Source organism: Schistocerca cancellata, chromosome 5 (genome assembly GCF_023864275.1).
Source record: "Schistocerca cancellata isolate TAMUIC-IGC-003103 chromosome 5, iqSchCanc2.1, whole genome shotgun sequence".
NCBI classification, from domain to species: Eukaryota; Metazoa; Arthropoda; class Insecta; order Orthoptera; family Acrididae; genus Schistocerca; species Schistocerca cancellata.
Window position 1 is genome coordinate 769,499,184 of NC_064630.1, and position 288,358 is coordinate 769,787,541.

At 44.1% G+C, this 288,358-nt stretch overlaps 1 non-coding gene across 1 annotated transcript; it reads left to right on the forward strand.

Annotated features, from left to right (window-relative positions):
• The first annotated feature begins 20,767 nt into the window (after positions 1 to 20,767).
• On the forward strand, positions 20,768 to 20,842 carry Trnas-cga (transfer RNA serine (anticodon CGA)). The gene has a single exon. It is a non-coding gene; the product is annotated as a tRNA-Ser (tRNA).
• Positions 20,843 to 288,358: the final 267,516 nt, after the last annotated feature.

Here is a 288,358-nt window from a genome sequence, read left to right on the forward strand (position 1 = left end):
TTTGGATATAGGGAGATGAAGATAATGCTTGATAAATTAAACAGCACTGGTTATCTGAGAAATAATATTTATTACATTTAGCAAATAAATAAGAAAGTTTTAAGTAAAATGAAACATGAATGTTGAGGAAGAATAATGGAGAAATATTGTGATTCAAGATTTAAAAAATGTACAGATACAATGATGTTGCTATTCTTGAGAAAAATTCAAATGGGTTGAGAAACATGTTTTAAAAATAAAGTAAGTTTATAAGATTACAAAGATTGCATGTTTAAAATTATGGAACAATATAGAACTATCAACCTTTTACGAAGTGGTAAACAGAAAGTTTATTCAGAGGATATTTATAAAAAAAAAGTTAAGTATTGATGATGATGTAAATGTGTTTTGGATAATAAAATGAGTAGATTACTGTATGGACATTGTCAAATTAAGTAATTAATGAAAATATTTTTGTATTTATTTGTATTTTTAATGATTTGTCCGTTAGTTAAAATCATCTTGAGAGATAAAGCTTTGCACAAGTGATCAGGTAACAGCACTGAACGGACATATTAGTGAATTACATCAAAACACCGAATATCACTTGCAGACAGTTATATTGCAGTCGCATATAAATATAAGCAGCCAAATTCCTTTGCTCAAGACATTTATGCATGTCTGACGGATTATTATGGTCACTTCAGTATCATATTTATCCACAGACTTTTAATTACACTGCCCTCCCCTTTATTGGAAGAACATAATAAGTGTACGAGCACATGCTGTGACGCAGGAATGTCGATGTATCGAACTTTTCGTCATTCCTTGAACCATGCATAGATAGCCAAAGTGATTCCACTCACGTACAACAGGAAGTCCACATTCGAGTTCTGGTTTGGCTCAAACATTCTTTGTCATCATTCGCTTATACATGTGATTGTTATTTGTATTTGCAGCTGCGATTACATTTGATGTATGTAATATCTTTGACTATATGTGCAATAATAATTAAGTTGTGAAATTTAAAATTTTTCCGGCAGACTGAATATTCAAAAGGATTTCGGGCTTGCAGCCGGTCGTCGTTAGCTTCCATCCACGATATTTCGACTGGACAACTGCCAGCCATCCTCAGGTGAGCCATCGAAGACTGACGAAGACGCCCTCCGTTCTGTAATATACAGCGTGCAAGCGAGTATAACGCGCATGCGTCAAAATCATATGGAGAGACGAACCACACTGCCCGGCAGCTGCGCCCCCGCTGGTGAAACTGCAGAACTCAGCTGTCTTCGGCGTTGTCAATTGCCGCGGCCATTGGAGTACTCTGATGTCTTCGTCTGGAGCAGATCTTAGATATGATGGGGTTCCACGCGTTATCTAGCTGGTAGCCATTGTCACGGTTGATAAGATTGTATGTCATGCGAATTTCCACTGATTCTTTTAAGACGGAGTCCCAAAAGGATGTTGCTGTAGCCAAAATTATTGTCTTCTCATACTCCATTGAGTGTCCAGTGGAAATGCAGTGCTCAGCAATTGCAGAATTGCTAGGTTGCAAAAGGCGAGTACAGCGCTGATGTTTAGTGCAACGTTCTTCTACTGTTCACAATGTTTGTCCTATATATGACATGCCACACTGACAGGGTATTTTATAAATTCCCGCCATCCGCAATACCAGATCGTCTTGCACTGATCCCAGCAGGTTGGTAATCTTCGATGGTGGATGGAAAATTACTTTCACTTCGAAACTGTGGAGGATTCTTGCAATTTTGTAGGAGATGTTGCCAACAAAGGGAAGAAAAGCTAAAGATTTAGTAGACGTGCTCTCTTCTTACTCCACTCTCTGTTTCTTTGGCTTAATTGCAAGTGCCTTGATAATTTGCCAGGTAGAATATCCATTCTCTTTGAAAACCCTCTTCAGATGGGCAAGCCCTTCAGGCAAACTATCTGCATCTGAAACGACATGAGCTCTGTGTACAAGTGTTTTAAGCACACTCATTGTTTGCGATGGGTGATGGCAGCTGGACGAATTTAAATACAAATCAGTGCGTGTGGGCTTTCGATAAACCAAATGCCCCAGAGAGCCATCACTCTTCCGTCTAAATAGCACCTCCAAGAAAGGGAGGCAACAATTTTTCCCTAATTCCATGGTAAACCAAATGTTCTCATAAATGTAGTTGAGGTGATCTAAAAACTCCATTAATTTTTCTTCTCCATGAGGCCACACTACGAAAGTGTCATCCACGTACCTCCAAAAAACCGTTGGTTTGAGGGCTGCTGATTTTAGTGCACTCTCCTCAAAATCCTCCATAAAACGGTTGGCCACCAAGGGAGACAAGGAGCTACCCATGGCGACGCCGTCAATCAGTTCAAAATATTCTTGGTTGAACATTAAATATGTTGAGGAGAAAGCGTGGCGAAACAATACCTGAAACGTATTGCCAATCAGTGCCAATGAGTCTGCAAGAGGTACCTTTGTAAAAAGAGACACCACATCAAAACTAATTAAAAGATCAGAAGCACTTAGGCCGAGAACCCCCAGTCTGTTGATAAAATCGGCCGAGTTACGTATGTGATGTAGACATTTGCAAACAAATGGCCTTAGCAAGGATGCAAGATGTACTCGCCTTTTGCAACCTAGCACGTCTGCAGTTGCTGAGCACTGCGTTTCCACTGGACACTCAATGGAGTATGACAATACAACAATTTTGGCCACAGCAACATCGTTTTGGGACTAAGTCATAAAATAATCAGTGGAAATTCGGATGACAAACATTCTTATCAACCGTGACAATGGCTACCAGCTAGGTAATGCGTGGAACCCTGTCATCTCTAAGATCTGCTCCAGACGAAGACGTCAGAGTACTCAGATGGCCGCGGCAGTTGACAACGCCGAAGACAGCTGAGTTATGCAGTTCCACCAGCGAGGGCGCTGCTGGCGGGCGGTGTGGTTCGTCCCTCCATATGATTTTGATGCATGCGCGCAATACTCACATGCACGCTATACGGAACTGAGGGCTCACCTGAGGATGGCTGGCAGTTGTCCAGTCGAAATATCGTGGATGGAAGCTAACGACGACTGGCTGCAAGCCCGAAATCTTTTTGAATAATAATTAAGCTGTAAGAATTACACATAGTACTTTGTGGGTTAATATACAAATAGTGTTGCTGAAACCAGGGATCCTGTGACATGGTGTAATGGGACAAAGAAGTGCAAGACAAAAAACGATATCTGCCTGTTTCACATCAACATGCATATCTGAAGAAGCATTGCATCATAATTCTTAACAAAACAGGCATCACAATAACGTAAAGATGAATAACAACCAATTTATTTATTTCCAATCTTCAACAATTTTCATTAACTTTTTACAAAAGAAAAAAAGAGGGGTAATTTATTTTTATTTCCATATCAGCTATAAATTTCTAGGTTCATAGGTGAATAAAAGGTCTGCATCAGAACATGTGTGATGTAGCTGATCAATAACTGCAGTTCGATGAAAGACTACATACTTAACAACAGATATGAAGTGTCGCTAGCCAGTAAAAGTGTAACAAGATTTGAAGTTGCGAAGAAAAATTGTGTCTTGCAACTGCTATTTAGCGTTGAGATGGTTTGCTGAACAATTTATGAGGAGAAATTCTTGAGTTTACCACCTGAAGAAGATGCCCACACATCACCAGGGTGGGCCATTCGCACTGTCTTATGTCTCTTGTACATACTTATTACCTGAAACTAAACAATGACACAAGTCATTTTATGCAATCATGTAACTTATCCTTAGAAAGTTTTACTTTTTAATGATTTTCATAACGTATTCAATGTTTCTCATTACTTATTGTTTCCAGACATTACATACTCTAAACAGATGTGATGTATTCACTGCATTGTATTGGAGCAGCACTACTGTTGGAATAAACAATATCAGTTAAACGTTATTGTGTTTATAAACTGCACCGATGTTTCAGAACAGTAGAAACTTCACTGAGCTGCAACACAATAGACCAGAAATGTGGTGACATTAATAATTCATCCAGTGTGTGAGTAATATAGTATTACAGTGCTCTAAATGAGTATGGGATAAGGGTGTCATGAGGACATTTTTGATATCAAATTAATTAAATTTATTAATTCATCACCCCCACCCACTCCTTCCCCCACCTCCAGATGACACCATGTATGTTCCCAGCTGGTACGTCCGTCCCCATCCTCCCCAACCCCCTCCCTCCACCACCTACCATATTGGTGGGAATTTCGAATTTTGGTGGTGATTCTGAATTTTCCACGGTAAATCGAGTGTTTGCTGTAAAATTCGATTGTCAATTCAGAGAAAATCGCTGACAGAAATTGTTTATAGATGGTAGAAATAAAATAAATTCAGGGAATGGGAAACTGAGAAATTATACTCTGCAGAGGACATAATTTGCATTTGGTAGTATAGGGATACTTTTACTTATGTTCTGATCACATCATATACTGAGGTGGCTTCACTACGTGCTGTGCATGGTGCTCATAACGGTTCTGTCAGGCGATTTGTGTCTCTTGCATATTGGTGTGTGGTTGAATGACGACTCATGTGTGAGGTCCAGCATCTACATCTACATCTACATCTACATCTACATCCATACTCCGCAAGCCACCTGACGGTGTGTGGCGGAGGGTACCTTGAGTACCTCTATTGGTTCTCCCTTCTATTCCAGTCTCGTATTGTTCGTGGAAAGAAGGATTGTCGGTATGCCTCTGTGTGGGCTCTAATCTCTCTGATTTTATCCTCATGGTCTCTTCGCGAGATATACGTAGGAGGGAGCAATATACTGCTTGACTCTTCGGTGAAGGTATGTTCTCGATACTTTAACAAAAGCCCGTACTGAGCTACTGAGCGTCTCTCCTGCAGAGTCTTCCACTGGAGTTTATCTATCATCTCCGTAACGCTTTCGCGATTACTAAATGATCCTGTAACGAAGCGCGCTGCTCTCCGTTGGATCTTCTCTATATCTTCTATCAATCCTATCTGGTACGGATCCCACACTGCTGAGCAGTATTCAAGCAGTGGGCGAACAAGCGTACTGTAACCTACTTCCTTTGTTTTCGGATTGCATTTCCTTAGGATTCCTCCAATGAATCTCAGTCTGGCATCTGCTTTACCGACGATCAACATTATATGATCATTCCATTTTAAATCACTCCTAATGCGTACTCCCAGATAATTTATGGTATTAACTGCTTCCAGTTGCTGACCTGCTATTTTGTAGCTAAATGATAAAGGATCTATCTTTCTGTGTATTCGCAGCACATTACACTTGTCTACATTGAGATTCAATTGCCATTCCCTGCACCATGCGTCAATTCGCTGCAGATCCTCCTGCATTTCAGTACAATTTTCCATTGTTACAACCTCTCGATACACCACAGCATTATCTGCAAAAAGCCTCAGTGAACTTCCGATGTCATCCACCAGGTCATTTATGTATAATGTGAAAAGCAACGGTCCTATGACACTTCCCTGCGGCACAACTGAAATCACTCTTACTTCGGAAGACTTCTCTCCATTGAGAATGACATGCTGCGTCCTGTTATCTAGGAACTCCTCAATCCAATCACACAATTGGTCTGATAGTTTATATGCTCTTACTTTGTTCATTAAACGACTGTGGGGAACTGTATCGAACGCCTTGCGGAAGTCAAGAAACACGGCATCTACCTGTGAACCCGTGTCTATGGCCCTCTGAGTCTCGTGGACGAATATCGCGAGCTGGGTTTCACATGTCCGTCTTTTTCGAAACCCATGCTGATTCCTACAGAGTAGATTTCTAGTCTCCAGAAAAGTCATTATACTCGAACACAATACGTGTTCCAAAATTCCACAACTGATCGACGTTAGAGATATAGGTCTATAGTTCTGCACATCTGTTCGACGTCCCTTCTTGAAAACGGGGGTGACCTGTGCCCTTTTCCAATCCTTTGGAACACTACGCTCTTCTAGAGACCTACGGCACACCGCTACAAGAAGGGGGGCAAGTTCCTTCACGTACTCTGTGTAAAATCGAACTGGTATCCCATCAGGTCCAGAGGCCTTTCCTCTTTTGAGCGATGTTAATTGTTTCTCTATCCCTCTGTCGTCTATTTCGATACCTACCATTTTGTCATCTGTGCGACAATCTAGAGGAGGAACTACAGTGCAGTCTTCCTCTGTGAAACAACTTTGGAAAAAGACATTTAGTATTTCGGCCTTTAGTCTGTCATCCTCTGTTTCAGTACCATTTTGGTCACAGAGTGTCTGGACATTTTGTTTTGATCCACCTACCGCTTTGACATAAGACCAAAATTTCTTAGGATTTTCTGCCAAGTCAGTACATAGAACTTTACTTTCTAATTCACTGAACGCCTCTTGCATAGCCCTCCTCACACTACATTTCGCTTCGCGTAATTTTTGTTTGTCTGCAAGGCTTTGGCTATGTTTATGTTTGCTGTGAACTTCCCTTTGCTTCCGCAGCAGTTTTCTGCATGTGCCACTTGGTGCGGTATCTGGTGGCCCACAGCAGATTCATCAGAGCAGCCCCCAGGCCAGAACTCAGCTGCCTCGCACAACATTACTGGACCACAGTCACTGGGCCTGCCCCCTTCCCACCTGCACTAGACAACCTCCTCCCAGTCTACTATTGCTTAGTGTCACATGGGGGGAAGGTTTCCAGATATTCATTGGCTGGCCAGCTGTCAAAGAAAATCGGCATACGATTGTAATGTGAGCCACCATTCCCAAATCATGTGGTGGTGGGCGTCTACCACGAACAATTGAGTTGGTTTTGAATGTTAGCATCTCCCTGCCACAGCTGTGCCCTAACAGACAACGACATGCACTTCGAGCTACGCAGTTGATGTCAGAAGTGCCAGGCTATCTGTTTGTCCCAAATGAATAACGGGTGTTCATCTAAGGATAGCACCTGCATCCAATTTTCCAGCCACATGCAGTCACCTGCCAGCAAAAAAAAAGGATGTTTTCGAAAATTCCCTCTACCTGTTTGTTCCAGAGTTTTTTTCTGCCTGACAGCAGCGTTCTGTTTCTCAGCCACCTACACGAAGCCTGCTTCAGCCTGCTTGAAGAAAAAGGAGGCAAGTTATAACTTGCTGGTATGGCATTATGAATTCCTATTAGTCCTTTGCAAAATAGATGGTGGGTTATGAAGGTATATAAAGACCAACCCCCTTTGCAAACGATCATCAGTCTTTGACAATGCCAAGTTGTGTCTGTGTCATTCTCAGAATTTGAAGTGGTCAGTCAGTAGCGATGCCAGTGGCAATAGTAGTAGGAAATGGCCAAACTTGGATCTACTGCCAAATAAGTGTTTATAAAAAAAATTATGAGTTCAAATTGTGACAATTATCAAATTTCGTAACAATTCAAATTTTTCGAGTTCAGGAAGCTGAAAGTCGACAGCAGCAGCAAGCTAAAGAGTTTATGCTACCGTCTTGTAAGTACATCTTAAAATATCTGTGTGGGATAGTTTAAATTTTCAGAAAACTTCTCTTAAAGTATTGAAATTGTAACAAGTGCTTCTAACATTTCTACTGTTGTTCTTGCACTAGAGCAGCAGGTGTATGGCGAAAGTCAACAGAAGCAGCAAGCCAAAGAGGCATGCTACAATCATGTAAATACGTCTCTAAATGCTGTGTGATGGTTTATATGTTCAGAAAACAGCTCTCGATGTATTCAAATCGTAAGAAGTGTTTATAAAATTTTCATCTCAATGTTGCGACATTAGAGCGGCAGCTGACCGACCTTGAGCAGCTGCTGGAGGCTGAAATGCAGCAAGAACATAAGTACATTTGTAATATATTGCTGTTAGAATTTTTTAGTGTATACAGTTGTGTGAGACATATATTCATCATTGTTGTAGCTATGGAGCAAGAGGAGAATGAAAATGTAGCAGGGGCATGCATTGAGAACGATGACCAGCACTTCCATCTGCTATGAAATTTTTTTCCGCCTGTTATGTATAATCGCTATCTCGTTGTAGGCAAATTCAGTACCAATTGCTTTTTGTTGTTCCTTATAATCAGTATCTTGTTGTAGGCGACTTCTGTGAGATGGATTAATGGCTTCACAACAATAATTCCATCGAGGGTGAAGTACCAGAGTGGGTGCGTGAGATGACAGTTGCTGAGGATACTGAAAGGCAATGCTATTCGCCCTTTTGGGTGAGGAGGAGGAAATACTTGATTGGGTGGGAGAGCTAGCAGAAAGATCGACTGAACTGCTCAGTCCGGCGACCTAAAGTGTAAAAGATGATTATAATGTAACCGTCATCGTTACAGCATATAATTATTATCACTGTTTTGGAATGTTGATGTATTTAATTACTGTTATTTTTTTACAGCATATACTATAAAGAGTCTTGAGTATTGTACTTAATTTTTTCCGTTATTCATATGTTACAGAGGTGCCACCAACACTGCCATGACAACAGCTCACTCTGGCATGGGCACCTAGAGTGTGGTTTTGGGGCTAGGCATCAAACACGCAACTGAGAGGTGTGCTCCCCCGTACAAAGCACCACTTATAGCTGCGTGAGATACAGTGGAAGGAGCTGCAGCTGCTGAGGTGCCAGCCCCTGAACCGTCACATACCCTCTGGCGTCCACATGTGGTTCATTCGGTTGCAACTATCTTCCACCCCCCGGCTGGTGGTGATCGCAAAGGCTCCAGCAAATAGCAGCCTCAATGAGTGCCCAGTCCACAACCTGGGTGTACTGCACTTTATGTCACAGCCACCACCTCCTCCTGCTCTGTCTCTGGTTGTTCACCCTCGCCAGCAGCAGGGTATGTGCCTCAGCACATACACCTCATCCCAGAAGGCGCCTCCTCCACATCACCGTCATCCATTGGGTGGGCGCAATCGTTTCCTAGTTGTTGAGTTAACGATCATGAACCTGTGCTATTAGTAGTGCTCTCTCATATCCTGATAGTGAAGGACACCAGATTAGCGACATCATGACCCCACCAGAATACATTGTTGCTAGGGGCTTTGAGGGGCGTGACTTGTTCACTAGGATTTAGAAATCAGTCTGGGGTTATCACAACCAAGTGAGCTTTCTAGAAGCGTGTCTCCTGATCTTGGAGGTACAGATCCTCAAAGCCCTAGATGAGCCAAGATTAAATCCATTAAATGTAATGCAATACTATGCTGTGAGTTGACTCACCTTCCCAAATAGCTGGGTGCAGCTGAGGAGAAAAGCTGCACTACATCTTGAGTGATAATGGCGTTCTGTCTCGGAGTACATCAATTGCCGAGTGGTATCCTGAATCCACCTTGGGTGCTATACTGGCCCAGTTTTCCGAGATGGACGAAGAAGGTCAGCTAAAGCACTCAGACAAATACCACGCCTCGATATCCTTATTCATGTCTAAGTGGAGGATCTAGTTATATGGAACACGCTGAGGTTATTAAGAACAAGCGGGCTTATATTAACACTCATAATGTATGGGATAATGCTTGTTTTGCATAGTCAATCCAAGGTTACGAGAGAAATTACAATGTACATCCATAGTGTATAGATAAATACTGCAAGTGCAAAAATACGATCCCCAGGGCATATATCTTCGACAGTATAGAGTTCACCATATAGATTCCGGACATACCAAAATGTGAGGCACAAAGTCCTGGAATTACAATGTACATCCAGAGTGTATAGATAAATACTGCAAGTGCAAAAATACGATCCCCAGGGCATATATCTTCGACAGTATAGAGTTCACCATATAGATTCCGGACATACCAAAATGTGAGGCACAAAGTCCTGGAATGTCAGTTCACGTCTATGGCGTGAAGAATCAGAAAAGTAATCCAGATGAACAGGACAAGCATACTGTAGTTTTTCGAAATATGCGGGTGAGTGTGGTCTTTATGTAAACATGCTGCTCTTCTGTGAAAATGATAATCAGTATTACATATGGATCAAAGATATGTTCCACCTCCTTTACAGTCAATTGTCGAAAAAGAACGTAAAAAACACATTTGTTTCAGGTGTCTAAATACCCTTTCAGAAGGATCATATTTAATAAGACATCTGAAGGATTGTGAATCCAGGGAACCAGTACATGTTGTTATGCCTACAGAACAAAACAAGTTCATTAAATTCAAGAATGCTCACCACCAGGAATGATGTCCGTTTGTTGTATACAGTGACTTCGAATGTCTCCTTGCCCCTATCGCCTGCTGTGAAGGGAACCCCATAGCCTTACACACCACATTCCCGCAAGAAACATATACTATATGTGGCCATCTTGCACGCTTTTTGGTTGCTCACTGAGCTTGAAAAAATGTCGCAGGATCTCGAAAGGATGTACAGTACCAACGTCCACATGATTGAATTGGAAGAGGATAAAAAAATATACAATGATGCAGTTAACTGTCATATTTGTCAGTTGCTGTTAGACACAAAAGCTGAACTCCCTATAGAGGTCATTGTCATCTTACAGTGAAGCTCACATTGCATGCAATTTGAAGTATAAGTTACCACGACACATACCCGTATTCTTACATAATTTAAGCAGGTATGATGGCTGCCTGAATTCTATAATTAAGTTTGCATTATCACTCACCAGCTGCTTTGGGATTCTGAAATATATCTTACTCATATAAAATACATCAACTCTCATATGGCGACCAAAAGGGAAATATCGTAGAATTTGATCATTGTTTTCCACAGAAACATAGTCAAATATGAACATTGTGCTTTGCTTTTCCTATTGAGGGATATCACTGCTGTCACTGAACGTCGTATATGTCACACCATCTACACCCTGCAATACCTTTTGTAATAGTCGATATTTGTGTTGAAATGTGTTTTTGAATATACACTTACATGGTCAAAACAGATTCCATCCAGATGTGTTAGCAGTGGCATAATAACGCTTGTCTTGCCCCAGTTGAATTGACCTACAACTATTGCACGTATGTTGTTGAGAAAGAGTACGCCATTCTTCTTCCACTCCTTTTTGCATGCTGTCACAGCTCCAGCCACTTACAACGAAGTCTGGATGCTTCACCTATCCTGCCATGACACCTACTACTATTGTATGGTTACAGTAAAAATACTGGTAGCAGTAGTTACGGCACATGCAATATGATGAGAGGTATCAAACAAAACACTTACATGGTTATACAAATATTTATTCAGTAATAATACATGGGTTGCACTACATCAACAAGTTCTTTCTTTGTCTTAACACCAGCACAGATACAGAAAATAGTCTTCTTCTAAGCACAGACTTCGTCATGTATTTCTCTCAAACTTATTGGCAGTATGCTAGTTTCCGTTGGCACCATATTGTCCCAATGTTCAAAGTCATCTACATGCACATTGGTCATATGAAGATTCTCTGCAATGTCCCTATACACAGCTTCAACACAAGCTTCAGTCTTTCCAACACAATGGATGGTACCATCTCTAGATCGAAAAAGTTTTGAACTGTGGAGTGCTGTAGATAAATGGATGTGTTACCTGATTTCACATGGACTGTCAAGTCATTTTACACTGTTGTAATGGATAGAGTTACAGCCGCACAGTAAATGTCCAGAGGAGGACGACTCGGATGATACTCAGTGGTCAACTGCTGCTTGATGTAGGCTTTTGCACAACACAGCTCCTCCCACTCCGCAGTTTACAAACTGCGCTTCAACACTTTTAGCTGCGTTCTCAATCTCTATCACAAAATGCCGGTCTCTGTCTGTGGATGCTTCTATACCAACATGTAAAAGCTGAGAGCCACTAGCAGTTAAACTGTGTGTTTCAGTGAACAGTAGTGGTGCACAGGGTGTAACTGGAATCTACTCATCCTCTATATCCTCGCTTTGTACATGCAGTATCACTGAAATATTCTGCAGGGCACGTATAATGGGATGTAGTACCAACTTGCGTCATACTGATTAGGACCCCCAACGTACTTCAGTGAATCAGAGTCTGGCTGGGTGTCTTCAACCAACAATAACAGCCCATTGTCCTGTCCCAACAAGCTGACCAGGTGTGTGACACGATCCCAGGGTGCTGCCGCTGTTGAGGGTCCCAACGAGCTGTGACATGTTGCTGCTGCAGACTCCGACAGGGTGAAGGGCGTCACATCCACTGATGACCAAAAACGAAAACCTGTTACAGGGGATAATAACAGCACAATGATTTCACCTTCCTTACACAATAGTAAACACAGACATTAAGCAAGCAATACTTACTCTACTGCGGCTTCTTCTTTTTCTGATGCTGCAGCAGCTGGGCAGTGCTGGACGATCTCGGCTGGCGCTTCATGTTGACTGTAACCGAGGCTGCGAAGCTGCTGGTCCTGCCTCGTGTCCCTAACGCAATAAGATGCTGCGTTCCTATTGGCCACAGCGAATTTCAAGGTCCTCTGCTAGCATAATTATTTTGGTGGGTGCAGTTGGGCTGCCTGTACAGAAGAACCAGAGTTTAGGGCTCAGAAAGGGCACCACCCTTTGAATTTCCAGTGAATTCCTGGGTAGGGAGAGGGGTGGGACGTCAGCACAGCCTTGGGACATAAAAATTCCCACAATTTTTGAAATTCCAGACAAAACTGGAAATTCCCGCCAACAGGGTAAGTGGGGGAGGGGGAATGGGAGGGGTGATGTAGTGGATGGAGACCCACTTTCCGGTTGGGGAAAACACATGATGTCATTTGGTGGTGGGAGTAGGGTAATTAATTGATCAATTTAATTAATTTGTATATGAATTTGATATAAATAATGTTCCTATGACGCACTTATGCCACTAGTTATGATGGTCTGCTGGGCAGTAGCTCGATTCATTGCCAGCAGGGGATGCAATGTGGAAGATATCTTTAGTTTTCACGATGCTAGATGCAGAGCCTGATCAGCAGCAGACGCTGTATCAGTGGCTGCCTCCGTGTAGAACATTTGGAGATGAATAGTGCCTATTATGATAACAATACACGTGACTCATCCCAAGACTCGACAACAGAAAGTGATGTTAGGCGAAGATAAAATTGTATGAGGCTGCCAAAAACGGAAAGCAGTTAACAAAAGAAACATGTAGATTCAATACGACAAAAGTCGGTTCCTATTCAGTATCTCAAATGTCCGTTACTGCTTAGTCATATAATAGTTGAAAAATAGCGACACGTGTGGTTGGTTAGCAGTACCAAATTCCAACAAGACACGTGTTATGAGAATATAAAAGATGGCAAGAGAACTAAACAAGAACCGAAAGGAATTGCGAGATGATCTCCATTCACATTGCTTTTAGAAATGTGTAGCATTTACTCAGGGTGATCACGGTAGTACTGATCAAAACTAGAAAAAAGTCTGATAAATATCCAGAAACAATCATGAGATATGAACTATCGCATGATTGCCAGCTGTGAGCTGATAACTACAGAAGGTTCCTTTTGTGCATAAACATTCAGTCAGCTCTTGATTAGCAACTTGCTTTAAATGTTCAGTAATGTAAAACTGTGCACTTCACGAAACGAAAAATCGTAATAGCCAATGAGTCACTGTTAGAATCGCCCAACTCACACAAATGCTGGAATGTAACACTTTCTAGGGATGTGAAATGGGATGTGGGTAAAGCAATTGGTAGGCTTTGGTTCATTGGTAGAATACTGGGGTAGTGCAGTCGGTCTGCAAAGGGGATTGCTTACAAATCACTCGTGCGACTGGCTCTAGAATATTGCTCAGTTGTGTTGGACCCATACCAAATAGGACTAACAGAGAATATTGAACGTATACAGTGAAGGACAGCCGAAATTGTCAAAGGTTACTTTGGTCCATGGGAAAGTGTCACAGAGATACTGAAGGAACTGAACTGGCAAACTCTTGAAGATATACATAAACTATCCCGAAAAAGTCTGTTAATCAAGTTTCAAGATACGGCTTTAAGCGATGACTCTAGAAATATACTACAATCCCCTACGCATCGCTCACATAGGGATCGAGAGCTTAAGATTAGAATAATTATTGCGCGCTTTGAGACATTCACTCATTCTTCCCGTGCTCTATAAGTGAATGGAATGGGAATAAACCCTAATAACTGGTACAGTGGGATGTACCCACTGCCATGCATGTCATGGTGCTTTGCAGAGAATAGATGTAAATATAGACGTAGATGCAGATGTGTCTACCGCTCATTCTTTCATGTCCTTTTGCAGGCCATCTCAAAGAATCACAACTTGTGAGAAAACAACTGGATGTCTGCCATTTTCCAAGTGGAGTAAAGGCACTCTGTACCACCGTTCCCGTTGTTCGCCGAGAAGGAATCACCATTCTTGTTCTGATGCTAGCACAACCTCAATACGTTACGTACGGTTTGACTGGGAGACGTGGGAGACAATTTCGCTGCATCGAACAACAAAACTGCAGCCAGGACTCTAAGTACAAACACAACCAATAGTGATGAACAAAGAACATCAACAAGGAGATAGCCCACTTCACTCAATATTAACCATTCTGGACACAAAAAAATTGGTCTGTGCACTATACATAATGGCAGGTAATGTTTTCCTCATGCATCCTACAAATCCAAACCCTTCCAACGATTTGCCACAGTGTATAGGTGATTCATCGTTTCAAATCACTCATTTCCAATCATCAATTGTCCCTTTACACCACTTTAAGCGTCGCTTAGCACTGACCACTAAAACGCGGGCTTATGAGAACTGTATCCACTATTATTTTTAACTGCCTACACACTGTCATTGTGTTAGCTGGACTGCTGCTTGCACCCTGGAACTCAAGAGTGATTCCTTGCATGATTTCTTGCGATTTTTGCAACCACCCTGCGACATGCTCGACGTGTTCCGTCCATCAGTACATCAGGTCTGTCTGGTTTTGTTTTAGCTGTGGTTGTCTCCATGTTTTCGCTTCACAGTCCCAACAGTCTATTTGGTCACCTTTAGAAGGGTTCAACTGTCTGTGATGGATTTGTTACTCAGTTCACACCTAATGACCAGTCGCCTGACCCAGTCTGCTGTTACTGCTTCTCTACTGACTACACACTATACCCCGCTTTCTTCTGTACTTACGGGTCCGCGTCTTATGATATCTGGTGGTCAGTTCCGTATTACCTAGCAGTGTAGACACACTTTTGATTTGATAGTGCTTCAGGAGTCACCCACTCTCAGGGTGGAAACTGCTGGTGCAATGTCTGTATGCACAGCTCTAACACAAGACAGCCATCTGTTCAGTCTTTCCAACACAATGTGTAGCACCATCTGTAGAACGAACAAGTTTGTAATGGTGGAGTGCTGTAGAAAACTGGAGGTGTCACCTGATTGCACATTGAGTATGTCATTCTTCTTCCAGTTTGCATGCCGTGACAGCTCCAGTCGCTTACAACAAAATCTTGATGCTTCACCCGCCCTGTCATGATACCAACTACGTCAGGTACTGGCGTGCATTGGGTTTTATGGAAAATAATGAACACTATGCCCTGCCATGATACCGACTATGTCAGGCTATGCCAGGTACCGGCGTGCAGTGGGATTTAGTTCAAAGACATAATTAATTCTGACATGTTTGTCAGGATAAGGGCCGAGTAACATGTGAGGGGTCGCCAGACGAAATAAAACAGGATTCAATATTACTTCATTTATTTCTCTGAATATATCTTGTCGCCGTATCTCAGGGGGCAGCTGGGGGTTTAGTAAGTTGGCGAGGGATCTGTTGAACCCAGTGGCTGGCTCAGGCTGCCGCATCTCGCTGCATCAGCCCTGTGATCTGGCCTGTGACTTCTAGCAAGTTGGTTGCTACCTGTGATGTGGAAGGCGCGCCCAACTGGAAGCTCTACTCGGCGTTGATCACAGCGCATGTGTACTGTAACTCAAAAGCCGTTCCGAGAATTCTCTTGTCCCTCCCAGGTAACGGACCACGTTGTCGTATCTAGTGGATCACTAAGGCAGATGCTGTGAGGTCGTGTTGAATGCTGATCCTGGCCCGTCAGTTCTGACCCAAGCAATGCTGGAGTTTAGAACAGTTTGTGCCCCTGGATACAACTGTGTTGGTAGACCCCTGAACTATCTGCGAGTTGCGTCTTTTACTGGCGGCTAGACTTGTATCGTTCATGGCTATGGATCAGCCGTCATCCAGTAAGGTGGCAATAGTATGACGGGAACTGGAACAGTCCCATACACGAGATGTTACAATACAATAATTAGACAATCGATTGCAAACAACATGAATGTTATCGATCCTCTGGCTGTAGCCCAGTTTGGTGGAGTCTGTACGGCACTGAGGAGAGGCTCTACTTTTTGAAGTCATTCGTCATATCCAAATCAGTACTGCTATTTACCTGTCGTCAGCGGTCTTCAGTTCTGTTGCATTTCCTTAACTTATTCCTTTCAGTGTCTTATCTGCTTTGTCAAGCCTCTGATGGGTGATGCTGCATCCTCCTTAGAGCCTCTTACATTATGTTACGAGAGTAACGGACCCAGGTCGGTCTGCACACTTGCCTGCTGAGCTCTTTCGCCCTCACTCACACAGAAGTGTTGATGTCGCACGCTGGTCACTGACTGATCGTGTTGCAATGTTTACGCCTAGCTGCTGGCCTGTGTTGATACTTCCATGTGCTTGGGCATTGCAGCTCTGTCCGGGCTTAGAAAATTTCATTCTCCCGTGTCCTTGCTTTCTTGAGGCATAAAAGTGTGAACCAGATCTTTGCAACGAACAGTTGAATTCCGCTATGTTTTAATAATTTCTTTGAAATTCCACATTTACTCTTCAAAGACGAATTGGCTTAGAACATACGACTACTTCGCAGCTCCCGTTTTCATAAATATGACTGTAGCTACTACATGTGTTATTTCAGATTGCTTAAAGCTGATAATCTTTTGCCAAATAATAAGTCATTCGTGACTCTCGTCAACCAACGGGACATACACTGAAGAGCCAAAGAAACCTGTATACCTGCCTAATATCCTGTAGGGCCCCGCGAGCACGCAGAAGTGCCACAACGTAATGTGGCATGAACTCGACAAATGTCTGAAGAAGTGCTGGAGAGAACTGACACCATGAATCCTGCAGGGCTGCCCATAAATCAGTAAGAGTACGAGGGGTGGAGATCTCTTCTGAACAGTACGTTGCAAGGCATCCCAGATATGCTCAATAATGTTCATGTCTGAGGAGTTCGATGGCCAGCGGAAGTGTTTAAACTCGGAAGAGAGTACCTGGAGCCACACTGTAGCAATTTTGGACGTGCAGAGTGTTGCACTGTCCTGCTGGAATTTCCCAAGCCCGTCGGAATACACCATGAGACGATTGGATGCAGGTGATCAGGTAGGATGCTTGCATACTTCTCACCTGTCAGAGTCGTATCTCGAAGTACCAGGGGTCCCATATCACTCCAACTGCACACGCCCCATACCATTACAGAGCCTCCACCAGCTTGAGTAGTCCCCTGCTCACATGCAGGGTCCATGGGTTCATAAGGTTGTCTCCATAACCATACACGTCCATCCGATAGATACAATTTGAAACGAGACTGGCCCGACCAGACAACATATTTCCGATCATCAACAGTCCAATGTCGTTGTTGAAGGGCCCAGGCAAGGCTTAAAGCTTTGTGTGGTGCAGTCATCAAGGGTACACGAGTATGCCTTCGGCTCTGAAGGCCCATGTCGATGACGTTCCGTTGAATGGTTCGCACGCTGACATTTGTTGATGGTCCAGCACTGAAATCTGGATCAATATGCGGAAGTATTGCACTTCTGTCACGTTGTACGATTCTGTTCAGTCTTTGCTCGTCCCGTTCTTGCAGGATCTTTTTCGGGCTGCAGTGATGTCAGAGATTTTATGTTTTACCGGATTCCTAATATTCACGGTGCACTCATGAAATGGTCGTACGGCAAAATCCCCCTTCATCGGTACCTCGGAGTTGATGTGCCCCATAGCTCGAGCGCTGACTGTAACACCACGTTCAGACTCACTTAAATGTTGATAACATGCCATTTAGCAACAGTAACAGATCTAACAACTGCGTCAGACACTTGCCTTACATCGGCGTTGCCGACCGCAGCGCCGTATTCTGCATGTTTACATATATCCTTGTCTTTGATTATGCATGCCTGCATCAGATTGTGTCCGCCCCCGGTAGCTGACTGGTCAGCGCGACAGAATGGCAATCCTAAGGGCTAGGGTTCGATTCCCGGCTGGGTCGGAGATTTTCTCCGCTCAGGGACTGGGTGTTGTGTTGTCCTAATCATCATCATTTCATCCCCATCGACGCGCAAGTCGCCGAAGTGGTGTCAAATCGAACGAGCTGCACCCGGCGAACTGTCTACCCGACGAAAGGCCCTAGTCACACAACATTTACATTCCAGAATGAGATTTCCACTCTGCAGCGGAGTGTGCGCTGATATGAAACTTCCTGGCAGATTAAAACTGTGTGCCCGACCGAGACTCGAACTCGGGACCTTTGCCTTTCGCGGGCAAGTGCTCTACCAACTGAGCTACCGAAGCACGACTCACGCCCGGCACTCACAGCTTTACTTCTGCCAGTACCTCGTCTCCTACCTTCCAAACTTTACAGAAGCTCTCCTGCGAACCTTGCAGAACTAGCACTTCTGAAAGAAAGGATATTGCGGAGACATGGCTTAGCCACAGCCTGGGGGATGTTTCCAGAATGAGATTTCCACTCTGCAGCGGAGTGTGCGCTGATATGAAACTTCCTGGCAGATTAAAACTGTGTGCCCGACCGAGACTCGAACTCGGGACCTTTGCCTTTCGCGGGCAAGTGCTCTACCAACTGAGCTACCGAAGCACGACTCACGCCCGGCACTCACAGCTTTACTTCTGCCAGTACCTAGTCTCCTACCTTCCAAACTTTACAGAAGCTCTCCTGCGAACCTTGCAGAACTAGCACTTCTGAAAGAAAGGATATTGCGGAGATATGGCTTAGCCACAGCCTGGGGGATGTTTCCAGAATGAGATTTCCACTCTGCAGCGGAGTGTGCGCTGATATGAAACTTCCTGGCAGATTAAAACTGTGTGCCCGACCGAGACTCGAACTCGGGACCTTTGCCTTTCGCGGGCAAGTGCTCTACCAACTGAGCTACCCAAGCACGACTCACGCCCCGTCCTCACAGTTTTACTTCTGCCAATACCTCGTCTCCTACCTTCCAAACTTTACAGAAGCTCTCCTGCGAACCTTGCAGAACTAGCACTTCTGAAAGAAAGGATATTGCGGAGACATGGCTTAGCCACAGCCTGGGGGATGTTTCCAGAATGAGATTTCCACTCTGCAGCGGAGTGTGCGCTGATATGAAACTTCCTGGCAGATTAAAACTGTGTGCCCGACCGAGACTCGAACTCGGGACCTTTGCATTTCGCGGGCAAGTGCTCTACCAACTGAGCTACCGAAGCACGACTCACGCCCGGCACTCACAGCTTTACTTCTGCCAGTACCTCGTCTCCTACCTTCCAAACTTTACAGAAGCTCTCCTGCGAACCTTGCAGAACTAGCACTTCTGAAAGAAAGGATATTGCGGAGATATGGCTTAGCCACAGTTTGGAAGGTAGGAGACGAGGTATTGGCAGAAGTAAAACTGTGAGGACGGGGCGTGAGTCGTGCTTGGGTAGCTCAGTTGGTAGAGCACTTGCCCGCGAAAGGCAAAGGTCCCGAGTTCGAGTCTCGGTCGGGCACACAGTTTTAATCTGCCAGGAAGTTTCATATCAGCGCACACTCCGCTGCAGAGTGGAAATCTCATTCTGGAAACATCCCCCAGGCTGTGGCTAAGCCATGTCTCCGCAATATCCTTTCTTTCAGAAGTGCTAGTTCTGCAAGGTTCGCAGGAGAGCTTCTGTAAAGTTTGGAAGGTAGGAGACGAGGTACTGGCAGAAGTAAAGCTGTGAGTGCCGGGCGTGAGTCGTGCTTCGGTAGCTCAGTTGGTAGAGCACTTGCCCGCGAAAGGCAAAGGTCCCGAGTTCGAGTCTCGGTCGGGCACACAGTTTTAATCTGCCAGGAAGTTTCATATCAGCGCACACTCCGCTGCAGAGTGGAAATCTCATTCTGGAAACATCCCCCAGGCTGTGGCTAAGCCATATCTCCGCAATATCCTTTCTTTCAGAAGTGCTAGTTCTACAAGGTTCGCAGGAGAGCTTCTGTAAAGTTTGGAAGGTAGGAGACTAGGTACTGGCAGAAGTAAAGCTGTGAGTGCCGGGCGTGAGTCGTGCTTCGGTAGCTCAGTTGGTAGAGCACTTGCCCGCGAAAGGCAAAGGTCCCGAGTTCGAGTCTCGGTCGGGCACACAGTTTTAATCTGCCAGGAAGTTTCATATCAGCGCACACTCCGCTGCAGAGTGGAAATCTCATTCTGGAAACATCCCCCAGGCTGTGGCTAAGCCATGTCTCCGCAATATCCTTTCTTTCAGAAGTGCTAGTTCTGCAAGGTTCGCAGGAGAGCTTCTGTAAAGTTTGGAAGGTAGGAGACGAGGTACTGGCAGAAGTAAAGCTGTGAGTGCCGGGCGTGAGTCGTGCTTCGGTAGCTCAGTTGGTAGAGCACTTGCCCGCGAAAGGCAAAGGTCCCGAGTTCGAGTCTCGGTCGGGCACACAGTTTTAATCTGCCAGGAAGTTTCATATCAGCGCACACTCCGCTGCAGAGTGGAAATCTCATTCTGGAAACATCCCCCAGGCTGTGGCAAAGCCATGTCTCCGCAATATCCTTTCTTTCAGAAGTGCTAGTTCTGCAAGGTTCGCAGGAGAGCTTCTGTAAAGTTTGGAAGGTAGGAGACTAGGTACTGGCAGAAGTAAAGCTGTGAGTGCCGGGCGTGAGTCGTGCTTCGGTAGCTCAGTTGGTAGAGCACTTGCCCGCGAAAGGCAAAGGTCCCGAGTTCGAGTCTCGGTCGGGCATACAGTTTTAGTCTGCCAGGAAGTTTCATATCAGCGCACACTCCGCTGCAGAGTGGAAATCTCATTCTGGAAACATCCCCCAGGCTGTGGCTAAGCCATGTCTCCGCAATATCCTTTCTTTCAGAAGTGCTAGTTCTGCAAGGTTCGCAGGAGAGCTTCTGTAAAGTTTGGAAGGTAGGAGACGAGGTACTGGCAGAAGTAAAGCTGTGAGTGCCGGGCGTGAGTCGTGCTTCGGTAGCTCAGTTGGTAGAGCACTTGCCCGCGAAATGCAAAGGTCCCGAGTTCGAGTCTCGGTCGGGCACACAGTTTTAATCTGCCAGGAAGTTTCATATCAGCGCACACTCCGCTGCAGAGTGGAAATCTCATTCTGGAAACATCCCCCAGGCTGTGGCTAAGCCATGTCTCCGCAATATCCTTTCTTTCAGAAGTGCTAGTTCTGCAAGGTTCGCAGGAGAGCTCCTGTAAAGTTTGGAAGGTAGGAGACTAGGTACTGGCAGAAGTAAAGCTGTGAGTGCCGGGCGTGAGTCGTGCTTCGGTAGCTCAGTTGGTAGAGCACTTGCCCGCGAAAGGCAAAGGTCCCGAGTTCGAGTCTCGGTCGGGCACACAGTTTTAATCTGCCAGGAAGTTTCATATCAGCGCACACTCCGCTGCAGAGTGGAAATCTCATTCTGGAAACATCCCCCAGGCTGTGGCTAAGCCATGTCTCCGCAATATCCTTTCTTTCAGAAGTGCTAGTTCTGCAAGGTTCGCAGGAGAGCTTCTGTAAAGTTTGGAAGGTAGGAGACGAGGTACTGGCAGAAGTAAAGCTGTGAGTGCCGGGCGTGAGTCGTGCTTCGGTAGCTCAGTTGGTAGAGCACTTGCCCGCGAAAGGCAAAGGTCCCGAGTTCGAGTCTCGGTCGGGCACACAGTTTTAATCTGCCAGGAAGTTTCATATCAGCGCACACTCCGCTGCAGAGTGGAAATCTCATTCTGGAAACATCCCCCAGGCTGTGGCAAAGCCATGTCTCCGCAATATCCTTTCTTTCAGAAGTGCTAGTTCTGCAAGGTTCGCAGGAGAGCTTCTGTAAAGTTTGGAAGGTAGGAGACTAGGTACTGGCAGAAGTAAAGCTGTGAGTGCCGGGCGTGAGTCGTGCTTCGGTAGCTCAGTTGGTAGAGCACTTGCCCGCGAAAGGCAAAGGTCCCGAGTTCGAGTCTCGGTCGGGCACACAGTTTTAGTCTGCCAGGAAGTTTCATATCAGCGCACACTCCGCTGCAGAGTGGAAATCTCATTCTGGAAACATCCCCCAGGCTGTGGCTAAGCCATGTCTCCGCAATATCCTTTCTTTCAGAAGTGCTAGTTCTGCAAGGTTCGCAGGAGAGCTTCTGTAAAGTTTGGAAGGTAGGAGACGAGGTACTGGCAGAAGTAAAGCTGTGAGTGCCGGGCGTGAGTCGTGCTTCGGTAGCTCAGTTGGTAGAGCACTTGCCCGCGAAATGCAAAGGTCCCGAGTTCGAGTCTCGGTCGGGCACACAGTTTTAATCTGCCAGGAAGTTTCATATCAGCGCACACTCCGCTGCAGAGTGGAAATCTCATTCTGGAAACATCCCCCAGGCTGTGGCTAAGCCATGTCTCCGCAATATCCTTTCTTTCAGAAGTGCTAGTTCTGCAAGGTTCGCAGGAGAGCTTCTGTAAAGTTTGGAAGGTAGGAGACTAGGTACTGGCAGAAGTAAAGCTGTGAGTGCCGGGCGTGAGTCGTGCTTCGGTAGCTCAGTTGGTAGAGCACTTGCCCGCGAAAGGCAAAGGTCCCGAGTTCGAGTCTCGGTCGGGCACACAGTTTTAATCTGCCAGGAAGTTTCATATCAGCGCACACTCCGCTGCAGAGTGGAAATCTCATTCTGGAAACATCCCCCAGGCTGTGGCTAAGCCATGTCTCCGCAATATCCTTTCTTTCAGAAGTGCTAGTTCTGCAAGGTTCGCAGGAGAGCTTCTGTAAAGTTTGGAAGGTAGGAGACTAGGTACTGGCAGAAGTAAAGCTGTGAGTGCCGGGCGTGAGTCGTGCTTCGGTAGCTCAGTTGGTAGAGCACTTGCCCGCGAAAGGCAAAGGTCCCGAGTTCGAGTCTCGGTCGGGCACACAGTTTTAATCTGCCAGGAAGTTTCATATCAGCGCACACTCCGCTGCAGAGTGGAAATCTCATTCTGGAAACATCCCCCAGGCTGTGGCAAAGCCATGTCTCCGCAATATCCTTTCTTTCAGAAGTGCTAGTTCTGCAAGGTTCGCAGGAGAGCTTCTGTAAAGTTTGGAAGGTAGGAGACGAGGTACTGGCAGAAGTAAAGCTGTGAGTGCCGGGCGTGAGTCGTGCTTCGGTAGCTCAGTTGGTAGAGCACTTGCCCGCGAAAGGCAAAGGTCCCGAGTTCGAGTCTCGGTCGGGCACACAGTTTTAATCTGCCAGGAAGTTTCATATCAGCGCACACTCCGCTGCAGAGTGGAAATCTCATTCTGGAAACATCCCCCAGGCTGTGGCTAAGCCATGTCTCCGCAATATCCTTTCTTTCAGAAGTGCTAGTTCTGCAAGGTTCGCAGGAGAGCTTCTGTAAAGTTTGGAAGGTAGGAGACTAGGTACTGGCAGAAGTAAAGCTGTGAGTGCCGGGCGTGAGTCGTGCTTCGGTAGCTCAGTTGGTAGAGCACTTGCCCGCGAAAGGCAAAGGTCCCGAGTTCGAGTCTCGGTCGGGCACACAGTTTTAATCTGCCAGGAAGTTTCATATCAGCGCACACTCCGCTGCAGAGTGGAAATCTCATTCTGGAAACATCCCCCAGGCTGTGGCTAAGCCATGTCTCCGCAATATCCTTTCTTTCAGAAGTGCTAGTTCTGCAAGGTTCGCAGGAGAGCTTCTGTAAAGTTTGGAAGGTAGGAGACGAGGTACTGGCAGAAGTAAAGCTGTGAGTGCCGGGCGTGAGTCGTGCTTCGGTAGCTCAGTTGGTAGAGCACTTGCCCGCGAAAGGCAAAGGTCCCGAGTTCGAGTCTCGGTCGGGCACACAGTTTTAATCTGCCAGGAAGTTTCATATCAGCGCACACTCCGCTGCAGAGTGGAAATCTCATTCTGGAAACATCCCCCAGGCTGTGGCTAAGCCATGTCTCCGCAATATCCTTTCTTTCAGAAGTGCTAGTTCTGCAAGGTTCGCAGGAGAGCTTCTGTAAAGTTTGGAAGGTAGGAGACGAGGTACTGGCAGAAGTAAAGCTGTGAGTGCCGGGCGTGAGTCGTGCTTCGGTAGCTCAGTTGGTAGAGCACTTGCCCGCGAAAGGCAAAGGTCCCGAGTTCGAGTCTCGGTCGGGCACACAGTTTTAATCTGCCAGGAAGTTTTAACATTTACATTACTTATTTACCAGATTCTTTGGCACTTCAGTGTAGTTGTGTGTTACGTGACATCGTTTACTCAGCAACTCATGCGTCTGTAGTCTCTAGATTTGCTAACCTTCAAACATCGACTGTACACAGATAATGAGCTGTACAGATAAATTTCCATTATGAGTGGTAGATCAGGCAGACTGAACACATTTCTTCCGTCTCAGCTTCGTAGGGCTTCGGTAGTGTTAAGCGAGATCCTGTTCCCAGCAAAGCCACGATCTACTACGGATTCCTTGCCATGATCGGCAGATGAGACAAATTACATAACGCATTTCTACGGAGATGTAAGCTAGATAACGATTACTGACCGATCTGCATCAATTCCCAGAGCTAGCTAAAACATTAAATAAATTTAATAAGGGTCTTCAATCTCAATTTGATTTGCGAGGCAGAGTTTAAATTGACATTGCTTCTATATCGCTAGCAATTATCTTGTAGTAAGGCAACTATTTTGAGAAAAATTTCAGTTAATAGCAGACGATTACTTAACCAGCACCAGTACAGCGTCTCCAACTATGTTCTAGCAACAAACGCCGACAACCTTCTCACTAAACAAATTAAAAGAACGGTCTGAATTCAAAAAGGAGAGGGTTACACACGTTTCACTGGAACAAACTGATCGTGTTAACTGATTCTTCCTTCGCTTCTTGGAAGAAAAACTTCATAATTATAAGAGAAAAGCACGAGAATGTGGATGTCCTATTAATACTGTGAAACAAATGGAGCTTATTGTCTTTGCTGATGGCCCTCACCAATTCCACCTCGCCCACTGAAAACTTCCTATAGCTAACGAATGGTTGCACTCTCTGCAAACGAGTACATCTACTCGCAAAAAACTGTAAAGTTGGATTGGAAAACAGGCAAATGACCGAGCTGAATTCCTCGGCCACAGAAAAGCGCCTGCAATCTCTTCCAAGGCTTCCTGCACAGGAAGAACTACTTTATTGAGTATTGAGAGTCATTCACTTCCAACTTCAGTCAGGTCATGATAAGATTTCAAAGTGGTCCATATATTGACAACTACCTGTAAATGTTCAGGTGTGTGAAACTGTGCACTTCACAGAACGAAATAACGTAATATCCTATGACATCAGTATGTCGCAGTTGCAATCGGTCAACTCATACTAATACCTGGGTGCAAGAATTTGTTGAGATATAAAAAGAAACGATCACATAGTCACAGATAAAGCAGGTTCGTTGATAGATTACAGGGCAGATGCAAACAGTTTACACTGGAGACCGCATACAATAGACTAGTCTGAACCGACATAGATCACTGTCAATGTGTTTGGGACTTGTAACAAATACGACTTAACACAGGATATTGAATAGATACATTCAAGGACAGCACGAATAGTCGCACGTTTGTTTGACCCTGAGAGAATGTCACAATAAAGCTGAAAGAAGTGGAATGGCAGACTTCAGATAAAGACAGGAGTAAACTATCCCATCAAAATAAATTTATAAATTTTCTAGAACCAACTTTTAAATGATGAATCTAGAAATATAAAGGGTGATTATAATTAAAGTTAAACTTTCAAACCGCTATATAAATAACACAACTCGTCATAATGACGTCAAATTTCAAACGGAATATTATCGGAGAAGGGAGGAAACGTATGGCAGAAGAGAAATAAATAGTAAAAAAAATATAGCAAAAGATGGCGCTGTAAGCATCACAATTTAATAGTGGTCGACTACGAATGACAAATGAATCATACAACAATGCCTAAGGCGTAGGCTTGGAGTTAAACTGTGCTACTCAGTGTGCATGAGTGTAAAGCTGTGATACTGTTAGTTATGTAAGCCCATCCACCACGGCAAGGTCATATCACATCGGATGGGAAAAATCGATTTTTAATTGTTCTTAGGCCAAAAGCCGCATAAAAAGCATCACTCATATTAGCTTTTAACTGTCCTGAGGCCAAAAACCGCATAAGAAGCATCACTCATATCAGTTTTAATTGTCCTGAGGTCAAAAATCGCAAAAAAGGCATCAGTCACATCATTTTTAATTGTCCTAAGGACAAAAACAGCATAAAAGGCATGAATCAAAATCAAATCGGATTATTAATTTCCGAGTGACTGGCGCAACACATGTTCAATATACTGTCCATCGTTTTCCGCAACAAGTTAAAATCGAGAGACAGCATGTTCCACAGCTGATCGAAGTGTTTACGGGGTCACGTTCAGAATGTGTTGCAGAATGCGTGCCTTGCACACCACCACTCGTCTCCTCCTGCATTACTGTGGCCACTGCTTCCACTGACGTCGGATCAATTCCTTTCCTCCATGTACCACGTTGCACACCAAAAGAACCCGTCTTTTCGAATTTCCGAATCATTTTCTCCAGACAAACGGAAGTAATCGGACCAACGCCTGTTTTCGAACCCGTTAGTGTCCGGGACGTCTGCAGAGTGACGTGTGCAATACAGATTTACAAGCAGAGCACGCTCCTGCATTGATACAGTCATGGCAAACGTCGCAGACGCGAAAGGAGGAAAAGCCGTGTACCCGTAGTGTTTATACCAACCTCAATAGGTCGTGCGCACGACAGGTGTTTTCATTTACGTATTCTGGCACATACAGTGCCATCTCTTGACCAATTTTCACACTATTTCTTTTCTTCTGCCGTACGTTTTCACCCTTCTGCGAAAATATTCCGTTGCAATTTGAGGTCATTCTGACCAGTGGTGTTATTTCTACAGCGCTTTGAAAGTTTAACTGTAATTATGATCAATCTATATTAAAACCTCCAAGATATCACTCCAGTAGGGATAACGAGGACAGTATTAGATTAATTACGGTGCGCACAGAAGCATTTGAGCAATTATTCTTCCTGTGCTCCATACATGCCTTGAACAGAAAAAAACTGTTAGAAACGTACAACTGGTACAGTTGTATGTTCCCACAACCATGCACTTCATGGTTGTTTGCAGAAAACAGGTATAAATGCAGAAGTAAAACTTGATGCACTCAATGACCTCGGAACTCGACTTCTGACCCCCTCGCCTCGCGACTCCTTCCCTTCACCCCTAACAGCTGCCGAGTACCTACAGCCATGCACTTCATGGTGGTATGCAGAATATAGGTGTGGATTCATAAGTGAAACTTGATGCACTCACTGACCTTAGAACTCGACCTCTGCCCCACTTGCCCCGCGACTCCTTCCTTTCACCACTAACGACTGCCCATCACTCCCCGGCCACTCCTACAGTCAACATGTCATTTACACTGCTAAACACCACATTCATCACAAAGCTTGTCTCAAATACAGAAAAAAGGGCTGCAAATCGCTCTATGAAATTGTTTTATATTGAGGCCATTTCCTGTTCCCACTACCAGCATTTCTCTGCAAAGACCTGCTTCCTTGCAGATTTTTGTACGTTTCTTCCCAATGGAAGCTGGTAAACACCTACAAGTCACAAGTCCATAAGCAAGCCTCGCAGGTTTTGACCACAACCCTGAGCCGTGGCGCTCGTTACTGGCGCGCCAGTCTCTTGGATGTCCATTATCGATCCTTCAATGTTTCTTATCTTTGCTTGCCTTCTTGTTTTCCGCATTCGCGGGGCGAGTGGCAGTTGACGTTTGCTCGGGCGACCTGCTGAGACGCCGCGAGGTACGAGGTGAGAAGCAACCACGTACACTCCTGGAAATGGAAAAAAGAACACATTGACACCGGTGTGTCAGACCCACCATACTTGCTCCGGACACTGCGAGAGGGCTGTACAAGCAATGATCACACGCACGGCACAGCGGACACACCAGGAACCGCGGTATTGGCCGTCGAATGGCGCTAGCTGCGCAGCATTTGTGCACCGCCGCCGTCAGTGTCAGCCAGTTTGCCGTGGCATACGGAGCTCCATCGCAGTCTTTAACACTGGTAGCATGCCGCGACAGCGTGGACGTGAACCGTATGTGCAGTTGACGGACTTTGAGCGAGGGCGTATAGTGGGCATGCCGGAGGCCGGGTGGACGTACCGCCGAATTGCTCAACACGTGGGGCGTGAGGTCTCCACAGTACATCGATGTTGTCGGCAGTGGTCGGCGGAAGGTGCACGTGCCCGTCGACCTGGGACCGGACCGCAGCGACTCACGGATGCACGCCAAGACCGTAGGATCCTACGCAGTGCCGTAGGGGACCGCACCGCCACTTCCCAGCAAATTAGGGACACTGTTGCTCCTGGGGTATCGGCGAGGACCATTCGCAACCGTCTCCATGAAGCTGGCCTACGGTCCCGCACACCGTTAGGCCGTCTTCCGCTCACGCCCCAACATCGTGCAGCCCGCCTCCAGTGGTGTCGCGACAGGCGTGAATGGAGGGACGAATGGAGACGTGTCGTCTTCAGCGATGAGAATCGCTTCTGCCTTGGTGCCAATGATGGTCGTATGCGTGTTTGGCGCCGTGCAGGTGAGCGCCACAATCAGGACTGCATACGACCGAGGCACACAGGGCCAACACCCGGCATCATGGTGTGGGGAGCGATCTCCTACACTGGCCGTACACCACTGGTGATCGTCGAGGGGACACTGAATAGTGCACGGTACATCCAAACCGTCATCGAACCCATCGTTCTACCATTCCTAGACCGGCAAGGGAACCTGCTGTTCTAACAGGACAATGCACGTCCGCATGTATCCCGTGCTACCCAACGTGCTCTAGAAGGTGTAAGTCAACTACCCTGGCCAGCAGGATCTCCGGATCTGTCCCCCATTGAGCATGTTTGGGACTGGATGAAGCGTCGTCTCACGCGGTCTGCACGTCCAGCACGAACGCTGGTCCAACTGAGGCGCCAGGTGGAAATGGCATGGCAAGCCGTTCCACAGGATTACATCCAGCATCTCTACTATCGTCTCCATGGGAGAATAGCAGCCTGCATTGCTGCGAAAGGTGGATATACACTGTACTAGTGCCGACATTGTGCATGCTCTGTTGCCTGTGTCTATGAGCCTGTGGTTCTGTCAGTGTGATCATGTGATGTATCTGACCCCAGGAATGTGTCAATAAAGTTTCCCCTTCCTGGGACAATGAATTCACGGTGTTCTTATTTCAATTTCCAGGAGTGTATATGTGGAGTTGGTTGTACGCGGTCTGCCGGTTCAGGATGGAGGATATGTGCTGGCTCCCTGCCTGTATGTTCTCCTGATTTTGCTCACCGTGCCTTGCGACCGCCTAGCTTGGGTTGCTGCCTGGTGTATCCTACACGAGCCATACCGAACGTCCAGCAGAAGTTAAGCAGTCTTGTGTTTCTTTTAAAGAAAAGGAGCAAATGTATAAGACTTTTTGTGACCAATTTTGGTGGCCTCTTAAGTGTGGCCTTAGCGTTTACACTGCCTTTGGGGAGAGCTAATTCTTTTAAATTTAAATAGTTGGGGTTCACTGTCGTTTATAATCTTTTGAGGGTTTTATTTGAATTTTCTCTTTGGGGTTCCTTCCTTGTGCTTAGTTAAATGTTTACATATATGGCTCCTGGTTAAAACTCGGGGAAGGTGTTTGATGTTGTGGTGTCACCGCCAGACACCACACTTTCTAGGTGGTAGCTTTAAATCGGCCGCGGTCCATTAGTGCATGTCGGACCCGCGTGTCGCCACTGTCAGTGATCGCAGACCGAGCGCCACCACACGGCAGGTCTTGAGAGACGTACTAGCACTCGCCCTAGTTGTACGGACGACTTTGCTAGCGACTACACTGACGAAGTCTTTCTCTCATTTGCCGAGAGACAGTTAGAATAGCCTTCAGCTAAGTCCATGGCCACGACCTAGCAAGGCGCCATTAGCATTACATTGCATGTATCTAGAGAGAGTCTCACTTGTATCATCAAGAATGCTGTATACAAATGATGGATTAAAGTTAAGTATTCCAGAAGCTACGTACTTTTCTTTATAGCATTCATTACGTATCCTGTTTCAGACCTAACGCCAGCCGGCGTGTGTAAACGCGTGCCTTTCGGTTACCCGTCACTGTGGACTGGTTTGTCTTGTCAGTCCACAACAGATGTTACTGCCGCCTCCGGCATTCGTCTTTTCAATTAAGTGTTGTCATCCCTTCGAGCGACCTGGTGTCACTCCTCGGTAATTAATGCTGGTTTATGTGTACTTAATTTTGGTATAGCACTAAGGCAACCTCATTGTGTACCACCTTGTGCCCCGGTCTAGTACCTTAATTTTCAGTGGCACGAGTTAGCTCCACTAACGGTTTTACTGATGTGCTTCCTTCAAAATCTTGTCTCGTATAAGTTTGCCCCATGTGTGTCTGGGAACACAGAGATGAGCTTTAGTGTGACTTCAGTGCTAGTCAGTTAATGGAAACCGAGCGAGGTGGCGCAGTGGTTAGACACTGGACTCGCGTTCGTGAGGACGACGGTTCAATCCCGCGTCCGGCCATCCTGATTTAGGTTTTCCGTGATTTCCCTAAATCACTCCAGGCAAATGCCGGGATGGTTCCTCTGAAAGGGCACGGCCGACTTCCTTCCCCATCCTTCCCTAATCCGATGAGACCGATGACCTTGCTGTCTGGTCTCCTTCCCCAAAAACAACACAGTTAATGGAATCTTTATTTTGGCATGGCTTCCACTGAAGCGTTTGAGTGGTGCGTAGTGTGTTTGATTTGTTATTCATTTAATTACTGTAAGTTTGTTTATTTAATGGGGAGCAAGACATTGAAGGATTGTTGGTATTAACTCCCCTAGTTGCTGGGTGTTGCTAATTCGTTCCAAATAGCCTACTACTTATTCAGTGGCAAGGCTGTTGATTAGTTGGTTACTGTGAGTACAAATTCACGCTATTTATTTGTTGCCGGAACTTAAAGTGCCTGTGTCGTGATTCAATCACTAGCTACGTGTTTGAGCTAAATTGATATAAACCTTACATTGCCTCCTTAAAATTTGTTGCCAGCAGAAACCCTTTGGAGAACTAAGTTTTGTCACTGCTTATGTTAACCTTTACTAGGAGCAATATTTCATGTAGTTAAATTTTGTCTTAAAATGTGTATTTCTCTGATGTAATAAACGAGTGATAAAAGAAAAAAGCAAAGGGGCCTAGTCCTTCCTATTGCGTTCGGTTTGTAACACGTATCAAACCCATTTCGAAAGATTACGGGACCAACGACTCCAGGCTGGACAAAAGACCTGTCCTGCAGACACCCCAAACTGACACTAGAGACCACAATAGCGAGCAGGATGAGAACACAGGTGAGTCAAGGAAATGTTACATCACAACATCTCGGTATTTCAAAACCGTTTTTAATCGGTTGGAGCCGTTGGAAATGGGGTATATTATAAAGTGCAGACTAGTGTAGGGGTGACGAGCAGCCCACCTGGTGGCAGGAAGGTGAGCAGCACGGTGCAGTAGGTGGTCACGGCGGAGACGACAGCGGCGACGAGGCGCAGGTCCATGGCGAGCGCTCGCAGCAACAGCGCTGTGGGACGCCTGGCGGCCACCTGCCGAACTAGCAGCCGCAACTCGCGAATCACCGCAGCGTGTCCTGACCGGGAGGCCTGGAGCAGCAGCTGGCAACTCAGTCGAGTAGAACGCCGCGCCTCTGCGCTGGCCAGGTGGGCCGGAACCAACAGCACGGACAGCATGCCCACGTTGTACGCCAGCCCGTACCACTCCTCCCACAAGTCGTGCCTCCTGCCCAAGAAATTCTCGTTTCTAAAGATCAAGTACAGCTCCGTGACAAGCATTAGTGTCAGCGTGACTAGATAGGCAACCAGAAAGTTTTCATGGGCTGAAGTCACTAGGAGAGACAGTTCACAAAGCTTATCGTGTGCTCTCCTTAGGGATCGAATGTGGGATAACACGTGGCTAACACCTGCAACATTAATTTGAAGCATCCCATCTACTGCATATCTAACAGTGTGAGGTGTTCGTCTGTTTAACGTATCTTGTATTTCATTTCTCATGTGAAGCAGACATGTGTTGAAATTCGAAATTCTGTTCTTTATGATCAGCTGCATGTATGAAAATCTGAACATCGTCAGTCCCACTGTTGAAAAAATATTTAGACAAAAGAAATAACATAATATCATATCTGAACTAGCATTCCCATTGAATAACATAATCAAAATCCGTAAATATGGGCTAAGTAATAAAAACAATATAATTTTTATGATCTTCCTTACCCTTCCATCCACTGGCCTGCCATACTTCATAACTATCATGTCACATGAAACTACCAGTTTAAGCATATCTTTATATCTCCGTCTGTTCAACAACTGATCAGAAACCATAGAGATTACACATAAGGCAGATACATCCAAGGCTAGTGAAAAATGAACGACATTTATTGGGGATAGTTGTCCTGTAAGACGGAGAAAGAAATATGGGTATGCACAGGCAGAAATTAGCTGATGGATGCAGACAACGGCAGAGATGACCACACCACACTTTGTTGTCTTCTGGAATGCGGTCGTCGTATCCACTGTGAATGGCATTAGTCCAAACATTCTGCATGCCACAAGGAACGGTTTGCTAGTCACCAGAAGATCCCTCATGTTTTCTTGTATTGGAAAAGACATCCCAGTAGATGACACCATCTGAAAAAAGTAATGCTCTGCTCAAAATATATCAGATGCTGTCTACACCACTACATCCCCAACGTGTTATAAGTAAAAACCAAAATTATTATAACTGTCTCAACGCTAGTGAAAAACACTTAATTTTCTGAAAGGAACTTTTACATATGTTTGTGTTATACTTCAAGGGAAATCTCTCCCAGTAGATGTACGTAACGTATAAGACACATTTGGGTCTTTTACGTTAGTTACCCAAGTCGTCAGCATGCACAAAATAGTGTACTTTCTGAAAACTTTTCAGTAGTTTCATTGTGTTGACTTTAGTTTTCAAATATTACCGGATAAGAAACTAGCTCACAACCAAAGTAGGAGATGATGGACCCCAGCATAAGTCACTACACCATAGACTAAGGCACAGGATTGCTTTTAAAATAAATAGTGAGAACGAACATTTTAAGCTCCTCAACGCACAAAATTCCACTAGAAAGTTATAGACTTGTGTTAATAAGCAACCGAGGTCACAGAATTTTACTTTTTGCTCAGTAGTGTAAGTTTGTTTCCTATATAGTATTACATACACTAACTACCTAGACAATAGAATAAATGTCTAGTGCAAGCGTTGCAGAGTCTTACGGAAAAGATTCGACGACTTTCCTTCACCTCGGCTGCCAGTTCGTTGGTAGGTCATTGTCCTTGCAGCAATGCCATTTCCGCAACACAAAACGAGTCAATGTTGTCATCTGCTCCATCTCTTTAATACCTACGCCTAGTCATCTACACACGATTCCGCAGCTTTGTGACCAAGCCACTATCTTTTCCAGAAATACACAAATTTTGCACCCACCGTAAATTAATCCTTCTTGCTTACGCCACGTAAGGAAATCCAAGTCACTGTAAATGTCACGTACTATATAAAAAAGTGAAACACCGTTACTCACACATAGTATTACGTTGCTCTTTAGAAAAACACTTCTTCCGTCTTTTCTAATGTACGTAGTTCAATTTTACATTCTCGCATTTTTGCGTCATATTTAGTTCTAACGAAAGTGCTGTTGTTTGCGTGGTTATTTCGTTCCTATTTCATCCTCATAGTCTTTCTTATATGTGCCCGTGAACCCTTCACCGTCATTTTCGGTTCTCTTTTGAAGGATGTGTTGCTGGTCATTCTTTCTAACATCTCACTTGTTCCCCCAAAGACAGTTCCCACATTGTTTTGTTCATGTAACACAATTCACACACAGATTAGGCAATACTGATGCTTATATTGTATAGTGTGTGTTTATGTGTGTATTAAACCGGAGCCGGCCGGTGATGCCGTGCGGTTCTAGGCGCTTCAGTTTGGAACCGGGTGACCGCTACGGTCGCAGGTTCGAATCCTGCCTCGGGGATGGATGTGTGTGATGTCCTTAGGATAGTTAGGTTTAAGTAGTTCTAAGTTCTAGGGGACTGATGACCACAGATGTTAAGTCCCATAGTGCTCATATCCATTTGAACCATTTTGAATTGAACCGGAGACCTAGAAACGACGGAGAAGTTTCGTCCCGCCGCAGCCCTCAGTGGTACACAACCCCACAACCGGCCACAGCAGTCCACCCACCTCACTGCCGCCCCACACCGCACCCATGGTTATTGTGCGGTTCGGCCCCCAGTGGCTTCCCCCCCCCCCCCCCCCCCGGGAACGTCTCATACCAGACGAGTGTAACACCAAATGTTCGCGTGTTAGAGTAATGATGGTGTACGCATACGTGGAGACAGAGTTTGGGCAGCAACCGCCGACATAGCGTAACTGACGTGGATAAGGGGAACCAGCCCACATTCGCCGAGGTAGATGAAAAACCGCCTCAAAAACCGTCCACAGGCTGGCCGGCACACCAGACCTCGACACTAATGCGCCAGGGGGATTCGTGCCGGGGACTGGCACACCTTCCCGCTTGGGAAGCAGCGCGTTAGACCGTGTAGCTAGCCGGTTGCAGCGAGGTTGTCTACGGTACTTCTTTTGCCTCTTTGTTTAAACACTCGTGAAGCTACATCAGATTATTCTTTGTGGGACTGTGTCCATAATTCTGTTCCACCACGAAACTCACAAACTCTTTAGTGAATACATGCGTGGTGAGCATTGCGGCCGGCCAGAGTGGCCGAGCGGTTAAAGGCGCTACAGTCTGGAACCGCACGACCGCTAGGGTCGCAGGTTCGAATCCTGCCTCGGGCATGGATGTGTGTGATGTCCTTGGGTTAGTTAGGTTTAAGTAGTTCTAAGTTCTAGGGGACTTATGACCACAGCAGTTGAGTCCCATAGTGCTCAGAGCCATTTGAACCATTTTGAGCATTGCGCCCCAAGCTGTTCTAATACTATTCCTTGCATGTGCTGCAATTTTACTCTTGGGCTGTATCTTCCCTCAGACTGATGTCTTCCTGAGAACGTTGTTCGCTTGTGGACATATATTATGGGGGTCTAGCCTGCTGAAGTGGCCGAGCGGTTCTAGGCGCTTCAGTCTGGAACCACGGGACTACTACGGTCGCAGGTTCGAATCCTGCCTGGGGCATGGATGTGTGTGATGTCCTTAGGTTAGTTAGGTTTAAGTAGTTCTAAGTTCTAGGGGACTGATGACCTCAGATGTCCCATAGTTCTCAGAGCCATTTGAACCATTTTTGAACAGTCAGTTACGTAGGGAAAGCACTGGCATTCCGGCGAAAAGCAAATAACTTTCCTCAGCTGTTAAGTCCCATAGTGCTTAGAGCCATTTGAACCATTTGTTATGGGGTCTTCCACTTTGTTCATTTTACACCACAACTATGTTCGGTCAGCACACTTGCATTTGATCTCCAACTCTACAAGTTTTTACGAAACTGCGAGCTGTCGCCGAAGGTTACCCAATATACAGAGTGGTAGCCAAACCAAATAGGAAATAGACAGGTAACCATATAGTGGTAGCCCCCCTGACCACACAGGGATTCCACTATTAAAGATCGAGCATGCAGATGACTAGGTGCCTTTCCGTTTGGGGAGGCATCTGGACTATGGGCAGTGAACATCAAGTCTGGCTGCCTTTTGCTCTGGATGAGTGGCCTCCAAGGTCAGAAGACCTTGTACAGAGTAGGCGACATCATGGCGGGTATACAGGGTCACGACAACACCTCAGTTATCAGTCAGTAGCTGCGAGACTCCAGCAGTCTCTTCAGATAGACTGTAATTCTGTGCAGATCATTATGGTACTAGGAACTCTAACTCGTTGTCCATGGCATGGGAGGAAAGCAAAACCTGGCGTGTTTTCTCTATAGTACCCCCCCCCCCTCCTTTCGTCATTCCTGCAGCACCACCTTTGGGAATTACACCCCACACCTGACCAGGGAAGCGGTATCCTCCTCCAGCGTCTCACGCTGACAGAGCTACCTTACGGGAACCCTCTCCTCGGAAACCTACAGACTGGCGACCCTACAGCAGTCAGAGACTGAAGGTGTCACCGCGTGTGGGTCACAGTTGATACCTACTCCTCTTCTGCTGTTCATGCACCCACAGTGGATAAGTCGACACAAGATACTTGACGGACAAAATGAGCGAAAGAGAGAAAGAAGAAATTTCTGGAGAAGTGGCTTTGGACGTACCATGTCATCCCATGACGTCGAACTGTGAACTGGTGTTCGTTGACGCCCCTCTGCCAGCTGGTAACAGACGGTGATCCTGGAACATGATGTCGTCTTGTTCCCTTTAGCGGGACGCCCTTAACATGATAATTCAATGGAATTATAATGGATATTACAGTCACCATGAAATGTGTCTATTACTCAGCATTTCCATTTTCTCTCAGTACATTTTGTCTTTTAACTGCGGAGCTACTTGACTGAGAAGTAGCGGCTTCGGTTTCCTAAACTCACGTACGGACTGGAGAGTGGTGTGCTGACCACGTGGTCCTCCACGTCCGCTTCCAGTGACGCATGTGGGCTGAGGATGATACGGCGGCCGACTGGTAGCGTTGGGCCTTCATGCCCTGTTCGGGCGGAATTTAGTTTTAGTTTTTATGAGGGAGTGAGTCAAATGAAAACCTTAATTTTTTTTTAATATTATTTATTGTGCAGAGGTGGTACAGGGTTCTATCACTTTTCAACATAATTTATTTATTTATGCATTTATTTTACCTGGCAAGATTAGGGCCTTCAGGCCCTCTCTTACACCTAACCAGGCATACTCAGATTCAACAAATTTCAGTTTCTACAGAACATTAAGGACATATAACATGTTATGCAGTATTAATGTTACAGAAAAAAATTAGAGATTATAAAAGTAGTACAATGATAATTATAACAATCAAAAAATAATTATAATAATCAATAATAATAATAATAGTAATGACTATGTATAGGAACGTAAACATATTTTTTCTTTTATGAATGTCAGTCCTATTGCTGGTTGGGAATTTTCTCGTTATATTCTTGCAGCTTGTGAGTTATTCTCATCAAGCAGAGACATAAGACGATAGAATGGGGTGAAAGAGATATAGAAGAGGTAGATAGGTAATAGGAAGAGAAATAGAATGGTAAAATTCGAAGCTATGATGGAGAGGAGAAAGAAAAAGATGAGAGGGGCACGACAATGGTGGCTATACCGTCCCTAATATGTAAGTCTTGAGTTCCCTCTTGAATGTTAGGTGGTTCTGGATAAGACGCAGATCACAGGGGAGCGCGTTCCATCGTCGTATGGCTGAGATGGAGAATGACACAGAGAAAGATTTTGTGTTATGTAAAGGTACAGCCAAGATGCTAGACGTATCCGATCTGGTATTGCGGTTGTGGAATGATGATAGGTGTTTAATGTGAGAAGATAAGTAAGTATTGGGGGCACCAGTGGCTAAGAAATCGATGAAGTAAGCACATCGTGTGGAGATCGCGTGCCTTATGTGGGCGTATCCAACCTAGCTGGGAGTATGAAGGACTGATATGATCGTACAACCGTATATTGCATACGTATCTAACGCAAGCATTCATCACTAGCTCGAGGCATCTCGAGTTTTCACTATTTGTGCCGTGTTGAACTACATCACAGTAGTAAAGATTAGGCAAGACTAGTGTTTGGACTAATTTTTGTTTAACATGGGTTGGAAATATTTTTCTAAATTTTTGAATTGCATGTAGGGAGGAGAGCGATTTCCGGCAAGCTGTGACTGTTCTTCCCAATTTAGGTGTTCATCCAAGATTATTCCAAGGTCTTTTACTGTTTTTTGGTATGGTAGTTGGGTACCATTGAGGAGTATTTGAGGGACTGTTTCGCGAAAGTACCGACTGATTAACTTTGGATGAGATATAAGTATGACCTGGGATTTCTTGGGGTTTAGTTTCAGACCTAGGTTCTGTGCCCATCGAGAAACAGAGCAAAGATCTGCTTTCATACTCCCCCACGCTCAATGCAAGTCTTCCAGCGCTTACAAACTGCATAAATTCCTTTAGAAAAAAAATTCTTTTGGTAGTCCGCAAAACCACTCATGCACCGCGTGGCGTACCTCTTCATCAGAACAGAACTTCTTTCCTCCCACTGCGTGTTTGAGTGGTCCAAACATATGGAAATCACTTGGGGCAAGGTCTGGTGAGTATGGTGGATAAGGAAAACACTCAAAATGCTGGCCTGTGATTGTTGCAACTGTTGTACAGGCAGTGTGAGGCCTTGAATTGTCATGTTGCAAAAGGACACCTGCTGACAGCAATCCACGTCGGTTGGATTTGATTGTAGGCTGCAGATGATTTTTTAGGAGATCTGTGTATGATGCACTGGTGACAGTGGTCCCTCTAGGCATGTAATGCTCCACAATGACGCCTTTTTCGTCCCAAAAGAGAGTCAGCATAACCTTCCCTGCTGATGGTTCTGTTCGAAACTTCTTTGGTTTTGTTGAAGAGGAATGGCGCCATTACTTGCTCGCTCTCTTCGTTTCCGGTTGGTGGAACCCAGGTTTCGTCCCCAGTAGCGATTCTTGCAAGGAAGCCATCAGCTTCTCGTTCAAAGCGCCGAAGAAGTTCTTCACAAGCATCAACACGTCGTTCTCTCATTTCAGGAGTCAGCTGCCGTGGCACCCATCTTGCAGACACTTTATCAAACTGGAGCACATCAAGCACAATGTGGCTTGCTGTCCAATGACTAATCTGTAAACATGCTGCAGTGTCATTCAGTGTCACTCGGCTGTTTTCCTTCACTATGGCTTCAACTGCTGCAATATTCTGTGGAGTCACAACTCGTTGTGTCTGACCTAGACGAGGAGCATCTTCCACCATTGGCGAACTTCTTACTCCATTCGTAGACTTGCTGCTGTGACAAACTTGCATTACCGTACTGACCTCCATTCGTAGATGAATTTCAATAGGTTTCATACCTTCAATACGCAAAAACCAAATAACAAAACGCTGTTCTTCCCTGGTGCAAGTCGTAAGTGGGGCGGCCATCGGTATACTGATACTGCGACGGTATGTGTGCATCTGCACTATGCTGCCACCTACAGGCCATTCTGCACGCTGTCTGTAGCACGCTTACCAACGTACAGGATAAGGGCGCAAAATTTCCATTTGTTATTACAAATTTAAGGTTTTCATTTGACTCACCCTCGTATTTTGCCTTCTTGTGTATCACGACTGTTATATTTGCTAAAACCCTTTCGTAGTCTCTTTGCTTGATCATTAAAAATGACTAAAGTCTTTAACGAGCCGTTTTGCTCTCGACTATTGGTATTCGTTCCCGTTCATATGGTCCTTCCATTTGAAAGCAGTTCACTGTTACTCTTGGTTACTTGTGGCCTAGGGTCGCGAATGTTTAAGGTAGAAAGGCACTTTGTACTAAGTTGTCAATGTTGAGACGGAAGCAGCTTTTGTCTGGCCGAGATCTACGCAATTGAGCAGGCATTGTAACAGACAAGGATCGGCTGACACCAACTCAATTAATATACTGTGATGAAGATTAGTTTTACGTGATAGGATTAGTTTTGGAACGCTTGCTAGTATTACTCCATGCGTAGGTATCTGATTGTGTGTTTTCTCACGGTTCTGTAGGTGCTCAGAAGTTGTTACTACGAACTATGTGGAAGTTGCTTATTGCATCTCTTATTGCCTTACATCTTTCCGTGTTAGAATAAATTAAATGATGTTAGCGTCTGCTGAAGTCTATGATTAAATTTTTAAGGAATCGGAATCACGCATTTCGACACTTCTGCTTTGGTTCGTAAAGCTGACTCTTGGAATTGTAGGCTGGACTATCCCTACGGAGCTGTAAAGCTATTCTCTTGTCACTAAAGTTGATACAGTGTTTCTCTTCATTTGTCAGAACCGTATCACTCGTTTTATATGATCTGTTTGAAAGTACCGTACCGGTAGGCAGCCGTCCTATTGTCGTTCTAAAGTTCACTACAGGAGTCACAGTCAATCTGAAGAATTGCCATTCAGCTACAGAGCTGGAAATCAGAATTATAAATAATAATCAGTGCAATTTCTCTGCATGCTAATTAGGTTTCAAGTGGTGATGGATAAAAGGTTGGTCATCATATGCTGGGCTGGTGGCTGCCACTATGGTACATCATATTGTATGACCTGACCTGTGTGATATAATGAATGAAGCAAATTAGGTTCGCAGTTGAAGTCTCATATAAATTGATACGTTTTCTGCATGCTGAATTTATGTATACACAAGAGAGGAGGCTGCCCCATTGTACAGCGGACACAGTAAGTGGAAAGCAAACACATGTTACAAGTGTTTATTGCATTCATTATACAATTTATTTCAACAATTAACTTCGTTCTGTCCTGGAATCTGCTTTGCCCTCCAAGAAACACACTTCACTGACGAACATTTGAAAGCTATCCATTCGAAAACATCTTTCAAACAATTTCTATTGATGCGAGTTATAGTCGCTTTTGATGTGCAGAGACGCATTACGCGTGGGTGTCGTCTGCAACGAAGGTCACGGCCTCTGGCTGCGCAGTGAATGTGCTTCTACAGGCTACAATCAGCAGGAGTCTCAGTCTGGCGGATCCGGTCTCGTTACAGCGGAGTCGTGAGCAACGTGCCCATGTAGACTGCAGGGTAATGTATTCTGACATGGGTTTCCGGCAGTGGCGTCCGGTCATCATGTGCTAACGTGCTACAGCACACAGTAAATATTGTTGTTGTTGTGGTCTTCAGTCCTGAGACTGGTTTGATGCAGCTCTCCATGCTACTCTATCCTGTGTAAGATTCTTCATCTCCCAGTATCTACTGCAACCTACATCCTTCTGAATCTGCTTAGTGTATTCATCTCTTGGTCTCCCTCTACGATTTTTACCCTCCACACTGCCCTCCAATGCTAAATTTGTGATCCCTCGATGCCTCAAAACATGTCCTACCAACCGATCCCTTCTTCTAGTCAAGTTGTGCCACAAACTTCTCTTCTCTCCAATCCTATTCAATACCTCCTCATTAGTTACGTGATCTACCCACCTTATCTTCAGCATTCTTCTGTAGCACCACATTTCGAAAGCTTCTATTCTCTTCTTGTCCAAACTAGTTATCGTCCATGTTTCACTTCCATACATGGCTACACTCCATACAAATACTTTCAGAAACGACTTCCTGACACTTAAATCTATACTCGATGTTAACAAATTCCTCTTCTTGAGAAACGCTTTCCTTGCCATTGCCAGTCTACATTTTATATCCTCTCTACTTCGACCATCATCGGTTATTTTACTCCCTAAATAGCAAAACTCCTTTACTACTTTAAGTATCTCATTTCCTAATCTAATTCCCTCAGCATCACCCGACTTAATTTGACTACATTCCATTATCCTCGTTTTGCTTTTGTTGATGTTCATCTTATATCCTCCTTTCAAGACACTGTCCATTCCGTTCAACTGCTCTTCCAAGTCCTTTGCTGTCTCTGACAGAATTACAATGTCATCGGCGAACCTCAAAGTTTTTACTTCTTCTCCATGAATTTTAATACCTACTCCGAATTTTTCTTTTGTTTCCTTTACTGCTTGCTCAATATACAGATTGAATAACATCGGGGAGAGGCTACAACCCTGTCTTACTCCTTTCCCAACCACTGCTTCCCTTTGATGCCCCTCGACTCTTATAACTGCCACCTGGTTTCTGTACAAACTGTAAATAGCCTTTCGCTCCCTGTATTTTACCCCTGCCACCTTCAGAATTTGAAAGAGAGTATTCCAGTTAACATTGTCAAAAGCTTTCTCTAAGTCTACAAATGCTAGAAACGTAGGTTTGCCTTTTCTTAATCTTTCTTCTAAGATAAGTCGTAAGGTCAGTATTGCCTCACGTGTTCCAACATTTCTACGGAATCCAAACTGATCTTCCCCGAGGTCGGCTTCTACCAGTTTTTCCATTCGTCTGTAAAGAATTTTCGTTAGTATTTTGCAGCTGTGACTTATTAAACTGATAGTTCGGTAATTTTCACATCTGTCAACACCTGCTTTCTTTGGGATTGGAATTATTATATTCTTCTTGAAGTCTGAGGGTATTTCGCCTGTCTCATACATCGTGCTCACTAGATGGTAGAGTTTTGTCATGACTGGCTCTCCCGAGGCCATCAGTAGTTCAAATGGAATGTTGTCTACTCCCGGGGCCTTGTTTCGACTCAGGTCTTTCAGTGCTCTGTCAAACTCTTCACGCAGTATCTTATCTCCCATTTCGTCTTCATCTACATCCTCTTCCATTTCCATAATATTGTCCTCAAGTACATCGCCCTTGTATAAACCCTCTATATACTCCTTCCACCTTTCTGCCTTCCCTTCTTTGTAAATACAGTAAACATCGCACTAAAAGTACACCATTTCGTTTCGAATGCGAGACAGAAATAGCGCTAAAATTACACCATTTCTCCTAGAATGTGAGCCAGATAAAAATGGTCATTTTTGTTCGAATGCATGCTGGTATGCAAATGAAACGGACGAAACACTGTTTTGTAACGCTCTCCCTGCGCTAGCTGGAAACCAGCGTCGAGTGCTGGATGAAATTTGGATGTACTACGATCAACTCAGAGAAGCTTCGCGATTGTCTGTCTTCTACTGCGAGTGCTCTGATCTGACATCACGCCTACCGCTACTACGAGTGTTACGTTGTCTGAAGCAGCAGGTCACTATTTTTCTTTCAAACTGCATGTAGAACATTCTGTGAGCATAGAGTATGAAGAATTTTTAAAGCCTTGTAGTCATGACTCAAGCATGGGCATGTGATCTAAGGCACAGACTAGTATCTTGTGGAACTGGGTTCATTCCCACTGATAGCAACATTTATCAATTTATTTTATTCTTCACAATGTTAAACTATCAATTACACAGATTAAAAATAACAGTCCAATTTATACATGTAAAAATGATGTATTCGATTTAGCTACTCTTACTACCCTTTTAAGTCAAATAACAATAAACTATATAGTGGTGAAACAAGCAAGTATTGAAGGAAAGTTGGTATTAAACTGTTTTCTGTAGATAATCTGCTAAAGAGGCCATTTAGCAGTGGATATTTGGATGAGAAAATAAGATTTAAAGAGTTATGTAGCTGTTCTTCAAATACAAATCTACTAAACGGGGGATCATTGAATGAGACTCACCGATTTGGCTTACGTAACAGTAAAACTTTCAAAATACTTGCGAAACATTTTGATCAGGTTCTTAAAGAGGCAAATCATAAGTTCGAATACTCAAACACCCATGATAATCTAGAGGTTTTTACCCCCAACTATCAAAGTAATCTAAGAAGTCGTTAAAGTAATTAAAACCTTTTAAAGGTAGTGGAGAAGAACAGAACCTTTGAAATGGTTTCTACCATACGGTAGAGCGCTATATATATGTGGTAGAACGCTAGAAGCGCAACTGCACTCATGGTGGAATCGTAAAAACGGCACTTTACCAGTCCTTCATACTCTACACTTGCACATTATGCTACATACAATTTCAAAGAAAAATACTAACCCCCTGAATTCAGTAACCTGTGGCAAACGATTGACTTCAGATTAAATACGTGTTCAGAATATAAACTGCCCTTCCTAAAACCACCTTGATATTCACCTAAATTATTCTTCAGAATTGTTTCAACACTGTTTAACACAACCTTGGAAAACTTGTCACAAGCAATTGCTTGCAAATAAATTCATTCGTTGTTGTTAACTTCTCGTTTATTGCCTTTCTTATGTAGTGGATGTATCATAGCAACCTTCCTGTACAAATTTATCGTACAAACTATGGATGGTCTTCTTGCAAGGGACCCATCGTGTGTAAAACTGTTGTCGAAAACGCCTCTGAGTCACAACAAGGCTTTTCGTTTCATGAAAAAGTAACACAATTGCCGATCGTTGCTGTGTCGTCCGTCTTCCATTGTCATCCACTGCTGCTTACTAGTCTCCTAGCGGCAGTTTTTCTTTTTTTTTTGTCATCAGTCTACTGACTGGTTTGATGCGGCCCGCCTCTACAGTTTTTGCCCTCTACAGCTCCCTCTAGTACCATGGAAGTAATTCTCTCATGTCTTAGCAGATGTCCTATCATCCTGTCCCTTCTCCTTATCAGTGTTTTCCACATATTCCTTTCCTCTCCGATTCTGTGTAGAACCTCCTCATTCCTTACCTTATCAGTCTACCTAATTTTCAACATTCGTCGATAGCACCACATCTCAAATGCTTCGATTCTCTTCTGTTCCGGTTTTCCCACAGTCCATGTTTCACTACCATACAATGCTGTACTCCAGACGTACATCCTCAGAAATTTCTTCCTCAAATTAAGGCCGGTATTTGATATTAGTAGACTTCTCTTGGCCAGAAATGCCTTTTTTGCCATAGCGAGTCTGCTTTTGATGTCCTCCTTGCTCCGTCCGTCATTGGTTATTTTACTGCCTAAGTAGCAGAATTCCTTAACTTCGTTGACTTCGTGACCATCAATCCTGATGTTAAGTTTCTCGCTGTTCTCATTTCTACTACTTCTCATTACCTTCGTCTTTCTCCGATTTACTCTCAAACCATACTGTGTACTCATTAGACTGTTCATTCAATTCAGCAGATCCTTTAATTCTTCTTCACTTTCGCTCAGGATAGCAATGTCATCAGCGAATCGTATCATTGATATCCTTTCACCTTGTATTTTAATTCCACTCCTGAACCTTTCTTTTATTTCCATCATTGCTTCCTCGATGTACAGACTGAAGAGTAGGGGCGAAAGGCTACAGCCTTGTCTTACACCCTTCTTAATACGAGCACTTAGTTCTTGATCGTCCACTCTTATTATTCCCTCTTGGTTGTTGTACATATTGTATATGACCCGTCTCTCCCTATAGCTTACCCCTACTTTTTTCAGAATCTCGAACAGCTTGCACCATTTTATATTGTCGAACGCTTTTTCCAGGTCGACAAATCCTGTGAAAGTGTCTTGATTTTTCTTTAGCCTTGCTTCCATTACTAGCCGTAACGTCAGAATTGCCTCTCTCGTCCCTTTACTTTTCCTAAAGCCAAACTGATCGTCACCTAGCGCATTATACGTCATTTCGCAACTCATTTGTTTTTGCAAGCTCTGCTGGTACTGCTGTAGAGATCTAATGAGCGTCGTAAGTTGTGAAAGAAACATTTGGTAACACATTTCGGGCACCACCATATATATATATATATATATATATATATATATATATATATATATATATATATATATCCAAAACTACACATCGGGTAAAAATAATGGGTAAGACCAGCTGTAAGCTCAAAGGGGGACATCAAATGATGCTACACGTGATCTCCAGCCCCCACCCACTTGGGAGGAGCGGGGGGTAACTTCTAAATCTTAAATGGAAACCCCAGTTTTTATTGCAGATTCTGATTCTCAATAAAAAAAGTAATAAAGTTTTATCTGAAACATCTTTTTAAACCATTGACAGATGACGCTGAAATAGAGAAAAACGTAAAATTGGGGAAGAACTCTGCTTTATTCACAATTATCCGAGAAACAAGCATCAAATCGATAAAAAAATGTACACCAATTCTTTCGTTATGCCAAATTAAGCTATTTTTGCACAAAATGTACTGTATCCTACTTTTAACGTTACCCAGGAACAACGACATGGACGTAGTAGAATGATGTTCTCCTGATGCGCTTCATTAGTTAAGTCCTCTTGCCTCTCATATGTTGCGGTGCTTCATTAGTGTGAGTCCCCTCGCCTCTCACAATTTGGGGTGCTTAATTAACGAAATTAGCCTCGAAGAAATTGTTCAAAATTATCCCCATTTGCTTCAATGCATAAAGTTAATCGTCTGCGAAATTTGTTCACAGTTTTGAACAGCACATCCCGTGGTAAGGCTGCACACACTCTTTGAATGCATTGCTCCATATCGTTTCTGATTGTGGGCTGTCTTTCGTACACAATATTTTTTAATAACACCACCAGAAAAAAATCGGGAGATGTTAGGTCTGGTGAACGTGGAGGCCATTGAATTGGTCCACCGTGTCCTATCCATCGACCAGGGTACCGTAAATTTAAAACGTTCCGCACATTTTTGGCATAATGGGGAGCTGCTGCATCCTGTTGGAACCACATTCGTTGCCTAGTTTCTAAATCAACATCAGCCGTGCAGAATTAGCCGAGCGGTCTAAGGCGCTATAGTCATGGACTGTGCAGCTGGTCCTGGCGGGCATGGGTGTGTGTGTTTGTCCTTAGGATAATTTAGGTTCAGTAGTGTGTAAGCTTAGGGACTGATGACCTTAGCAGTTAAGTCCCATAAGATTTCACACACGTTTGAACATTTAAATCAACATATTCCATTAGCTCCAACAAATCATCGTGGAGAAGTTGTAAATAAGATTCCGCAGTAAAAGTTTGGTCAGAAAAATACGGTCCTATCAAGTAAACGTTTAAAATTCCACACCAGACCATTAACGACCGTTTGTGTTGATTGTCAACGGGTCTGTGCCAGCGTGGATTGACTGGGAACCAATAACGACAATCATGACGATTTAATTCGCCATTGTTTTTGAATGTGACTTCATTGGTGAACATATCGTATCTAAAAGAATCATTGACACCTCTTATTATTTCCAAGGCCCACTGCCAGAAATGCACTCATATTTGCATATCTTTCGGCGTTAATGTCTGTGCCAGTGTGATATGATACGCATGATATTTATGTACCTTCAAAATCATCAAAACAGTTGATTTCGGTATGCCAGTTTGTCTCCGAATTGCACGACTACTAATTTCGGGATCCAGCTCAACACAGGCGAGAACGATAAGGATTCGAGGGACATTTTCTTTGTATTCGCGATGACGAGGTGGACAGTGCATGTATCCATTTCGAGCTCATTGAGTGCAATTTCGGATAATGTTTTCGCTTGGATGTCGTCTGTTTGGAAACGATCCGCATACAATTGCGCAACTGCAGCGTAATTGCTATGGCATTCACCTAAAATTAACATCATATCAACAATCTCTGTAGGAGTATAGTGAGCCATATTTCGTTAAAGAATAATTTACTTTCGTCAGTTGATGTTTACGGTTCACAATCTGAAACTTAAGTGACATCTGATAGCATTGCACCGACCTTTATACTGAGCCATAGTTCGCAGTTTGGCCATGGTAGCGCCACAGTCGGATGAGTAATGCAATTGTGAAGAGTTCCCTAAAGAGATTTTAATACCAAGCTTAATTTGGCGTAATGAAGGGATTGGTGCACATTTTGTATCGATTTGATGCGTCCTTCTCAGATCATTCTAAATAAATTGGAGTTCTTCCCCAATTTTACGTTTTTCTCGATTTCAGCGCCATCTGTCAATGGTTTAAAAAGTTGTTTCAGACAAAACTTGATTACTTTTTTATGGAGAATACGAATCTGCAATAAAAAAATGGCGGTTTACATTTGAGATTTAAAAGTAGCCCCACACTCCACTCAAGGGGGCAGGGGCTGGGGGTCACGTATAGTATCATTTGATGACCCCTTTGAGCTTACGAACTTGTCTTACCTACTATTTTAACCCAATGTATATTTTTCGAAATAATCTTATCTGAATCTTCAGATGGACCACTCTGTATATATATATAATTACGCTCTCCAAATGTGAAGGTGGCTGGATACAATCGAGTACAGTGTTACACTACACACCACGGTCAATGCATTTGGGCTGGGTGTTGGCAGCTGTGCTACATTTACAAGCAATTTTAGAACACAGAACGACAGATTGTGTCATGATCGCGTGGATAGAAGTGACTTAAAAATCGACAGAATTGTGGAAAATAAATATATATTGAGGGAAAATACGCTGAAATGTGGGGAAATTGAGGAAGTACATGCGTGTCTTCCGCTTGGCGCAGAACAATTTGTACATTGATGTAAGTATGTGACAGCAAAATGAGTCCGGGAAAACGTGTACACACAAGCGAACTAAAGCAGGGAAACAGTCACTTTTTCTTCCATTGAGGCGGCATTCAATTGTACGTCTGTTGAGGTTACAGTGATACACACGAGTTGACTTCTGTATTTGACACTTTTCAGGAAGACAGAGAACCATCTGCTTCTAAACTTACTTGCATTTGCGTTAAAGGATAACAGCGAATGGACAGGGTGGTCGATTGGGATGGAGCTGTAACGAGGTACGATTTAATGGCAGACTGATGATGCATTCTAGAGAGGGATGGATATGTTGGCGCAGGCCATTTGACCATTTTTTTCCACTGATCTGTCAGGATGCATCAGTCGCATGACATACCGGCGTTCGAGTCGTATACAACCACTTGTCCTGTGTGGGTCTTAGAGCACTTTCTACTTGCAATCGTTAACAGTTAACCTCTCGGTCATCAGAGGGCTTCCATCTCATGTGTGATGAACCGTGACACATTCCTCTGAACGAACGAAGATTTATGCTAGGTACTCCATTCCCTGTCGCATGTTAAGTGTACAATCGATACTTCAGTTTCATAACTAAGTTAGCGATAGGTGTTTGTGAGACGCTGCAATACTCGTGTATACATCTGCTTGACAGATTTCCTGTTTACAGAGTTAGTGGCGGCAAGACGTGTAATTTCACATGTCGGACACCACTGCTATGCTTTTATCTGTTTCCTTGTAAGATGTAATCTCAGTTACTAACGATCATTTTATATAGAACTGATGTGGGCATAGTATAATTTCTGAACCGTGGTCGGATGTGGACAGTGGACAGTACACATCTCTGGAAAGCTATATTGCCCATGTATCACACAGAGCCAGTGTTTTACAGTTTGTTACCATAGTTTGTCGTAGACAAACCTGCAAAAAGGATACATGTCATGCGATGGAAATATATTTCTTACATTGGAATATTAACAGCGCTGACTTAGGTCGGAAACTCAAGCAATCTATCGTTATAGCCTGTCTTAAGTGCAGAGCGTTGTAGCCTTAGGAGTGCGGGTGTTTATGTTCTCTCTTACCAATACCTCCCAAGTACTGACCCTGGACTCTAGAACCATACTTTAGGGTCGATAACGTAGTTGATTTACGTAAAATGCTTCGAACTCCAGTCGGATGGAGCTCCATCATGCATAAAAATCACCCATTTCTTGTTCTTCTTAACCGTGTGCTATTTCATCACAACACTTTCAAATCTGTTACTATACATTGATAAGGGGTGCTAACCTCCTTGACATGGGTGCATCTAGGGAACTCTTGTGCACTTGGATGGGTGAGGACTCCCTACTCTCCATTCATTCATGAGACATGGACTGTAGCGTTCTATTTCTGGTCAGCTGCAGATTAAATGGGTAACAGTGCTGCAGGGTGGACAGGTCAAGGACAGTGTGGGGAGGCATTTCAGTCTCTAATTTTATTCTAAGACTGCGAGAATGCTCTATGACTCCCATCCACATAGAGATAGATCGTAAATTATGCACTATGCTCGAGGTGATAGAAATATGTAGAGCGCTGTCCGGTCTATTTTGATGATTTATGTGTTCGAGAATTAACAATGAATGGACGTATTGCACAGTCATCTATCTACATCTGCAATGATACTCACAAAGTAGAGAAGGGGCGGTTTAGCTATGACACTGAAATTGGGGAAACATGCTGTCCTATCATTGGCCGGTGATGAAATTACTGTAAAATTGCTAAAATTGCTCCCGCTATCAACTGCGATGCTTATTATTACAGTACATCGGCGGTGCCTTTTCCATCCCATCTATCCTCTGACAGGCTGTTTGTTACAACACAATGATTGACTGACAACGCTTGTTTGAGTTGGAGAGAGAGTTTTGTGGATGGGTGACACCTTCTGGTGATTGTTAGCACCAAAACAGTGATCACGTACATGAGCGCAATATGAGGAATGAGTCGAAATGGAACGCAGAGCCATCAGTTATTCCATCACTGTGACAGACGAGTTTAAATGTAGAAGTATCCCAATTGACCTATCTTCCCACCAAAATTCAAACTTCACGCCAGGGGGGCTTGGCAGGGGGCGTAGCACTTTCCCGCCAAAAGCCGCCATCTTGAATGACGTCAATCACGTCACAGTGCAATGTCTTGAATAACTGTTCTTTGGGGCGATATTCTTGTTGTCTGCAAGAAGTCGTGGATCAGAACGTCTTAATGTCAATTTGGAACCCGACACAGACCTCAAAGTTGTGGCATCAATATAAAATGTTTGGCAGTGTACAAAGCTTTTTAAAAAATAATGTTTCAAACAAGGAGACAGGGAGACAGGGGGGCGTCTCTTGCGACTTACAGTGTAGTCCACGGGATACGATCATTCTCCTAGAGTACTGGTGATGGAACTTTAAACTGGTCTGTGCAGTTGATCAATACCTGTATATTTAATAGGATCGTCACATGTGCTCGATACGTGCATGCATGCAGTATTTGGTTTCGATATATGGGAGGAGAGAGATGCATTAAAAATTTTATTTTGTTCTCTATTGGATGAAGTTAGTAGAGTTTTTATAGTTCAAAATTTTTCTCTGGTGGATGGAATAGAATAACGATGATAGAATGTTAGGGTGATAGACATGAATGGATCCTGAAGGTCGTGGATTTGTAGTACCTGCTTGTAGTTTGGAGAAGCACCGCAATGCAGTAGCAAAATCCATGCCCTTCCCCCAGCTTCTGTAATGTCTTTTATACTACCTCGTATTGCAGGCTTCGTTTCTGTCGAATAGTCCAAACACGGTTCTGTCACAGTAACTCAGCTTTCCCTGTTTCTATACAGGTTGCCGAAGGTGGTAGATGTATCTTTCTCTGACTTCTACTCAGTTCCAACTTACATTGGAACAATCACATGGGCAAAGCTGTAGGGACGGTAGTACAGAGTCTGAGGGGTAGTTGCACGATACATAGGGGCTACCTAAACCCACGTTGGAATTTTACTATAGCAGATAGGTTCGAGAAAGGTGGCTCGTTTCGAGATGTGTGAGTGCCAGAAGTATGATATGGCATCGAGACAATGCGTTACAAATGGAGAAATATCTAGTGGCAGTGGCGTGAGTGGGTTGCACATATCTGTTTCATACCACGCTCCTTAGTCCAATAACTTTCAAAATTGGATAATTTTATTATGAGGGTGTAACATTGGCGACGTGCAGCCGCACTGATGGTGTGAAAATACACACTCTGACGATCACCGTCTGTATTGAGTGTCATGGTATTTGTCTGCAAAAGCCACGTCATTTGTAGGTAATGCCATACGTGAATTTATAAAGCTGGTATAGCTTTTAACATCTGTTTCATACCACGCTCCTTAGTCCAATAACTTTCAAAATTGGATAATTTTATTATGAGGGTGTAACATTGGCGACGTGCAGCCGCACTGATGGTGTGAAAATACACACTCTGACGATCACCCTCTGTATTGAGTGTCATGGTATTTGTCTGCAAAAGCCACGTCATTTGTAGGTAATGCCATACGTGAATTTATAAAGCTGGTATAGCTTTTAACATGGATACTTGTGTGCAGCTGTAGAACGGAGGCCGCCTGTAACAGTAACATGCAGTATTTGCTGGGATCGCGTTTTTTCAAAATCTGGCGGTTTGTAAGCCGATCACCATCTTGGTATTTGCCTGGAAAACCCACGTGATTCGTAGGTAACGCCATACGTGGATTTATAAAGCAAGTATATCTTTTAACATGGATACTTGTGAACACCTGTAGAACCAAGACCGCTCGTGACAGTTCAAACTGTAGTTGTTGCAACTGGGTTTCTTAACATATGAGACGATTACGGCTCTCTTTCTAAGACACAGCGGTATCACTCACAAGAAAAAATTATGAGACATTACCACCCATGGTGACTTTCTCTCAGTATTAATTTGTGTCATAGGTAATCAGTTATTGACGAAGTATTATTCTTAGTAGTAGGGGGTGTGTGATATGTTTGCCTTCAGCATCAGGCTTATAAAGTATGTGTTTGTGTTCCGAAATGTGCAAAGGAAATGATTGTGTCCATTTACAAGGAAGGTATGGATTTGATGCCGAGCACTGTGATAGCGCAGGGAAGAGTATGTCAAGTCACATGAATGGTACTGACATTTCTATTTCCAGATCCACAGCCATCAACAGGGTGTATTTCCAATGCTTTGGTCATTGTTGAATGTAGTTCAACTGAGACTGCGATCATAGTTGTAAGTACAGGGATAAAATATATATGTGACCAATTTTTTAGGATGATTGATTAACCTGTGCATGCTGGGCCTGCAGCGCCGGTAACCTGTGTGTGTGTGGGGGGGGGGGGGGGGTGATTCACATTTCCCATTAATGGGAGCAGCTTTCAAACTGGAGAGGCCCATTCGAGTGTAGGAATTTAGATTAATTAACTTTGTCATTCTCTAGATAGCTTTCATGGTAGTGTGTAAAATTGAGAAGATTGAAAATGGAGTTGTGTTTGCCTTGGACCGTTATTCCCACCCATGTAAATTGTTCAGTTGACTATTTCTGCACATTTCACACGTTTATTTAACTGAAGGAACATCGATAGTGTTGTATGCATCTAGCATGTGGAAGACACGTTTGCTGGTTCTCTTGACATGAGAAACACCTTATTTGACTTTGTAAATTATAGGGATGATTTGGAATCTTTTAGATCACGGGTATCGGCATTCGTGAGTGGAAATATCAGTTTCCTCTATTTGTTTCAAGTAAAGATTCTCACAGATGGGATAAGTACTAAAGTTTTGGGTTTATAGAGAAATAACTTCCAGTCTACATCTTCTGAATTAATTTTCACGAGCGATCGGTAGGTTATTGCTGGGTGCTTGATATCTAAAGGTACTGCAAAAATACTAATATATTATGGAAAACGATGCAGAAATACATATTTTTTTGTAATCCTAGTCTGGAGATGTGTGTAGAAAAGTGAGCAGGCAAGCAGGTCTGGACCAGAAACAGTAATGCGTTTGTGTTGAGGGGAAGTGAGCCCGAATTTGTAGAACAGTTATGAGAGTGACTTCGGCCTGCTGAGGGCTCTCTGGTCACCACTGGGAGTGGATAGCCACTGACCAGGCATGGATATATCTAGTGCCACAACTATAATTGGTAATTGATGGTAAGGTCTTATGGGACCAAACAGTATAGGTCATCAGTCCCTAAGCCTACACACTACTTAATCTAACTTAAACTGATTTACACTATAGACAACACATACACCCATGCCAGAGGGACGACTTGAACCTCCAAGGGGGCCAGCTGCACAGACCATGCAAGCCGCCTTAGACCACACAGCTATTCCGTGTGGCTGGCAAGTATATCTACTGTGCTGTCTGTCATCGCAGTATATGTATGAGTGATGTAAAAGGGATGATATTGTATGGCGCAGGAATTGTATGTTTACTACATTGACATGGTAAATGGTGGTATATTGCTGGGTTGGAGATCGGTTTTGTGCTCTAATATTCAAACTCCTGTCCGCAGTGGGAGAGCTGTGTAATTGATAAAGCGTCTTTCCATATTTGACGATATGTAGGGGCACTTTCCAGGGTTTAATTGTCGACGCAATATGGCGATATATGTGAAATAGCTTTTTTCCCACTCAAAGTCTCATCTGCAGAAAGAAAGAAAAGGGGGATGGTGCTTTGATACTGGCGACATCAGTAATTGGGCAGATAAATTCGGTAAGAGCCAATCATAATGCTCAATTCATTCACAAGACATCCTTTATGCTGGGATATAGGAGTCTATGTACATAGCGGTGGGAATGTTTGTGTGCATTGAAAGCAGGAAGGGTAACACATAATGGATGGGGTATCACGTTAGGACCGCTAGGAAGACTGCATTCGATGTTATTCATCGCTATTACCATAACAGATTCTGTTAGAGAAGGAATTTCCGTGGATACAAGCTGAGACATCACCAAAACACCTACAAAAGCGCACGTTAAGTATTTCTGGGACACTAAGCAATTTCATAGAGTTTGACTTGGTTATTATTTCAGGTAGCCATGTGGCTTCAGTATAACATTGAAAACGTTGCTAGATGTATTTGCGATGGTATGTAGCTACGTGCAACAATGCTTCAGCCATACGTCATGCATGGTCCATTAGGGAGAAAGCAGCTTGTGCTATCCTGGATCAGATTTCTGCAGTGTCGCTTGGTAATTAGCTCTTCGCCAGACTTCAGGTAGAGGGAGGGTTCACAGAAGCAGCAGCGAACACACGCACTGCCCAGAGGCATCTTAGGTATGGGACTGGTGTGAGTGCACCTTGGAGTTCTGTTACGTCAGTATAACACTGGCTTTATACCCGAAAATAGGCCCAACTTTCACCTGCAGCAGTGTGAGAGTGATGAGTCATGCTGGCTTGCGTCCAGCGGTGGCTTGTGGCGACATCTTCGCTCCGGTCCGGTTGCATCAGCAACGGTGCCTAGGTGAATATGTTTTTCCAGAGGAATTTCTCAGGTACCAAGTATGAAATGGATGTCGCCAGCTCATGCATGTGGGACTCAAACAGGCACCTGTGTGTGGTTTGACAGTTGATGGCCATGTCACTTCGCAGGGCTGTCAGTAGCCTCATATGCAGTCTAGTGGACATGGGGGCGGATGGCAGTGTCTGCATACATTGTTTACATGTATTTCGCATTAATTTGTGAGCGGGTCTGTGGGCTGTGCTATGCATTATTTGAACAGTTTATGAGTTTATTTTGCGTCTGCACATCTGTGTACTGTGTTATTCAAGAGTAGTTTGCATGTCTGTACTGAAGTTATTTCGGCAAATTAGGAGTTTTTTGTGTGTCTGCAGAGTGTTATTTAGGAGTAGTTTACTGACCTGTGGTCTATGTGGCATGACCCCAAGGATGTCAGAGCATGTCTTTTGTATCAGTTTGATAAATATACTCCATCCCTAAATAAATGGTCCCAAAATAAATAATGTACACTCCTTCCTTACTCTCTCCACAGGCCATGTGCAGGCTGAGCCATTTTTGTACCATTTCCCCCTCCAGACAGCCATCTTGGATTACATCACAAGTGGGATGACAGCACCCTCTGGTGGCAGTACTGTGTACTAGGTCCATACCTCATGGTGACCACACTGCAAAATAAAGACTTATGTCCAACACAGACAGAGTCCTTTTCTTGAATTATGTCACAGAATGGATGACAGCACCCTTTGGGGGTGGTACTGTGTCCTAGGTCAGTTTGGCTGTGGACCTTGTAGTGAACACACTGGATGATGGTAGTGCCTCATATTGTTTAAATAAAGACTAGTGCGTGATTTCGACACTTGACAATTAGCATGCATGTTTGCAGTCTTTTAGATGAATTATTATTTTAATGACTTACAAGTTGTTTGGTGCACTTGACGTACACGTATTGCATTATTTACACGTGGTTTGCCAATCTGTAGGCTGTGTGGCATATCGGAGCATGTGTTCTGTATCACTAAGATAAATATACTATCTCTCAAAATATACCCCTAAATAAAGTGTCCCAAAATAAATAAAGGACACTTCTTCCTCTCTGCAGCAGCCCAGTGCAGGCAGGGTCCTTTCCCCACCAATCCCTAAGGTGGTCGGATGACGTAGGATAGTGGAGATAGCCCAAATGCCCTTTCTTTCCCGTCATTTTCTTGGGCTAGTAGAGATAGCCCCAGTGACCTTTCTTTACAGCCAAAATTCAAATTTCCCACCAACCTCTAGGATGAGCTGGCGATTGGGTGACTTAGGTAGGTAGAGGTAGCCCATGTGACCTTTCTTTCCCACCATTTTCTTAGGTTAGTAGAGATAGCCCAATTGAACTATCTTCCTGCCAAAATTCCAACTTGCAGTTCCTAGGAAGAGGTGGCAGTCGGATGACTTAGGTTAGTGGAGGTAGCCCAAGTGACCTATCTTCACGTGATTTTCTTAGGTTAGTAGAGATAACCATGGTGTGATGGTTTATGATGCTGGAATATGAACTTCCCGCCATTTTTCTGGGGGAGGGGAGGGGAAAGGGGGTTAGGTTAGTGGAGGTAGCCAATTGACCTGTCTTCCTGCCAAAATTCAAACTTCCCACCAAAATACGCCATCTTGGATAATGGTACTTTGGACCAGAAAACGCTTTGCCCCAATACTAGCTAGTCCCCGGGCTCGAACATTATCGAGACCTTGTGGGCGGTATTGGTGTGCAGACTCCAGTGCAGATTTCCATCTCCCTCGCACTACAGGACTTAGAAGAGGTTCTGATCGAAGAGTGGCATAACATTCCACTAGAAACTATACAACTATTATATGGCAGTATTCGAAGAAGATTGCAGCTGTGGTACAGGCAATAAACGAGTATATAAGTGTTCACATTATTTTGCCTACTCCCTGTGTACGCTGTAGTTTCCATGATCTTCATGGCTGAAACATGTAAATCTACTGATTGAACATCAAATTTCAAATAAGAATCATTCTAAAAATTTTATTGAGGTGATTATAAATTATTAAATTAATATAGAAAGATAATTCTGAGTCACTACAAGGAAGAATGCGGGGTGTCGCAGAGTTCACAAAGAAATATGTGATGATTCTATGCCTTATTTACCCAGACAGAAGGCAGAGAAGTTTCCATAGCCAAACTGTTTCTTGAAGTTCACACGTTTGCTCTTAAAAGACGCAGAGGAAGCATCTGAAGACGAATTACCAAGCAAACAGGCCAAAATGGGTTGAGATCCGGTAAACGAACACGCCACACAGCTGGACCTCCACGTCGGATTCATCGCCCACTGAAGATACGATTGAGATGAGTCCGGACGTTAACGGCGAAATGGCCTGGAGCACCACCATGTAGCAGCCACATGACCCTCGAATCATCAGAGGCACTTCCTCCAGTAGGGGAGGCAAAGTCACTTGCAAGAAACGCCCATAGTTCCGGCCAGTTCGGCGAGAGTGGAAGAAAGACTGGTCCCAAAGTACGGTCGCCAATTATCCTTGCCCACACATTACGGCTGCACCGATGCTGATGATTCGCTTTCACCATAGCATGGGGGTTCTGCACACTATCCCACAGATGACTGTTATGTTGGTTGTAGGCTTCCAATCCATCAAGAGGTTTGTCAGTACCTCTCAAAACAGCAATTGTTAACCATGAATTGCCACTAACTACTGTTGTAGTACAAGAAAATGGCTGTGTGTGTCGCCTTATAGGCGCATGACCTTGAAGCGGACTTAGCCGCTGAGTGAGGCAGCCGCGTGAGTGTGCGAGAGAGAGCGCAACATGGGCCCTAGTATTACTAGGCCCGTGTTGCTGGAAAATCAAACTTGAGATAACGCAACCGGAAGTGATAAGGCGCGCTGGCGCTGTGCGCGTGAGTGGGGGCAGGAAGTTCGCATCCTGTTCTGAGGCAACAGCATGTTCATTCGACTCGAGGCAGCCGCACGGAGCACACAGCCATGCCGTACCGCCGTAGAAGATATGGAAGGAGGAGCAGAATGCCAGTTACAAGACAGTGGATACATTTTCAATAACACCAAATGAGACTGGGCAACAGGAGTTGCTACAAGGACCTATTACTTTTGTTGCGCTCTCTCTCGCACACTCGCGCGGCTGCCTCACTCAGCGGCTAAGTCCGCTTCAAGGTCATGCGCCTATAAGGCGACACACACAGCCATGTTTACATGTTATACATGGCTGTGTGTGTCGCCTTATAGGCGCATGACCTTGAAGCGGACTTAGCCGCTGAGTGAGGCAGCCGCGCGTGTGTGCGAGAGAGAGCGCAACACGGGCCCTAGTATTAGTGAGGCAACCTACAGTTGTCCATATTTGTATGATGGATGACATAAATCACGGAATCGTGGTTGCTTTGTGAAGAAACCAGTGACAAAACTGCTCCCGGTGTGGAAAGTCTGTCGCTAGTAAGCTCTTCATACGCTGTAAGTGATAAGGGTATTGACAATTCCGTGCGGTCTAATGCACTGCAGTCATGGACTCTGCGGCTGATCCCGGCGGAGGTTCGAGTCCTCCCTCGGGCATGGTTATGTGCGTTTGTCCTTAGGATAATTTAGGTTAAGTAGTGTGTAAGCTTAGGGACTGATGACCTTAGCAGTTAAGTCCCACAAGATTTCACACACATTTGATCATTATTGACAATTGTCATGGAGAACATTCCACACGCTCGTCTGGCTTACCCTGTACCAGCGGGCCAACTGCCTGGTGCTGACACGGTGGTCGCCTCCGGCCGTGCTAATTACATTTTCCTCCAAGTCTGGTGTCCGAACATTTCCAGTACGTCTTTCATGATTACCTGCAATGACCCTTTGTCAGACAAACGGCGAAACATTGTTGCAAACATTGAATGCTGTGGTTGTTGTCAGCGGGGATAGGTGTCCTGATACAACCTTGCTACCCGTCGCCCATTTCTACTTGCCTTTCCGTAAGTAAACACTATGTCGGCAAGCCCTCGATTAGAATACGGAATCTTTGTGTACAACGCTGTATCGATCTGCTACAAGGTGAGTCAGCAAGAGAAGTGAATCGGATGCGGCGTTACCAGTGACTGTGGAGGAGAGTCCGCTTGAGCATTGCAGTGCCGCCCTCTAGGAGGAAACCATGCATACCGTAACTGTAGCTCCATAGTACAGCGGGTATTAGACCGCACACTCGGTAACAAAGTATGCTTTAATTAATGGTTCCTAGCACAGAAACCATGCATTTCCGGACATCAGTACATTACACTTTTTTTTCTATCCCCTTATTGATCAATACATAGAGTTTGCACACGATGGGAAAAAAAAGCACCCTGTATTTTGATTGGGTTACTATAACCTAAACGCCGGCCGGAGTGGGCGTGCGGTTCTAGGCGTTACAGTCTGGAACCGAGCGACCGCTACGGTCGCAGGTTCGAATCCTGCCTCGGGCATGGATGTGTGTGATGTCCTTAGGTTAGTTAGGTTTAATTAGTTCTAAGTTCTAGGCGACTGATGACTTCAGAAGTTAAGCCGCATAGTGCTCCGAGCCATTTTTTATTTTTTTTTATTTTTTATTTTTTTTTTTTTTTTTGTAACCTAAACACATGAACTAAGAGAAGCGGGAAACAATCGTGGAGCTCCTCTGCAGTAGCTGTTGGAGTCAATATGCTTTTATGCCTTACGCGTGCTACAGACTGAAAAGTTTTTCGCTAGATACAGCCGGCACTCTTCTGTTTTCTTTATTTTCCATCAACCAGTTGTTTCACTGTGAACTCTGTGAGTAGCTAACACTTTCTCTTCTTTTGACCATTATACAGTTAAATAAAACTCTCAAGAACGATTTCATGACGTCAGGTCAATTGGGTTGTGAATCTCCACTAAAGAGTTACACCAAGCTGTGTATGGGGTAGAGTTTCTATGCAGTGCGTCACAGTTCGCGATGTTTGCTGATATCTTTATTCTTATTGGTTTTATGCAAGAGAATCCTCTAGGCTATCAAATATTCGTTTGAGAGTTATCAAGGAGTAATTGCTAGAACAGATTGGTAAGTTAAGCGGTATTCTACTTGTGGCTGTGTATGACTCAATCCTTCTGCTTGTATCATACGGAATAGGTTCTGAGCTGAACTGATTGTCGTGTTATATGTCTCTTGAAAGTCACCAAGACAGTGTTGTGCTGACCGAGAATCAGAAGTGATTGCAAACATGTCCGAAGCACTTGAATCTTGTGGGGGATTATCTCTTATTGGCAGTATGTTGCCCACTGCCGTAATTTGGAAAATAATGCAGAGCTCATTCTCCTGAGGGGCCTAATTACGGCAAGCCCGCAAGTGAAATTATGGGTAGACTAAAACCGTCTTGGATAAAACCAGGATCGATAGGTTTTCTTCATGCCAAGCAGTCAGAGTTTGCGTTTCCAGTACGTCCTCATCCTCGAGAACTACGGGATGGCTAGGGACTTTCGTTTTAATTGTTTGTCAATCAGCAACGTTCAAATGGTTGAAATGGCTCTGAGCAGTATGGAACTTAACATCTGAGGTCATCAGTCCCTTGGAACTTAGAACTACCTAAGCCTAACACACATCGATGCCCGAGGCAGGATTCGAACCTGTGACCGTAACGGTCGCACGGTTCCAGACTGAAGCGCCTAGAACCGCTCGGTCACTATGGCTGGCGTATCAGCAACGTCGGAAAAGATTTATATGGATTATATTACAACTTTGAGGACGACCTTTAGGCCTAAACTGATTCGAAAACAAACGTAAAATCTTGTTAATACCCATAAATAAATATGCTTATGGGTTTCATTTCATCTATGTTCATTATGGGCACCCACCGAACGTTCGTCTTATCTGTCTGGAGCTACTAAGGTGACAGAAACTTGTAGGACAAGTTATTGTCGACAGTTTGTTTCCCTTCACGTAATTCAACGAATTCTTTCTGATGTAAGTGCCATTTCATTCCGATTTTTCAGGAATGTCTAACATGTCTGAACTGCGATTTCTCAAGATTTATTACTGTGTAGTTCACTACGATAACAGGAATGTAAAACCGAATGTATCAGTCATGAAGAGATTGAAGCGTTGTGAAAAAATTAAAATTTTTAAGTAATTCAAAAATGCATTAATAAGGTCCACATTATAATGAATTGCTACATCGTAAAGGAAAATTAATTAACATGACCTTTGACTTTGACACGGATAAGGCAGGTACTGCGTTTAAACCCTTTTGATTTTCTGCCTAGATGCATAGATTTTAAAATTTTCAACTGCCTAATATAAAAGTCTGTGAAAATTTTTTTCCTATAGATGAATATGGTTTCTTCGTGGCTGCTGTTAGGAGAGAACGGGCTAGGTACAGGATGAGTTGACGGTCTGATGTTTCCGTTTCTCCGGTTCCCAGAGGACGCTAGGCAAAGTCGGAGAAAACTGCTACAAATAGCGATGAAAACTCAGTCTCTCGTGGCAGCTACTCACAGTCGCCGTAAGATTTTCAGGACAAACTTTCAGAGTAAGAAGGTTGAACAACAGTGGCAGTATGATATCTTCTGACTAACAAACTGGTCGCTTATGGAACGTCTTTAACACACAAACTGACGGCGAAATATTTCGTGTCGTTCGGACCGTGATAGTAGCAGATTCGACCAGTACTGTTATTTGCGAAGGAATCACTATGCACTGAATTGCTAAACACACTGATCGTTTTATGAAGGTCCGGGGATCCAACATCAAATAAAAGTTCGTAGAGGACATTTACCTTCTTTTCCGCAAAATAAACTTTTTATTCTTGACAATTGAGATCATACAAAAAACAAAACACGATCATAGAGTAGGGGGAGATATAAACATTCACAAAAGTATCATTGTTTCTTTGAAAAGAGCATGTACGAGGTGCATTCAAGTTCTAAGGCCTACGATTTTTTTTCTCCGGACTGGAAAGAGATAGAAACATGCGCATTGTTTTAAAATGAGGCCGCGATCATTGTCAATACGTCCCAGAGATGGCAGCACCGTACGGCAGATGGGATTTTACCGCCAGCGGCGAGAATGAGAACTGTTTTAAATACTTAAAATGGCGACGTTTTCCTTACTTGAACAGCGTGCAGTCATTCGTTTTCTGAATTTGCGTGGTGTGAAACCAATTGAAATTCATCGACGGTTGAAGGAGACATGTGGTGATGGAGTTATGGATGTGTCGAAAGTGCGTTCGTGGGTGCGCCAGTTTAATGAAGGCAGAACATCGTGTGACAACAAACCGAAACAACCTCGGGCTCGCACATGCCAGTCTGACAACACGATCGAGTAAGTGGAGAGAATTGTTTTGGGGGATCTTCGAATGACTGTTGAACAGATCGCCTCCAGAGTTGGCATTTCTGTGGGTTCTGTGCACACAATCCTGCACGACGACCTGAAAATGCGAAAAGTGTCATCCAGGTGGGTGCCACGAGTGCTGACGGACGACCAAATGGCTGTCCGTGTGGCATGTTGCCAAGCAATGTTGACCCCCAACGACAGCATGAATAGAAATTTCTTTTCGTCGGTTGTGACAATGGATGAGACGTTGATGCCATTTTTCAATCCAGAAACAAAGCGCCAGTCAGCTCAACGAAAGCACAGATTCACCGCCACCAAAAAAATTTCGGGTAACCGCCAGTGCTGAAAAAATGATAGTGCCCATTTTCTGGGACAGCGAGGGCGTAATCCTTACCCATTGCGTTCCAAAGGGCCAGGTGCATCCTACGAAAATGTTTTGAAGAACAAATTCCTTCCTGCACTGCAACAAAAACGTCCGGGAAGGACTGCGTGTGTGCTGTTTCACCAAGACAACGCACCCGCACATCGAGCTAACGTTACGCAACAGTTTCTTCGTGATAACAACTTTGAAGTGATTCCTCATGCTCCCTACTCACCTGACCTGGCTCCTAGTGACTTTTGGCTTTTTCCAACAATGCAAGACACTCTCCGTGGCCGCACATTCACCAGCCGTGCTGCTATTGCCTCAGCGATTTTCCAGTGGTCAAAACAGACTCCTAAAGAAGCCTTCGCCGCTGCCATGGAATCATGGCGTCAGCGTTGTGAAAAATGTGTACGTCTGCAGGGCGATTACGTCGAGAAGTAACGCTAGTTTCATCGATTTCGGGTGAGTAGTTAATTAGAAAAAAAATCGGAGGCCTTAGAACTTGAATGCACCTCGTACATCATCATACCTCTCAGACTTTTTCCGCAAGCTCTGTTTCTGCTGCTCTGATGGCAATGGAGTGCGTAGCAAATTTGTCGTCCGTGCTAATAAACAAGTTATATATTTTCTAGAGAGAAGCATGTTATCATGTTAGCATGTACTTCCTGCAGCTCTGATACCAACAGTAAAACACGATAAAGGGAGATATGTATTCTCCTGTGTAAGCGAAATATATTCGAAACTTCTAAATGTTCTAATATACTGAGTATCACTGAAATAACGCTAGGTAATCTTACCGTGGTTCGAAGTCCTTTATGGAGTAGATGTCCTAATCTTCCCCAGAGAGCTTCTTTCCCGCCTGTGCCCTTATACCACCAGTAATCGTGCTGAAACTCACTTCAGGTGATGTTAACGATAACTGATGCGCGTTGCACTCAACTGAGGAACTTCCATTAGCTAATAACTTTTTTTATCCACCCGCTTGTAATCGATAAACCTTCTGCGTCCCTTCTCCACAACATAAATGCTTGAATTATCACAGTTTAGTGAGCACCCACTTAACTCAGGTGCACAATATTCACTGTATAAACACTAATTAGATGAATGAACCACTTTCAAGACGAGCATCGTCTCTTAGATGTTATATAATGTAGTTTCTTCGACCGTATGTTGGTCTCAAATGCGTTCAGAGTAATCGATCTGTAAGAAATAAAAATACACACGCAGTGGCTTGAATCACATCATTTCCCGAAGACGAAATGGGTGCTCTTGTTTCTTTATTTGCTAATATACTGCCTCCACGGAGGAATAATTTGCACTTCACAGAAAAATAATCAGTGGCTGGGAACCATGAGTGTGTAGCCACGTAACACAGTCGCGACACGAAATTCTCTAGCGTCACCAATCTCAGGAAGGTAAATAAGACTACGTTAGCTGTATGTCTTGTGCTGATTCGCACCATCTCAGTCTGGTTGAGGGAATACATTTAGCATGTTGTAACTTTCAGAAAGACGATATTGGAGAGCAGGAAACCTTATAATTATTACCCACACACCCACACCCACCCACACACACACACACACACACACACACACACACACACACACACACGTTTATACAAGGTGTGTCACGTAAGATGAAACACCCCAATTATTTCGTGAATGGTTACACATATAGAAATGCGGTTTGCGGCATATGTTAGAGCGTCAAGGGGCACGTATGGTTTTGGTTGGTTAATGTTTTTAGAGCTGGAATCAGCTGAGATAATGAAGTAAGTACGTTTCTTAAAATGGAACCGTATACTTTTTTTTATAACACCATCCGACAGCTCTTGAGAAGACAGTTACAGTGATATATCTTTTGATAATGTTGACGTTGAAATCCATCAACAACAAAAATCGAGAAATTTAAGAGCACGGTGTCCGGGAAACGGCATTTGCGTCGCGACCACTGCCAAACAGGCGTCTCGAACCACGCTGCTTAGTTATAGGCCTGCGCTACGTGAATAAAGCTTTATTGCCCCTTGAACCAACTTACGACCTAGATGCAGGTTCACCTAACAATGTTGTACACGAAAATACGACATAGACTAGAATCTGGCGTATCACAAAAGACTTTGGAAAATTATTTCACATTTGATGAATCCTCCCAGATCCACGTGAGCTGAAACAGAGAATTCAACTACTCGTTCTTCAAAAATAGGGAGGTGTTATACGCTGCAAAAACAGCTACTCTATTAAGTATCTAAATGGAAGAAGGAAGATTTAACGTCTCTTTTTATTGCACGTGGCTGTGCGCTTCTTACAAGGGAAACTCCCCATCAGCCGGCTTCTGTGTCCGAGCGGTTCTAGGCGCTTCAGTCCGGAACCGCGCTGTTGCTACGGTCGCAGGTTCGAATCCTGCCTCGGGCATGGATGTGTGTCATGTCGTTAGGTTTACGTAGTTCTAAGTTCTAGGCGACTGATGACCTCAGATGTTCAGTCCGATAGTGGTCAGAGCCATCTGAACCATTTGAAACTCCCCATCGCACCCTCTCAGATTTAGTGGTAAGATGGCCTAATGGATAGGCCGTCAAAAACTGAACACAGATCGAGTATGAAAAGTGGAAAAAAGCAAAATAGAAACAGTGAACGTTCCCCAACCCCCCACAACATTACGAACTGTCCATCCGGTCATAGAAATGTTTGTTCTCTTCCTTGTAGCCTTGGCAGTTGTGATAGAATACCTTGGCTGTAAGGTATGAGTCATGTGGTAATACACGTTACAGTCGCCAAGTAAACGTGATAAACAGTGAGAGCAGGGGAGATACCAAACAGACGTCTCACAGAAATAACTAAACGAGTGCGAACTATGTTACGACAAAGTAATTCAATAGTCAAGACTTCCAAAACGGAAAGCATCTTCAGAAAGGTTAAAACATATGTTTTGACAGAGCACAGACAAACTGTGTGATTGTGAAACTGTTGCGTTCATTTCTTGCAGCTTGTGTGACAGACTAATATGTTTTCATCATTTCCTTGGGAGTGATCACATTCACAGGCATACGAACATCTAAACCGGACAAGGAAGTATGCCTCACTGACTTATCAGGCGTACAAATTAAGTGCGTCGGTAAGTGATTCGTTCAAAATGGTTCAAATGGCTCTGAGCACTATGGGACTCAACTGCTGTGGTCATAAGTCCCCTAGAACTTAGAACTACTTAAACCTAACTAACCTAAGGACAGCACACAACACCCAGCCATCACGAGGCAGAGAAAAGCCCTGACCCCGCCGGGAATCGAACCCGGGAACCCGGTCGTGGGAAGCGAGAACGCTACCGCACGACCACGAGATGCGGGCAAGTGATTCGTATCATATGTTACACGTACTGTCACTAATGCCGTGCAAGACACACCAGACGTATTTTATGGTGGAAAATTCGGTTGACTTGCCGCCTTGTCATCAAACGTTTGCGGTTCCCATTTAAAAGGCACCTCCTTAAGGCTTGTAGTTATGAGGGAAAAAAAAGGAAGGAGGCAACCGCCACGTTTGAACACGACTCGCCCACCTGGGAGTCCAAAACTGAAACCACGACGCCATGTCATTTCCCTGCTCCTCAATATTGGAGTTCTTGTTCTTGGACCTTGAAACGTCCCCTTAGAAAAATTATGAATGACTGTGCTGCTAACTTCTACGTTATTTGATTTTCAAACAGCTGAGCAAAACTCAACGTACTGAAACAGTTTTTTCTTTACTTATTCTGATCATCACTAAACTGACACACAATATTTTTTTAGCGCAACGCAATATAACTTTCAATAATCCCAACAAAATAATGGCCCTGACTAACAATAGCCTATACCTTTCATGAATCACAAAAATCTTCGTTACTCGAACTACTGCAATACAGCGAGCGCCAATACTGCAAGCTACATAAAAGATTCTATCTACTGAAGGCACTAACTACTGATAGGTATAGTTAGAAAACGAATGATTTTGATAGAGAACAAACAGTGTATTTACCTTAATAGCGTTCAAAAGTCATCAATACAGGGTGTTACAAAAAGGTACGGCCAAACTTTCAGGAAACATTCCTCACACACAAAGAAAGAAAATATGTTATGTGGACATGTGTCCGGAAACGCTTACTTCCCATGTTAGAGCTCATTTTATTACTTCTCTTCAAATCACATTAGTCACGGAATGGGAACTCACAGCAACAGAACGTACCAGCGTGACTTCAAACACTTTGTTACAGGAAATGTTCAAAATGTCCTCCGTTAGCGAGGATACATGCATCCACCCTCCGTCGCATGGAATCCCTGATGCGCTAATGCTGCCCTGGAGAATGGCGTATTGTATCACAGCCGTCCACAATACGAGCACGAAGAGTCTCTACATTTGGTACCGGGGTTGCGTAGACAAGAGCTTTCAAATGCCCCCATAAATGAAAGTCAAAGGGGTTGAGGTCAGGAGAGCGTGGAGGCCATGGAATTGGTCCGCCTCTACCAATCCATCGGTCACTTCGACTGAAATGTGCAGGAGCTCCATCGTGCATGAACCACATGTTGTGTCGTACTTGTAAAGGCACATGTTCTAGCAGCACAGGTAGAGTATCCCGTATGAAAAAATGATAACGTGCTCCACTGAGCGTAGGTGGAAGAACATGGGGCTCAATCAAGACATCACCAACAATGCCTGCCAAAACGTTCACAGAAAATCTGTGTTGATGACGTGATTGCACAATTGCGTGCGGATTCTCGTCAGCCAGCACATGTTGATTGTGAAAATTTACAATTTGATCACGTTGGAATGAAGCCTCATCCGTGAAGAGAACACTTGCACTGAAATGAGGATGACACATTGTTGGATGAACCATTCCCAGAAGTGTACCCGTGGAGGCCAATCAGCAGCTGATAGAGCCTGTACACTCTGTACATGGTGCGGAAACAACTGGTTCTCCCGTAGCACTCTCCATACAGTGACGTGATCAACGTTACCTTGTACAGCAGCAACTTCTCTGACGCTGACATTAGGGTTATCGTCAATTGCACGAAGAACCGCCTCGTCCATTGCAGGTGGCCTCGTCGTTCTAGGTTTTCCCCAGTCGCGAGTCATAGGCTGGAATGTTCCTTGCTCCCTAAGACGCCGATCAATTGCTCCGAACGTCTTCCTGTCGGGACACCTTCGTTCTGGAAATCCGTCTCGATACAAACGTACCGCGCCACGGCTATTGCCCCGTGCTAATCCATACATCAAATGGGCATCTGCCATCTCCGCATTTGTAAACATTGCACTGACCGCAAAACCACGTTCGTGATGAACACTAACCGCCGGCCGAAGTGGCCGTGCGGTTAAAGGCGCTGCAGTCTGGAACCGCAAGACCGCTACGGTCGCAGGTTCGAATCCTGCCTCGGGCATGGATGTTTGTGATGTCCTTAGGTTAGTTAGGTTTAACTAGTTCTAAGTTCTAGGGGACTAATGACCTCAGCAGTTGAGTCCCATAGTGCTCAGAGCCATTTGAACCATTTTGAACACTAACCTGTTGATGCTACGTACTCATGTGCTTGATGCTAGTACTGTAGAGCAACGAGTCACATGTCAACAGAAGCACCGGAGTCAACATTACCTTCCTTCAATTGGGCCAACTGGCGGTGAATCGAGGAAGTACAGTACATACTGACGAAACTTAAATGAGCTCTAACATGGAAATTAAGCGTTTCCGGACACATGTCCACATAATATATTTTCTTTATTTGTGTGTGAGGAATATTTCCTGAAAGTTTGGCCCTACATTTTTGTAACACCCTGCATATATATATCGCTATTATGGGTAACGTGACCACCACGTATGTTACAACAAATGTTGTACACCGAAAAATAATTATCCATGTTAACGAAAAGTTGTTTCTTGGTGAACGTAAGCGCGTAATGACAGTGCTACCAGCGACGTGCAATACACACTGTAGACATATCTGATACTGTATTCCCATTTCGTACACATGTAAATGAAATAAATAATTTACGAACAATGGTTTGGTAACCACCCATATCTCATAATATAAATATTGTCGTCGATGAAAATAGCTTTATCCTTTATTTAAGCATGCGTTCTAACTACTGACCATTAATTAAAAGTCACAACGATGAACAGATGTAATTACAGTGGACGACATGGTAGAGCATGCTCTGGCGATTCGACGGCACATATCGTCTGGCGTAGTCGGGGCTTCGTCATAGATTTCATGTTTGAATGCTTCCCCAAGAAAAAAGTCAAGAGGAGTCAAGTCGAGGGACCTCGCACGCCATTTGATAACATAATGTCGTCCTATCCATCGTCCAGCAAAGTTCTCATTCAGTCTTTGCTTGCAACATGGTCAACCATCGTGTTGCACCCACATACACTGTCGAATAACCCGTGGTACCTCTTGCAGAAGAACCGGCAGACTGTTCATCAGAAAATGTGCGTATGAGTGTCAATTTAGAACGCCTGAGATGGAGTAAGGTCCCACAGTGTAATTTCCTATGATGCCGCACCACACGTTTACGCTCCACTGCCGTTGGTGATGCAACTGACGAGGTCAGTGTGGATTTTTGGCTGGCCAGTAGTGTGAGTTATGCAAATTTACATTAGCGTGGTTAGTAAACATTGCTTCAGCGGTAAAGAGCACACGTTGGTAAAACATAGGGTCATCTCTCAGTGGCTGAAAAGCAAACCGTCAAAATTCTGTACGACAATCGAAATCACGGTCGTCGAGTGCCCGAAGTAGTGACAGATGATAGTGATGGAAAATCTGTCGATGCAGGATGCGAATGACTCTCGTCTGGCTGATTCCACATTCCTTGGAAATATGTCTCCTACCAATGTGCGGATTCACTAACGACGTAGCCAGAACGGCTTCTTCATGTTCTCTCTCAGTTGCAGTCTTCTTTCTTGTCTTTTTAACCTTCAAGCAGCCTGTCCGCACTAGCGTCTTCATAATTCGTGCAACTGCCTGGCGCATCGGACACAGGCGATGCGGATAGGTAGCCCTATACCGCTGTACTGCTTTTACGGCTTAGTACACTCCTGGAAATGGAAAAAAGAACACATTGACACCGGTGTGTCAGACCCACCATACTTGCTCCGGACACTGCGAGAGGGCTGTACAAGCAATGATCACACGCACGGCACAGCGGACACACCAGGAACCGCGGTGTTGGCCGTCGAATGGCGCTAGCTGCGCAGCATTTGTGCACCGCCGCCGTCAGTGTCAGCCAGTTTGTCGTGGCATACGGAGCCCCATCGCAGTCTTTAACACTGCTAGCATGCCGCGACAGCGTGGACGTGAACCGTATGTGCAGTTGACGGACTTTGAGCGAGGGCGTATAGTGGGTATGCGGGAGGCCGGGTGGACGTACCGCCGAATTGCTCAACACGTGGGGCGTGAGGTCTCCACAGTACATCGATGTTGTCGCCAGTGGTCGGCGGAAGGTGCACGTGCCCGTCGACCTGGGACCGGACCGCAGCGACGCACGGATGCACGCCAAGACCGTAGGATCCTACGCAGTGCCGTAGGGGACCGCACCGCCACCTCCCAGCAAATTAGGGACACTGTTGCTCCTGGGGTATCGGCGAGGACCATTCGCAACCGTCTCCATGAAGCTGGGCTACGGTCCCGCACACCGTTAGGCCGTCTTCCGCTCACGCCCCAACATCGTGCAGCCCGCCTCCAGTGGTGTCGCGACAGGCGTGAATGGAGGGACGAATGGAGACGTGTCGTCTTCAGCGATGAGAGTCGCTTCTGCCTTGGTGCCAATGATGGTCGTATGCGTGTTTGGCGCCGTGCAGGTGAGCGCCACAATCAGGACTGCATACGACCGAGGCACACAGGGCCAACACTCGGCATCATGGTGTGGGGAGCGATCTCCTACACTGGCCGTACACCACTGGTGATCGTCGAGGGGACACTGAATAGTGCACGGTACATCCAAACCGTCATCGAACCCATCGTTCTACCATTCCTAGACTGGCAAGGGAACTTGCTGTTCCAACAGGACAATGCACGTCAGCATGTATCCCGTGCCAACCAACGTGCTCTAGAAGGTGTAAGTCAACTACCCTGGCCAGCAAGATCTCCGGATCCGTTCCCCATTGAGCATGTTTGGGATTGGATGAAGCGTCGTCTCACGCGGTCTGCACGTCCAACTGAGGCGCCAGGTGGAAATGGCATGGCAAGCCGTTCCACAGGACTACATCCAGCATCTCTACGATCGTCTCCATGGGAGAATAGCAGCCTGCATTGCTGCGAAAGGTGGATATACACTGTACTAGTGCCGACATTGCGCATGCTCTGTTGCCTGTGTCTATGTGCCTGTGGTTCTGTCAGTGTGATCATGTGATGTATCTGACCCCAGGAATGTGTCAATAAAGTTTCCCCTTCCTGGGACAATGAATTCACGGTGTTCTTATTTCAATTCCCAGGAGTGTATATCCAACTTCTCCTCATTGGTGTACACGTCTGCACGCAAGAAATGTTGAATCAGAAATGAGAGGCCTGCAATGTGTTAAGTGTAACTAGGTAGTGCGTAACGTAATTCTGTTCGACTCTTGCGACAATTGGTGTCATTTCCGTTGGGCTGAAGTAACGGAAAACAATCTTCCAGATGAAAATACTGAGTGGAAGTATCGTAGTTGTGCAGATACAGACGGTACACAGGCATGCCCGAATTACATGGTGGGTGAAATTGCCTGTAGACTTGCTTCACATCGAGATGCCGTGGAAGAAATGAACCTTGTGAAAGTTATTTAGTGTTACAAGAGGACATTAAAGCTCTCCAGTTAGACAACGGGAAACTAAAGGAACAGATTAGTGCCGCTGATTGTAATATCAGGCGTAACAAACGTACTCTTAAGAGTGAAATAGCTGCTCAAACATGCAACGAGGTTACGCCTCGGAAATATGTTTCGAGGTAAAGGACATTCACAAAGAAGATCAAATACTATGAAATCAACTTTCCCCTTTTCAAAAATAGATTTGAAGCGTTAACTAAATCTGAAAACAACGAATCAAACAATGGCAACAACTGCAAAACAAACGAAAAGGAAGAATCTAGTTCTTTGAATTTAAAAGACGTGTGTCAAAGTCTGTAAGCAAACACAAAATAAGGATTCTTTCATGCAGCAACGCTGGTTGTATGTCGAATATATTAAGTTCAGTGTTAAATGACTCAACCAAGCTTGAAGTGGAGGTGTTTACGAAACCTGGAGCCTCTCTGAGTAATGTTGCGGGTAAAACTGACTTCCCTGAATGGACTACTAAAGATTTTGTTGTTGTAATTGGAGGATCAAATGGCGTCAGCAAAAATCAAGCATCTGATGCAACCTCTGCCGTCAAGAGAACACTAGCTAGACACACCATACAAATAGTATCGTAGTGAACATACCACATCGACATGACTTGACTGAAGTTTCATGTGTAAACAAAGAAGTATCAAAACTAATATTAGATACAACCAAATCTGTGCTCATTATAATAATGTGACAGTATTAAATGTAAGCATTTTCAAAAGGGACTCTTACGCAGAACATGGACAGCACTTTAATGACTCTGGTAAATTAGCTTTAGGCTATTGAAAATGTTGTAAGTGATAAGTTACAGTTGCAGAAAACAATCCACAGTCTTGAACACGAATGTCTCCAGCAGGGAAACTTGCAGTGATGACCAAGACTTGTTCTTATAAACCACTGAGAAATAAACCGCATGAACCTGAACTAGTTCCAGAAGACTTGCACTGTGATATTCTGTGCCTAAATGAGAGCTGGCTGAAAGAACATGAACCCAAGATTTATACTACTGTTGTCTTTAAATTTTTAGCTGGCTATTTTAGATCAGTTATGGAAAATGGAGGAGTGTCAGTACTAATGAAAAGTGGTATCAAACATACAGTTAAGATTATAGATCGCAAGGATTTAGTGCATGAAGGAGAAATTGAAATTGCTGCCATACACTTCCCTGAAAGCAAGATTGTTGTAATATCTATATGCTGTGTCCCCAAAAATGGTGCCAAAATTATTGTCCAGACATGTAGACAATCTCTTAATGTACTCACTTAGGTATAAGAATCATAAAATTTTAATATCTGCTGACAATAATATAGATGTGATGGTACAAAATTCTAAAAGTAGATTACTGCTAGATACTCTCAAGTCATACAGTTACATTTGCCTTAACTAGAAGCCTACCAGGCAGAACGCCTGTCTAGATAATGTTATATCACACATTGGCAAAGATGATGTAGTCTTAAACATTGTTAACCCAATGCTCTCTGACCATGGTGGAATTTTCCTAAAAAGCTCAACCAATGTAAGAAATCTCACACAAAGATTTTGGACTATTGATTGGTGAAATACTATAATAGAGAATAAGTCTTTAAGTGATGCTTTTGATTATTTCTTAGATACCATTGCAACTGTCTTTAATGAATATTGCCCCCTCGTAATTAAACACAATAGACTAGATGCAAGGAGCAAATAGAAAAGTAATGAAACTGACAGGTATAAACCTTACTTAAATAACTTAAGAAATCTGGTAAGAATTTACTAAAATCTTGCTCGAATAATGAATAATGAGTATAGATGTTCATATGCAAAATGAAAAAAGCTCTACAGAAAAGTTATTATTTCTGCAAAGACAAAAGCAAATGACAACTATATTTCTCAGGCCACAAATGTAAAGCAGCATGGAAAATAATTAAAGTGAATGCAGGGTTAACTGAAGAAAATTTACCTGTCCCTCTAAGTGCATAAATTCTGGGGACTTAACTATAACAGATGAAAGAAATTTAGAGGACAATGAAGATAGACATCCAGATTTGTGGGAAACAGAGTTGCCAGTAGACATGCCAAAATTTGGATGGAGAACTATTTATGCTAAAGATATACTGAGTGTAGTCAAATCATTTAGCAACTTCAGAACTGAGGATATCTATGGTTTCTCTAATTTTATGATAAAGAAAATAATAGACACCATATGCAATCCAGTGTCTTACCAAATAAATATGATGTTTACAGAAGGAACATTTCCAGACTGTCTTAAACTGACAATTGTCTTGTCCATATTCAGAAAAGGAGACACTAATTCACCCCAAAATTACAGACCCATTGCAGTAGTATCCATAATATCAAAAATTTATTTAAACGTTAATGAAAGACCAATTAAATGATTTTTTTTTAGTCTTACAACCTCCTAAATAGGGCCCAATATGGATTCCGAAGTGGGCTATCAACAATAAAGGCTGTTCAGGAAGTTGTATTATCAATACTACATGGTTTTGAATATGAACACATCTATGCAACTTTAGTAGATTTAACCAACGCATTTAACACTGTCACACATAACATTTTCATTATAAGACTTAAAAAATATGGAATAACTGATGTAGAACTGTTATTGCTGAACAACTCGAGCCGGCCGGTGTGGCCGTGCGGTCCTAGGCGCTTCAATCTGGAACCGCGTGACCGCTACAGTCGCAAGTTCGTATCCTGCCTCGGGCATAGATGTGTGTGATGTTCTTAGGTTAGTTAGGTTTAAGTAGTTCTAAGTTCTAGGGGACTGATGACCATAGATGTTAAGTCCCATAGTGCTCAGAGCCATTTGAACCATTTTTTTGACAACTCGATTATGGAAAAGGCAGCTCAGTGGTTGCATGAAAATGGTCTGCCATTAAATAAAAACAATACTTAATATCCTCTTTTCCCTTAGAGATATTAATAATTGACTTAATAAACTCAGACATTCAATAAAATTATCAGGCATATATTTAGATACCAAATTATGCTGGAATACCCACACAAAAGAGCTGTGCAGTAAGTTGGCAAGAGTTTTATAATTTTCTTTCGGCAGGTATCTTGCCTGTGAAACAATATTTATTTCAAATGATTATGCATATTTCAGCGATGGTAACGGATACACATGTACTTCATCAGCGTGACTTGGACAATGTTCCATCCAAAAGTAGGTCACCGAACAAGAAACTGAGGAAATCATTTTCAGTCATTGCAGGAGGTGAAAGTGTGGAAGGTGGTACTAAGCTTCCAGTGACATCTCTTAGTTTATTACTGGCCTGCCATCAGAAGATAAAACACTTACCTAAGATGTGACATACGGTAGTATGCAGAGCGTAAGATTGCTGTGGTTCACACTCCATATTGGTATGGATGAGTGCCAATTCGTCTGTTGCAAGTCGCCGAGATGGCATCCAGTTGGAAAACTTGCATCAGATTAGTAAGTCACACGAACTCTTCTACGAGCAGACGCAAGTGCGCGACAGATGAACGGCTGGAATCAAGGACCACAGTTCATTTACGGTCGACGTTGTGAAAAAGCGAAACCTCAAGCAACGAATTCGTTTCCCACTCTGGCGTGATTCGATCTCGTCCTCACGAATATGGCGGGTAGGCTAAGGACGGACAAGGGTAGCACAACTCTTACTTAAATAAGACTCGACGACGAACTCTAAAATATGTGCATCGTTTTGATAAACACTCCCAAATGTATTAACTAGCAGCTCAGACAGTCAGCAAGGTAAAACGGCACTGAAATAGTTGGCGACAGTTCGTGGATACCAGGACCAGTAGACAACGTACGGTCATTCGGAAACTACACGCACAGTTATTCGGAGGACACGTAATGAAGAAGTAAAACAGGAACTGACGATGAGCGAGAGTCATAGCGTCTAATGAGGGCAGTTGGCAAGTGGAAGATCACCACAGTCCTCGAGGCGTCGGAGGTTTGCTTGCGATCGTAAATGCAAACTACCATTCTAATTCCGGATTCCGTGACTTTGCTCCACGTGTGGCGTTCGGGCAGTGGTTTCTGCTGCGTTGCGCAATGCATCTGTATTACGCTATGTATATTTGGTTCACGAGTGTGCTGTCCTTCAGCCGTGAGGAAGCGTGGAGCGTTCACTATTGTCGAATTTGAGCGGAAGAGAACCCAAATGCCACCCAAGAAAGAGGCCGTCAAGAAAAGTTTACTATAAATTTACGGACTGTCATGGTACACGACTGCATTACTGGCCCCTACGTGCTTCCTCCTCGATTCACAGCCGATAGCTGTGCAATGTTAGTTCGAGAAGTGCTGCTAGAATTACTGGAAGAGGTACCACTTGCAGTCAGTAGGCGTGTGTAGTTCCAGTATGATGGGGCACTCGCACACTCCAGTCCAGCTGCAGAAACTCGATCAGACAGATGGTTTGGTCGAGGTGACCCTGTAACTAGTCCCCTAGTTGCCTCTTGGCCTTTTCTTGTGGGGTCATTTAAGGATAGGATAGTGGTGTATAGAACCCTGGAGTCCGTGGAAGGCTTAATTGCAAGGATACGCGGCACGCGTGAAGCTGTTTGGCCCAGTCCCTTTGAGCGTGTGCTTCAGTCAATGCTGCCCTTACGTCAGCCATGCTGCAATCCTGAATGCGGGCCTTTTGAACACCTTCTCTAATTTTACATAGTTTCTCATAACAACAAAATAAATAATAATATTCACTCCACGAAATTTGTTTTCTCTTGTCTGGCACAGCGAATATTCTTATGTCTGCTCCTCTTTACTTCGCATTTATATTTCCTTTCTCTTAATTAAACACAAGCGCCGAATTCTCAAATCTCTGCCATTATCCACTGACTGCCGCAAACTCCTGCAGAGGAGGCGGCAATAGCTGCTGCGCTCTCAGATGTTAGTCTATGAAATCTCGACACTGTCGGTATCTTTCTGTTACTTCCTGAATGTGGAAAGTCACTAGAGATTGTAGAGGATTTCAGGAGAAAAATAAACTTCAGGCGGATACCTGTGCACGAACGCGTCATCCACCGAAGTGACGGAGGATTGCATTCATAAGATACAATATCTGACTACGCTACAGCTGGTGATCACGGCAATAAGTCGCGATCATTTAAAAGCAAACGACACAGATCTATTGCGAGAATTCTTTCCATGGTCCGTCAGTGCACAAAGTCACGTTTGCTGCCGAAGAGATGGCCTCGTGGCAGGCGTCGGCATCTGTAACTACGACGCTCTGTAGCTTTCTTGAAAGACGTTTCCGGACACGGTTTCCTATCGCCAATTTGTACCTCAAAACACCCTCTATAACTGCTCGACATTGGTCGGTATCGTTAACTCCCTGTATACCACTAGCATTTCGTTCTGTTAATGCTTTGTACTAGGTAAATCGCTACAAGTGACACATTATATATCATAAGCCACAGTTCGCAATTCATAATCTCAACCACAGGTGCAATTTTCGCCCAAGTCTTAAACGCTGTTAAAAAAAATGAAGTTCATTTATTTGCCAGAACCGAGCTCTAAAATCTTCAAAACCTGTGCTGAAAGATCGTGGGCATTTCCGTACTGTGTCGGTAGTATTGATGGTAAACGTATTATGAGGGTTGACTGAGAAGTAATTCCTCCACCTTCGTAAATCTTCAACAGTTGGCAGCATTGGTATGCGGCAGGTACTGGCTTGTTCCGTAGCCTCTTCTCTACACATCCAGTGAGCGACAATCCTTAGCACTGAACGGTTGTATTGTTACAGTGTAAAGTATGTCAACCCTGCGCAGGCGATCGGTCAATACGATTTAAGCGACGTGCAGTCATTGAATTCTTGACAGCTGAAGGTGTCACCCTAAAGTAGATTCATCAGAGAATGAAAGCAGTTTATGGTGATTCTGTTGATGTGAGTACTGCGCGTCGTTGGGCGATTAAGTTTAAAGATGTTGAGGCGGGAACATATGACGTGCGTGACAAACAAAGTGTTGGACGTCTTATGACAGCAAACACAGAGTTTCACAAGCAAAATGTTGACAGATTGATTCAGGACGATCGTCATATCACTCAGAGAGAAACTGCAAACACAATGGGCATTTCACAAGAACGTGTAGGTCACATTAATGCTTTGCTTGCCTATCAGCAGATCTGTGCCCGTTGGGTACCCCAGGTGCTGACTCCTGAAATGAAAGCGCACAGACTCGAAATTTGCCAGAAAGTCCTCTCGCGTTACCAGAATGAAGGTGAAGCCTTTCTCCATTCAGTTGTGACAGGAGACGAAACGTGGGTACACCATTACGACCCGGGGACGAAACGTCGCCGGCCGCGGTGGGCGAGCGGTTCTAGGCGCTTCAGTCCGGAACCGCGCAACTACTACGGTCGCAGGTTCGAATCCTGCCCCGGGCATGGATGTGTGTGATGTCCTTAGGTTAGTTAGGTTTAAGTAGTTCTAAGTTCTAAGGGACTGATGACCTCAGATGTTAAGTCCCATAGTGCTCAGAGCCATTTGGACCATTTTGAACGAAACGTCAGTTGCGGAAACAGAGCGTCGACTTCTTCCGTGACTGCTTCAGAAAACTTGTTCATCGTTGGCAGAAATGTATCCAGTTGGCTAGTGATTATGTGGAAAAGTGAATAATTGTAATTAAAGATCACATTCTAAAAATTATTTCTGCGTTTGATTTATTAAAATATTGCCATCCAAACCAAATTAACGAAGGTGGAGGCATTACTTTTCATTCAACTTTCGTACCACCATATGTCCAGAAGAAGTGGATCAAATTGGTGGTGTTACTTGAGTAAATTATCTTTTGTGTTCATGGCAACAGTTGCACGTGACTATAATTTTGTTTTTGTCGATACATTTGGTTTTGGAAAAACAGTGACGATAACATTTGTGAGGCATCTAACGTGGATCAGAGGTTTGAAGGTAATTCTATGAATCGGCTGTTTGTATTGCGCTCTGGTATCCAGCCAGATGCAGCTGTTTATGCAGCATGATACTTCGACACCGTACTTTGTCGTCATCTTAGGTGATTCCTGTAGAATGAGCATCTTCACCACGTCGTGCCGCGTTTATATTCTTAACGCTGAATGCTACAATAAGTCACCTATTGTTTTGCTCTTCAATTTCATCCCATTATCGGTTTCGAACCGCTTAGCGATTCGTCATCAGGTCGTATATATTTATTGATATACATTTTGCCACAGCTACACGACTCTCACACTGCTGCAGACAGTAAATATGTACCATCTGGTGATGAATTGCTAGGCGGTTCGAAACTGGTAACGGGATAGTGAAAATTGAAGAACAAAAAAAAAGGCGACTCGTTGCAATAATTTCGAGAAACCTTGAAGCAAGTATCTCTGTTGATCAGGCCGTCGCCCATTGGTATTTCAATAGCCTCCTTTAGAGAACAGCCCCGAAGTACGAGGTCTGTCTTATCATTTCCGTTTCTTCATTTTTCATTGAAATCCCTGTAGCCATGCAGCGTTCTGCAACTGCACATCTTTTTGGTTGATTACACAGGAATGCATGACCTAAAGTACACCATACGTAGGGGAACCAGTTGCTACATTTTTCATTCTAAACTTGACAAATGAATTAGTTAAATTTGAAACAGTGTAATAATTGAAGCCAGTGTTGTGACTTGGCAAGACAGCGAAGTCATTAGGAGAGGAAGCCGAAAGGCACGCGTTTAAGCTCACGCAGGCTGGCGTGAGGTCTGGAACAGTTATAGGAGTTGAGTCTAGTAAAAAAGGTACGTAGCTTCTGGAATACTTAACTTTAATCCATAATTGGTGAACATCAGAAGATAAATAGCAAATGATAATGGCACCTTGCTAGGTCGCAGCAAATGACGCAGCTGAAGGCTATGCCAACTATCGTCTCGTCAAATGAGAGCGTAATTTGTCAGTGAACCATCTCTAGCAAAGTCGGCTGTACAACTGGGGCGAGTGCTAGGAAGTCTCTCTAGACCTGCAGTGTGGCGGCGCTCGGTCTGGAATCACTGACAGTGGCGACACGCGTGTCCGACGTATACTAACGGACCGCGGCCGATTTAAAGGCTACCACCTAGCAAGTGTGGTGTCTGGCGGTGACACCACAGCCAGTAATGAAAATAGTGCTAGTCGATTGTCAAGTAGCAATGTGAGGCTGTATGGAGCGGGTGGACTTAATAAAATTACTGACGAAAAAGTTTCCTCAAAATCGTTTGGAGAGGGCTAGATTCCCGTGCGCGCGCGTTTGCGCTATGGAAACATACTGCTGACATCTGTCTCGCCCTTTGTAGCCCCATTACACGCCACGCGTGGCGAAAATGGGGCGTGTCGCGGTGGCTGCGGAGCGCTTTCTCCTACGCCAGAGTGGACACCGCCTTACTGCGCAGTACTTTCAGGTCTGATTAATTTGATGAATGGTTCTCAATATTTCATATGTTTTCATCACAGATAACCATCATACTTCTGTATACATTGTAGAATTCAGCTACTGTTTGTCATATCTGTACTGTACCTAACATGTTCCAAAAACCGCACATAGAAACGGGGGACTATTAGTATTTCCAACAGAAGGAGCGTCTTACTGTCACTATACTGCACTACAAACTTTGAATATTACACACTTACCCCGGCTCAGGCAAATGGAGCGAACTGGTTGGTTCTTTTTGCGTTAGATATGGTCAACGACGCGTCTTAAGGGACTCATGGAGGCAGCAGTAGTTCATTGTCTGTTCCTGAGAAAAGCCGAAAAACATCGTTTTGCGGTACCAAAATCGAGCCGCGGGTTCCAAGACGGATATGCACGGCAAATGGCTAAAATACTTGCTACCTATTCCTAAGGTCCCGATTTCGAGGGATTGAAAATTTTGTAGATATATTTATCCGTGTCCAAGATACAGACGTTGAAAGTTATCTTAGTTGTGCACATAAGATACGCACGCAAAATCCGGTGTGAATCGGACATGTGGTATACAGTGACGTTGCTCGGAGAAATATGCTCTAAAATGAATGATTCTGGGAATTCATGTTTTTGTAGTATTAAACCATATGAAAAACTTTTGTGCATGTAGAATCCCCTCTGAGATGTAAAATTATAGAGTTTTGCGTTATTTCAGTTTCACGTAAGTAAACTATCAAAATTTTACTGACCCATAAAGTTCTTTTCGTATGAATGACGTGACCTCGTGTAGAGTGTAAAAGAAGTGAAGCAGGAGGAAAATGCTCCTTTTGGAGCTCTTCATTAAAAGTAGAGTACCAGCTGCCTCATTGTACCCTCGTCAGCATTAATTAAAAATTTTCCCAAAAATTCTGGCAGGTGAACATATTCGTCGTTTTTACGCTGAGAGAGAAGACAGTGGCAGTGGGAAAGGTACCTAAAAGTAATAAGTACTGGAACATAGTAGGCAGTGGTTATGGTATAGAAAGAGTGAAGGAGACAGTAACAGTGTGAGAGAAATATAGGGAAACGGTGGCAGTGGAACGTAGTTGACACTCACAGAGAAGTGTTAGGAAAAGAATGAAGGAGACAGTGCCAGTGAGAGGGGGATAAAGAGAAGGAAAAAGTGGAATGAAAATAAGAAGGAGGGAAAGAGACACAGTGACAGTGAGAAGAGACAGCAGCAATTGGAAAGAATAAATGAGATAGCAGCAGTAAGAGAGAGCAAGAGGGAAACAGTGATAGACAGTATAAGCTGGAGAGAAGGAAGGAGGCTTTGGCTGTGAGACAGGGGACAGTGACAGAGAGACACAAAGAGACAGTGAGTTGGGCTGCATGAGTGAGCAAGATTGGTTGAGTAGCATTGGATAGGTATTAGCGCCTTACAACGATGGATTAGTGGGTGAGAACGAATTACAGTTAAAGGAGCTTGCTGGCTCAAAATGGCTCAAAGCGCTATGGGACTTAACATCTGAGGTCATCAGTCCCCTAGACTTAGAACTACTTATAGCTACCCAACCTAAGGACATCACACACCTCCATGACCGAGGCAGGATTCGAATCTGCGACCGAAGCAGCAGGACAGTTCCGGAACGAAGCGCCTACAACCGTTCGGTCACAGCGGCCGGCGGAGCTTGCTGAAGTAAGAAGCGAGTTGCACTGTAGAAAGAGCTCGAATGTCTTCGCACGCCAAAATGTTTGGGAAAATTTTTAAAGGTTCTGAGGAGTGAGGAAGCTGGTACCTCACATTTCATCCAGAGTCTTTTAATAAATAGGAGCATATGCTTCTTTTCTGTGCTGGTTGCTTATGATTGTAACTGCTTTCGTTTACGAGAAGCGTAATTTCAAGTGTGTTTCTAATCATTGTATTGCACCCAGGAACAACATAATAAGTATATGACCCTTCTACAGTTTATTGACACAACACTGACACAAAATAATTCTCTTACCAAGTGCCAAGCTGTAGATGAACACTTTATGAAAATTACATAAGTTGATGAAACTTCCTGGCAGATTAAAAGTGTATGCCGGACCGAGACTCAAACTCGGGACCTTTGCCTTTTGCGGGCAAGCGCTCTAACATCTGAGCTACCTAAGCACGATTCACGTGCCGTCCTCATAGCTTTACTTCTGCCAGTATCTCGTCTCCTACCTTTCAAACTTTACAAAAGCTCTCCCGCGAACCTTGCAGAACTAGCACTCCCGAAAGAAAGGATATTGCGGAGACGTGGCTTAACCACAGCCCTGGGGATGTTTCCAGAATGAGATTTTCACTCTGCGGCTGATATGAAACTTCCTGCCAGATTAAAACTGTGTGCCCGACCGAGACGCGAACTCGGGACCTTTGCCTTTTGCGGGCAAGTGCTCTACTATCTGAGCTACCCAAGCACAAATGACGCCTCGTCCTCACAGCTTTACTTCTGCCAGTATCTCGTCTCCTACCATGTAGTTTGGTTTATACACTCCTGGAAATTGAAATAAGAACACCGTGAATTCATTGTCCCAGGAAGGGGAAACTTTATTGACACATTCCTGGGGTCAGATACATCACATGATCACACTCACAGAACCACAGGCACATAGACACAGGCAACAGAGCATGCACAATGTCGGCACTAGTACAGTGTATATCCACCTTTCGCAGCAATGCAGGCTGCTATTCTCCCATGGAGACGATCGTAGAGATGCTGGATGTAGTCCTGTGGAACGGCTTGCCATGCCATTTCCACCTGGCGCCTCAGTTGGACCAGCGTTCGTGCTGGACGTGCAGACCGCGTGAGACGACGCTTCATCCAGTCCCAAACATGCTCAATGGGGGACAGATCCGGAGATCTTGCTGGCCACGGTAGTTGACTTACACCTTCTAGAGCACGTTGGGTGGCACGGGATACATGCGGACATGCATTGTCCTGTTGGAACAGCAAGTTCCCTTGCCGGTCTAGGAATAGTAGAACGATGGGTTCGATGACGGTTTGGATGTACCGTGCACTATTCAGTGTCCCCTCGACGATCACCAGTGGTGTACGGCCAGTGTAGGAGATCGCTCCCCACACCATGATGCCGGGTGTTGGCCCTGTGTGCCTCGGTCGTATGCAGTCCTGATTGTGGCGCTCACCTGCACGGCGCCAAACACGCATACGACCATCATTGGCACCAAGGCAGAAGCGACTCTCATCGCTGAAGACGACACGTCTCCATTCGTCCCTCCATTCACGCCTGTCGCGACACCACTGGAGGCGGGCTGCACGATGTTGGGGCGTGAGCGGAAGACGGCCTAACGGTGTGCGGGACCGTAGCCCAGCTTCATGGAGACGGTTGCGAATGGTCCTCGCCGATATCCCAGGAGCAACAGTGTCCCTAATTTGCTGGGAAGTGGCGGTGCGGTCCCCTACGGCACTGCGTAGGATCCTACGCTCTTGGCGTGCATCCGTGCGTCGCTGCGGTCCGGTCCCAGGTCGACGGGCACGTGCACCTTCCGCCGACCACTGGCGACAACATCGATGTACTGTGGAGACCTCACGCCCCACGTGTTGAGCAATTCGGCGGTACGTCCACCCGGCCTCCCGCATGCCCACTATACGCCCTCGCTCAAAGTCCGTCAACTGCACATACGGTTCACGTCCACGCTGTCGCGGCATGCTACCAGTGTTAAAGACTGCGATGGAGCTCCGTATGCCACGGCAAACTGGCTGACACTGACGGCGGCGGTGCACAAATGCTGCGCAGCTAGCGCCATTCGACGGCCAACACCGCGGTTCCTGGTGTGTCCGCTGTGCCGTGCGTGTGATCATTGCTTGTACAGCCCTCTCGCAGTGTCCGGAGCAAGTATGGTGGGTCTGACACACCGGTGTCAATGTGTTCTTTTTTCCATTTCCAGGAGTGTATGAACCATGTCCCACATTTTGTAATTTGAAGGGAACTATCATAATAGTGGTGACTTCATTGTAATTATTGCCGTTGATGAAATGCTGATTCCTGTTCGACTCATTGCTTATTTCTTCCTGTTACCTTCTGTACCATAATCCAGCAGTTCTTTCGATATTTGATCCAAGTTTCATTGGCCTATGTTATTTGGCAGTGAGACATCATGCGGAAGTTACCTTCTTAAGGGGAGGTTGTAATATACCTAATATACAACGATTTAATGAAAACTTCGATTCCCTGACATCGTGTAGTACAATACCTCACTTTAAAATGATTGATATTGTGGTGATTCGTGAATTTCATAAAAATGACACTAAATTGGAGACTAATTAGGAGACACTACTACAAAATAAAACAAACGTCGATGTATTTTAACAAACTGTGGCATTCATTGTAGTAATGGGAAAGACTTGAATTAGTGAAAATGGTAGGAATAAAATACATGGTATTAATCACCAACTGTAATTATTCAAATAATTGGACTTTTACGAATGTAGTTTACTCATTCAAGAAGTCACTTGCAAATGAAGGCACATATTGTGAAACGTAAATTTAGGATGAAAACTGAAAAGAAGATTCCGTAAATGTCAAACGACGCCTCGCTTAGTGTAAGGAGCGTAAACATTGGACGACTGGAGAGTGGAAAAACACTGTGTGGAGTGACGAATCACGGTACACAAAGTGGCGATTCGATGGCATGGTGCGGATATGGCGAATGTCCGGTGAATGTCATCTGCAAGCGTTTGTAATGCCATCAATAAAATTCGGAGACAGCTATGTTTTTCATGGAAGGGGCTTGCATCCTTTGTTGTTTTGCGTGACACTATCACGGCACAAACCTACAATGATGTTATAAAAACCTTGTTTCCCACTGTTAAAGAGCAATTCAGGACTGGCGATAGCATCTTTCAACACGATCGAGCACCTGTTCGTAATGCACGGGCTGTGGCGGAGTGGTTACACGACAATAACATCCCTGTAATGGACTGGTCTACACAGAGTCCTGATTTGAACCCTATAGAGCACCTTTGGGATGTTTTGGAACGCCGACTTCGTGCCAGGCCTCATCGACCCACATCGATACCTCTCCTCATTGCAGCATTCCGTGAAGAATGGGCTGCCATTCCCCAAGAAACCTTCCATAACATGATGTAACGTATGCCTACGAGAGTGGAAGCTGTCATCAAGGCTAAGGGTGGGCCAACACCATATTTAATTCAAGCATTACCGATGGAAGTCATTTTCAGGCAGGATACTTTAGATCGCATAGTGTACATACATTCTAGCCGTAACGACCCAGCAGTCTAGCAAGTCTGACACGACGCGAAAACCCGGCGACTGATGACAGTAAGACGCCTGACGGCCAGAAAAGGCCCAATGCTATCCCACGTGGCCGACGACCCACCCGAGCGGAAGCAGTGGAGACGGCAATGTGTGACGTAAAACGTAAACTGAAAATAAAGTATAAATTTTTCAAACGTATCAAGTATCTTTTATTTATTTTTCTTTCATACTGGGCCAAACACTGCATAATGTCGTAGTAATTTTATTTTATGCTACATTCACTTGTCGCATGTACATAGTGTTAAAAATGTCACTATACATAAATTTCTTTGAAAAAAGTCAGAACGGCTGAAACGAAAAAAAGGCACTTCTCCATCAATTTAAAAAAATTTTGGCTCAGAACTTTTTTGTGAATTCATAACGTGATAACCAATAACTCCACGTATAGGTTTGAATAAGTATCGTTTTTTTTTCAAAACCAAAAATCAAATAGTATGAAAAAATTTTGTTTAGAAAATTCGGTTTACCTTGTGAATTCCACGTGTATAGACATATTACGAAACAAGTTTTCAGTCCCCTGCGATTTTTTTGCGACCGCGTTTAAATTTCACGGCTATCTCCCCTTAACTTTTGCACAAGTGTCTGTTTAATACACCTTAAGATAGCAACCAACTTATGTCATCGGTCCCAGTTGCGGGTAATATAAATTGAGTTACCTGACTTACGGTGTTTGGAATACTTTCCGGATCAGTATTATTTTTCTCTCCATGCAGATAACATTTCTCCATGAAATCGCTGTTTATTTCACCTTATAGAACATCTTCTTGAATATGCACATCAGAACTATCTTGAGCATTGACATCACGAACTATAGGCTAAATTCTGATTCAGCAAACAGTCCGAATCACTATAGCCTCCTCATCAGGTGCCAACGAGAGGAAGTGATCATGAATGAAGAAGTACCACTGAATTGTAGTGTATGTAAAAATTAAAAGACAGTCATAAACACATTTACCACGCCACTGAAGCGTAGCGTATGGAAAAATTAAAAGATATTCATAAACACATTTGCCATTTTCAGTGACCATGCTATTAATAACTCCTTGTCCGGGGTATCCCTGTAAAAGGAAGGCTAACTGCTTCTTCAGTGACCAGAAATAAAAAAACTTTTGCTTCTACGTTAGGGATTCTTAGCTGCGATAACTGTGCTACTATTGCTGACAATAACAGATAAATCACAGCAGTAATTTTATTTTCCACATTTCGTCATCTAAAAAGCATTGTAGTCAGAGTTATATTCCTAGCACAGTGGTTCGTGATGGGGTATAAAAAATTAATTTTTTTATTTATTTCATTATTTTCAGGTACTTACTAATGAATGCATTAGATTCCGAACTATTGAACGAAAAATTAATTAGATCGGCAGTGTTCGGTCGGCGGTGCAGGAGAATAGAGCTGGGAAACAGACGCTCAGAGTCGGATTATGTGCAAACAATGGCGTCCAGTATCGCATTACGCGGCAGCAGCTTAAGATGCTTGCTGCTCGTGGCTCTCCAGCCAATTGTGGGAAGGATTTAGGTAGCACAGGCGATAAGCGGAACTCCTTACGTTACCGATCAGCTTAATTTCGCAGCACCACACTACTCCCAGGATCATAATCTTCACAGATTACTTTATTTTGGTAACCTCTGACACACTTTCTCTTAAAATAAAGTATACTTCGTAATTTCCAGTTTCTGTAATTTCTCACCGGAGACTCTTTACTACTGGCAGACGAAGCACTTTGGTATGAAGCGAAATTACATATGCGGGAGCGCGGCTAATTCTAATATAATGACGGAAATAAAAGAAAGATTCAGGGGAGGAGTTGAAATCCAGAGTGAAAGGATCCTAATGACAAGATTAGCTGGTGACATTGCTATCCTTAGTGAAAGTGTAGAAGAATTACAGACCACGCTGTATGGAATGAACAATTTTATGAGCACTCACCTTGTTTGAGAGTAAACTGAAGAAAGGCAAACTAACGAGGATTAGCAAAAATTGAATTAACCATAAAAATGGAATTAACCATAAAAAGGTGATCAAGAAGAAGACGAAGTGAATTAATCCTGTAAACGGACGAAGCAAGGAGGACGTAATAACCAGACTAGCACAGACAAAGGGAGCATTCCCGACTAAACATAGTCTACTAGAATCAAACATTGGCCTTTATTTGAGGAAGAAATTTCGGAGAATGTACGTTTGGAGCTCAGCGCTATGTGGAAGTGAATCAAAGCCTATGGGACACCAAAGAAGAAGACAATCGATGTGTTTCAGACGTAGTGCGTTACGACTTCAGGGGATAACCACCGTGGTACTAGAGGGAGGTTTAGAGGATAATAAGATGGAGGTTGGAACACATCCAACAAAGAACTGAGGGCGTAGGGTTCGCATGCTACTCTGAGATGGGGAGGTTTGCACAGGAGAGAAATTTGTGACTGACCGCATTAGGAGACCAGTCAGAAGAGTCACGACAACCCCCATCCCCTAAACAAAGAAACAAGAAACCAAACACTGTCGTTTTCCATAGAAACCAGTTGAGTAATCTGGCCTGTTAAAGTATTACAGTAAATAAACTGCGTGAATAGCTTTATTATCAATTGAGAAACGCTATGCTATATATTCTGTACTCTGAGTATAGGTGTTATACCATTTCCACCTCTTACTGTCACACTATTCTTTTCCCCTGCACGTAACTATTATCTTCAATCTGTTTTGCATATTCCCATCATTGCCTTGTGTACACCATTAACTGCTCTATGGCTTCTTTCAACGCCAAGTCAGCTCTTCCAGAATACCATAGCTGATGTGTTGCTAACCAGTCTCATCTTTTGGTAAGTTTTCCGCATACTTATCTTTTTCGTATATTACTTTCAGTACAGCTTCATTTCGTAGGATGTATGCCGACATTTCAACATTCTTCTATAACATCTCACTTCCAAACACTTCCTGTTTCTTTCGTTTCAGTTAACTTGCGGTTCCGTAAAATGCTTTTCTGCAGTCACACGTTTTCAGCAACTCCATACTCAACACCGGATCATCATTTAATATTAGCAGAACTCTTTTGCCGAGAAAGCGCTTTCGTCATATGTACTAGTTGTAAGTGAACTTCCACTGATCCACGAATCTGTGCGATATTGTTTCGTAGACAAATGTTTCATTCGCTTCTTCTGTTACAATGACATTCCGACTTTTGTTGTTAATCACGTCGCTACCCTCCTTCCTAGTGATCTCCGTCGATCTTTGCAACGTTCCTTTAAGTTAGGTAGGTACCCGTTGTCACGTCGTTTTCCTTTCTAGCTTCCTTTCGTAGCCCAGACGCCTATCACAGGCGGCACTGCTGCTCTTCTGTCAACTTCTCTACAGATCCTCACTTAACGGTCATATTAATTATAGTGTTTGTAAACTACTATACATTTATGTTATATTCTGGACACGAGTAAATAAAATAAAATGGTTATATGACCAACCAGAATGAAAACTGCACCTGTCACACCACAGAAAAAGGCGAAAACATCATGGCCAGAGTTAGGGATGTAAATGAAGGGAACTAGATTTTCGACTTATCTGGCAGCTTCAAAGGCATTCAGATCAAATCATCTTGACATAATAGCGGTTTTGTACTTGTTGATATCAGTATCCATGCGATGTAATATAATACACTATGTCAAATAAAGTAACATGATACATGATGTCATTCCCCCAAGAACGAACCCGTTCCCAGAAATTTTGTCCCCCCAGAAAAACTTTTTTAGGTATTACATGTACTCGTATGGTCTTCAGCCATATGATCTTATATATTGTATATATTGTTTACTGTGGCTGGCGAATCGTCTGGATTTTTGGCACAAAATCAGAGACTTTAGCCTATAAATTGCAAGATGCGTTTGTGTGAACACCTTGCAGTTAAGAGAGCTCACTGCGCTGGGAAAATTCTGTTAACTCGTAAAAAAATTAAAGTATGTAAAAATGATTTCATTTAAAAGTCTTGAAGCTAACAGATAAGTAGAAAGGGCAGTTCCCTTCTTTTACATCGCCAACTCTGCCCAGAACATATTCGCCTGTTTTGTGCTGTGATAGCAGCATTTTTGATTCTAGAATGAGATTTTGACTCTGCAGCGGAGTGTGCGCTGATATGAAACTTTCTGGCAGATTAAAACTGTGTGCCGGGCCGAGACTCGAACTCGGGGCCTTTGCCTTTCGCGGGCAAGTGCTCTAACAACTTTTTTTTTTAACTCGTTTTGTTCGATATACACTCCTGGAAATTGAAATAAGAACACCGTGAATTCATTGTCCCAGGAAGGGGAAACTTTATTGACACATTCCTGGGGTCAGATACATCACATGATCACACTCACAGAACCACAGGCACATAGACACAGGCAACAGAGCATGCACAATGTCGGCACTAGTACAGTGTATATCCACCTTTCGCAGCAATGCAGGCTGCTATTCTCCCATGGAGACGATCGTAGAGATGCTGGATGTAGTCCTGTGGAACGGCTTGCCATGCCATTTCCACCTGGCGCCTCAGTTGGACCAGCGTTCGTGCTGGACGTGCAGACCGCGTGAGACGACGCTTCATCAAGTCCCAAACATGCTCAGTGGGGGACAGATCCGGAGATCTTGCTGGCCAGGGTAGTTGACTTACACCTTCTAGAGCACGTTGGGTGGCACGGGATACATGCGGACGTGCATTGTCCTGTTGGAACAGCAAGTTCCCTTGCCGGTCTAGGAATGGTAGAACGATGGGTTCGATGACGGTTTGGATGTACCGTGCACTATTCAGTGTCCCCTCGACGATCACCAGTGGTGTACGGCCAGTGTAGGAGATCGCTCCCCACACCATGATGCTGGGTGTTGGCCCTGTGTGCCTCGGTCGTATGCAGTCCTGATTGTGGCGCTCACCTGCACGGCGCCAAACACGCATACGACCATCATTGGCACCAAGGCAGAAGCGACTCTCATCGCTGAAGACGACACGTCTCCATTCGTCCCTCCATTCACGCCTGTCGCGACACCACTGGAGGCGGGCTGCACGATGTTGGGGCGTGAGCGGAAGACGGCCTAACGGTGTGCGGGACCGTAGCCCAGCTTCATGGAGACGGTTGCGAATGGTCCTCGCCGATTCCCCAGGAGCAACAGTGTCCCTAATTTGCTGGGAAGTGGCGGTGCGGTCCCCTACGGCACTGCGTAGGATCCTACGCTCTTGGCGTGCATCCGTGCGTCGCTGCGGTCCGTTAACAGGTCGACGGGCACGTGCACCTTCCGCCGACCACTGGCGACAACATCGATGTACTGTGGAGACCTGACGCCCCACGTGTTGAGCAATTCGGCGGTACGTCCACCCGGCCTCCCGCAAGCCCACTATACGCCCTCGCTCAAAGTCCGTCAACTGCACATACGGTTCACGTCCACGCTGTCGCGGCATGCTACCAGTGTTAAAGACTGCGATGGAGCTCCGTATGCCACGGCAAACTGGCTGACACTGACGGCGGCGGTGCACAAATGCTGCGCAGCTAGCGCCATTCGACGGCCAACACCGCGGTTCCTGGTGTGTCCGCTGTGCCGTGCGTGTGATCATTGCTTGTACAGCCCTCTCGCAGTGTCCGGAGCAAGTATGGTGGGTCTGACACACCGGTGTCAATGTGTTCTTTTTTCCATTTCCAGGAGTGTAGTTCGTTGCGTTTTGTCGGGGCGGACGTCACAAGACATCCGTTCAAATTGACCGTTGGTTCCTTGACTCACTTTTTTTTTTATTACAGAGAGCACGCTGCCCTATGACCGAGCACGCTGAGCTACCGTGCCGGCTAACCAACTGAGCTACCCAAGCACGACTGAAGCCCCGTCCTCACAGCTTTACTTCTGCCAGTACCTCGTCTCCTACCTTCCAGACTTTACAGAAGCTCTCCTGCGAAACTTGCAGAACTAGCACCCCTGAAAGAAAGGATATTGCGGAGACATGGCTTAGCCACAGCCTGGGGGATGTTTCCAGAATGAGAGCACTTGCCCGCGAAAGGCAAAGGTCCCGAGTTAGAGTCTCGGCTCGGCACACAGTTTTAATCTGCCAGGAAGTTTCATTTTTGATTCTGTTTCCCAACTTTTACTCTATCATAATTTTGACGTCAGACCGATGAAGATTTTTGTTCACTCGGGCGACTACTGATTTGGTATAGGCTTTTCATGGTCTTTCGAACCATGTTGCTTATATCGTGTCAGCAGAACGAAGCTTTGAGAAACAACAGGATGACCACTAATAAAATATATTTGTCTACCTTCTTACGAAATCTGAACGGATTCGCAAATCTCAAACATGGAGGCGCTGCGCGGAAAAGAAAACCCTCACAATGACTCGTTTTCTTTTTTGCAGCTGAAATCCAAATGAAATTAGATTTTTGAAAGATAGTTCTCATTTTTATGGCACGAACGCATCTTTTATTTATTTCAATCACTTTAAACCGTTCCTGCGCTCTCAGTTCACGTAAGAATGAATTTTTCGTGCTACATTTAATTCTACATTAAACCATTGTATCTCGGCAACAGTTAAAGATTATTGGATACGAAAAGACTTCGTTCTGAATTTATCCATTTGTCTACCTTAGTGCACAGTCTGAACCAGTTCGTACACGTTCAAAATATACAAATAGCGCGCTGCAGAAACCTTTCAGAAAAACTTTTTTTTTCACGTAAAATGCGAACGGTATGCATAAAAATGGTACCGTTAGCTGAGCATTAATTTGAGCCCAGTTATTATCTTTTGCAAATGATATTAATCGATTCACACTATTTTTCTGGGCGTCAGCACCGGTTCATCGTTCAGACCTTTATTAACATACTGTAACTGGACTCGCATTCGGGAGGACAGCGGTTCAAACACGTGTCCGATCATCCTGAAGTAGGTTTTCCATGATTTCCCTAAATCGTTTCAGACAAATGCCCGGATGGTTCCTGTGAAAAGGCACGGTTGATTTCCTTCCCCATCCTTCCCTAATCCAGTGGGACCGCCGACATCGCAGTTTAGTCCGCTCCTCCAAATCAACCGACCAACCACACTGTAACATAGCTAAAGTAAGGTAGTTTTTCGAATGGCTGTAGAAATAGCGGCTGGTCCGAGCTAAAACAAAAGCTTTTTACCCCAAGTTTCTTATTGAAATAGAAACCTTACACCTAGACCACCGTCCATCCTTTCCCAAACCGCTGTTCTTCTTAAATACACTGACAGAAAAAAAATATTAATGTGATGTAATGAAATTTCGGGAATTCATTTGTTCAGGTAACATTTTTAGTGAATAACATTGCAACATCACAGGTTAACCTAAGGTCCAGATACGTCATTGCATATGTGAAATTCTGGTACATTAAGAACCGATGTAACCGACAGACTGTCGAATGCAAGCATGCAAACGTGCATGCATTGTGTCGCATGGTTCTCGCTTCCCGCGCGTGGATTCAATTCTCGGCCGGGTCAGGGATTTTCTCTGCCTCGTGATGACTGGGTGTTGTGTGCTGTCCTTAGGTTACTTAGGTTTAAGTAGTTCTAAGTTCTAGGGGACTGATGACCATAGATGTTAAGTCCGATAGTGCTCAGAGCCATTTGAACCATTTTTTTTTTTTGTGTCGCATGTGAGTTCGTGGGGTGGAGTTCCATTTCTGTTGCACTTGGTCGGTCAGTACAAGGACGGTTAATGCTGTTTGTGGATGACGTTGGAGTTGTCGTCCGATGACGTCACGTATGTGCTCGATTAGAGAAAGATCTGGTGATCTAGCAGACCAACGAAACATGTCGAGATACTGCAGAGCATGATGGTTTACAAAGTGGTACGTGAGCGAACGTTATTCTGTTGGAAAACGCCACCTGGAATGCCGTTCATGAATGGCAGTTCAACAGGTCGAATCACTATACAGACGTACACTTTTGCAGTCAGGGCGCGTGGGATAACCACGAGAGTGCTCCTACTGTCGGACGAAATCGCCCGCCAGGACATAACTCCAGGTGTAGGTCTGTTGTGTCCAGCACGCAGATTGATTGGTTGCAGGCCCTTTGCTGGCCTCCTTCTAATCAACACATGGCTATCATTGGCACCGAGGCTGAATCAGCTTTCATCGGAAAACACAACAAATGGCTCTGAGCACTACGGGACTTAACACCTGTGGTCATCAGTCCCCTAGAACTTAGAACTACTTAAACCTACCTAACCTAAGGACATCACACAACACCCAGTCATCACGAGGCAGAGAAAATCCCTGACCCCGCCGGGAATCGAACCCGGGAACCCGGGCGTGGGAAGCGAGAACGCTACCGCACGACCACGGGCTGCGGACAAAACACAACAGACCTCCATCCTGCCCTCCAGTTAGTTCTTGCTTGACACCATGCATGTCGCAAACGGCGATGGTTTTCGGTCACTGAAATACACGCTACAGGGCCTCTGGCTCAGAGTGAAACGTCCCCTTACAACAATTATACATGGCTGTGCTTAAACTGACACACAATATGTTTAGCGCAACGCAATCTGACTTTCAAAAATCCCTACAAAAGAATGGCCCTGACTAACATTAACCTATACCTTTCACAAATCACTTACCTCACAAAAATCTTCATTACTTGAACTACTGCAATACAGCGAGCGCCACTACTGCCAGCTAAATAAAAGATTCAAACTACTGAAGGCACTAACTACTAGTAGGCATAGTTAGCAAATGAAAGATTTTAATAGAGAACAGACAATGTATTTACCTTAATAATCATAATATATATAGCAGTTCATGCCATCCAGTATTACAAATTTCAAAACTCCGCCATCTCTCTCCCCACGTCCACCACTGCTGGCGGCTCACCTCCAACTGCGCAACGCTACGCGCTGTTCACATCCAGCTGCCGCTGCCCAACACTACAATGGCAGACAACAATGCAAACCAGCCACAGACTGCTCACAGCACAGCCAGTGATTTTCGTACTGAGCGCTACGTAACGTTGCCAATAAGAAAACGTAAACAGCCTACTTACATAGCCCCCTTGCTCTCCACAAAAAATTTTACAAATTGTTTTGGGCAGTGGCCAATAATGATTTGATAAAATTTTTCATAATTACAATAACAAAGATATCAAATGCACACACTTATTGATACAATGTTGGTCAAAAGCTAAAGTTTTCTCACAGTCCATAAAGACAGTCCTGATCATTCATCACAGTAAAACTCCCGTTTCTTTTCTCAAAATCTGAGCAGTAAATGACAATGCACACGGAAGTAGTGGATTTCCATACAGTCTTGAAGAAGTAGTGTTGTCCTTCCAACGGAAAGACAGTGCTGACTCTTGACATGCTGACAGGTAATGGGCCACAACAGAGCAAACCCACAGCAGAGTCATTCGAACTTTTGAAGAATATTGGTAGGTAGGTCATCACAGAGCAGACCCACTGTAGTCCTGGTAGAGAGTATGGTATTGGTGGGCCACCAGAGGTGCAGACCCACTGCAGTCCTAGTAGAAATAATGGTACTGGTGGGTCATCAAAGGTGCAGACCCACTTCAGTCCTTGTAGAGATAGCTAGCAGCCATCTGTTGCGACTGTGCAGGTGCACAATCACCATCGAAGAGTCTTGCAGAGAATATAGCAAGTCCATAAATCACCACTTGTACACTCACAAAGTTTTTGGAATTGTCCTTAGAACCACAATGCTGTTATCCAGTCCCTTGCTGAATTATTAACACACGTGCAAACATTAACAGTCCCTACTTCTCACATATTGTGCATTACTATGACCAACAAAAACGTGTGCAGTGAAATGGAACTTACAAGTTAATAATATGATGAACTGGTGTCAATTACAATTTTATAACATAAGAATACAATTACTAAGGTACAAAATACATCATTAAAGAACATAACAATACAGATAACATTTGTAGTACAGGCTTTACAAAATAATAGAAATAACATATACATCAGTGTTACAGGAATTATGACATGAGTATATACATAAAAGATCAGAATAACTTTCGAAACATCAACTTCACACATGAGCATTAAAACAAAACAGAATAAATAATGTCTAAACATCTTCACAAAGAAAATAACATATTGTCAGAAAAATTCTACAACATAGCTCTCATCAGCTAAACACACAAAGACAGGAAAAACACAAATACACAAGGGTACACAAACATATAGAAGGATGACACAAAAGGAAAGGACAGGGTTTGTTTTACTGTAGTATTTTGCATGGAGATCTCCCTTTGTTCATCATTATTCACAAAAAGTCCTATCTAAGCCTGCTTTCTGTATTCTGTTCACATCCTCTTTCAAAAATAGTTTTTCTCCACTGTACACTACTTTTTTGGCCAAACCATGTTCTTATATATTCTCAATGCATTTCTTCCAATTCATCATAGTTAGTTTCTTATATAGTCTACCCCCTCTTAAGCTAACTTAAATCTACTGAGCTCAGAGATAAATGCTAAGGGATAAGGCAATGCAGCAGCACAAAACAATTAATGCAAACAGCAATGAAAAAAATGTAGATTTGCCAAGCAAGCAGCATTATAGCAATTAGCAAAGCAATTGCAATATTACCACTAATATAAGGCAACGTGCAGCAAACAACAAAAATAAATCAGTAGTAAACTGGCTTAGAAGAGTAACACAAAGTCAAATTCAGTAACACTATGCCTGGCAAACAGCAGCATAAAATGAAATAACTTATATCTAAACATGACATAGCTTAAGCAGAAAAAAACATTACACTAAAGACAATAATGCAGACAAGGGAAATGTATATTCACATCTTAATGTCTATGTAAGTAAAGTGGTGCACCACAAGAAGTTATTCTACCAAAAAAATTACCAAGTAGTTGGAAAGAAAATTCCGTATGCAATTCCTGTGAAGGGAAATGTCTTTTTATGCTCCTTTGTTCTTTTGAATAGATCATAAAATTATTTACTGGAGCTGTAGGCATAACATATTTATATTAGTACATCTATTAAATTTTATTGTAACCAATGCTGCAATGCAGCTAGAAACTAGATATTTAAAAAAATGAAAATATGTACAAATGAAGGCATGAAACATCATTCATTAGCCATATGGCATTTCATAAGGTAGTAAAAAAAAATCTCTCAACTCTCATAGAAAGATAGAGGTGTGCAGATGTAAGAATGTTTCCAAGTAATGAGCGTGTCGTATTTGCAGTGCTTTCTATAAAGGAATGTCAATAGCGAGGATAAGGGCCTCCCTTTTTTTCTACCTGTGCCTCTGAAAACGCACACACTAATGGCTTTTTCTCCAGGCATCTAACGCAGCTGGGTGTCCACGACGCATTACGTGCAGGTGGTCACTTAACTTTCTTACCGAAATATTTACGACATTTTTCCGCTACAGTGACAGTCTCATATACAAAATTTCACGGGTCAAGAATTTGCATTGCAAATGTGTAGAAACAAAATCTTATGAACATAACAGTGTCCAAAAAATTTTCGCCGGCATTGTGATACATTCACGCATTTACACACATTTCATAACTCTTAAAGTACGATTCTTGGTTTCCAACATCCTTATTCATAAACCAGAGTCCCTAACCACTATTCATTACACCTTACCTTGTTACAAACATATACATATTCGTTGACACTTCTTCAATATTTCATCATAAGAAATACATAGCATAATCAAATTCCTCATATACTGTAGCATCATCTTATTGATCATAGACATACCTCAACAGCATAATACACATCGTCGTCATAAAAATAACATCATAACACCTCAGTCAAATCTCAAAATCGTCGTAGCTTCCCCCAATAATTTCAAAACCTAAAAAAAATTCTCTGCTAATTTCAAGAGTGTCATCTGATGTAGTAAAAAAAAATGTTTGTTTCTCTGTTAAATAATCAGATAGCTGTGTAATTTTGTGTTAGCGAAATATGGTACCGATGTGTAATGTTGTATAAGCAAATACCATATTAGCTAAGGCTCCTTGTGTTTGCCAAACACATGATACACAAAGTAAGCATGTACCCCCCTGAGGATTAATGTAATTATACCCTCAGGTGTTACAGATTACAGCAATGGAATGAAATGTATCACGGAAAACTTTCTTTGTAATTCAAAAATCTTTAAAAATAAATGTTTTAAGTACAAAATTAATCACTGAAATGCGTGTCCTGTAGCCCTAAATGTGCATCTTGTTGTAAGATAATCTCTGTGGAAGTGTCGTAGTTATTTTCCTCCAAAAGCTAAGTTCTGCAGAAGCCAATGTACTTACCTCATGATAAACAAAAGTGAAATGCTTTGCATATAGATATCTTAGTTATTATGCTTGTTGTTGTGATGATGAAAGTACTGTGCCGTAACGTATTGTTGTGCTACGGAAAAGGCTGTCTCCTTGTAGCTATACCACAAAAGTTACTACTAAAACATGTTTTACTTTCCAGAAGAATTCAGAAAAACTGTGCAGATATAAAACAGATACACCGCAAAAGCAACATTGTAAATTGTCACTCATTAGTAACGTTGTGATATAATCGTGTAGCTGTCACATAAACTAACCACTGTGTCATCTGGTATCTCTCAGAAAGTACTTTAAATCCAGAATGTATTTTCAAGTAAACCAAAATGTTGCATTAAAATCTCATTAGCAGTATATGTTGTAAGTATGTAAGCCGTATATTCGTTATGTAATCATGCAACTAACAAGGAAGAATGTATAAATAACAACACTGTGTCGTCTGTTCGCAATAACAATGCATTCGCAATTACTTGTCTAAGTTACCTATGTTCTTGACTGGATAGTTAGTTAGCTTTAAAACATAGTTGCATGTTAACAGTTTGTAAGTGTGACAAAGAGTACTAGTAACGTGAAGTGAAAAATTTTATAGCAAAGACTAAATTAAAAAACAGTTTATCTCTCAATAAACGGTTTTACATGTGAGATGTGGTGTAACCCTTTGCTCTTCTCCGTACGCAGAGTTTCAACTTGAATGCAATTATCATGCGGTATTCGTCCGTAAAGAATACTGGAATTTTGCTCAAGGTTAGTGTCAATGTTATTTTTCCCTGAGCCAGCGGGCGCAAGTGGCTGCCTGCGGTGCGAGTCATTGTCTGTTTCTTTGTTGGCGCATGTCGTTATTGGGATTAGGAGACCTAACTTCTACAAATTCACCGTGACGAGAGGGCCCTGCCCTGTTTAAATCCTGCCAGTTCTGATGCAGTTCAGGTCTGTCGTTACGATCATATCGTCTGTCGTCATGTCGGTAGATTCCATAGTATCTTTCTTGTTGGTCACGTGTCGGAGAATTTCTCCCTGAGTCGTAACTGCGCGCTGGACCGTTGCGTCTAAAGTTATTTTGTCTCCCTTGATAATAATTATTTTGGTTCCCATATTGTCTGTTTCTCTGATTGTCTCTGTGATAGTCATTACTGCGGAGAGGTGATCTTTCCCTGTAATTATTACTACTCTGCCAACGGTTGTCATAGGGGTGGTGTCTGTTTCGGTCACGATTTACATTGAAAGAATAGCCTTGTCGTATATTATTTCTGTCATCGCGGAATTGTGACAGATGTGATCTGTAATTGTTGTGCTCGTTTTCTCGCGTTCCGCGATTGTCAGTGTCAATTTCCAGTTCTTGTAACAGTCCATGAAAAACTTAAATGTCGTCTTTGCAACGTCCTGCTAAAATAATATGTCGTAAGTGTTCAGGCAGTTTGATTAAGCAAATGCGGATGAGTTCTGAGGGGCTGTATGGGTTTGACAGGTACTGATTCTTGTGCAACATGTCTTCAAAATATTTCACAAGACTGGACAATTCAGATTGTTCGAAATGTTTCATCATTATGATGCTATGTTTTACTCGGTCTTGTGTAGCTTGAGACCAATATGCTGAGAGGAACGCATGGTAAAATTCTCCTTCACTGTGACAATCGTGAATGACCGATCGCATTCTTACAGCTGGTTCATTCTCTAAATAGCCACACATAAATTCTAACCTGTGCTCCAATGACCAGTTGGGAGGAAAACAATGAGAGAATTGATGGAGCCACGTTTGTGGATGAATGTTGTTGGCAGAATTCTTAAATGTTTTGAATTTACGTGTAGTAATGAACAGCTTATAGTCAAAATCATGGTGTCAGCGAGTAGCATATCGGTCATTGTTACGTCGTGTCGGCGGTTCCATCTCAAAATTCGGTGTACCTTGCCAATTTCTTTCATAATTTCCGAAGTGCCCTGAGTTATTATTTTGTGGCTGTTCCGTATTTCTATGTCCCTCTTCCCGTATTGGAGCGCGAGTGGCCTCTGAAATACGTAATTCTTGTATTACCTGTGTCAGCTGATCTTGTACTTCCCGGATTTCTCTTTGGTGTTGCGTATTAATTTGATTCTGATTTTGTTTGAATTTCCTAATTTGTTCGCACTCTTCTGTGTCAGTGATGGCTACAGGTCTTGTGTCATTCAGATCATCATCTACCTTTGCAGATAAGTTAGTGAACTGATCCGAAAGTTCGGCTACTTTCTCCGATAGTGTACTTATTTCCTCAGTGTGTTTTTCTGAACCAAGTTTCAGAATGTCCGTTTGTGTTGAAATCGTATCTACTGTGTCCTTAAAGTTTTCTTGAGTTTTTGCAAGTTGCGTAACCGAATCGGTAGATGCAACTGAGTCAATTTTAGCTTGCAAGGTGTCGTGATTTTCATGAACAATAGTTTGCAGCTCTTTTATGGCTGCTTCGTGATTCTTTAATGCATTTTCATGCCGCGAAAATGCTCACAAATTTGTGTTTTTACATCATTACAGACTTTTTGACATTTCGATTCAATGTTATGTAACTCAGTAGTTAAATCTTCACGTGTTTGTTCAAGCTTATGTTCCACTGAGTCTAACTTTTGAAGCTTTTGTTCCATTGTGTCTAACTTTTGAAGATTTTGTTCCATTGTGTCTAACTGTTGCTGTGTTTGTCTCTGGTGTTGTTCCATTGTGTCTAACTTTTGAAGCTTTTGCTGTGTTTGTCTTTGATTTTGTTCCATTGTGTCTAACTTTTGAAGCCTTTGCTGTGTTTGTCTCTGATTTTGTTCCATTTGTTGCATTAGCTGTAATAACAATGCATTAGTGTCTGGAATCTGTTCCTCTACGCTTTTCGGCAGTGCATTTGCACCAGCAACATTCACATTTTGACAAGCAGAAAATGTGTCTTGCCTTATTTGAGAAAACGGTGAGGACGCAAAACCTGAATCTACAGTATTTGCAAAATTGTGTCCTGTCATTTCGGATTCCTGAGGCGAGCTGTTGCCAAGCGACCGATCGATAATGCTTCCCTGTTCACTAATTGTTTCACTACCTACGCCATTGTTTGCCGCCCGCTCCATTTCCCTATGCACAATTACCAAATTACTGCTTCGAATATCTGTTAATTCATTACACAGTGGTGTTGATAAGCTACGCTCGTCGTCACTATTATTTCTCAGTTTACTTTGGAGCCTAGTGTTATGTTTTTCACACGCCATTATTGTCACAATATTTCACACGACAACACAGAAAAACATAATTTGAAGAGCAAAAATAGGGGAACACATTAACACAGCACTGAAAATAATATCTAGTTAATTGCAAGCGCAGCTGCGAAATACTTGGTGCAAATCTACATGCATGCCACAACTGTTTTACTGTACAACAATGAAAGACTGCAACTACAAAGGAGATTCTCTCGACAATTACGCGCTAGCAATAAACAAAATCTACACTAATTACACAAACTACAAGGAAAAAAATCAGAAGATTCCAGTGAGGTATCCTCGGCTAAGGATCGACATATGAAACGTCCTCTTTCAACATTTATACATGGCTGTGCTTAAACTGACACACAATATTTTTAGTGCAACGCAATCTGACTTTCAAAAAATCCCTACAATGGCCCTGACTAACATTAACCTATACCTTTCACAAATCACTTACCTCACAAAAATCTTCATTACTTGAACTACTGCAATACAGCGAGAGCCACTACTGCCAGCTAAATAAAAGATTCAAACTACTGAAGGCACTAGCTACTAGTAACCATAGTTAGCAAATGAAAGATTTTAATAGAGAACAGACAACGTATTTACCTTAATAATCATAATATATATAGCAGTTCATGCCATCCAGTATTACAAATTTCAAAACTCCGCCATCTCTCTCCTCACATCCACCACTGCTGGCGGCTCACCTCCAACTGCGGAACGCTACGCGCTGTTCACATCCAGCTGCCGCTGCCCAACACTACAATGGCAGACAACAATGCAAACTAGCCACAGACTGCTCACAGCACAGCCAGTGATTTTCGTACAGAGCGCTACGTAACGTTGCCAATAAGAAAACATAAACAGCCTACTTACAAGAGTTGTCCTTAATGTAACAGATTTGTAACAATTTTTTTTTGTCACTGTGGTGCCAGCTGCTACTCATTCTCGGCTCGGCAGTGCCACGTGGCAGTCCAGAGCCCAGCCTTCTTGCGATCATGCATTCGAGTGACCACCGCCGCCAGCAATCATGTACAGTGTCTGCACTCCTGCCGGACCTTCTGCAGTATCACGGAAAGAACATCCAGTTTCTCGTTTCCCTGTTAAACAACCTCGTTGAAACTTTGTGAGGCGTTGATGGCATTCATAATTAACATCAACTCACTACGTCCAGTCTCAAAGGTAACTAACGCTCCCGACCGTTACAGTGGGTATTCAAAGTAAAAGTGATTTTCGTCCTCATAGTGGCACTACCAGCGTCACTCTTATGGGATTGGTGCGAAATTTGAACAGATATCATCTTTCAGACGTAGAAACACGTCTACAAACCATTGATTCCACCGTCCACCTCCTGCTTGGTGATGCGATTTTTTTCGTCAGTGTATATTTGTTAAAGCGTTTTCGTACTGTAACGATTTAGGGTTTCAGCAGTCTTAGATTGACGATGCGACACAGACATTGCATCGAGATAGAACACTACGGGCTTCATAGCGACTTCTCTCCAAGACATTAACGAGGCTACGGTCACCACATGGATCTAGCGTGTAAGCATAATACTTGATACCCAATGCACCACTGCCTGTTTACTGTATCCCTCACAACCTCACATTGACGATGAAGCACAGAAATTGTATCGCGATTGAATACTACAGGCTCAATATCAACTTCTCTCCAAGACATTAACGAGGCTACGGTCACCACATGGATCTCCCGTGATAGTCCAGTAGCTGATACCCGATGCTCCTCTGCCAGTTTACTGTAACCCTCGCAACCTCAGATTGAAAATGAAACACAGAAATTGCATCGCGATTGAATACTACAGGCTCCATACCGATTAATCTCCAAGAGACTAACTCGGCTGCGGTCACCTTACAGAATCTCTCACCGGAGTCAGTAGTTTTGTTCCACTGCACCACTGCCTGTTTACTGTCGTCCTTACACAATAACATTGACCCTGAGGCACGGAAATTGAATTGCGATTATATACTACAGGCTCCCAACTGTCGTTTCTCCAAGAGGTTAACCTGGCTACGGTCTACTTACGGAAACTCTGCTTGAAGTACAGTATCTTTTTTATGATGCGCCACTATCCGTGTACTGTTACCCTCGTACACCAACATAAACGATGCGACACTTAAATTGAATCTCGATTGAATACCATATTCTTCAAACCGACGTCGCTCCAAAAGACTAAAATGACTACGGCCAACATACGGAATCTCTCCTTGGATTCCAGTGTCCTTTTTTCGATGCACCACTGAACGTTTACTGTTACCCTCACACACTCACATTGACGATTTACACACACATTGCATCGAAATTGAACACTACAGGCTCCATTACGACTTCTCTCAAAATGGTTCAAATGGCTCTGAGCACTATGGGACTCAACTACTGTGGTCATAAGTCCCATAGAACTTAGAACTACTTAAACCTAACTAACCTAAGGACATCACACACATCCATGCCCGAGGCAGGTTTCGAACCTGCGACCGTAGCGGTCGTGCGGTTCCAGACTGTAGCGCCTTTAACCGCTCGGCCACTCCGGCCGGCATGACTTCTCTCCAAGAGACTAACATTGGTACGGTCACCTTACGGAATCTCTGTTCAGAGTCAGTAATCTTTTTCCGATGCACCACTGCCAATATACTCGTACTTTTACTCACACTGAGAATTCGACCCGGAAATTGCATAGCGATTGAACTCTACAGGCTCCATACCGGCATCTCTCCTAGAGACTAACGTGGCTACGGTCACCTTATGGAATCTCTTTTTGGAGACAGTAAATGTTTTCGATGCATCACTGCTTTTTTACTGTTACTCTCACACACTATCATTGCAGATGTGACACAGGAACTGCATCGCGATTGAATACTACAGTCTCCAGACCGACTACTCTCCAACAGATTAAACTAGCTACAGTCACCTTCCGGAATCTCTCCACGTAGTACAGTATCTTTTTTTTCCGATTCAACTCTGTACACTCACTGCTACCCTCACATAGCCACATTTACGATTCGACGCAGAAATTGCATCTCGATTGAATAGTACATGCTCCATACTGAGTGACATCTCTCCAAGAGGCTAACGTGGCTATCGTCACCTTATGGAATCCCTCCTCAGAGTCCTGCATCTTTTTTCGTTGCGCCACTACTCATTTACTGTTACCCTCACACCCTCCCATTGACGATGTGATACAGAAATTGTATCTTAATTGAATACTACATGCTCCATACTGACTCCTTTCCATGAGACTAGCGTGGCTACAGTCACCATACATAATCTCACTTCTTAGTACAGTAAATTTTTTCCGATGCATCACTGCCCGTGAGCTGTTACCATCACACACTCACATTGAGGATGCGACAGAGAAATTGCACCGTATTGAAACTCTACAGGCTCAATAAAGTCAAGAGACTAACGAGGCTCGGGTCACCTTACGGAGTCTCTCTTCAGAGTCCAATGTCTTTATCCGATGAACCACTGTCCATTTACTTTTTCCCTCATACACTTGCATTGACGATACGATATAGAAACAGCGTCGCAATTGAATACTACACGGTCCATACCGACTTCTCTCGAAGAGACTAACGTGGCTATGGTTACCTTACGGAAACTCTCTTCGGAATCCAATTTTTTTTTTTCCCGATTGCACCACTGCACATTTACTGTTACCGACACCAACACAGAATTATCATCGCGATTAAATACTACAGGCTACATACCAACTCAACTCCCAGAGACTAACATGGCTACACTCGCTTTACGTAATTTATTTTCGGAGCCCACAAATTTTTTTTTCCGATGCAAACTGCACGTTTAATGTTAGCATCGTCACACACTAACATTGACGACGTGATGCGACGCAGAAATTGCATCGTGATTGAAGATTACAGTCTCAATATGAACTTCTCTTCAAGAGACTAACGTGGCTACGGTCGCCTTACAGATTCTCTTCTCAGAGTCCAGTGTCTTTTTTCCGATGCACCCCTGCCTGTTTACTCTTACCCTAACACATTCACATTGACGATGCGATACAGAAATAGCAACGCGGTTGAACACTACAGCCTCCATAACGATTTCTCTTCGCGAGACTAACGTGTCTACAGTCACCATAAATAATCTCACATCTTAGTACAGTAATTTTTTTCTGATGCACCACTGCCCATTAACTGTTACACTCACACACTCACATTGACGATGCAACACAGAAATTTTGGAATTCTGCAGGCTCCATACCGACATCTCCAAGAGACTGACATGACTATGGTCACCTTACGAAATCTCTTTTCAGACTCCAGTATGGTTTTTTTTTCTGATGCACCACTGCCCGTTTACCCTTACTCTACCACACTCACATTGATTTTGTGATACAGAAATATCGTAACGATTGAATAGTACAGGCTCCATACCGACTTTATCCAATTGACTAACCTGGCTACGGTCAATTTACGGGATCTCTCTTCGGAGCCTAGTAATTTTTTTTCCAATGCACCACTGCACATTTAATGTTACCCTCATCACAGACTCACATTCGTGATGTGATGCGACACAGAAATTGCATCTTTTTTAAATACTACAGGCTCCATATCAACTTCTCTCCAAGAGAGCAACGTGGCTACAGATAGAATAAATTCTGGAAAGGGGCCAAAATAAGAGGCTGTCAGATACACTTGACCATACAACTTTATTATTCGTTCAAACATTACAAGAGCCCAAAAAAATATTTTAAACACACAGCTTTAATCTTTGAGACTTGATTACCGACTGAAAGCCATTTTAATTTAAAAATGGCTGAAGGCCAAAAACTAAAATGCAAGCATAGTCAAAAAGCCTTACCTTTAAACAGTTCTTAGGCTGAAATAAACGAGTTGAATTGAAATTGGCTGAAGGCCGAACACTTAAAACTCCAAAACATTAATTTTTTTTTAAATACCAAAGGCGTTACATGAAGCAGTTCTTTAATTTAGGCTGAAGGCCTTAAGAACTAACAACAGTAATTCAAACTGGCTGAAGGCTGATGACTTAAAAATTCAATAGGTTCAAGTAAACAATTTAAATTCATATCGTCTCAAGTCCCACGACTCAAAAATTTAAAAAAATCCAAAGCCATACAAGTAACAACAACAAGAACAAATTAAGAAGAATAAGGCCGTACACTCAAGGGTGCCCAAACGTTCGAGGGTTGGCCTTTAATTCAGCTCGCTTAGGTGATACAGGCAGTCGGGTCAACCATTCACGATCCGACTACAACCCAACCGGCCGACAGTCAGCGGACCCACTGACAAGATGACTCCCACTTGATAACTTCCACTTTACCTGACCACAGCACAACAGGGAGTTCAACGGAACAACGTAGAAGATACTGGCGCCCACAAAAAATCATACACGCAGCTGTCAAACTACACACCGCACTGGACAGCAACAACATGATGAGTAAACTACACTGCCTGAAATTCACATCAGGACAGGTAACCGAAACGTTAATGGCCACAAGGCAGAGGATTCCGCTGGTGCACTTCAATTCAAATAAATAAATGATGTGAAACTCCCCTGGAGGGTGGCTAAAATTTTCCAACTTGAAAACCTCACACACTCACACTGAAGATGCGACACAGAAATTAAATTGCGATTCAATACTACTGGCTCCATAGCGATTTCTCTCCAAGAGACTAACGATGCTACGGTAACCTTAAGGAATCTCTCTCCAGAGTGCAGTAATTTTTTTCTGATGCACCACAGAACGTTATTGTTATCCTCACACACTCACATTGACAATGCGACACAGAAACTGCTTCGCGTTTGAATACTGCAACCTCCATACCGATTTCTCTCCAAAAGACTAACATGGCTACAGTCACCTTACGGAATCTCTCCTCGGAGTCCAGTAATTTTATTCCGATGCACCACTGCCAATTTACTGTTACCCTCACACAATTACATTGACGATGCAACACAGAATTTGCATCGTAATTGAATACTACAGTCTCCATACCGACTTCTCTCAAAGACACGTGGCTACGGTCACCTTGCATAATGTCTCTTAGGAATCCATTAATTTTATTCCGATACACCACTGCTCATTTACTCTTACCCTCAACACTCACATTGACGATGTGATACAGAATTTTCATCACGATTGAATATTACAGGCTCCACACCGACTTCTCTCCTTGAGACTAACGTGGCTACGGTCAGCTCACTGATCTCTCTTCAGAGTCCAGTAATTTCTTTCCGATTCACCATGGGAGGTAACGAGCGAGTTGCGGCGCCCTGAAAAGATTCTAAGTTGGCGTGGGCGCACGGACCGCTCTGCCAGCCGGGGCCTGGGAGCAAACACACAGTCATTAGAGTTGGGGGATCCGCTCCTGAACTGATTCATAGAGTTGAATCTTTCAAAGGAGTGAACAATCAGTGATTCAGAAAAAAAGAACGGTAGCTCCAAACGTTTCCCACAGCAGAGAGAGAGAGAGAGAGAGAGAGAGAGGGAGAGAGATGGAGCATATCAGCGGCGCCTCTGCTGGTCAGAGCACAGTGCACGCCACACAACACAGCCAGCGCCGGCTTCTGCCCTGCTTCTACCTTGGCTGCCTGCATTGTGCAGTGCCCCATTGGATTTTGTGTTTCACATATGCCGTGCCTTCTCTGTGCGTCCTCTGCCGCATGCAGTGTCTGGCGCACCTTAACTTACCATCGCACTCTGTCGGCGATCGTTTCAGTCGCACGTCCTGCCCTCTGGGCAGTCGATATGAGCAACAGGACAGAGAGCCTCCTAGCGGAGAACATAAGAACTACTTGCAACAACCTGCTCGCAAGAGAACGGACGATTTGTCTCGGAGCGGGTGACTGGTGGCCGTTCACCACTCCCCCCACCCTCGGAACTCGCCCGCTCAACGCTCATCCCACCGTTCTCGACTCTAGCCAGAGCGTTGAGCAAAGCAACTCAGGTGTCACTCTGGTCGCTGCGGTCTTAGCTCACGCAGTAATACAGCTCGCGGCTCGACCTGCTCGACTCAGCGCCTCTGCATCGGAGTTCGTCTCTACTGGATATTGTTCTTCGTAGTAATACCGCTATGTATATTACATTATTATGTTATGTATACATCATTTGTTTTTATTTTATTTTTATTTGTTTAAACTGATCAGATTAGGTCCCTGACGACTCCTGTTACTATATGATTTTTATTATGGACACTCGAATTTACGCTTTAATTACGAGCGAACCGATAAACGTATCGCAAAATGTGATACAACAATATTTTCCTTGTTTTATTCTGCATAAGGTTATATGCAGCACTTTAGTCTTACAGTCAAATTTATATTTTTTTTTTTTTCTTATTCTGGTACGGATTTTGCGATTTTAGGCGTCTTCGGAAGGAAACGTTCACTTTAAAAATATATGGCTTGTGATGTATTTGTACGAGGTTAATGAAATTTTAATACATTATAGCCAAATATATTGTTAATGTAAATCTCAAGTTAAAAAATTTTCCGATCACCCAAAAAACCACGATAGTGCAAAATAAATCAATAACCAAAAACTTTGTCATATCGTGGAAATTTCAATAAACAATACAAAATTCTTACTCATTATCTGTGTTACTTGAAAATAGGATCAAATAAGATCAAAATACAGGTATAGTACTTGAATAAACCAAGTTTAAAGGGCAATGTGCCTTCAATTTATTTTCTATTGTGAATGAGTGGTGAGTCATGAAAAAGAGCTAGTTCATTTCAGGGAATGAACAGTTCTGATCCGATCTCTGAAAAGAACAGTTTTGCCCATCTCTAACAGTCATACAAGACTGCGCGCGCTCGCTGGTGTGCCAGCCTTAACGCGTGGCGCCGATTCAAGTCGGGCGGGTTGCGTCACCGACTCCCTAGGCGCTCAGCGGGCAGTGCGGCGCAATGCTTTCTAATTTTTTCAATCTGTTGCGTCCTTGAACCCCCGGTTATGTATATAGTAATATGCCACTTACTTTGTATACAAGCTCATGTACAAAAGTTAGTAATGCTGAAGAAATACATGTATCGATGAAAGGACTTCGTGTACTTGCTGAAAAGTAACTGTAAAAGAGATATTACCTCGTACTATAATTATTAATAAAGTGTGATCCCTGACCTCTGTAACCGGGGAGCGGGACGAGAGGGGTAGCCCCAGCACATGATCCAATTCCGCTGTGACGCGGACAGTGGTTTGTGTCGATGAAGATGTCTATGGTGGGAGTGCCAAAGATGGCGCACTTTGTGAAGCCCTCATGGCAGACATTTCACAGTTCGTATAGAAATTAATAATAGCCAGTTGAATCATGATACCTCAAAAAGAAACGTGTAAAATATTATTTGCACGACGATTCTGATGGTGTAATCAGATTTTCAATATTTTTATTAGTTTAAAGTTTAGTATCTGACGGTAAATTATACTAGTAATACCCAGCAACGAATTTCCAAAATATAAAGGCTTCATCCGATTTTGTCGATCGCCGTGTCTTTAGAAAGCTATTAGGTTAAACATAAATTGGTATGAATTATAGGCATGTAACTTAAATAGTACATGAGTTATTGGAGGTCAAAATGCTCGATTACTATCGATCGCGTCAGTCCGCAAGTAATCCACAGTTACATGAAAAAACGTTAGCAGCATGCTTATAAATATATTGATTCATCTATGTCATTGTTAATATCCGATATATGCTTTTCATGAAGAAACTGGTCAAATATTTACTGTGTTTTAGAAAGCACAGAGACATTAGGTTCCTGGCCTACGTTTTGCTTCTTTTCTTTTGATATATACTCATTTACTTGTTTATGTATTTAATAATGTGTGTTATAGTGTGTTTATGATCCAGCCGTAGGAATATTTATTTAATTTAAAGTATTTAAATGCAAATCCAGTATTTCGAATGCGTTTCATTATGTTCGTGTGGGTGCGTTGAATTCAAGACATGGCGCGAGTGCTCTAGCCAATCACAGCGCTCGTGAATGGGGAAACTGGATGGAAGCAAGTTCCAGAGAAGGACACGGGGTAGTTCTGGTCAGTACGGCAAAGGATACGGAGCGCCCGCGACGGTACGGCGTGACGGACGCACAGTCGGCGGAAGGACTTAGCGGTTTGCGCCTGGTCGCGGCAGATACACTAATGCTCAGAAATTAAGGACAATGCTGATACATGGTGAAACAACGCTCTGATGGGTGGTTTGCGGGCTTAAACCACCTCAGGGTATGACCATGCGGTGCATTTGACCTGCGGTCGTCACACGTTGGCGCTGGCAGTAGTCCACATATGCAGAGGTGTGTTGATGCATGTCAGAGTACGGTTTAGCGCGTAAGTGTGCAGACGTTTTCAGACGTGCTATTGGTGACTGTGTGTTTAAAATGGCGCAAATAACACATATTGATGACGTTGTGATGGATAGAATATTAGGGCGACTGGAGGCTGGTCAAACACAGCACGTCGTAGCGCAGGCCCTCCATGTGCCACAAAGTGTGATCTCAAGATTATGCCAACGATTCCATTAGACAGGAAATGTGTCCAGGCGCTACAGTACGGGACGTCCACAGCGTACACCACCACAAGAAGAACGATATCTCACCATCAGTGCCCGCAGACGACCACGGAGCATTGCAGGTAGCCTTGCTCGGGACCTTACCGCAGCCACTGGAACAGTGTGTCTCCAGACACACAGTCTACAGACGACTGAACGGACATGGTTTATTCGCCTGGAGACCTGCAAGCTTCATTCCACTGACCCCTAGCCACAGGAGCGCTCGTAAAGCCTGGTGTCAAGAACGCAGTACATGGACATTGGAACAGTAGTCCCACGTTATGCTCACGGACGAGTCCAGGTATAGTCTGAACAGTGATTCTCGCCGCGTTTTCATCTGGCGTGAACCAGGAACCAGATATCAACCCCTTAATGTTCTTGAAAGGGACCTGTATCGAAGTCGTGGTTTGATGGTTTGGGGTGGGATTGTGATTGATGCACGTACACCCCTGCATGCCTTTGACAGACGAACTGTAACGGCTCAGGTTTATTGCGACGTCATTTTGCACCAGCATGTCCACTTTTTCAGGGATGCAGTGGGTCCCACGTTCCTCCTGATGGATAATAACGCACGGCCCCACCGAGCTGCCATCGTGGAGGAGTATCTTGAAACAGAAAATTTCAGGCGAACGAGGTGGCCTGCCTGTTCTCCAGACCTAAACCCAATCGAGCACGTCTGGGATGCTCTCGGTCGACGTATCGCTGCACGTCTTCAAACCCCTAGGACACTTCAGGAGCTCCGACAGGAACTGGTGCAAGACTGGGAGGCTGTACCCCAGCAGCTGCTCGACCACTCGATCCAGAGTACACCAACCCGTTGTGCGGCCTGTGTACGTGTGCATAGTGATCATATCCCATATTGATGTCGGGATACATGCACAAAAAATAGTGGCGTTTTGTACCTCATGTGTTTCGGAACAGTTTTCTCAACTTATCACCGATACCGTGGACTTACAGATCTGTGCCATGTGTATTCCCTATGTGCCTATGCTATTACCGCCAGTATTGTGTAGTGCCACGTTGTGTGGCACCACATTCTGCCATTATTCTTAATTTTTGAGCATGAGTGTAGAAATATTTCTGAGTGCCAATTCGTGCACTTGTGAGATTTCCGTGGCTTCTACAGGAAAGACGTAGTGTGAGTTTAGAAGTCAATATCTCGCAAGCCATGTTGTTGTTCATAACTAATTACGTGCAGGGGGAATCTATTGTTTCCCTGTTATTTAACTTATATTTTATTTAATTCCTGGACCATTGACACCAGTAAGTGTTTTGAAGAAATGTACGGCATTCTCAAAAGTACTTCTACTATCATACTCATCATTGAAAGTCATTAAGATAGTAACTGCAGAATTAGTTCAATTATAATCTTTCGTTTATAAATTTATATGTTACTTTCATAAATTACCGAACAATCAGTTTAATAAGCCACAGCTGCAAAATACTAACACGAATTCTTTACAGACGAATGGAAAAACTAGTAGAAGCCGACCTCGGGGAAGATCAGTTTGGATTCCGTAGAAATACTGGAACACGTGAGGCAATACTGACCATACGACTTATCTTAGAAGAAAGATTAAGGAAAGGCAAGCCTACGTTTCTAGCATTTGTAGACTTAGAGAAAGCTTTTGACAATGTTGACTGGAATACTCTCTTTCAAATTCTAAAGGTGGCATGGGTAAAATACAGGGAGCGAAAGGCTATTTACAGATGGCAGTTATAAGAGTCGAGGGGTATGAAAGGGAAGCAGTGGTTGGGAAGGGAGTGAGACAGGGTTGTAGCCTCTCCACGATGATATTCAATCTGTATATTGAGCAAGCAGTAAAGGAAACAAAAGAAAAATTCGGAGTAGGTATTAAAATCCATGGAGAAGAAATAAAAACCTTGAGGTTTGCCGATGACATTGTAATTCTGTCAGAGACAGCAAAGGACCTGGAAGAGCAGTTGAACGGAATGGACAGTGTCTTGAAAGGAGGATATAAGATGAACATCAACAAAAGCAAAACGAGGATAATGGAATGTAGTCGAATTAAGTCGGGTGATGCTGAGGGAATTAGATTAGGAAATGAGACACTTAAAGTAGTAAAGGAGTTTTGCTATTTGGGGAGCAAAATAACTGACGATGGTCGAAGTAGAGAGGATATAAAATGTAGACTGGCAATGGCAAGGAAAGCGTTTCTGAAGAAGAGAAATTTGTTAACATCGAGTATAGGTTTAAGTGTCAGGAAGTCATTTCTGAAAGTATTTCTATGGAGTGTAGCCATGTATGGAAGTGAAACATGGACGGTAAATATTTTGGACAAGAAGAGATTAGAAGCTTTCGAAATTTGGTGCTACAGAAGAATGCTGAAGATTAGATGGGTAGATCACATAACTAATGAGGAAGTATTGAATAGGATTGGGGAGAAGAGAAGTTTGTGGCACAACTTGACCAGAAGAAGGGATCGGTTGGTAGAACATGTTCTGAGGTATCAAGGGATCACCAATTTAATATTGGAGGGCAGCGTGGAGGGTAAAAATCGTAGGGGGAGACCAAGAGATGAATGCACTAAGCAGATTCAGAAGGATGTAGGTTGCAGTAGGTACTGGGAGATGAAGAAGCTTGCACAGGATAGAGTAGCATGGAGAGCTGCATCAAACCAGTCTCAGGACTGAAGACCACAACAACAACAACAACATGTTACTTTCATAATTCGCAATTCCCGACTGATAGAAACCTTAGACTATTCGAGTCATGCGTAAATTCTTATCCTATACTGTAGACACAGCAGTATTTGGCCTCTAATGCAGCAACTACGTATCCCAGCCCCTAGACAACGAAACCAGCCAAAACTTTTAATATTGCAACCTTGAGTCGGAGGGTGTGTAGTTAAATGAAAGAACGCAAGCACTGCACGATTACTGTTATACTCACACAATCAAACTGATAATGCGACACAGAAATTAAAATGCGATTAAAAACTACAAGCTAAATACCGACCTATCTCCAACAGACTAAAGTGGCTGCAGTCACCTTATGGAGTCTCTCCTTCGAGTCCACTATCTTTTTTCTGATGCACCGCTGCTCGTTTACTGTTACCCTCAGACACTCACACTGATGATGCGACACAGAAATTGCATCCTGATTGAGTACTACAGGCACCATACCGACTTCTCTCTAAGAGACTAACGTCGCTACAGTCACCTTACGAAATCTCTCTTCAGAGTTTTGTATCTTTTTTCTGATTTACCGTTGCCTGTTCACTATTATTCTCACAGGCTCACATTGACAATGCGAGACTTATTCCATCTCAGTTAATTACTACAGCTCCATACCGACTTCTCTCTAAAAGACTAACATGGCTGCGTTCACCTTATAGAAAAATCTCCTCAGAGTTCAGTTTGTGTTTTCTTGTGCACCACTGCACTGTTACCCTCACACATACTAAAATGTAGACTTTCACGGCCGGAAATATCATGTCCTTTATAATTATCCGGGCTGTTATGCCGTGGTTCTTTATGGAGAAATTCGAAGAACAGGCCTTAGGTACTGCCAGCAAGAAACCAAATGTATGGTTCCGATACGTGGATGACACGTTTGTGTTGTGGAGACATGGTAGGGAGGAACTAAGCCGGTTCCACGAACATCTGAACAGTATAAGCTCGAGAATTCAGTTTACAATGGAGGAGGAGGTAGACGGCAAACTACATTTCCTCGATGTGCTTGTGTTTAGAAACGAAAATGGTAGTTTGGGCCATTCAGTGTACCGCAAACCCACGCACACGGACCGTTATTTGCACCGGGATTCGAACCACCACCCACAACAGAAGCGGGGTGTTATCAAGACGTTAGCGGACAGAGCTAGAAATATTTGTGAACCTGAGTTGCTCGACGCTGAGGTGGAACATCTCCACAATGCACTAAGGAAAAACGGATATTCGTCTGCCGAAATAAAATGTGCGTTGAGGCAGCCACGCAGAAATCATACTGACGTACAGGCTACTGCAAAATCTAAGGTTTTCCTGCCGTTTGTTAAAAATGTAACGGAAAGAATAGGGAGGATCTTGACGGAGCGGAATATTACCGTAATTTACAAGCCCACCAGGAAGATACAGGAATAACTTAGGCCTGCCAAGGACGCTCGCAAACCATTAGAAAAATCTGGAGTGTATAGGATCCCATGCAGCTGTGGTGATGTTTATGTGGGTACCACTAAAAGAACTATTTCTAAACGTTTGCAAGAGCACAAGGGAAATTGTAGAAGAGGAGAAACGGAACGATCAGCTGTTGCGGAGCATGCTTTCCAGCCAGGGAACCACAATATTGGTTTCGAGGAGACGCAAGTACTAGCGGCCACGAGCGGATATTACGAAAGGCTCTACAGGGAGGCAATCGAAATCGCTAAACACCCAAATAATTTCAACCGAAAGGAGGAGGGCGTCAAATTAAACGGTATATGGATGCCGGTGTTAAGATGTGTACCACTCGTCCACTACTGGGTGATGGCAACGGCGATCGACGGCGACGGACAGCGGCCAATTGCACTGACGTTTTCAAAACACGTGACGTCACGCCGCGGCGCGGGGGCGCGCGGACACGGAATTTAGCGGCAGTCAGTAGCGAGCCAGTGTGTGTGTTGGACCTTCCATCGAGCTACGGACCCCCTTGAAGATGTCTCCCGCAGTCGGAGACGAAACGTTGGGAATCACCACAGAATTCATCAACCGACCACGGCATAACAGCCCGGATAATTATAATGGACATACCCTCACACAATCACATTTACGATGCGAGAGACGAGTTGCGTCTCAATTGAATACTCAGGGCTCCATACCGACTTCTCTCCAAGAGACTAACGTGGCTACAGTCTCCTTACGGGCTCTCTCCTCGGAGTTCGGCACCCTTTTTCCAATGCACCACTGCCCATTTACTGTTATCCTGGCACACTCACATTAACAACCCGACACAGAAATTTCATCGGGATTGAATACTACAGGCTTCATACCGACGTCTCTCCAAACGCTAACGTGGCCACGGTCCCTTTACGGAATCTCTCCTCGGAGTCAAGGGTCTTTTCCGCTGCACCACTGCCCATTTGTTGTTATGCTCACTCACTAACATTGACGATGCAACACAGAAATTGAATTACGGATTCTCTGTTTAAAGTCCAGTAGTTTCTTTCCGATGCACCATTGCATGTTTACTCCCAGCTTCACATATTCATATTTACGGTGCGACACAATAACTGAATCGCGACTGAATACTACAGTCTCCATAACGACTACCCTCCAAGAGACTAACGTGCCTATGGTCACCTTGCGGAATCTCTCCATGGAATACAGTTATTATTGAGCTATGCAGCACTGCCAATTTACAGTTACCCTCACACTATCACATTGATGAGGTGAAATAGAAATTGCATCGCCATTGAACACTTCAGCCTCATACTGACTTCTCTCCAAAAGACTAACGTGGCTTCGGCCAGCTTACGGAATCTCCCCTAGAAGACAAGTGTCTTTTTTGCGATGTAGCACTGCCCATTTATTGTTAACCCCACACAACTACATTGACGAGGCGACAGAGATATTGAATAGCGATTGAACACTGGCAGCTCCATACCGACTTCTCTCCACTGACTAACGTGACTACGGTCACCTTACGGAATCTCTGCTCGGAGTCCATTATCTGTTTTCCGATGCACCACTGCCCATTTACTCTTACCTTCACACACTCACATTGACGGTGCGACACAGAAATTGCATCGCGATTGATTACTACAGGCTTCATACCGACCCCTCTCCAAAGGCTAATGTGGCTATTGTCACATAACGGAATCTCTGTTTCGAGTCAAGAATTTTTCCAATGCACAACTGTCCATTTATTGTGACCATCACACACTCACATCGATGATGTGACACAGAAATTGTATCACGATTGAATGTTACAGGCTCAAAACCGTCTTCTCCCCAAAAAACCAATGTGGCTACTGTCACCGTAGAGGATCTTTTCTCGGAGTTCAGTATCGTTATTCTGATGCACCACTGACCCTTTAATGTTACCCTCCCACACTCACATACACAATCTGATACAGAAATTCCATTGCGATTGAATGCTACGGGTTCCGTACCGTCTTCTCTCCACAGGACTAACATGGCTATGGTCACGATATGGAATCACTGCTCAGTTTCAAGTGTCTTTTTCCGATGCACCACTGCCCATTTGTTGTTTTAATCACACACTCGCATTGACGATGCGACAAAGAAATTGCATCGCGATTGAATACTACAGACTCCACACCGACTTCTCAGCAAGACACTTACGTGGCTTACGGTCACCTTACGAAATCTCAGCTCGGAGTCCATTATGTTTTGTTTTTTTTCCGTCGCACCACTGCCCATTTACTGTCACCCCCATACACTGACTTTGACGATGTGACACAGAAATTGCGTGACGACTGAATACTGCAGGCTCCATACAGACTGCTCACCAACAGACTAACGTTGATACGGTCACATTTACAGAAATTCTGCACGGAGTTCAGTATCTGTTTTCCGATGCACCAAGCCCGCTTGCTGTTACCCGCACGCACTCACATTGACAATGTGGTACAGATATTGCATCACGATTGAATACTAAAGACCACATACCAACTTCTCTCCAAGAGACAAACATGGCTACAATCACCTTATTGAATCTCTCCTCGAAGTTCAGTATCTTTTTTCCGTTGCACTACTGCCTTTTTACTGTTACCTCACACACTCACGTTGATGATGCGAAACAAAAATTGCGTCGCGATTGAATACTACAGACTCCATAATAACTTAGCTCCAAGAGACTAACGTGGCTATGGTTATCTTACGGAATCTCTCCTCGGAGTCCAGTATCTTTTTCCCGATGCACCACTGGCTGTTTACTGTTACACTCATACACTCACGATTGGATACTACTGGCTCCATGCAGCCTTCTCTCTAAGAGACCATCGCGGCAACGGTCACTGGATGGAACCACTCCTGTGAGTCCAGTAGCTTAATCCCATGCACCACTGCCCATTAAATGTATCCCTAGCACCCTCACATTGACTGTCCAACACTGAAATCGTGTCGTGATTGAAAACTAATGGCTCCATTACTGTCCTGGGATTTCAGTAGCTTATACCAGGTGCACCACTTCCCCGTTTAATGTAACCCTCGCGCCCTGACATTGACGATGCGACACAGATATCGCGTCGCAAGTGAATACTTTATGCTCCATGCTGACTTCTCTCCAAGAGACTAATGCGGCTACAGTCACAGCATGGAAACTCTCTTGGGAGCTTGTACCCGATGCAACATTTTGCATTTACTGTAACCCTAGCAGCCTCACATTGAAGATGCGACACAGAAATTGCATCGTGATTGAAAATTACAGGCTCCATGCATAGTTTTCTCTAAGAGACTAACGCAGTTACGGTCACAGCATGGTTCCTCTCCCGGGAGTCCAGTAGCTTACACCCGATGCACCACTGCCCATTAACTGTAACCCCTCGCAATCTCACATTGACGATGCGATGCAGAAATGGCATTGCTATTGAATATTACAGTCTCTCTGCTGACTACTGTCCGAGAGACAAATGCCGCCCTAAGGAGCTGACTTGCCATTAGGTGGGTGCTGGGCTATTGCATAAGCGTCGAAGATTGTCAGAGTTATTCTGCTAGATAGTGGCTCGCTACGTTCACTGCATGGAATCTCTCGTTTGAGTTGAGTAGCTTCTATCCAATGGACCACTGCCCGTTTTCTGCCACCCTTGCACCCTCACATTGACGATGCTACACAGAAGTTGCAGCATGCTTGCATTCAACAGGCCCCATGTAGACTTTTAACCAAGAGACTGATGCCGCCCATAGGAGTGATCTCGCCATTAGGCCCCTGATGAGCAGCTTCATTTGCCTCTATGACATTGTCAGAGTCATTCTGCTAGTGTACATCCCTGATACTAATGCGAAGATGGTCACCCCATGGATCTTGTCCTGGGAATCCTGTAGGTTGTGTCCGGTGCACCGCTCCCCGTTTACTGTGACTCTTCAGACCCTCACATTGACGATACTGCACTGAATTAGAGATGGGCAAAACTGTTCTTTTCAGAGATTGGATCAGAACTGTTCACTCCCTGAAATGAATTAGCTCTTTTTCATGACTCACCACTCATTTACAATAGAAAATAAATGGAAGGCACATTGCCCTTTAAACTTGGTTTATTCCAGTACTATACCTGTATTTTGATCTTATTTGATCCTATTTTGAAGTAACACAGATAATGAGTAAGAATTTTGTATTGTTTATTGAAATTTCCACAATATGACAAAGTTTTTGATTATTGATTTATTTTGCACTATCGTGGTTTTTTGGGTGATCAGAAAATGTTGTAACTTGAGATTTACATTAACAATATATTTGGCTATAATGTATTAAAATTTCATTAACCTCATACAAATACATTGCAAGCCATATATTTTTAAAGTTAACGTTTCCTTCCGAAGACGCCTAAAATCGCAAAATCCGTACCAGAATAAGAAAAGAAAATATAAATTTGACTGTAAAACGAAAGTGCTGCATATAGCCTTACGCAGAATAAAACAAGGAAAATATTGGTGTATCACATTTTGCGATACGTTTATCGATTCGCTTGTAATTAAAGCGTAAATTCGAGTGTCCATAATAAAAATCCTATAGTAAGAGGAGTCATCAGGAACCTAATCTAATCAGTTTAAACAAATAAAAATAAAATAAAAACAATTGATGTATACATAACATAATAATGTAATATACATAGCGGTATTACTACGAAGAACAATATCCAGCAGAGACGAACTCCGATGCAGAGGCGCTGAGTCGAGCAGGTCGAGCCGCGAGCTGTATTACTGCGTGAGCTAAGACCGCAGAGACCAGAGTGACACCTGAGTCGCTTTGCTCAACGCTCTGGCTAGAGTCGAGACGGTGGGGCGAGCATTGAACGGGCGAGTTCCGAGGGTGGGGGGAGTGGTGAACTCACCCGCTCCGAGACAAATCGTCCATTCCCTTGCGAGCAGGTTGTTGCAAGTAGTTCCTATGTTATCCGCTAGATGGCTCTCTGTCCTGTTGCTCGCATCAACTGCCCAGAGGGCAGGACGTGCAAATGAAACAATCGCCGACAGAGTGCGATGCGAAGTTAAGCTGCGCCAGACACTGCAGGCGGCAGACGACGCACAGAGATGGCACGGCATATGTGAAACACAAAATCCAATGGGGCACTGCACAATGCAGGCAGCCAAGGTAGAAGCAGAGCAGAGGACGGCGCTGGCTGTGTTGTGTGGCGTGCACTGTGCTCTGACCAGCAGAGGCGCTGCTGATATGCTCCGTCTCTCTCTCTCTCTCTCTCTCTTTCTCTCTCTGCCGTGGGAAACGTTTGGAGCTATCGTTCTTTTTTTCTGAATCACTGATTGTTCACTCCTTTGAAAGATTCAACTCTATGAATTAGTTCAAGAGCGGATCCCCCATCTCTACACTGAATTGCTCCGTGATTGCATACTACAGGCCCCCTGCCGATTTCGCTCCAAGGGACTAATGGCACCGTCTGGAGCTGTATCGCTATTAGGCGGTTGCAGCACTACTGCATAAGCCTTGAGGATATTGTCGGAGTCGTTCTGCTAGTGTACATCTATGATATTGGTGCGGCTAAGGTCATCGCATGGAACCTATCCTGGAAGTCCAGTACCTTTTAGCCGAGACACAGCTCTCCCATTTAGTGTAACCCTCGCAACCCTCAAATTCACCAGACGACACAGTAATTGCCTCTTGATGCCATACTACAGGCTCCATACCGTCTTCCCTCGAAGAGACTAATGCTGCACTCAGGAGCTGTCTCGCCATTATGCGGGTGCTGGGCTACTGCACAAGCCTCGAGGACATAGTCGGAGTCATTCTGAAAGTGTACGTGTATGAGTGGCCCGGCTACGATGACTGCATTGGTTCTTTTCTGGGAGTTCACTAGTTTTATTCCGATGCCCCACTACCCATTTGCTGTACCTATCGCACCCTCACATTTACGATGAAACTCAGAAATTGCATCGAGATTTAATACTATAGGCTACATGCCGAATTCTCTCCAAGAGGCTAAAGCCGCCAATGTCTCGAGAATAGGCGGGTGCTGGACTATTGCATAAGCCTTGAGGACATTCTTGGAGTCATTCTGATAGTGTGTATCTATGATACTGGCGCGGCTACGGTCCCCGCATGGAACCTTTAATGGGAGCTCAGTAGCTTGTATCCATTGCCCCACTACCCATTTGCTGTAACCCTCGAACCCTAACATTTACGATGTGACACAGAAATTGCTTCACGATTTCATACTACAGGCTTCATGCCGACTTCTATTCAAGAGACTAATGCCGGCCTCAGTTGTATCGCCTTTAGGTGCGTCCTGGCCTATTGAATAAGCATCGAGGACATTGCCGGAGTCATTCTGCTAGTGTACATCTGTGATACTGGCGCGACTACAGTCACCACATCGAAACTTTCCTGGTAGTCTATTAGCTTGTATTCGATGTATACCGTTTACTGAACCACATACAATATCACATTGTCGATGCGAAACTGAAATTGCTCCGCGAAAGTGTATATACAGGCTCCAAGTGACTGATACCACCCTGACGGGTTGTCTCGCCATTTGGAGGTTGCTGGGCCGATGCGTAAGTATCAGGGACTTGGTTGGAGTCTTTCTGCAAGTGTACGTCTATAAGAGAGGGGCTGCTGAAGTCATCCCATGGGACCTATCCTGGGAGCCCAGTAGACTGTATCCGATGCACCACTTCTCCTTTACTGTTAGCCTCACACCCTCACATTGACGATGCGAAACAAAAATTGCATATCGATTGAAAACTACATCCTCCATGCCGACTTCTATGAGAATAATGCCGCCCACAGGAATTGCCTCGTCATTAGTCGGGTGTTACCCAATTGCATAAGCATCAAGGACATGGTCAGACTCATTCTGCTAGTGTAAATCTATGATGCTGGTGCGGCTATGATCACCGCATGGAACCTATACTGGGAGTCCAGTAGCTTGTATCCAAGCATGGCTGCCCATTTACTGTACCTCTCGCACCATCACATTGACGAAACGACACTTAAAATGCCTCGCGATTGAATAATTCAGGCTGCATATCGACTTCTCTAGAAGAGACTAATGACGCTCTCAGCAGTTGTCAGACCATTAGGTGGGTAAGTCATTCTGCTAGTGAACATCTGTGATACTGGCGTTGCTACGGTCACCGCTTCTGGCCTGTAGTACTGGGTGTTAGAGTAAATGGGCAGTGGTGCTTCGGATAGAAGCTACTGGACTCCCAGGACAGCTTCCATGTGGTGACCGCAGCCGCCCTAGTACCACAGATCTGCAGAAGCAGAATGACTCCAACAATGTTCTTCAAGCTTATGCAATGGCGGACACCTCCTGAGGGCGGCATTAGTCTCTTGGAGGGAAGTCGGCAGTGAGAGTGTAGTACGCAATCGCGATACAACTTCTGTGTCGCATCATCAACGTGATGGTGCGAGGGTTACAGTACACGGGCAGTAGTGCATCAGATACAAGCTACTGTAGTCGCAGGAGACGTTCCATGCGGTGACTGTAGCCGCACGGGTATCAAATGGTCCAGATGGCTCTGAGCACTATGGGACTTAACATCTGTGGTCATTAGTCCTTTAGAACTTAGAACTACTTAAACCTAACTAACCTAAGGACATCACACACACCCATGCCCGAGGCAGGATTCGAACCTGCGACCGTAGCAGTCGCGCGGCTCCAGACTGAGCGCCTAGAACCGCGAGACCACCGCGGCCGGCTCGCACGAGTATCATACAGGGTGTTTCAAAAATGACCGGTATATTTGAAACGTCAATAAAAACTAAACGAGCAGCGATAGAAATACACCGTTTGTTGCAATATGCTTGGGACAACAGTACATTTTCAGGCAGACAAACTTTCGAAATTACAGTAGTTACAATTGTCAACAACAGATGGCGCTGCGGTCTGGGAAACTCTATAGTACGATATTTTCCACATATCCACCATGCGTAGCAATAATATGGCGTAGTCTCTGAATGAAATTACCCGAAACCTTTGACAACGTGTCTGGCGGAATGGCTTCACATGCAAATGAGATGTACTGCTTCAGCTGTTCAATTGTTTCTGGATTCTGGCGGTACACCTGGTCTTTCAAGTGTCCCCACAGAAAGAAGTCACAGGGGTTCATGTCTGGCGAATAGGGAGGCCAATCCACGCCGCCTCCTGTATGTTTCGGATAGCCCAAAGCAATCACACGATCATCGAAATATTCATTCAGGAAATTAAAGACGTCGGCCGTGCGATGTGGCCGGGCACCATCTTGCATAAACCACGAGGTGTTCGCAGTGTCGTCTAAGGCAGTTTGTACCGCCACAAATTCACGAAGAATGTCCACATAGCGTGATGCAGTCATCGTTTCGGATCTGAAAAATGGGCCAATGATTCCTTTGGAAGAAATGACGGCCCAGACCAGTACTTTTTGAGGATGCAGGGACGATGGGACTGCAACATGGGGCTTTTCGGTTCCCCATATGCGCCAGTTCTGTTTATTGACGAAGCCGTCCAGGTGAAAATAAGCTTCGTCAGTAAACCAAATGCTGCCCACATGCATATCGCCGTCATCAATCCTGTGCACTATATCGTTAGCGAATGTCTCTCGTGCAGCAATGGTAGCGGCGCTGAGGGGTTGCCGCGTTTGAATTTTGTATGGATAGAGGTGTAAACTCTGGCGCATGAGACGATACGTGGACGTTGGCGTCATTTGGACCGCAGCTGCAACACGGCGTACGGAAACCCGAGGCCGCTGTTGGATCACCTGCTGCACTAGCTGCGCGTTGCCCTCTGTGGTTGCCGTACGCGGTCGCCCTACCTTTCCAGCACGTTCATCCGTCACATTCCCAGTCCGTTGAAATTTTTCAAACAGATCCTTTATTGTATCGCTTTTCGGTCCTTTGGTTACATTAAACCTCCGTTGAAAACTTCGTCTTGTTGCAACAACACTGTGTTCTAGGCGGTGGAATTCCAACACCAGAAAAATCCTCTGTTCTAAGGAATAAACCATGTTGTCTACAGCACACTTGCACGTTGTGAACAGCACACGCTTACAGCAGAAAGACGACGTACAGAATGGCGCACCTACAGACTGCGTTGTCTTCTATATCTTTCACATCACTTGCAGCGCCATCTGTTGTTGAAAATTGTAACTACTGTAATTTCCAAAGTTTGTCCGCCTGAAAATGTACTGTTGTCCCAAGCATATTGAAACAAACGGTGTATTTCTATCGCTGCTCGTTTAGTTTTTATTGCCGTTTCAAATATACCGGTCATTTTTTAAACACCCTGTAGATGTACATTAGCAGAATGACTCCGACGATTTCCTTAACACTTATACAATAGCAAAACACCAGAATAATGGCGAAACAACTCCTGAGGGTGGCATTAGTGTCTCTAACCCTTGCACCCTCACATTGTCGATGCGACTCAGAAATTTCATCGCGATTGCATACTACTTGCTATCTGCCAACTTCCCTCCAAGACACTAATGCCGCCCTCAGGAGTTGTCTCGAAATTAGGCAGGTGCTGGACTGTTGTATAAGCGTCGAGGACATTGTCGGTTTCATTCTGCTAGTGTAGATCTGTGATACTGATTCGGTTACGGTCACCACATGGAACATTTCCTGGGAGTCCAGTAGCTTGTATCCGACGCACCACTGACCTTTTACTCCAACCCTCGCACCGCCACATTGACGATGCGACACAGAAATTGAATGACGATTGGATACTACAGATTCCAGGTCCATTTCTCTCCAAGAGACAAATGTCGCCCTCAGTTGTTGTTTCGCCATTGGGCGGCAGAATATTACAGTCTCCCTGCCGACTTCTCTCCAAGAGACTTATGCCGCTCTCAGGAGATGTCATTAGGCCCATGCTAGGCTACTGCATAAGCCCCGAGAACATTGTCGGAGTTATTCTGCTAGTGTGCGGCGTGAAAACACTTTGGTCAACATCTAGACATCACTACAGATATTCTGATACAGGTTATGACATGTTCGATATGCCTGCCATCAATGGCGGTGATGTGGCTCAGACGAATAGCGAAATTCTGCATCACCCCCTGAAGGTTCGGAACATCGACGCTGTCGAGGACCTTCTAAATTTATGTTTTCAGCACAGTAATTATATTTTGCTTGCTGCTGTGTACCTTGTCTTTAATATTGCCCCACAAAAGGCGTCGCATGTGTTCAGATCCGGAGAATATGACGGCCCATCGAGGCCAATGCCAGTGTTCTCTGGCTACCCCAGGCCAGACTGCGGCCCCCAAAGTGGTCCTCCAGGACTTCAAGCAATCTAATACTTCGATGGGGTCGACCTCCATCTTTCATGAACCACATCTTGTCTAAATCATGGTCACTTTCGATAATGACCTTCACGTAGCGTTCGGTAGAAACCCTGCCATCGAGGAATATCGCGACAGGAGATTGCACACCACACAGTCATCTGTTGAGGGTGAAGAGACTACTTGATCGCGAAATACGGATGCTCATTCCCCCACATGCGCCAGTTTTGCTTATTGACGAACCCATCCAATGAAAGTGGGCGTTCGTTGCTAAATCAAAACATACCATGCGCATACTAATTCCCATCATGACCCGAGCACAATTATGTAGTTTGAACGTCCTAACGCAAACTGTTCAGAAGCTACGACTACTTTATTTCATACTGTTCGATAACTGTCACCCTGTATGTAGATTGAGCCGTGGTAAAAATTGCTGTTTTGAAGAGCGCGCCGCAGCGCGTAGTGTGAAGCAGTCACGCTCCGCTTCTGGCGTTGGCGCCGCTGTGGCAATCGCAGCTTTGGTGTCTCCCTCTGGTGGGAAAGGGGAAGGGTTGCCTGTTCAAGTGCATTTAAGGGGCGCTATGAGCTCGCCAGTCACTGGAGCCTATTGGTAGCGACCATCTCCCTGTCCTCCTCACCGTTTCAGACGGCCGTCACCCCCGCCCCGACCCTCGTCATGACCCTCCCCCTAAGTACATCCATGACTATTCCCGTGCCAACTGGAATGCCTACCGGGATACCCTCTCCACTCAGGTCGATAGCCACCCTCTCGCCTACCGCCGTCCCGATGATGTCACCCATGCCGCCTCCTTTCTCCAGCAGACCTTGTCTGAGGCCGTGGAGGCCCACGTCCCTACTGTTGCCATCCACCCCCACCGTCCTACCTTACCGCCACAGGCCGTCCTCCTCCTCCGTGAATCCCGTCGTCTCTACCGTGCCTTCCTCCGCACGCGTGACCCGGACACACTACGACGCCACCGGCAACTACAGCGACACATTCGAAATTTGCTCGCGGCTAAGAAACGCCGGGACTGGCGACAGACATGCACCCATTTAAATGCTACCCTCCCTATAAACTCGTCCAAGTTCTGGACCGCCTTCCGTCGCCTTACCGGAACCAAACCCTCCCCCTACTATCCTCTTCTCCACGATGATCACCCCTTCCCTGACGCCCTTAGTAAGGCCAATCACTTTGCCTCCTACCTGTCCGATGTGTTTTCCATCCCTGATGATCCCCAGTTCGATTACTCCCTCTTCCCAGATATCCGCGATCGAACTGACACCTCTGTCCCTCCCCTCGCTCCTGGTTTCCAGTACTTGGACAACATTCCACACACAGACCTTAATGCCCCCATCACCACACAGGATCTCATCACTACACTCCGCACCAAACGCAACACCGCTCCTGGTCACGATCGTGTCACCTACCGTCACCTTCGTGAAGCTCCTGTCTCTTTTCTCTCCACCCTGGCCAGGCTCTACAATGTAGTCCTGTCCACTGGTTACTACCCCGACCTGTGGAAAACCTCCCGTATCCTCATGTTCCTCAAACCTGGCAAACCGCCGTCCGCCGTTTCCTCCTACCGTCCCATCAGCCTCACCTCGGTCTTCAGCAAGGTCCTGGAATCTATCCTCACCCGCCGCATCCACCAGCATCTCCGCCAGCACCGCCTCCTCCCCGTTACCCAGTGTGGCTTTCGGCCGTCCTTCTCTTCCGACGATCTTCTCCTTCACCTCACTCATCTCCTTTCCGAACAGCTCAATTCCCGTCGCTCCGCAATCTTCCTCTCTCTCGACCTCGAACGCGCATATGACCGCGTATGGCATTCCGGTCTCCTCTTCAAGCTCCAAACCTTCGCCCTTCCCATTAACTACGTTCGTCTGATCGGTTCCTTTCTCTCCCGCCGTCCTTCCCATGTCACCATCCATAACACCGATTCCTACACCTTTTTCCCCTCCGCCGGTGTGCCCCAAGGCTCCGTCCTCTCCCCCCTTCTGTACTTGTTGTACACGGCGGACATGCCGCCGCCGTCACCCCCCGTCCACCTTCTCCAGTTTGCCGATGACACCGCCTTCCTTGCCCTTGCCCCCACCCTGCGACGCTCCCAACACCTTCTCCAATCCCATCTTGACCGGTTCACCGCTTGGTGCAACCAGTGGTTGCTCAAGGTCAATCCTTCCAAAACCCAGGCGATCATTGTAGGCAAAACCACTCCCTCCTTCCGCCTCCTTGATTTCTATCTCACCGTTTATGGCCGTCCCATCGCTCTCACCCCCACCCTTAAGTACCTTGGCGTCACCCTCGACCGTCGCCTATCCTGGACTCCCCATCTCCAGACAATCCAAGCCAAGGCCCGTTCCCGACTCCATCTCCTCAAGCTCCTTTCCGGCCGAACGTGGGGTCTGGACCCCACCACCATCCTCCACACCTATAAGTCCCTCATCCGCCCTATCCTCTGTTACGCCCATCCCGCCTGGATCTCCGCCCCCCCTTCCTTTTATAAATCCCTCCAAATCCTTGAACGCCATGCTCTCCGCCTTGCCTATCGCATCCGTCTCCCTTCCCCCTCGCGGATCCTGTATGACCTTATCCCCTTCCCCCACCTCCTCCTCTTCCTCGAAAGGATACGAATCCTATACACCTCCCGTAAACTCGATCCTCCTCACCCGCTCGTCTCCCTGATCCTCTCCCACCCCCGCCCGCTGCCGCGCCTGTACTCCCATGTCCCACCTGGTCTCCATCTCTCCACCCTCCATACCCTCTCCCAAGGTGGCTTCCGCCAGCTCCCCCTCCCTGATGATGTCCTCCTCCCCTGCATCTACCCCTCCTATCAACTTTGATCCTTCCCCCCCCTCCTGTGTCCTTTCCTTTCGGCACCCTCCCTCCCCCCCTTTCCCTTCCCTTCTCTTTCCTTTCCCCCTCCCTCCTACCCTCTCCTCCGGGCTTCCCCTCCCCCTTCCCCTCCCCCTTCCTCCCTCCCCCTCTCTCCTTTGCCCGTGGCATCTCTGCTCTCCCCTCTCCCGTCTCCCCTTCCTCCTCCTCCACCCCCCCTCTTGGCAGGTCCCCGGACTCGTACACGCTCAGTGAACATTCGCGCGCCGGAGACCATCGCCACCAGTGTTTAGTGTGTGTGCATCGTTTTGTGTTTCGTGCAGTCCCGACTCAACTGTTCACATGTGCCGTCGCCGTTCTCCGTGTTTTGTGCGCCATGTTTCCAAGTGTTAGTGTTTTTTCGTCCAACGTGAACGGCTTCTTGTCTCTTGTTTTTTTGTATCTCCATGTTTTTGCCCGCCGTCTTTTTTGTATATCACCTCTCTATCATGTTTATTGTTCAACTAAAGGCTGAAGAGCAGCGTACCATGCTGCTGCCAGCCCACCTGTATAGGTGTTTAAATTACAATAAAGGAAAAAAAAAAAAAACTCGCCAGTCAGTCACTCTGGGTCAGTCTCTCGTCCCCAGCTTGCTAGTCTGTCTCTCGTCCGCATTTGTTAGGCAGTTAAGTGTCTGTCGTTCGGGGTGCTAGTATGTCTGTCGTACGGATCAACCTTTAAAGAAGGCAAAATAGACTTTCCACTCCGCCAGTAAGAGAACTCAGCGAGTGGTCACCCGGTCGGGCCTTAGTTCCTTCGTCTGAGTGGCGCGTTAGGCCTTCAGTGTGCTCGAGTTTGCTCAGGCAATGGTCATTGGCGGTTGGATCGGTCGGTTGGTCGGTCTCGTCCGTCTTGAGCGTCGGCGCATGTGAGGTCGCCACGTGAGTCCAGTGGGCCGCGGCGTATGGCGAGGGGTAGTGGCTTCGCGGCCGACACGAGAGCAACAGGAGTCAACCCACGACATCAGTCTGGCCGGTGCGAGCTGCGACGCCGTGAGACGGGAGATCGGCGCGCTTTCCTGCGTCCATTGAAGCGGCTGGCAGCGGACGGTTCGAGAAAGCTATTTGGGGGCGCTGCGCCAGGTCTTCTCGAGAAATCGCAGTTTATTAGAAGTGATTGGTGATGTGTTGTTTGATTTACTCTTGTTAAATTCTACTTTTTCTCTTGGTGAGGTCACCAGCCGTTTTGCTTTGGGGTCGTCCTACCATTCTTCTCCGTTTGCCCACCCGCAGGAAGGTGGTTGTTTATAAATTGGGCGGTCCGTTTTTCCCCTGTGGAGTAGGGGTGAGTTAGAGCAACCTGCGGTTCTGGTTGTTCGGTAATGTCCCTATCAATCTTCCTTACGTTAGTAGCTGCCTGTGTCATGTTTGTCGGATTTGGTGTGTTACCGAGTTTGTTGCTTGGAGTGTAACGGCCTAATACCTGAAATATGTTTTGATCTTTGCAAACTTTGATATTATTCCCTATGATCTTGAGAGGCGGTATATGTGTACTGTAGAGCATCTTAACTATTGTTTGACCAACCTTGTATAATTTTATATAAGACTGCAATTCATGGGCTTTTATTTAAATGATCATTTGAGTATATAAAGTTGCTACCTTTTCAACGTAAGACTTTTCTTAGAAGTTAAAATCAAGTTGCACCTTCGGTGGCAAGGTTAATATTTAAATTGTTAGTGTTTGTACCATTTCCATCCCTCCTATGGGGGGTGCATAGTTTGTGTGCTTGTGTAAATTGTTAAAACTCTTAGTTTAAAGTTATCTGGTGTGTTGCAGATTTGCACCAGTGTAGTATTTCAGAGGCTGTTGTGAGCGGCAAGGTTCTCTGCCGGAAAGCTCATACAGTCAAATCTTGTTTCTTTCTGCCTCTGAATAAATTGTAACTTTGATATTTAGAGGGTGCTTTCTGATTATAATTTTAAATCTGTTTCTGTTAAAAATTGCTTTTAGGCACTATTAACGTGAATGAAATTCCCGTTTGTTGAAAGGAATTTGGTTATGATTTCATCAGTTATTCCCTGGAAAATCTTCCATGCTTACATAGTGTGATTAAATGTGTTAATGTTCTTGATGAATCGCTAGTAAATAAAATAAATTCTTAAGAATATTCTTTGAAAATAAATCACGGTTCATGGATGATGTGCAGTTGCCTCAGGTGAAATCATGTGTGATTGGCGGATCAGCTGCGAGGCCATATTTTTGCCACGGGTCTGTCAGGAGTCGTGTATTCACAGCGCTTTCCGGAGTTGGATTATTGTTCTGAAGGCTTTTGGAAACGGTCAGATGCTATTTGAGTTACTTACAAATCTTTCATGCTCTCTTTATATGTCTGAATTTAAGCTGTACTGGTGTTTTGCATAGAATTAATGCGTGTGAGCTTAAGTATGAGTTCAAATTTGAATGTGTTTTGTGATAGAATCGGTTTGAGGTTGTACCATGTGTGTTTGACGATCTTAATTCATTCTGCAGAAATTCAGAAACCATGCCAGCTTGTACGGATTTGTGACGTTCTAGTAGAGGCAAAGGTGGATTCTTCATGCTCGTGTTCCCTCTGAATGGGAAACCAAGAAAGCGGTGAGGAGCTGCACTGAACAATGGTGATATAAATCACGCAGGAGCCTTATGGTAACCGAAGTGCTCTCATCTATGCCAAGGAAGTGATATTTGCTTTCCACCTGCTTATAACACGAGTTATAAGATACATGTTATTGCGGAACGTGACATATCGCCTGTAAATTGATTGCGTGTAATTCCTTATAGTACGCCTTATTCTTATATACATAAAATTAAAGTAGGAAAACTCACCAAATATGGACAGATTTAAGCTGCAAACACCTCACAATTATGACTTATTGCGCTATGATTTCATTTTAATAGTACTTAAATATTTCCACCTGTAGATTCCTTTTGAGTTACCCACACTTTGTGATTCCAGATGCGTTCACAATGTGTTTATCACTTCAGCGTTACTGCTTTCAGGGCAGGAAGCTGCACAGTTTTTCAGATTTTGTATTGCTCTTATTTTTATATTTTTATTTTAGTTGCGCCTACACATCTCGTTATGATATCAAGTTACAATTTTGTTTTTTTTTTTTGTTCTTAATTATCGTAATATTTCGCTCGTACCCTGATGGAGTAAATGAGTCCAATGTCAAACCAGCAATTTTTGCTCTTAAAATTCCGAAGGTTAGAAGAAAGAAACTTAAACTAGCCATCAACATCCCACTCAAGAAAATGAATGAATGCAGTAATCCATCCGCAGAGACAGCTGCAGAAAGCAACCAGAAGTGTGATGAAGATATTCTGTCTGAAAAACGTGCTTGAAATTTGGTCATGTTATGGCCAGTAATACCTCTGCTATGCATGCACTGGCTCAAAATGTTAAGTAGTCATGCGAATGAGAGTTGTGTTATGTGACATATACAATAAATTATTTCTTATGCTCGTAGTTGAGATACTTTTTCTGGAGAGAAGAAATGTCATCATACACAGCAAAAAATTTAATGTTCGGTGCTTTAGGTCCCAACTGTCTGACTTATATTCAGTTTTACAAGGTCATGCTTCTTTGTTATGCAGAAATTGATGTTTGTCTATTCATTTCTGTAGCTTTGTTATTCTTCGCCTATGTGTGTACTACCATAGGTAGAAGTATTACTTCTGTGTTTCTGGATATTATGTATCAGTTAACAGGTTGCCGTCATCTGTGAACACACTTTTCATCTGTGAACACAAGTTTTCACCTTTGTGGTACATTCCACGTAGCCATTAATGCAAAGATGGAATCGTATTGCACCCACTGCATTTCATCCTGTATGTCTATGTACTCTCGACTGGATAGATGCTTCAGTGATATGAAATATCTCAATACTTTCCATTCAGTTTCTATACAGGATAGATACATTTTTTTTCACTATCACCATCATTCTGTGCACATCAAGTTTCTTTAACAAAACCCCGTGGTCTATGTGCCAAAGGCTTTATTGGGTCTGGGAAGATGTCTATTACATACCCTTCTTAATATTATTTCTCTGGGATTAATATTGTAAATGATGACAGCGCAAATTTTGTTCATTTTTAAAGCGGAAATCCAAATTGTTCTGCTGATTTATGTGATTCATCAGCATATTTCTTCATTATCTTTGTTAAGAATGATACTGTTGTGAACTACCTGTGATTTCCTTCATATTCAGAGTAACGTAATTTGTACAGAGAACCTTTGCGTTTTTTTTGTTTTTTTTTTTTTTTTTTAGATATGGTGGGTTGTAACTGCATATCAATAATCAATATATTACGAGTTTCCAGTAAAGACCTTTCAGTCCTGTTTATGCATTGTCTTTGCATATAAACTCTTGGTTAAAGCTCTAGAAATTTTATTTTTAACCCTGAATACTATATTACTGACTGATTAATATTTGTGTATTTAGAAATTCTGTGGCTGTTAAATTTCAGCACTGCTGAGACACTTGTTTATGAAGTATGCACAGTTTTCAGGATTAAGTGTCACACAATCTTTTTTTTCTGATTTTTGTTTTTATCTGTTTTTAGTTTCATGTTTGGAGCCTCCTGCTGTAAATTATTTCCCACTGTTAACTGTCACACGTTTACAACGAAAATGAGTTTCAGTTATTGCATCCAGCTAATCTGTATGTATATGTTGTTTACTCACTTATTCCCATTTAATTTAAACCTTAATTGTAAATGTAAATTATGCATATTGTTAACTAATGACAGAAATATTGCATTCTATTTCACTTACTTGCTTTTATTACCCGCATTCTTACTGATGAATACTTTGCTTAATACCTGTTTGTCAAACTGACAGTAATCCAAGAAGTTTGGGTCGTTTTGAATGTTCTTAACAGGTCTGAGATAGATGGAAAGGATTTTCTGTTGCTTAGTAACGCAACTCCTCGAAAATCCAACTCAGTATTTCAAGAAATGCTTTCTCATATACTTGCTTGAATAATGTCATGTATTTTCACGTTTATACGTTTATGTCTGATTATGTTCTGTGCTTTCTCTTCTTTCTGCGATCGACTAAAATATGTTTTAGATACGCGATAGCGAGAGTTCTCCAACCGCCCACAATATTACATTCCGTTACACGGGCAAAATAAGACAACAAATGATGCTAAGCTTGCGCCATCTTACCATAAACGTTATTATAAAAAATAAGACAGAGAAAGAAACACTGAACAGCAGACAGGCCATTGCCCAGAGAGTGGTTTGTGTGTGTCTGTCTGCCCCTCAGTGCTTTCTGTGTCTGGTGAGCAATAATATCTTCCCGTGGGAATTTTTTTCTGTGGGCCACTGCATCTAATCCAATTCAGTGCTGCTGATGGAGGCCATGTGGATAGCAAAGCATATCAAAACTCTAGGCGAACTCTCACCCATTCCCTGCGCAGGTCAGTCGGGATGTGCCATTGTTCACTTATGCTTGCAATCTGAAGTTTCATATTATGTGGCAAAGAGAGTGTATGGACATTATTTCTACTAGATCCAACATAAATTTGTCAGTGTATAACTGCTGGCTAAAATTTTGGCGTCTGTGCTGCGTTCTGAAATGTCCCTTCAAGAGGACGTGAGTGACTTGAAACTGCTCGTGTTTGAATGCTTGTCACAGCTGATCTGAGGTACATCGTTAGTACACGTTTTTGGCCTTTGTAGTTGGACGCTTCACCAGTATTCACTGTAAATAAATATCCACTTGCTGAATCGTCATGTCATATACAGGATGACCGGAAAAGAGTTTCCAATGTTTAGAGAGGGTATGGTAGCCAGAAGGAGCAGACAAAGTTCCTTTAAACATTGGTCGTAAAACTCATGTCTTCGGAACCTCTGTCTGCTACCACTAAAGTCAATGATCACCATGTCTGTGCACTACTCTCTAGAACATGTGCTCGATGAGACCGCCAGTGACTGTTCATGGAAGATTGTCCACTCACTCATGTCCAATCAACACCTTCTACTGCAGCTATTCTTCGAACAATCGTTCCATGATCGTCCTTAACGTGTTTTAATACCTGTTGCTGCATATCAGGTGTGCGAGTTGTTCGAGGTCTGCCACGATCCTGTGTTTGAGTTCCAAAGGATACCATTTATGTGGCCGGCCGCGGTGGTCTAGCGGTTCTGGCGCTGCAGTCCGGAACCACGGGACTGCTACGGTCGCAGGTTCGAATCCTGCCTCGGGCATGGGTGTGTGTGATGTCCTTAGGTTAGTTAGGTTTAAGTAGTTCTAAGTTCTAGGGGACTGATGACCTCAGATGCTAAGTCCCATAGTGCTCAGAGCCATTTGAACCATTTGTAACGAAGCGCGCTGCTCTCCGTTGGATCTTCTTTATCTCTTCTATCAACCCTATCGGGTACGGATCCCACACCGGTAAGCAGTATTCATGAATTGGGGAACAAGTGTACTCTAAGTTACTTCCTTTGTTTTTGGACTGCATTTCCTTAGGATTCTTCCAATGAATCTCAGTCTGGCATCTGCTTTACTGACTGATGGTCATTCCACTTTAAATCACTCCTAATGCCTACTCCCAAATAATTTATGGAATTAACTGCTTCTAGTTGCTGACCTGCTAGACTGTAGCTAAATGATAAAGGATCTTTCTTTCCATGTATTCGCAGCGCATTACACTTGTCTACATTGACATTCAATTGCCATTCCCTGCACCATCCGTCAATTCGTTGCAGATCGTTCTGCATTTCAGTACAATTTTCCATTGTTACAACCTCTCGACATACTACTGCATAATCCGCAAAAATCCTCAGTGAACTTCCGATGTTATCCACAAGGTCATTTATATATATTGTGAATAGCAACGGTCCTACGACACTCCCCTGCGGCACACCTGAAATCATTCTTACTTACTGTTAATCATGCTCTTTTTCTGGACACTACCCATTCCATGATCTACATAGTCCTTTTCTGTCACCGACAAAATTACAATTTTCTGAGCAAATCTCGCAGTTTTTATTTCTTTTATTACATTACTAAAATTCTTCCTCGTTTCCTCTATATCTTGTTCATTGCAGAGATGAATAACATCAAGGATAGGCTACAGACCTGTCTCACTCCCTTCTCTGCCATTCGTTCCATTTCATGCCATTCGGCTCTTATTAAAAGCAATCTGGTTCCTGTGTTAATAAGTAGCTAAGTTCCTTCGGTGGCTTTAACTTAAAGTTCGTACATTAGAAAGTTCAAATATTTTTATTATATTTCTGTGTGAAATCTATTATAATTCCATGTGTCGTTTATGCAATTCTGTCTTTTGTCCATTCTCGGCTTAAAACAATTGTGGTAACTTCCTTTCATTATTTATTTATGTACCGGAAAACACTGGAGATATTAGAGAGTTCCAGGGGAAAGTAAACTGCGGATGGAAATCCATATCTGAAACAGTCATCCAGATAGGCAACAAAGCATCGCATTCGTATGAGACAATGCCTTTCTACCCATCATCATGCTCCACCTTCTCCACTGTCGAGCGTGGTAGTTAGTCACAATCACTGAATAACAAAGAACATTGCAAAACGCCCCACATTTGGCCGTTGAGCACACAAAGCCACGTTTGCTGCCGAAGTGGTGGCCCAGTGGTGGGCGCCGGTGCCTGTTACATTGACGCTTCGTATCGTCGTTGGGTGACGTTTCTGGACACGAGTCGCCGTCTACATCTACATCTACATGATTACTCTGTAATTCACATTTGCTTGGCAGAGGGTTCATCGAACCACAATCATACTATCTCTCTACCATTCCACTCCCGAACAGCGCGCGGGAAAAACGAACACCTAAACCTTTCTGTTCGAGCTCTGATTTCTCTTATTTTATTTTGATGATCATTCCTACCTATGTAGGTTGGGCTCAACAAAATATTTTCGCATTCGGAAGAGAAAGTTGGGGACTGAAATTTCATAAATAGATCTCCATCCCAACTCGCGTATCATATCTGCCACACTCTCTCTCCTATTACGTGATAGTACAAAACGAGCTGCCATTTTTTGCACCCTTTCGATGTCCTCCGTCAATCCCACCTGGTAAGGATCCCACACCGCGCAGCAACATTCTAACAGAGGACGAACGAGTGTAGTGTAAGCCGTCTCTTTAGTGGACTTGTTGCACCTTCTAAGTGTCCTGCCAATGAAACGCAACCTTTGGTTCACCTACCCCACAATATTATCTATGTGGTCTTACCAACTGAAGTTGTTCGTAATTTTTACACCCAGGTACTTAGTTGAATTGACAGCCTTGAGAATTGTACTATTTATCGAGTAATCGAATTCCAAAGGATTTCTTTTGGAACTCATGTGGATCACCTCACACTTATCGTTATTTAGCGTCAACTGCCACTTGCCACACCATACAGCAATCTTTTCTAAATCGCTTTGCAACTGATACTGGTCTTCGGATGACCTTACTAGACGGTAAATTACAGAATCATCTGCGAACAACCTAAGAGAACTGCTCAGATTGTCACCCAGGTCATCTATATAGATCAGGAACAGCAGAGGTCCCAGGACGCTTCCCTGGGAAACACCTGATACCACTTCAGTTTTACTCGATGATTTGCCGTCTATTACTACGAACTGCGACCTTCCTCACCGGAAATCGCGAATCCAGTCGCACAACTGAGACGATACCCCATAGACACGCAGCTTGATTAGAAGTCGCTTGTGAGGAACGGTGTCAAAAGCTTTCCGGAAATCTAGAAATACGGAATCAACTTGAGATCCATTGTCGATAGCGGCCATTACTTTGTGCGAATAAAGAGCTATCTGCGTTGCACAAGAACGATTTTTTCTGAAACCATGCTGATTACGTATCAATAGATCGTTCCCTTCGAGGTGATTCATAATGTTTGAATACAGTATATGCTCCAAAACCCTACTGCAAACCGACGTCAATGATATAGGTCTGTAGTTCGATGGATTACTCCTACTACCCTTCTTAAACACTGGTGCGACCTGCGCAATTTTCCAGTCTGTAGGTACAGTTCTATCACTGAGCGAGCGGCTGTATATGATTGCTAAGTAGGGAGCTATTGTATCAGCATAATCTGAAAGGAATCTAATAGGTATACAATCTGGACCTGAAGATTTAACCGTATCAAGCGATTTGAGTTGCTTCGCAAGCCCTAAGGTATCTACTTCTAAGAAACTCATGCTAGCACCTGTTCGTATTTCAAATTCTGGAATATTCCATTCGTCTTCCCTGATGAAGGAATTTCGGAAAACTGCGTTCAATAACTCCGCTTTAGCGTGTAATGGTCGCCTGGTCGTAGATATAGCTAATTGCTATAATCGCACTATTTCACTCCCATTTACGGAGCTTGTTAGCACTTGATGTTAGGTTGGCGCCATTAAAATGCATTGTGTTGTGGTAATCGCTGCTACTTGCTGGATCGCTGCCGTGTCTCGATGCTGATGCTGGCTCTAAATCTGGTTGTCTAGGGTTAAAAACATGAGGTCCCGTGTTTTTATGTGCTTTTGATGATAAAGAACGAGCGAAACCAACAAATATGTAAACTTCAAATATTTATTACTCTGGTGGCCATCTTAATTCCACTGTCCACCAAAGACCATGACACAACACAAAGTAGTACTTCCTTTACATGTTCCTTGCATTGTTTATCCACCTCAAACAATAACACACAAACACACTTTACCAAAGTGACATTCCGACTGCCTCCCGACCCTTCTTGCAGCTTGTATTTATAACATTGTCAAAGAACTACTAAAAAGAGATATAGTTTATAAGTCACATGTACATCTGTTATCGTAATTTGTGGAGAAAAGTTATTAATTTGCATCGAGTGACATAATTTAACATGTTATTAAAATGACAGACAGATTTGTTAACTTGACAGAATAATTCTTTGTTACAAAAAGGCCGTTTTTTAGAAGTTTGTCAATTGACTTCTCTAATTTGCATAAATAAGTAAATAACATGAATTATTAAGAATTACATTGTCTTTCATCTAAAATAGGATTGATTTCGTGAATACTGAGTGAAACCGCTCCTAGTGAACAAATAGATTTCACTGGGTGATTTTTATTTAAGGAGAACCAAAATACCTAAGTTGGCCACTATTTTTCGTACTTCATATTAATTATTTAAGATGAACTTAGTGTTTTTACATGGTGACATTTGCTGTATCAGTGATCAAGTGATATAAACTTGTGTGGGTCAGTTATTCAGTATAATTTAATGGGTTGACTGTTTATGGAGACATGTTATGCAATCATTGTTAACATACACAATAACTTTTCTATAATCATAAATACTCGTTAAACTAGTTGAATTTGGAGGGTATCGCATACTTCGGTACAGTAAAGCCTTTAATATGTTCCGTTACAAGCGGCACAGTCGTCGGTAACAGTACCATCGGCACTGCGCAGCAAAGGTATTGACTGCGTCTTGCCGCTTGTGTACTTTACATACGACCAGAATTTCTTCGGATTTTCTACCAAATTTCGAGACAATGTTTCGTTGTGGAACCTATTAAAGGCATCTCGCATTGAAGTCCGTGTCAAATTTCGCGCGTCTGTAAACTTTAGCCAATCTTCGGGATTTCGCGTTCTTTCGAACTTCGCATGCTTTTTCCGTTGCCTCTGCAACAGCGTTCGGACCTGTTTTGTATACCATGGGGGATCAGTTCCATCTCTTACCAATTTATGAGGTATGAATCTCTCAATTGCTGTTGCTACTATATCTTTGAATTTGAGCCACATCTCGTCTACATTTGCATAATCAGTTCGGAAGGAATGGAGATTGTCTCTTAGGAAGGCTTCTAGTGACACTGTATCCGCTTTTTTAAATAAAATTATTTTGCATTTGTTTCTGGTGGATTTGGAAGAAACGGTATTGAGCCTAGCTACAACGACCTTGTGATCACTAATCCCTGTATCAGTCACGATGCTCTCTATTAGCTCTGGATTGTTTGTGGCTAAGAGGTCAAGTGTGTTTTCGCAACCATTTGCAATTCGCGTGGGTTCGTGGACTAACTGTTCGGTTTGTTCCTTAAGACACCTTCTACAATCCTTTGAAGTCTGTCGCAGTATTTCTGGGACACCCTGTATTTCCGACAGTTTCTCGGTGCAACGTTGCAGCCCTATACGACTACTGGAAATTCCTCATCAGCTGTACCTGTGGCAATCAACAGTTCAGGCCCTGGGATGCGGACTTGATCCTGGTTCAGGTAATTCACATGTTTCTCTTTACTAGTTAAATTCACCAATGTGGTGTCAGCCATCGGTACTGTTTCAAATGTTTATAGTAGATCAAATCATGTGTGAGTCTTGTCTGTGGTTACTGTATCTTCATGAAATGTAAACTGTTGTTATTAAATACTGTTCTTATTCTAAATTTGATTTCAGGTAGCTGTGTTCAGTCTATCAGCGCAAGATCTGCCTTGATGACAGCGTAGTTGGTGGCAATTTATTGCCTTATGGTTTGGTATGTTCCTAACATTGTTTTTCTTCCTTGAATGGAGTACTAGAGACTATTCACATGTAGAATACTGTGTATGTACTCACTGCAGTGAATATATAAATTCTACTGGTTTTTTTAACCAAAACGAAGTCGTGTTTACGAAAGTATCTTGTAACTTGGCTATCTTTACATACAGTTTTCTAGCCTTATTTACATCGAATGGGGTGTTTGAGTTTGTTTCCGAAAACACTTCTGATACATGAAGAAAGTATAACTATTATCATTATCCACCTTAATAGCATACTATTTTCAAAAACAATTTTTGCGGGATGATGCTGTTAAGTATTACGTAAAACAGCTGCTGGATGAACAGTGATTACTTAACAACATTCGGTCGTTCAAACCATCTTCAGGCTTTAAAACACACATGAAGGGTGTCTGAAACACCAAAACAGATTGCAAGAGAAAAGCAACTCTCCTAGCAGCTGTCAGTGTGTCTACACGTTATCTACATCTACATCTACATCTACATCCATACTCCGCAAGCTACCCGACGGTGTGTGGCGGAGGGTACCTTGAGTACCGCTATCGGTTCTCCCTTCTATTCCAGTCTCGTATTGTTCGTGGAAAGAAGGATTGTCGGTATGCTTCTGTGTGGGCTCTAATCTCTCTGATTTTATCCTGACGGTCTCTTCGCGAGATATACGTAGGAGGGAGCAATATACTGCTTGACTCTTCTGTGAAGGTATGTTCTCGAAACTTTAACAAAAGCCCGTACCGAGCTACTGAGCGTCTCTCCTGCAGAGTCTTCCACTGGAATTTATCTATCATCTCCGTAACACTTTCCCGATTACTAAATGATCCTGTAACGAAGCGCGCTGCTCTCCGTTGGATCTTCTCTATCTCTTCTATGAACTCTACCTGGTGCGGAACCCACACTACTGAGCAGTATTCAAGCAGTGGGCGAACAAGCGTACTGTAACTTACTTCCTTTGTTTTCGGATTGCATTTCCTTAGAATTCTTCAAATGAATCTCAGTCTGGCATCTGCTTTACCGACGATCAACTTTACATGATCATTCCATTTTAAATCACTCCTAATGCGTACTCCCAGATAATTTATGGAATTAACTTCTTCCAGTTTCTGACCTGCTATTTTGTAGCTAAATGATAAGGGAACTATCTTTCTATGTATTCGCAGCACATTACACTCGTCTACATTGAGATTCAATTGCCATTCCCTGCACCATGCGTCGATTCGCTGCAGATCCTCCTGCATTTCAGTACAATTTTCCATTGTTACAACCTCTCGATACACCACAGCATCATCTGAAAAAAGCCTCAGTGAACTTCCGATGTCATCCACAAGGTCATTTATGTATATTGTGAATAGCAACGGTCGTATGACACTCGCCTGCGGCACAACTGAAATCACTCTTACTTCGGAAGACTTTCTCTCCATTGAGAATGACATGCTGCGTTCTGTTATCTAGGAACTCTTCAATCCAATCACACAATTGGTCTGATAGTCCATATGCTCTTACTTTGTTCATTAAACGACTGTGGGGAACTGTATCGAACGCCTTGCGGAAGTCAAGAAACACGGCATCTACCTGTGAACCCGTGTCTATGGCCCTCTGAGTCTCGTGGACGAATAGCGCAATCGACATTTTATGTTGTTCACAAACTCCAACATCTTTTCACGAGTTTCAAGTAGTACTCTTTCCATTCCCTCAATACATTTTGTGGTCGCTGTTAACACGGTCGTTTAACAGACGGTTTTATCCGTTAATCTTTCCTCATAGAATTTCAATCTTCTTTGGCGTATCGTGTCTGTAATCTAGTCTGCCTGTCTGTGAAAATCTTCAGTTCTACTCTTCCTCCAAGAACATTCTCTCATTTTTATTTGATCCTAAGCTCTTCCTTGGAGTCCTAAATGTTTTATTATATCGTAATTCCCCCACTATCCCTTCCTTGCTCAGTGTCAGGCATTTTGTATTCCATAGTGCTTCTGTCGTCAGTGGTGTGGTGTGCGTTGCTGGAAATCTTCTTCTCCTTTGATTTATTCTGCAAGAACTTACCTGAAAATTCTTTTGTCTGCTACCTCGTCTATTTGCGTACCAAGCCCATTACTCTATATGTCTTTGGTAGCGAAGTTAAATCTGTCCAGTCTCAGAAGAAACTCAGATAAATTCACAATCACCCCATTTATTTATACTTCGTACAGTGATCAACAAATATGTTTGTATTACGAAAGATGTCTGCTGACAATGATTTTTTAAGAACTAAGTCAATTTGAGACCTACTTAATCTTAATTTCTGAAGATCCGTTAGTATTAAAGGTGGCGTTTAATTCAATACACAGTATTCCTACAAGCTAACAAAATCAGGTTGTCATGCAGTTACTATTTTTATTAGTAAATAACTAGTTCGCGGATAAAAACGAACAAGACGTCTGGTCAAAGCTATTCACTCCTTGAATGCAGTGTTTGCAGTCGTCGAAGTGTATAGTTAGAGAGGTTTAACTTAATAACTGGCTAAAGGCCGACTAATTAGTATTTAAATTGTGTCTTATGCGAGCAGGTCCTCAAGCTAAACTTCAATATATATGCAAATATCCGTTTTTGCCTTCACAATGGAATTACTTGGGCAATATACAGACCCATTATATTACAAATGAATCCGTTTCCTTGGATGCTGGCTACCAAGAGAGAGAGAAGAGGAAATTAACAGAGAAGACAGCCCTCATTTTCCACAGTCGTAACACGTCACTTATAACAGAACGCATACATTCACAGTAAACTAACAAAATAGTTTTCTTTGTATGAGTTACAATAACCTTGTAAAGAGGCATCTATCCCCCTCGGTAAAATCTTAACTAAGTAACGATTGTGGGCGACTAAATCACCAACGTATTAGTCATCGCCACCTTAGTAAATAAAACACACCCCTTCGAGTCTTTTCATAATGTATTCTTTCAGTTGTTTCTACCCATGACTTAAGACCTATGGCGGGTACAGATGCTTGTGGAACCAAAGTCTTCATTAGCCTGGGTTTCAAAACAGGATCTTCTTATCCAGTAAGGCAATTTTTGATTGTATTCGTACTGTAAACAGTCATAGGACGTAAACTGACAGATTATTGCTACTCATAGAAAAGATTCTATGCAGGCAGAACTATGAGAATGATTAGTTCGCGTGTTGATATGAAACCTGGTATTAGGACATAAGAAGTTATAAAGCCGGTAATCGATCGTTACCGTCATAAAATTGACGATGTAACTGCAGCTTAGCTTGGTGACTTAACATTTTTGTTATTTTGCCAACATTCTTAAATACTGGGAACGCTTAAACTTGATTATGTAATTCCGGAACAAATGCACAAATGAAACAAAGTTTCAGAAACTCATCAGCCGTAACTTAAGATCCAATTTTGTATAATTAAGCAGTTCAGAATTCAAGAAATTAGTATGATGCTTACATAGAAATACGAGACGTGTAACCCTGCCAGTGTGGCCCAGCGGTTCTAGGTGCGTCAGTCTGGACCCGCGCGACCGCTACGGTCGCAGGTTCGAATCCTACCTCGGGCATGGGTGTGTGTGATGTCCGTAGGTTGGTTAGGTTTAAGTAGTTCTAAGTTCTAGGGGACTGATGACCACAGATGTTAAGTCCCATAGTGCTCAGAACCATCTGAACCATTTCAACGAGACGTGTATAAAAAGAAAGGGCCGTTTGGTTATGCATACTAGCTTATCCCCCACTCCTTCGCTCGCATAGACTAAGGTCTGCACATATTTTTTGTTTTGTTTTTGGTTTCCTGCAATCTAAATTTTGTGTTGTTCACAAAATGTCATACATTCTAATCTTTTCACGCTAGTTACGACCATAGAAACATGATCTGTTCCGAATCTACGTATGACCAAAAAGCCATTGTCATAGCTGGAGCACAAGGTTCTCGTTAATCATGCCTTTTTCGTTCTTATGGCGATATTTCCACACAAACTTTCATGCCCTAGCACATATTTCTTTGTATCTAACTGAGAAGTGAATACCAGTTTTCACAGATTTAACTTTAAAAATACGAATTAATTTCATAAAAATTTTCATTCCCTATTTCACTCCCTTAGGAGACTGAATTTCCAAAAACAATGAAACATTCATTTTTATATCTAATCGAGAAATAAAATACAAATTTTCATAGATGTAGGTTTCAGAATGCTTTAGTATTTCTGTAATAACGACGTATTTTTTTAAAAAAAAGTTCACCCACTATTTATAATAACGACGTATTTTTTTTTCAAAAAAGATAAGTTCACCCACTATTTACCCCCTTAGTGGCTGAATTTCCAAAAATGCTTCTTTCTGACTCAGCAACCAAATATGTACTTCCCCAGTTCTACCTTGTCTTAATAGCTAAATATTTTCAAGAAGCTTTTCATCCCCTATTTCACAGCCTTAGGAGTGGAATTCAAAAAATCCCTTCTTAAACAATGCTTATAGTATAAGATCAACACTTTCTCCAATTTTCAAATTTCTATCCTTAGCGGTTTGTGCTGGTCGATGAAGAATCAGTGAATCAGTATGCCCATATTTCACCCACTTCTGTGTTGAAATCCCTATGACAGTGAAATACATATTTTTTCATTTCCAGCCAAGAAACAAAATACCAGTTTTCAAAGATTTTGCTTTAAAACTGCTTTTACAGTGACATATTTTCATAAAACTTTTCATCTCCTATTTCGCCCCCTTAGGGGGTTGAATTTCCAAAAACAATGAAATGCGTATTTTTTTATTTCTAGCAGAGAAACTAAATACAATTTTTTCATAGATTTAGCTTCAAAAATGCTTGTATAATGAAATAATCTCTTAAAAATATTCATCACTTATTTCACCACTAAAGGGGTTGAATTTCCAAAAAGAACGAAATCACTATTTTTCATTTCTAACCGAGAAGCCAAATACCAATTTTCACAAATATAGCTTTGAACATACTTTAATAATTAAATATTTCATAAAAAATTTCGTCACTTATTTCACCCCCTAAGAAGCTGAATTTCCAAAAACAATGAAACATGTATTTTTTTTATTAATAACCGAAAAGTCAAATATCAATGTTCATAGATGTAGTTCTTTAATAATGATTTAGTCTCAGAAAAATTTTCACCCATTATTTTATCTCCTTAGGGCTCAAACTTCTAAAAATTCCTCCTCACACGTCGTCTACAATATACTGATGTTGCCTTTTTATGTAGAGACGTAACCCACTCAATATCAACGTCGAGGGGTGGTACTTCAAGCCCATCTTTTGAAAATATTGTAATCTAGTCATATAGTTTACGTCTAATCGTTTTGAAAAGAAATATTTACGGTTTTGATAAATTCTTCTAAAAGGTTCAATAAGTGTTACAAATTTTTCAGTATAACTTAACCCAAAAATTTCGGTTTTATTAGTGGATGTGACTTTTCCCAACAGATGTTATATTCATATTTTCAGGTTCAGAACTCTCCATATACACCAGTATCTTCTGGAAAAGTATTTTGTGAGGAAAATTTTACGACTATTAATACACTCATATATTTTTAATTTTTTATGGTGATCACAAAATGTTTGTAGTACACCTTATGGAAAATGTTTTGGTATTACTAGGGTTTATTGTTGACAGTTCAGAAGAAAATCTCACTACAGCAGCAGACACTATTGATTGTTCAAGAAACTACACAAAAATGGTTCAAATTGCTCTGAGCACTGTGAGACTTAACATCTATGGTCATTAGTCCCCTAGAACTTAGAACTAATTAAAGCTAACTAACCTAAGGACATCACACAACAACCAGTCATCGCGAGGCAGAGAAAATCCCTGACCCCGCCGGGAATCGAACCCGGGAACCCGGGCGCAGGAAGCGAGAACGCTACCGTGCGACCACGAGCTGCGGACTGAAACCACACAACTGTTTGATTGTGGACGTAAACAAACAACTTACGGCTTGCAAAATCATTGCTCCCATAGTCTGCGAAGTGCACGTTCTAAAGCAGTCTACAGTTGCTCCGATTCACTAGGATTTGTGTTTAGTTCTTGTGCCGACTTAAATCAGTGAAAGAAAGGATAGACAATGGTGCTGAGACCTTTAAATTGTCCATACAGTTGGTACTGTTACACTTCAAGAAACGACATTCCTCATGCACATGGAAGCACCGACATGAGTCATCCGCACTTTTGGTCTCCAGAGTGCAACATCGACACTTCTATGTGTGATTACGCGCGAGTCCAATGGAAAAGGGTCAGACGAGTGCAGACCGACCTGCCTCTGTTACTCCCGTAACATTAATTATTAAGTGCTAAGGAGGGCGCAGTAGCACCCACCAGTGTTTTGACAAAGACACTGGAACAAACTGGTTAAGCAGACGCGGCAGAGCAACCGCTGACGACTCGTAAAGAGCAGAGCTAGTTCGCTCATGACTGACGCCATTAAACAGCAGATCCTTTCCTCGACGCCATAAATACTCCATCCAGAGTCAGTCGATCAGTAGGATCAATGACATTCATGTCATTCTCATTGAGTTCTCTGATTATTTTTCTGTATCATCTTGTGTATGAGACTGATCCAGTACCAGCCATACTCCTGTCACCTTACGAGATGGCCGCCGATCTGTAGCCACAGATGACATAAGTCCAGCGGTCTACCAGCACCATTCCAGCATGGGTTACAAACCGCTCTAAATTCCAGCAGTGCTTGGGCCACAAGGCCTGCTGAACCAGTGGGTGAAGATCAGCATACAACACAACCTCACAGTTTATGACTTTGTGGTCCAACTGATGGAACAACGAGAGCAGTTAAGTGATAGGGACAGAGTACTCCAATAGAGTCACAACACACACACACCCTGTGGTCATCATCATCTCCAAATGCAGCTTCCGACAGGTTGCGCCTTTCGTAGCAAGGGTTGCAACTCGACCACTAGAAGTCACTAGCTTGTGCACATGCCTGATGCAGCAAGATACAGCAATTTGAGCCAGCCACTGTGTTCAGAAGATTCCTTGCCAACTTGGTAAACCACCAGCCGCCGCTGAAGATCAGTGATGAGATGTGTTCAGAGAAGTAAATTGAGTAATGTCTAATTCCGTTTCATTCGGTCTGGCGACACTCCAGATGTTCGTTGGCCTTCATCCTGCCAAAGAGTATGGGTTTACAGCCAGGGACTGTGCGATCCCTACAATACAAAGAACAATAAACGTCACACAAACAAGTGTCTTAAGACTTGACGAATAGGAGGGGTTCCCAGACCAGGAGTGGGCGACCCTTTCGAAACAAGGAGCAATAAGCATCACACAAATGAGCGACTTCAGACAGCCGTGTGACGAATAGCAGGGGTTCCCTTTCTGGGAGTGGGCAGCACCTAACATACAAACAGCAATAAGAGACACACAGACAAGTGGCTTTAGACAGCTGTCGACAAGATGAGGATGGTGTTTTTGCTGAAATGCAGATATCCTAAAACATCGCAAACTCAAAACAAGAATCAAGCAAAAATCTCCTTTGTACATTGTGTGTACCGAAGCCATAGTTCAGCCTGAACTGTGATTTATTTTCAAAGAATTTTCTTAAGAATTTATTTTATTTACTAGTGATTCATCAAGAACATTCACACATTTAATCACACTATGTGAGCATGAAATTAGTTGCCCGGGAGTACCTGACGAAATCATAACCAAATTCCTTTTAGCAAATGGGAATTTTATTCACTTTAATAGTACCTAAAATCATTTTTTAAAAGAAACAGATTTAAAATTATAATCAGAAAGCACCCTGTAAATATCAAAGTTACAATTTATTCAGAGGCAGAAAGAAACAAGTTTCGACTGTATGAGCTTTCAGCCAGAGCACCTTGCCGCTTCCTTTTGACACGGCCGTAGTTACGACCGCTCACAACAGCCTCTGAAAGACTACTCTGGTGCAAATCTGCAACACACCAGATAACTTTAAACTAACAGTTTTGACAATTTACACAAGCACACAAACTATGCACCCCACTTAGGAGGGATGGAAATGGTACAAAACTCCATAGTGCTCAGAGCCATTTGAACCTAAGGACAACCACACACACCCATACCGAGGGAGGACTCGAACCTCCGCCGGTAATTCGCATAAAACTTCGCCGGTAGTACAATCAGTGTGGTATGTTTGGCAGCCGTATAATGAGTGTCTGTGATCATCGGACTCTTTCATCCGTTCAGTTGCGGCTTGAATTCTGATTGTGGGTGGAGCTGTGCCGACAGCGGGCGTAAATTTTTTTAAAACTGGGATTGATGTTAGACAGCCAGACGCTATGCGTACTGCCTCATTAATTGCCACGTCGACATATTTTGCATGTGTAGAGTTGTACCAGAAAAGTGCTACATACTCTGCTGCAGAAAACGTAGTATAAGAGCCGATATGCCAGCCGCGGTGGTCTAGCGGTTCTAGGCACTCAGTCCGGAACCGCGCGACTGCTACGGTCGCAGGTTCGAATCCTGCCTCGGGCATGGATGTGTGTGATGTCCTTAGGTTAGTTAGGTTTAAGTAGTTCTAAGTTCTAGGGGACTGATGACCACAGATGTTTAGTCCCATAGTGATCAGAGCCATTTGAACCATTTTTTTGAGAGCCGATATTCTCAGAATTTGAGGATGTGAGCCTCCTATTCCGAGCTGGGGAGTTTTCAGATGGTGTTACTGCTCGCACCTACTTTTCTCTTAACGTTTTGACAGTGTTTCCGAAATGTTGACCACAGTAGTAAACAGCAGGAACGTCGTTCAATAACGCCTGTTTGTCTTCCTGATTGTAATGATTAATTTTTTTTCAAAATGATACTGCTTGGAATGAAACAACTTGACTTTCTCTATAGCACTCGTTTGGCATGCACTGTGCATTGCCTCCACTCCTTTCAACCTTTTATTAAACACAAATAGAACACAATGTCACAAATTTTAGACTTTACTCTGTTTTATATTCCGTTTTCAAATGCATAAACGACGGTCCTCATAAAGTAAAAAATGAAAAATGTTCAAGTTGTCGTGGTGCAAGCTCTACTATCTACTTGAACAAAATAACAACTGTGATAAATACACTTATAGCAAAATGCCATACAAATTCGACACGGAGCATGCTTAAACTTAGTAATATATCACACAAAACGTTAAATAATGTTATACTTGCTAATTCGAGCCCAGAAAAGTCCACTAGAGATCACAGGCTCTTTGCCCGATGTGTCGCTACGACTTAGCCGCACACGGTGCTGGTCTGTGCGAAGCGCCCGTAGGCTGATAGCACTGAAATTGGTCCTGGCATGACAAGCACCGACGAGCCCTCTCACAAACGTGTTTTCGCAAAATTTTTCTATTACTATCTGGTTAGAAAGTGAACGGAACTATCTCTGATCTTCTGTCAGACTGATTCTCTTAGCAGACAGACGGAATACGGCTTAAAAAAGAAAGGGAAGCAATGGGTTTAATATCACGATTTGGCGTTCCTACTAGACCACGAATAGGTTACCACAACATCGGCTCAACTGGAAGTCAACACTTCTCCTGTCACGTGCTGTGTACCCCATTACGACAAAAACACGATGCTAACACATGTGAAATTCGGTGGATGGTTGGAGGGAGACTACTTGTAATGGCTAAGGCGTGGGTTCAATTCCAGCAGGGGACCACTTTTTAACAGCCACAAAGTTACACTCTTCACCTCCAGAAACGCCAAGTAATGAACCTAGGACTGTGCCCTGGTTCCAAATTGACGTTAAACATGTCCGTTCGCTATTGACTGTAAAAGAATTGGATTCGTTTTGGCTATGAGAGGAGGAAGTCGCTGGCTGCAGAAACTCTCGTCTCTAGTAAGCTTTCTTAAACTAGTAACGTTAATGTAGTTGACGAACCACTCGTCATGTAAAGTCATAGGATCTTCATTTCTTATTTTTAGTGGCCTTGTGATTATGGAAGTATTGGCACTGGACTGGGACTCGAGCTCCGATTTCAGTTTTTCTCTCGATTTGAATCCTTCGAGATGATACTGTCCCACCGTTTCGTTGTATCCTCACGATGCCAAACTCCTCCAGGTCTCTACGAACGGCACGATCCTAGCTACAGGTGAAAGGGAATTAGATGGTTGACACCTCTTCGTGTGGGGTCAACAACGCCGATATGCGTAGATTTGGAGTCCAAGGCAGGACAGAACTATTCGTTGCGATACCTCTAGCCGAACATGTGCGTCTCGCTGTTGGTGAATAAACAATAAATATGTCACGTCTATACATAGCTATAACACAATGAAGAAAGGTGCAGGGTTCGAATTCCTGCCAGAAAAACATCATTTGTATTGAAACTTCCTGGCAGATTAAAACTGTGTGCCGGACCGAGACTCGAACTCGGGACCTTTTTCTTTCGCGGGCAAGTGCTCTACCAACTGAGCTACCCTACCACGACTCACGCCCCGTCCTCACAGCTTTATTTCTGCCAGTATCTCGTCTCCTACCTTGCCTGCGAAAGGCAAAGGTCCCGAGTTCGCGTCTCGGTCCGGCATACAGTTTTAATCAGCCAGGAAGTTTCATATCAGCGCACACACTGCTGCAGAGTGAAAATATCATTCTGGAATCATTTGTATTGTCATTTCAGGTTCCAGCATCACGCTATTGGTGAACATATTTAACAGTTCGTATAGGTAACGGTTCTACTCTCCATCCATCATCACAACTTTACTTCATGGCTATTCACACTTGGGCACTGCACTGTATTACATACCTCGTGCGGTTACTTCTCAGGGGTAATATAAGCTACATGGGGTTCCCAGTGCAGGACTAAACATGTCGCCATTTTATTTCCAGGTTCGGACGTTCAGCCTTGTATACCGATACTAATGAAAACTTGGATTTTTACGTCTCTTTATGCATATTCAGATAACGATCAGACACGCAAGCTTTGTTTGGTTAACAGTGGGTTCAAATTCGGATCACGAACAACATCTCGTAATGTCTTTTAATGGATGTGGTAAGATTTCTGCAGTGTCACTTATTGTAATGAAGTTTAATTTACAAATGTTAAGTACAATTTCATCTCTAATAACGTGTTTTCTAATATTTGTTGTATGAGGGTATTAGTTTACATCTGGACTGACTGCCATAATCAGCTGTGTTCGCTAGTGGTATCTTGTAGTAACCACCGGCGCAGTGGTTAGCACACTGTAGTCGCATTCGGGAGGACGACGATTCAAACCCGCTTCCGACCACCCTGATTTAGGTTTCCCGTGATGTCCCTAAATGGCTTCAGGCAAATGCCGGGATGACTCCTTTGGATGGGCACGGCCGACTTCCTTTCCCATCCTTCCCTTATCAGATGGGACCGATGACCACGCTGTTTGGTCCCTTCCCCCAAAACAAACCAACCAACCAACGAACTTAAAGTAACCATTATATATAATCAAATGACTGTGCTCCGCAGCGCTTCGGCGTTTACAGGACCTGCGACACAGTTACGTTGTGTTGGTAGCATTCAGCAGTGGCCCACTTTTTTTTTCTGTCAAGTGATCATTCAGCGCCATAATATGTGGATGCTGTCAGCGAAATACACTGCGAGTAGAGTTAGTAGCAAAGAAGTAATAAATCTAAACCCTAGTCATGGTGCGACAGTTTTTCATGCGACTCAGTGTTCATGACGTCAAATCTACTGGCATATGGGTCAGACAGTGATATAATTTTGAAGGTAAATTCAGTGGCATACAGTGATATAATTTCGTAGGTAGTTTCAGTGGCATATGAGGGTACTGTCTGAAAGATGTGTTGCACATAGTCAGTAGGAAAGAAGTAATAAATTTAGACGTCCTGCATAATGCATAGCACAAACATACACTAAAACATCGTGCATTATGCAGCAGTCTTTCACGAATCTCATTGTTTATGACGTCATATCTCTGGAATTGTGATAGGTAGGTGGTTCTTACCCCCACAGTGACTGTACCAAGTTTCTCAGGAGGAGATGTGGAACGTACGTATATACACACATTCATACACACGTTTCCACGATGGGCGTTCAATAAGTAAAGCAACACTTTTTTTCTGAATGCTGTGCTTGAATTTATACAGGTTTCCAATATGCCATATTACTCCCCACTCTTCTTCTGGCTACAACACCCTGTTTTTCAACATCCCCATTCAATGCGACGGCCTTACTCCACGTCACTGGGAGGCACTCCACTGCTCGCCCTTGGTGCCAACGTCTTGCTGCATCCATAACCTCCCCGTCATCCACATACTGCTCCCCACAGAGCTCGTCATTCATTGGGCCAAACAGATGGAAGTCGAAAGGTACGAGATCCAGACTGTGGGATGGATGAGGAAGAAAAGTCCAATGAAATTTTGTGAGCTCATTTCTGGTGTGCTTACTTGTGTGAGGCCTTGCGTTGTCATGGGGAAGGAGAAGTTCAATTGCATTTTTGTGCCGACGAACACACTGAAGTCCTTTCTTCAATTTCCTTAGGGTAGCATAGCACACTTCCGAGTTGATCTTTGCACCATGAGGGAGGACATCAAACAAAATAACCCCTTCAGAGTCCCTGAAGACCGTTACCATGAAGTTACTGGCTGACGTGTAGCTTTCGACTTTTTCTTCAAAGGAGAGATGGTGTGGTGCCACTCCATGGACTTCCATTTTCTTTCCAGTTCGAAGTGGTGAACCCAAGTTTCATCGCCTGTGATGTTGGTCACGTTGATTCTGTATTATAGGAAATATACACATTTACGTACTGCAACAATCACATACAGGGTCTACATTATAATGATGTAGAATATCCTTCCTTATTTATGGAAGAATTATAAGTTAGCCAGCCTTTACCACAACGCAGTACCGCGCTAAATGACCCTTACCCATAACCTTATTTCTTTCTCCTAGTGTGAATATCTTAAATGCTGTCTGCCGTCACACTCAGTATTGACCTACAAACCCTATTCAGTTTGAACCCTCGGTCAGCGATGACCTACCAGCTCACTCAATTCCACGACCAGCTGCTGCACAGTTCAGTGGAGCAATTAGTAATTGACTGTCTTGGTACAGTCGAGTTGACAGTATGAACGACCAGCACCATCAGCGTCACAGAGTTCTTTGTGTAGAACAACAGACTGTTTGTTCCTGCCCACATATGCATGTTCCCATGGAGTCGATACCACGGAAAAATTAAATACTATGGAAAATGTATGTAATAATTGCTGTGTTCGCCATCTTCAGGAAATGCTTCTGCTGATGAGTCCCGCTGAGAACTGACGCAAGATTGCAATTCGACGTTCTATATAGGCCACCGTTCAGTACACGGCGCATGCGCCGCCCATCACGGTTTCTGGCTTCGAAAACAGGGAGGTGGCGCCGCCCTTAGTGAAACACTGCTGGCAACGATATATCGCAATCAAGGCCGCATCGAAGAACGTTCAGTTTTGATGCGAGATAATACAGGATTCCACGTTTTGCTAAGAGGAAACCCATTGTCCCTGTTGATTAAATTATCAGCCAACCTAATTTCAATCGCCTCTTTATACACACTATTCCAAAAACCGGAAATGTTGGCAATTACAACAGTTTCCTCAAATTTCATTTTGTGTCCCTCATTTAGGCAGTGTTCTGCTACGGCCGATTTTTCCGGCTGTTGTAGCCTCGTGTGACGGCGATGTTCCACACACCTGTCATTCACTGTGCGAATAGAACGGCCAACGTAAGCTTTCCCACATTGACACGGGATTTTGTACACCCCGGGTTTCCTAAGCCCCAAATCATCCTTCACAGAGCCGAGCAGAGCCCTAATCTTAGAGGGTGGACGGAACACACTCTTGATGTTAAAACTCCTTAAAATTCGTCCAATCTTAAACGATAAGCCTCCAGCATAAGGAAGAAAGGCCACAGATCTATGTTCCTCTTCGAACACCTCCGGAGACGGTCCAAATTCCATAGCCCGACGAATCTGTTTCTCGGTGTATCCATTTTCCTTAAAAACAGTCATCAAATGCTCAAGTTCTTGGGTTAAGCTGTCTGCGTCGGAAATGGCATATGCTCTCCGTACCAAAGTCCTAAGGACGCCACTACGTTGATGTGGTGGATGACAACTCTGAGGGTGCAGGTACAAATCTGTGTGTGTCGGCTTTCGGTGAACACTGTGTCCCAAAGTTCCATCTGGTTTTTTATAAACCATTACGTCTAAAAATGGAAGCATCCCATCATTGTTTCACTAAGGGCGGCGCCACCTCCCTGTTTTGGAAGCCAGAAACCGTGATGGGCGGCGCATACGCCGTGTACTGAACGGTGGCGTATATAGGACGTCGAATTGCAATCTTGCGTCAGTTCTCAGCGGGACTCATCAGCAGAAGCAACATTTCCTGAAGATGGCGAACAGTTGGATCGCCGAAATATCGAGTCAAGTTGATTTTAGGATCCGGCAGCAAACCCGAAGAGACTTTCATGAACGTGAACAGTAATCACGGCACTCGTAAGGCATCAACAGTTCTAGTCTAGGCATCCTTGCTCAAGTGATTTCTCACGTAACAAAATTGACACGCCTCTCCAGATCATGCCTGGGTAGCCTTGGAGACGAACCACCTGCTGTCTACTGCCGATGCTGAACCTTTCAGGTGCGTCAAGGCCACACTGAAAACCATGACCAGATGGAGGTGCACTGAACTGATCCACAGCTGCCTCGCTGTATGTTATGCATTGATGAAACCCTCACCACACTCGTGAGACAAAGAGAACGCCCACATTTCTTGTGTGACGATACAGAGTGATTTCAGCCTCATATTAAGTTCAACTTTTAGTGCTGGTATATGTTCCCCTTCTGTGGACCTTTATGTTTCACGACTGTGTTTTCTTTTTAAATTTTTTTAGCTCATATTCTCTTTCAGGCTGCATTAATATAATTTTCACATTATATGAATAGATGCAGATACTTACTTTATAGAGACTTTGGGACCGACATGAATAAGAATGGGGATAGTTAGTTTGATCTTTTGTTTATATTGGATCAAATTTTATTCTTTCTCAGTCCCTTCCTATATATGCCTCTAAAGACCGCTGATAGTACACACAGTGATGAAGTTTCAGGGAACAATAGCTTTTCGTATTTTTTCGCTATTTTAAGCAACTGCTCTTAGCAACAAGGGGGAAAAGAAGGGGAGGAGCGGAGAATGCTTCCTTTGAGTGTAGTTTCAATCTGTTACAAGCTGTGTACTGTTCGTATGCTGGAAGAACATGTTACTGGAGCGTAGTTAGTGAGTGTGGTCATTGTAATTCCTGTGATTCAATATGCCTCTCAAATGCGTAAACAGTGCTGACAGTTTTTGCTACTTTTGCATACTGGCTTCACTAAACACCCGAAGGAAGGCAAAAACGCCATATATCATGGAAGCCTACAGATTGTACTTTCGCTGTGAAATCGGAGACCAGGAGAAGAAGCCCTGGGCTCCTCATGCATTCGCATATTTTGTGTCTCGAGTCTTCATTCGTGATGAATCGTAAGAGATTTACCCTGGACTCTACTACACCCACGATGTGGCAAGAACTATCAAACCATGTGAATTACTTTTCCAAGTATGACAACTCCATTAACGCATGGTATTTCCAAGAAGAAAAAGTCTTCCCTGACATATCCTAACATACTGTCGACTATGCGACCAGAGCACGCTACCTGTTCCTGTTCCGTTTGACTATGATTGTGACTAGGACGGTGGCGAAACTAGTGCTTCACCATCACCTTCAACACCCAGTTCTTCAAAAGACCTGGTTTTTGTATGTAACGATGTGTGTGCAGATATTCACAAAATAACACAGTTTGGATTTAACGACTTTGTGAGAAATCTGCAACTGCCGAAAGCTAAAGCAACACTACTGGCCATTGAAATCGCTGCACCAAGAAGAAATGCAGATGATAAACGGCTATTCATTGGACAAATATATTATACTAGAACTGACATGTGATACATTTTCAAGCAATTTGGGTGCACAGATCCAGAGAAATCAGTACCCAGAACAACCACCTCTGGCCGTAATAACGGCCTTGACACGCCTGGGCATTGAGTCAAACAGAGCTTGGATGGCGTTTACAGGAACAGCTGCCCATGCAGCTTCAACACGATACCACAAATCATCAAGAGTATTGATTGGGGTATTGTGACGAGCCAGTTGCTCCCCCACCATTGACCAGACGTTTTCAATTGGTGAGAGGTCTGGAGAATGTGCTGGCCAGGGCAGGGTAACCGCATCCATGGTCTCCGAGCTGATAGTCCATGTTGCTGCAAACGTCGTCAAACTGTTCGTGCAGATGGTTGTTGTCTTGCAAACGTCCCCATCTGTTGACTCCGGGATTGAGTCGTGGCTGCACGATCCGTTACAGCCATGCGGATATGATGCCTGTCATCACGACTGTCAGTGATACGAGGCCGTTGGGATCCAGCACGACGTTCCGTATTACCGTCCTGAACCCACCGATTCCATATTCTGCTAACAGTCATTGGATCTCGACCAACGCGAGCAGCAATATCGCGATACGATAAACCGCAATCGCGATAGGCTACAATCCGATCTTTATCAAAGTCGGAAGCGTGATGGTACGCATTTCTCCTCCTTACACGAGGCATCACAACAACGTTTCACCAGGCAACGCCGGTCAACTACTGTTTGTGTATGACAAATAGGTTGAAAACTTTTCTCGTGTCAGCACGTTGTAGGTGTCGCCACCGGCGCCAACCTTGTGTGAATGCTGTGAAAAGCTAATCATGTGCATATCACAGCATCTTCTTCCTGTCGGCTAAATTTCGCGTCTGTGGCACGCACGTCATCTTCGTGGTGTAGTAATTTTAATGGCCAGTAGTGTAAATGTTGGCGTCAAGACTACAACAGTGGAATAGTAAATGTGGCTGAGTTTCCTAACTGCCATATCGGATTCCTTCCATTTTTCGAAAGTGAAAAGATTCCTCCAAAGTAAATCTCAAGTGTTTGTACTGCATAATGTCAACGTGTTACTATCGATTTCGGTTGGGTATGCACCTTGCACGAAAGACACATGTGATAACTTGGAACAGTTGTTATTGCGATTAAAGTACGACAAGTTTAAATGTCCGATTTCTGGGTGTCTGAGAGTAGTAGGTATATTACTTGGGCTACAAAACGACTACATCAAATTCTGTTGCTTCCTGCGCCTCTGTAGCAGCGTCAAAGCACTTCCTTACAAAAAGGAAGATTAGCCTGAGCAGCAGTAACTTGAATCTTACAACGTTATGCACGAAGCACTTGTCGAATGTAAGAACATAATTCTCTCTGCTGTTCAAATAAAATTGTGCCTAATGAAAAGGTCATGGACAAAACTGAGGAAGCATTTTCTTTATCTGCGCGAGAAAGTTCAACTTGTTAGTGAGGCGAAAATCAAAAAGGGTATTCTCTTCGGTCCCCAGATATGCAAACTGTAGAAAGATGAGTATTTCAATACAATCCTGACAGATGATGAAAAGTTAGCATGGGACTCCTGTGTTCAAGTGTGGACAAACTTTCCAGGAGATAATAGGGCAGAAAATTATAAGAATCTTGTGGCAAATCTTTTGCAATGCTACAGTAGACTGCGGTGTAACTTGTCCTTAAAATTACACTTCCTACTTCCAGCTTGGACTCCTTTCCTGACATCTGTCGTGCTGTAACCGACAAGCGCGCAGAACGCTTCCACCATCAAATTTCGGACCTGGAAAGGGAAGTGTATCAGTGATCAATGTTAGCCGATTACTGCTGGACTCTAATCAGGGAATAAGCAGCAGAAAATTACAAACGCCAGGCAAATTGGTTACGCCTTGATTGACATTCCTCCGAGGGATAACAACAAGGTAAATACATGATTAAGCTTATATGGGAAATTTCGTGAATTGTCATAGCTTCAAAACGAGAGCTAATCATGAATTTCCATTAACATTTTCTCTATCTGCACACATGAAAACATAAAGATTAGGTGTAAATACATATAACTGCAACCAGACACATTTTTGAATAGTTATTTGTTATTCCATGAACCGGTTTTATAAACTTTTCAGGTTCATCTTCAGATGGTTTTCCGGAAGATACATCACTATTTCTGGCATAACGCTGGGTGCTGGCCGGCGACGGTATGGGAGGCTTTTTTTTGTTAATGTCCATTGTTTGCTTCCATTTTGATGGACCAAGAGCAACAGTTGTATAGCACGTACTGTATGCTGACGAAGTTTCGCTATCACAGTGTAAATGTATACAGATCGTGTAACAGTGTGTAAATTGATGTGCCAACCGGCCATCAAAATGGAAGCAGACAGATGGACAGTAACAGGAAAAAGCCGCCCATACTGTCGCAAGCCAGCATCCAGCATTATGCTAGAAATAGTGATTTAACTTCCAGAAAACCATCTGAAGATCAACCTGAAAAGGTTCCAAAACCGGTTCATGGAATAATAACAAACTATTCAAAAAGTGACTGGTTGCACTATTATGTGTTTACATTCAGTTAACAGTCACGGGGTCTAAAATATCTATAATGGAAAAGCATAATAAAGATTAGGTGTTTTCGTGCCAGTAAAAAGAGTTAAATTTTGTTGGTTGTTGTAATCGGCGCAACCAACACGTAAGAGGAAATACAGATATCGCTGGAATGAGTCCAGTTACGAATGAAATGTGATTCTTAAATATCTTCAACATTTCGCGGCCCTGTCAGCAACTGTATAAATATTAATTTTAATTTTAATAATCAACAGCCTCAGTTGCACCGTTTACCTAGAATTTACCTAGGTTTCTGTCGGGATAACCCAAACTTCTTCAGAATAACAGGAACTACCGTTTGTCCATAGTGGACAAATCCATAAATTATCGTCAGACTGTAAAACCCTATCTTATCTGACGATGTCCACTATGGACAAACGGTAGTTACTGTTATTCTGAAGAAGTTTGGGTTATCCGGACTGAAACCTAGGCAGATTCTAGGTAAACGGTGCAACTGAGGCTGTTGATTATTAAAATTAAAATTAAAATGTGATTCTGTTACACTTTAGACTGAAAACAGAATGATCAGTACACCTGTAAATGGCGCAAATCGACATTTTTTATCCAAACACTTCCACCAGAAGGTGATGTCTGACACAGCGAAGGTCAGTTTCAGGTTTGTGACATCAGGAAAAGCCCCCTTATTATACATCCATGGTTATATTTCGTTCCCATCCTTTATTCCCTCTTTTTGCGATTGAAAATATGGCTCGGTGGCCAACGGTTAGAAGATGATAAGGAACTACAAACTGCCGTAGTCTCCTGGATCAGTTGCCAGGAGGAAAGCGTCTGTGCAGAGAGGTAGAAGAAGTTTGTACAGCCTCTCTAAAAGTGCTTAAAAATGAACGTGCCGTCAGAATGAAGTTGGGATGTAGGAAAGTGAAATGTCTAGCGAATTTTTTTTTGTGGGTCTGAAAATGGTCAATTTGCATTTTGCATGTACGTATGTTTGCTCGGGAACTGACAACAAGCAGCCGCGGACAGACTTCAGCTGGCGCGCAACGTCGCCAAATGCAAGTGTGGCCAGTCCGGTGGGCCTTTGTGTGGTGTGGGGAGCGGCGCGCACACACTGCGGGCCTTTGATGTGGGTCCGACGCCGCGGCTGATGGTCGCCAGTGTGTAACCCTGTCCATACTGATGAACGCTGGTTCGGGCCCTAGCCGACAGTAAAGTGCCGATACTGATCCACCAACAGCCGATGTGACGTCATCGGAATCTCGCCTAAGCAGAGAGTCGCTGGATCGGTATCAGGCGAATTCTATGAGACTGTGCTGCAAAGAGGTGTACGTGTGGTAGCAGAAAGACCCTAAAATCAAAAACTCTGAACATAGCTGCAAAGGTTCAGTGACCGTGTCAGAGTTATATTGGAACAGATATGCCCTCGGTCACAAATATTGTCAAAATTGACCAGGTTTCCACGCTACTATGAGCGTCGTCTTCAGAATTAGACCGACTGTTCTAAAACATATTAGGTACAGGGTGTTTCAAAAATGACCGGTATATTTGAAACGGCAATAAAAACTAAACGAGCAGCGATAGAAATACACCGTTTGTTCCAATATGCTTGGGACAACAGTACATTTTCAGGCGGACAAACTTTCGAAATTACAGTAGTTACAATTTTCAACAACAGATGGCGCTGCAAGTGTTGTGAAAGATATAGAAGACAACGCAGTCTGTGGGTGCGCCATTCTGTACGTCGTCTTCTTTCTCCTGTAAGCGTGTGCTGTTCACAACGTGCAAGTGTGCTGTAGACAACATGGTTTATTCCTTAGAACAGACGATTTTTCTGGTGTTGGAATTCCACCGTCTAGAACACAGTGTTGTTGCAACAAGACGAAGTTTTCAACGGAGGTTTAATGTAACCAAAGGACCGAAAAGCGATACAATAAAGGATCTGTTCGAAAAATTTCAACGGACTGGGAACGTGACGGATGAACGTGCTGGAAAGGTAGGGCGACCGCGTACGGCGACCACAGAGGGCAACGCGCAGCTAGTGCAGCAGGTGATCCAACAGCAGCCTGGGGTTTCCGTTCGCCGTGTTGCAGCTGCGGTCCAAATGACGCCAACGTCCACGTATCGTCTCATGCGCCAGAGTTTACACCTCTATCCATACAAAATTCAAACGCGGCAACCCCTCAGCGCCGCTACCATTGCTGCATGAGAGACATTCGCTAACGATATAGTGCACAGGATTGATGACGGCGATATGCATGTGGGCAGCATTTGGTTTACTGACGAAGCCTATTTTTACCTGGACGGCTTCGTCAGTAAACAGAACAGGCGCATATGGGGAACCGAAAAGCCCCATGTTGCAGTCCCATCGTCTCTGCATCCTCAAAAAGTACTGGTCTGGGCCGCCATTTCTTCCAAAGGAATCATTGGCCCATTTTTCAGATCCGAAACGATTACTGCATCACGCTATCTGGACATTCTTCGTGAATTTGTGGCGGTACAAACTGCCTTAGACGACACTGTGAACACCTCGTGGTTTATGCAAGATGGTGCCGGGCCACATCGCACGGCCGACGTCTTTAATTTCCTGAATGAATATTTCGATGATACGAAACATACAGGAGGCGGCGTGGATTGGCCTCCCTATTAGCCAGACATGAACCCCTGTGACTTCTTTCTGTGGGGACACTTGAAAGACCAGGTGTACCGCCAGAATCCAGAAACAATTGAACAGCTGAAGCAGTACATCTCATCTGCATGTGAAGCCATTCCGCCAGACACGTTGTCAAAGGTTTCGGGTAATTTCATTCAGAGACTACGCCATATTATTGCTACGCATGGTGGATATGTGGAAAATATCGTACTATAGAGTTTCCCAGACCGCAGCGCCATCTGTTGTTGAAAATTGTAACTACTGTAATTTCGAAAGTTTGTCTGCCTGAAAATGTACTGTTGTCCCAAGCATATTGCAACAAACGGTGTATTTCTATCGCTGCTCGTTTAGTTTTTATTGCAGTTTCAAATATACCGGTCATTTTTGAAACACCCTGTATATACTACATTAATAAATTTCTGTACTGACTGGAAAAAGATGCAGTACTTACAAGTCACATATTAAAAAAGACCTAAGCCGGAAAGGCGACGTCATGAATAGTTGTTAGATGGCGAGCCGCTAAGGGCTGCTCGTACTGTGAACAACGGCTGCAACAAGACTAAGGTGCCCACTTTAGAAAGTGTGGGCAAGTAAACATGGTGTTGCTACGAGCACCATCTAGTAGCCGCAGAAACAACTAGGCTACTGTACATTCAAAATTAGACACATGAAATTGTGATGCAGCTGATTAAGGCATAACGTAAGCACTGATAATAATAGGATGAAGTTACATATTTATCCGCTTTAAATAGAGATACATTTTGTAACGTAAAAAACGTTAGTTATGACATACAAGAAAACAGCAAAGATTTGACAGGAAAACAACATTTCGGTAAACTGCATGAGGAAATCTGAATCAAAGATCAAGCAATGGCTTTATACAGTCGAAAAAGATTTTTATTTCGCAGCTGCAGCTGTTCATTGAGAATGAGGCCATCATGACGAGAGAGATGTTTGAAAATCTCCAATTCCTCTAAGACATCTAACCTGCGCCCCTTCTTTTTGGCATGCAGAATATTGTTATCGCCTATGGCTTTAGGCTCGTGTCCAGTAATTAAGAGATGATCGGCAAAGGATGAATTTAGGGGACTGGTGCCGTTCTTTCTCAAAAGATGTTCTTTATATCTGATGGTAAAATCACGTCCAGTTTGCGATATATAATAGGAGCAGCAGGTATCGCAGATGATCTTATAAACGCCAGAACTTTTTCTAGGGGAGCGAATGGATTTCAAATTATGAATAAAGTTTCTCTTTAGATTATTATTAGTAGAGAAGGCAACATTGCAGTTGTATTTGTTGCGAAGCATGCGCTGAGTCTGATAGGAAATGGTTCCTATGAAAGGAATATAAAAACGTTTTTTTGGGTTAATTTCAGTGCATGAGGTGTTGAGCGTGGTAGTTCTTGCAGTTTTCTTTTTTAGGATATCGTCCACTATGTTAGACGTATATTCATTATTGACTGCTATGGTCTTAAGTAAATTAATCTCCTCATTAAATTTTACTGTTGAAAGTGGTATGGAGGTGGCTCGGTGGACGGCAGAGTGAAAAAAGGCCATTTTTTGAGACTGTGGATGAAAAGAGGAAGCAGGCACGATTTGGTCAGTATACGTTTCTTTTCGAAAAATATTGAAAGTGATGTTATTGTTTCTATTGTAAGCGTCAAGTCTAAATAAAGTGATTGGCGGTTTTCGCTTTGGAGTTCCAATCACATTCAGAGTGGCTCTTATCTGGACAGATCGTGCACCGACTACTCTGTCGACCTAAACAATTACGACTGCCTGCTGAACAGCAAGTCGGATCAGCTTTGGAACGCATCGCAGAAGCGATTCGTCAGTCCTTTGTAGGTTTCCAGATGTGTGCCCCACCAGACCTCTACACACAGTTCACGAAATTCCCGTAACGTATGGACTGGTGCTTTGTGGGCGAGCAGATCGCACCCAGTAGCGTCCCATACGTGCTGCATCGGTTTCGGTTCAGGTGAATTTAATGGTCAGCCCATCAACCTGAGTTTACCATCGTGCCCCTCAAAACAATGTAGCACAATTCTGGCCTTGAGACACTGACAACTCGTAACATAATGCCAATCGCCGAATTGTCAGAAGGCGTATTTTGTGAGAAGAGACCAGCAAGGGGTCAAAGGTGTCACTGACTGACAAGCGAACGATTAGGTTTGCATTGGCCGTCATCAGGGTTTCCCGGAGACGCTGCTGGAATATCGCTAACGGTTGATTTGGTGAAAGATGGCGGACTTCCCAACCTGCAGGATGAGTGTCTACGGCAGATAACTTCCAAAATAATAGAAACGTGCTACCAGAATTCCAAATACACTAGGATGGTTACGACAGCAAGGTGCATGCTTTGTCACTTGAATCATAATAATAATATAGTAATTATCTAAAGTTTGACGGCACAGTTATGCAAACATTACTATACAACCATTTAAAAATTTTGGAGTTCAGTAAGTAACGCAAAACATTTTTTTCTGTAATCAGGTTGGTTTCATTCAAGATTCCAGTATACTGAACTATTCTCCACTCTTTTGTCTACAAAATCCTACTTTTTAACATAATGTCTGTTCAAAATGATGGCCTTACGCCACCTTACTAGGAGGGTCTACGTGGCCAGTACGGTACAACTCTATTGGTCGACATTGGAGCCAACAATTTGCTGCATCAGCAACCTCCCCACCATTCATATACTACTTCCAGTGGAGTGCATCTTTCATTGAACCAAACAGATGGAAGTCAGAAGGTACAAGATGCAGGCTGAAAGGAAGAATAAGGAAGAACATTCCAATGAAGTATTAAGAGGTCTTCTCCGGTATGCAGGTTTGTGTGAAACCTTGTGTTGTTATGGAGAAAGATAAGTTCGTTCTCATTTTTGTAGCGACGGCCGCGCTGACGTCGTTTCTTCAGTTTCCTAACAGTAGCACAGTACACTTCCAAGTTGATAGTTGCACCATGAAGGAGGACATCAAACGGAATAACGCCTTCACGGTCCGAGACTTTACTGTCTTGAACTTTTTCTTTGCAGGAGAGGTGCTATTGAGTTACTCCATGGATTGCTGTCTTCGTTTCCTGTTCGAAGTGATGAACCCATTTTTATCTGCTGTATCGATTTTCGACAAACAAATTTCACGATCAGCCTCGTAACGCACAAGCAATTAAGTTCAGATGGTCATTTGTTGCTCTTTAGGGTCTTCTTTTAGGCAGCTAGGAACCCAACAGGGGCACACCTTTCAATACCACAAATGGTGTCTCAGCATACCGATAGAGACGTCCAGTTGAGCAGCTAGGTCTTTAATAGTAGTAGGACAGAGGGCATTCTGGAGCTATCTTGATATCAAATTGATATCCCAATTCCCCCTCTCATCCCCACCCCTTCTCAATATCTGTCTCCACCCCTCCCCTCGACCACCTCAGAACTACTGACAAATGCTCAGTTTGTGCTGAGCGTTTGAAGTGAAAGGGTCTCTTCATTTCATCATTTTTTCGGATGTGCATGTGTTATCCTGTTGGAACAATTTTCTTGACTTCAGAATATCATTCGTAATATGTGGAAAAAGCTTAATAAAGAAGCAAATATTACCCTGTTGGGTCAAACAACAACTAAATGCCATAATTACACTGCTATAGATCATCACCCAGATCAATCAAAAAATCATAAACATCTCTATTCACAGCTACAAATAATATACACCCACTAAGATTGTTGAAAGCGGTACCACAGCACAGTTAAAAACCTCGCCAAAACATTCCAAACTTCAGCTGCAGATTCAATACACACTGCACTGGAGGTGTTGGAAAATTTCGTGGTGAATGCTGTGTGAAAATTTCGAAAAATTCTCTCAAAACTTCGAAAAAAATATCAACCTGCAGCGACAAGTCAAAATTTCGAAAAACTCAACTGAACCGTAGAAACGAAATGCCAGTTCATCACAGAACACTGGCACCATTTGTGAGAGACAGCAGACAGAGTACATAGCCAAACCGTTCATTCACTGTGGGACTCAGTAGCCTAAAGGTGTAGACACTGCCTGGGAAATTCTTCATGCGCCACACACAGTGGTCTGGCGAACTACTGCATTACATGCCACGTGACACTAAATGCTTGAGCCATTTACAGCCGTCTGTACATAATCCCCCCCAATCGGGCAGAGAGATGTGACTGGGGGAGCTGTGTGCAAGTCAACGTTTATTCCTACAACCAACAGCAGGCCATCAGAGTAGTCCGATTTGTTGGTCTCCATAACTACAATTTGTAATGCCTAGGGGGTTTGTATAGGTGGCTCACAATGTTCTTCATGCGCTGGCGGAACCATATATTTGGTGCGAGTGGTTGCTTTTGATTGTGCACTTCCTGTCTTCACACAAAGACCACCTGCAAACCGTTATGCATATTTCACAGAACGAACCGTTCTGTGTGTGGTCCTAAAGATGTGTTTTCGAGACATGCCTGTGCTGTGGTATACAAGAAGATGTCGAAGTTCACTGATTGTGGAGGATACAAGATGACTTAGACAAAATTTCTGATCGGTTTAATGGATGGCAGATAGCTCTAAAAGTAGAAAAAATTAATTAATATGGATGAGTAGGAAAAACAAACCTGTAATTTTTGTATATACACTCCTGGAAATTGAAATAAGAACACCGTGAATTCATTGTCCCAGGAAGGGGAAACTTTATTGACACATTCCTGGGGTCAGATACATCACATGATCACACTGACAGAACCACAGGCACATAGACACAGGCAACAGAGCATGCACAATGTCGGCACTAGTACAGTGTATATCCACCTTTCGCAGCAATGCAGGCTGCTATTCTCCCATGGAGACGATCGTAGAGATGCTGGATGTAGTCCTGTGGAACGGCTTGCCATGCCATTTCCACCTGGTGCCTCAGTTGGACCAGCGTTCGTGCTGGACGTGCAGACCGCGTGAGACGACGCTTCATCCAGTCCCAAACATCCTCAATGGGGGACAGATCCGGAGATCTTGCTGGCCAGGGTGGTTGACTTACACCTTCTAGAGCACGTTGGGTGGCACGGGATACATGCGGACGTCCATTGTCCTGTTGGAACAGCAAGTTCCCTTGCCGGTCTAGGAATGGTAGAACGATGGGTTCGATGACGGTTTGGATGTACCGTGCACTATTCAGTGTCCCCTCGACGATCACCAGTGGTGTACGGCCAGTGTAGGAGATCGCTCCCACACCATGATGCCGGGTGTTGGCCCTGTGTGCCTCGGTCGTATGCAGTCCTGATTGTGGCGCTCACCTGCACGGCGCCAAACACGCATACGACCATCATTGGCACCAAGGCAGAAGCGACTCTCATCGCTGAAGACGACACGTCTCCATTCGTCCCTCCATTCACGCCTGTCGCGACACCATCACAGAAGTTGGGAAGGAAAACATAATTACAAAGAAGGTAGCTGCGAAGAAACCATGGGTAACAGAAGAAATACTTCAGTTGATTGATGAAATGAGGAAGTACAAACATGTTTCGGGAAAATCAGGAATACAGAAATACAAGTCGGTGAGGAATGAAATAAATAGGAAGTGCAGGGAAGCTAAGACGAAATGGCTGCAGGAAAAATGTGAGGACATCGAAAAAGATATGATTGTCGGAAGGACAGATTCAGCATACAGGAAAGTCAAAACAACCTTTGGTGAAATTACAAGTAACGGTGGTAACATTAAGAGTGCAACGGGAATTCCACTGTTAAATGCAGAGGAGAGAGCAGATAGGTGGAAAGAATACATTGAAAGCCTCTATGAGGGTGAAGATTTGTCTGATGTGATAGAAGAAGAAACAGGAGTCGATTTAGGAGAGATAAGGGATCCAGTATTAGAATCGGAATTTAAAAGAGCTTTGGCGGTCTTACGGTCAAATAAGGCAGAAGGTATAGATAACATTCCATCAGAATTTCTAAAATCATTGGGGGAAGTGGCAACAAAACGACTACTTACGTTGGTGTGTAGAATATATGAGTCTCGCGATATACCATCTGACTTTCGGAAAAGCATCATCCACACAATTCCGAAGACGGCAAGAGCTGACAAGTGCGAGAATTATCGCACAATCAGCTTAACAGCTCATGCATCGAAGCTGCTTACAAGAATAATATACAGAAGAATGGAAAAGAAAATTGAGAATGTGCTAGGTGACGATCAGTTTGGCTTTAGGAAAAGTAAAGGGACGAGAGAGGCAATTCTGACGTTACGGCTAATAATGGAAGCAAGGCTAAAGAAAAATCAAGACACTTTCATAGGATTTGTCGACCTGGAAAAAGCGTTCGACAATATACTCGTAAAATGGTGCAAGCTGTTCGAGATTCTGAAAAAAGTAGGGGTAAGCTATAGGGAGAGACGGGTCATATACAATATATACAACAACCAGGAGGGAATAATAAGAGTGTACGATCAAGAACGAAGTGCTCGTATTAATAAGGTTGTAAGACAAGGCTGTAGCCTTTCGCCCCTACTCTTCAATCTGTACATCGAGGAAGCAATGATGGAAATAAAAGAAAGGTTCAGGAGTGGAATTAAAATACCAGGTGAAAGGATATCAATGATACGATTCGCTGATGACATTGCTATCCTGAGTGAGTGAAGAAGAATTAAATGATCTGCTGAACGGAATGAACAGTCTAATGAGTACACAGTATGGTTTGAGAGTAAATCGGAGAAAGACGAAGGTAATGAGAAGTAGTAGAAATGAGAACCGCGAGAAACTTAACATCAGGATTGATGGTCACGAAGTCAATGAAGTTAAGGAATTCTGCTACCTAGGCAGTAAAATAACCAATGACGGACGGAGCAAGGAGGACATCAAAAGCAGACTCGCTATGGCAAAAAAGGCATTTCTGTCCAAGAGAAGTCTACTAATATCAAATACCGGCCTTAATTTGAGGAAGAAATTTCTGAGGATGTACGTCTGGAGTACAGCATTGTATGGTAGTGAAACATGGACTGTGAGAAAACTGGAACAGAAGAGAATCGAATCATTTGAGATGTCGTGCTATAGACGAATGTTGAAAATTAGGTGGACTGATAAGGTAAGGAATGAGGAGGTTCTACGTAGAATCGGAGAGGAATGGAATATGTGTAAAACACTGATAAGGAGAAGGGACAGGATGATAGGACATCTGCTAAGACATGAGGGAATGACTTCCATGGTACTAGAGGGAGCTGTAGAGGGCAAAAACTGTAGATGAAAACAGAGATTGGATTACGTCAAGCAAATAGTTGAGGACGTAGGTTCCAAGTGCTACTCTGAGATGAAGAGGTTAGCACAGGAAATGAATTCGTGGGGGCCGCATCAAACCAGTCAGTAGACTAATGACCAAAAAAAAAAAGAGCTCTTATTTCTCGTATCTTATCTTCGTGGTCCTTATGCGAAATATATTTTGGCGGCTGTAGATTCGGCAGGCAGATTCAAATGTTGGTTCTTTAAATTTCCTCAGTAGTGTTCCTCGAAAAGAACGTCGCACGCATTCCCATCTGACTTTCCGAAGCACATTAGTAGCACTTGCGTGATATTCGAATCTACCGGTAACAAATGTAGCAGCCTGCGTCTGAACTGTTTCGATGTCGTCCTTTAATCCAACCTCTTGAGGATCCCCAAACACTCGGACGGTTATTCAAGAACAGATGGCAACGTCGAGTGCCCTCCCTAACACAAACTTCAGTCCACATCTCCGCCCATATTGATTTTCCTCTTCTTAAATCGTCAGTACTGCAGAGGCTCTCCGATACTGGAATAGCACCCCAGCTTTTTACTTAATGGGAAAGTCGTGCCTGTACCTCAGATGATGTAATTACATTTTTCGAGAGACATACTGCGTGTCATCTTTATCTACTATAAGGATAAAAGCTGAAGCAATTAATTAAAATATGTCCCAAGGCTGCTACTTGAACCCAGGTCTTCTCTTTACCAGGCAGGTGTGTTACCCACTACAACATTCCTGGAATTGTGGCTCACTGCAAATCAATAGATCGCCTACACCTGAGGTACCGACAGGATTCCCCTCTTACATACAAAGTTTCGGTGCTATCCAGTATCAGAGAGCCTTGGTAATGGTGACGATTTGAGAAGGGGATAACCAATATCGGCTGAGGTGTGAACTGAAGTTTGTGTTAGGGTTGGCGCTGCACTAGGATAGGCTGTGCGGCTGTGTTTGCTGTAATACCAGGGTGGTGCACCAGGGCATGCAGGAGACCTGGGTTAAAGACCAGCCCACGCCACAAATTTTAATTCATTACTACAGTTTCTGTACTTTTATTTAGGTTTAATTTGCAAAATTTCCACACTTACATTTTCGACCGGAGGATCGTTTGTGATAACTGTTTTGTTTCAGCTAACTTCGCTGGAGGGTATAAGCGTGGCGGAGTACGACTCACTCCTGCGACAGATAACGAGCAAGCATTAGTCACGGTCGTCATTTGCCAAACTTCCACATGCAGATAAGCGGTCCCTTTGTCGGCCCAGGTTCTCAGGTAGTATGAACCGAGGATGCCTGTACTTCTTGTGTCAGAAGAAGATGGCAGCGCACAGGTTTTCCTATTGGAAAATGCCAACGCTCTTGGGGAACACATCAAGCGTAAAGCGATGCAGCTGGTGAGCCATAATCTTCACGTAGCCAACAGCTGTAATTGTGGCCTCACTTACTATCACAGTTACCATAGCAGCGTAATACTGTTCCTATACGCCTCCGTCTGTGACGCATCAGTGATTGAACATTATAACAAAAATATTGTCAACAGATACTGTACATGCCGACGTAAGTACTAAAGGAGTCTAATTTGAACTTCTTTGCAGCGAAAAGAAAATTTTGGAATTTCATGCATGTGAGCCACTAAGGTCTGAAGTATATCGGCGGAAATAAACGCAACATCAAATAATAATTGATTTAGACTAATGAAATTTCGGGATTACATTTGTCTCCGTAACATATTTAAGTGATTAATAATGCAAGATCCCAGGTTAACGCAAGCGCGAGATAAGCCATTCCAAATGCTGGTACATTAATATCCGGTGTAACTACCAGAATACTGAATAAAGGCATGCAAACGTGCATGCATTGTGATGTAGAGATGTCGGATGTCAGTTTGTGGGAAAGAGGTCCATGAGTGTTGCGCTTCGACGGTCAATACAGGTACGGTCACTGTTGGTTGTGAATGACGCTCAAGCTGTCGTCCGGTGATGCCGTGCATGTGCAAGGTTGGACACAGATCTGATGACCGAGCAGGCCAAGGCAACTGGTCCACAATTCGTAGAGCATGGTGGGTTGCAACAACGGCATGTGGGCGAACGCTATGCCGTTGGAATTCACCCCTGAAATGCTGTTCATCAATGGCAGCACAACAGGTCGACTCACCAAACTGACGTACGAATTTGCTGTCAGGGTGCGTGGGGTAACCGAGACTCTCTCCCGCTGTCATAAGAAATCGCACCCCAGGCCATAACTCCAGGACTAGGTTGTAACACTTCCATGCCGATGTGCTCTTTGACCATTAATTATTGTATATGTTCTTGTTGTTGTGGTCTTCAGTCCTGAGACTGGTTTGATGCAGCTCTCCACGCTACTCTATCCTGTGCAAGCTTCTTCATATCCCAGTACCTACTGCAGCCTACATCCTTCTGGATCTGCTTAGTGTATTCATCTCTTGGTCTCCCCCTACGATTTTTACCCTCCACGCTGACCTCCAATACTACATTGGTGATCCCTCGATGTCTCAGAACATGTCCTACCAACCGATCCCTTCTCCAAGTCAAGTTGTGCCACAACCTCCTCTTCTCCCCAATTCTATTCAATACCTCCTCATTAGTCATGTGATTTACCCATCTAATCTTCATCATTCTTCTGTAGCACCACATTTCGGAAGCTGCAATTCTCTTCTTGTCTAAACTATTTATCGTCCACGTTTCACTTCCATACATGGCTACACTCCATACAAATACTTTAAGAAACGACTTCCTGACACTTAAATCTATACTCGATGTTAACAAATTTCTCTTCTTCAGAAACGCTTTCCTTGCCATTGCCAGTCTACATTTTATATCCTCTCTACTTCGACCATCCTCTGTTATTTTGCTCCCCAAATAGCAAAACTCCTTTACTACTTTAAGTGTCTCATTTCCTAATCTAATTCCTCAGCATCACCCGACTTAATTCGACTACATTCCATTATCCTCGTTTTGCTTTTGTTGATGTTCATCTTATACCCTCCTTTCAAGACACTGTCCATTCCGTTCAACTGCTCTTCCAAGTCCCTTGCTGTCTCTGACAGAATTACCATGTCATCAGCGAACCTCAAAGTTTTTATTTCTTCTCCATGGATTTTAATGCCTACTCCGAACTTTTCTTTTGTTTCCTTTATTGTTTGCTCAATATACAGATTGAATAACATCGAGGATAGGCTACAACCCTGTCTCACTCCCTTCCCAATCACTGCTTCCCTTTCATACCCCTCGACTCTTATAACTGCCATCTGCTTTCTGTACAAATTGTAAATAGCCTTTCGCTCCCTGTATTTTACCCCTGCCACCTTCAGAATTTGAACATTGTCAAAAGCTTTCTCTAAGTCTACAAATGCTAGAAACGTAGGTTTGCCTTTCTTTAATCTTTCTTCTAAGATAAGTCGTAGGGTCAGTATTGCCTCACGTGTTCCAACATTTCTACGGAATCCAAACTGATATTCCCAGATGTCGGCTTCTACCAGTTTTTCCATTCGTCTGTAAAGTATTCGTGTTAGTATTTTGCAGCTGTGACTTATTAAACTTATAGTTCGGTAATTTTCACATCTGTCAACACCTGCTTTCTTTGAGATTGGTATTATTATATTCTTCTTGAAGTCTGAGGCTATTTCGCCTGTCTCATACATCTTGCTCACCAGACGGTAGAGTTTTGTCAGGACTGGCTCTCCCAAGGCTGTCAGTGGTTCTAATGGAATGTTGTCTACTCCGGGGGCCTTGTTTCGACTCAGGTCTTTCAGTGCTCTGTCAAACTCTACACGCAGTATCATATCTCCCACTTCGTCTTCATCTATGTCCTCTTCCATTTCCATAATATTGTACTCAAGTACATCGCCCTTGTATACACACTCTATATACTCCTTCCACCTTTCTGCTTTCCCTTCTTCGCTTAGAACTGGGTTTCCATCTGAGCTCTTAATATTCATACAAGTAGTTCTATTTTCTCCAAAGATCTCTTTAATTGTATATATACTTACTTTTATCTTTATGTAAATTTATATGTACGCGATGTATGAATTAATTTGTTTATTTTGCTGTATCAGTTAAGTACATTATGTAAATATCGCTGAGTAATCGCTGAGGGAATGTTAGGGAAACGTTAGGTTTTTGTCAACGAATAAGGATCGTTGGAGTAGCGGCGTCTCTGGACGCGGAAGCATGTTACGTCAGACCGCGCGCTACACAGAGAGATAACTCTGGTGTGGGACTTGGTGAAGTGCGGGCGCATAGATGGCGTGCACTGTACTGGAGAAGTCATTGTTTAGCGGCACGTGGCAAGGGATGAGCGTGGGTGGTGGAAATATTGGCTGCAGCAACATCAAGAACCCGCCACGCCAATATAATTGCCAGTAACTCACGTGCTCGCTAATTATCATAGAAAGGAGCCAGCAGCAGTATCGTCGTCAGCAACTTTGTCACGGCGAGAATGGACTGAAGTAAGATTGCTGCATCACAGCTTATTGTCAACTAGTTTTGTAACGGCGTTACTCAGCTTTGTGGTGTTCTGCGAGTGAATAATTACCACAGTTTAATCAAAACTGTTTACCCGTGATTCTCCTAAAATCATTCACCAAGTGCGTTCCTGTCCGGTCCTATTGCTACAATGATCCGAGTACCGTTCATGAAAAATGAAAATTGCAGTGCCAGTTAATTTTGATTCTGAACAAAATGATTCAGTTAGATTAAAGATTTGAACTTAAAGCATTCAGTAATTTCAGTCTCACTAACTTTAAATTTGAACTTTAATCTGAAGCGATCTAATTGTTGCAAACAGTAAATCAACTAATCAAATTAAAATGATTCCTGGCACTATGAACAAAAGCACTAACTAGAATTAATGAGTGAGTGCAAATATCAGCGATTATTGTAATTTGTTGTTAGTAAAGTTCTTGTTCACATTTTGACTTGCAGTCGTGCTTAAGTATAGTAATTACCTTTTGATACAGTAATTATCGATTTCTTCTTCCCTGTTAAGTAGTCAATAGAGTTTTTTAATTATTTATTGCCATTTTCCAAAATTCACATGAAAATAGTAGACGTTATTGTGAGGTAGCGACATTGTCACTCACAACAGTAAGTACCCGTTAATCTAAGTGTTATCTTGTATGTTTTCAAAATTTCAGCTCTATTAGGTAATGATATTTCGAGTGCAAACTATTTTCTTTCTCGCTTTATTACGTATATGTTTCAATTGTTTTTGCTAACGTGCGTGCAGCCCTCTGTTGCCGCGCGCGTTCGAGTAATTCTTGACATTGACTGTTCGGCTCATTAATTCACCTACCGAACAGAAATTGTGCCCAATTGGGCTGGCGACAGTATTTCTTTTAGCTATAATTACTTCAGTAACTCTTATATTCTGTTCCGATCCACGTGGTACCCCTTCTCGTTGGCACAGTACGTGAACGATAGCACAAACCTTTCGAACAACCATACTAAATTTTACAGTAATTAAGTAGGCGGAATAAGTTGTCCTAGAAGGCATCTTGTTGTTAACCTCCCCCTCATTTATCGGCTTTATATTGAATCCTTGGAACGATAGCCTTTTCAAAATTTTATTCCAATTGTTTAGGCTCATGCTTACACGGTCATACAGGGTGTTTCAAAAATGACCGGTATATTTGAAACGGCAATAAAGACTAAACGAGCAGCGATAGAAATACACCGTTTGTTGCAATATGCTTGGGACAACAGTACATTTTCAGGCAGACAAACTTTCGAAATTACAGTAGTTACAATTGTCAACAACAGATGGCGCTGCGGTCTGGGAAACTCTATAGTACGATATTTTCCACATATCCACCATGCGTAGCAATAATATGGCGTAGTCTCTGAATGAAATTACCCGAAACCTTTGACAACGTGTCTGGCGGAATGGCTTCACATGCAGATGAGATGTACTGCTTCAGCTGTTCAATTGTTTCTGGATTCTGGCGGTACACCTGGTCTTTCAAGTGTCCCCACAGAACGAAGTCACAGGGGTTCACGTCTGGCGAATAGGGAGGCCAATCCACGCCGCCTCCTGTATGTTTCGGATAGCCCAAAGCAATCACACGATCATCGAAATATTCATTCAGGAAATTAAAGACGTCGGCCGTGCGATGTGGCCGGGCACCATCTTGTATAAACCACGAGGTGTTCACAGTGTCGTCTAAGGCAGTTTGTACCGCCACAAATTCACGAAGAATGTCCAGATAGCGTGATGCAGTAATCGTTTCGGATCTGAAAAATGGGCCAATGATTCCTTTGGAAGAAATGGCGGCCCAGACCAGTACTTTTTGAGGATGCAGGGACGATGGGACTGCAACATGGGGCTTTTTGGTCCCCCATATGCGCCAGTTCTGTTTATTGACGAAGCCGTCCAGGTAAAAATAAGCTTCGTCAGTAAACCAAATGCTGCCCACATGCATATCGACGTCATCAATCTTGTGCACTATATCGTTAGCGAATGTCTCTCGTGCAGCAACGGTAGCGGCGCTGAGGGGTTGCCGCGTTTGAATTTTGTACGGATAGAGGTGTAAACTCTGGCGCATGAGACGATACGTGGACGTTGGCGTCATTTGGACCGCAGCTGCAACACGGCGAACGGAAACCCGAGGCCGCTGTCGGATCACCTGCTGCACTAGCTGCGCGTTGCCCTCTGTGGTCGCCGTACGCGGTCGCCCTACCTTTCCAGCACGTTCATCCGTCACGTTCCCAGTCCGTTGAAATTTTTCAAACAGATCCTTTATTGTATCGCTTTTCGGTCCTTTGGTTACATTAAACCTCCGTTGAAAACTTCGTCTTGTTGCAACAACACTGTGTTCTAGGCGGTGGAATTCCAACACCAGAAAAATCCTCTGTTCTAAGGAATAAACCATGTTGTCTACAGCACACTTGCACGTTGTGAACAGCACACGCTTACAGCAGAAAGACGACGTACAGAATGGCGCACCCACAGCCTGCGTTGTCTTCTATATCTTTCACATCACTTGCAGCGCCATCTGTTGTTGAAAATTGTAACTACTGTAATTTCGAAAGTTTGTCCGCCTGAAAATGTACTGTTGTCCCAAGCATATTGCAACAAACAGTGTATTTCTATCGCTGCTCGTTTAGTTTTTATTGCCGTTTCAAATATACCGGTCATTTTTTAAACACCCTGTATGTTTCTAACATTGTCGATATAAGGGAAGGGGGGCGTTACAAGGTCCTCTGTGTCTAGCATGCAGACAGGTTGGTTGCAGGGCCGCGACTGGGCTCCTTCTAACCAACACAGGGCCATCACTGCCCCCGAGGCAGAACCAGCTGTCATCAGAAAACACAACAGACCTCCTTCTTGCCCTCAGATGAGCTCTCGCTCGACACCACTGAAGCCTCGTATGGCGGTGGTCTGGGGTCAGTGCAATGCTCGCTACAGGGCGTCTGGCTCGGAGCTGTCCTTGAAGGAACCGATTTGTAACAGTCCGTTGCGTCACTGTGGTGCCAAGTGCTGCTCACAAGGGAACCTCCCCATCGCACCCCCCTCAGATTTCGTTATAAGTCGGCACAGTAGATAGATCTTGAAAAACTGAACACCGATCAATCGAGAAAACAGGAAGAAGTTGTGTGGAACTATGAAAAAATAAGCAAAATATACAAACTGAGCAGTCCATGCGCAAGATAGGCAACATCAAGGATAATTCGAGCTCATGGGCGCCGTGGTCTCGTGGTTAGCGTGAGCAGTTGAGAAGCCAGAGGTCTTTGGTTCAAGTCTTCCCGCGAGTAAAAATTTTACTTTCTTTATTTTTGCAAAGTTATGATCAGTCCTTTCGTTCATTGACGTCTCTGTTCACTGTAATAAAGTTTAGTGTCTGTGTTTTGCGACCGCACCGCAAAATCGTGCGATTAGTAGACGAAAGGCGTGCCTCTCCGATGGGAACCGAAAACATTTGATCGCAAGGTCATAGGTCAACCGATTCCTCCACAGGAAAACACGTCTGATGTATTCTATACGACACTGGTGACGGCATGTGCGTCACATGACAGGAATATGTTGTTGACCCACCTAACTTGTACACTTGGCGAATGGGCAAAAAGATTCTTCTACCTTGCCCGATTTAGGTTTTTTTGTGGATGTGATAATCACTCCCAAGAAAGTGATGAAAACATAAGAGTTTGTCACATAAACTGCAACAAATGAATGCAACAGTTTCCCAGTCGCACAGTTTTCCCTGTGCTCTGTCAAAACATATGTTTTTAACGTTTTCAAATTTTTCCGTGTGTAGACCGTCAAATCCTGCATATGCTCAAGCAAATCTGAACCTGTCCTGGAATTTTGGAGAGCGAAGATGATTATGTGTGAGTGCCTGAACTTTGATAATTGTCTGCAAATAAAAAATTAAACTTTTCGCCCTAGGGAAGACTTGAACCAAGGACCTCTCGTTCTGCAGCTGCTCACGCTAACCACGAGACCACGGCGCTCTTTGGCTCACAATTTCCTTGATGTTGCTTATTTTGCGGATGGACTACTCAGTTTGTATATTTTGCTTATTTTTTTCATAGTTCCACACAACTTCTTCCCGTTTTCTCGATTGATCTGTGTTCAGTTTTTCAAGGCCTATCCACTGTGCCAACTTATAACTAAATCTGAGGGGGGTGCGATGGGGAGGTTCCCTTGTCAGATTGCTGCTGCAGATGCAGTTCGATGCGCCAATGGTAGTCGCTCTCGATAGTGCCGCGTGACCGTCCCGAGGCCGGCCTTCTTGCGGCCAGATATTTTCGTAGCCACTGCTGCTAGCAATCATCCCTACCAATTGTTTCTTAAATATCGGAAAAGGTGCATCCAGCTCCTCGAAGCCCTATTGCAAGACCTCGTTCAAACTCTGTGAGGTCTTGATAATGGCGTCTTTATCGCATTAAAGACATTCTTGACTGACATCAACTCACCAATCCAATCTTAATGGTAACTAACGCTCACGACCATTACAGCGTTTATTTAAAGCAAACTTGATTTGCATCCTCATGCTGACGTTACTAGCGCCACGTTTATGCGACTGGCGCGAAATTTGACGAGGCATCGCATTTCAGATGTAGACACACGCGTACTAACTTTCGATTATGCACGCAACTCCTTCTTGGTGTTGCGATTCTTTTCCGTCAATGTAGTTATTACCAGTTAAACAATACCACAAGGTACTTATTCCCATATTTTTGCTCGAGTATCATGTCGTTTTTGGAAACCCAGAATCTACTATGTAGGAATCAACATGGATTCCGGAAACAGCGATCGTGTGAGACCCAACTCGCTTTATTTGTTCATGAGACCCAGAAAATATTAGGTACAGGCTCCCAGGTAGATGCTATTTTTCTTGACTTCCGGAAGGCGTTCGATACAGTTCCGCACTGTCGCCTGGTAAACAAAATAAGGGCCTACGGAATATCAGACCAGCTGTGTGGCTGGATTGAAGAGTTTTTAGAAAACAGAACACAGCATGTTGTTATCAACGGAGAGACGTCTACAGACGTTAAAGTAACCTCTGGCGTGCCACAGGGGAGTGTTATGGGACCATTGCTTTTCACAATATATATAAATGACCTAGTAGATAGTGTCGGAAGTTCCATGCGGCTTTTCGCGGATGAAGCTGTAGTATACAGAGAAGTTGCAGCATTAGAAAATTGTAGCGAAATAAGGAAGATTTGCAGCGGATAGGCACTTGGTGCAGGGAGTGGCAACTGACCGTTAACATAGACAAATGTAATGTATTGCGAATACATATAAAAAAGGATCCTTTATTGTATGATTATATGATAGCGGAACAAACACTGGTAGCAGTTACTTCTGTAAAATATCTGGGAGTATGCGTGCGGAACGATTTGAAGTGGAATGATCATTTAAATTAATTGTTGGTAAGGCGGGTACCAGGTTGAGATTCATTGGGAGAGTCCTTAGAAAATCTAGTCCATCAACAAAGGAGGTGGCTTACAAAACACTCGTTCGACCTATACTTGAGTATTGCTCATCAGTGTGGGATCCGTACCAGATCGGGTACGGAGGAGATAGAGAAGATCCAAAGAAGAGCGCCGCGTTTCGTCACAGGGTTATTTGGTAAGCGTGATAGCGTTACGGAGATGTTTAACAAACTCAAGTGGCAGACTCTGCAAGAGAGGCGCTCTGCATTGCGGTGTAGCTTGCTCGTCAGGTTTCGAGAGGGTGCGTTTCTGGATGAGGTATCGAATATATTGCTTCCCCCTACTTATACCTTCCGAGGAGATCACGAATGTAAAATTAGAGAGATTAGAGCGCGCACGGACGCTTTCAGATAGTCGTTCTTCCCGCGAACCATACGCGACTGGAACAGGAAAGGGAGGTAATGACAGTGGCACGTAAAGTGCCCTCCGCCACACACCGTTGGGTGGATTGCGGAGTATAAATGTAGATGTAGATGTAGATTTATCATGTGTTTGAGCATGGTCTTCAAAAATGGTTCAAATGGCTCTGAGCACTATGGGACTTAACTTTTAAGGTCATCAGTCCCCTAGAACTTAGAACTACTTAAGCCTAACTAACCTAAAGACATCACACACATCCATGCCCGAGGCAGGATTCGAACCTGCGACCGTAGCGGTCGCGCGGTTCCAGACTGAAGCGCCTAGACCCGCTCGGCCACCAGCGGCCGGCTGAGCATGGTCTCCGTAGCTGTTAGGTAATTACTTGACACTCTTTAAATCCGGCTTTGCAACTATAAATAGTGCGTATTTATTTTACAACATGCGATTCGATTTATTGGACTAGTTGTAAAATTTCAAATACGTTTAATTTCTGGATCACTGATGACATTTTAATCGAATAAGAGGAAACGCCAATGGTAAAATAGTTACATACTTTTTGTTGTTGCATAATCATATTTAAACGCCTTAAGTAATTATTACATGTGACGTCATGTCCACATCCACAGACGACATCGGAAAATGGAACAATCAAGAAGAATTTGGATGCAGCTAATGACATACAGAACTCAAATTGTGTGAAGTCATAACACGTTCAGCTTTGTTCTGATGAAGTGTACATTGCACTTCCATTTAATACAGTATAGCAGAACAGAAGAACATAGTGCCCCGAGAATTCATAGTAGTACAGTAAAATACCTGCTGGCTGATAGAAAGAGGAATAAGGGTATCATACAATACCCGTTTACTGTATTAGTTAACAATAATGCCTAGAAGCAAAAAGAACACTCATTTTTCTTTCTTTCAGATGAATAATAACATAACACGATACACTTCTGAACTACAAGCCAAAACGAAAAGAAAACATGGAATGATGAAGGATAGGCAGTTGGATTAACACATTTTACGGTGATCAAGGGTATGAAATGGTTTAATATCTAATTTTGATGGAGAAGTGATGAGTGTTTCAATTTTTGTAGATATTTAAATATATCAGCGACTAAAGTTCTTACAGTGAAGTAAATCTGAGGGATGTCCTGCAGTGGGCTGTTGATATCATTGGTTGGTTACGCAGAAGTTGCGTTTCAGCACGTCTGTTGTGATGGAATATTAGCATGGACTGGCCAGATTTTCATTTATTTTCATTTATTTAAACAAATTACCGGTTTCGCTGTTGCAGTCAACGTCAGACCTTAAAAAAAGTGGCTACCCACAAAGAATGTAGCTACAGTTTACAACAAGGACTAGTAACGACTGCAAAACTCAAGTCAGTGGTTCTTCTAAGTAAGTCAGGACGTGACCAAGACTTCCAATCCTTTAGTTTATTTAGATATCAATATCAACGGTCTTCTTGGAGAAAAAATTACCTCATTTCCATGTATTAGCATGGGTGTAGTGAGGGAACTGGATACACAAGTCAAACTGTTTCTAGATGGTAGCGACGAACCGTCGATGTCTGTTCTGAATCCATCGTACAACTATCTCGTGAATCAGTTATGCAGTCACGCGCCACTTGTCGAATGGGTGACGTGTTCCCCACAACAATCTGGAACAGAGGCTGAAGCATAAGGTTGGCGCAGGGGAGAACTGCATTGGAAAAAAAGGGTGTTTATCAAATTCAGTGTCGGGATCGTGTAATGAAGTAGCCCATGTGGAGCAGAGAGGAATAAACAATAAAATAGGATCATCGGCACTGGTTAAGTACCTCAAGAATGAGTGGCGTCGCATGAGTCTATGCACTCCGATGAAAAATGGCGTCTTCTGTCAAGTGTAGAGGAAGTTGGGATTTTTTGCGCTATAAGGGAGGAGTCGTCTCTGCGACGATCTTGGCTGCAGATGTTGGGCGTGTGTTGTCGGTTGGGGCCTTTTGGACTCCCCTTTATGAGACAGATCTGATGATGGTCATTAAAGACCGAAACCGGTAATCTGTTAAACAGAAAAGATTGTGACCATAGACGTAAATTAAAGGAAACTTATCCCCTTTATAGGTCAGAGGTGCAATATACGTAGGTTGTAACTTAGATAGTGGCAATACTACTGTGGAGACACTAGACAATGGAAGCTACTATTGTCGCTGATAGTACATGTTGTTGACACACCTACCTTGCCTCCGAACAGATGGACTCGCCCGTCCCACGTCACCGGCGTGCGCACAATCGAGGGAAAAACAGTCACTTGTGAGCGAGCGGTCAAACGTAACGGTGTCACTATGTTTTCGAAACAGGAACAACAGATTTGAATCAAGACTGAATGTGCCAGATGTCGTACAGCACGACATTGTCATCAAGGTGTTCAAGAGGCGAGCGGGGAATCGGCATTTCCGCACAAAACAGTGGCACGTTGGGTAAAAGCCTTCACCGAAGGTCGACAGTCTGTGGCAGACAAGCATCGGGCAGGTCGTTTTAGTATTTCTGAAGAAGAAGTGTGTGCTCTTGCCGCGTTAGGAGACAGTTGTGGTGTCACCGCCAGACACCACACTTGCTAGGTGGTAGCTTTAAATCGGCCGCGGTCCATTAGTACAAGTCGGACCCGCGTGTCGCCACTGTCAGTAATTGCAGACCGAGCGCCACCACACGGCAGGTCTAGAGAGACGTACTAGCACTCGTCCCAGTTGTACGGACGACTTTGCTAGCGACTACACTGACGAAGCCTTTCTCTCAATTGCCGAGAGATAGTTAGAATAGCCTTCAGCTAAGTCCATGGCTACGACCTAGCAAGGCGCCATTAACCATTTCTAGAGAGAGCCTCACTTGTATCATCAAGAATGCTGTATACAAATGGTGGATTAAAGTTAAGTATTCCAGCAGCTACGTACTTTTCTTTATAGCATTCATTACGTATCCTGTTTCAGACCTAAGCAAGCCTGCGTGAGTTGCCGCGTGCAATTCGGCCTCCTCTCTAAATTAGTGCGTCGTCTTGGCTAATCTGCCGACACAACAACAGTGATCGACGCTATTCGTGAGCTCGCCCACGAAACGCATACGACTGTGCTTCGCATCCTGAAGGAACGCCTGGGCATCCGAAAAATTGCATCACGATGGGTTCCGCCTGACTTGACGAAAATGCTGAAATGGATGCGTTACGACGCATTAAACCGTATCGTAACACTGGATGAGACAGGGCTGCATCGTACGAGCCATAACTGAAACGCCAATCCAACGAATGGCGTTATTATGGGTCGCCGCGGAAGTCGGAAGTGCGTCAGAGCCCCAGTATGGTGAAAGTTATGGTGATTCTCGTGTACGATTGTGATGGTGTTATCCTAACGCATTACGTTCCTCCACAGAAGACCCTCAATGCACAGTATTACTGTTCGTTTTTGGATCATCACCTGCGATGAGGTTTGCGAAAAAAGCTGCGACACTTTCTTCGCAACCCTCCCATCATTTTGCACCACAATGCGCGGGCGTATACATCGCAAAGCTGTGGCTGCTTTGTTCGGTCGATGGGACTGGGAAATACTATACCATCTACCACACTCCCCGGACTTAAGTCCTTGTAACTCTGATTTGATTCCGAAGATGTAATAACCACTTCGTGGCATTCGCTTCAGAGCAGTTCCAGAGATTCGACAGGCAGTAGACCGCTCCATTCGCACCATCAACAAAACAGGCTCTGCTAACGGTATACTACGCCTTCCGCATCGCTGGCAACGGGTTCTACACAACGCTGCTGACTACTTTGAATGACAGTAACAGGTGCAAACATGTAACTGTTTTGTATCGGTTGTAAATAAATAGTTGCCACTATTTAAGTTCCAACCCTCTTACAAACGAAGCAGCTACTCGGGTAGCAGAGTACTTGTGGAGCAATATGAGGGTTTATTAGGCTAGGCGGTAGTTTGGGGTACTCTGATGAACACTCATCAATAGATTCGCAGCAATTGAAGTCAGACGGCGTTCAGAGCAAAGACACTTAGACTGTCAAAATTTTATCAATAAATTGCCAAAGTACTCGTAACAAAGTTTCCAAATTTACTACCCTCCACATAAGTTCTCCCACCGAGAGCTGGCTGAAACCTGAAGTGGAAAGCTCTGAGATATTTAGTGAATCATGGAACGCATATTGGAAAGACAGGAAGAGTTTTCATTACAGTTCACAAAAATATTATTTCTATTGAGGTCGAAGTTGAGTGTGAGAGTGAAGTTATCTGCTCGCGTATAACAGGTCTAAAAGAAATCGATCTAGTTGCTGCACGTTTTTACAGGTCAACCGATTCTGCTGTGGGTTGTAGAATCATTCAGTAGCTCGTAAACCCCCAGATTTGGAGGCAACATTAACCTACGAAATGTAGATTGGGATGTCCATGGATTCATTGCATGGGGTACAGACATACAGTCATACGAAGTGCTTTTGAGCACGTTTTAAGAAAACTGTCTTCATCAGCTATCTCGATTTCCCACACGTAATGGAAATATCTTAGACCTTGTACCTACAAATAGGCAGTAGAGAAACGGGGATTAGAGATCATGATATCATTATAGTAACTATGCTAAAGAAAGTTAATAAATCAGTTAAGAAGGCTAGGAGAGTGTTTCTGCTAGAAAAAGCATATAATTATCTGTTAGCATCTCCCTTACACACTGAATTGATATCACTTATTTCCAGTAAGACGGGCGTAGAGGAATTATGAGCAAAGTTAAAGCAGATTGTAAATCGTGGTCTGGAGAATTATGTTCCTAGCAAGTGAATTAAGGATGGAAGACAGCCACAATGATTTAATAACGAGATTCGGAAAATGCTGAGGAAGGAGAGGCTGTTGCATTCTCGGTTCAAAAGAGGACGCGCAAATGACGACACGAGAAGGTTAGTAGAGATTCGTGTGTCTGTGAAAAGATCTATGCGCTAAGCATACAACTACAGCCACCCTCACCCCTTAGCACAACATTGGGCAGAGAACACGAGAAAATCCTGGTGCTATGTAAAATCGCTGAGTGGAGCTAAGGCTGCCATTCGGCCCCTTGTTAACCAGTCTAATGTGGCAGCTGAAGACAGAAAAATGAAAGCCGGTTTTAAATTTCACGTTCAAGAAATCTTCACGGAGGACAATCGTACAAACCTACCGCCGGTTCAAGAAATCTTCACGGAGGACAATCGTACAAACCTACCGCCGTTTGACCATCGAACAAACTCCCGTATGGACGACGTAGTAAAAAGCAAACCTGGCATAGATCAACAACTGAAGGAGTCGAAAACAGTACTCTGCGGCATTGGTCCCTTGCTTAGCTAGCATTTATCGTGAATCTCTAGCCCAGCACAAAGTTCGAAGCGATTGAAAAAAAGCGCAGGTGACTCCTGTGTACAAGAAGGGTAAAAGAAGGGACCAGCAAAATTACAGACCAATATCCCTGAAAGGAGTCTACTGGGGCGCATTTGTATGTGGCACCCGAATATGATAATAATATTAAAGTAAACTGAAATGAAACCATGACACTACAAACGATGTATGTCTCTGATAGACTTTATAGTGCGAATCGCTGACTGTGCACGACCGCAGAGCCAAAGATACTGCTTCTGGTCTGAGACTGTAGTGTTGGAGTAAGAGGGCGCTGGGCACAGTTGTAGGTAGCACTCTGTGAGTGAAAGAGCATTATGTTGGCAGGTTTTGTGGCGTGCACAGTAAAACCACCAAGTGTTAGATTCATGTAGGAATTACGAGAACATGGAAGCAGAAGTCTTCTGTAAGCAATGTAAGGATGTTAAATAATTATGATTTCCTTTTTGCGAGCGAGTTAGTATAGATGAGTTGGCTGGCAATTGTCAATTGTTAAGTAACCCCAGATTGTACGCAAACTGATTTGATGAAAAGGATAATTAGATAACATAGATATATGTAATTTGATGATTTGCATTTATGCTGTTTTAGTGAGGTTAGATAATACTTGCTGTTTAAATCTCATTGTTCATGAATCAATTAGTAAATATGATATATTTTTCTGATAAATGTAACTCCAACTGTCAGATGTTTTTGAAAAGACAAACTTAACTTCCAGTATAATTTTGTCAAGAAACTCAGTGTTAGTAAATCACCACAAACAGTACCACCTCCCTTATATGCTTTTAAAAGAAGTTGGATTTCTGTTAAATGATTTCATTTATCAGCGAAAAGAATGTCATGTGCATTTCAAAGTATTATGGCCAGCATTGCACACTGCTGAGCCAGTAGTTAGCATATTTTATTTATTCCATGAAAGACCAGAATATATCACGTTACACCGTTGTTGCTTTATAGGTAAGACAATTGCCTTTATTTGTTATGTACACAGTGGCCAAAGTTATTAGTTTCGAACAGAGCCAGAGGTTTCAGTGCCTAAGAGGCTGAATGTATTTTGCAGTGACTGTATTTCTTTATTGGTATTGGGAGTTGCATTGTCCAATCAATTCGCATAAATATATGAAGTTAGTAACTGTTCTTGAAAGAACAGATACCATAGATGACCGTGCAACTCCTCTAGAATAAATGATAACTGATTGAAACCCTCAGATGCCGACAGATGTTGTTGATATACCTCGATGGGGACAACTAAAAATGTGTGACCCGACCGGGACTCGAATCCGTGATCTCCTGCTTACTTGGCAGACGCTCTGTCCATCTGAGCCACCCAGGACACAGAGGAATAGCGCCACTGCAGGGACTTTTTTCCCTTGCACCCTTCCCGTGAGACCCACATTCCCAACTGTCCGCAACCACATACGTGATATTCATAATAGATATTTCCCCATCCACTCTTTACCCGTGCCCAAGAAGGTGACGATTCCCGTAAGAGTTCGGGCAACCTGTGCGCATTCGCACAGACGAAGGTCAATGTCCAGGTAGCCATTTAACTATATATGAAGATAGTAACTGTTCTCGAAAGAACAGATACCATTGATGACCGTGCAGCTTCTCTAGAATAAATGAAAATTGACTGAAGCCCTCAGCTGCCGACAGATGTTGTTGATATACCTCGATGGGGACAGCTGAAAATGTGTGCTGTCCCCATCGTGATATAACAACATCTGTCGGCAACTGAGGGTTTCAATCAGTTATCATGTTATTGCTAACAATAACACAGAGTAAGTATACGACTTGCACTTACAATACGCTGCACGATAATTCGAGTTTTTTATCCATTCCAGACACGCATTCATTAAATAATTTATTTAAAGAAAGTTACATATTTGTTAATTGCACAGCCCCTCACTTAAATATTTCAAAGAAATAAATTAATTAAAGAACGTCACATCCCTAACATAGGTTTGCTGCAGAATCCTTGACCTTATTCTCAGTTCCAGTGTTATAATATTTCTTGAGACCAAGAAGCTTATGTTCACGAATCAGTAAGGTTTTAGAAAGCATAGCTCGTGTGAAAGCTTGCCCTTTTCTCGCATGATATGCTGAGAACTATGGATGAAGGGCAACGGGCAGATCCCATATTTCTAGATTTCCGGAAAGCGTTTGACATGGTGCCCATTCCAGGCTGTTAAAGAAGGTAGGAGAATATGGAACATGTTCACAGATATGTGACTCGAAGACTTCTTAAATTATAGAACCCAGTATGATATCTTCGACGACTAGTGATCATCAGAAGCAAGTATATCGTCAGTAGTGCCCGAGGGAAGTGTGATAGGACCGCTATTATTCTCTATATGCGTACGGGGTGGCCAGCAACTTGCGGTTGTTTGCTGATGATGTTCTGGTGTACGGTAAGGTGTCGAAGTTGAGTGACTGTTGGAGAATACAAGGTGACTGAGAAAAAAATTCTAGTCGATTTTCTAGCGTTAAAAGGTTTTTGGCTTCCAATTTTCTCCAGATGGTAGCATGAAAATAAAAAGAAGAAATTAGTTTTTTTTAGTCGAGTCCCTGATCGGGCGCCACATCTAGCGTTAAAAGGTTTTGGCTTTTCACATTTAACCAAATATAACATTGATGATGATAATTTATGGCAATGTTTGCCGACAAGATAAAGAATGCAACCTTTAACACTAGATTGCGTGCTCACGGCAGTTCTCCTTGGCCGTTTTTTGGTACGACTTGGAAAGAGAGAAAAATTAATGAATGATCGCCGATGCGTCGGTTCTCGATTGTGTTCAGGAGACGTACAGATTTATTGCGCGAAAATAGTTTCTCAAATGACCTCTTAACCCGGATTGCTTTCACGCAATCAGACTCTTCAATGAAATTACCTAAGGGAACTATTTGAATAATAAAAAAAATTGGAAATAAATGCAAAACAGTGAAATTTTGTAAAAACAGTTGTCAGATCGGAAATTGAACACATTAATGGTCTCCTAAATACTATCGAGACACCGCAATAAGGAGCGAACCTGTAACAAAGTTCATTTAAACATAAACATTATTTGTAGTTAATTTAAAGAAAAGAATAAGCATAGATTTTCTGTACAGTGAAGCATCAATATATTCTTAAAGAACAAAGGCGTTAAACTATAAACATTAACAAATTTACAATGAATACAAAACTTACATTTTTATGTTTTTCTCAAACATGGAGCAGTCCAGCAATCGCTGCTTTTGTATGTGTGATATTTTGCAAAAATTAAATGTCGTGGCATGCGCGTAAGTACTTTTTTATCGTCACAAGGTTTACAAAAGCGTTTTCTTTTTCTTGGTGATAACGTGGTTTTTCACACTAAATGAAATATAACTTGTAGCGGTGCTACACAATACGTCTTAACAAGTCGACGACGAAACATCAAAGTTAATGAAGTACATGTTAACATATCGGCGACCAGAAGTACAAGTAACTATAAAGACTCTAGAATTTTCGTAACAAATGATAAATTGTTCTTTCTTCTGTTTCGCAGCTTCTTGCTATCAAGCGCTGCGGCAATGATTTTAAATATATGCGCCCAGCGAGTCATAGTGTTTAAAAGTACCTTTTAAACGCTGACCGCACGTCTTGGTATAGGCGCACGTTATAAACAGATTTCGTTTCTTCACTCTCGCGTTGTCATGCTTAGTATCATTACAAACTACAGCTCGATGGCTGTCGTTTTCTCATATGCAAACTGTCTGAAATCCAATAATATCACAATGTGATGAATGACAGATAGCTATAAATGTAGAAAAATATAAGTTAATGCGGCTGATTAGGAAAAAGAAACCCGTAATGTTCGGTTGCAGCCGTGTGCTGCTTGACACAGCCACGCATCTCGTTTAAATACCTGCGCGTAACGCTACAAAGCACTGTGGAATCGACCGAGCATGTGAGACTTGCGGCAGGAAAGACTTCGGTTTATTGGGGGGACTCTAGGAAAGTGCGATTAATCTGTAAAGGAGACCGTATATAGGACGCCCTAGCGCTACCTATTCGTGAGTACTGTTCCAGTGTTTGGGATCCGTATCAGGTTACATTAAAGGAAGACATCAAAGCGGTTGAAAGGTAGGCTATTAAATTTCTTACCAGTAGGTTCAAACAACATTCAAGCGTTACGGAGATGCTTCGGGAATTCAAATGGGAATTACTGGAAACAAGGCGACGACCTTTCGGAGGATCACTATTGAAGATGACTGCAGAACGATTCTGTTCCCTTCAGCATACACTGCGCGTGGGACCACAAAAATAAGATACGAGAAGTAAGGACTCGGGAAGGATTACAGACAGTCGTTATCCCTCGCTCTATTTGCGAGTGGAACAGGAAAGGAAGTGACTAGTAGTGGTATGGAGTATCCTCCGCCATGGATCGTAATGTGGATTGAGGGTTATCGATGTACACTCCTGGAAATGGAAAAAAGAACACATTGACACCGGTGTGTCAGACCCACCATACTTGCTCCGGACACTGCGAGAGGGCTGTACAAGCAATGATCACACGCACGGCACAGCGGACACACCAGGAACCGCGGTGTTGGCCGTCGAATGGCGCTAGCTGCGCAGCATTTGTGCACCGCCGCCGTCAGTGTCAGCCAGTTTGCCGTGGCATACGGAGCTCCATCGCAGTCTTTAACACTGATAGCATGCCGCGACAACGTGGACGTGAACCGTATGTACAGTTGACGGACTTTGAGCGAGGGCGTATAGTGGGCATGCGGGAGGCCGGGTGGACGTACCGCCGAATTGCTCAACACGTGGGGCGTGAGGTCTCCACAATACATCGATGTTGTCGCCAGTGGTCGGCGGAAGGTGCACGTGCCCGTCGACCTGGCACCGGACCGCAGCGACGCACGGATGCACGCCAAGACCGTAGGATCCTACGCAGTGCCGTAGGGGACCGCACCGCCACTTCCCAGCAAATTAGGGACACTGTTGCTCCTGCGGTATCGGCGAGGACCATTCGCAACCGTCTCCATGAAGCTGAGCTACGGTCCCGCACACCGTTAGGCCGTCTTCCGCTCACGCCCCAACATCGTGCAGCCCGCCTCCAGTGGTGTCGCGACAGGCGTGAATGGAGGGACGAATGGAGACGTGTCGTCTTCAGCGATGAGAGTCGCTTCTGCCTTGGTGCCAATGATGGTCGTATGCGTGTTTGGCGCCGTGCAGGTGAGCGCCACAATCAGGACTGCATACGACCGAGGCACACAGGGCCAACACCCGGCATCATGGTGTGGGGAGCGATCTCCTACACTGGCCGTACACCACTGGTGATCGTCGAGGGGACACTGAATAGTGCACGGTACATCCAAACCGTCATCGAACCCATGGTTCTACCATTCCTAGACCGGCAAGGGAACTTGCTGTTCCAACAGGACAATGCACGTCCGCATGTATTCCGTGCCACCCAACGTGCTCTAGAAGGTGTAAGTCAACTACCCTGGCCAGCAAGATCACCGGATCTGTCCCCCATTGAGCATGTTTGGGACTGGATGAAGCGTCTTCTCACGCGGTCTGCACGTCCAGCACGAACGCTGGTCCAACTGAGGCGCCAGGTGGAAATGGCATTGCAAGCCGTTCCACAGGACTACATCCAGCATCTCTACGATCGTCTCCATGGGAGAATAGCAGCCTGCATTGCTGCGAAATGTGGATATACACTGTACAAGTGCCGACATTGTGCATGCTCTGTTGCCTGTGTCTATGTGCCTGTGGTTCTGTCAGTGTGATCATGTGATGTATCTGACCCCAGGAATGTGTCAATAAAGTTTCCCCTTCCTGGGACAATGAATTCACGGTGTTCTTATTCAATTTCCAGGAGTGTAGATTCCGCCAATGCATTAAATGAGAAGAAAGAGTTGTCCGACTGGCATTCATGCGACCATTTCAACAATGTTCTTCTTGAGAAGAAACCACCAGCTCATTCTACTTACCGCTGTTAGATTTTAATGTGGCCTGTTGATCTTTCTGTATGTATATACACATTGCAGCGTAAGTGCAGTATTAGTTTTTAGGATTTGCTTAGAGTTGACATATTGTTCAAAGATTTTACGATAGACAGGAGAATCGTTGAGGGCTGTGATATAAAGAGTTACAGCATACACTGAAGGGATATGTAAACAGGCAGATACGGCGCTATGGTCGGCAACGCCTGCGTGTTTCGCGCAGTTGTTAGATCGGTTACGGCTGCTACAATGAAGCGCGGGATTAGCCGAGCGGTCTGAGTCGCTGCAGTCGTGGACTGTGCGGCTGGTCCTGGTGGAGGTTCGAGTCCTCTCTTGGGCATGGGTTGTGTGTTTGTCCTTGGGATAATTTAGGTTAAGTAGTGGGTAAGTGTAGGAACTGATGACCTTATGAGTTAAGTCACATAAGATTTGTCACACACATTTGAACATTTGAGCTGCTACAATGGCAGGTAATCAAGATTTAAGGAGTTGAACGAGGTGTTATAGTTGGCGCACGAGCTATGGGACACAGCATCTCAGAGGTAGCGATGAAGTGGGGATTTGCCCGTGCGACATTTTCACGAATGTACCGTGAATATTAGGAGTCGGACAAAACATCAAATCTCCGACATCACTGCGGCCGGAGAAAGATACTGCAAGAACGGGACCAATGACCACTGAAGAGAATCACTCAACGTGACAGAAGTGCAACCCTTCCGCAAATTGCTTCAGATTTCAATGCCGAGCCATCAACAAGTGTCACTGTGCGAAGCATTCAACGAAACATCATCGATATGGGCTTTCGGAGCCGTAGACCCACTCGTGTACCCTTGATGACGGCACGACACAAAGCTTCACGCTTGGGCCCATTCAACACTGACATTAGACTGCTGATGACTAAAGATGTTGCCTGGTCGGACGAGTCTCGTTTCAAATTGTATCGAGTGGATGGACGTGCACGGGTATGGAGACAACCTCATGAACCCATGGACCTGCATGTCAACAGGGCACTGTTCAAGATGGTGGAGGCTCTGTAATTGTGTGGGACGTGTGCTGTTGAAGTGATATGGGACCCCTGATACGTCTAGATACGACTCTGACAGGTGACACGTACGTAAGTATCCTGTCTGGTCACATGCATCCATTAATGTCCGCTGTGCATTTCGACGGACTTGGGCAATTCCAGCAGAACACTTCCAGAACTGCTAGGGACTGGCTCCACGAATACTCTTCTGAGTTTAAACACTTCCGTTGGCCACCCAACTACCCAGACGTGAACATTATTGAGCACATCAAGGATGGCTTGCAACACGCTGTTCAGAAGAGGTCTCCACCCCCTCGTACTCTTGCGGATTTATGGACAGCTCTGCAGGATTCATGGTGGCAGTTTCCTCCAGCGCTACTTCAGACATTAGTAGAGTCCATGCCACATCGTGTTGCGGCAGTTCTGCGTGCTCGCGGGTGTCCTATACGATATTATTCATGTGTACCGATTTCTTTGGCTCTTCAGTGTAGTTCCGTCTTTGGTAGGTGAAGTCACCTGCCTTTATCAGTAAACACTTCCGGGCTAAGTTGCCGTGGTCGATCTGTAGAACTACTTCTCCCTGACGTTTCGTTCTCAACTACAAGCCACCTCGGAATATGTTCTCCGTAGTTGAGAACGAAACGTCAGGGAGAAGAAGATCAACAGATCGACCACGGCAACTTAGCCCGGAAGTGTTTACTGATGAAGACGCCGGCCGTGAAAGCCTACATGAAATGATTCACCTGCCTTTAATTTATAATTGAGCCTTGTGAGAGTATTATGCGCCAACAGCAGATGTTCATGGAAGAGTTTCATGTCTGCAAATGAATTTTTACTTTTAATGCTGTCTAATAGCCTACATACTTTACGGTATGTTATATACAGGACAATGTATATATTTATATGCTTGTCAGTATGTGCAATATTGCTATGTATTGTTTTGTTACCATGTTTTATAGTAATTGATAATGGAATAGCGCAACCCAGAAATATTTATACTAGATATATCACACATTTGACAGCATGCGTAAAATTCCCAGTGTTGGAACAGATGATGTTTCGACATTAACACCCGCGCGAGCTACTGTTGGACGTCACACAGCCAATTAGCAGTGTCGTATAGGTCCATCAGCAATCGTCTGTCTGTGGCTTCAGTACCTTGACGACTCGCGCTGATTTTATTACGATTTTGAGCTTCACATCTCTAAATGTGCGTCCACAGCGCATTCGTGAAGGTGGTCAAGGCCACATTCATCCATTACATCACATTACTCGTATTCAGTGGATGCTACTGAAGGGGTCTCTGGGACGTAAAAAGAAGTCAAGATTGTACATGTTCTCAAACAGCGATACAACAAAATTATTTGCCAATATGCAATATCATTGTATTACAGTGTCAATATTAATTAGATTTTAATAAAATGCATTAAGTAGCCCCTCTGACGATTCTCTCCAGCGGAGTATAAGGAATTATCCAGTAGAAGTATCCGAAATTGAGTCTTAAATACCACCACATCACCCATAAGACATTTAATAAGCTCTGTCAGGTTGAATACATGTGTATTCCTGTGCCTGATTCATTTCTGTACAAACGGTGGGTCATGAACTCTTTGTAGAGACATATTTTGGTCCTTGTGGGATATGACATTTTACATACGTACTTTTTAGAGAAAGAGGAATATTGTTCAGGTCACTCATCATTAATGAATCTATTGTTGCATATCACCCAAGAAACATACTGGTCTTTGTGAGCGAGAAAGACGATACCTGTAAAGGAGATTACTGCTGATCATTGGTTTTTGTGTCTGGTGGTAGGCTTGTTTCTCTCGTTGAGCATTACAGTGGGTGTGCCGTGGTATCTGTGTGTTCGTGCAGAGTGAGAGTCAGAGGATCTGAGGTGGTCGCCATCACATCGTTGCAATTAGCAGGACATCTACTGTCTCTTTCGCATCAATGTACTTTCCAACGAAAAAAATTCGAAATTTTTGTCTGTAATCTTCCCTAGCTTTCACGAATATTTTCGAAAGTTCAATAAAATTTTCGAATGTCCTAGAATATTCTCGAATGTTCTAGAACACAAGATGAAAGTGTTACATATAGCACTCGTGCGCACTCTGGAAAAATCGTCTGAACCAATGAGTTGCTCGTCGCAGCAAAGAGAGAGGAACAACTCGTAGAAAAATTTTATCACTTTGTTGGAAGGAACTCGAAACAAAGCACTGTTGTGTGAGCTAATGGTGTTAGCAAAAAAATGACGTAGTTTAACAAACAAAGCAGCAAATTCGGAAAATGATACCAGGGGAAAGCAAACTATTTAAGTATATTTAGACAATGCTGAACCAAGGCGAAAGCACAAACTTCTCAGCAGAATTCCTAAATTCCCTCTATGTTTCCGGTATGTCCTGGAAAAAAACCATTTAAACCACATCATAGACAGTGGAAACATTAAATGCAAAAGAAAAGCTTAAAGTCAGTATTCGTACCACAAATTACACTCATTTCAATTATCTCACCATTCAGCTATAAAAGGCTCCAATTTCCGGTAGATTAGAGCACTGTAAGCTTATAAGTGAAGCACTGGGGCAAGCATTCCAGTATCGCGAATTTGAAAGAATAGTGTTTCAGGTGGTTCATGGTGTGGGTTCCTGAAGTCATGTCCTAGTTCATGAACCACGGGCAACGTATGAGTGGCCAAGTAAGTGGTCCCGACAGTCGGGATACCAGTTACTTTGGAATAAGGCTGGGCATCTCGGACATATTCTGAGTCGTGGTCACCTTTGTGCTCATACGGCAAAGACTACCAAATCCACCGGTTAGTCTCTCAGCCGTTAGGGGTAAAACCCAATGGGACTCGGGGCAAGTAAGGCTAGCAACCTGCTTCCCTGGTACTTTAAATATGATGCTGGCAACAATCAGAGCAAAATGCCTCGGACCTTTGCAGGTGACGGAGTCCCACCTCTAACTGACAAACCAGGGACTCTTAAGATACGACTTGGCAAACAAATGGTAATGAGATGGGGAGCTATTAATATCAATGGGGGCTACTCTGGGAAGAAGGTAGAGCTGGCAGAGGCTGCAAGTAAGATGGGGCTGGTCGTTTTAGCTGTTAGTGACATTCGGGTAAGGGGTGAGAAAGAAGAGGAAGTGGGAGAATACAAGGTCTACCTGTCAGGAGTCAAAGCAGGAATAGCACAATGGGGTGTAGGGCTTTACATCAGGAAAGAAATGGAACCCAGCGTAGTTGCAATAAGGTATGTAAACGAACGACTGATGTGGATAGATTTGACAGTGTCTAGCATGAAAATTAGGATTGTGTCAGTATATTCGCATTGTGAAGGGACAGATCAAGATAAGATCGATAGTTTTTATGAGGCACTCAGTGATGTAGTTGTTAGAGTAAAGGACAAGGACAGTGTTCTGCTCATGGGTGATTTTAACGCCAGGATTGGAAATCGAACAGAAGTGTATGAAAAGGTTATGGGTAAATTTGGAGAGGATATGGAGGCCAACAGGAACGGGAAACAACTCTTGGATTTCTGTGTCAGTATGGGCTTAGTAATCACAAACTCCTTTTTTAAACATAAGAACATTCACCGGTATACTTGGGAAGGCAGGGGAACCAGATCTGTCATTGACTATATAATAACAGATCAGGAATTCTGGAAGGCTGTGAGGGACACACGTGTATTCAGGGGATTCTTTGATGACACTGATCATTATTTAATCTGCAGTGAAATTGGGATTGTGAGGCCGAAAGTGCAGGAGGTCAGGTCCATATGTAGGAGGATAAGAGTGGAGAAACTTCAGGATAAGGAAATCAGGCACAAGTACATAACAGCGATCTCAGAAAGGTACCAGTTAGTTGAATGTAGTCAATTACAGTCATTGTAAAAGGAATGGACAAGGTACAGGGACACAGTACTAGAAGTGGCTAAACAATGTCTTGGAACAGTAGTGTGTAAACGTAGGATGAAGCAAACAGCTTGGTGGAATGATACAGTCAAGGCAGCCTGTAAAAGGAAAAAGAAGGCGTATCAAAAATGGCTACATACCAGAACCCGGGTAGACAGAGAAAGTTACGTTGAAGAAAGAAACAAAGCCAAACAGATAATTGCAGCATCCAAGAAGAAATCGTGGGAAGGCTTTGGAAACAGGCTGGAGACTATGGGTCAAGCTGCTGGAAAACCATTCTGGAGTGTAATTAGCAGTCTTCGAAAGGGAGGTAAGAATGAAATGGTAAGTATTTTGGACAGGTCAGGAAAACTGCTGGTGAATCCTGTGGATGCCTTGGGCAGATGGAGGGAATATTTTGAAGAGTTGCTCAATGTAGGTGAAAATGCGATCAGTAATGTTTCAGATTTCGAGGTAGAATGGGATAGGAATGATGATGGAAATGGGATCACATTTGAGGAAGTGGAAAAAATGGTCAGTAGATTGCAGTGCAATAAAGCGGCTGGGGTGGATGAGATTAAGACGGAACTCATCAAATACAGTGGAATGTCAGGTCTTAAATTGCTACACAGGATAATTGAAATGGCCTGGGAGTCGGGACAGGTTCCATCAGACTGGAGAAAAGCAGTAATCACACCAATCTTTAAACATGGAAACAGAAAAGATTGTAACAACTACAGAGGTATCTCTTTAATCAGCGTTGTGGGTAAAATCTTCTCAGGTATTGTTGAAAGGAAAGTGCGAGTATTAGTTGAGGACCAAATGGATGTAAATCAGTGTGGGTTTAGGCCTCTTAGAGGTTGTCAGGACCAGATCTTTAGCTTACGGCAAATAATGGAGAAGTGTTATGAATGGAACAGGGAATTGTATCTATGCTTTATAGATCTAGAAAAGGCATATGACCGGGTTCCTAGGAGGAAGTTATTGTCTGTTCTACAAGATTGTGGAATAGGAGGCAAACTTTTGCAAGCAATTAAAGGTCTTTACATGGATAGTCAGGCAGCAGTTAGAGTTGACGGTAAATTGAGTTCATTGTTCAGAGTAGTTTCAGGGGTAAGACAAGGCTGCAACCTGTCTCCACTGTTGTTCATATTATTTATGGATCATGTGTTGAAAACAATAGACTGGCTGGGTGAGATTAAGATATGTGAACACAAAATAAGCAGTCTTGCATATGCGGATGACTTAGTTGTGATGGCAGATTCGATTGAAAGTTTGCAAAGTAATATTTCAGAGCTAGATCAGAAATGTAAAGACTATGGTATGAAGATTAGCATCTCCAAAACGAAAGTAATGTCAGTGGGAAAGAAATATAAACGGATTGAGTGCCAAATAGGAGGAACAAAGTTAGAACAGGTGGACGGTTTCAAGTACTTAGGATGCATATTCTCACAGGATGGCAACATAGCGAAAGAACTGGAAGCGAGGTGTAGCAAAGCTAATGCAGTGAGCACCCAGCTACGATCTACTCTCTTCTGCAAGAAGGAAGTCAGTACCAAGACTAAGTTATCTGTGCACCGTTCAATCTTTCGACCAACTTTGTTGTATGGGAGCGAAAGCTGGGTGGATTCAGGTTACCTTATCAACAAGGTTGAGGTTACGGATATGAAAGTAGCTAGGATGATTGCAGGTACTAGTAGATGGGAACAATGGCAGGAGGGTGTCCACAATGAGGAAATCAAAGAAAAAATGGGAATGAACTCTATAGATGTAGCAATCAGGGCGAACAGGCTTAGATGGTGGGGTCATGTTACACGCATGGAAGAAGCAAGGTTACCCAAGAGACTCATGGATTCAGCAGTAGAGGGTAGGAGGAGTCGGGGCAGACCGAGGAGAAGGTACTTGGATTCGGTTAAGAATGATTTTGAAGTAATAGGTTTAACATCAGAAGAGGCACCAATGTTAGCACTGAATAGGGGATCATGGAGGAACTGTATAAGGGGGTCTATGCTCCAGACTGGACGCTGAAAGGCATAATCAGTCTTAAATGATGATGATGATGATGATGAGTGTTTCACGCATGGACAGCTAAACACTGAGGTGACAAAAGTAATGGGATAGCTATATGCGTATATACAGATAGCGGTAGTACTGCGTACACAAGGTGTAAAAGTGCAGTGCATTGGCGGAGCTGTTATTTCTACATAGACGATACATGTGAAAAGGTTTTCGACGTCATTATAGCCTCACTACTCGGTTAACAGACACTGAACACGGAATGGTAGTTGGAGCTAGATGTATGGGACATTCCATTACGGAAATCGTTAGGGAATTCAATATTCCGAGATCCAAAGTGTCAAGACTGTGGCGAGAATACCAAATTTCAGGCATTGCCTCTCACCACGGACAACGCAAAGGCCGACGGCCTTCACTTAACGATCAGCGGCGAACGTATTCGTTAGGCCAGTGCGGCGACATTTAGCGTTAACGGGCTACGGCACTAGACAAGCGATGCGAGTGCCTTTGCTAACAGCACGAATCTCCTAGTCTCGTGACCACATCAGTTCGGCCTTAGATGACTGGGAAACCGTGGTCTGGTCAGGTGAGTCCCGATTTCAGCTGGTAAGGGACGATGACAGGATTCGAATGTGGCGCAGACTTAACGAAGCCATGGACCCAAGTCATCAGGAAGGCACTGTGCATGCTGGTGGTGGCTTCGTAATGGTGTGAGCTGTGTTTACACGGAATGTACTTGGTCCTCTGGTCCAACTGAACAGATGGTTGACTGGAAATGGTTAATTTCGGCTGCTTGGAGAGTATTTGTAGCAGTTCACGGACTTCATGTTCCCAAACAACGATGGAATATTTATGGATGACAATGCACCATGTCACAGGGCGATAAATGTTCGCGATTGATTTTAACAACATTCTAGACAGTTCGAGCGAATGATTGTGACCCAGATCGCCCAACATGAATCCTATCTAACATTTATGGGACATTATCGAGAGGTCAGTTCTTGCAGTAAATCTTGCACCAGTTACACTTTAGCAAGTATGGAGGGCTATAGAGGCAGCATGGCTGCATATTTCTGCAGGGGATTTGCAACGATTCGTTGAGTCCATACCACGTCAAAATTCCACAAAAAATGGCTCTGAGCACTATGGGACTTAACATCTATGGTCATCAGTCCCCTAGAACTTAGAACTACTTAAACCTAACTAACCTAAGGACATCACACAACACCCAGTCATCACGAGGCAGACAAAATCCCTGAGCCCGCCGGGAATCGAACCCGGCAAAATTCCACACTTCGCCTAGAAAAAGTAGGGCCGACACGATATTGGGAGTTTTCCCATGACTTTCGTCAGCTCAGTGTGTTGAGTGCATTCGCAAGTTGGACAGTCACAAAATTAATTCGTCTTTGTACACGAGAGCAAGATGCCACACGTATACTGGTGACCAAAAATTAAAGCAACAAATGGAAATTTTGCGAGTTTGCTTTTAATTTTCGGTAAACATGTGATAGACAAGTAGAAACAATGTAAAGAACAGAGAACGTAAACTGCTTCATGGAGGACGGAAGAAAAAACCCTTCGTCGTTATTTTTTTTTTTTCAAGTTAACGGATTTGCTCACATATTCCGACAATTGGTTAATGTTCTCAGTATGGGATGTGACCACCTCTGGCAGCAATACAGGCCCGACAACAATGAGGCATGCTGTGAGTGATGGCAACAGTCTCATCTTGAGGCAATAACTCCCATTCTTCCTGCAGAGCTGCCCGCAGTCTTGGGAAGTGGTTCGTCGATCCTGACATGACCAAGCCGTCGTCCCAGACATGCTCTATGGGATTCAAATCGGGAGAGCGAACAGGCCACGTCATGCGTACCTTCCATTTCCAAGAAAATATCCATCACCTGTGCTCTATGAGGTCATTCATTATCGTCTGGACCCACGGCATCTCGCAACAACCGCAGACGGGGTCCCAAGATCTCGTCACGGAACCTCACAGCAGTTAGACATTGCCGTCTCGCCTGTACAATTCCATGTAGAGAGGTTCGAGTGGTCAACGTAATCCCTGCCCACAGCATTAGGGATCGTCCTCGAGATCTGTCTCTTTCCACAATGTTTGGGCTCCGAAATCGTGTTCCACGCTACCTCCAGATGTGAATCCGTCGAGAATCACTGTCCAGACCAAACTGAAAAGAACACTGGCCCACTGATCGAAAGTCAATGTGGCATGTTGACGACGTCACTCCAGACTTTCCCTTGTATGAAAATGCGTCAGAGTTAGACATACAGCAGGTCTCCGACAATGAAGGCCACTCTGCGGAAGCCTTCTGGACGCCGTTTGTCTCGATACAACACTTGTACTGGATGCTTCGAGCTCAACGTGCCACTTACCGTGCAATACTAAGGCGGTACTGTCGTGCCCTTAAGCCAGAAAACGGTCCTCTCTTCTGAAGTCATCCGTGGTGGTCCCTGTCCTAGATTTTGGGATATATTTTCGGTCTCTATACACTGTCGCCACATCAAAGAAACAACAGAACGAATCACGGTAAATGATCGAGCCACATCAGTTTGCAATTGCGCTGCTTCGTTTTTTTCTCTGGCCCTCCACCACAGAGAGTCTGGTAGGCATCTCCTTTGTGCCATACCGCACTGTCTGTGACTGTGAACGCAGCGTCTGTAAATGAGGGGCTACCCAACGAACACTACCTCGCTTTATAGGTTCTCTGGCGACACAGTTGACATGGTTATCGGCTGACCGGAATGCCGTTTTCCGTGCAGAACACGAGTGTACGGACATCTGGTTGACAGTTTGTATAATTATCTCGTGAATTACACACAGAATGGGGAAATAGCGGTTTCTTGCTTTAATTTTGGACACCCTTAAAATTTGTAAATTTGCGGTAAGTTCATACGGGACCAAACTGCTGAGGTCATCGGTCCCTAGGCTTACACACTACTCAATCTAACTTACGCTACGGACAACACACACGCCCATGCCCGAGGGAGGACCCGAACCTGCAACGGAGGCAGCCGCGCGAGGACATCAGTATATGTTATACTCAGAATAACTTACATGCTGCACAAATTAAATGATTAATTATGGGTGTTTTCTAATTTAGAAAACAAATTGAAAAAGGACAAGTAAAGCACATCATTTTCAGCTAGTGTTAACATAATTTCCGTTAACCCACTGGGCTCTTACCGGGACAGGCAACACTTAAGTCCAAATTAATTGGTGGAGATAACAGTGTTTACGCATTCCGGACGAGTGATCACGCAGGGGGCTGTCACAGCAAACAGCAGGTGCGTCGGAGGCCGGCGTCCGACCGCGCCATTAACGGAGCTTATCCGGGGCGCCACGGCGGTGGCGGCTGGCGGTGGCCCAGTAACGCAAACGTGGCGAGCTAAAAGTGGATCTCAAAAACGTTTCAGAAAACAACTTCACAAAAACAGAAAATTCATAGTAACGATAGCATGTAATAGCATAGTAATGATAGCATGCTTTGCTTTCCCGAGTATTCCAACTAACCCATTCTCCGAGATATTTGAATTCTTTTATTATTTCAATCTTTTGTTCTTGAACTTTGAGGTATTTACATGAGTGCTTGATGTTTGTCAATATCTTAGTTTTTCCAAAGGAGCTGTGAAGACCTATTTCAGCTGCTTGTTTCTTTATTTCTGAAACAATGGAAGAAGCACGGGAGCAAACTAACACAAAATACATACAACAAAAAAATCCCTTTCATGGGGGTCCAAAATTACACATTACAAGACAGTAATTAGGCCAGAAGCACTGTATGCAGCAGAAACACTAAACATGAATTTCAAAGGCCAAATGGACAAACTTGAGCTAATGGAAAGAAAAATTTGAAGAAAAATCCTAGGACCAAAATTTCAAGACAATAAGATTATATACATCAAAAATGAAACTCTCTACAAGAAAATTGAAAAACTTTAAGATACTACGCGGAAAAGGAGGATAAATTCTTATACTCATCTTCTCAGAATGAAGTCCAACAGATTAACTAAACAAATCTTTGACTTTTTCCGTAACCGCAAAACGAAACCCAACTGGTTTAAAGAGACTCAAAAAGACGTAGTAGAATTAAAGATTTCAGAAAATTCACTTATTGATCGAACAGCTAAATTAATTACTAAACATGAAAACATAAGGTTCCAAGACAAATCTACCCAAAAATCCAAACCCTGCATCTCGGAAGAAGAGAGGAAAACAAGATCAGAAAGAATGAAGAAAAGAACAACGCGGAAAGAAATGATTGATCCAGCGTACCCCAAAGAGTTTGAAACGAAAGAAGAAAGGTAGCATGTGTAGGAACCATTTCTCTGTCCTAAACTTCTCGATTTACGTTTGCAGATTATGTTTGAAAGCAGAAAATAATGGAAACGGCATATCAAAGCCATCCCATGGTCGACAACAGAAGAAGAACTTTTGATAATATCCCCCTCCGTGTTGTTTACAAGACGTCAAGTACCCCCCCCCCCCCCACCCAAGCTTTTCCAACAATGAAATACCAAACAATGGTACGCGTCATTTCTTGCTCCGAACTGTCGTCGTTGGAACAGTCCCACCTATGAAATGAAGCTTCCGACGCTTCCTTCGATCAGTGACAGATTGGGATATGTTTTCATGAAAGCGGTGTTTCGGACAGGGAAATTCCACTTATGGTCAATAGACCCAGATTTCTAGCACGATTCACGCCCCGACCTCACAGGAAACGAGGTATAGGCGGAATTAAAGCTGTGAGGACGGGGCGTGAGTCGTGTTTGGGTAGTTCAATTGGTAGAGCACTTGCCCGCGAAAGGCAAAGGTCCTGAATTCGAGTCTCGGTCCGGCACACAGTTTCAATCTGCCAGGAAGTTTCATACCCAGATTTACCATACACTGACAGAAAAGTGGGTGCAATCGTTTCAGCGGCCCGAATGAATCTACTGCGGAAGACTCTTTGTGGCTAAAGAATTTCCCGCACTCAGTAAAATAGCAGTGGAACATTTTTAAGGAAATTATGAAAAAAAAGCCAACCAAGATAGAGAGGTAAGTCTTGCGCACACCTGGCTAATATCAAGGAAATGCTACAAATGGCTCTGAGCACTATGGGACTTAACTTCTGAGGTCATCAGTACCCTAGAACTTACAACTACTTAAACCTAACTAACCTAAGGACACACACTGTAAGTAGACTGTTTAGGTTTTCTTATTGGTAACGCCACATAGCGCTCTGTATGAAAATCACTGGCTGTGCTGTGTGCAGTCTGTGGCTAGTTTGCATTGTTGTCTGACTTTTGAAGCCTTTGTCCCATTTGTCTCTGATTTTGTTCCATTTGTTGCATTAATTGCAATAATAATGTATTAGTGTCTGGAATCTGTTTCTCTATGCTTTTTAGCAGTGAAATTTCACCGACAACATTCACATTTTGACAAGCAGAAAATATGTCTTGACTCATTTGAGAAAACGGTGAGGACCCAAAACCTAAGTCTACAGTATTTGCAATATTGTGTTCTGTCATTTCGGATTCCTGAGGCGATCTGTTGCCGACCGATCGATCGATAATGCTTCCATGTTCACTACCTGTTTCACTGTCTACACCATTATTTGCCGCCCGCTCCATTTCCCTACGCACAATTACCAAATTACTACTTCGAATGTCTGTTAATTCACTACACAGTGGTGCTGATAAGCTACGCTCGTCGTCACTATTATTTCTCAGTTTACTTTGGAGCCTAGTGTTACGTTTTTCACACGCCATTATTGTCACAATATTTCACACGATAACACAGAAAAGCACAATTTGAAGAGCAAAAATAAGAGAACACATTAACATAGCACTGAAAATAATATGTAGTTAATTGCAGGCGCAGCTGCGAAATACTTGGTGCAATTCTACATGCATGCCACAACTGTTTTACTGTACAACAATGAAAGACTGCAACTACAAAGGAGATTCTCTCTACATTTACGCGCTAGCAATAAACAAAAGCTACACTAATTACACAAACTACAAGAAAAAATCAGAAGATTCCAGTGAGGTATCCTCCGCTAAGGATCGACATATGAAACGTCCCCTTAGAAAAATTATACATGACTGTGCTTAAACTGACACACAATATTTTTAGCGCAACGCAATCTGACTTTCAAAAATCCCTACAAAAGAATGGCCCTGACTAACATTAACCTATACCTTTCACAAATCACTTACCTCACCAAAAATCTTCGTTACTCGAACTACTGCAATACAGCGAGCGCCACTACTGCCAACTAAGTAAAAGATTCAAACTACGGAAGGCACTAACTACTAATAGGCATAGTTAGCAAATGAAAGATTTTAATAGAGAACAAACAATGTATTTACCTCAATAGTGTTCAAAAGTCATAATGTATATAGCAGTTCATGATATCCAGTATTACAAATTTCAAAACTCCGCCACCTCTCTCCTCACATCCACCACTGCTGGCGGCTCACCTCCAACTGAGCAACGCTACGAGCTGTTCACGTCCAGCTGCCCAACACTACAATGGCAGACAACAATGCAAACTAGCCACAGACTGCACACAGCACAGCCAGTGATTTTCATACAGAGCGCTACGTAGCGTTACCAATAAGAAAAACTAAACAGTCTACTTACAACACATCCATGCCCGAGGCAGGATTCGAACCTGCTACCGTAGCGGTCGCGCGGTTCCAGACTGTAGCGCCTAGAACCGCTCGGCCACTCCGGCTGGCATCATAGAAATTTTCACTGAGTTAACGAGTTCAGCACTAGGGAAAAGTTGGGCTACCAACACTACATTCGTGTGCAGAACTTAAGTACGAAAGTAACTTTCCCATAATGTATCACTGTCGAGGAACATAGTTCAATGAGACTCGGACTACATTTAAAATGACGTGCAACAGTATAGAACAGAAGGTTAGGGGACAAATATGCCGGTCTAAGGCGCCGCAGTCGTGGACTGTGCGGCTGGTCCCGGCGGAGGTTCGAGTCCTCCGTCGGGCATGGGGGTGTGTGTGTGTGTGTGTGTGTGTGTGTGTGTGTGTGTGTGTGTGTGTGTGTCCTTAGGATAATTTAGGTTACGTAGTGTGTAAACTTAGGGACTGATGACCTTAGCAGTTAATTCCCATAGGATTTCACACACATTTGAACATTTGATTTGACAAATATGCAATTACAGGAACAGAAATGAAATTTTAATTCAAACACAAAAACTGCACTGATGTCACCGAGATTCTTGTTGGTCCCCCTGGGCATTACGAAAGGCGAGACACGGTTCTTACCAGAGTGTGTGGCAAAGGCGGAGAGCAATGTACGCTCTGCAACGTTGGTCACAAGATGTGTAAGGAGTTCTTCTGGTAGGATGCATCATTTTTCTATCTGAACTGTTGACAACAGGTGGACGGTCATTGGCCCATGATGACTTGCTGCAATACGCCTCCTAAATTCATCGCACACGTGCTCCACGAGATTTAAGTCTGCGGAATATACAGGCCAGTCCATTTGTCAGATATCCTCTCGTTCATAGAGTTCTTCCACCTGCGCTGTTGGATGCTGTTCGCATTATAGTCCATAAAAATTATAGTTAGCGCTGAATGCAACCCCTGAAAAGACGCAAATGAGGAAGGAATACAGTGTCACAATAACGTTGATCGTTACGTGTCTATGTTCAAAGATATGGAGGTCAGTAAGCCCATGTAACATTATGACTTCCCACAACATAACACATGGACCATCAAAACAATCACGTTCGACAGTGTTCCTGGGTGCATTACACGCTGACATATGGCGAGAGATGGGTAGATGGACGAAGGAAATTCATTACTGGATTCCAAGAGATGCAGGCGATGACCTACTGTTATCAGCAGAAGGTATCAATATAATTACAATTTCCTCAAGACATTTGAGTCTCATCTTTATCTATTATAATTACGAAAGCTGAAGAAATGGATGAAAGTTTGTACCATGGTTGGGACTAGAACCTGGCTCTTCTTGCTTATTACACTGGTATGCAACCATTACAACACCGTAGCACTACAGCTGACATTACGTAATGGGGAAATCCTGCCTGTGCCTCAGGCGTAAGTCATCTACAGATCTGATATAATTAAATTTTCAAAAATGGTTCAAATGGCTCTGAGCACTATGGGACCTAACATCTGAGGTCATCAGTCCCCTAGACTTACAACTACTTAAATCTAACTAACCTAAGGACATCACACACAACCATGCCCGAGGCAGGATTCGAACCTGCGACCGTAGCAGCAGCTCGGTTCTTGAGTGAAGCGCCTAGAGCCGCTCGACCACAACGGCCGGCAGTTAAAGTTTCCTCGAGATACTACGTCCAAAGTCAAGGTGCTATTCCAATACCAGAGAGCCTCAGCAATTGTGACGATCTAAGAAGGGAAAAATAAGCTGAAGATCTGAAGTTTGTGATAGGGAGGGCACTGGTCTAGTGTACTCCATGCGGCTAGCTTAGGTGGAGTGCCGTCGTGGTGTAATGGCTTGCATATCTACGCGGTGAGGAAAGAAACACTGCTTCAAGTGCCAGCCAGAGCAGAAATTTTAATTCGTTTCTTCTGCTTCTATCATTTCATAGAAGGTATCAAGTGACAATGACAACATTTCCATTACTAACGTCCGTAGTAGAGACATTTACACCCCTGTACAGGTATTCTCAGTGGCATTCGCTGTGTAAGGCTGTCATTGAGGCAACTGGAGTAACTAATAGAATGGATTTCACGTCATTTTAAATGTAGTCCAAGTCTCATTGAACTATGTTCCTCGACAGTGATACATTATGGGAAAGTTACTTTCGTACTTAAGTTCTGCACACGAATGTAGTGTTGGTAGCCCAACTTTTCCCTAGTGCTGAACTCGCTAACTCAGTGAAAATTTCTATGATGCCAGCCGGAGTGGCCGAGCGGTTCTAGGCGCTGCAGTCTGGAACCGCGCGACCGCTACGGTAGCATGTTCGAATCCTGCCTCGGGCATGGATGTGTGTGATGTCCTTAGTTAGGTTTAAGTAGTTCTAAGTTCTAGGGGACTGATGACCTCAAAAGTTAAGTCCCATAGTGCTCAGATCCATTTGTACCATTTCCTTGATATTAGCCAGGTGTGTGCAAGACTTACCTCTCTGTCTTGGCTTTTTTTTCATTATTTCCTTAAAAACGTTCAACTGCTACTTTACTGAGTGCGGGAAATTCTTTAACCACAAAGAGTCTTCTGCAGCAGATTCATTCGGGCCGCTGAATCGATTGCACCCACTGTTTTGTCAGTGTATGGTAAATCTGGGTATGAAACTTCCTGGCAGATTGAAATTTATATAAAAGATCTGACGAACAGGTTGTGCTACAGTTACAACATATGTTAATAAAGGAGTGACATAGAGGTTGTCCAAGAGATGTTGCTGCAAACTTCGGAGGGTTGCAAAGGAAGTCTCAAGGAATCAAACGTGACTTTTTTTTACGCTGATGTAGTTTTATTTTTGTTCTTTAAACAGAAAAAGTTTGGGGATTTTAGAGGGTTTCAGGAGAAAAACAAGCTGTGGATGGAAAACCGCGTCACAAGCAATGATACACTGAGACCACAGATCACTACATTCATAGGAGACAACGCCTGCCTGTGCATCAGGTAGCTCCATCTTCTCCACGGCGACCCTCGATCACTGAATAACAAACAACACTGCGAGCGTACAAAGTGACGTTTGCTGCGAAACGGGTAGCCTAGCGCCAAGCGCCGTTGCCTGTAGCTTCCATTTTCTGTAGCGTCGTTGGATGACGTTTCCGGACACGAGTTCCTATCCTCCGTTTGTTCCTTACCACACCCTCTACGACCCCTCGAAGTTTGTCACACCATTTCTGAGACATCCCAATATCCTGGCTGGGATCGCCGAATAAAACGGGGGTATGGTAATAAAAATATATAATTTCTTGCAATGCCCGCAATGATAAAGTGTCTAGGTAACAGAAAAAATATGTCATTTAAGATCGATAGGGGAAAGGAAAAAGTAAATTCTGGCTCCGTGAGCTTGTAAGGTATTTAGCGTAGGCTTCATAATCTTAACGTAGCACAGGAGAGAATGTTTACTTGCAGCCACAATGTAGAAAGTAACTGGTTGTATCGACAATGTGGGTACATAACTGTCAGGTGCCATAACTGCCTCCGCTCAAACTTCTGACTTTATTTGGGCTCTTTCGGCTATCATTTCAGTCTCACATATGCTCGGTTTAATGCTTTGACTCCTCTCCGTGGCGTATCTAGTGTAATATTCATAAGAAAGTAGCTTTGGTCATAAATAATTCTTTAGTGGCACGTGAATATGAAAGTGTGTGACTAATAGTGTTAATAATAACTACAAGTCTAACTTCATCACTGTGCATCTGTTCTTAATGAACCGAGCAGTCTCTACTATCCAAGTGATAAATACTACCAATCATGTTCTTTTAGTAACCTCTGAAAGTCATCTACACATTTTGAAGGAGGAGGGCGATACGTGCTTAGCAGTCTTCGGAGATGGGCGATCTGTAGAGTGAACGAATGGTAAGTCTGTAAGTATTTCCCTAACTGCGACTCACACAGGAATTGCGACGATGTTGATTGGTGTGAGCTTGGAAAAGTGATTAGGACAGTGATTCTTAACAATACGTCTGTGAACAATAGAGATAACCAGTGTAATGATGGAAAACAATCGTACAATACCGATAAGTGAAAACCTATCAATAAATTCTATATTTTCTGAACGGGAATGTGGCTCAGGAATCGGAAGTAAAAAAGTAATTAGTGAGTAATCGACAATGCAAATCTTGACACGTACCATCATGAACTGAGAATAGATAACGTTGGTAATGAATTCATAATGGAAATTCGATCACTATGGAAGACACTAACCGCGATTTGAAACAAAAGTTTTAAAATTGTCGTCACAAATTGAGAAAGTCATCACGAATCAAGAGATTTAGTTGTGAGAAGCGACAAAAATGTTAGGACATCATTTTGATAAGGACTGAAAACAATAAAGGAAAATCGAAAACGAGATCCAAGGTTCAAAAAATGGCTCTGGGCACTTAACATCTAAGGTCATCAGTCCCCTAGAACTTAGAACTAGTTAAACCTAACTAACCTAAGGACATCACACACATCCATGCTCGAGGCACGATTCGAACCTGCGGTCGTAGCGGTCGCGTGGTACCAGACTGAAGCGCATAGAACCGCTCGGCCACATCGGCCGACCGAGATTCAAGGATTAGAAACGGAACACAAACTCTGGTGTAAAAAAAAAAAAAAACAACAACAAATTTATCCACGTGGAATAAGAAGAATAAGAAACGAGGCAACAAAATCACAAAACAGACAATTAAATAAACATAAATTAAAATGAGCAGTGGAGTACAAAGTCATTATAGTGAACTATAGCAAAAAATTAGCAACTTCGGCGAAACCTGTGGGAAAAGTGTAACTACCGATTTTGAAAGGGATAAGAAGAAACTTCATTAAGAAATTGCCACGATGTTTTAAGCTAAACAGGAAGACGTTAACGTTAACACCACCAGTATTGCGAGTGTGTAAATTTCAGTCATTCCAGTCAGTGGGCAATGTACATCTAGTTGCTTTCGTAAAACAGTGTAGACTCGCATTTCCTGTAAATTGGGATGAACGGAAGAAAATCAGCTTTTGCATTGGCTTTATGCAACGAGATACACATGTATAGGGTAGTAGAGAAATCAACGAATCCAGGAACTATAAACAATTAGAAAATGCATTTCTGATGAAGTATTGGTCACAAAATAAACGATGGCCGGTAAAATTGTCGCTCTTGATAGTTACTTATTACTGATGTTGTGATGGAATGATGAAAGGATTTATCAAAAAATATTCGGAGAAAAATGCACACCTAAATGACACTTTACTTGAAGAAGAACTGATGGAGATTTTGATGCGAAGGTTACCATTTTCTGTTCGCTAAAAAGTTTCACTCTTCCTTCACCGCATTGTGGAGAAACTATATTTAATACTGGATAAGACAGAAACGAAAGCGGAAAAGGCAGAGCCAGAGGAACAAAGGAGGCAGGAGAGAGAACGGAGAATGCGGTCTTGAACAGAGACACTTCAGGTGTGGCGACTTTCATAACTACTGGGTGCAAAGAAATAATGGTTATGTCGTAATTTCGATGACCGCCTGTCACGCTATGTTTACGATAACCACAGGAATGATGAAGAAGCAAGAAAGTCAGATAACACAAGAAGGATACCGGCGAAAAAATTGTCCCGAATACATGAATAATAAGAGGAATTTGGGGAACTGATGGCCAGAAACGAATAATCATGACGGATGCGCACCAGTACATCGAGAATCGTAAAAGTTAAAGGAGTTTGCTATGGGATGCGGTTAGGGATGAACGTTGGAAACGGGTCAGTACCGATTATGATCATGAAATTTAAAGACAAGAGGAGCATAAGGCAAAATCTATTACACAAAAAAAAGCCGTAGATAGTAAATTAATCGGTTTTCGAGACTAAGATAAATGAAATAAAGCTACATACTTAAACAGACTCAGGTACCGAAGCAAGTACTGTCTCAGCTGTACTGCATCATCAATTAAGACACTTCCTGACAGATTAAAATTGTGTGCCGGACAGAGACTCCAACTCGGTACCTTTGCCTTTCGCGGGCAAGTGCTCTACCGTCTGAGCTACCGAAGCACGACTCACGCGCGGTACTCACAGCTTTACTTCTGCCAGTACCTCGTCTCCTACATTCTAAACTTCACAGAAGCTCTTCTGCGAACCTTGCAGAACTAGCACTCCTGGAACAAAGGATATTGCGGAGACATGACTTAGCCACAGCCTGGGGGATGTTTCCAGAATGAGATTTTCACTCTGCAGCGGAGTGTGCACTGATATGAAACTTCCTGCGAAAGGCAAAGGTCCCGAGTTCGAGTCTCGGTCCGGCACACAGTTTTAATCTCTCAGGAAGTTTCATATCAGCGCACACTCCACTGCAGTGAAAATCTCATTCTGAATCAATTAAGACAGATTGAAAACGTTCTCACCTTACTAGTAAATAAAACATGTATCGTTAGTGCTGTATGGAACAGAAGTAAATCAGTAAAAGAGCAAGCTGTAAAGATGTAAAATTGAAGACAGGAATTTAGAGAAGCATGTTATTAATTGCCCAATAGTTGAGCGTCAGCTTCGTGTTTGCGGTGGACTTTCTCATGGAGTAACCTGCCATACTGTATTTTGGTGAAGAGAGACTATTCGCCAAGGACGGCGAAGAGGAATAGAGTTATAATTTCAACGGTTTTGCAGATCAGGAGTGCGGTGCCGGTAGAGTCTTCATAACTCATATAAAAAGTTGTGTTATAGCACATAACAGTATTATTACTGTGTAGCAACATTATGAAGGAGCGCAATATAAGCTGCAGTCCCACACAAAAAGCCTGCAAGAGCATGAATCGTACGGCCAAAAGCGGTATTGAAGTGGTGCAGCATCAGAGGAATGCAGTGGTGGGTAGCGTTCCCATGCTGACTTACGCCCACCAGGGCAATTTCCGATGTTTGCAAATAAATCTCCTTTTGTGAGTGAAGCGCCAGCAATGAAATAATGTCTTCCTGTGTCGAGGAGAACATGACAAGTGCCACAACCCAATTTCCGAGAAACTTTGCTCAGTGGAAGAGGGATCAAAATAAGCAAAAACATGACTCGGTTATACTCAGCCGTGTCTGAGAAAAGGACAGTGACAGTTTTTGAGGTACTTAATGCGTCTTTTAGCGAAAAAAGAGTTCAGCGGAGATGGAGGCAAAGGGACTGGTATTGCGCCCCGTGTTCGAAACCCGATGATTTATCTACGCATGTCTGGAGAAGATGAATGCACCAATGTTTTCCAACGTACATTAAAATAACATTGGCATTATTCGTATACTAATTGTACAGGAAACAATTAATGAATTATATGAAATAAAATACGTCATAACTTTTGAACGGTTTGCTTTAGGACTTCCAAACTGCACGATTGGCCTCGGAGCATGATGGGAATTAGCATCATTTGCTTTTAGTCCTAAGCCAATTTTCATTTGCATGAGCTCGTCAATACGAAAAACTGGAACTGAGAATCCGCATTTCGTGATCGAGAAGTCTCTTCACCCTCAACGGGTCCGTGCGAGGTGGCGCAGTGGTTAGCACACTGGACTCGCATTCGGGAGGACGACGGTTCAATCCCGTCTCCAGCCATCCTGATTTAGCTTTTCCGTGATTTCCCTAAATCGTTTCAGGCAAATGCCGGGATGGTTCCTTTGAAAGGGCACGGCCGATATCCTTCCCCATCCTTCCCTAACCCGAGCTTGCGCTCCGTCTCTAATGACCTCGTTGTCGACGGGACGTTAAACAACACTAACCCCACCCTCAACGGGTGGCTGTGTGATGTGCAATTTCCAGTAACGGAATAATCGGTACGATATTCCTTGATAGCACGGTGACTACCAAACGATATGCGAAGGTTTTGGAAGATGATTTCAACCCCATTATCCAAAGTGACCCTGATTTCGGCAAGATGTGGTTCGGGCTAGACGGAGCTCGACCCCATCGATGCAGGAGAGCGTTTGATGTCCTCGAGGAGCACTTTTCGCGGCCGCATGCTGGCTCTGGGCTACCCAGAGGCCACTGGCATGGGCCTTGATTGGCCGCCATATTCTCCAGAACTGAAGACATGCGGCTCCTTTTTGTGGGTCTGTATTAAAGACAAGGTGTACAGCAACAACACAAACCCCATTGCTGAGCTGAAAACAGCGATTCGGTAGCTCATCGACAGCATCGATGTCCGGACACTTCAGTGGGTCGTGCAGAATTCGCTATTCGTCTGCTCCACATCATCGCCAATGATGGCAGGAATATCGAACTTGTCATAACCTAAATCCGAATATTTGTAATGTCGTTTGTATGTCGAATAAAGTGTGTGGACCCCATAGTTTGTAACTAAATTACGGTTTGTTTGATATAGTTCAATAATTTTCACTATGTATGTCCAGTGAATGAGTTCATAAAAGAAGAAAACAATACATGAATAAGAAAATTATTTGAAACTGTATTAGGTGAAATTCCTTTAATGTATCTTGATTCATAATCAATTACAAGTGATAGTTTTTGGAAACGTGATCCGTTATATGTGGTGTACCGCTAAATTATTGCGAAAACATGGGAACTCCAGCAGCGTTAACAACATTTCTTTCCAGAGTAAAATTCACACGAAGCAATGTCACTGTGGCAAACCTGTCTTGTTTGGTCAGTATCAACCAAGGGAATGCACACAAAATACAAGAACTGATATAAGAATGAAGTAGAGAATATAAGAATTTAAAAAGATTGTACGCTGAAAATACCATACACATGCATATATGCCCGCATCTCGTGGTCGTGCGGTAGCGTTCTCGCTTCCCACGCCCGGGTTCCCGGGTTCGATTCCTGGCGGGTGTTATGTGCTGTCCTTAGGTTAGTTAGGTTTAAGTAGTTCTAAGTTCTAGGGGACTGATGACCATAGATGTTAAGTCCCATAGTGCTCAGAGACATTTGAACCATTTGAGCCATGCATATATGAGGGCCCTTTGGACAGTTAGGTGCTATCGCTCGCGAAATGGAAAACACTATAAAAATCATAAGTGTTTTATCTGCAACTGTTAGCTACAACTGTCGGAAACTTCTCTAATAGTCGCAGCTTCTACTTCGACATCTGTTGTAGCGTTGTACCAATTTTCTCATGTCCTCATAGAAGCAGCCGTCTGTGCTTTGCGCCAATTCTCTGCACTGTTCTGCAGTTCAATGTCTGTGCCAAAATGTTGCCCTCGTAGCCAGCCATTCGTGCAAGCAGAGATGAAACTCAGGGGGAGCCAATTTCTGTCTGTATTGTGGGTGAACAAACACGTCGCACTGAAAACGCTGCAGGAGCATCTCCATTGACCCTGCAGGGTGCGGCCGAAAATTGTCATGAGGAAGAAAACGCATGAGAGTTATGTGGGCTACGTGACATCAGGCGAAATCTCTCAGCAGCCGCTCTTACTTTTATGGGAGGCACTGCTGGTCTAGACATCTTTACACACTCACTGTGCGCTCAGAACTGGAGACGGAGTGACTCGATCGATGGACCTGCTAGACACACTGCCCAAGACATTTGTGTGAAGCTTCGTCGGAGTTTGACTGTGTTTTCGATTTCGCACCCGATCGGGCCTTACTTTCCGAATAGTCCTCGTGTTGTACAGGGTGTCCCAGCTATCTTGTCCACCCAAAATACCTCTGGAACAATAACAGCTATTGGAAAACGACTTTCACCGGTATAAATGTAGGGCTGGGGCCCATGAATGTACATATTTGGAAACATTCTAAAACGAAAGCATATGTGTTTTTTAACACAAACTTATGTTTTTTTAAATGGACCTCCTATATTTTTTCTTCAGCAATCCATAGCATGACAAAGCACATACACAATGGCGTTGATTGCATCGCAATATTCCCATTACATCCCGAGATATTAAGACGCGAAGTTGACGCTTGAAACACCCGACATGCGCTGCTAGCGCACGTCCTGAGGCTCAGGCGTGAACCCCATGCTGCCCGTAATCGCGATGTGATTGACATGCGTATTATTCGTTTCGGACCTCTTGATAAGTATGGAAGTGTGATTACGCATGTCAATCACATCGCGATTACGGGCAGCATGGGGTTCATGCCTGTGCCTCAGGACGTGCGCTAGCAGCGCATGTCGGGTGTTTCAAGCGTCAACTTCGCGTTTTAATATCTCGGTATGTAATGGGAATATTGCGATGCAATCAACGCCATTGTGTATGTGCTTTGTCATGCTATGGATTGCTGAAGAAAAAATATAGGAGGTCCATTTGAAAAAAACATAAGTTTGTGTTAAAAAACACATATGCTTTCGATGTACATTCATGGGCGCCAGCCCTACATTGATACCGGTGAAAGTCGTTTTCCAATAGCTGTTATTGTTCCAGAGGTATTTTGGGTGGACAAGATAGCTGGGACACCATGTATAGTGAATGTATGACATCGTGAAAGCCAGTTCTAATTTTACAATTATATAATGCCCATATATCTCATAACTTAATAATAAACATTGTTGTAGTAACCTTCTACAGACATGGCTACATAAACGAGAAAATAAAGTAAAATGAATAAAAATAATCGGGTTACGTACATGGGGCGCGAAGTGACAGGCCTTGCTGCAAACCATTGTATCACCACTTCAACTGAGATTATCGCGCTCTAAACGTCCAGACTTTGACCGTCGTTTTCTCTTAAGCGGTAGAGCATCTCCTCTCCCACTAAGCGAAATTTCTGGGATATCTAGTTACGGTACTGGCAGTGTTCTCCTCGTGAGTCACGATTATACTCCTCGTTAAGATGATGATAGTGATGATGATGATGATGCTTGGTTTGTAGGACGCTCAAATGCGCGATTATCAGCGCCCGTAAAAATTCCCAACCATTGCTTAGTCCAATCTCGTCACTTTCATGAACGATGAAGAAATGATGACAACACAAACACCCAGTCATCTTGAGGCAGGTGAAAATCCCTAATCCCTGACCACCTCGTTTAAAGGAAGCATGACTCCCCGTTAGGGCTGTAGAGCGACTAAAGTGGGCGCCGCGTCATCGTTCGCACCGTCCATGGTAGCCTAGACATTGTGTGAGAGAGTGGCAGCGTAGGTTTCTGCCTGGAAGGGCTGGGGGAGGGGGGGGGGGGGCGGAGGAGGTCATAGGAGTTTGTGGCTAACTTACGTCCAGACTTTGACCGTCGTTTTCTCTTAAGCGGTAGAGCATCTCCTCTCCCTCTAAGCGAAATTTCTGGGATATCTAGTTACGGTACTGGCAGTGTTCTCCTCGTGAGTCACGATTATACTCCTCGTTAAAATGATGATAGTGATGATTATGATGATGCTTGGTTTGTAGGACGCTCAAATGCGCGATTATCAGCGCCCGTAAAAATTCCCAATCATTGCTTAGTCCAATCTCGTCACTTTCATGAACGATGAAGAAATGATGACAACACAAACACCCAGTCATCTTGAGGCAGGTGAAAATCCCTAATCCCTGACCACCTCGTTTAAAGGAAGCATGACTCCCCGTTAGGGCTGTAGAGCGACTAAAGTGGGCGCCGCGTCATCGTTCGCACCGTCCATGGTAGCCTAGACATTGTGTGAGAGAGTGGCAGCGTAGGTTTCTGCCTGGAAGGGCTGGGGGAGGGGGGGGGGCGGAGGAGGTCATAGGAGTTTGTGGCTAACTTACGTCCAGACTTTGACCGTCGTTTTCTCTTAAGCGGTAGAGCATCTCCTCTCCCACTAAGCGAAATTTCTGGGATATCTAGTTACGGTACTGACAGTGTTCTCCTCGTGAGTCACGATTATACTCCTCGTTAAGATGATGATAGTGATGATGATGATGATGCTTGGTTTGTAGGTCGCTCAAATGCGCGATTATCAGCGCCCGTAAAAATTCCCAACCATTGCTTAGTCCAATCTCGCCACTTTCATGAACGATGAAGAAATGATGACAACACAAACACCCAGTCATCTTGAGGCAGGTGAAAATCCCTAATCCCTGACCACCTCGTTTAAAGGAAGCATGACTCCCCGTTAGGGCTGTAGAGCGACTAAAGTGGGCGCCGCGTCATCGTTCGCACCGTCCATGGTAGCCTAGACATTGTGTGAGAGAGTGGCAGCGTAGGTTTCTGCCTGGAAGGGCTGGGGGAGGGGGGGGGCGGAGGAGGTCATAGGAGTTTGTGGCTAACTTACGTCCAGACTTTGACCGTCGTTTTCTCTTAAGCGGTAGAGCATCTCCTCTCCCACTAAGCGAAATTTCTGGGATATCTAGTTACGGTACTGGCAGTGTTCTCCTCGTGAGTCACGATTATACTCCTCGTTAAGATGATGATAGTGATGATGATGATGATGCTTGGTTTGTAGGACGCTCAAATGCGCGATTATCAGCGCCCGTAAAAATTCCCAACCATTGCTTAGTCCAATCTCGTCACTTTCATGAACGATGACGAAATGATGACAACACAAACACCCAGTCATCTTGAGGCAGGTGAAAATCCCTAATCCCTGGCCTCCTCGTTTAAAGGAAGCATGACTCCCCGTTAGGGCTGTAGAGCGACTAAAGTGGGCGTCGCGTCATCGTTCGCACCGTCCATGGTAGCCTAGACATTGTGTGAGAGAGTGGCAGCGTAGGTTTTTGCCTGGAAGGGCTGAGGGGGGGGGGGGGGGCGGAGGAGGTCATAGGAGTTTGGCTTTGCGAAGAGGAGCTGTGTCAGCCTGCGGTTACTACAGACAGCCCCAACTGCTCTGTCGGTCTGCGGAAAGAGCACATTGGGGTTTGTCCACTGTGCAAGACGAATGTCCGTATGTCATCAATGGTCAGGTGCGCAGCGATATGCCTTTTCAGATCAATACAAACATTTCATAACATCGCTCTCAAGATGACCACTTTTCATTACTCACAATGAGTAGGTGTTCATTACGAATACCATAGACAGAAATACGATCTGAATGTTATTAACCGAGCCAATGCCATGTATAGATTTTCGAGTGCCACCAGTGGAAGCTATAACACTTTTACGTAATCCAGAACTTTTCAGTTTCATAAAAAAGGAGTCCAAAATGAAATCCAGCTCGAAACAGGTATCATGACAAACTGCCTGTTGGCTTCCGTCTCGGGTTCTTGGGGCAATGTTCGTCTGATGATCTTTCCGACGTTTTTCTTGACGTCAAAGTTTCACCCTCCATTGCTGGTGGTGGACTGAAGCCGAGCTCGCGGCCGCAACTATATGTTACTGGCGCGCCAACGTCCAAGGGACAAGCCATTATTTGTACTAGTCTGATCCATATTCGTTCCTATGCAACTTTCCGAACGCGTTTGTTTTGTAAGTTTCACGGGAAACCGGTGTTAACAAGTGTATGTCTGAGTTTGGCAACCTGAAGGTAATCTTGTAGTCGAGTATAGCAGAAAACTCAGGTGAAACACCTTCAAGAAGAATATAATAATTCCAACACCAAAGATAGCAGGTGTTGACAGGTGTGAAAATTGACGAACTATCAGTTTAATAAGTAACGGTTCAAAATACTAACACGAATTCTTTACATACGAATGAAAAAACTGGTAGAAGCTGACTTCGGGTAAGATCAGCTTGTATTCCATAGAAATGCTGGAACACGTGAGACAATTCTGACCTTGCGACCCACCTTAGAAGGAAGGAAAGGTAAACCTACGTTTCTAGCATTTATAGACTTACAGAAAGCTTTTGACAATGTTGACTGGAATACTTTCTTTCAAATCCTGAAAGTGGCAGGAGTAAAATACATTGATCTAAAGGCAAATCACAACTTATACAGAAACCAGGTGGCAGTTACAAGAGTCGAGGGGCATGAAAGGGAAACAGTGGTTGAGAAGGGAATGAAACAGGGCCTATCCCCGATGTCATTCAATCTGTATATTGAGGAAACAGTGAAAGAAATAAAAGAAAAATTTGGAGTAGTAATTAAAATCCATGGAGAAATAAAAAATAGTTTGAGGTTCGCCGACGACAGTGTAATTATGCCAGAGACAGCAAAGGACCTGGCACAGCAACTGAACGGAATGGACAGTATCTTCACAAGAGGATATAAGATGAACATCAGCAAAAGCAAAACGAGGTTAATGGAATGTACTCGGATTAAATTAGGTTACGCTGAGGGAATTAGATTAGGAAATAAGACACTTAAAGTAGTAAATGAGTTTTGCTATTTGGGGAGTGAAATAACTGATGATGGTCGAAGGGGAGAGGATATGAAAAGTACACAGGCTATGGCAAGGAAAGGCTTTCTGAAGAAGAGAAATTTGTTAACATCGAGTATAGATCTAAGCGTCAGGAAGTCCTTTCTGAAAGTATTTGTATGGAGCGTAGCTATGTATGGAAATGAAACATGGACGATAAATAGTGTAGAGAAAAAGAGAACAGAAGCTTCTGAAATATGGTGCTACAGAAGAATGCTGCAAATTAGATGGGTAGTTCACGTAACTAATGAAGAGGTACGGAATAGAATTGGGGAGAAGAGGAATTTGTGGCACAACTTGACTAGAAGAAGGGATCGGCTAGTAGGTCACATTCTGAGGCATCAAGGGATCACCAATTTAGTACTGGAGGGCAGCGTGGAGGGTAAAAATCGTAGAGGGTGAAACGTCCCCTTTGAAAAATTATACAGGACTAAGCTTAAACTGACACACAATATTTTCTAGCGCAACGCAATCTGACTTTCAAAATCCCTACAAAAGAATGGCCCTGACTAACATTAACCTATACCTTTCACAAATCACTTACCTCACCAAAAATCTTCGTTACTCGAACTACTGCAATACAGCGAGTGCCACTACTGCCAGCTAAATAAAAGATTCAAACTACTGAAGGCACTAACTACTGATAGGCATAGTTAGCAAATGAAAGATTTTGATAGAGAACAAACAATGTATTTACCTTAATAGTGTTGAAAAATCATAATATACATAGCAGTTCATGACATCCAGCCATACAAATGTCCAAACTCCGCCATCTCTCTCCCCACATCCACCACTGCTGGCGGCTCACCTCCAACTGCGCAACGCTACGCGCTGTTCACATCCAGCTGCCCAACACTACAATGGCAGACAACAATGCAAACTAGCCACAGACTGCACACAGCACAGACAGTGATTTTCATACAGAGCGTTACGTAACGTTGCCAATAAGAAAACATAAACAGCCTACTTATATAGCCCCCATGCTCCCCACAAAAAATTTTACAAATTGTTTTGGGCAGTGGCCAATACAGATTTGAAAAAATTTATCATAGTTACAATAACAAAGATATCAAATGCACACACTTATTGATACAATGTTGGTCAAAAGCTAAAATTTTCTCACAGTCCATAAAGACAGTCCTGATCATTCATCACAGTGAAACTGCCGTTTCTTTTCTCAAAGTCTGAGCAGTAAAAGACAATGCACACGGAAGTAGTGGATTTCCATGCAGTCTTGAAGAAGTAGTGTTGTCCTTCCAACGGAAAGACAGCGCTGACTCTTGACATGCTGACAGGTAATGGGCCACAACAGAGCAAATCCACAGCAGAGCCATTCGACGTTTTGAAGAATATTGGTAGGTAGGTCATCACAGAGTAGACCCACTGTAGTCCTGGTAGAGAATATGGTATTGGTGGGCCACCAGAGGCGCAGATCCACTGCAGTCCTTGTAGAAATAATGGTATTGGTGAGTCATCAAAGGTGTAGACCCACTGCAGTCCTTGTAGAGATGGCCAGCAGCCATCTGTTGCGACTGTGCAGGTGCACAATCACCATCAAAGAGTCTTGCAGAGAATATAGCAAGTCCATAAACCACCACTTGTGCACTCACAAAGTTTTTGGAATTGTCCTTAGAACCAGCAATGCCGTTATCCAGTCCCTTGCTGAATCATCAACACACGTGCAAACACTAACAGTCCCAACTTCTCACATATTGTACATTACTATGACCAACAGAAATGTGTGCAGTGAAATGTAACTTACAAGTTTCTTAATTTGATGAACTGGTGTCAATTACAATTTTATAACATAAGAATACAATAACAAAGGTACAAAATACATCATTAAAAACATAACAATACAGATAACATTTGTAGTACAGGCTTTACAACAGAATAGAAATAAACATATACATCAATGTTACAGGAATTATGACATGAGTACATACATAAAAGATCAGAATCTGCTGGCGGCTCACCTCCAACTGCGCAACGCTACGCGCTGTTCGCATCCAGCTGCCCAACACTACAATGGCAGACAACAATGCAAACTAGCCACAGACTGCACACAGCACAGACAGTGATTTTCATACAGACCGCTACGTAACGTTGCCAATAAGAAAACATAAACAGCCTACTTACAAGGGAGACCAAGAGAAGAATGCACCAAGCAGATTCAGAAGGACGTAGGTTGCAGTAGCTATTCGGAGATGAGCAAGCTTGCTCAGGACAGAGTAGCACGGAGAGCTGCATCAAACCAGTCTCTGGAGACCACAACACCACCATTTGCTCGCGAGGTGTATGGAAACCATCCTTTCGAGATTGTTGTCGTTTTCAACTCAGAAACCAGTATTTTGTAACTCGATCCTTTCTCTGTCAGACAACGATATGGTGCCATGGTGAGACTAAGTTCTTTGTGTGATTAAGTATAAAGACTGGAGCCTTCAGGAATCTGTCTTTGTCATCTCTCGTCCATTTTCTTTTACAAGTTTCATACGAATTGCGATGTCTTTCACTGTGTTTCAAGTTACAAAGAGACGCCAAAACATTGGTATCATAGATATACTTGAAACTTTGTGACCTTTAGTAAACGACATAACATGTAAGTAGTAAGATGCATTACTATGGCAATTCCGAGATAATCGCAAGTGAAGTTTTACGCGTCTGTTATGTGGCTTATGTATCTGAGGTACCGGACGTTAAGAGTTCGTGGTGGACAAGTGACCGTAACAAAATAACTGAATAAATGGATCAACGATGAACTTGAACGGGTGTCATGGGACATCCGCCCCGAACAAACGCAACGGACAATACAAACAAAATAAGAATTTAAAATATAATTTTTTAAAAAAAGTAATTAGCATTCGCGCTACGTAAGACGAACGTGGATGAGGTGACTTTTCGAGTCCCAATGAAACTTATTAATTATTAATCTACCTTTTTCATCACTATTCATATTATTTAATTTCATTTTATTTATATGAGATATGAGACATAATATAATGAAAAAAACACGTGTATTTGCATGAAGTATTTGCATGAAGTTTAAATTATGACTAATATCATCCCGCAACCTGTGATGCGGAGACCACATCCGACGAGTAATTGTACGTTGGTTCAAATTGCTCTGATCACTATGCCACTTAACTTCTGAGGTCATCAGTCGCCTAGAACTTAGAACTAATTAAAGCTAACTAACCTAAGGACATCACACACATCCATGCCCGAGGCAGGAATCGAACCTGCGACCGTAGCGGTCGCTCGGCTCCACGTTGTAGCGCCTAGAACCGCACGGCCACTCCGGCCGGCAATTGTACGTTACTCTTGTGTTCTGGCACATTGTGTTTTACTATATTACTGATTGTGAAAAACGTCATTCGCATCATTATTTATCATAGTGTGTCTTAGGTTTCCCAAGCCTGTCCCTCGTCCTTGAAAATTTAATTACAATAAGTAAATAACATGTGAAATTCACTTTAACTTCATGATAATGCATGTGGTTTTTTTTTCATTATATTACCTCCCAAATGTCACATAAATTAAATAATGTAATCAGGGATGAAATAATATAGATTAAGAAATAAATATTACCAGGATTGCCTTGTCGATGATCGTCTTGCAATACTCGAGCGCTAGCCGCTTGGCCACAATAATTTCTTAGGACTAGCATCTTCGCACAAATTCATCAGTTACATAATACAGACGTAAAACTTCTCTTGGAATTTTCTCGGAATTGACAGAGTAGTGCGCCTTACTACTTGCACATTATGTCGTTTTAACGGCCTACTAAAGGCGTACAGAGTTGAAACAAATTCGTGATCCCAACATCGTGGTCTCCTCATGTTAATTTCGATGTGTAGTCCAAGCGACTTGTCTCTTGTTGAGTACCCAGAAGGTAACGCTGTGACCCCTCATGTACAACACGAAAAAAATACGTATGAAAGTACTGTTTATATGTTTAAAGGATTCTTTTTTCGTTTTATTGTTATTATTCACGCATGGGCCCAATAGGACATCAATCTCACATGTGCATGAGTTATACTGCCTACTTTAAGATCCTCCTTAATCGCAGCGATCCATTTAATTTGCTCAGTTTTGGTCTTACTTCTGTTTTGGTAGTATTCTGCTATTTGTTTTGTCAACCTAGTGGGTGCCATTCTTTTAATGTGCCCATAAAATTTAAGTCTTCGTTTTCTCATGTCACCTGTATATTCTTCTGCTTCCTTATTACTTCTGAGCCTATAAGTTTCTCCATCAGCAATTTTGAGGTCTAATATTTTCCTAATAATCTTTCTTCCTTTATTCTGAATTTCTTTGATATCCCTCTTTTTGTTAACAATTAAAGGTTTTGCTCCATAAGGACATTCATTGTTGATTACAGTAATGTAATGCCTAAGTTTACTGAATTTTTAAAGTGATTTTTACTATAAATATTTTGTGTTAATGTGAATGCAGTTGCCAGTTTTTGACAGCGATCTTCGTCTGCAGCTTTTTCCAGAGCGTTTTCTTGTATACTTTCCCCCAAGTATTTCAAATGAGAAATCCTTTTTATTTTTCCGTATTTTGTGTTAAAAAACTTTGGTACTTGTTTGTTGCATGTCTGTATTCCGTTTTTTCGAATGATATTTGTAGTCTCTCATTTCCCACAACTTCTTTAAGTATTTTAATTTGAGCTATGGCAATATCCCTAGTTAAAATTGCCAGATCATCTGCTTTAATTCTGCCTAACGTAAATGATTGATCTATATTTTGACTCGACTTTTGCTCTCGCCATTCTGTAATCTCCTTTTCCAAAACACAGTTAAACAGTTATGGGAAGAGTCCGTCTCCCTGTCTAACACTAGTCTTTATATCAAATGATTCAGAAATTTCTCCCATGATTTAACTTTAGAGCTAGCGTCAGTTAACTTTTCCTTAATCACTGTTAGAGCCCTTGATCCTTTAAAATTTGGAAAATAAATTCACGATCAACTGAGTCATAGGCATTTTTAAAATCCACAGCTATACATACAATATGTTACCAGAAATCCTTTGGTGTCTAAGGAGTTGTTTTAAATTAAGAATTTGTTCCGGACAGGATCTGTTTGGTATAAAGCCTGCTTGGTATTCACCAATTTTAAGCTCTAACTGTACTCTATCAAGTAAACACTGCGAGAGAATTTTGTATGTCACCGGGAGAAGAGAGATTCCTCGGTAGTTATTAACATCGGTTCTATCCCCTTTTTGATGCAATGGATGAATTAGGGCAGTTTTCCAGTCCTCAGCAATTTGTCTGATATGTCCTATTAGTTGAGTGATCTCTTTTATAGTGTTAGGGCCAGCTGATTTAGTAGTTCTGCAATTATACCATCTTCTCCGGAAGCTATATTGTTTTTAAGTCTCTTAATTTGTTTAATTATTTAGGTTTCGTCAGGTTCTTTACAGTTAGGGTTGGTGGTATTAGTTTTCTGTGTTTGGAATTTATTCACTGGTTCTAGACAGTTTAATAAAATAATAATAAATCGCAAGTACCTTACAATTTTCCTGGTTGTTAAGAGCCAAACAGTCATTTTAATTTTGAAGCAAAGACTTTGAAGTTGGTAACCATTTTGTTTTATTTTGAATGTGTTATAAAAGTGTCTTGTATTGTTCTTTTGGACGTCTTTTTCGATTTCTAAAAGTTGAGCTTTTTTAGTCTGTCGGATTAATTTAGATTTTTCTTTTCTTACAATTAGAAAGGTGTTGTATGTAGTTCCACTTTTGTTACTATTCCAGTTTTTGAATGCCTCATGCCTAGACTTAACTGATGTGTCACAATCTGTTTTTTTTTATAATGTTGAGAAACGATTGACGTAAGAACAGTGGTTGTTTGTAGTTAAAAGAGAGATTACCCTAAGCTCATCAGACGCAACAGTATATTATGCACGACTATTGTTGTCGGAACTTTCACTCTGACGCTCTACACTCTGCCCATCAATACTACACACCATATGCCCAAGCTATACAAACGCCAACCAGCAACGAAGTTCGCACACAGATTCTTAACTGCTTGCTGCTTAAATGTTGTAACAAGGTATGTATTGCTGCATGCCAGGGACGTTTACCGCTTCTGCGACTGGTTTGAAGGTCAAAACTAACTATGACGTAAAAGAACAAGTGAGTTTCTGTACAGAAAGAAAATTTACATAAATCATGTCTTGTATGAGGATACAGGCTCCTCACGTATCTCCGAACAAGAAAAAAATTGTAAGCTAAGCGTTTAGCGCGATCTAAAGGCTGACTGTGAAATTGAAAAGAGAAAGTTGATGTTCAGTAAGTAAAAAAGAAATGTATAACTACTGGAAAAGATAACAGTTGTTTATAGATGTATTATGAGACAAAATCCAGACCCACAGGAACAGTCAGATATTTACTTCTTTGAGCTCAGTCTTTGAGAGAAATTTAGCATGTAACACAACCACGTGAAATGCCAGTAATTGATGTCGTTAAAACACAGAGGAAAAAATACGAGAAACAATGCTTTTATATGACCTAATGTTTAAAACTGAAATTATTATCAAAAATGGGAAAATCGTATCTGTCACGTAATCTACAAATCGCCGTGTCATCAAAATTACGTAATAAACGTACTTTCTTAAATTAATTAAATAATTTTGTATTGACATTAAACAAATTGTACATAATTATATGGCAACACGTTTACATTAAAGTATGCCGTTGTAGTAATTAAGAATTTAAAATCATACGGCCTCATTCATTAGCTATACTCAAAACTGTACAAAACAAGCAAAATACACTCATCTCAGTAGGATTACGGCAAATCATTTGATGCATAGTTGAAAAAGAAGTCAACCTATGGCACATCATGTAACTTAAAGGAAAAATACACGCAATAAATATTCACGAGATAATCATAGTAGGACACACGAATTGATACCAAACAAAATTGAAAATTGACGAATGTGTTCAAGGATGGGCTCAAATGCGATAAGAGGTACATAACTTAGAGGACATACATACACATCGATTTAACCCTCCTTTTTATCGTAGCAATCAAAACACGCACGAGCACTCTGCTTTTTAATTTAGTTATCTAAATGCACTATAAATAGGTCACACGCAAAGTGTTATACACTAAAAACACATTCAGGTACTCTGCTTTTTAATTTAGTTACCTAACCGCACTGTAAATACGGTACAGTACAGTACAGTAAAAGGTTTTCATTTATCGAGCGACACCTCTGGCGTCTGCTTCTGATGGGGCGGTGTCGATTTCTTGCATTAGGTATGGTGAATGTACTGACACAAACATACCAAGCTGATTGGTGTCGGCACTCATTTGCAGGTGACTTCTGGAAAACTCCGTTCAAGTCATTTTTATATGAACTGCAATATCTTCTTATTACAAAGGTGAAATCTTGTATAGCGTTTGGTTACACCGAAAGGTATGTGACAGTAAGTGATATTTCTTTCCACAAGTGAAGTTGTTTTAAAAACCTAAAAAAATATTGCGAACATATTTTTAAATCAGCGACTTTATAGGCTGAAGCTAAGGAGTCATTTCGTCGCCAAGTAGAGGCTGTGACGTCCCTTCCCTGCTTCCGCACTCGTCGGGAGGAGACGCGACTCGTAACGATGTTCGTTCCCTTCAGTATGACGTGGAGCAGCACCTGCAACGCTCGTAAAACACAGCTGCTGGCGTAGTTAAGAAATATTCTATTGTTCGTCCTTAACAGTCTTATCAGTTTGTGTTAACTGATAAATTGCAATTGTCTATCTTTTATATTATGCCTGGTTGGTTTCGTGGAGCAGTGAAATATTGGTTCTTAATCCTATCTTGACTGTTGTTTTTCACATCATCCGTAGCAAGGATTAATAATTGCTGTTCGTAATTCCGTTGCTATGCCGTCGCTACGTCAAATTATTAACAACGATCCAACGTAACTCCAGAGATCACTTATGTTGAAGTTGAAGTGTTGGCAGAAGAGCCAACACTGTGCTGCTAGAGGAGGCCGAAATGCACGCGTTTAATTACACGCTGACTGGCGTGAGGTCTGGAACAGTTAAGGGAATTAATAGTAGCAAATAAAGTACGTAGTTGATATAATACTTAACTTTAATCCACAATTGGTGTACATCGCTCTTGACGGTACATGTTATAATCTCAATATCAAATGCTATGGCGCCTTGCTAGGTCGTAGCAAATGACGTAGCTGAAGGCTATGCTAACTATCGTCTCGGCAAATGAGAGCGTAGTTGTCAGTGATCCATCTCTGGCTAAGTCGGCTGTACAACTGGGGCGACTGCTAGATAGTGTCTCTAGACCTGCCGTGTGGCGGCGCTCGGTCGGCAATCACTGACAGTGGCGACACGCGGGTCCGACGTATACTAGCGGACCGTGGCCGATTTAAAGCTACCACCTAGCAAGTGTGGTGTCTGGCGGTGACACCACAGAAGTAACGTCCTTGTGACACGCCGTAATGCTGATTTTTATATTATCCACCTTTCACTGTCTGTTATTCCTGTCTTCACACAGTCACTTAAAATGTTTAAAAGACTCAATTACTAGCATGAACATCAGTAATATTATTCCTTGAGTCATGTAGGCGACACATCTGATTTATCTCTTGACTAATAGTTTATTAATCTTTTTGTAATTAATTATTTGTCATTACCACGCACACACACCTACATCTCATTCAATATTAAATGGTTCAAATGGCTCTGAGCACTATGGGACTTAACTTCTGAGGTCATCAGTCCCATAGAACTTAGAACTACTTAAACCTCACTAACCTAAGGACATCACACACATCCTTACCCGAGGCAGGATTCGAACCTGCGACCGAAGCGGTCGCGCGGTTCCAGACTGAAGCGCCTAGAACCGCTCCGCCACTCCGGCCAGCCATTCAATATTAACTTCTCATCAGTCCGGTAATCGTGACGTTCACAACAACTTTTGATTGAACGGCGTATTGGTTTTTCTTCATGACTTTGTATTATTCTGTCCTACTCAAGACTACGAATAGTTTTCGTGTCACTGATTCATTACTGTCAAGTTCGCAACTGTTCTTCAATCCGAAGGTTAAGTCCAGTAAATCAGTATCACTCAACTAAAATCACCGTCGCATTGATGACGGTAAAGATTGCTTGATTCAGTCGAATGACTGAGTATGTCATTAATCTCTCTATCTTCCCAACTATCCAACTTTTACGACTGAAACAATCTAATAGCGTTTGCTTCCAGAAGACTATCGAGCGACTCAAGAGCAACAATTAAACATTTCCATATTCGAGTTGCATTGTAGGCGCATTGAATTTCCTTTTCGATGCGGCTACAACTCTCTTCCATGGTAAATGTTATCTTTGACCGAATTACCTCCTTGGATTTAACCTTCGTTCATATGAATTTAAATTTATTCTATAGATGTTTAAAAGGTAATGCATGACAACCCTTTCCTTTTATCTCCTCTTTTGTGTGTTATAGTTGTTAATCAAAACATTATCAGTGTAGTTAATTTTTTATCACCAATAGTTGTTATCACTGTCAAGATGACTCACTTCCCTACTTTAAGTTTTCAGAAAGTTTGTTAATTTGGGTTTTCTGTCCTTGGGGCTCTAGAGTGCGTTTGGTCATCTGTTTAAGAGTATTTATTCGTGTCTAAATATGACAAATTCAGCTTTAAGGATCATTATATTCCTAACCCGAAAAAATATGTATGGAAATTTAGTAGATACTAACTGCAACGTGTTTCATTTTTTTCTTCGTAATTTCCAAACAGGTTACAGTTTTGCCATTAATGAAGTTAAAAGGAGCGTTTGGGCCTTCGCTCTGAAAAGTGAGAATTTTAAGCCGAACGACTACACAAAGCTGTGTATCAGACACGTCAAATCCTGGCAGAGATTTTTCCATGAGATAAAAGTTAGGATGTTTTTTTTTTATTTATTCTTAAACTTAAAATCTGACGAATAACGATGACTCTGAGAAGACGGAAAGCTAAGCTCTAATTTACTGAAAGAGCATTCTCTACAACCAATACTTTCTAATGTATTACTTATCTTCTCTTGATATTGTTTCCATATCTGTAATGGGTTAAGTAAAAGACGTAAGACATAAACCCAAATTATGTGTAGAAAGTGGACATTATGGAAAGAAATGGATGTCCTTTCTTATAAAAGCATAGTAAAACATTTCACACGTATTGATGAGAAACAGAAAAATTAATGATGCCTGCCAAACTGATGTTTCACACAGTTGCTGTTGTTATGGTCTTCAGTCCAGAGACTGGCTTGATGCAGCTCTCTATGGTACTCCATCCTGTGCAAGCTTCTCCACCTCCGAATAGCTACTGCAACCTACATCCTTCTGAATCTGTTTAGTGTGTTCATGCCATGGTCTTCTTTTGCGATTTTTACCCTCCGCGCTTCCCTCAAATACCAAAATGATGATTTCTTGATGTCTCAGAACGTGTCCTACCAACGGATCCTTTCCTCTAGTCAAGTTGCGCCACAAATTCCTCTTCTCCCCAATTCTATTTAGTACCCCCCACCCCCCCACCCCTTCAGTTACGTGATCTACCCATCTAATCTTCAGCATTTTTCTGTAGCACCACTTTTCGAAAGCTTCTATTCTCTTCTTGTCTAAACTATTTATCGTCCATGTTTCGCTTCCATACATGCTTACGTTCACAGAAGTAATTTGAGAAAAAACTTCCTGAGGCTTGAATCTATACTCGACGTTAACAAATTTCCCTTCATCGGAAACGCTTTCCTTGCCATTGCCAGTCTATATTTTATATGCTCTCTACTTCGACCATCATCAGTTATTTTTCTCCCAAATAGCCAAACTCATCTACTACTTTAAGTGTCTTATTTCCTACTCTAATTCCGTCAGCATCACCTGATTTATTCGACTACACTCCATTACCCTCGTTTTGTTTTTGTTGATGTTTCCTTATATCCTCCTTTCAAGACACTGTCCATTCCTTTTAACTGTTCTTCCAGGTCCTTTGCTGCCTCTGGTTACAATGTCGTCGGCAAACCTCAAAGTTTTTATTTCTTTTCCATGGATTTTAATTCCAAATCCAATTTTTTCTTTTGTTTCCATTACTGCTTGCCCAATATATAAATTGATAACATCGGGGATAGGCTACAACCCTATCTCATTCCTTCTCGACGACTGCTTCCCTTTCATGTGCCTCGGCTCTTACAACAGCCATCTGGTTTTTGTTCAAATTGTAAATAGCCTTCCGCTCCCTGTATTTTACTCCTGCCACCTCCTGAATTTGAAAGAGAATATTCCAGTCAATATTGCCGAAAGAATTCTCTCAGTCTATAACTGCTAGAAACGTAGGTTTGCCTTTCCTTAATCTATCTTCTAAGATAAGTCGTAGGGTTAGTATTGCTTCGCGCGTTTCAACATTTCTGCGGAATCCAAACTGATCTTTCGCTAGGTCGGCTTCTACCAGTTTTTCCATTCGTCTGTACAGAATTCGTGTTAGTACTTTGCAGCTGTGACTTATTAATCTGGTAGTTCGATAATTTTCACACCTGTCAACACTTGCTTTCTTTGGGATTAGAATTAATATAGTCTTCTTGAAGTCTGAGAGTATTTCGCCTGTCTGATATATCCTGCTCACCAGATGATAGAGGATTGTCAGGGCTGGCACGGTACAGTCATATGCACACGGCAGGTGGCAGCACTGTCAGAGGAGGGTATATAAAGCGTGCCCGAAAGGGAGAGCGGGAGGAGGGGCGAGAGGGGAGACATGGAAAACTACTGTGTCCAGACTAAGCGCCTGCAAGTCTCGCTTCCCGCGAAGCGGACCTGTGCAGCGGGTCCCGTACCGAGAAGGGGTCACCCTGGCCGGTCGTCCCGGAAACACAGACGCTTCCCAGAGACCACCAGGAGGCGTCCACGGCGCCGCAAGAGGTCGCTACAGCCGCGGACCTCTTTCCTTCCGCTCGACACGTGACTACAAATAGAGCCAGCCATATCCATGCGCCGAGCAGTATTTAGGCTGGCGCAGAATCCTGGAGAGTATCCCACCTACTCCCAGAAGTGTAAGGCCCGACCCCCTCCTACCACTCCCGAACTCACCGTGCCCGTCCGCCCTCTGGACGCCCCCACCCCTCCCGCAACTCCCTTCGCCCACCCCCTACCGCTGAGGACATCATCAGATTCCTCACCATCGTCCTTCAGAATGTTCATCCTTTTCAGCGCCTGCACACCCTCCAACAGATCTCCCTCGCCACCCGTTCCGTTTTCCACGCCACCTACTCCAACAACGAGGCCCATTTCACCTGCTCCCGTCTTGACGCCCTCGTTTAAATCCCTGTCATGGCGCGACAGCACCGTATCCTTTTCAACAACATCCGCTCCCTTCCCGCCAACAAGAACCTCTTCGTGCACACCCTTGCCGCCCACCGCATGGATGCCTTCCTCCTCAATGAAACCTTCCTGCAACCCCACCACACCGTCCACACGTCGCCCTACCTCCTCCACCGCTCCGATAATCCCCTCCCGTAACGCGTGGCGGAGTTGCCATTGGGCACCACCGCCAGATCCCCGTTCGGCTCCAACCTCTCCTTCCCGACTCCACCGAACACCTGATCCTTAGTCTCTTCTTCCCCGGCCTTACCGTTACCTGCGCCACCATCTATGTCTGCCCCAACGCTCCTATTCCCTTCGACTTCCTCTCCCACATCGACCGTACCTTCTCCTCCTACGTGATCACCGCCGACCTCAACATCCATAGTCGTTCCGCTGCCCAGTTACGGCGGCGGCATCGGTTCCTCTCCTCCCTTCAAGGCGACCTCATCCCCATCCCCCAGCACACCAGTCCCAAATCCAACTCCACTCCCGATGTTATTCTCTCCTCCCCCAACCTCCTTGGTCGCATAACGGTGGATGTCCTGGAGCCTACTGGTAGCGACCATCTCCCTGTCCTCCTCACCGTTTCAGACGGTCGTCGCCCCCGCCCCGACCCTAGTAATGACCCTTCCCCTAAGTACGTCCATGGCTATTCCCGTGCCAACTGCAATGCCTACTGGGATACCCTCTCCACCCAGGTCGATAGTCACCCTTTCACCTACCACTACCCCGATGATGTCACCCATGCCGCCTCCTTTCTCCAGCAGACCTTGTCTGAGGCCGTGGAGGCCCACGTCCCTACTGTCGCCATCCACCCCCACCGTCCTACCTTACCCCCACAGGCCGTCCTCCTCCTCCGTGAATCCCGCCGTCTCTACCGTGCCTTCCTCCACACGCGTGACCCAGACACACTACGACGCCGCTGGCAACTCCAGCGACACATTCGTAATTTGCTCGCGGCTAAGAAACGCCGGGACTGGCGACAGACATGCACCTGTTTACATGCTACCCTACCTCGTCCAAGTTCCGGTCAGCCTTCAGTCGCCTTACCGGAACTAAACCCTCCCCCTACTATCCTCTTCTCCATGATGATCACCCCTTCCCTGACGCCCTTAGTAAGGGCAATCACTTTGCCTCCTACCTGTCCTATGTGTTTTCCATCCCCAATGATCCCCAGTGCGATTACTCCCTCTTCCCGGATATCCGCGATCGAACTGACACCTCTGTCTCGACCCTCGCTCCTGGTTTCCAGTACTTGGACAACATTGCACACACGGAACTCAATGCCCCTATCACTACACAGGATCTCATTGCTACACTCCGCACAAAACGCAACACTGCTCCTGGTCACGATCGTGTCACCTACCGTCACCTTCGTTAAGCTCCTGTCTCTTTCCTCTCCAGCCTGGCCAGGCTCTACAATGTAGTCCTGTCCACCGGTTACTACCCCGACCTGTGGAAAACCTCCCATATCCTCATGTTCCTTAAACCTGGCAAACCGCCGTCCGCCGTCTCCTCCTACCGTCCCATCAGCCTTACCTCAGTGTTCAGCAAGGTCCTGGAATCTATCCTCACCCGACGCATTCACCAGCATCTCCGCTAGCACCGCCTCCTTCCCATTACCCAGTGTGGCTTTCAGCCGTCCTTCTCTTCTGACGACCTTCTCCTTCACCTCACTCATCTCCTTTCCGACCAGCTTAATTCCCATCGCTCCGCAATCTTCCTCTCCCTGGACCTCGAACGTGCTTATGACCGCACATGGCATTCCGGTCTCCTCTTCAAGCTCCAAACCTTCGCCCTTCCCATTAACTATGTCCGTCTGATCGGCTCCTTTCTCTCCCGCCGTCCTTCCTATGTCACCATCCATAACACAGATTCCTACACCTTTTTCCCCTCCGCCGGTGTGCCCCAAGGCTCCGTCCTCTCCCCCCTTCTGTACCTTTTGTACACGGCGGACATGCCGCCGCCGTCACCCCCGTCCACCTTCTCCAGTTTGCCGATGACACCGCCTTCCTTGCCCTTGCCCCCACCCTGCACCGCTCCCAACACCTTCTCCAATCCCATCTTGACCGGTTCACCGCTTGGTGCAACCAGTGGTTGCTCAAGGTCAATTCCTCCAAAATCCAGGCGATCATTGTAGGCAAAACCACCCCTTCCTTCCGCCTCCTTGATTTCTATCTCGCCATCTATGGCCATCCTATCACCCTCACTCCCACCCTTAAGTACCTTGGAGTCACCCTCGACCGTCGCCTCTCCTGGACTCCCCACCTCCGGAGAATCCAAGCCAAGGCACACTCCCGACTCAGTCTCCTCAAGCTCTTCTCCGGCCGTACATGGGGTCTGGACCCCTCCACAATCCTCCACACCTATAAGTACCTCATCCGCCCTATCCTTTGTTATGCCCATCCGACTTGGATCTCCGCCCCCCCCCCTACCTTTTACAAATCCCTCCAAATCCTTGAACGCCATGCTCTCCGCCTCGCTTATCGCATCCGTCTCCCCTCCCCACGCGGATCCTATACGATCTCATCCCCTTCCCCCACCGCCTCCTTTTCCTTGAAAGAATACGGATCCTGTACACCTCCCGTAAACTCAATCCTCCTCATCCGCTCGTATCCCTGATCCTCTCCCACCCCCGCCCGCTGCCGTGCCTGTATTCCCACGTCCCACCCGGTCTCCATCTCTCCACCCTCCTTACCCTCTCCCAAGGTGGCTTCCGCCAGCTCTCCCTCCCTGATGATGTCCTCCTCCCCTCCATCTACCCCTCCTATCAACTTTGATCCTCCCCCCCACTTCCTGTGTCCTTTCCTTTAGGCACCCTCCCTCCCTCCCTTCCTCTTCTCTTTCCTTTCCACCCTCCCTCCTCCCCTCTTCCCCTGGGCTTCCCCTCCCCCTTCCTCCCTCCCCCTATCTCCTCTGCCCATGGCATCTCTGCTCTCCCATCTCCCATTCCCCTCCTCCTCCTCCTCTCTTGGTAGGTCCCCGGACTCGTACACGCTCAGTGTTTCGTGTGTGCCTTCGTTTGTGTGTAGTGTTGTTCGCCGTCACGCCACCACCGTTCACATGCCGTCGCCATCATCCATGTTATGTACACCGTGTCGCCTAGTGTTAGTGCTGTTTCTCGTCCAGCGTGAACGGCTCCGTGTTTTTTCGATTTTTAGTGTCTACATTTTTTGCTCACCGTTTTGACTGTCTTCTCTGTGCCACCTTTATGTACTACTTCTTGTCAAAATCAAGGCTGAAGAGCGGCGTATTGTGCTGCTGACAGCCCGCCTTTGGATAAGGTGTTTAAAATCACAATAAAGAAAAAAAAAACCTGGAGAGTCGCACAGTCTCGCGCTGGCAGCCGTAGGGCTCGCTCGCTCTGCTCCCAGCACCGAGGCGCTTCGAGTGTGTCTCTTTAGACCCGCGTCGTGTAGGCTCTAAACATGGCTGGGGACAGGCCAAAATCCCCGGACAGGGTCCCCCCCCCCCCCAACCACCACCAGACAACACGGAACCGATGGCACGAGAACTTCCGGCGATGGACCAAACAGAAAAAATCGTCGAACCGCGCTTCTTCTCGACCGAGGTTCTCAACCACCTCACAATGGAAGAAAGGCAGATGCTCCGCGACGCCCTGGACAGGGCAGAATGGAGGGCAAACGCCGCGAAAAAGTCGAAGACACCCGGTAGTCACGGCAGCGACTCCGAGGACAACCTGTAAACACCATCTTCTTTGGAAGAATCGGAGTAGTCGGCAGCCGACCTATCTGAGGCCGAATACGACGACAGCAACGCGGACATGGTCTGCGATCCACCGATCGACGCGTCAACCTGTGAGCAGACTGATGAAGCCGGCTTTCAGCTCGTCACGAACAAGAGGCGACGAAAGAAACCCAGCCAGCCTGCGACCGCAAACGGAGACAATGGCGAACCGAAGCGCGCAAAGACCGACTCATCCGCGTTTGCTGTACCTGTCAATACAGGCAAAGGAACGAAGAAATCAAGAAACTGGAACCCATCCCGGTCTACGTGGTGTCACTGCCAAAAGAGAAGAAATCAGAAAAAATATACAACGAGAAGCTCATGCTCGACACGAAAGTACGAATTGAAAATTACGAACCCCGCGATGGCCCACCCCACTGAAAAAATTTCCAACGCCTGCGACACACAGCCAAAAACTGCAAGCTCCCGCCAAGGTGCGTGAAGTGCGCCGGTCCGCATCCATCAGCAGCCTGCACACTGCCACAGGCGGAACCATGCACATGCGTTCTATGCGGTGCGAAAGGCCATCCAGCAAATTTCAGAGGTTGCCCAGAGTTCCAGAAGGCACTAAAACCCTTCAGAGGAACTCAACCAAGCCGCCCAACAACAGCGACAGGACCGCCACCCCCACCAGCGCTAGCAAACACGGCAACTAACTTCCCCCCTCTCCGACAGCGACAAGCTACACGAACTGCAGCATGGGGCCGCCAACCAAACCAAGACCAACAACAAACACAGCAAGACAAACCGACCACGGGATCCATCAGCGACACAATCAAGCAGATTCTTCAAACCAGACACATTGACAAAAATAAAGTACACAGCCGAAAATATCAAAAACGTCAACGATCCAGTCTCTAAGATACTCGCGCTGGCGCAAGGAGAAATCTCGCTGTTTGAATAGCATAACACAAACGGACCAACACGAGAAATCACCGCAGCCACATGGAATGCGAACGGTCTAAAAGGCAAGAAAATAGAAGTGGAACAGTTTATAACAGCCCACAACATCGACATCCTGCTCGTAAACGAAATGCACCTGAAAGATAACGAGCCCTACAAACTAAGAAACATGTACACCTATAGGAAGGACCGACACCTGCGACAAGGAGGAGGCACAGCAGTGTTCGTACGACGGCCGCTAATACACCACCAGGAAGACCTCCATCTACGCAACGCCCTAGAAGCCACGGCCGTCACCGTTCGAACGAACTCGGGGAACATCACATTCGTAGCAGTCTACCTCCCTCCACGAGCGGAACTGCGGAGACAAGATCTGGAAGCAATAACAAACCTCTCACCGACCGTCCTGATTGGAGGAGATCTAAACTGCAAGCACCAGATATGGAATTCCCGAGTAAATAACGCAAATGGGAACCGACTACTCGACTTGGCAGAAGACCTGAACCTAAACATAGACGGACCAGATGACCCAACGTACATTCCAGTATTCAGAAGATGTACCTCCGACGTGCTGGACATCGTAATCTCAAAAAACGTCCCAACACACATCGATCTGACAACAATACAAGACCTCTCGTCGGACCACCTACCTGTACTGATTAAACTACAACAAATGTCAGACCAACAATGAACCACCAGAACAACAGACTGGTGCTCCTTCCGAAGAATCCTCAATAACACGGTCTGACCAACATTACAACACCGAACAAAAGAAGACATAGAGTCGGCGGTAAAATACCTGCAAGATCCAGACAGCAATCCGAAAGGCCTCCACAACAACAGTAAGGCAAAATCCTCACACATCGGAGCTTTCCCCTTACTCGAGGAACTCAAATAACAGAAAAACAGGTTCCGCAGAAGATGGCAACAGTACCGAAACCCACGAGACAAACAAACAATGAACAGACTACAACGCGAACTCCGAAATTGACTGCACGAATGGAGAACCGAACAATGGGAAGATAGAATGGAACAGTTCAGTCTCCAGCAAAAGCAAGAATGGGACCTAGTTAAAACAATCCGATGCCCCAGAGAACCGAAGCGTGCACTTCGCACTAACCAAGGGCTAACGTTCGACCCACTGGAGATCGCAGAATCCTTCGCAGAAGCATACGAACTACAAAACACGCTACCGAACTTCGACCTCACAGAAGAACAAACACGAGAAGAGCGAAACACGACACAGTTCATGGAAGAATACACCAGCCGACCAGCCAGCGACCAACCACTACTTACCACCGCAACGGAGGTCAAAAACATCATCAAGAACCGAAAAGGCAAATCCGCGCCAGGCATAGATGGCATATCAAACGCCCAGCTCAAAGAAATCTCCCGGAAACCGCTGGTGCTAATGACAAGAATCTTCAACAGCTGCCTGATCCACAACTACTTCCCACGAAGATGGAAGACAGTGAAAATCATTCCACTCCTCAAACCTGGGAAGGACCTCCAACGGGCAACCAGCTACCGCCCTATAAGCTTACTAAGCGCCACCAGCAAAGTCCTGGAGAGAGTGGAACTCAAACGCCTAGAACCACCGCTGACAGAGGACGGCACAATCAGGGTGAAGCAGTTCGGATTTTTTTTTTTTTTTACAATTTATTCTACATTATATGGTCCACCCCTTAAACATATATGGACCTTACAATCTCTAATACATTGTTATTTCTTATGCTATATTACAATGGTTAGTCTATCTCATATATTTTTCTATACAGAACAGTTTTACAGAATTGTCTATTCTACCATTTTACATTTATCGATTGTTACTTTCTACGGTTCGATTTAACAAGTTTTCTACAAGATTTCTACAAAGTTCACAAAATGTTTTTCATTTTTTTACTTTTTATTAGGCGCATTCTACTGTTATGTAGATTCTACTTTACAATTTATTCGGCCTACTTAGCCCTACTGGCTATTCCAGTAGGTTACCATCCCTAGGGACGTGGACCCGGGCCGCTACTGTCTGCTAACCACTGCTTTTTTCTATTTTACATAATCACCCTTCACTAATTTCCCAGCACCTTGTCTACTCTACGTATAGCGCTCCTTCTACTTTTCTACATATTTTGAGCGCTATCTACTTAATCTACTCTACTATCTATTCGTTGGCTGGACTGGAGTGGAGGAACCCTCTTCTTGGTGGGACGATCCAGCTCGCAGTGTCCGGCCTGACCTGAGGTGGCCAGTACGGTCCAGCCTGGAAGGCGGCCGGCCCAGCGGCGGCGGCCCCACCAGTCTTCTCCCATCGCTCCGGTCTCCTTCTCGGGGAAGGGGAGGGAGCGTCCGACTCTCTTCCTCTCCTCCTGCTCCATCTTCTTTTCTGTCCGGTAGGCACCAGGGGCTGGCAGGCCATCTCCCCTGGTGCTTGTCTTGGTCGAGCTATTCATACAGTATTATAAGTTATACATTTGTAATGCTACATCTGAAATTTTTGTAGTTAGCTTATCTAATATTTTTACTTTCTCTTCGTCCCATATTATTTCCCGTATGTTGTTAGTGTTTAGTCTATAACTTTCCTCTTGAACTTCTCTAGTGAGAGTGGTGCACTCTAATACAACATGTTCTGGGGTGCCTACCTGGACCCCACATTCACATTCTTCTGTCTCCTTTTTCCCTATCCTGTGTAAGTACACAGGGTAGGGTCCATGCCCTGTGAGGAAATGTATAAGACCTTTACTTGGCTGGAATTTTTTGTATTTTAATCTTTCTTTTATATTTTGAAATATTCCGTGAACCCTTCTTGCTGTTTGAGAGTTATCCCATTGTTGTTGCCATATGTTTGTTGTTTCTTCTCTTATTTCCTTTTTACTTCCCAAGTGTTCCCCCATTATTTCCCTAATTTTGTCAAAATTACCCTTTTTTAACCAGTAATTAGCTGCTTTCTGCCTTATTAATAGGTCTAATGGGCAGAGGTCCATTATCACTAGTAACCCATCTGTCGGTGTTGTGCCAAATGCCCCTATTGATCGTAGTAGTATATTTCTTTGTATTCTCCTCACAGCCATGGAAGGCTTCAGAAGGCGCAACCTGTGGGCCCATAAGCTTGACCCATATCTCATCATCGACACTAGCAAACTGCCATGGTATAATTTGATAACATTTGGTGGTAAATGAAATCTTTGTTGTCCTATTCTTTCAGTTCGGATTCCAGCGCAAACTCTCGGCAGAAATGCAGGTCATGCGAGTAGTTGAGCACATCTCCAAGAACTACAACGTCTCAGCCTCCACCGCAGCTGCATTCCTAGACTGGGACAAAGCATACGACAGGGTGTGGCATGCCAAACTGATCAAAAAGCTGGCAACCCAGACGACGATACCGGACTGCTACATACATCTCATCGCAGAATACCTGCCGAACCGCCAGATAGCTGTCTCAATTGAGAAGACAAGATCTAGCACCAAAACACTGGCAGCAGCAATTCCACAAGGGTCCGTGCTAATATTATTCAACGTGTTCATAAATGACCTGCCAAGAACAAACAACGTCCAGCTCGCTCAATTCGCAAATGACACGGCGCTGTTCATAAGCGGAAGACAACACTTCGCCAACATCAACCGACTACAACGGCAAATGGACACAGTGATAGCGTGGTGCCGAGACAACAAGGTTACACTCAACGCAGAGAAGAGGAAAATGGTTTACTTTCCTAAGAAGAAGCCAAGGGTAGACACTATCCAGGTGTTAGACCACAGGATTCCGTGGTCGCCCTCTGTCAAATATCTAGGCATCGAACTAGACACAGGCCTCTTCTTCCACAAACACATCCAAGGCAAGAGACATAAATGCATACAAATGGCCAAAGCCCTCGCCCCATTCTTCTTCAGCAGAATGCTCAACCAAGACAAATCCGCCTCTACAAAGCAACAGTGCTACCTGCCCTCCTATGCGGGAGCTCTGCATGGGGTATAGCATCAAAAACCCAACTTAACTCATTACAAGTCATCCAGAACAAAATCCTCAGGTGGATCCTTCGAGCCCCACCTCCCGTGGACTAGAATTAGAGAATTACATGCTGAAACAGGAATGGACACAATTGCAACCATAATCAGAGAAAAGGCCAGGAAACTTCACAGAAAAATAGAACTACACAGAGACACCCTCCCCCAAATAAGAGAACTAGGTACGACCAGACCCAGACCAGGCCAACGTTACAAGATACCAACGTGCCTAATAGAGTAGACAGCTTAGCCATCAACCTTGCCTAAACATCAAGTTCATGTAACCCCCACCCAAACTTAGGAAAGTAGACAACATAGAAGGTCGGCTAAGGGCTCCTGAAGCCCAGGGATGCCTGTCCCTTCTAAAGTAAATTAGTAAAAAAACCCTAGAGAGGCAGTTCACGCCGAGCGAGCCCACTGATGTCATCTTAGCCGCCGCGTCGTCGGCCCCCGCCGCCAGCGTACCGGAGCCATCCTCGCAGGGCCTCTACCCGTCCCCGGACTCAGGTGACGGCAACGTGGACTCCGCGCCACTCTTCGCGAGACGCCCGGGGCTTGGTTTGGTGAAGTTGTATGGTTAATACAGACAGTTTATGTTCGGAAGAATCTCTGATTTAGTTATTGGTAGGCTTGGAGGATCAGTCCTACCTCACGAATATTGTAACTTTTGAAGAAAGACTTTAGTTTAAATAAAACGCTGTAACTCACACTCTGAGATTTTCCCATCCGTGGACTGCGGATGTATTAAAAACAATGCATTCGTTGTCGTAATGTGAGTGATTAATCCGTCGTCCAAAAAGGCATAAGCATTGGCTTTCGGGACAAGGCTGGAAGCTTTTAAGAAACGGGTTAGTTTGTAAAGTGTTTGTATGCTGCCATTCTTAAAGTACACAACCATTGACAAAACGAAGCTATCCAAAACCAATGCCAAGGCAGCTGTGGTTCACCACGGGCTGTAGATGGCAGTGGTGAGCGACGAATGTGGAGATGTGAACGGATGAACAGGCGTGCAGCTGTTGGCCAACTGACCGCCCAGATGAACCAAGGAGCCACCAACAGTGTCTCTGCGGCAACCGCCCATCAATGTTGCTATGTATGGAGCTCCACTGTAGGCGCCTGGTTCATTCGCCCGTGCTGACTGCTGTTCGTCGATCACTAAGTCTATAATTTCCACGCCAATACCGCAGCGGTACGTCACCTAACTGGCGACAGGTGGCCTTCGAAGCTCAATCACTCTTTATGTTCCATCGGACAAAAATGGTTCAAATGGCTCTCAGCACTATGGGACTTAACTTCTGAGGTTATCAGTCCCCTAGAACATAGAACTACTTAAACCTAACTAACCCAAGGACAACACACACATCCAAGCAGGATACGAACCTGCGACCGTAGCGGTCGCGCGGCTCCAGACTGTAGCGCCTAGAACCGCTCGGCCACTCCGGCCGGCTCCATCGGACAGTTGGCCTGAACCGTGAATTTACTTTCAAAATCTTTTCTTAAAGAATTTACTTTATTTAGTAGAGATTCATCAAGAACATCAACACATTTAATCACACTAGGTGAGCGTGGAAATAGTTGCCAGGGAGTAACTGATGAAAATGAAATTACCTTTAACAAATGGGAATTTTATTCATAAAAGCCTTTTCAAAACAGATTTAAAATATATAACCAGAAAAGCACCCTCTAAATATCAAGTTACAATTTCATTTAGAGGCAGAAAGAACAATATTGACAGTGTGAACCTTCGGGCTGAGGAGCTTGCCGCTCCCTTTCAACACGGCCGTAGTCACGACCGCTCTGAACAACCTCGGAAAGACTTCATTGGTGCAAATCTGCAACACACCAGATTACTTTAAACTAAAAGTTTTAACAACTCACACAAACACATTAACTATACACCCTGTAAGAGGGGTGGAAATGGTACAAACACTCACGCTAAGAAATTATTTGCCACCGAAAGTCCAATTTGTTTTTAAAAAGACTCTTACGGTGGAAGGGTCGCAACTTTATAAAAATTTACTATTTAAATAAAACCCATGAAATTCAGATTTACGTAAAATGTACAACATGCTCTACATTACACATATACCGCAAGATGATAGGCATGATAAAAAAAAATAATTCAGGAATTCGGCCTTTACACCTTAATTCTATAAGTTTGTTAACACCGAATCCGACAAACATGACAGAGGCAGCTATTAACGTACGGCAGACCGACAGACAGACAGACACTAGCTTCTTAACAAATGCGGACGGGAGAGAAACGAGCAAGCTGGGGATGAGAGACTGACCAAGAACACAAGTAGAATTTAACAAGTAACTGAAACAACATATCACTAATCACTTAACTTCTAATAACTGCGCCGGCCAGGGTGGCCGAGCGGTTCTAGGCGCTACAGTCTGGAACCGCGCGACCGCTTCAGTCGCAGGCTCGAATCCTGCCTCGGGCATGGACGTGTGTGGTGTCCTCAGGTCAGTTAGGTTTAAGTAGTTCTAAGTTCTAGGGGACTGATGACCTCAGAAGTAAAGTCCCACAGTGCTCAGAGCCATTTGAGCCATTTTTCTAATAACTGCGATTTCTTGCAAAGACCTGGAGCAGCACCCCCCAAAACGCTCTCCCGAACCGTCCGCTGCCAGCCGCTTCAACGGACGAGGGAAGGCGCACCGATCTCCCGTCTCACGGCGCCGCAGCTCGCACCTGCCAGACCAATCTTGTGGGTGGACTCCTGCTGCTCTCGTGTTGGCAGCGAACCCACTACGCCTCGCTATATGGCACGGCCACTGGACTCACGTGGCGACCTCACATGGGCCGACGCTCCAGGCGGACAAGTCATCTGGTGTCTCAGTGCACGACCGACCAACCGATCGATCCAACCGCCAATGCCCATTGCCTGAGTAAACTCCAGCAGACAGGTGGCTTAACACATACTAGCACTCCGGACGAGAAACAGACACTAACCGACTCACCAATGCGGACGAGAGACAGACCCAGACCAACTTGGCTGACGAACTGAGCAGACTCGCCCAGACTGACGCACTGCCCTGGCTGACCAACTGCCTCCGACAGACTCACTGCCGAGTTTCTTTCTTTTTTTTCCTTTATTGAATTTCAATTCCCCCAGAAGGGGGCGGCTGGCAGCAGCTTAGTATGCCGCCCTTCAGCCTACAGACTTTGTTAAAAAGGTGAAGAGAATAAATAATAAAAACAGGCGATAAAATCGGAGACGAAAAAAATCGTGGAACTTAAAACAAAGAACAGAGGGATGATGATGGTAATAAAATACATACGAAGCTGACAGGTAAAACAATAGACAGACAATTAAAAAACACGGCGACAGTCTGGTTTCTGCTCGCAAAAGACATAAAATTCACACCTAGCGACAGCATGGTTTCTGTTCGCAACACGAGAAAGACGAACAACACTGAACAGTCACTGGAACACTGCACTAAAAAGTTGGCAAATGTGACATACCACAGCCGAGAGCAGGTTGGGGGTCACTGCCGAGCTCATAACGCCCCTTAAATGCAAGTGAACAGGCCACCTTTCCCCTTTCCCACCAGAGGGAGACACCAAAGCTGCGATTGCCACAGCGGCACCACCGCCAGAAACGGAGGGTAACTGCTTCACACAACGCGCTGCGGCGCACTCTTCAAAACAGCAATTTTTACCACGGCTCATGGCCGTTCGCATTTACGGCTTGAATCTTCTGAAAAACACCCTGCAACAGTTGTGGAAAGAGTCTTCGCCAGTCGCCACTCACTGGGTGATCTCTTCGGTCTGGAAGGCACAGTGGTTCAACACAAGCACGAGTCCATCCTCGGGGACAATGTACGCCCCAACATGCAGTTTGTCTTTCATCAACACAGTGGTACCTACCAGCAGGACAATGCAACCTGTCACACAGCGCGCAGTATCTGTTGGTGGTTTCAAGAACTCCAGGATGAGTTTACAGTACTCACCCGGCCCGCATTTAAATCCAGTCCAAAATCTGTGGGACCAAATCAATTGGACTATTAACGCCATAGACCCTGAATCGAGAAATCTAGCTCATCCTGCCACGGCACTGAAGTCAGCGTGGCCCCACATCCCCATCGGTGCCTTCCAGAACCTCTTTTGACAGGTCGTCACATGAATGTGACTGGATGGTGTATCTTGCACTTCTGTAGATGTGGTAAACTAAATGGCTCACAGTTCAATAAAACAGGAATTCACTAAACAACTGTAATTCTACCGTTTGTAAAAAGAAAGAATGTTTCAAACTGTTTGTTACCATTTCACCCAGCCAAACGCATTTGCACTGATATTGGAATCTGCGGAAAAATTACACTACTAGCCATTAAAATTGCTACACCAAGAAGAAATGCAGATGATAAACGGGTATTCATTGGACAAATATATCATACTAGAACTGATATGTGATTTCATTTTCACGCAATTTGAGTGCATAGATCCTGAGAAATCAGTACCCAGAACAACCACCTCTGGCCATATTAACGGCCTTGATACGCCTGGGGATTGGGTCAAACAGGGCTTGGATGGCGTGTACAGGTACAGCTGCCCATGCAGCTTCAACACGATACCACAGTTCATCAAGAGTAGTGACTGGCGTATTGTCACGAACCAGTTGCTCGGCCACCATTGACCAGACGTTCTCAGTTGGTGAGAGATCTGGAGAATGTGCTGGCCAGGGCAGCAGACGAACACTTTCTGTATCCAGAAAGGCCCGTACAGGACCTGCAACATGCGCTCGTGCATTATCCTGCAGAAATGTATGGTTTCGCAAGGATCGAATGAAGGGTAGAGCCACGGCTCGTAACACATCTGAAATGTAACGTCCACTGTTCAAAGTGCCGTCAATGCGAACAAGAGGTGACCGAGAGGTGTAACCAATGGCACCCCATACCATCACGCCGGGTGATACGCCAGTATGGCGACGACGAATACACGCTTCCAATATGCGTTCACCGCGATGACGATGATGCTGTAAACAGAACATGGATTCATCCGAAAAAATGAATCCACGTGTTATTCTGCCTGTACTGTATGCACAATTGATAGGTCTCGTTTAAACTTTGACTGCACGTAACATGTTCTGTAGCACGCTACCTATGGTGTTGCGTACATGCTGTAGGGCTAACTGACGGATCATGGCGCACTGGGCGGATGACGTGAAGTGAACAGGAATGTCGTTGTAACAGTTGTGATTTTCAGAGGACTTTCGACACAGTAAACTCGAAACTAATTGTCTCATTCCAAACAAATGGCAATCGAATGAAAAAATGGTTCAGATGGCTCTGAGCACTATGGGACTTAACAGCTGAGGTCATCAGTCCCCTAGAACTTAGAACTACTTAAAACTAACTAACCTAAGGACATCACACACATCCATGCCCGAGGCACGATTCGAACCTCCGACCGTAGCGGTCTCGCGGTTCCAAACTGAAGCTCCTAGAATCTCTCGGCCACTCCGGCTGGCTAATCGAATGAAAAAATAGACAAATAATATGAAAGCTGCATAACAGCCAGTGCACCGAAATTAATCATAGTGTAAATGAAAGGAACGCTAAAGCACGTTAAGAGTGAGGTAAGATTGAGATTTTTCACTATACTTGTTCAATATTTGTATTGGAAACCGGATTAACACTTAAAAAGAGAGAAGAAGTGGATTCAACATGCATGAAGACATAGGCGATAGCATACGACTTAATGAGAATATTGTTTTAGCAGCGTTGAACCGTGATTGATTTTCAAAGAATTTTCTTGAGAATTTATTCTACTTACTAGCTATTCATCAAGAACATTAACACATTTAATAACACTATGTGAGCGTGGAAGTAGTTGCCAGGGAGTAACTGAGGAAATCATAAGCAAATTCCCTTTTAACAAATGGCAATTTTTATTCACTTTAATAGAGCCTAAAAGCCTTTTTTAAAAGGAAACAGATTTAAAATTATCATCAGAAAGCACCCTCTAAATATCAAGTTACAATTTAATCAGAGGCAGAAAGAAACAAGTTTTGACAGTATGAGCTTTCGGGCAGAGAACCTTGCCGCTCCCTTTTGACACGGCCGTAGTTACGACCGCTCACAATAGCCTCAGAAAGACTACACTGGTGCAAATCTACAACACACTAGATTACTTTAAACTATGCACCCCGTAAGAGGTATGGAAATGCTACAAAACACTCAAAATATTAACTTTGCCACCGAAGGTGCAACTTGATTTTAACTTCTAAGAAAAGTCTTACGGTGGAAGGGTGGCAACTTTATATACTAAAATGACCATTTAAATAACACTCCATGAAATGCAATCTTATATAAAATTGTACAAGGTTGGCCAAGCAAGTTAACATGCTCTACTGTACACAGATACCACCTCTCAAGATAGTAGGCAAGATCGAAACATATTTCAGGAGTTAGGCCGTTACACTCCACGCATTAAATTCGTTAACACACCGAATCCGATAAACATGACAGACGCAGCTACTAACGTACGGCAGACAGACAGACAGACACTAACTGCCTAACAAATGCGGACGAAAGACAGACGAGCAAGCTGGGGACGAGAGACTGACCAAGAAAACAAGTAGAATTTAAAAATAGTAAATCAAACTACACATCACCAATCACTTAACTTCTAATGAACTGCGATTTCTCGAGAAGACCTGGCGCAGCACCCCCAAATCGCTCTCCCGAACCGTCCGCTGCCAGCCGCTTCAACGGACGCAGGATGGCGCGCCGATCTCCCGTCTCACGGCGTCGCAGCGCGCACCGGCCAGAATGTTGTCGTGGTTTTTTTTTCTTCTTTATTCTATTTCAATTCCCCATCGGGGCGGGCTGGCAGCAGCATATGCGCTGCTCTTCAGCCGAAAGACATAGAACAAACAATAGAAGACATTTACAAATAACAAAGGAGAGAATATGGCGAACATAGATATAAAAAAGGAGGAACATCATGGAAAGCAATAGACCAAAAAAAAACGGGGTGACCGTAAAATGGAGATAAAAAACTGAAAACTGGTTAAAAGTACAACACACAAATAGCCACACACTGCGACAATTAAAAGAACACAAGGCACAGTATGACTGGAGCATAAAAGGTATCGACGGATGGCATAGCACATAACAAACACTGACGGCGAACCTCAGGGCAGTACACAATTAAAATCACGCCTCTTGACGCACAGGAGAAACAGCACTAAACACAACACTGATGTGGCACACTGACGATGATCAAAACAGAGGATCTGCCAGGCGCAAGGAGATGAGGGAGACTGGAAGAAGGGAGGGCGGGGAAGAGATGGGGAAGATGAGCGGGCGGCGCGCTGAAGAGGGCCAGGTAGGGAGGGATGTGGGAAGGAAAGAGGGAAGTATGGGGTGCAGGGTCTCAGGGGAGGGGGGGAGGAGGAAAATCCGATCTGGGAGAAGGAGGGAAGAGGAAGAAAGGGAGCCCTGGGGAGGGAGGGGGAACAAGGCCAGGTTATAGTTGGAAGGAAGGGTAGATGTCACGGCGAAGTTCGTCATCCAGGAGGGGGAGGCGTTGGAAATTGCCCTGATGAAGGAGATGGAGGGTGTGGAGGTGGAGAGAGGGCGGGATACAGCGATAGAGGCGCGGCAACGGGCGGGGGGTGGAGAGGAAGGAGGAAACCAGAGGGTGGGGGGGATCAAGCCTGCGAACAATGTAAAGGATGTGGAGATATTGGAGGAACAGGAGGAGGTGGGGGAAGGGGATCAGTTCATACAGGAGACGTGTGGGGGAAGGAAGGCGGATACGGAAGGCAAGGCGGAGCACATGTCGTTCAAGGATTTGGAGGGCCTCGTAAAAGCGGGTGGGGGCGGAGATCCAGGCAATGCTGGCATAACAGAGGATAGGACGGATGAGGGACTTGTAGGTGTGGAGGATGGTAGAAGGATGCAATCCCCATGTCCGGCCAGACAGGAGTTTCAGAAGGCGGAGGTGGGAATGGGCTTTCTGCTGGACGGTCTGGAGATGAGGGGTCCAGGTGAGGTGTCGGTCAAGGGTGAGGCCAAGGTATTTCAGGGTGGGGGTGAACTGGATGGGACGACCATAAAGGGTGAGGTAGAAATCATGGAGGCGAAAGGAGCGAGTGGTGCGCCCTGTGATGATTGCCTGAGTTTTGGAGGGGTTGAGACGGAGGAACCACTGGTTACACCAAGCGGTGAACTGGTTAAGGTGGGTTTGGAGGGTACGTTGAGACCGTTGAAGGGTAGGATAGAGAGCCGGAAGGCAGTGTCATCAGCATACTGGAGAAGGTGGACTGGTGGGGGTGGCTTGGGCATATCAGCTGTATACAACAGATAAAGGAGAGGGGAGAGGACAGAACCGTGGGGGACGCCAGCATGGGATAAAAGATACAGGAGTTGGTGTTGTGGAGGGTGACATAGGAAGGATGGTGCGAGAGGAAGGAAGCGACCAGACGGACAAAATTGATCGGCAGGGCGTAGGTTTGGAGTTTAAAGAGGAGTCCGGGATGCCATACACGGTCATAGGCATTTTGGAGGTCAAGGGAAACAAAAATGGCGGATCGACGGGAGTTGAGCTGGAGGGACAGAAGGTGAACAAGGTTGAGGAGTTGGTCTTCAGCAGAGAAGGAGGGTCGGAAACCAAACTGGATAAGGGGGAGGAGGTGGTGTTGAGCAAGGTGCTGATGGATACGGTGGGAGAAGATGGATTCAAGGACCTTACTGAAGATGGAGGTGAGGCAGATGGGACGATAGGAAGAGGTGGCAGAAGGGGGTTTGTTGGGTTTGAGGAATAAGAGGACGCGGGAGGTCTTCCACAGGTCAGGGTAGAAGCCAGAAGAGAGGATGACATTATAGAGATGGGCGAGGACAGTCAGGAAGGAATAGGGGCTTTCTCGAAGGTGACGGTAGGTGACACCATCGTGACCAGGGGCCGTGTTGCGTTTGGACCGGAGGATAAGTTTAATGTCTTGTGCTGTGATGGGAGTGTTTATGTTGGAGGGGGGCAACTGCCCCAATTACTGGAGACTAGGAGCAAGTGGAACGACCGAGGTATCGGTACGTTCCATGACGGTGGGGAAAAGAGAACAATCAAAGTGGGGATCATCGGGGATGGAGAAGACCTCGGAAAGGTGGGAAGCGAAGTGGTTGGCCTTACTGAGGTTGTCAGGAAGGGGGCGAACGTTATGGAGAAGGGGGTAGTGGGGAGTGGAAAGGGAACCAGTAAGGCGATGGAAGGCGGACCAGTACTTGGAGGAGTTGATAGGGAGGGTGGCGTTGAGTCGTGTGCAGGTCTGGCGCCAGTCTCGGCGTTTCGTTGCTGTAATAAGGTTCCGTACGTGTCGCTGTATTTGCCGGAGGTGTTGGAGTGTATCCCTGTCACGAGTGCGCAGGAAGGAGCGATAGAGGCGGCGGGATTCACAGAGGGGGAGGACAGCCCGTGGAGGGAGAGTGGGACGGTGTGGGTGGATGGTTTTAGTAGGAACATGGGCCTCCACGGCGTCAGTAATTACCTTCTGAAGGAAGGACGAGGCGTGGATGATGTCGTCAGGATGGCGATAGGTAAGAGGGTGGCTTTCGACCTGGGTGGAGATGAGTCCCAGTAGGCATCCCAGTTGGCACGGCGATAGTCATGGACGACCTTGGGAGGGGGTGCAGGGTGCGGAGCCAGAGGGGGGCGGTGAGCAGATGGTATGGTGAGAAGGACAGGGAGGTGATCACTACCTGTGGGGTCAAGGACGGCGACAGCGATACGCCCAAGGAGGTTGGCGGAGGCAATGGCAACATCGGGGATGGTGTCATGTTCGGGTCGGGTGTGCTGGGGAAGGGGAAAAAAGGTAACCTTGGATTGTGGAGAGGAACTGATGCCACCGCCGAAGGGCAGCAGGAGTGCGGCTATGGATGTTGAGGTCGGCGGCAATCACATAGGTGGAGAAGGTGTGGTCAGTGTGCGAGATGAAGTCATAAGGAAGAGGAGCAGTGGAGCGGACATAGATGGTGGCACAGGTAATGGTGAGGGAGGGGAAGAAGACGCTAAGGATAAGGTGTTCAGTGGGGTCATTGAGGAGAGGTTGCAGCCGGACGGGGATATGCTTAAGGTGGCCAATCGCGACTCCACCCTGCGCACGAGGACCAGGACCGTCAGTGCGGTGGAGAATATAGGGAGAGGTGCGGATAGAATGGTGGGGCTGGAGAAAGGTTTAGTTCAAGAGGAATGTGTCGACCCGGTGGTGGGAGAGGGTGTGCATGAGGAGGTATTTGTTGGAGCAGAAGGAGCGAATGTTCTGGAAGAGGATGCGATACTCGTGCCGCGCCATGGCGTGAAGGAGGGGGGGGGGGAGAGAGGGATGGGAAGAGACTTAAACTAGGGTGTCGAGGTGGGTGAAGGTGAAGTGGGCTTGGTTGTGGGAGTAGGTGGCGAAGGTGTTCAGGTGAAAAACGGAGCGAGCGGCAAGGGAGATTTGTTGGAAGGTGTGGGCGCGCTGAATAGGGTGAATATTTTGGAGTAATGTCGTGGGTTGACTCCTGTTGCTTTTATATCTTCCGCGAAGCCACTACCCCTCGCTATACGGCGCGGCCCACTGGACTCACGTGGCGACCTCACATGCGGCGACGCTCAAGACGATCAAGTCATCTTGTGTCTCAGTGCGCGACCGACCAACCGATCGATCCAACAGCCAATGACCATTGCCTGAGCAAACTCCTGCAGACTCGAGCAGACTAGCGGCCTAAAGCGCAGACTCAGATGCAGGAACTAAGCCCCGACCTGGCGACCAGTCGCTGAGTTCTCTTACTGGCGGAGTTGAAAGACTCTCATTTTGGCGGCTTTAAAGGTTGATCCGAACGAAAGACATACTAACATTCCGGACGACAGAGAGACACTAAATGCCTCACAAATCCGGACGAGACTAGCAAGCTGGGGACGAGAGACTGACCAAGACTGGCTCCAGACTGCTGAGTTTTCTTTTTTTACTTTATTGTTATTTTAAAACCTGTACAACAGGCAGGCTGTCAGCAGCATTCTTCGCTGCTCTTCAGCAATAGAACACACAATGAGACAAAAACAGGAAGAATACACATAAGTTCCCGAACAGAGGGCAATAAAACAGTAGACACATAAGGACAAACATGGAGCCGTTCACATTCGACGATAATCCAAACGGCAAACTTTTGAAACGACGCACAAACACTGAAGATGGCGATAGCACAGGTGAACGAAGGAGTGCGACGGTGAACACTGAACACTAAACACGACGGCACACACGAAACACTGAGGGCGATGATCGCCGGCGCGCGAAAGTCCACGTAGCGCCCCTTAAATGCACGTGAACAGGCAACCTTTCCCCTTTTCCACCAGAGGGAGACACCAAAGCTGCGATTGCCACAGCGGCGACACCGTCAGATATGGAGGGGGACTGCTTCACACTACTCGCTTCGGCGCGCTCTTCAAAACAGCAGTTTATACCACGGCTCAAGCGTAATCAGAAAAGAATTCGAATGCCGTAAATACGACTTGTTACATTCGCTGTAAATTGATGATGAATACTAATAAAGTAAAACAGCGTGCAAAAGTGATGAGGTAATCGCTGCTAACGTGATATTTTCAGCATTCAAATACAGCGAGTGAAACGCTTTGCCATTTAAAGACTGTGTTTTCTGAAGATAAAGAATGTACTGCGAATAATAGTAAATTGATAGCCGATACTTTCAGGACAACGGAAGTCTCTCTACGAGTGAATAAATTAACAACAAGAGGGGAAATGTGCTTGTATAAATTGTCTGTGTGGAGTTTTCTACTCAGATGGACAACAGATAAAAAAAGATAAACTGCAGTTAAAGTGTCAGATATCTATATATTGTGGTGGGTAGCCAACTGATCTTGCTAGTTCCGAAGAAAACTAGAACAGATTCTAAAAAATGTAACTTCAAAAATATGGCTTGTTAAGAACAGGTAAAGGCAATACGCAGGTGCACATCCAGCATGGTCAGGGTAAATAAGGTGTGAGGATCCTCAGGGTTTCGTTCTGTAGTGAGTAGTGCGGTGATTTGAGAATTCCTGCAACGCTAAAACTTTTTTTCCGTGACGTACCGGCGGAAGTAAAGCTGTGAGGATAGGTCGTGAGTTGCGCTTACATAGCTCAGCTCGTAGAACAACTGTCCGCGAATACAAGGGTCCCAGAGTCTTGTCCCGGTACAGCAAACAGAAACAAACAGGTAGGTAGGTTTAATGTTCCATGAAGTTTCGAGCGAACTGCCGGGTGTTTGTAACTTGCTGCCACGATACTTACGCGCAGAGTCTTCTGGCCATCCTCAGGTGTACAGTGGCGAAAGTAGAGCGAGCGCCCCTGTTTAACACCCAGCTGGCACATGCTACTGCGCATGCGTTGGTTGAGTGCTGCTCGTAGTGCCCTCCATCACTAATTCTTTCTTAGATATCTGATCCATCGTGTACACATGGTACAATCGCAGAACGACTGCGGCTACGCGAGGCACGAAGTTGTTCTTTGACATGATTCTGCGCAGCATCCAACTGGGAACCGCCGTCACAGTGGATAAGGGCAGCAGACAATATTTCCTCTGATTCACTGATAACGGTGTTGAGCCGTGTGGGCTCGGTACTCAGTGGATTTCCTCCCTCTAGGCTCGCCTTTGCCTCTTAACTTTGGACCTCTCGGAATGGCGCCCTCGATACCGATAATAGCTCGGTGCCGGAAGGCATGAGGTCGGTGATTACCTGAAGTCTGTTCCGGAAGTGCGAGCGGCTGGAAGCTTTTGATGGTGCTTGGCCCTACGGTCGAGCCCGATGCCCCTGAATTGGTTGGTAGACTGATTTGGGGGGAGGGGACCAAACAGCGAGATCATCGGTCCAATCGGATTAGGAAAGGATGTGGAAGGAAGTCGGCCGCGCACTTTCAAGGGAACTATCACAGCATTTGCCTGAAGCGATTTAGGGAAATGACGGAAAACCTAAATCGGGATGGTCGGAAGCGGGTTTCAACGTCGTTCTCCTGTACGCGAGTCCAGTGAGCTAACCACAGCTCCACCTTGCCCGGTATGATGTTGGAGTGTCTGGTTCACAAGCGGTCACTGTCTGTCCAGCCGGGTGGTTCGTGTTAGTGCCGTAGTTTGGAGTTGACGGTTACTTGGTTTCTGGCCGGTTCGACGCTATCGTAGGCGGCCCAGTATCTTGACGTCTTAAGGAGTGGAAGATGATGATGATGATGATGATGTTTGGTTTGTGGGGCGCTCAACTGCGTGGTTATCAGCGCCCGTACAATTTCCCAACCGTTGCTCAGTCCAATTTCGCCACTTTCCTGGATGATGATGAAATGATGAGGACAACACAAACACCCAGTCATCTCGAGGCAGGTGAAAATCCCCGACCCCGCCGGGAATCGAACCCGGGACCCCGTGCTCGGGAAGCGAGAACGCTACCGTGAGGAGTGGAAGAACGACCCCGACTTGCCCGAGCAAAGTGAATCGCCAATGCCTCTCGCCTCCCCTCGTCCTCTTTCACCTTCTGCTGGATTTTGTGTTACCTTCACGCATACTCTTTCCCACTGTAATAATGGTATTTGCTACAACTATTTACTGAAGGCTGCTGTCTTGCCTGTCCCTGCGCCCTCTTTCCTTTTAAAAATAGTTGTTTATTCCTTACGAAAAACCGTGTACTTCGTTTAGATGTATGAAAGGTGTTTTATAATTAATGGCAGCTGCGTATATTATCCTAAATTTACATAGTGAAGTTAACTGTCTGTTATTGTTCACTTCGTGGTCACTGACTCTGTTTAGAAATCCTAGATCTTGCTGCTTCATTACATTATTTCTCAGAACTATGAGAAATTTTGCTAAGCTTATTCAGTGAATTACGTGGTTACTCATTCCACCTCTCCCCCTCCAAGAAAAAAAGCCGTACCCTGTTGATCAATAGGATATTTTTGTAAAAAGCTGTTAATCGAAAACTGCTGCCTTGCTTGTCTGAATCTCCCTTCAAACATCATTGTTTGCTGCTTATAAAAATCTGTTCTTCTGATTTCAGTGTAACGACAGGTGTTTCTGATAAATATTGGTAGCTGTATATGACAAATCCTAAACTTCAGCGTATTTAACGGAGGGTAATTGTGAATTAAGTGATCACCGATTTTAATTTGGTAAAACTGATTATTGGAGGCTGTTGTCTTCCCTGGCTTCCTTCAAATATTATCGTTTGCTATATCTAAAAAAATTGTTCTTGGTTTCAGCGTAATGACAGGTGTTTTAGTAATTAATAGCAGCTGTCTCTGAGCCATTCAACTAACTTCTCTGTGAACTTACCCCTGCAGCTGACTATTCAGTCACCGTTGGTTGTTTGTTAGGGATTTGTATCATGATATCTATTTGATGGTAGTTGATTAAAATCTTGGCAACTGTTTAAATAATATTTGTGTGATGTTGGTCTTAATAAAATTGTTCTTTACTCTAAACCTGTCAAACGCTGTACCAAGAATGTGGGGATTCCAGGGCGTCCATTTGGGAACAACTCCAGATCCTTCCCACCCCAGTCTCACCTAACAGGAGTTCCAAAAGTCTGAAGTATCTTCCACAATATTTGTGCCATTGCATTTCGTCGAATGACAATAGAAATACAGTGTTCGGCGAGAGTAGATTTTCTGGTTTAGAAACAGCACGCGTTGTTTGCCCTACGGCAAACACACTCGCACGTAACCCTATGAACACACTCCTCTTCAGCTCTAAGTCATCTTTGACTGTCTGCAGAAGTGGGTGGATGAAAGATCACTCTACCCTAAGTTTTCTTAATACTCTGCCAATTTTCGTGGAAATATTTCCGCGATAGGAAAGGTCAGCCGTCGTCTCGACAGAATCATCCTCTTCTCTTCCTTGTGCTACCATTCATACATCTGTAGCACCTTCTGTATCTGATGAGACGAATCAGAATTATAGAGTAACAGTCTGCAAGAGTTCCAATTCCGCTTGCACCTGAGACGGTACGGGCACCGGGAATCGAGGTCTTCAGAATTCCCATGGTGGCAAGTGGGTAGCCTGTAAACACAAGTCTGTAAGAGAGTCAGGCACAGTGCCTTTACATCGAAATGCAGCTGTTAATACGAGCGAACAGCTACCTGCAGAAATGAGTCATGGCTATCGCATGGCAAATGGGCGCTATGATCGAACGGCAGTTGCTAACAGTTGCGGTCGTGGCCAAAGGTATCAACATCTTACGCACTATTAAATCATACGTAGTTATAACAAAATATTTTGGAAACAAAACTGTATATTCTGTAAATATTATGTATTCTATTAATTATAGTTGATAAGTTGAATTATCAGTGTGAATGGAACGTAATGTAATAAATGAATATTTTTCTGTTGTAAACTGAGTATACGTTAGTGTGAGAACTGTGGCTGTACAAAGAGTGAGTCATACTCTGAGCGGAAATTTGTAAAGTGCAGCTAGACAGTTTATGGTACCGGCAAAACAAGAAACATCTTACGATAATTCAGTCATTTAAAGAAGAAATTGGTTGGATATTTGTGGGTTTACTAAATTTGGTCTTCTAATAAATGGATCGTAAAGACTGTTCAGTTCTGATTCGACAAATTTAAAAGATGTAGGATTGCACGGTTTAACACTAATGGCGGACTGGCTATCAAGTTCCTCCGTCAATTAGAGGATAGTAGATTCGCACGTATTTTTCGGGCTAAGAGGGTTGCTTTTCAAAGGCCCCCGTAAACGATCAAACGTGTCTGACAAAATCGCTCTTATCTAGCCACAGATTTGCCAAGCAAGCCCATACACGTTGAAACAATGTTTGTCAGTTTAAGCTCAGTTTGAAGCAGACGCTGTTCGTGTTCGTGTGCTCGTGAGTATTTTGGCAGTAGTGAGAACAGCCACAAGTGCCTAACAAAGCATTCCTGGCATTGGCTTTGGCATTGTGTTTAAAGAAGGAGAAGAAGAAGAAAACAAGACTCTGGTCCAGGGGATGGCTGAAAATGAGAGATTTACCCATGAAAATACGCTAAGGGATGTATTATTCTCAAACCCGATGATTACATCAACTTTCTTCGAGTGGACAATGAAGCTTTTCAAAACATATTAAGTCTCTCCTAAAAGAGCAAACTTGTCTGTCAAGTTCGCTCTTATCTAGCCACGGATGTGTCAAACAAGCACTTGACATGACTGGGTGTTTGTGTTGTCATCATTTCATCCTCCTTCATGAAAATGGCGAGATTGGACTGAGCAAAGGTTGAGAATTTGTACGGGCGCTGATAGCCGCGCAGTTGAGTGCGCCACAAACCAAACACCATCATCATCACCAAACAAGCCCGTATACGTATCAAGAAAGCTTCTCAATTTAACCTTACTTTTGAAGCAGAATTGCCCGCATCTCGTGGTCGTGCGGTAGCGTTCTCGCTTCCCACGCCCGGGTTCCCGGGTTCGATTCCCGGCGGGGTCAGGGATTTTCTCTGCCTCGTGATGGCTGGGTGTTGTGTGCTGTCCTTAGGTTAGTTAGGTTTAAGTAGTTCTAAGTCCTAGGGGACTTATGACCACAGCAGTTGAGTCCCATAGTGCTCAGAGCCATTTGAACCATTTTGAAGCAGAATTTCTCGTGTATGCTGTATTTTGGCACTAGTGGGAATGGCTACAAATGCAGATAAAGCATTTATAACTTTGCTCCCGGTAATGTGTTTAAAGAAGAAGGAAATAAGACGCCGGTACAGAGAATGGTTTAAAATGAGAAATATGCAACTGAAAACCTGTTAATGGATATGTTTCACTCAGAACCTGATGCTTACATCAACTTTCTGCAAATGGACAGTGAAACGTATAATTACTTGTTTAGCGTGACTTCAGCCTCACATTGAAAAAGAAGACGCAAGTAGGTCTATGTGAAAATTTATTCTCTTCTACCTGGTCGTCTAACGATAGGTCATTAAAATATTGCGAAGTGGAAACATATAGCCCACATCGCCCTTGGAACAACCAGAGACCTTCGATTTCTTCTACGTCATTCCACTGTGCTTGTATGTCACTGCGAGCGATAAAAAATATTGAATTTGTTCATAACTTCTGCATGCGTAATATACGGCTGGGAAAGATATGGAGCCTCTATCATTTTGGTAAGGCCGGTGTTACACTATCAAATTTCTTTGTCAAAGATTTGATCAAAGATGTGATCAAATATTCCGTCAAATATATTTGACAAAGATCTTTGACGTAGCGCTAGAAGGGGTATTACACTGTCATATTTTTCGTCAAAGTTCAAGATGGCTGACAACAACAACTTGTTATTAACCGCAGCAGTTGCAAGTACCACAATTGCACTGTGTGCACATGCGGAAGAGAAGTGGGTGAAAAAAAGAAACATACCTGGGTGAAGCCGTGGGTTTTACGACGACACGACAAAAGCATTGAACAAAACTTGTTACGTGAGCTTATAGTAGAAGACGTCAAGTCGTACATCAATTACTTAAGAATGGAGGAGCATACATTTCTGTATGTGCGCAATGAAATGTATCCTCATATCACAAAGCACAATGTTCACTTAAGAACTGCTACATCTGCAGAAGACAGGCTCACTGTAACACTCCGGTTCCTTGCTGCATGAGAGGGTTAGGTTAGGTCAGGACAGGTCTCCAATCTTCGTAATCTATTTTTGTATTCAGCGTGCCTCACGTTGTAAAGCGCCTCATCAGGTTCATACATCTCTATTAATTTTGTCGTCGTCGGCACACACTAATTGCATTTACCGGCAATGTTTATAAAAACACTACAGACGACAGAATGCAGCGTTGCTAGCGCTCCATGTGGTAACATGTCACATTGCAGTGAACAGAAGACAAGCGACTTCTTTGATCAAATCTACAGCGAGGCCCTAGATTTGATCAAATATTGAACGACATTTGACAAAGTTCCCTATTACACCATCAAATATCTTTGACAAAGATATTGGACAAAGATATTTGACAAAGAAATTTGATAGTGTAATACCGGCCTGTCAGCGCTATTTTGTTTTTACACTTGATCGTAGTTTTCATTGTAGTGGAAACTCCCGGTCCAGTGAGATAAATCGTAGTAAAACAATTTTTCACTAACATATGGGGCGAAATGTCAACATAAACAACGTCCGTCATCTTGTCAAATTTTCTGTCAATCAAAATCTCTCTCAAACACTTTAAACACGATCTATGCTTGACAGACACATCAAACTGCACCGTACGCGGTCAAATATTTGGCAAGCATGGTTAAGTTTGACAAAATGTTTGGGGGCCTTAATGTCTAAGATAGTTCGGGGCTGAACTGCCATTTCTCAATAGATGCGATAATTTTGCAGAATAGTGAGGTGAATTTGACTTTGAAGTGCCACAAAGATGAACGACGAGGAGTGAGTAGGACGAATGGGAGGAACTCCGATTTTATGTGTAATCTGTGACTTTTGAACTAATCAAAATACTTGGAATGTTATACATGCCGTGACCGGGAAATGAACATTCGTAGCGGTCAATTTATTTAATTTTTGAGCGAGCATTCAGTCGCAGACACTCCGCTTTGTCTTATTTCCGGTAGGAGGTTCCATTAGATAGTACAGGGTGATTCAAAAAGAATACCAAAACTTTAAAAATGTGTATTTAATGAAAGAAACATAATATAACCTTCTGTTATACATCATTACAAAGAGTATTTAAAAAGGTTTTTTTCACTCAAAAATAAGTTCAGAGATGTTCAATATGGCCCCCTCCAGACACTCGAGCAATATCAACCCGATACTCCAACTCGTTCCACACTCTCTGTAGCATATCAGGCATAACAGTTTGGATACCTGCTATTATTTCTCGTTTCAAATCATCAATGGTGGCTGGGAGAGGTGGCCGAAACACCATATCCTTAACATACCCCCATAAGAAAAAATCTCAGGGGGTAAGATCAGGGCTTCTTGGAGGGCAGTGATGAAGTGCTCTGTCACGGGCTGCCTGGCGGCCGATCCATCGCCTCGGGTAGTTGACGTTCAGGTAGTTACGGATAGACGATAAGGTTTCATAACTAACCCTTTTTCGTAGGACTCTCCATACCGTTGATTGTGGGATTTGCAGCTCTCTGCTAGCTCTGCGAGTCGATTTTCCTGGGCTGCGAACAAATGCTTGCTGGACGCGTGCTACATTTTCATCACTCGTTCTCGGCCGTCCAGAACTTTTCCCTTTGCACAAACACCCATTCTCTGTAAACTGTTTATACCAACGTTTAATACACCACCTATCAGGAGGTTTAACACCATGCTTCATTCGAAATGCACGCTGAACAACTGTCGTCGATTCACTTCTGCCGTACTCAATAACACAAAAAGCTTTCTGTTGAGCGGTCACTATCTTAGTATCAACTGACGCTGACGCCTAGTCAACAGCGCCTCGAGCGCACAAATGTACAACTAAATGAAACTTTATAGCTCCCTTAATTCGCCGACAGATAGTGCTTAGCTCTGCCTTTTGTCGTTGCAGAGTTTTAAATTCCTAAAGTTGTGGTATACTTTTTGAATCACCCTGTATAATCTGCATTTGCGGGAGAGTGTTGAAACTGTAACATCATACTTTCACGTGCTGGGCGGCGATCGCATCAAACAAGTGATAATGTACTGAAGTTTTCACTCACAACCTATCTTTCCTTTAACAGCTCAGTTAACCTGACTCTAGAAAAACTCGCTGCGCCCGATAGACTTATACGATGCAACGTTTCTACTAAGCTTATCCAGTAGAGAAATACGTCTGCTAACAGGGCAGGTGTATGGACTGGACTGCAGGAGAAGACAGTCAGCACAAGGTGTGTGGATATTTCTGTAGGCAGAGCGAAATAACAGCAAGTGGGCCTTCAAAATACCCAATGTGCAAGTGTGACATCGCTCGTACGTCGCAGTAAGATGTCTAAAAACGGCAAAACAGTTCCTTTCTCCATCTCCGTAGGAAATTTAAATGTTCATATGTGGATATGTTGAAAGAAGTATCATCACCGTATTGCCAAAAACTTGTTGGCCTTAAAACTGCTGAATCGAGTACACGTTCCTCAAAATCTTCTATGAAAAGGTTGGCCACCAGGGGAGACACAACACTCCCCACGGTGACACCGCCACTTTGTTCACAAAACTGTTTGTTTATGAAAGGTACGTCGAGGTGAGAGAGTGCTCAAATAATGCTGTTACGTTTCTTCATTGTACGGTTTACCGTTGGGTGCCCCCTGCTGGTGCAAAGTGGCCAGTCATTCTTGGCGGGGCCAGGTGATCACGTTGGAAATGAAACATTGCCGCTTCGGTCTGTGGTGTTACGGTTATTCAGTTGCCGAATCTGAATTCAGGTTTTGTGTTGTATGTTGTCTCTGTTCCCGACCACGCTTGCTTTTCGTCTAAACATAATTGACAGATCGAAGTTGATTTCAAACATATTATCGTTGCAGAGTCTTTTAGTGTCAGCACGACAGAGAAAAGCTAGTAAGGAGAATAACATAGATGGCGACAGTGCTAAAATTCTTCACTTGCACTCTCGCCAATTAACTCAAATATCCGCCTCAGGTCGTCAAAGAGTTTTATATCGTCTCTCTTTCTTCCTTGGTATTAAAGTGTTTTGTTTTTAATGTAAGATGTGGTCTGGAGTGCTTGGAGAAAGTTAAAGGATATTTAATACACTGTTGGCGTCGCGTATATTCTGCAAGCACGTAAATGCGGTTTACATATACGCTGACGATAATCAAACCTGCTACGCAGGTAAAAATATCAGTAAAAATGGGTACAGTTTTTCTACGTAATGGTCCGCAGCTCGTGGTCGTGCGGTAGCGTTCTCGCTTCCCACGCCCGGTTTCCCGGGTTCGATTCCCGGCGGGGTCAGGGATTTTCTCTGCCTCGTGATGACTGAGTGTTGTGTGCTGTCCTTAGATTAGTTAGGCTTAAGTAGTTCTAAGTTCTAGGGGACTGATGACCATAGATGTTGAGTCCCATAGTGCTCAGAGACATTTTTTTTTCACGTAATGGCCGCTTGTGCGCCGTCATGTCAAACGAAAGCCAGATGGGCAATGCTCTACAAAACTCTCGTTAAATAATTATTTTCACTTAAATATTTCCACGGGTTGGGAGAGGTTTTGGATAAGAACAGGAGAAATTCACTTTTTATCATATATTGCTAGATAAAACACGTACGTCAAATACTTAGTGTGTCAGAACAGCTAGGCGACTTGATTCTTCAATAGCAGAGACAAAAAGTAGTGTTAGATCTTTGAACCAAGTCTTTATAACATCAATGAGATAGGATAAGGTGGCTGTGATAGTGCTGAAATTTGTTTTGAGGTTACAAAATGCTGTACTGACAGAGCATTATGGGATGGCGCATTATCGTGATGCAGAATCCAATTATCAGCAATGGTGGCACAGACACGAAGAACTCTTTTACGAAGTCGCTCTAAAATTTCTTTGTAGTAATATTGGTTAACTGTTTGTCCAGGAGGCACCCACTCTTTATGAACAATTCCCTTGGAATCAAACAAGCACACAAGCATGCATTTCACTTTTGACTTTGATACGCGAGCTTTTTTTTTTGGTCTGGGTGATACCTTTGAGCACCATTGAGAACTTTGGCGTTTTGTATCTGGATCATACTGAAAAAAACGTCTTTCATCACCAGTGACAACATGGCCTCAACAATTCTGGATTGATTTCCGTTTGCTCTAACATATCGGCAACCACATTTTTTCCGTGTTTCTCGCTGTTGTGGTGTGAGATTTTTGGGGACCTTTTTTGCACAAATCTTTCTCATACCAAGATCTTCGCCCGCATCTCGTGGTCGTGCGGTAGCGTTCTCGCTTCCCACGCCCGGGTTCCCGGGTTCGATTCCCGGCGGGGTCAGGGATTTTCTCTGCCTCGTGATGGCTGGGTGTTGTGTGCTGTCCTTAGGTTAGTTAGGTTTAAGTAATTCTTAGTTCCAGGGGACTGATGACCATATATGTTAAGTGCTCAGAGCCAACCAAGATCTTCAGTTATTATTAGACAAACCGTTTCTTGATTGATGTTCAGTTCTTCTGAAATTCATTTTCATGGATAATCTTGGATCAGATCCTACGAGTTCACGCACCCTGGCCAAGTTTACATCCGTCCGTGAGGTTTATGTCCGTCCACTGTGGTCTTCAATATTCGTTCTGCCTTCACTAAACATTTTATGCCAACGAAAAGCTTGAGCTATTGACATAACCTCCTCTCCAAAAGCCTTCTGAAGCTTACCGTAAGTTGTTGTCGCGTTTTCACCCAATTTAACACAAAAAGAAATTACACTGAAATGAACACCCATAGTTGCTTACAGGCGTTGACATACGTCAACAGGGACAGATGAAAATGTGTGCCCCGACCGGGACTCGAACCCGGGATCTCCTGCTACGAGCTGCTTGGTCCGAAAGAACAGATACCATCTTAGTAAATACCATCTTAGTAAATACAAAAAGAAATGACATACCGTAGCGCAATGTTATGCGGTTCAATTTCCGTGACGAGAGACACAAACATGTGTTAACTTACTACAGCACAACACACGACTGAGCAGTTGCATCGATGTGCCGCTTGGACTAGGAGAAGCTTATAGACCAAGGTCAAAGATATTGTGCCTATGCAAGACCGCAGGGTTGCCAAATCTTGCAAAGAACATCAGTCTCATTACTTTATTGTCGCACCTCATAGGCAGTCTTTGATGCTAAAATTCTTATTTTATCAACTTTTTATCACAAAAAATATGATATTGAGGAGTTGCGGGTCTTATCTTTCATATTAGCTACAGTTTTTATCGACATAAATACTCTCATTTTTGTGCTTACTTTACACACCACGTTTACACGTCTGGTACAGATTTAGTTTAACTTTTATAGGGCTTTTCAGGAGACGTCACAGCACACATTTTAAAAAATTTCAAAAATTACCAGTTACAAAATCTTTTTCTCACTTGGAATTTGGTCAAGTTCTTCACAAAATCAACCACCTCTTTCAGCTAAAATATTTCGTAACGACTTCCTCTAACTTTGCAGCATGTAAAAATAAACTAAATCGTTCTTTGAAAGTATTCTTGATAATATTAATAAATCCATTCACTATTCCCCAATTTTTTTAACTGCAGAAAAATAAGTATCGCCAACTATTCATCAAAATTTAGCATCTGTTCGTATCATGACTGAGCAACATCACATCCATAACTGAAAAAATTCACAGAACAGATAACTAATAATTATACCTGCTGCATCTGGCCATTGTGTCTAACTGAAATCCGGACGCGACTGGCGATTTGCCAAAGTTCCGATTATGCAGCCGATACAACCTCTGTAGGACAATATGTCAACATTACGGCTAATCACAACACGCTGCATTGTTTTCAAGTCGAACTCCGGAAGATGCCGCGGGAAGAGGTTGCGCCACTTCGCCGCCTAAATCGACGCTGGGTGCGTTGCAGGAGTGGTTCTACTTGCCTCCTATGACGGTGTACACCGGTTTACTCATATGTTGTGGTCTTGCCGATTAACTGTCATCAGTAATAAGTATCCAACCGAACACAGAATTGTGCCAGTTGACTGCCAGTCCTGATAGATGTCCAATATCAATTATAATAATTTAAAGTGTTGTTGATCTGTGCCAACGAGCTTATCACATCAGAGGCTGTCATTCCTTATCTAAATTCAAAACAGCAAGATTGTTAGTCGTATGTTATCAGACCTAACTGTTTGGCATCACAGGGGAAACTGTTCATGAATTCTTTCATTTTATGTGTTTTTGGACAAAATATTAACCGATATGCATGCTCGTACTACGGGTTCTATTGATGATAAAAAGATAGGGTCAAGTGTTTTGGATACCCCATGGGCTAGAGACCGTTTGTATACCCAACGAAGGCATGAACTGAGTGTCAAGGTCAGGGTATGAATCTTACACATTTCCTCCATCTTAGGCAAATGGAGCAAATTGATTGGTTCTTTTTGCTTTTGATGTGGTCCGCGGTGAGTTCAATGGGATGTGGAGGCACCATTAATTCATGGTTGACACTTCGGAAAGTCCTTATCTAAAAGAGCCGTCTCCACGTTTTCAAAAATGTGTATCGACTATCGAAAACACCCCAAAAACTTGTTTTTTCGGGTACCAAAACCCAACCGCGAATTCCGAGACGGCTATAATTTCCGCGCTGTATTCCTAAGATCCTTGTCTCGAACAATGTTGAAAATTTTATCCGTTTCCCAGATACAGAGGTTCAACGTTACTCTACTTGTACACATGAAACGTGCATGTAAAATCCGATATGAGGTGAAACCGTAGTTTATTAAGTGACGTAGCACGGAGAAATATGCTTTTAAGTGTCTCTATTATCATCTGGCAACACCATGTTGTAGAACTGAAATACATGAGGTGTACAATTAGTTTTGCGTTATTTCAATTTCACATAAGTAAACAACTGAAATTTTACTGAGCAATACATTTCTTTTTATATGAGTTAAATGACCTGCCGCATCAGGGAAAAGAAATAAACCAGCGGAAAGATCATGTAATTGGAGCAAAAAACTTGTCAATATATTCCCATTTATTTGAAACACTCTGAGAAGTGGGGTAAAAGGTGCCTTAGTCTAGCTTCTTCAGCGCCTTTAAAAATTTAGGCAAACGAGCACATCCGCCCTTTTTTATTCTGAGGGAGAAGAAGACAGTATCAGTGGAAAAAGACGTACAAGAAATAAATACTGGAAGATAGTAGACAGTGATTGTGTTATAGAGAGAGCGAGGGAGACAATGGTAGTATGAGAGAAACAGAGGGACAGAGTGGTAGTAAAACACAGTTTACGTTGACAGAACAACGCTGTGAAAAGAGTGAAGAAGACAAACTGGGAGGGGGAGGGCGGAGGGTGAGAGAGGAGTAAAGAGAACGTGGGATGAGAGCCAGTGATAATGAGAGACAGAGTACATGACGATGAAAATGAGGAAGAGGCAGTAGCAGGACGAAGGAAGGAATGAGACATTAGCATTGAGAGAAAACAAGTGGGAGACAGTGACAGGAGAGTGTAGTAGTAGGACAGAACGAAAGGACTGCGGCTGTGACACTGGCGATAGTGACAGCTAGAGGGACACAAAGAAATAATGGCAACGAGTTGCGTGGAATGAGTGAGTGAGAAAGGGCAGCTGGCAGCGGATGGGTATGAGCGATTTACAGATAGGGGAGCTTGTGGGAGTCTAAGGTGAATTGCATGTTGAAAAAAAATTTGCTTCTCAAATTTTTTGCGAAATTTTTAAAGGTGCTGAGGAAGGTACAAGAGGAATGTGGTACCACACTTTCCAATCAGAGTCTTTTAAGTAAACAGCATTTTTTGTGCTCCGATACCAGAATTTCTTTAGTTACTTGGGAATCCTGTTTACATTCACTCATGTCACCACAATACCATACTATTTTTCGTAATAATCACTGATCGTAGATTACAGGCAGTGAATGGTCGTGGTATTCGACACACTGCAGCTAGTGTCCAGACACCCGGCAGATGCCTCACACATCTGCCGGTCATCGGCCGTCACGTGAAACAAAAGAACAGAATGCAATTTTTTCATAGTTGCAAAAGACACAAGACGTATAAGGCAAAATATAATAAAACTTGAATAAAACGTTTGGCCACTACAAGATCTAGATCCAAGAAGGATTTAGGAAAGCGGTGCTAGCCAACTGAGTGAAGCACTTCGGCACCGGCCAGAAGTCAACACATGACTCCTCTCAGATGGTCCATATTGGCTCAGCACAGGGGTCTGTATAGAGGGCTGACGGTCAGCAGTACAAATTTCAAGGAAATGAACGACCTTTACTAAGGCGGCCATGTTACTTGGCACATTACCCAGCGATGTGGCAAAGTTGTTAGCACACCGCACTCGCATTCGGAAGGACGACGGTTCAAAACCGTATCCGGCCATCCTGATTTAGGTTTTCCGTGATTTCCCTAAATAGCTTAAGGAAAATGTCGGGATTGTTCCTTTGAAAGGGCACGGCTGACTTCCTCCCCAATTCTTCCCAAATCCGATGGGACCGATGACCTCGAATATGAATAATAGAACAAATTATTTTCAGAGAAAAGTTCTATATAGTAGTTAGACTTCCTGAGCAATCTATGGAACAGTACTTTTGAACCACATAACGAGATATAACATTTGGACCACATATTTGAAATCACTGGTAAAAAGAGATCATCTACATCTACATGTACATGGTTACTCTGCAATTCACACTTAGGTTCCTGGCAGAGGGTTCATCGAACCACTTTAATACTACTTCTCTACCATTCCACTCTCGAATGGCATGTGGGAAAAATGAACACCTAAATCTTTCTGTTCGAGCTCTGATTTCTCTTATTTTATTATGATGATCATTTCTCCCTACGTAGGTGGGTGTCCACAAAATATTTTCACATTCGGAAGAGAAAGATGGCGATTGAAATTTCGGTAAATAGATCTCGCCACAAAGAAAACCGCCTTTATTTCAGTGACTGCCACTCCAAATCGCGTATCATATCAGTGACACGCTCACCCCTACTGCGCGATAACACGAAAAGCGTTGCCCTTCTCTGTACTTTTTCGATGTTATCCGTCAATCCTACCTGGTAAGGATCCCATACCGCGCAGTAATATTCCAGCAGAGGACGGACAAGTGTAATGTAGGCTGTCTCTTTAGTGGGTTTGTCGCCTCTTCTAAGTGTTCTGCCAACAAAGCACAGTCTTCGCTTCGCCTTCCCCACATCATTATGTATGTGGTCTTTCCAATTTAAGTTGCTCGTAATTGTAATTCCTATGTATTTAGTTGAATTGACAGTCCTTAGATTTGTGCGATTTATCGTATACCCAAAATTTATCAGATATCTTTTAGTACCCATATGGATGACCTCGCACTTTTGTTTAGTGCCAATTTCGACTTTTCGCACCATACATAAATTCTCTCTAGATCATTTTGTAATTGGAATTGATCGTCTGATGATTTTACTAGACGGTAAATTACAGCGTCGTCTGCAAACAATCTAAGGGGGCTGCTCAGATTATCACCTAGATCATTTATCTAGATCAGGAGCAGCAGAGGGCCTATGACACTACCTTGCGGAACGCCAGTATCACTTCTGTTCTACTCGATGATTTACCGTCCATCACTACGAACCGTGACCTCTCTGAGAGGAAATCACGAATCCAGTCACACAACTGAGACAATACTCCAATGATTAAAAGTCGCCTGTGAGGAACAGTATCAAAACCCTTCTGGATATCTAGGAATGTGGAATCGATCTGAGATTCCTTGTCGACAACACTCATTACTTCATGGGAATAAAGAGCTAGCTGTGTTGCACAAGAACGATATTTCCTGAATCCCTGTTGGTTATGTAACAATAAGTCATTTTCTTCAAGGTGATTCATAATGTTCGAGTGCGGTATATGCTCCAAAATCCTACTGCAAATTGAGATCAGTGATACGTGTCTGTAATTCAATGCGCTATTGTGTCTACATACTCTGAAAGGATCCTGATTGGTATACCATCTGGACCGGAAGACTTGCCTTTCTTAAGTGATTTGAATTGTTCCGCAACACCTAAAATATCTACTTTTATGTCACTCATGCTACCACACCCATGAAAGAATTATTTGAATATGCGATGAGATCACTTTGGTATCAAAACTATCGATAAATGGCAAGAAAACTAATACTTGCAACGTCAATGCAAAGTCCTTACGTATATGCAAAAGCTGCCTACAGCGAACCTCGTGAAATAAAATAAAAACCTCCATCACCATTGAATATGACATAAGCCCCGTCATCAGCAGGGGGGCTATTTGCTATGCCTTTCTATGCATTACCACAGATGGCACGTAACTCTCACCATTTTTACTCCAGTAGCAGAACGTGTGAAGGATCCACGCGTCTCTTATCGCTACAAAACAAAACACAGAATTTGTAAAATGTCCAGGATCCTTGCGTCTTCCGGTGATACAGCCATGCCAGCACAGAGCTAGCACTTAGTTCTTGAACCCGCTGCTTTTGCTGTGAGGTTTTACTGTAACTACAAATAAAAAGGCTAAGTCGGTATTTTACCGATATAACGAGTTCCGAAGGGATGCCAGCAGTTTTTTTTATTAAGCACGTTTGTTCAAATAAAATTGCAAACTACAGAATTATGTGGTGCAGTGACGCGTATGCCTACAGGAATCACACACACACATACATAAAAAAAAGTTTTGCATCACCCCGGTTCCCTGAAATCCTGAAGATAGACGTTATGTGGAAATTGTATCACAGGCATAGTCTCTTTGACTGTTCAGAGATGTCATTAAACCCGCCCAAAGATGTAAAAAACCATGCATGAGCAGGGCCTATTAGACGGAGGGGGTCCGACAGCCGATCAGCTCCAGTCATTCCACCAGGAAGGAGGTACACGGCTCGTGTTGTCCGTAGTTCAATCATGCGTAGACGGACAATACCGCTATTCGATCGCGTCCGCATTTTTACTTTGTGCCAGGAAGGGCTCTCAACAAGGGAAGTGTCCAGTCGTCTCGGAGTGAACCAAAGCGCTGTTGTTCGGACATGGAGGAGATACAGAGAGACAGGAACTGTCGATGACATGCCTCGGTCAGGCCGCCCAAGGCCTTCTACTGCAGCGTATGACCGCTATCTACGGATTATGGCTCCGAGGAACCCTGACAGAAACGCCACCATGTTGAATAATGCTTTTCGTGCATCCAGGGGACGTCGTGTTACGACTCAAACTGTGCGCAGTAGACTGCATGATGCGCAACTTCACTCCCGAAGTCCATGGCGAGGTCCATCTTTGTAACCGCGACACCATGCAGCGCAGTACAGATGGGCCCAACAACATGCCGAATGGACCGCTCAGTATTGGCATCACATTCTCTTCACCGACGAGAGCCGAGTATGCCTACAACCAGACAATTGCCGGAGACTTGTTTGGAGGCAACCCGGTCAGGCTGAACGCCTTCGACACACTCTCCAGCGAGTGCAGCAGGGTGGAGGTTCCCTGATGTTTTGGAGTGGCAGTATGTGGAGCCGACGTGCCTCGCTAGTGCTCATCGAAGGCGCCGTGACGGCTGTACGATATGTGAATGCTGTCCTCCGGCCGATAGTGCAACCATATCGCCAGCATATTGGCGAGGCATTCGTCTTCATGGATGAGAATTCCTGTTAATGACTTCCTTCAGGATAACGACATCGCTCGACTAGAGTGGCCAGCATGTCCTCCAGACATGAACCATATCGATCATGCCTGGGATAGATTGAAAAAAGGTATTTATGGACGATGTGACCCACCAACCATTATGAGGGATGTACGCGGAATCGCCGTTGAGGCGACGACGAATACTGGCATGCATCAATGCAAGAGGACGTGATACTGGGTATTAGAGGTATCGGTGTGTACTGCAATCTGAACCGTCAGCTCTGAAGGTCTCGCTGTATGGTGGTACAATGTGCAATGTATGATTTTCATGAGCAATAACAATGGCGGAAATGATGTTTATGTTGATCTCTATTCCAATTTTCTGTACAGGAACTCTCGGAACCGAGGTGATAGAAAACTTTTTTTGATGTGAGTTCTTATCGGTCAAAATACAAATCTTCCTCATTTTCAAACTCAGTAGCAAATGTTACCGTTTCACAAAACAAATAACACTTTCCAGAAGCCAACTGTACTCTGCATTTCCCGCACACTGACGATGCCAGACGCGCACAGCAACCCATTCAATCCAACTCTACGGCACCTCCACCACTAACGATTGAACAGATTGGCACGAAGCGCTTCTCTAGTCGGGTTGGCCTTCTGCGCGTAGCCGATGACACATAAAGTGGTTCGGCACTTTCTTATTTCTCAAATATTTCCTAAAGGCTGATAACAAAACTATGTTTTCATTATGTACTGATAAATTAGTATTAAGAGGATCTTCCAAATTATCACAAACAAAATCCGAATAACAATTAAGAAATAATCAATAAACGAAAATAACAGTTTCGGCACGCAGGCCTCAGTGTAATCCCTCCATCTTATACTACGTCAGCCAGTCAATAAAAGACGATTCAATTGAAGCAATTTCCAGGGACTGCTTTCACTGGGTACTAGTATAGGCCGATCCTAACTCACTCCACCTTATGCCGTCCGCCGGCCGATGTGGCCGAGCGGTTCTAGGCGCTGCAGTCTGGAGCCGCGCGACCGCTACGGTCGCAGGTTCGAATCCTGCCTCGGGCATGGATGTGTGTGATGTCCTTAGGCTAGTTAGGTTTAAGTAGTTCTAAGTTCTAGGGGACTGATGACCACAGCAGTTAAGTCCCATAGTGCTCAGAGCCATTTTCTTTTTATGCTGTCCGCCCCCTTAGCTGGGTGCTCAGTCTGCCGCCGGCATTGCTACGGAGCGGTCACGTGCCAGCAGCTACGCTAGGGGGTCACGTGTCGAGTGTTCTGTTTACTCCGGCGCTGCTAACAGGGGACACTCACCGTCGCACCCTCCTCAGATTTATTGGTAAGAACGCCCAGTGCATAGCCCGTCTAAAACTGAACACAGATGTAGCACGAAATCAGGAAAAAGGTGTATTGAAGTGTGAAAAAAGAAGCAAAATAGTGAACGGTCCAAGAACAAGAAGTGCAATATAGAGGAAGCTGAACGTGCAAAGGCGTCGTGGATAAGTGGTTACAGCAGGCACGGTAGCTCAGCGTGTTCAGTCAGAGGGCTGCGTGCTCTCTGTAATAAAAAAACTGAGTCAAGGAATGAACGGTCAACTTGAACGGATGTCTTGTGACGTCCGCCCAGACCAAACGCAACGAAATATATCGAACAGAACAAAAAAAAAAGTGGTTACGATGGTGGAAACGGGAAAGCTGTGTTCAAACCTCCCTGACGCCTTTTTTTCCGCTGGTGTCTGAATCGTGGTGTAACGTCCGTTTGCGATAGCGAGGTGTAAAGTTGTTGTTGTTGTGGTCTTCAGTCCTGAGACTGGTTTGATGCAGCTCTCCATGCTACTCTATCCTGTGCAAGCTTCTTCATCTCCAAGTACTTACTGCAACCCACATCCTTCTGAATCTGCTTAATGTATTCATCTCTTGGTCTCCCTCTACGATTTTTACCCTCCACGCTGCCCTCCAATGCTAAATTTGTGATCCCTTTATGCCTCAGAACATGTCCTACTAACCGGTCCCTTCTTTTTGTCAAGTTGTGCCACATAGTCCTCTACTCCCCAATTCTATTCAATACGTCATCATTAGTTATGTGATGTACCCATCCAATCTTCAGCATTCTTCTGTAGCACCACATTTCGAAAGCTTCTATTCTCTTCTTGTCCAAACTATTTATCGTCCATGTTTCACTTCCATACATGGCTACGCTCCATACAAATACTTTCAGAAACGACTTCCTGACACTTAAATCTATACTCGATGTTAACAAATTTCTCTTCTTCAGAAACGCTTTCCTTGCCATTGCCAGTCTACATTTTATATCTTCTCTGCTTCGACCATCATCAGTTATTTTTCTCCCCAAATACCAAAACTCCTTTACTACTTTAAATGTCATTTCCTTATCTAATTCCCTCAGCATCACCCGACTTAATTCGACCACATTCCATTATCCTCGTTTTGCTTTTGTTGATGTTCATCTTATATCCTACTTTCAAGACACTGTCCATTCCGTTCAACTGCTCTTCCAAGTCCTTTGCTGTCTCTGATAGAATTACAATGTCATCGGCGAACCTCAAAGTTTTTATTTCTTCTCCATGGATTTTAATACCTACTCCGAATATTTCTTTTGTTTCCTTCACTGCTTGCTCAATATACAGATTGAATAACATCGGGGAGAGGCTACAACCCTGTCTCATGCCCTTCCCAAGCAGTGCCTCCCTTTCATGCCCCTCGACTCTTATAACTTCCATCTGGTTTCTACACAAATTGTAAATAGCGTTTCGCTCCCTGTATTTTACCCCTGCCACCTTTAGAATTTGAGAGAGAGTATTCCAGTCAACATTGTCAAAAGCTTTCTCTAAGTCTACAAATGCTAGAAACGTAGGTTTGCCTTTCCTTAATCTTTCTTGTAAGATAAGTCGTAAGGTCAGTATTGCCTCACGTGTTCCAACATTTCTACGGAATCCAAACTGATCTTCCCCGAGGTCGGTTTCCACCAGTTTTTCCATTCGTCTGTAAAGAATTCGCGTTAGTATTTTGCAGCTGTGACTTATTAAACTGATTGTTCGGTAATTCTCACATCTGTCAACACCTGCTTTCTTTGGTATTGGAATTATTATATTCTTCTTCAAGTCTAAGAGTATTTCGCCTGTTTCATACATCTTGCTCACCAGATGGTAGAGTTTTGTCAGGACTGGCTCTCCCAAGGCTGTCAGTAGTTCTAATGGAATGTTGTCTACTCCCGGGGCCTTGTCTCGACTCAGGTCTTTCAGTGCTCTGTCAAACTCTTCACGCAGTATCGTATCTCCCATTTCATCTTCATCTACATCCTCTTCCATTTCCATAATATTGTCCTCAAGTACATCGCCCTTGTATAGACCCTCTATATACTCCTTCCACCTTTCTGCTTTCCCTTCTTTGCTTAGAACTGGTAAAGTAGGGACCTATAATGACACAAATGGCTCTAAGCACTACGGGGCAACATCTGAGGTCATCAGTCCCCTAGACTTAAACCTAACTAATCTAAGGACATCACACACATTCATGCCCGAGGCAGGACTCGAACCTGCGACCGTAGCAGCAGCGTGGTTCCGGACTGCAGCACCTAGAACCGCTAGGCCACAACGGCCAGCACCTATAATGACAGTTGATTTGCATAACTACCCATTTAGCAGCCGAAAGGATATGGTTTTCGAATGGGAACCGCAAACTTTTGATGACGAGGCGACTAGTCAGCCGAATGCTCCACCGCTAAACACGTATAGTGTGCCATACACGAACCTGGTGACAGTACGTGTGTCATTTGATAGGAATCTCTTATCGACGCACTTAATTTGTACCGCTGGTGGGTGAGTGGGATGTGCCTCACTGACCGATTTAAGTCTTCGTACGAATGTGAATGTGATCACTCTCAAGGAAATCATGAAGTCATAATAGTTTGTCACATAAGCTGCCACAAATCAACGCAAAAGTTTCACAATCACACAGTTTTTTAATGATTTTGAAGTTGCTTTGCGTTTTGGAAGGTTAGACTCTTGAATTCCGTTGTTATAACATAGTTCATATGCGTTTATTTGTTGTTTTCAATTCTATGAGACGTCTACGTGGTATCTCGCCTGTTCCTATTATTCATCACATTTACTTGCGACGGTAATGTATTGTTACCATATGATTTATATTCTACACTGAAGACCCAAAGAAACCGCTACACCTCCATAATATCGTGTAGGGCCCACTTAGGTGCCGCATTGACTCAACTGAGGCCGGCCGGAGTGGCCGAGCGGTTCTAGGCGCTACAGTCTGGAACCGCGCGAGCGCTACGGTCTCAGGTTCGAATCCTGCCTCGGGCATGGATGTGTGTGATGCCCTTAGGTTAGTTAGGTTTAAGTAGTTCTATGTTCTAGGAGACTGATGACCTCAGATGTTAAGTCCCTTAGTGCTCAGAGCCATTTGAACCTTTTGACTCAACTAATGTCTGCGGTAGTGTTGGAGGGAATTGACACCATGAATCCTGCAGGACTGTCCACAAATTCGTAAGAGTATGAGACGGTGGAGATCTCTTCTGAACAGAATGTTGCAAGGCATCCCAGATATGCTCAATAATGTTCAAGTCTGGGGAATCTCGTGGGCAGAATAACGTTCCTGGAGCCACTTTGTAGCAGTTCTGGACGTGTTGGGTGTCGCATTGTCCTGCTGGAATTGCCCAAATCTGTCGGAATCCACAATGGACATGAATGGTTCAAAAATGGTTCAAATGGCTCTGAGCACAATGGGATTTAACTTGTGAGTTCGTCAGTCTCCTAGAACGTAGAACTACTTAAACCTAACTAACCTTAGGACATCATACACATCCATGCAGGAGGCAGGATTCGAACCTGCGACCATAGCGGTTGCGCGGTTCCAGACTGTAGCGCCTAGAACCGCTCGGCCACCCCAGCCGGCGGACATGAATGGATGCAGGCGATCGGACAGGTCGCTTACGTACTTGTCACCTGTCAGAGTTGTATTTAGACGTATCAGGGGTTCCATATCACTCAAACTCCACAAGCCCCACACCATTACAGAGCCTCCACCACCTTGAACAGTTCCCTGCGGACATGCAGGATTCATGGATTCATGAGGTTGTCTCCATATCCGTACACGTGCATCCGCTCGATACAATTTGAAACGAGACTCGTCCGAACAGGCAACATGTTTCCAATCATCGACAATCCAATGTCGATGTCGACGGGGCCAGGCGAAGCATAAAGCTTTGTGTCGTCCAGTCATCAAGCGTACACGAGTACCGAAAGCCCATATGGATGATGTTCCGTTGAATGGTTCACACGCCAACACTTGTTGATGGCCCAGTATTGAAATCTGCAGAAATTTGCGGAAGGGCTGCACTTCTTTCACTTTGAACAAGTCTCTCCAGTCGTCGTTGGTCCCGTTCTTGCAGCATCTTCTTCCGGCCGCAACGGCGTCGGATATTTGATGTTTTACTGGATTCCTGATATTCACGGTGCACTCGTTAAATGTTCGTACGGGAAAAACCCCACTTCATCGCTACCTCGGAATGCTGTGTCCCATCGCTCGTACGCTGGCTAGAACACCACGTTCAAACTCATTGAAAACTTGATAACCTGGCATTGTAGCATCAGTAACCGATCTAACAACTGCGCCAGACCCTCATTGTCTTATACAGGCGTTGCCGACTGCAGCGCCGTATCCTGCCTGTTTACATATCTCTGTATTGGAATACGCATACCTATACCAGTTTCTTTGGCACCTCATTGTGTAACAAATGAATAGTATGACAACTGTCAAGACTACAGAAAGAGAACAAACATTCCGGTGACGCGATGGACAGCACACAAAGTTGTTGTTGCTGTTGTTGTCTTCAGTCCTGAGACTGGTTTGATGCAGTTCTCCATGCTACTCTATCCTGTGCAAGCTTCTTCATCTCCCAGTACCTACTGCAACCTACATCCTTCTGAATCTGCTTAGTGTATTCATCTCTTGGTCTCCCCCTACGATTTTTACCCCCCACGCTACCTTCCAATACTAAATTGGTGATCCCTTGATGCCTCAGAACATGTCCTACCAACCGATCCCTTCTTCTGGTCAAGTTGTGCCACAAACTTCTCTTCTCCCCAATCCTATTCAATACTTCCTCATTAGTTATGTGATCTACCCATCTAATCTTCAGCATTCTTCTGTAGCACCACATTTCAAAAGCTTCTATTCTCTTCTTGTCCAAACTATTTACCGTCCATGTTTCACTTCCATACATGGCTACACTCCATACAAATACTTTCAGAAATGACTTCCTGACACTTAAGTCTATACTCGATGTTAACAAATTTCTCTTCTTCAGAAACGCTTTCCTTGCCATTGCCAGTCTACATTTTATATCCTCTCTACTTCGACCATCATCAGTTATTTTGCTCCCCAAATAGCAAAACTCCTTTACTACTTTAAGTGTCTCATTTCCTAATCTAATTCCCTCAGCATCACCCGACTTAATTCGACTACATTCCATTATCCTCGTTTTGCTTTTGTTGATGTTCATCTTATATCCTCCCTTCAAGACACCATCCATTCCGTTCAACTGCTCTTCCAAGTCCTTTGCTGTCTCTGACAGAATTACAATGTCATCGGCGAACCTCAAGGTTTTTATTTCTTCTCCATGGATTTTAATACCTACTCCAAATTTTTCTTTTGTTTCCTTTACTGCTTGCTCAATATACAGATTGAATAACATTGGGGAGAGGCTACAACCCTGTCTCACTCCCTTCCCAACCGCTGCTTCCCTCTCATGCCCCTCGACTCTTATAACTGCCATCTGGTTTCTGTACAAATTGTAAATAGCCTTTCGCTCCCTGTATTTTACCCCTGCCACCTTTAGAATTTGAAAGAGAGTATTCCAGTCAACATTGTCAAAAGCTTTCTCTAAGTCTACAAATGCTAGAAACGTAGGTTTGCCTTTCCTTAATCTTTCTTCTAAGACAAGTCGTAAGGTCGGTATTGCCTCACGTGTTCCAGTATTTCTACGGAATCCAAACTGATCTTCCCCGAGGTCGGCTTCTACTAGTTTTTCCATTCGTCTGTAATGAATTCTTGTTAGTATTTTGCAGCTCACACAAAGTTATGAAAATGAAATATAAATAAATGGCACGACCGGGTTTAGATCACTGCTCACGCGCTTCGCAATCCTACATCGTGATCACTCTATTTTCTATTTCTAATTTCTTTTGTTTCTTTCCTTTTTCTGTGTGAGACGCTACCCCCCTTGTTTTATTTATTTATTTATTTTTCAAGGTGATGAGTAGAGCAATCAGTTCCTAGCCGGTGGAGACAGAGTTGGCAGGGGTCGAAACCCGATGCCTGGCTACTATGCCTCCCTGTGTCTTCTATGCTTTTCTCAATGTAGCACCTGTTAAGCTTTGACCGTTCACCGTTTCTATTATACTATCTTTTCACAGTTCAGTACACTTTCTTCCTGTATTCATGCTTGATCTGCGTTCGATTTTTGCCGGACTCTCCACTGAGCCATCTTACCACTAAGTCTGAGGGAGGTGCGATGGGGAGGTTGCCTTCTAAGTCTTCCTTAGAGACCAATACGGCGCATACCTACCGCAAAACGACTTTATGTTTCACCTTTTGCTCAGACTTCGCCCGTCCACAGGCTCTTTACGACGAACGATTTCTTCGCCACGACTTTAAAATAGCACCACAAGATCAAATTCTAATCCACCCGTCGCTAGTTAACAGTACGTGTACTACTAAAATCATTAACGCCGCAACGTGTGACAGGCCAAACGTGGACTACATTTTTTCTGATTCCGACGGCAACGTAGGGTCCGTTATCGTCGATCACGCCGGTCTCTGCGTACGAACGATATGGGTATTCGAACTGTCGTTCGAACAAACAGCGGACGTCATGACTGCGGCACTCCGACCCTTTGGTAATTTCCTGTAACATGTCGCCGAAAGATGGGTACAATTCCGAACCTATTCTGCAGGCTCGTATCGATCTGCAGAGCAATGTGTCCTGCTATCTTCGTATTGGAGGCTGCCGTACCATCATCGTCTATGATGGTCACCTCCACACCTGTTCTGGTTTGCGAGTAGGAGGACCATTTGCTGTATGAATGCGTGCAAAGACGAGTCGTGCAGCTGCCGCTGTCAGGGACGTCCGTGCCACCCTCTCTGACCGCCCTACCAGTAACTTAGGCAGCGGCCCTCAACAAGCTTACGGCTTCGCCCAGCCATCGCACGGTCTCTGCGATCGGCTCGTCCTGCCGTCCCACCAGCCTTCAGACGACGCAGCCGCTCCTCCCGACGACATGGTCACCATCCGGACTCCCGCGACGGACGTCGCAGAGACGGGTCCCTCTCCACAACACAAGATTCTTGCACTGCTTCACTGCACCAGCTGAGGCCCTCCAACCTGGTGGACGCTCCTCCATGCCGTCTTCCGACACTGAGGAACACGTGTCCAAACAACGTTGCCCGCCCACGTAAACTCAAGGCACTCTCATCCAAGACGATGGAGAAGCTGCCCAACCAGCTGACAGACTCACGCAGATGTCGGCAGATGGCACTAGAGACGACTAACACGTTTTTCCGGATTCGCAACCTGTGGAGGCCGCCATGAACGCAGTACCGACCAGTGTGCTGGATGAGATGCCCAGCCTCACGATCTCTCTCACCAAGATGACGTTCACATGAACTTTGGATAGACCCTCGGCACGGGACCGTGCGGTGATGGAGGGTGAAGTATCTCATCCACGGGACTGTCTTATTCCCGCCCCCAGACGGTCATGTGAAACCCAGCTCGCGCTATTCGTCCATGAGACTCAGAGGGCCATAGACACGGGTTCACAGGTAGATGCCGTGTTTCTTGACTTCCGCAAGGCGTTCGATACAGTTCCCCACAGTCGTTTAAAGAAGAAAGTAAGAGCATATGGACTATCAGACCAATTGTGTGATTGTATTGAGGAGTTCCTAGATAACAGGACGCAGCATGTCATTCTCAATGGAGAGAAGTCTTCCGAAGTAAGAGTGATTTCAGGTGTGCCGCAGGGGAGTGTCATAGGACCGTTGCTATTCACAATATACATAAATGACCTGGTGGATGATATCGGAAGTTCACTGAGGCTTTTTGCAGATGATGCTGTGGTGTATCGAGAGGTTGTAACAATGGAAAATTGTACTGAAATGCAGGAGGATCTGCAGCGAATTGACGCATGGTGCAGGGAATGGCAATTGAATCTCAATGTAGACAAGTGTAATGTGCTGCGAATACACAGAAAGATAGATCCTTTATCATTTAGCTACAAAATAGCAGGTCAGCAACTGGAAGCAGTTAATTCCATAAATTATCTGGGAGTACGCATTAGGAGTGATTTAAAATGGAATGATCATATAATGTTGATCGTCGGTAAAGCAGATGCCAGACTCAGATTCATTGGAAGAATCCTAAGGAAATGCAATCCGAAAACAAAGGAAGTAGGTTACAATACGCTTGTTCGCCCACGGCTTGAATACTGCTCAGCAGTGTGGGATCCGTACCAGATAGGGTTGATAGAAGATATAGAGAAGATCCAACGGAGAGCAGCGCGCTTCGTTACAGGATCATTTAGTAATCGCGAAAGCGTTACGGAGATGATAGATAAACTCCAGTGGAAGACTCTGCAGGAGAGACGCTCAGTAGCTCGGTACGGGCTTTTGTCAAAGTTTCGAGAACATACCTTCACCGAAGAGTCAAGCAGTATATTGCTCCCTCCTACGTATATCTCGCGAAGAGACCATGAGGATAAAATCAGAGAGATTAGAGCCCACACAGAGGCATACCGACAATCCATCTTTCCACGAACAATACGAGACTGGAATAGAAGGGAGAACCGATAGAGGTACTCAAGGTACCCTCCGCCACACACCGTCAGGTGGCTTGCGGAGTATGGATGTAGATGTAGATGTAGACCGTTAGCATCGGAACTGACGCGCAGTAGCCGCCCAATACCGCCAACAGCCCCCAGCAGTGGCAGATGCGCGTACACCACTTCTAGCACAGATGTACCAGGTCGCCACAATCAATACGATCGGCATAGCACCAAAGCTGCAGCTCCTCTGTGATATGCTTTGGGCCTCTTACTTCGACGTCGCCCTTCTTCAGGAAGTTCGTGTTGCCACGCTACCGCCAGTTTACGGCTATGACTCTTACACCTCTGTAGCTGATCACTCAGGGTGCAGAATGGCCTTTTATACACGCGAAGGGGTCCCAGTCGCAGATATGACACATTCCCATCCGAACAGGACATGGCTGTAACACCTTCGATACGCACGTCTTCAACATCCATGCCCCATCTGGCTTCATGAATCGGCATGCCACTCCCCCCCCCGCCACCTCTTTTCTGGACGCTATGGGCAATTATTTCAAGTGCGTTCTCCACCTGATAGACCAGACACAAAATTATTCACTGCCCAATGGTATGTATCTTGGTTGATGACTTTTTCATCTGACTGAAGTTTGGAAGAAGATCCATCGCGAAGCCTCCAGTTATACCCACTATACAACACATTCTGTGAGCAGACTCGACCAGGTTTACATCCATGTCCACCTTGGAAATGTAGTATCCCGAGCACAAAAACTGCCACTTGCCTTTTTGCTACTATAGTCCCCGCCACTAATTTTGGAAGCCATTAGCCAGTTATTCCTTCCCATTATCTCCATAGTTCAAGTTAACAGGAGACCTATTGGACCAATTCCTATATGCCACTATATTCTCCATGTCCAGATGATGTACTTCTCACCCGCTACACACAGGAATGCAATACCCCATCCACTGGATACAGCAGTACGGACATATTCTTAGTGCCGGCCGGTGTGGCCGTGCGGTCTAGGCGCTTCAGTCTGGAACCGCGTGACCGCTCCGGTCGCAGGTTCGAATCCTGCCTCGGGCATGGATGTGTGTGATGTCCTTAGGTTAGTTAGGTTTAAGTAGTTCTAAGTTCTAGGGGACTGATGACCACAGATGTTAAGTCCCATAGTGCTCAGAGCCACCTACCCACCACCACCATATTCTTAGCGTCTGCAATTTGATGAGGATGCATATCTGGTGTGAACTCTAGGTTCTGGCACTGGACTCATTCCCTGTCTGTAGACCCCTTCGTTATTTAGGGCTCGACTTCACGCGCTCCACACACCACACCAAGCCACTGGCTTACTGTTGACTTTTGGAGTCCAATTGGCACCATGTTCGCTGCCATGTCCACGCTATCTTGAACCAACTACGACATGTGTTCTGTGTCAACATGTGTGTGGCCCCTAAACGGGTACATGTTGCCCAGATATTGAATCCGTTACTCCTTGGTCACCAGCTCCAATTGGTATTAGGATACTTTGTGTCAGCAGGGGCCGTTCACAAGGCCCGCTACAGCGTTCTAACACTTCCCCCTCTAGAAGGCGGTCTCGGACACGTAAACGTGCGAGCGCGATCCACTGCACTCTTTGTACATGCTACGCTGCGGCACAGACGTGGCGCCTCCCAAGGTTTAACTCGCAGTGTATCCTCCGACCAGCTTCTCTGCAACCACCTTTCGACATAGCAGATATCTCGTCGTTCTTGTAACATATTTTAATTCGCTTCATCGAACTCAGCTTCGCTCGGAACGATCTCCCGCCCTCCCCCTGCGAAGGACTTTTACCTTTTGTTTACATAGCCCATCCCACGCAACGCCATGCAGTTAGAGTACTCAGACGTCAATTGGCGGACTGTTTGAAGGTGCGTCCTCGCTCCCTTTTTACCATCGTCTACACTCTGGTATGTCGTTGTCAACGATAAATTCTTACTCCCAATTGTCGACCTCATCATACAGGACTGGCTACTTCGCCACTTTTCTCCGACTGCTAACTCGACGACACCGACGGGCATAGTCTTACGAGGCCTCTGTAACAGGACGTATGGCTTCTCATCCAACGTATTGTGGGCTATACCTTCCACACCCCACCATTAACAGTTATCTCGGAGTTCCTGCTCTTGTCCCATACTTCACACTACCCTCCAGAGAAACGCCACACACTCATCTGGTTCGACGACAGGCTTTATAATACCTCTTTCACAACGGTCCACATGCAGTCCTCGACTTTTGGAATGGGTTGTTATAGCACACGCTACACTCCCACAGTTGCGCCATTACCGACGAACCTTCTCAGCGTATCTCCACAGCGTCTTTCTTGACCCTCCCACAGTTGGGGTGAGCCCCATCTCACCATTTCATGATCCATCAGCGATCACCTACCACAGTACGGTGCACCAACATGAACAGACGAACGAACTGATATGATACAAACAAATAAATAAATAAATAGGCTGGTCGTAGGTTGTGTTCCAAAAATGAACGGCATAGAGACAGAAGTGGTGATACTTTCTGCAGGACCTGACCATAGTTTTGCAGGATAATGCTCAAGCACGTACAGTGCAAGTTGTTATTGATTTGTTTGGCTGATGGGGCTGCTAAGTGCTACACCACCTACTGCACTCCCCTGACTTAAGCCCTCGTGAGTCCAACTCGATTTCTAAACTGAAGGAAACACTTCACGGCATTCACTTCAAAACTGCTACAGTAGACGGCGCCGCTCGAACTGCCAACACAACTGCCACTGCTAAGAATATCCTGCGACTTCCACACCTCTGGCAACGGGTTATACACAATGCTGGTGACTACTTTGAAGGTCAGTAAAATTTTGAAACACGTATCTATTTTGTACGAGCTGTAAATAAATTGTTGCCACTGTTAAAGTTCCAATCCTCGTACTTATTGGCATATCCGATCCCTCATTCCTGTCGCCCTTAAGGATTTGCGCTTGAACGATTGCCCTTTTAACTTTAGTTTCCGTAGGTGGAGGGAAGGGGGGGGGGGGGCGGAGAAGGTTTAGGTGTAACAAAGACGGAAACGCCTATAAGGGGTCAGTTAAGTTTTGTTTGGTAGGGTCGCTAGTGTCGGTACCCCTTATAGCCAGTATTCCCCTTTTTTTTTCTAGGTGCCCTTAATGGGCTATAAATATAAATAAAAAATGCAGTCAAGGCGTTAGACCACCAAGTTTCTAGTCTGGGTTCGCATCTTAGTCGTGGCATTATTTCATTCGATATTTTTTTCGATGCATAAATCAAATAAATAAATAAAAATGTGGTCAGCATGTCCGACTGTCATGCAGCGGGCCAGGATTCGATTTCCGACCGGGTCGGTCATTTTCTCCGCTAGTGGACAGGGTGTTGTGTTGTCGTCATCATCATCGACACGGAAGTCGCCCTATCTGGCGTCAAGTGAAACGACTTGCTACTCGACGTTCGAACTTCCATCAATTCCATCTTTTGACGTCATGCGTCAGTTATTGTACCTTCACTCAAGTGGGATGTAAAACGTGGGATGAAGCTATAGTTCCTACGAGCCAGAAATGCTACAAGCGCTTTGATTCACCGCCTAATGCTTCGCTGCTATTGTCGAACGTCAGCGTGATTAATAACAGTCAGGTCAAAGCCAGTAACACTGTCCAGAAGATAGTCTCGCAGCTGAACTGATATTTCATTAAACTATGCTCCGGCAGTGCATAATTAGTGACGGTATTAATGATATACAGCCCGCTCCGAACACTGCAGCATACATTGTGGACACAGAAACAAGCGTTATTTGTTGTCATTTCGCAGTGACAGCAGCGTTCATAAATCGCGTTATTGAAGCTGTAGCAGAGGGAATATTTTATGCACAGACCGTGCTGGTGTGGTATGGTAATGTCGGGTAGCTGCAGCTGACCCAACCAGCTGCATCGGAAAACTCGCCACGTGCGCTCCACTTAGCCCTCTGTCTGCCAAACTTGCCGCGACACACGTGCTGGCCCCATTTAACACAAACAGCTGCTGTCACAATAGGGCTTACCGCCGTAACTTAAGAGGCCAATGGTCCGCGTACAGAATTTAAAACATTAATGTTCCTTTATAAAGATAAATCAAGGATTATTGCCTCGTATCGTTGCAAAGATGAGTGAAAAAGATACCACAGTCCACAGACACACATTATTAGACTGGCAGTACCGTATAGAGTATCACTGAAGCAAGTGCTTTAGTATCGCCATATGGTGGTGAGCGCAAAGGAGTGTAAACAGCTATTTGTTCACTGATAAAACGGTTGTAGGAAATGGGAATAAATTATACAACTACATTACCTTTAGAGTTTTGACATTACGGGCAATATACGGGTCGTCTTCGACTGTAAATTTTCGTACAGCAGACTGAAGATAAAAAAAAGGAACATGGCTCAGTGCAAGCGTAAATTGAAACATGTTACGCATTTTTGTTTTTGTACTATAAATAAGCCTCAATAATTACATTAAGTTTGTCTTGTTCGAAATACCTGCAGTGTTTAAACAGTTCATGTTTATTTTCAGGGGTTTAACGATCTAGTATTAACTGACGTAGCTTAATGCTGTCCTTTTGACCATTTTTGATCAGTTTCGGCTTTTCTTCGAACAGCTTGCTATTTGTCGTTGATAACAACAGTCTTTATTCATTTGAGTGTTCTTACGACAACTAAAGTCTGCTTTAAATATGTCTATATGTAACGTGATGTTTTACTTACAGCTAGTAAGCAAATATTTGCTCAACTGCGTAACTACTTTCAACCACACAGTTAAACTTACAACGCTATTGGTACCATACAAAAACTTCCTGATGTCGACACCTCACCCCAACAAACGTCAGGCTCCATTAAAAGCTACGTCATCGTCATCCTAGTAATCTATGTTTGTACTATAGTCTAATATGTACAGGCACGACAGTCTCTGATAACTGGGGCGACACTAGCGATCTGACCGGTGAGAAAACAGATTGTAATACGTGTCGTAAGAATAATGTTCGTTTTTAATTATTTTCTACTTAATTGACGAAACAATTGTCATATTTTTGCCTTCTACGCGTTAGTACATTATCAAGAGACATGAACTATCGTGAAATACGAGGGTGAGTCAAATGAAAACCTTAAATTTGTAATAACAAATCGAAATTTTGGGCCGTTATCCTGTAAGTTGGTAAGTGTGCTACAAACAGTCTGCAGAATGGCCTGTAGGTGGCAGCATAGTGAAGAGGCACACATACCGTCGCAGTATCAGTATAAAGATGGCCGCCCCACTTGCGACTTGCACCAGGGAAGAACAGCGTTCTGTTTTTCGGTTTTTGCGTAGTGAAGGTGTGAAACCTATTGAAATTCATTGACAAATGAAGGTTTAGTACGGTGATGCATGTTCGTCACAGCAGCAAGTCTACGAATGGAGTAGGAAGTTCGCAAATGGTGTGACTTCAGTGGAAGATGCTCCTCGTCCAGGTCAAGCATAACGAGTTGTGACTCCACAGACCATTGCAGCAGTTGAATCCATAGTGAAGGAAAACCGCCGAGTGACACTGAATGACATTGCAGCATGTTTACAGATTAGGCATGGGTCAGCACACAACATTTTTCATGATGTGCTCCAGTTAACTTCTTCGGCGCTTTGAACGAGAAGGTGATGGCTTCCTTGCAAGAATCGTTACTGGGGACGAAACCTGGGTTTACTTCCACCAACCGGAAATGAAGAGAGCGAGCAAGGAATAGCGCCATTCGTCATCACCAAGTACATATGTTCGGACCACTCAGAGACGCAATGGGAGGAAAGAAGTTCCGTTCTGATGAAGAGGTACGCCACGCTGTGCATGAATGGTTATGCGGACTACCAAAAGAATTTTTTGTAAATGAATTAATGCACTTTGTAAGCCCTGAAGGACTTGCATTCAGCGTAGGGGAGATTATGTTGAAAAGTGATACAGCTTTGTACCACTTCTGCACAATAAATAAAATTTAAAGAAATATTTAAGGTTTTCATTTGACTCAGCCTCGTTCATGTAAAGCCAACCGAATCACACTGATTCAGTGACATAAGCTACAACTTTCTCATGAAGAAATACTTTCGAATATGTGTATATTGCAGCTTACTCAGCTGATGGGAAGAGAATATGAACAGATCCTTCATGCATGCGAAGAATATATTTCTGTTTTCGTCTGTTGTTATTATCATAGGAACTTTCCTTGACACTAAAAAACATTTTATCGGGTCTACAACAACCATGTTTCGTCCATTCTTACACTTCACTCGCCGGCCGCGATGGTCTAGCGGTTCTGGCGCTGCAGTCCGGAACCGCGGGACTGCTACGGTCGTAGGTTCGAATCCTGCCTCGGGCATGGGTGTGTGTGATGTCCTTAGGTTAGTTAGGTTTAAGTAGTTCTAAGTTCTAGGGGACTTATGACCTAAGATGTTGAGTCCCATAGTGCTCAGAGCCATTTGAACCATTTTGAACACTTCACTCGACTTTCTAATACACGAATATTTTGTAAATATAATTACTTTTGCTTCAAAAGCGAATGTGTTGAAGATTCTTGACGTCTGTGGCTCAAATTTAGCAATGTGGTTGGGGAAAAGATTTATTACTTTTGACGATTTATTATCACCACTGTGTGATTTTCCCTTAAATAACAGGTGTGATGGCTTATTTCCTACGTTAAGTAATGTAGGTATTCATCCCATATGTCTACTACGTTCCAAACTCACTGAATTGGCGCCGGCCGCGGTGGCCGAGCTGTTCTAGGCACTTCAGTCCGAAACCGCGAGACTGCTATGGTCGCAGGTTCGAATCCTGCCTCAGGCATATAGTGTCCTTAGGTTAGTTAGGTTTAAGTAGTTCTAAGTTCTAGGGGACTCATGACCTCAGATGTTACGTCCCAGTGTTCAGAGCCATTTGAACCATATTTTTGTTAAATCCCATAGTGCTCAGAATCATCTGAACTGAATTGTCTGAAAATATACCGAACAAAATTGCACTTTTTTGGGTAAATATATGACGTCTCTCTGCAAAATGTCAGGACCTCCAGCGTTTACTACTAGTGTTTGTTGTTAAAGGAAAACGACATCACTCCGTAAATATCTGAACGTTACAACAGAATCCTAAGTAAACTGTCCTGTAATGTAGCGATTCGTACCTCCCAAGGTCCTTAGGAAACTAAAGAATTACAAATGTGGTCTCACTTTGTAGTTATTAAACGATTTTTGTGGCACTACATACACTCCCTATTGCAAGAACTATCTTACAAATCAATATAAACGTTATTATTCGCACTCGTCGCATACTGGCCGCTTAGGACGCTACAAGCTCTTTGGGTAACAAGAACAAGACAGAGTGTCACAACTATTATGTTGGCCTGTGCATATGCTTAAAAGTCGCCTCCATTCCGCTTCGCATTAAGTTCCAAAGATCCGTGAATGAATCATTGGAGCTATAGACATACATACATGTATACATACAGATAGCACACGCTTCTATCTCTGCCGTCTTAAGATTTGAAACCAACGCCCAAGTCACGTCACGGAGGGCAAAGAACGGAGCTCTTGTCTTTAGACACTGTCCGGAGTGGAACCGACAGAGTTTTCCTCATTTATAGCTGAATTAGAGAATCCATTTTGACAACTGAACGACTTGTTGTATTAGTATTACACATTGTGATGTTCAAAAATGGTTCAAATGGCTCTGAGCACTGTGGGACTTAACAGCTATGGTCATCAGTCCCCTAGAACTTAGAACTACTTAAACCTAACTAACCTAAGGACAGCACACATCATGAGGCAGAGAAATGACCCCGCCGGGAATCGAACCCGGGAACCCGGGCGTGGGAAGCGAGAACGCTACGGCACGACCACGAGATGCGGGCCATTGTGATGTAATCAAGCGTCATACACATTTTGAGTCGATGAGTATCGATACTTTCATTTGCAAGGGAAAAAGTTCACGCAAAAGCTATGTTTACTAAAAAGTATTTTTTCGTGAAAGATTGCATATTTTGTGATTAGGATTATTTTGTACACGATATATGTAGATTTTTTCCACTGATTTTCAGAAAATACGTCAGTCGATTTAAATACGATCTTTACCGGAGATGTAAATGTTCAAATGTGTGTGAAATCTTATGGGACTTAACTGCTGAGGTCATCAGTCCCTAAGCTTAGACTCTACTTAATGTAAATTATTCTAAGGACAAACACACACACCCATGCCCGAGGGAGGACTCGAATCTCCGCCAGGACCAGCCGCATAGTCCATGACTGCAGCGCCGTAGACCGCTTGGCTAAAGAGATGTACATAACTAACTTCTTTGCATTAATGTGTAATCTATGTTCTCTCTTGCACTTGGTGGGAAATATGAAAGAAGGCAGTCATCTTTGAGGTATTGTAAGGGGCAGTAATGTTTCAGCTGTAGAAGAGAGTCTTGTGGAATATTTTATGCGTAGTAAAGATATCTTGCGTGGGCCCAACAAACAGTGACAACTTTGTAGCTGTTGCGTGTTCGCCAGTGGACGCAACAGCAGCTGGCGCGCTGAGGCAGTTTCTGACCGGCGCCACAGGAGGCGCTTTGAAGTTCCCCTCCAGCTACAAGCGCGCCCCAATATGTAACCTCCGCACAGCCGTCAATGACGTGGACTTCCAAAGGGGGCCGTGCAGTTTATATTCAGCTTTGGCGTTCGACAGCTCTTGTACGGAGTTCCAGGGTTGCTGTTCATAGCTGCAGTTCGCAGTGGAGATCATTGTGCAAGACTTAGCCTACAAGTGGTGTCGCCTACAGCCTTCGCACAGGGGCTAGTGGTTACTGCAGTGATTGACAGTGTGTCGCCTACAGCCTTTGCCAAGGGACAAGTGGTTACTTCAGTGATTGACAATGTGTCCCCTACAGCCTTTGCCCAGGGACAAGTGGTTACTGCAGTGATTGACAGTGTGTCGCCTATAACCTTCGCGTAGGGACAAGTGGTTACTGCAGTGATTGACAGTGTTTCACCTACAGCCTTTGCCCAGGGACAAGTGGTTACTGCAGTGATTGACAGTGTGTCGCCTACAGACTTTGCTTAAGAACAAGTGGTTACTGCAGTGATTGACAGTGTGTCGCTTACAGCCTTCGCTTAGGGACAAGTGGTTATTGCAGTGATCGACAGTGTGTCGCCTACAGCCTTCGCGTAGGGACAAGTGGATACTACGGTGATTGACAGTGTGTCGCCTACAGCCTTCGCTTAGGGACAAGTGTTTATTGCAGTGATTGACAGTGTGTCGCCTACAGCCTTCACGTAGGGACAAGTGGATACTGTGGTGATTGACAGTGTGTCGCCTACAGCCTTCGCGTACGGACAATTGGTTACTGCAGTGATTGATAGTGTGTCACCTACAGCCTTTGCCCAGGGACAAGTGGTTACTGCAGTGATTGATAGTGTGTCCCCTACACCCTTTGCCCAGGGACAAGTGGTTACTGCAGTGATTGATAGTGTGTCCCCTACACCCTTTGCCCAGGGACAAGTGGTTACTGCAGTGATTGATAGTGTGTCCCCTACAGCCTTTGCCCAGGGACAAGTGGTTACTGCAGTGATTGATAGTTGTCGCCTACAGCCTTTGCCCAGGGACAAGTGGTTACTGCAGTGATTGATAGTGTGTCCCCTACAGCCTTTGCCCAGGGACAAGTGGTTACTGCAGTGATTGATAGTGTGTCACCTACAGCCTTTGCCCAGGGACAAGTGGTTACTGCAGTGATTGATAGTGTGTCCCCTACACCCTTTGCCCAGGGACAAGTGGTTACTGCAGTGATTGATAGTGTGTCGCCTACAGCCTTTGCCCAGGGACAAGTGGTTACTGCAGTGATTGATAGTTGTCGCCTACAGCCTTTGCCCAGGGACAAGTGGTTACTGCAGTGATTGATAGTGTGTCCCCTACAGCCTTTGCCCAGGGACAAGTGGTTACTGCAGTGATTGACAGTGTGTCGCCTACAGCCTTCGCTTAGGGACAAGTGGTTATTGCAGTGATTGACAGTGTGTCGCCTACAGCCTTTGCGTAGGGACAAGTGGATACTGCGGTGATTGACAATGTGTCGCCTACAGACTTCGTTTAGGGACAAGTGGTTATTGCAGTGATTGACAGTGTGTCGCCTACAGCCTTCGCTTAGGGACAAGTGGTTATTGCAGTGATTGACAGTGTGTCGCTTACAGCCTTCGCTTAGGGACAAGTGTTTACCGCAGTGATTGACAGTGTGTCGCCTACAGCCTTCGCTTAGGGACAAGTGGTTACTGCAGTGATTGACAGTGTGTCGCTTACAGCCTTCGCTTAGGGACAAGTGGTTACTGCAGTGATTGACAGTGTGACGCCTACAGCGTTCGCATAGGGACAAGTGGTTACTGCAGTGATTGACAGTGTGTCCCCTACAGCCTTTGCCCAGGGACAAGTGGTTACTGCAGTGATTGACATTGTGTGTCCTACAGCCTTCGCTTAGGGACAAGTGGTTATTGCAGTGACTGACAGTGTGTCGCTTACAGCCTTCGCTTAGGGACAAGTGGTTACTGCAGTGATTGACAGTGTGTCGCCTACAGCCTTCGCTTAGGGACAAGTGTTTACCGCAGTGATTGGCAGTGTGTCGCCTACAGCCTTCGCTTAGGGACAAGTGTTTACCGCAGTGATTGACAGTGTGTCGCCTACAGCCTTCGCTTAGGGACAAGTGGTTACTGCAGTGATTGACAGTGTGTCGCTTACAGCCTTCGCTTAGGGACAAGTGGTTACTGCAGTGATTGACAGTGTGTCGCCTACAGCCTTCGCGTAGGGACAAGTGGATACTGTGGTGATTGACAGTGTGTCCCCTACAGCCTTCGCTTAGGGACAAGTGGTTATTGCAGTGATTGACAGTGTGTCACCTACAGCCTTTGCCCAGGGACAAGTGGTTACTGCAGTGATTGATAAGTTTGTCGCATACAGCCTTTGCCCAGGGACAAGTGGTTACTGCAGTGATTGAGTGGAATCACATGGAACCCCTGATGTCGCTGCGTCTTCCGGCAGTGAGCATCTTACCGGTCAGCCATCACTCCAGGGTGAATGGCGGACAGTGGTGGGCTCTTGCGTGCCTGGCCGAAAGGCGAAGGTGGGATCTGGCCGCGTGGCAGCTGCCTTACCCCTTTCCAACAGGTACGGGGTGCTTCCTAGTGGTGATGATATCGTTTCCGAGCCTCCACAGGATGCCTCGCCTGTTGGGCCAGTGGCCGTTTCTCCGGCAAGGTCCCGACAGTCACAGAGGGCGTGCCTATTAGTTATAGGGAGCTCCAACGTTAGGCGGGTTATGGAGCCCCTCAGGAAAATAGCGGGTAGGTCGGGGAAGAATGCCAGTGTGCACTCGGTGTGCCTGCCGGGGGGTCTCGTCCGTAATGTGGAGGAGGCCCTTCCGGCAGCTATTGAACGCACTGGGTGTGACCGGCTGCAGATAGTAGCACATGTCGGAACGAATGACGCCTGCCGCTTGGGTTCTGAGGCCATCCTTGGTTCCTTCCGGCGGCTGGCTGATTTGGTGAAGACAACCAGCATCGCACGCGGAGTGCAAGCTGAGCTTAATATCTGCAGCATAGTGCCCAGAGTCGATCGCGGTCCTCTGGTTTGGAGCCGTGTGGAGGGTCTAAACCAGAGGCTCAGACGACTCTGCGACTATAATGGTTGCAAATTCATCGACCTCCGTTATTGGGTGGAGAACTGTAGGGCCCCCCTAGACAGGTCAGGCGTGCACTACACACCGGAAGCAGCTACTAGGGTAGCAGAGTACGTGTGGCGTGCACACGGGGGTTTTTTAGGTTAGAGGGACCCCCCCGTTGGGCGAAACGATAAAATACCTGACGGCTTACCAGAGAGGACATTATCATCATTGATAAAGAACGTCCGTCCTCAGAGACCAAAAACAGGAAAAGTTAACGTAATATTGGTGAACTGAAGGAGTATCCAGGGCAAGGTTCCTGAATTAGTATCTCTTATTGAAGGAAATAGTGCGCATATAGTATTAGGAACGGAAAGTTGGTTAAAACCGGAAGTGAACAGTAACGAAATCCT